The sequence below is a fragment of the Monomorium pharaonis genome, chromosome 2 (assembly GCF_013373865.1).
Source record: "Monomorium pharaonis isolate MP-MQ-018 chromosome 2, ASM1337386v2, whole genome shotgun sequence".
NCBI classification, from domain to species: domain Eukaryota; kingdom Metazoa; phylum Arthropoda; class Insecta; order Hymenoptera; family Formicidae; genus Monomorium; species Monomorium pharaonis.
The window spans coordinates 5,270,913-5,489,215 of NC_050468.1; the positions used below are offsets into that span (position 1 = coordinate 5,270,913).

General features: G+C 28.6%; 9 protein-coding genes and 1 long non-coding RNA gene across 33 annotated transcripts; 7 read left to right on the forward strand and 3 right to left on the reverse strand.

The window, feature by feature from the left end:
• The first annotated feature begins 22,803 nt into the window (after nt 1-22,803).
• LOC105833781 (histone deacetylase 5) lies at nt 22,804-113,762 on the forward strand. Of its 5 annotated transcripts, none has more exons than XM_012675757.3 (18): nt 22,804-23,421; nt 46,526-46,834; nt 66,695-66,754; nt 72,673-72,842; nt 80,934-81,038; nt 87,336-87,461; nt 91,018-91,100; nt 95,137-95,243; nt 96,965-97,102; nt 97,781-97,878; nt 97,960-98,097; nt 100,381-100,708; nt 100,935-101,378; nt 101,723-101,992; nt 103,067-103,413; nt 103,700-104,254; nt 106,168-106,307; nt 108,512-108,575. In XM_012675757.3, exons 2-18 carry the CDS (start codon nt 46,780-46,782, stop codon nt 108,573-108,575), a joined length of 3,228 nt encoding a protein of 1,075 aa, XP_012531211.1. In that variant the 5' UTR covers nt 22,804-23,421; nt 46,526-46,779. The 5 variants fall into 5 exon arrangements, with proteins under 5 accessions (XP_012531211.1, XP_028050247.1, XP_028050246.1 ...); XM_028194446.2 differs by having other exon boundaries at nt 22,805-23,421; nt 80,940-81,038; XM_028194445.2 differs by having other exon boundaries at nt 22,805-23,421; nt 66,698-66,754.
• On the reverse strand, nt 73,315-78,683 carry LOC114255505. Of its 2 annotated transcripts, XR_004962280.1 has the most exons (5): nt 77,460-78,683; nt 76,923-77,127; nt 76,341-76,523; nt 75,999-76,089; nt 73,315-75,814 (listed from the first exon to the last, which is right to left on the reverse strand). XR_004962280.1 is itself a non-coding variant. In XM_036283147.1 (4 exons), exons 1-4 carry the CDS (start codon nt 77,696-77,698, stop codon nt 76,069-76,071), a joined length of 648 nt encoding a protein of 215 aa, XP_036139040.1. In that variant the 5' UTR covers nt 77,699-78,683; the 3' UTR covers nt 73,315-76,068. The 2 variants fall into 2 exon arrangements, 1 of the variants encoding a protein (XP_036139040.1); XM_036283147.1 differs by having other exon boundaries at nt 73,315-76,089.
• Nucleotides 113,763-115,055: 1,293 nt separating the features above from the next.
• On the forward strand, nt 115,056-119,420 carry LOC105833787 (transcription elongation factor S-II). Of its 2 annotated transcripts, none has more exons than XM_012675773.3 (4): nt 115,056-115,327; nt 116,475-116,652; nt 117,497-117,849; nt 118,252-119,420. In XM_012675773.3, exons 2-4 carry the CDS (start codon nt 116,559-116,561, stop codon nt 118,585-118,587), a joined length of 783 nt encoding a protein of 260 aa, XP_012531227.1. In that variant the 5' UTR covers nt 115,056-115,327; nt 116,475-116,558; the 3' UTR covers nt 118,588-119,420. The 2 variants fall into 2 exon arrangements, with proteins under 2 accessions (XP_012531227.1, XP_012531226.1); XM_012675772.3 differs by having other exon boundaries at nt 115,059-115,316.
• An 813-nt stretch (nt 119,421-120,233) lies between these two features.
• LOC105833784 (cytochrome c oxidase assembly factor 8) lies at nt 120,234-122,934 on the forward strand. Of its 8 annotated transcripts, none has more exons than XM_036283369.1 (4): nt 120,234-120,252; nt 121,500-121,745; nt 121,900-122,097; nt 122,179-122,931. In XM_036283369.1, the coding sequence occupies exons 2-4, from the start codon at nt 121,671-121,673 to the stop codon at nt 122,374-122,376; spliced, it is 471 nt and encodes a 156-aa protein (XP_036139262.1). In that variant the 5' UTR covers nt 120,234-120,252; nt 121,500-121,670; the 3' UTR covers nt 122,377-122,931. The 8 variants fall into 8 exon arrangements, with proteins under 8 accessions (XP_036139262.1, XP_012531223.1, XP_012531221.1 ...); XM_012675769.3 differs by lacking the exon at nt 120,234-120,252 and adding an exon at nt 120,436-120,567; XM_012675767.3 differs by lacking the exon at nt 120,234-120,252 and adding an exon at nt 120,468-120,663.
• Nucleotides 122,935-123,372: 438 nt separating this feature from the next.
• Nucleotides 123,373-138,491, reverse strand: LOC105833785 (protein claret segregational). 3 transcript variants are annotated; one of them, XM_036283364.1, is made up of 5 exons: nt 138,011-138,491; nt 127,468-128,483; nt 126,200-126,497; nt 125,687-125,961; nt 123,373-124,030 (listed from the first exon to the last, which is right to left on the reverse strand). In XM_036283364.1, the coding sequence occupies exons 2-5, from the start codon at nt 128,481-128,483 to the stop codon at nt 123,607-123,609; spliced, it is 2,013 nt and encodes a 670-aa protein (XP_036139257.1). In that variant the 5' UTR covers nt 138,011-138,491; the 3' UTR covers nt 123,373-123,606. The 3 variants fall into 3 exon arrangements, with proteins under 3 accessions (XP_036139257.1, XP_012531225.1, XP_012531224.1); XM_012675771.3 differs by lacking the exon at nt 138,011-138,491 and adding an exon at nt 131,438-131,804; XM_012675770.3 differs by lacking the exon at nt 138,011-138,491 and adding an exon at nt 131,355-131,804.
• LOC114255479 lies at nt 124,030-126,380 on the forward strand. Its single transcript, XR_003626729.2, has 3 exons — nt 124,030-124,619; nt 125,785-125,907; nt 126,208-126,380. It is a non-coding gene; the product is annotated as an uncharacterized LOC114255479 (long non-coding RNA).
• Nucleotides 133,142-154,593, forward strand: LOC105834558 (pyruvate kinase). 2 transcript variants are annotated; one of them, XM_036283365.1, is made up of 8 exons: nt 133,142-133,336; nt 138,498-138,533; nt 146,805-147,149; nt 148,656-148,842; nt 149,777-150,298; nt 150,852-151,190; nt 151,997-152,153; nt 154,208-154,593. In XM_036283365.1, the coding sequence occupies exons 2-8, from the start codon at nt 138,507-138,509 to the stop codon at nt 154,218-154,220; spliced, it is 1,590 nt and encodes a 529-aa protein (XP_036139258.1). In that variant the 5' UTR covers nt 133,142-133,336; nt 138,498-138,506; the 3' UTR covers nt 154,221-154,593. The 2 variants fall into 2 exon arrangements, with proteins under 2 accessions (XP_036139258.1, XP_036139259.1); XM_036283366.1 differs by lacking the exon at nt 138,498-138,533.
• Nucleotides 154,594-155,477: 884 nt separating this feature from the next.
• Nucleotides 155,478-170,328, forward strand: LOC105834559 (phosphoserine aminotransferase). 2 transcript variants are annotated; one of them, XM_036283367.1, is made up of 8 exons: nt 155,478-157,819; nt 164,371-164,501; nt 164,963-165,075; nt 165,154-165,315; nt 166,235-166,329; nt 167,431-167,600; nt 168,015-168,275; nt 169,605-169,740. In XM_036283367.1, exons 1-8 carry the CDS (start codon nt 157,775-157,777, stop codon nt 169,720-169,722), a joined length of 1,095 nt encoding a protein of 364 aa, XP_036139260.1. In that variant the 5' UTR covers nt 155,478-157,774; the 3' UTR covers nt 169,723-169,740. The 2 variants fall into 2 exon arrangements, with proteins under 2 accessions (XP_036139260.1, XP_012532584.1); XM_012677130.3 differs by lacking the exon at nt 155,478-157,819 and adding an exon at nt 160,479-160,747 and having other exon boundaries at nt 169,605-170,328.
• A 2,066-nt stretch (nt 170,329-172,394) lies between these two features.
• On the reverse strand, nt 172,395-194,597 carry LOC105834556 (transmembrane GTPase Marf). Of its 4 annotated transcripts, none has more exons than XM_012677124.3 (14): nt 194,477-194,597; nt 193,358-193,441; nt 189,740-189,824; nt 189,499-189,625; nt 187,183-187,576; nt 186,074-186,181; nt 182,629-182,649; nt 181,042-181,195; nt 180,814-180,952; nt 178,496-178,809; nt 178,130-178,425; nt 177,636-177,803; nt 175,262-175,458; nt 172,395-174,804 (listed from the first exon to the last, which is right to left on the reverse strand). In XM_012677124.3, exons 2-14 carry the CDS (start codon nt 193,373-193,375, stop codon nt 174,600-174,602), a joined length of 2,226 nt encoding a protein of 741 aa, XP_012532578.1. In that variant the 5' UTR covers nt 193,376-193,441; nt 194,477-194,597; the 3' UTR covers nt 172,395-174,599. The 4 variants fall into 4 exon arrangements, with proteins under 4 accessions (XP_012532578.1, XP_028050166.1, XP_012532576.1 ...); XM_028194365.2 differs by having other exon boundaries at nt 189,740-190,043; nt 194,477-194,572; XM_012677122.3 differs by lacking the exon at nt 193,358-193,441 and having other exon boundaries at nt 189,740-190,043; nt 194,477-194,586.
• Nucleotides 194,598-196,806: 2,209 nt separating this feature from the next.
• On the forward strand, nt 196,807-217,325 carry LOC105832016 (intraflagellar transport protein 80 homolog). Of its 4 annotated transcripts, XM_036282346.1 has the most exons (16): nt 196,887-196,981; nt 200,032-200,207; nt 201,204-201,314; nt 201,398-201,576; nt 203,740-203,829; nt 204,333-204,473; nt 207,824-207,948; nt 208,527-208,775; nt 210,201-210,364; nt 211,072-211,269; nt 213,082-213,232; nt 213,456-213,627; nt 215,700-215,822; nt 215,900-216,039; nt 216,971-217,118; nt 217,178-217,325. In XM_036282346.1, exons 1-16 carry the CDS (start codon nt 196,887-196,889, stop codon nt 217,220-217,222), a joined length of 2,307 nt encoding a protein of 768 aa, XP_036138239.1. In that variant the 3' UTR covers nt 217,223-217,325. The 4 variants fall into 4 exon arrangements, with proteins under 4 accessions (XP_036138240.1, XP_036138241.1, XP_036138239.1 ...); XM_036282347.1 differs by lacking the exon at nt 215,700-215,822 and having other exon boundaries at nt 196,807-196,981; XM_036282348.1 differs by lacking the exons at nt 216,971-217,118; nt 217,178-217,325 and adding an exon at nt 216,443-216,596 and having other exon boundaries at nt 196,807-196,981.
• Nucleotides 217,326-218,303: the final 978 nt, after the last annotated feature.

Here is a 218,303-nt window from a genome sequence, read left to right on the forward strand (position 1 = left end):
ATGACATATGATTTTGGCTTATTAATTTGATTAAACTTTTGCTTTCATCAGCAGTAAGGTACTTTGATCTCGACATATTATAACGTGTATTTACTTTGGTGCTCCCGTCCACTGATCAAAGCGATCGTTCCTTTCGTGGTGGAAAGATTGGTAATCAAAGTTCGTTCTGTCGATGCTTCTTTTTCAACACGGCGTTTTATTTTTGCATTTATTCTCGTTTTTTAATTGTTTTATTTCTTTAGCAATGAGACAAATCTTTATGTATTGAACTTCATGTTTCTTGATAATGTAAACTTGTTTTAAATTCAAAATTCAAATTCGTATTGTAGTTCTGTATCTTCTATATCTTCTATAATAATATCTGTTATTGTTTATATATTCTGAAAATTAGTTCAATTCTTTCTTAATAAGATATAATAACATTTCTATTTACATATGCATTAAGAGTTTTTAAATCCAATTCTTGCATTATATTACAAATTGACTTACCTTTTCTATAAACAATGATAATGATTTTAGTGTTACAAATAAAGTATAAAATTATATATATATATTTTATTAGTTTCATCTTGTATAGCATCGCCAAAGTCGTATTAAAGAATATGACAAAAAATTATCTCATTAAATTTTATTAAGCTTTACTACAATGTTTTAAAAACATCTCGATGTCAGCTACAAAAATACATAATTAAAAATAAGCGTTTTTATTTTAAAAAAGTTACCTTGCCCTTTGACTTTGGCGATGCTATACAAGATCAAACTAATAAAATCAGTAAATAGATGTTTTTAAACTCTACAATTTTTACCTTGAAAAATTTTTTTAACTTATATTTTTATCGATATTCCAGAGTGTCGATATTTTTTATATACACCCTGTATATAATGCTTTCAAAACTTTGCAACATGTCTGACTCTTTCATGTAAGTAATGATCCAGAAAGACGTCTATCTAAACTATCTTATAAAATCTCGTTTCAATCATGATGGAAGAAGAAAGGGATAGGTTTTATTGGTCAATTTATGAAAGCGTAGGTTTTGCCATAAAAGAATATCTTTAAAGATATGTACGAGAAAGCTATACTGTGAGCATCGTCCACGTATTTTAGGAATGCACTTAGACAGAATTAAGATATATTGTTATTAAGCATAAAACTACTTATCATCTACGGAATGCACTTACAGAGGATTAGAGATATACTCCTAATGTATATTTTCCATTATTCTGTTTTTAAGAAATACTTTACATTGTTCTCCTCTGAGTGTATGGAATTTCCCTTTTTTTCTAGTAAACATAATACGTCATTCTACCCATATAAATAGGGCACCCTTCGACGACAGAGTCAGTTCTCTCAGTTAATAGTTCACAGTACGTAGTACTCAGAATCACGTAGTTATAAGTAATAATTGTAAAAATTTGTGAAATAAAGTTTTTTTTTTATAAGAAGAAAAACGACGATTCTTACAATTGGTGGCAGCGGTGCGGGATAATTAGCAAATAGTGAAAAGTGCTTTTACTTCGAGGACAATATACTAGTTGCACTAGTTACCTCCGAGGAGGACCCGAAGATTATCCTGCTGTATCGAACTCAACGGGGACAGACTGGCGTGGACAGAGTACAGAGGGGTAAGAGAAATAATTGCCTCTGAAACGGAATCAAGCGAGGGTAGCAATATTCTAGAGTCAAGAATTTTCGTTACCGCTCCAATGTCGCGCGCACAGAGTCCTAACCGCGAGCAAACGCTCACTTTCAACATATTAACCGACAAAATGCTCGAAATGACAGACGCAATAAGAGAACTCAAAAATCAAATAACGGAAATTAAAATAAACGGACATGCGAATCAAATTCCATTGCAAACGACAAGAGAAGAGACTGTTGAACCTGAAAACATTATAAAAAATTACAATAAAGTTATGCAACTAATTCCGGAATTTGATGGAAATAATGTGGAAACCTTTATAAACCACATACAAACAGCAGTAAAACGATTAGCAGTCGATCAACATGAGCTGCTTCTCTGTAGCATTGTGGCACAGAAACTCACGGGAAGAGCAAAAAACTCAATTAGAACAGACACTACGCCAAACTTTCCACAGTTTTACGAAAAACTGAGATATCTTTACGGCAAAGCACAGAATATCTCCGCTTTAGAGGTGCAAAGAGACACCTGCATCCAACGTCAGAGCGAGTCCATCGATGAATTCATAAATAGATTTCTTCGCATACATGATGAAATCATTCACGCAGTAAATTCACAGGGCACTGGCATCGCAACTATTTGTGTACAGGAACAGCTATACCAGCAGAAAGCTGTGGAAGTGTTTCGTCGCAACGTAAAACCTGAGATTGGTGATCATTTGTATTGTTTTGAGTTCAGCCTGCTCAACGAGGCATTCTCCAAAGCGAGAGCTTTCGAGGGAGAGCTCCGACTAAGAAAAATGCGAATGCAACGCTATGAATCTTCAAAAAGATTCTCTCAAGAAAAAACACGGTTTCAACCCAAGGAATGCAGCTATTGTAAGAAGCGTGGACATGAAGAAAAGGAGTGCAGAACGAAGGCATTCCACCTGCAAAAGGGACAGCAAAATTTTCGCGAGCGCCAACATCCGAATCAACCACCGGACCGAGCATCGCATCATTTGTATGCAGCCAATCAGGACCTAAACAACAGCAACGACGAGAAGTCTACCAAGGACCCGGCGGCACGTACGTCAGAGCACCCAGAATTAAATTGAAGATTCCAGGTTTCAAAGATACTATTTTCTTAGTAGATACAGGTTCAGACATATCTTTAATACATGAAATGTTTATTGAAAATCATAACTTACTAAAGTTAGACGCAATAATTGTATCTGGAGTCACTACGCACTCCATAAAAACTAAATACGCGGTAGTAGTAGAGGTATTTGAAAAAAAACATACATTTCATGTATTAGATGATCATTCGCCAGTACAGCATCAAGGAATACTAGGTATTGATTTTCTCACAGCAAACAATTTTATATTTTCAAACGAGCGACTAATTCTAAGCGGAAAAGAATTTAAAAGGTGCGATAAACCGCATCCCGATAACGTGAAAAGAAAACAAGACGTGTTAGTAATATTCAAAGATGACACTGGAGCGATCACGAGAATGAATGACTCTAACAAACCTATATTGCCGTCACACTTACATTCTGAGATAAAAGGCATTGAAAGTTTTTACGAGACATCAATCTATCCCATTTCAGAAAAGATATTAGATAACACGCGTTTAGAACTATTGAAAGAAAATACCCGTCTTTCACATATTCAAGAACATTCCAGCGAGATCTGGGATATCATAACGGAATTCCATGATATTTTTACCTTACCAGGAGACCCTCTTCCTCTTACTAAATTAATTGAACACGAAATTAAAACCTCGGACGAAATTCCTGTTAACACAAAACAATATCGTTATCCTCCAATACACCAAGAGGAAATTAAGAAACAGATTAAAGACATGCTTGCAAAAGGAATTATACAGGAATCAGATTCACCTTATAATTCACCCCTTTGGATTGTACCTAAAAAGCAGGATGCTTCTGGTAAACCCAAATGGAGATTAGTAATAGATTTTAGAAAACTTAATGAAAAGACCATTCAAGACGCTTATCCGCTTCCAAATATAGACGAAATATTAGATCAGTTAGGTAATGCGCGATATTTTTCTGCTTTTGATCTGGCATCGGGTTTCCATCAAATCGGCATGCATCCCAAAGACATTCAGAAAACAGCCTTTTCTACTCCAAACGGACATTATGAATACACTCGAATGCCCTTCGGTTTAAAAAATGCACCTCCTACCTTTCAAAGAATGATGAATCGGGGCTTAAAGGGATTAATTGGTAATAATTGCTTAGTTTATATAGACGACATAATAGTTTATGGAAAAACAATCGAAGAGCATAACAAAAATTTAAGAATATTATTTGAAAGACTTAGACAGGTCGGGCTAAAATTACAACCCGATAAGTGCGAATACCTCAAACCGGAACTTGAATATTTAGGGCACGTTATTTCGGAACAAGGCATACAACCTAACCCTAATCGAATCGAGAAGGTAAAAACTTACCCAGTACCAAGAAATCCGAAAGAAATCAAACAATTCCTTGGGCTAGTCGGTTACTACCGTAAATTTATCAAAGACTTTTCCAAGATAGCGAAACCGTTAACACGATTACTCCAAAAATCCTCAACCTTTCAATGGACTAACGAACAACAACATTCTTTTGAATCTCTCAAATCCAAGTTAATAACGCAACCTGTATTATCTTATCCTGACTGGAACAGACCGTTTGTTTTGACCACTGACGCATCTAATGAGGCCATCGGGGCAATACTCTCACAAGGAACAATAGGCAAAGACAAGCCATTGGCTTTTGCCTCTAGAACGCTTAATAAAGCAGAGACTCGATATAGCACTACGGAAAAAGAATTACTCGCGATTGTATGGGCGACAAAACATTTTAGACAATATTTATACGGAAAAAAATTTACAATCGTAACGGACCATAAACCTTTAGTCTGGCTAATGAACGTGAAAGATCCTAACTCCAGATTAATGAGATGGAGACTTAAATTAGAAGAATTCGATTACGAAATTGTTTATAAACCGGGAAAAACTAATACTAACGCCGACGGACTGTCACGAATTCCAGTAAATGCAATCGATTCCTATCTTTCCGATGAAGATATCGAACACATATTATCAGACATAATAAAAGAGAAACGCGAAATTAAGATTGCTTTTAACAAAGATCCAGTTCCGGGATGGTTAAATATTGATCCGAAATCTGTCTCCTTGGAAAATCTCTTAACTTTAATATCACCAATCATTGAGGATACAAATGCTGATCCTGACAAATGGACGTTATATTTCATAGGACCTATTAATACCAAGACACGAAACACTATAGACGCTTTAATTAACACGTACAACTTGCAGTCTAAAACTAAGACGATAATAGAAGAACGACCGTCTCAATGGTTTGAAGATAAGTTTCCACTACCAACTCCAACGAACGAATACTTACCTGAAAACGATTACGAAATACAAAAGGGACCATCATCTTCTCCCTCAATTCCATCCTCATCCAAACCAAAAGTGAATAAACAAATAATAGTAAGAAATCAAGTCGGTAGGCAAACCAATAAAACAATATTATTTATCGAAACCCCTCCTGAAATTACTAGAGAAAACGAAGTTTATGTATCTCCTCACGCAACTCACAGACAATTAAGTATTCAACTACATGACTTTTTAACTGAGAACGATCATCATCTAAATATAATACACGATCAGAAGGAAGTTAGTAAATTGATTTCAGTTATCGACGAATATTATCTTGGAGACAAATTATACATTTACGTTTCTCAGTATCTTCCAGAAATTAAAAATAAAAATGAAATTATATCGGATGCACATTCCGGCATATTAGGCGGTCATTATTCAACAGAAAAGACGCTTCAAAAGATTAGACAAAAATACAATTGGCCAAACATAACTGTTGACGTCAAAGAATTCATTGACAAGTGTGAATTATGTCAACTCAACAAGCCAGGTACTCAAAAACCTTACATCTATTCTTCTCCTGATATCCCACAAACTCCAAATGACAAAATATCCATCGATATCATGGGACCGTTTGAAATAACAAACAGAGGAAACCGGTATATCCTTGTTACCCAAGACTACCTGACACGATATATTCTCGTAGAACCTCTAGTAGATAAATCTACGGCCGCGATTATTAGAGCCTTGTGGTACTCCTGGCTCAGATATTTCGGAAAACCTAAAGAACTACTTTCCGATAACGCTTTAGAATTTACTTCTAACGAATTTAAGACACTTTGTGATAAATTGCATGTAAAACACGTACTAACTTCAGTTTATCACCCGCAATCGAACGGAAAAAATGAGAGATCACACTTAATACTAACCGAATATATTAGACATTACATTAACGAACAAGAGCAATGGGATATGATACTACCCCAAGCAATGCTCACATACAATTGCACAGTTAATAAAAATACAGGCTATACGCCTTACGAGTTACAATTCGGTAGGGAACCAAATCACATCTTCAGTGAAGAAGATGAAAGGGTAACCCTTCAAAAACAAATTGAAGACTCACGTCTTCAACACGAAAATAAATTGGAAGAAGCGCGTAGGAGCATACGCGACTATCAAAATTCCAATATTCCTATCAAAAATTACGTACCAATTGAAAGCAATGAGTTGATTCTTGTAAAGAATTTCAATGCCAAGTCATTCGAGCCACAATGGAAAGGTCCTTTTCCTGTTGTTCGACATGACAAATTCATAACATATCATATTAGAGAAAACGGAGAAATTAAACAATATCACAGAAGTGATATTAAACCTTTCGTTTCAGGCAATAGGAATGGATCTGATACGAATCATTCCGATACTTCTTCTCCTGATTCCCCAGGGTCATCTTACTGACAATGTAGAGAGAGAGAAGTTCAAGATCGCTCAGCTAGATGATAGTGAAGTAATTTACCTTGAAACTTTAGATAAAGTAAAATTATACCACGAACAATGGAAGATTGTAGTAGGATATGATTTATCGGATTTAGAGAAAAACTTTGCTATACTTAAAAAAGCGTATACTGATTTACTTAACCATTATTGTGTTAGTGAAAGGAAATGGATATGTTCCTCCCAAAAACGAATAACTAAGCGATTAGATCAACTAAGCGAAATAGAAAACGAAGTAGAGAACGTTCAATATTTAGCCGGATTTCAAAAGTTAAATAGAACCAAGCGCGGATTATTTAATTTTATAGGTGAAGTCAGCAAAACATTATTTGGAACTTTAGATGATACCGACGCGACCTATTATAATAACGAACTAGATAAATTGTATGCGAATCAGAAAAATGTACAACTAAGTACATGCAAATTCAAAACACTTTATGGATCCAACTCCATACAAATCGGGATTGGATTGGTATAGCTCCAAAAGAAGAGCTGGTGCATGTACTTTGTTCCGATAAAATACCTCGTAGAGCACGAGTCTTTCGAAATTTTATACTTCATTTAGAACCAGATTGTACAGTAATTTCCAATACAGCTACTTTAAAACCTGACAATATAGTTGTAGACGAAATCGAAATACACAAGACTATTCATTTAATAGACCAAAAATCAATTAATGAGACACTTTTTCAATATCAATTAACAGATATACCTATGGACTTAATAAAAGAAACTCATATTGAACCGGAACGATTGCAAACTTTAGGCAAAACTTTAGAAGAATTAGATAACATAGCGGAACGAATATCAACACATCAAAGAACCATTACATGGAAAGAAAAATTTATGTATTATCTTCAATTGGCAGGATATATAGCCCTTGGCTCCGTCCTGTTTGTATTTCTTTATAAAATCGGATTATTTTCAAGCATTATTTATCTATTGAAACAGCTGTGTGGAAATTGCTATAATCAGTGCAGCTTTGGAAATCGCGCACCTACGCAACATGTACATTACACGCCTCATGCTCTACATGTTAATAATGAACTAGAACCAGCAATTAGACGATTAGTCCGAACCAAAATTTGAATAAACCTCAAATTTCTTTATAAGGAGGGAGGTGTGAGCATCGTCCACGTATTTTAGGAATGCACTTAGACAGAATTAAGATATATTGTTATTAAGCATAAAACTACTTATCATCTACGGAATGCACTTACAGAGGATTAGAGATATACTCCTAATGTATATTTTCCATTATTCTGTTTTTAAGAAATACTTTACATTGTTCTCCTCTGAGTGTATGGAATTTCCCTTTTTTTCTAGTAAACATAATACGTCATTCTACCCATATAAATAGGGCACCCTTCGACGACAGAGTCAGTTCTCTCAGTTAATAGTTCACAGTACGTAGTACTCAGAATCACGTAGTTATAAGTAATAATTGTAAAAATTTGTGAAATAAAGTTTTTTTTTTATAAGAAGAAAAACGACGATTCTTACAATACATACGTAATGTATATACATAATGCGATTTTGTTACAATTTTGAGCACTTTGAGTCTTCGAGATATTTGATTGTTAAAATATCAATTAATTTATTACATAAAAGTATTAAATTATAATTGTCTGAGAAACGGAGAAAAATTGTATATTATTTATTATGACATATTATGAAGTTTCAAATATCTCGAATAAATTGATTTTTCAACTCTTATACCTTAACATTTTTATGTACAGAATAAGGAATCATATTATGTTAAAATATCATATTACGTTAAATATAATTTTACTTAAAAAAATAGCAAAGACCTTTATATAATCTTGAAAAAAATTTTTTTTTAATTATTTGTATGTGTGTGTGCGTGTATGCTTGCACGTGCACACGAGTATTTAGAACGTCTGGTAATAATCGCATCACCTCTCTTAAGCAGGTTACTGTTTAACCTGCAGCATAAATCACCTGAGTGCCGATTATTACCAAATATTGCAAAAGTATAAATTTCAAAGCTACTTGATTCGGAGATTTTATTCGAACATGAAATATTGATAAATTTTCGAAAAAAAAAAACCGTTCTAATCGAGGTCTATCTTCATTCTAGTGACACTTTTGCAAGTGTGTACATGTATGCAACCGGGAGGTCGCGATTCTCGCGTGTCACGGCGGCATTCTCGTGCAAGGAAAGTGGCAGCGGCGCCGTCGCGCGCGCGGCCTCCGGCGCAGACTGACAAGGGGGATGAGAAGGGGGTAGTAAACATAACCCAGATTCACAGCCGGTGGCGCCCAACCCAAGAGGGAGGTAGGAAGAGAGATAGAGAGGGAGAAAGAGAAAAATAGACGAGGGCGAACCAATAACCTAGCCTAATAGTATTGTGGAAGTCAACATTGCTTCTCTTTCTTCCCTCCTCTTTCTCGAGCAAAGGTCACCCTAGAAGAGTCCACGGGCTGAGTGCCGGTTCTATTTATAGCGACCATTATCTCTCTCTTTCTACCCTTCGTTCCTTTTCTTTATCCTTATCCTCACCACCTCCCGCTGCGTCTCTTTCTCTGTCTCTCTCCTCACTTTACCCTTTCCATTCTGCGCTTTCCCTCTCTCGTCTCCTCTCAATATCCTTACTGGACCCCACAAACATCATCCCTGATACGGTTCCATCTCTCTGCTTGCCACTACCACCGCCCGCCGGTTGTCGCGCAGCCTCGTCCTCCCACGAAAGACCTATGAAGTTATAAATAACCTGGGCTCTCCTCACCTTCCCTCCATCCGCAACTCTCTGGTTAGCGGATCGAACGGCGGGAGTGGCAGAACGGTCCCTACCTGTTAGCCTACGACAATGACAACGGCGACGGCACTGACGGCCGCCGCGCGCCGTAGGGAACGAATAAATCTGCTGAATGCGTGAGAGAGGAGGCATTTTTTGCATTAAATTCTTTTATCACTGAGGAAAATTATGGAATTCAAAATTCAATTTCTTTTTAAGTAGATTAATGAGAAAAATATTTATTTAAGAATAAAATTTGCTTTAATTAAGTTTAATAAACTTATTTCATACTGATGTAACAAAATTAAAATTTATTTTTTATTTACAATAACTGATTCCTTTTTTTTCATTGGTATAACGTTTGTATCAGTTGAGATTATTCAATCACTAGTCATTAAAAAAAAAAACAAATAAATAAAACTCGCACTCGAATTAAGTTTTCTGAATTTTAATTTAAAAATGTTAGCATTCCCGTTTATAAAATATTATACGAAATATTGTGCTATATGTAACAATACCATTTTCTGATTTTTTTTATATACAAATGAAAATAAAATAAAGTAACATGCAAATAAAATGAAAATACAATAAAAATGTAATAAGTATGTGTTAACGATTTTAGCATAATACTTCATTGTTTGATGAAGATATTACGTATGTGTGTATCTACGATTTTAATATTTTTTTTTAATGAAATATATGAAGGAAACAACTTAAGTGTTAATCATATCGAATATAATTTAAGATCGCATATTATAATTTAATGATGCTTATTTATTTTTTTTTACATATACATCTTTAATGAAATTGTTAATGATATCAGGGTATTCTGCGAACCTTAAATATGAAGACGACGTTCTGTAGCGTTTTGTGCCAGTATTTCGCACGATTATAGGTCATACGCGTGAAATCTCGGGATTTCCCTTGGCAACATCACGATTGTGCTCCACCCATGGGCGACCACCCTTCCTTCTTGTCGTATTGTGCTGTCTTTTTTGTCGTGTTTCCCGTGAGTCAGAAAACGGCGCCACCGCGCGCTGTCACAGTGGCGCCAGGCCGCTTTCTCGCCAAACAATTTTTCTGTCAGATCCGAGTTTCTTATACGTACACACGATTTTGTAGCCGACAATCGAGAATTAATCGCACGATAAACCATATCAGCACTAAAACGTGATCTTTTGACAATTATTTTCATAAAATAGTAATAGAAACAAACACAATTGTATTTAATGAATTTTTATGCTTTCTCTTTTTCAATTTTGTCTACTTTCTTTTCTTTCTTTCTTTCTTTTACTGTCTTCCTTTCCTATCTTCTTTTATTACATAAACAAACGTAAATGCATATATCGCACTAGTAATTGGCAATTGTATCTATATGTTTGCGTTTACATCTTTTGGCGAATCAAAGGTAAAGTTCTAGAGATAATCAGAAAGATATGATTGAACATAAGGCGCAAAATGTAGATCTAAATACAGTCTTTGAGGCATTATCTGACAGAATGGCTCAATATTTATAATGATTCAATGGCGGCTAAAAAATAGACATAAAAAAATTTGTGAAATCGATTAAAGAGCATCATAAAAATATTATTCCTAATCCTATAGACTTTTTAAAAATTTTTCAAAAATCCATCAAGATGATGGATTCAACATAGCAGAGGAAAACATTGTATAAAATTTTTTTCGACTTGAAGTAGAATATTTAGAACGTTTATTCGTATTCCTACAATCTCTTTCTCAAACTCCAGGAAAATGGTATGTCATCAATTTTCAAGCATAAAGTAGCAGATTTAATATGGGAATCAGAAGCATTGAGACATTTTCATAACAATACAAAAATTTATCAATATTTACGTTTCTCTCCATCATGTTAAATTCTTAATTGAAAATTTTCAAAAAGTCTAGAGGAACAGAAATAACATTTTTGTGATTTTCTGATCTATTTCTCTTTCTTTCGCACTGTTCCTCCTTTTAGCCATATTAGGTCAGTAATTTTGAATATGTTCCGCTAGATAACGTCTCAAAGACTATATTTGAATCTGACGTGGAGAATGACCCATATATATAAGAATTTAAAATATAAATCTATATTTACAAGTATTAAAATAACCGAGAAATTTTTTAAATATAAAATTAAAAACTTTTAGTATGTTCCTCAAGTTGGAAATAAATACCTGCAACTGGCTCAATTCTTAGTATTAAATATCAATGCGATATGTTTAAAGGAAATTATATACGGAAATGTAACATTCTTGTAATAATTGTATTATGAAAGCGATTCGATTTATAAATAAATAGAAGAGAGTTATGTATTAGAGATTATACAATTGCAATTGTAACCCCTCCCCTGAAGGAAACAATAAATAACCTACATACATATCAATGTAATATTATAATAGATATACTGATATAATACTCGGATGATAGTAATAAACCCAGGTTTTAAATACAGTAATTATGATACGAAATTACAGTGTCACAGTACCAAAAATCAAAATATGGTACTGATTTTTTATGTTGCAACGGTATCAAATATCAATATTAATTCTTAATACTATAATAGTAATAATACTGTACTAAAAATCGATATTGATTCTTATTACAAAGGTAAAGATCTTGGGGAGGGGGGGGGGGGGCGCGCTCTAACAGGAAGAAAGTGTCGAACCTTATGGTAGCATTACTTATCTATATACCTATGTGATATTCTTCTTATGGGTGTTTAGCCGCGTATCTTTCTGACGACAGAGTCCCATACTGTTTCACGCTGGAAAGCAATCTTCAATTTCAGTACAGATGTGATACTGAATATTTAATGATAGTATATTAAGTATATTCTGTATAACTAATGCTGGACATATTTCTTGTATCAATTTTTGTACGAACATGATGATGAAAATCTATCGACAGTTTATTGGTTCGGTCAGTACTTATGCTCAACATATTTCTTTTGTCAATTTTAATACAATATAATATTGAACATGTAGTACTGAAAATCTACCAGCAGTACCTACTTACTAGATCAATACTACTATACAATTTTGATCCACATATTCAATTAGTAATATATAACTATTGTTATTTTAAAACTAGTTGTCAGTATTGAAATATAAAATCCATTTTTCAATACAAAAACAATACCTTGTCAGGATTTAGTGCTGGTTTAACGTGCTCTATTTCTACTTGGGTATGTATTGTAATACAAAACATATATTACACGACATTATATAATATTACAATTTTTCTCTCTATGGAATTCTATAATCTCTGTCTCTTTTTTTCTCTTAGGAAATGGCTCAAGGTATTTAGGACACATTCAAAATTATTTTTGTAGTTCAAGATATTACTGGTATCGACGTGATGAAAGAAAATTTGTTTAAAGTTCCGTGAGCAAGGCTCATTGCATTTTACTGCCTTTTCTCGGCTTTTTTCACGTTTTATGTTTCATCCTCTTCATTTTATCCATCGCGCTTTGTCTATCGCGTTAGATTTTTAAACTTTTCTCTCTTTTTCTCCCCCTCCTCCATTCTCTCTCCCTCCCTCTCTTCCTCTCTCTTTTCCCTTGTCGACTTACATATATATGTCTTTGTCTACTGTCCACGTTTAGTCTTTTTCACTATACGGTGGCATGAAAACGTCGGCTCGTCGGATGAGCAGCGAATATTAATGCGTGTTTTTACACGTGTAGACGTTTATTTTTGTCCGTATTTTTAGCGGTCGGTATTTTCGAACGATTCAGTCACTATTTTCGTACTAGTACACATATGCGTCCGTTGTATTATTGCGAAAGAGTATCCGTCTAACCAAACTCTTCAAGCAATATATATGCTATTTCTTCGTTTCGTTATACTATCCAGCACAATAATCAATATTGTCAATCTGCGGACAAAGCTTTAGATGTAATTTTATTTTGAAAAAAACATGTATTTATTCTATAAATCATATATATTTTGAAAAAAAATCTAAAATAAGAGAGAGAGAGAGAGAGAGAGAGAATAAATATCTCTATTTTTAAACATTGCTTTAAAAATATGATTACAATAAATAATTACTTCAAAAATATATATCACAATTTATATAAAAACTAGCTATGTCCTGCCACGCGTTGCTGTGGCTCTCTATTCTTATGCTACGTTTTTTTCAAATTTTCTTTGCTTTCGTTGTTTAATTTTCAAGAGCCTTGCTTTACTGTTGCTCTTTTTATTTTATTTTTGAATAAGCATTTATCTATCTTTAATAAATCTAATATTCATTTATTTACGTACTTCTAACTTTTTTTTCTAAAAGCTGCCATGGATTTAGAAATCCATTCAAAAGACTGTTTTAAATAAGTTCCATTTTTTCAATAAAATAACAGCCATCTTTATTTTTCTTATTACCTTAATTTAAACACAATAGAAACATTCTTCGCCTCTCCTGGTCTCTCCCGGTCTTTCCCCGTCTCTCCCCGTCTCAATGTGTCAAAATTTCAATAATATTAATGAAAAACTATTTTTTACACTTAAATTATGGCCATCATTTTTGAAACACCGGTATATCCAAAATCAAACCCCATAAGAACACTCCCGGTTACGAATGCAACGTTGTGTTAAAATTTCAAAGCAATTGGTGAAAAACTTACGGAGATCTTAGATGAGGAACAAACATTTACATTTTTATTTATATAAATTAAGAAAAATAAAAATAAAAATTTAACATTCTTTTACATATTTTTCTTCTAAAATATTATATAGCTGCTATATAAATAAGTGTATTTATAATAAACTATGTATTTATAATATTTTTCTTTTGTGTGACAAAAAGAAAAAAAAAGAGGAGAGGGAGAGAGAGAGAGAGAGAAAAGAGAATCATAAAAATATTTTACTTGAAAGAATACAAATTTTTTGTAAGATATTTGTTACAATTTCTTTATTTGTTTTGCTTTGAAATCAATAGATAGCATATCGATAATTATTTAGATTTGTTTAAATTTTTTTATACCATATGAGATAAAAAGTGACAATTCGTAGAAACACGCCATCCTGATAGCGATCCGTTTACGACGATATGTCGACGTGATGCGTGGTTTTTAAAACGCAGAATAGTCGGCTTTTTAAAGACACGTATTTATACACTTCGGACCTCATGCTGAGATCGAGACAACTCGATGCGATCCTTACTTGCGTCTGATTTTCCGCGTGAGCCGACTCGACTCTGAGATTCGCGTTTCCCATTGAAGTTAATGCAATTTTAATCAGTATATATGCAAATTCGAAAATAAAAACGACATAATTTCAATGAATTAACATATTGATACATAAAATATAATTCCTTTTCAATTATCCTGATATTTTTTCCAACGTAAAAACGTATTACCAAAAAGTACAATTTTCGTTGATTATTTTATAATTTAAAAAATTTAATTTATATAGCCACTGTTAATATTAGATAAAACATAATCTCTGTGCAAACCGCACAGGATATGTTAAATAATTTGTTGTACACAAATTACATTTTGTTTCTAGTATAAGTTATCTGACTCTTATGCGAGAATTAACTTATACATATAAATAATTTTTTGTAAATTTTTGAAATTTTTATAAATATATTTTTATATCTTATATAATTTTAATAATCAATGACCGCGCACACCATATTAGACAATGTTATTTCCTAGAATCTATCTTCGTAAAAAAAAGTAATTTAATAAAGGTTAATCAATCTGTAATAAAATGTAAATATGTTTACCATGTTTTATTTTTTAATATAATTTTAAGAGATTTATTTTTACTTTCAGGTAAGTGTCAGCAGTTTTCGCATGCCTGGCTGTCACGATGGTGTCATACCAAGGGGTGAAAGGGCTGTGGCTAGGTAAGCAGCTAAAAATAAAGTTAGTACATCATATCGAGCGATCTGCTATAAATAGTTCAAAGCAACTGAGAGACTCTGAATGTATTAGAGTCGCCTGACTTGCTGCATCACCTTTTGCACAAATAATACAAATACATCGTGACTCGCATATTATGCCACGTTGGAATTATTTTGTTATCTCGCTTCATATGCTCATAAACGAAAGAAGTATGTCCTCTCGAAAATATTGTTCAAAAACTGCTTCTTTAATGTAAATTACAAAAACAGAAAGATTCATTTAACTTTTATTATTCTAGACTAATGTGAAGTTCAACGCAATGATCACAAATGTGACAGCTTAATATTCTCCCTAGAATCATGAAAAGTATGATAAAATTAAAAAGACAGTAAAATTTTCTTTATATTCGACGCTTTCGTGAATATTTTTATATTCTGAAAAGACGCGTGATCGCTAATCCACTGAATGACTTGAATAAAATTGACAATTTTCCAACCGCCTCTTTTACATAACAATACATATGCATGAGATGTTACACTCCATTCGGCCGATGTGTTTAACGATATCCAGCCCAATGGATCAATAGAGTTTAGGGCGGGCGGTAGCGAGGGTTGATGGTAGGCGAGAGGAAACTCGCTTAGCGTGACCTTGCTTGCTATTTTTAGAACACGGCACGTGATTGGAAGATAGCTCTTTTTTTAGCCGTCGACTGAAAAAAAATAGATTTCGTCGATCGAATTAGATCCATGGGAAGGAACATGCTTGTTAAAAACACGGGAATGCATAATGTGCAAGAAATTCGTCGCAAGAAAAGAGTATAACTTTTCCTTCTTGTTTTTTAATTTTATGAGAAGAAGTGCTTGTTATCATTGAGCCATAATCCATAAGTTTTAGAAAGAAAGTATCCTGTAGAGCTAGAACGTCATATTAAAATTGTATTTTTTAATTTTAATTTAGAATATAAAACAGAGAAGAATGTATGTAAAGGAAGAAGTGATGTACTAATTTTAATATACATTTTTTAATGTATAAATTTTAATAAGTTTATACATATATATACATATATATAAATTTAATTAAATTTATTATAATTAATACAGCCGTCCGTAATCAAATTGAACAACGTGATTGATCGAAACCTTACGGTTGTGGGAAATGTATGCCACAATTTTTAGATTCAGAGAGAAATTAAAACGAGAATCAATAATATTAAAAAATCATTAAACGTTCACTGAGCTATTTTTTTTTTAATGCAGCCATTGTCGCGATTGGTCGTTTCCCATAAAATGAAAATAGTTTCTACGCAGAAATAATGTAATGTATCATACAAAATATTGCGGAACCGGAAGAAACCAAATTTTCTGGATAATATTTTATTAAAAAAAATTTAGTTAGTTAAAAACTATCATTTTCTAGGAAATGACTTTATCTGTCAAGAAATATTGATACTATATAATAATAAATTTTCAAGAATTTTTTATTAGAAGAATATTGTTACTTAATACTTAATAATATATTTTAAAATTTTCGCAAAAGTATATATTTCGCAATTTTTAATATATTTATATACATCATATTTGGGAATTTTTACGACGTCTAATAACAATAATAAGAAAATTATTATTATTCAACAATTCCGTATTACATTTCAGACAGCAGAATGTTCAAAATCAGGACGTGTCTCAACGATTAAGTTAATAAAAGATATTTTTTAGATATGTTTTAGAAATATGACTAAAAGACATCTTATACAATTCTTAAAGTTGAGACGTCTTAAGTATTATCTATCTTATGATGTCATCAACCAATCACAGAGCCATATTAACATTTTTTAAAACTTTCTTGAAATAAGATTTGAATCTGATTACTGACCTTAATGAAGTTTTTTGTCCTGATTTTGGACATTGCTGTTTGGGATTTAGTACTAAAAATAAAATTTCTTTATTTTGTTTTCAAAGTTAAACACTTTATATTTTATAATTAAAGGTAATTATGTAAATTTAAAGATTTATGTACTTATATGTACATTCATACTCGTATTTAAATAACTGCATATATACATTTTTGAAATAGTAAAATTATTTTTACACACAGGCGGCCAACTCTTTTCACATGCTTCTGGTTTTTAAATTGTAATTGTTTTATAAAAGTTACAATTTTTTTTATTTCGGCATTTGTGCTATTTTATCTATTATATTATCATTATTAATCAATCTGTTTATCATTATTAATAAATCTATTAGTTAAAATTAGATATAGTAAATTACAGATGATTTAACAAATGTTTGCTGCATACATATTCGCAGATTTCTTCTAACACTTCTATATTAATTATTAATAGAATTATTTTTAATTCATCGGCAATAAACCAATAATTATTATATTTATCTTCCAGCCTATGAAAATAGCGATGCTATTAACACATTACTAAATACATTTTAGTTGCAATATTATCGTTAACGGTCGTACAGTAATTTGTATTATAATTTTATTGTTTGAGTCACATTCTTCTACAATTGAACACAACACATTGACGAATTAAGATATTAAATTTTTAATTAAAAATTTTTAATACCACCTTCTTCTCTACTCGCTAATATTTTTTTATATACGTTTTACGTCATTTACAATTTTCATGCGTTATTCATAGATGTGTTAGTTGCGCATTTGATGTTAATTCTTCGATGAAGACGCAGATCGTTCGATATTCTTTCACAAAATCGGAATTCCAGTTTGAATTGCATGATCAGAGAGCACGATCTCGGACCAAATGTCAATTTACGCAGCAGCATGATTAATTCAAATGAGCGAAATAGTACTTACTGATTCCACTTGTTCGGTTTATGAATAATGTGATCAAGGAAATATTGAATAAATGTGATTCTTATTTCAAATTTAGATAGATATGATCTAATAGACTCAATCTTTCAAAATTGCTCTTGCAATTTTCATATAGATCAGATCTTGTAAGTTTTCTTGGAGACGGATCATTGTTATATTATTATTTTTTGTCATAAGTAAGAAAAGAAACGTTTCTTTATATAATAAATTCTTTGGTAATTATGTTTTATGTTTCAGATTAAATTTAAAAAAATTACTAGTAATTTTTTACAAGAAATAAATAAATTTTAATATTTAATCATCCTCTATAAATTCTAATTTTAAACGTATTAAAAACAATTTTATAAACATTGTAAAATTGCAATTTCTACATACACTAAGAAAAAATTCTCTTTTTAGTAAATATATTTATTAAAATTATTATATTGATTAAAATGTATAAAATTTTAATATATTTATATGTATAGGGGAAAAGGGCATAAGATGGTAATCTTAAGGTTTATCTATTTTTCCTAATTTATGTGATGGTGTAAAAATAATGATCTATTTTTTTATATTCACTAAAACCTTTTGTATCATAAAAATTAAAAACTGTTAAATAAATTAGAATTTTAAGAAATTTTGATTTTCTTAAAAACATGTCATCTTGCCCTCCTATGTAAGTAAGATGACTTTCAGTAGCAAAAAGAGTCAAATTAAGTGACATTTGTAACCTATCTATTGTTTATCTATATAAACACCAATCTTCTTATTTATTTAACAATATATATTTATTATTATATTAATAGTACAACTTTATTTTTTTTTAATAACGAAATCAATAAATTGTATATGATAAAATTTACTTACAGATTACCAATATAACCAGTATCATAAATTACAAACTTAATTTGCATAACATTAACGCAATTACGTTCGTTGCAGAACATAATCTGCACGTACAAATGCATCATCTGGCGTCATTCGTCATTTTATCCACAGTCATATTCATTTATTTATTTAATAAAAATATTACACTGCGAGAAATAAAAAATATGAATACATTAGTATGCGCGATTTTAACTGTATTATATCATGATTTTATTTAAAAACTAAAAGTGTTTACTATATATAATTACGTCATTCTCTATAAACTAGTGCCAAAAAGTTATGCATGGGTGTATTTAAAACACATTTCTTATTATATTATCCACTTTTGTGGACCGATTGAAACCAAACTACAACAGATAATCTACTATTATCTAAAGCCTTTAATGAGTTCAACACCGGGACGAAATCTATTATTAGTTTAGAAAAATTAGCGCTTTGTCATCTTACCCACTTCGTCATCTTATCCCTTTTTCCCCTATATAAATTACTTAGAAAAATTATTTTTAAATATTAAATATTATTCAATTATTATTCAAAAATTACTAATTAAAAAAATAAATTTTATTAACTTTTAATAATTTAAATTACAAAGTAGTTTTTTATTAATTAGTATAATTTGCTTAATAGAAAAATTATACTCTTCAAATAAATACAAATCATTTTTTTTAAATGTGTTCACAATTGTAAGTAAATACTTATGTACATTGTTTACTAAATTAAGGAAGTTTTTTTCTAATATAATACACAATATATTTTTCTCCATGTAATTTATAAAGTATCAATGAATATTTTTAATGTTTATAAATTTTATTGATATAAAAATACATTCTTTACGATTTATTTAATTCGATTAAAAGCCTAAATAAATAATACTACGTGTGTTTTTTTCTTCCTTGTAGCATGACCGTGCGATTCGATAAGTAATCTGTGCAGTGTCATTAATGCCAGTGGTGCGGTTGCTGATTATTGTACGTTTCGGTGAATTAAAGCATAGAAAACAAAGGGCTGTGATAAGAAAGCTTCCGTGAGCAGCCAGCCGCAATGCTCACGGACTTCCGACAGCATGCAATGCATTTTTAATTCATTCATATTACTATACATTCTTTGTATTGAAATTGGTCTTGTGTATAATTTACAGCCTTCTGCATCAAATTTTTTTTAAATTGTTTTCTAATTGATGGGATTTATTATTCTCTAAAATATGCATCACTAAATTTTTAATTTGAACAAAACACTTTTAAGTATCTAAGAAATAAGCATACAAATGCATATGATTTATTTATTTTACAAATTGATCTATAATAATTAAAATTAGTTTCTCTGCAAATAACAAAATTAACAGAAAAGTTTGATTTCTGACAAAAATTTCACGAAATTGACAATCATTTTTTTAAGAGACATCTACAGAAATAGCCGCATAATTGCGTTTGATAGTAAATTTAAATAATGCATTAAAAAGTTAATAGCTGAGTAATTTGTGAACATATTGCCTCTCTCACGTGAATAGACATAAGATAAATAGAAGGATATAACTGATCGATACACAGTGATAATATACAACGTCCTACGTGATTTTAGACACTTCCAACAATTTAAAAAAGATTGAAAAATGAATATGTTTCATGCAAGCAGACTTGCGATAAAAAAATTAAAAAAATTTTTAATAAAAAATCAAGATTATCCCTAAAATTTTTTAAATATAGCATTATACAATTTTTTAAATAATATTATAGGGATTTTTAATACAAATTCAACACACTATCGAGAATATTACTCTTATTGAAATTCTGCTCTTTTTAAGAAATTGTTGTATATAAGAAAAATATTGATTTTTCAAGCGCATAATAAAGTGAGCCCTTAAGCATGCTTTTGGGACTTAATCAAACTTGTTTATTTATGACGAAGAAACAATGTTGAATACAATGATGTACCAATCGAACCGTCTATTTAACGTAACGCACGTTTGCGTCGCGTTCCGTTCGATCGGTTTGTGCCATTTGCGAGGAATGTTTGTTTTCGACACGAATCCCGAATATCCGCATTGCCCGTTTCAGTCGCAAATTCGTGTATATTCATAACAAGAAACACAAGAGAAAGGAAGTCTATTTTAGGAATGCGAAAGGAAGAGATGAAGAATATAATAAAACTGCGTAAATTAGAACGGGAAACTCTCTCACGCCTAACGTATAGTGTAATGCGTAATGTTTATTTTATCAATAATTAAATGTTGAATTTATTTGTTAAAGTAAATGTAAGTAAATTTCACAAAAAATCTAATATTTTCAGCTCAGATGTAATATAAAAATTCATAATGCAATTAAATTATTAATATTATTATTATACATACAATAAATTATTATAATTATAATTATTATTATTATTATTATTATTATTAGTATAATTTTCTATTATAATTCAATTGTCATTATTGATAAATCTATGCAATGTGGCGTGAGAGTTGCTCATCTCCTCTCTGTGCCAAAGATTCAAATCTAAATTCACCCAAAACATTAGATTTTTAATTAATTACCATCTCTTAGAAAGCAATGGCAAATTACCGAGAGTACCTTTGCCAAGATAGTCATCGAGCATACACAAGCATCAAATAGAGATATGATTTAAAAAAAAACTTGATATGAAAAAGAAATTAAGTTTTATTGAGTTTTATAATTAATAACAAACACAAATTTTTATTTTAACAATTAGAAAAATGCAAAACACAAATTAATAATAATTATAAACCTGAGAATTTTAATTTATGCTGTATACATTTTTAAGTTTTTATCGTGGTTTTAAGTTACTTCAAAAAATTTATAATCCTTGGTATACTCGAAGTACAATTGGAATTAAAAAAACAGATAATGGGTCTTTCGATAATAATTAAAAAGAAAAAATATTTATACCAAGTATCTATATGAAATTATCCTCTCTAAATCATATTTTTTAAATAAACGATTCAAGTATGTCAACTCTGAAAATTTTTCTAAAAAAATATATTCTAAAAAATCTTTCTAAAAAAATACTTACTTAACCATTCAAAAATAAATTATGCAATTAGCCAGGTATTTGATTAGACCAGAGTTAGAAATTACCACGTTATTTGTAACATCGCTACTTTTACCTTTATTTTTTAGTAATGATTACTTTTTTTTCTTCTATAGTAACGATAAGGTCGTCACATTTTTTACAATAATGCTAACGAATATTATCATTACTTTTATCATTATTTTATAAACATACGATACATGCGTGCATGAATTTGTCGCGATTACAGTAACATAAATGATTGAATGCCATGCTAAAAACAAGATCACAACTTTGTGAAAAAGTAACGATAACGTATTATTTTAGAATTGATAACGAATAACAGTAAGAAATTGCACTTAGCGAAAAATAACGGTAACGGTACTCGTAATTTTTATAAGATAACGTTTCTCAATCCTCTCGATTAGATATAAAACGCAAAAGTATCTTATACAAACATTTTATACATAAAATTCTAAAGTGTATGCAATAAAAACATAACGCATTTACGTATATAGGTATATAATATTAGGTATATAATATTACATTTTAACGTTCCATAAAAACAAGTCCGTTGCGACCAAAGTGAGCAACGGTAAGGTAGCTCGGCAAAAGCTTACAACAAGTGAATCCCATCAGATTTTATTACATTATTCGCGTTTACCTCACAGTTAGCCGGAAGCGAGACGAAGAAGCCGTGGCACCGGAGCAACGTGGGCCGATCCTGGACGCGAAGGAAGGAACGCGTAGATGATGTGGACACAACAATGCTGGATCTCTATAAATAAAATCGTGCCTGCGACGGCGGCCATGCGGCGGCGCGGTGGTCGCGCGCGTGCGCGGGAGACACGGGACACGGGGTGCGAGGTGGTGCGAGGGCAAGGTGCGAGGTGCGAGTGGTGCGACGCAGCCGCGCGATGCAGTATTCCGCAGTACCTCCTTGCGTATCGCGTGACGTATGCCTGATCGCTGCTGCCGTCGTTACCGCGCTCGATCGCCGTGCTCCGTTCCCGCATCCGTCGATGCAATCTACGTCCCGCGTGTGTAGCAGCGAGTCGCCGCGAGTGCGTTTCCCCGAGTGCAACAACTAGCAACATTGCTCCGCGCGCGCCGCGCCGCTCCGCGCCGCGCCGCGCCGCGTCGTGTCGCCCGCCGCCGTCGTCGATGCGGATCGCGCACGCTCTCGCGCGTACCGCGTCGTCCGTCTCTCGCTGTGAGTGACGTCGCAAGTCGGGGTATATCATCGTGTGCCTGTGACTGACGAAAAATGACAGTTGCGACCGTCCGACGTGCGTGAGATCGTGCGGTGCGGGAAGTCGGGTCGCTGCGAGAGAAAGAGAGAGAGAGAGAGAGAGAGAGAGCGGTGCGAGAACGGAGAACGCGGCCCTGTGTAACGTGAATTCGAAGTATCATCGGATCTGTCTCCCTCTCTCTTTCCCTCCTTCCCTCTCCTCCCTCTTTCCCTTTCTCTCTCTCCACTTTTCGCGTGTTGCTAGAAGCTGAATTGCCTAGTGGAGAACTACGGAGGTTTGGAGTGAACACTGCACGAGAGGTAAATGGAGGAACTTATCCTTTTTTTTCGTGTATAGTGTGTGTGGGTGTGTATGTATGTATGTGTGTGTGTGCGTGTATGTGTGTGTGTGCGCGCGCGCGCGCGCGTGTGTCGTGTGTGATTATTCGGGAACGCGATCGCGGTTGCCAGCGCGGCGGCCATATTTTTGCGATTTCGCGGAGAGCGATGTCGCAACGAGCGAGAAGCAACGACAGGTCGTCGTTGCTGGGATCCGCGGGGGATTACATATTGCCCTCCTCGTGCCCTCGCCTTTGCGCTCGCGCGGGCGCGCGCGCGCGTTCCGTGCGATCTCTATGTTTCTCGTGCCGCACCGCATTCCAGAGAACTTTTCACTCGAATAAATACGCTTGACAGTGCATGTCGTGGTGCAGAGATAGCAAATGGAGCAAAGGCGAGAAACGCACACATCTCCCTCACCGTGGGTGATGCGCCTTCGCCTAGCTAGATCCGTCGCGTCGGAATATTAATGGACGGATCTGTACGTATGGCGCTTCTGTTTCGCGATAATACGCCTCTTTTTTTTCCTCCGCGGAGAGACGAACGTCAATGCCTCGCGAGTGGACCGATAAAGGTCCACGGCGACGACGCGAGACGCGTTTTCACGTCCCAGTCGAGTCTCGAATTCAAGCTACTGGGACGAATTAAGTACAGTACGAAAGAAAAATCACGGAGTAACGGGAAAATCGGGAAAGCATGATTGTCGCGCTGAACGTGTGTGTGTGTGTGTGTGTGTGTGTGTTTGTTGTGTGTGTGTCGGTAGCAAAAACACGACGTACACTCGCGCGACGATCCGATTGCGGGAGAGGGTCGATAGGAGAGAAAGAGTGAGGCTGCCCTCTCGGGTGGCAGGAAAACGCTCCGCATGCAGGAAACACCTGTTGTGTGCAACGCCCACGTTCGGGGTTCAGAGTCGATCGCTCACTTACGCGTCGCCGAGAGTGGGTGCGTGGCAGTCGGCTATTAAAGATGTATCACGGAATTTCGCAAATAATTGCCAATTGTATTTTGCTGAAATGCTCATTAATGTACGTACATTATTTCTGTATGTGGAAAAAAAAAGAAACTTAATCTACCGTACCGTTTTAAAGAAGAGTTCTATGAAGCGTATACGCTCCACTGTAAGAAAATTATGTAAAATTACATAATTTATAGTGCAAGTGGTTAAATACATAAAATTTTTTTTTTTGTATTTTCACTTCTAATTGTGCAAATATATATAATTTTTTGTTTGATATAGAAATACATTTGCATAATTAAGGATAACAATATTTAACAATTTTTATATATTTCACTATCCATCGTGGAAACTTTATACATATTATTTATGCAATTGTGGCAATCGCATTGCCACTTACCCGCGAAACCGAGACAAGGTCGAGAGTAATGTTTGGGAACATAGATGACGAACGATAATAACGCGAGCACAACAAAGACCGGCAACGAGCGAAGACAACAATATGATTTTGAAATGGTCGGAAATAGAAACGGCCTAAAATTAGATTTTCGTGAATTTCTTTCGTGCCGCCAGTGCAGAGAGATAAGAAACGCAATGGAAATTGCGACGAATGTATCGAGCATTCGATTGTATATACACGAAAATAGAGCAACAAGCGATTGACACGATATATTTTATTAAATAATCTCGTGAGTTTGAAATCGAGATTCTCAAAAGATGCGATTTCACTGAAAGGGGAACAAAGGATCGAAAACGATGCCGGGCGAAATAAAAGTTTTGTCGGCATTAAACTCAATATAGATTGATTCTAATTTAAATTATCTATTCCTCACTCCCACGCACTAATCACTAAATAATTTTACATATTTTTTTTACAGTGTCGTCTGTAATTGTGCTCTTATTATAAACAACGCACATATTGATTTATCTATTATAATAGCCCTTACGTAAGAACAAAATAAGAAACACTAATGTAACTAGAATTTTTAATATAGTCTACGAAGTACGATCAATTTATCGTGTAATTTGAGAAAAAAATTGTCTCCAATACGTGAATTTCGAGAAAATGTTATTCTTGGTGATACGTACCTCCCGAAATTTAGCAACAATGCACAACTACAAACAAAACGTGCATATGTATCATCACTAATGAATGTATAATAAAATTATAATACTCTAAAAATTACAATAGTAGTTGTCAAGCCAGGATGACTAACCTTATTATTTAATGACGAATATAATTCATAATGTAATTTAATTTATGCAACAATATAACTTTTCTTTCGAAGAAATTGCTGATAATTTACTAATATTATCTAAAAAATAATAATGTTTTAGACACAATGTTTTACCGAGATTAAAGATGATTCAAAATACAAATGTAGCGTTTTATAAGTTGGCATTGGCATCAACAAAACGCTTCTATACTTTATTAATTCCTTCAGAATTATACAATAATTTATTAAAAAATTAGTAGTAAATTGAAAATTAAATATGATTTTTTTTGTTCGGAATCCTATAATTTACAATTATTTTGTTATTCTGAAACTTATCAAATGATCATTTAACTAAGGAAATGTTATAATACATTTTTTTAAGAACTGCCACTTGGAAACCAGGCGATTTTATAAAACATGAATAAAAAGTAGAAAGGATTGATCAAGTTGTATCAACGAATCATGTGCTCTTATTTAAATTAACAAATGTATGTGAAAACTAGAGTTTATATTTTATTTCTAAAAGTTCAACAAAAAGTTCTTTAATCGTTTGAATTAGTAATTTGAAAAGCAGCACAAGTAAAAAATCTCATTTTTAGAAAATTTGAAAAAACTATCTAGCTCTTATAACTGCAGTGTTATAAATAATTAAAAAGTGTCTTATTTATACATTAATCTTACACATTAAATGTATGGAACATATTAATATTCTTAGCCTTATTCCCAGAAAGAAAATTAATTTCAAAAATTTCTTATATTCTTATATATATTGTTTTTTAATGAAATAAACATTTTGGTACATATAAAATTTTAATTAGGAAATTCTGAAAATGTAATAACAGATTATTTTAATAATGCTTTAAAATAACATATTTTATTCTAAGAGAAATATTTAACTTTATTGTTTAAAAAATGCACAATTTGTAGAAAAAACAAATTTGTAACATTAAATTGCAATATGCTAAAGTAATTTATTATTTCTCACGTGAATAGTTTTATAGACCATTTTGATATCTAAAAAAAGCATGTTTGATTAATATATTTTGATTTAATTAATATATAAGATTTGAAAAAAATTGTATATCTATCCTCTTAATTCTGAATACTTTAACATCACAATTTTGAAAAAAAACTAATTTGTTATTTTTGTAATGACTAATTTCCAATCCTAATTAATCTTGACGATGTGTATGAAAATATTTTAACATTAATATTTTAATATTAATACTCTAATTACGCTTTAATATATATATACTCATCAATCAATACATACTGTAGTGGCGCACGCCAAGTGCATGTATCTGACAATAATATTATACACCTTGCTGTCTGAAATGGCAATTGATTTTTCTCATCAGGAAGATTGCAGAACATAATCATGCCCTGGTGAAAATATAAATTGCAGCGTAAGTTGAATGTAAGGGAAAGATAATAGGAACGTATACGAAACTTCTGTAAAATGTAAATTGAAACAATGAAATGTAAAAGAAGCGTTGTAAGAACTACTTCTTTTACATTTCACTGTTTCAATTTATGCTTCATAAAAGTTTCATTTACATTTCTATCACTTTTCCCTTACATTTGACTCACGTTCGGATTTTTATTTTCACCAGGGTATAATTTGATAGATGTAACATTATTAATTTGTTAGTCATTTATTTGAATATTTGGAAAAAAATCGTCATAAATATGCAGTGTGTATAAATATGCAGAAATTAGTTGGATTTGCAAAGGAATTAAACATAGTACAATTTATGATATATTATTTTATTTTTAGACATTTTTAGATTTATATTTCTAAATTTGTTTTTTGTTTTGTTTATTGTTGCATTGAAAAATACAGGCTTTATGATAAAAGATTAAAATGTAAATTATTTAATTAAATTTACTATCCCTGACTTTATTTAATAGAAAAAAATTGTAAAAATTACTAATCTCTAACACTAAAAATATATATGGGGATGATAATTTCTTATTCCTAATAGAGTTTATAGGAACTTAATATAAAATACATATAACTTAATATAAAAATATTTTAATTAATAAATCATACTAATCACAATTAAAAAAAAAACTAATGGATAGAAGCTAATTGAAGAGAGAAAGAGATTTGATCTACTATTTTGTTTTATTTAAATAACTTATCAAATATTTATGTGACGATTATTTTTAATTTTATAGCAAGTTTTTTTAAAATAATTTTGTTACTGTTGCGACTGTATGTAAAGTAAAATTTTTATGTTTTGGAAATATTGTAAAAAATTACGTTGTATATGGCGGTGGTATGACGATTTACTTTGCTCACTGCTGAATATAAAGAATCAGCATTTTTATCCGACCTCGATGAATGAAAAGCGGCTGTATACACGACGTGACGATCGAACGAGTTCCGAGTTTGATCCATCGATTTCAGACGTCACTTCGTACGACGAACGTCGTTGTCATTCAGCGGTCAACGAACGGATACGATGTGGCATAAGCATACCGAGAAAGATTTACGCACGCGAGTTACGTTGCAACAACAGCAATATATAATAACGATTTGTCGAATCAAATGTTCACGCGTAGAATTGAAAATGACAATATTTCGGCATCGTTACGTAAATGTTTTCTCGCGTCCTCACGCGCACGAAAAACGAATCACTTGACATTTGCATCGCTCATAGACACATGATTAACATTTCGATAATCTTATCTGACCGAAAATCCATAAATAATATCTTACTAAAAAACTGGAAATATATGTTAAAATAAATGTTATATTCATATTTTATAATAAGAAACAAGAATGCATTAAAAAGATCGGTACAACATGTTATAAGCTTTATAGGCATAGGATGATAGGCAAAATACTATGGAACGATTGCCGGGAGTAAAGGTCGTTACACAATTCCAGGAAACAGGTAATAAGAACCGAAAATAGAAATTATGAATAAGAAATTATCGCTTTCTCTGATGTGTCTCTGATGTACATGTAATAATATGATAGCAATAAAAACCAGCGGTTGATTCCTGTCGCTATTACGTCATTGTGCATCGAGAGCTCACTGAGGGCGGTAATTTCTTATTCATAATAGAGTTTATAGGAACTATAATTTATAATTTTCTGTTTTTATTGTCTGCTGCCTCGGAACCTACAAGAAGCTAAAGAGCGGTTTTAAATTTGGATATTTTGAGAGCAACAAATTTAGACATTGTCTCAGTATGAAATTTAAAAGGGCGACAAATAGTTTACTTTTGTAATTTTGTAGACTATACGATTTTTTAATGTTTAAATTAATTTTAGGAGCAATAAATTGGATATTTTTAGCGCAACAAATTCTCATATTATTACGTATATTTTTGTTGTTATATATATTGTTCTATATATATATTGTTATATATATTGTTCTAACTTAATCTTCCTTTAGTGGAACATTGTTTTTTAAAAACAAACTTACAGAGCAACATATTTGTTTTAGCAACTTTTTAGCAACAAGTGAAAATATTAATTTATAGATTTGATTCTGCTATTATGTTTCGCTAACTTAAATGACGTTGGTTAGTGTTTATTCTTTTCTGTTTACTTTTCTCGCTCATCGCGGCGACAGAAAGGTAAAAATGTTTTATTGATGTCGTGCAAAAAACATTATATGAAATAATAATAGATAAAGTGTTGAAATTAATTGTATATGCAATTTGTATAATAATACCATTAATTTCATTTCACATAATTTCGTACGCAACAATATGTTTGTATACAACGCAGATTATATTAACGGACCAATTAGCGGTTGAGATATTTGGTTTAATTGGATTAAGCGGATCTACAAGTACGCAATATTGGAATCTTCCACAGATTCGATGCGCGCGTGTTTGTAATCGATAGACACATATAAAGTTGAACAATGTTTGTAAAATCTGCCACAATTTGTAAGCTTTTCACAAATTGTAATTCGAGACATTTTATAAAAATGCTCGTAAAATTAAAGATGTACATTTATAAGATTTATAAAAATTAAAAATATTCTAATTTTATCTAACTTTAATAGTAATGAAAATAAATTTGAACTTAAATATATAGCGTGCACGCTTGAAACATTAAAATTAAATTTTTTGATAATTATGACACCAATCTTATTTATTATACCTACACTGAAAAAAAAAAGTAATATATCCAATAAGATATGTAGTTGCGGGCTGCCAATAAACAGATATACTCAATACAATAATATATGCTATTGCAGTATTAACATTGTACTTGCATTAACTGCAAATATTATTGTATTGAGTATTTTATAGTTGGCAACCCGCAATTACATATGTTATTGGCTATATTACTTTTTTTCTGTGTACATATATAAGTAAAGTTTATTTGAAGACATAAAATTTTTTTTATTTGCATCCGTAAAAAACGTAATTTAATTCACGAAAACTGTTATATTACTTACATTTATAATATTACTTATATTTTAATTTTTTTATTTAAAAACTTTTGCTTTTTAATAAGAATTATAATGTATCTAATTATAAAATATATTTTTATCTAATTATAAGTTATATCATAAGATCTGTGAAGATATAATATCTTCACAGATCTTATGATTATATGATGCCAACTTATATAATATGCTAAGTTATGTAATAATATTTGGTTACACTTAAATTACTCTTATTTTTCATTTTGCGTTTATTTTATTTATTCTTATTCTATTATGTTTAGGAAGAAAAGTTTTAAATATGAAATATTACACACACATCTACGATGCTTCTACTATCTAATATGTTTTCCGAGCCGCATATATCGAAGTTGACACGAGGGAATTAAAATCCCACCGCTTGTGAGCACTCCCTTGATTTCTGAAATTCTTCACGGCACATACCGTCATCGACTCGTCGCGGCATTTTATAACATTAAAGTTGAATAAACTTGCTTCTGAAGTCCATGTAATCTGCGTGCACGCACGCAACATACAAGATAGATAAAAAGAAAAAGAGAGAAGCATGATATACAAACTTTCCCCTCTCGTAAACCGCATGATTCGCGCATTGCTTTTTTTACAAATTTGTTTTTACTGTCTTTGTGATCGTAAACTATCATTAATGAATTTGTTTATTAAGTTAACGAATGTTGACATAGTTTTAAACGTCAACTTTTCACACAGTTAATCTTGAAAGTTTTAACAGACTTGATAATTTCAGTTGTAAAAAATTTTATTTTTTTACAACTTCCAACTTACAAAGGGAACAAACCTGAAATGCTTAAAAAGATATTCTTCGTAATCTTTAAAAAAGCATTAAAGTGCAAAATTATTATTTAAAAATTTATCTCAAATTGGAATTTACAAGAATCTGTCAAATATCACAAATTCTTCTTTTCGTAAAGAACTTCAAAATTTGTACGCTTTATGCGCTTAGATATTGGAGTAATTTTGATTTTTACACACTGTATTTCTCAAAGAACTTTTCTGTCGAAGTAAATATTAATATTTGGTCCTGAGTTGTTTATAATTGTAAAATTATATTATTTAATTATATAAAATATATTTTAAATTTATACGCTATTATTTCTGATCTTTTTAAAATAAGTTAAAAATAAAATTTTTATATTTATAAGTAATATTTTTATAAAATTTGTTTACAAATTGTATAGTTGAAACAATAATAATATATATATTAATAATATATACAAAGTATTATTAATAATATTAAATAGTTATACATGTTGTGGCATTCTATATATAAAATTATTTTGTATAATTTATTTGTTTTATTTATATTTTTCTCTTATTTTTTTATATTGCAATTTTAAACATAAACGTGAGAGTACAGTGAAATGATAACAGTAAAATGATACACTTGTCTATAGGACAAAGTATGAAATAGTAAAAATCATATAAGACAGAATAAAAAACATATTAATTGTATCTACCGAGTTAGTAACGTATTCTAATTTTTATAATAATTACAATCAAGAAAGATCAATAACAGTTATGACGAATTTTAGTGCACAAATCATTACTCGTGGAATTTTATATACATTTACTAGATTTTTTTTATTTGAGGCATTCAATCTTGAACCGCAGTTTTTAAAATGAACGGAAATAGTAATATCACAATATTAAATTGATGATTAATTTAATAATATTGATGCTAATAAGTATTTATGTGATGTGTCCCCACTTCCAACATTGTAAACATTGCATGAACATACACACTCACGCACGAAGTAATAATAATGCAATATTAAAGTATGTGGAAATAGCAGTAAAGTGCAGATACGTGCATTTTGTGTGCTTTGTGCAGGCGCAAGTGTTACCTCCCAATTACAGAACATTCGTACTGCATACTCTGGGAATTTTTGCCCGTTTTTTTTTTAGTAGTTAAGCATCTTAATATTTTGGTTAGTGTCATTTAAGTAAAAATTATTTTGGCGTAATTATCTTTACTGGATATCAACGGAACTAATTGAGAGATTTAACTATATATAACTTGAAATATAACTAATATATATAATATAACTAATATATTTAACTATATAACTTGAAATATAACTAATATAACTTGAAAATCTTTGAAATAGAAAATAGCTAATTGCAAGTTACAGAATCAATTTAAAAAAATAAACGTAAAATTAATGTTACGAGTAATCCAAATAATTTGATTACTTAATCGTTGACTACAAAGTAGGTTATAATTGATAACATTTTTCCCTCAGAGTAAATACCGCGCACTAAAAATGCCATGTGTCCCAAACGGGAGATATCAAACTAAATAAAGAATAGCTAAACACTTGTATGTTGTTGTATTCATTCTTTACTATGTCTTTATTCTTTTATATTGAAATAACCATTAAGACTTTTATATTTTCTACAGTAATTATTTTATGTAGGCCGTAATACATGATCACGAATATACACGTGACCGCGTAATACATAATCAAGAAATCAATTCAACCGATTCACGATCGTATATATTAACAGTAAAGAACTGAAATCACAATACAGTACTTACGTAACATAAAAGCATATAACAGAGCAAGTTTTCTTTATTCATATTTTTTTTTAGCTTCTTTGTAAATCTTCGCACTGCGTAAATATTTCCGATTACGTGGTAATGATTACACGTAACAAAGGAAATTAGACAACTCTCGGAAATTCAGAAAATTCTGAAACTGCGTACAAATACAGTAATTTATTTCTTGATTCTAATATAGAGTAGTATGTTAATTATATTGAATATATAACTTAAAATTATTTTTTGTTTATGTTAAATTATGATTGAGAGAGTAAAATCACTTCTTGAAAAAAGTTTTTTTTTTATTTTGTGAAATAAACGTTCTAAACAGTGAGAGAAAAAAGTTTAAACAAAAGTTTTATATTTGTTTTGACTTCAAAGTTGCGAACAGATAAGTATTATAAAATTCATACTTTCCAAGTTCCATTACTAATATTTAAAATTACACAGATTAAAAAATAAAAATTATTTAAAAAGTTTTAATAACAGCTCGACAAAGGATTTATATTTTGCACTATTTTTAAGACAAAGCGTTTCAGGAACGTCAAATCTTAGTTACAATCGGCAAGTCGTTGCTACTACGTGACCGGTAAAGAGTGGGCGTCAACTGGGAAATCTAGTCGAAAGAGTTGCAAACCGATGTAAATACAGACTACTGACGTAGAATTACACTATAATAATAAAATTTTTTTAAAATTGAATTATATTCTTTGCTGGTAGAAGGACTTCTCATATTGTAATTACGGGAAAAAAATATCTTTTTATTTTTATTTTTGTTTATTGTTGCGAAGAGAATCGATTAAGTGAAAAAAATTTATTTTGTCTGATGTCTTCAAAAAGATTTTTTAAAGTTTTCTTTTATGCTATTAAATATTATATCACACGCGCAAAATTTTCTAACACCGATACGAAATTAAATTAAACACCGTTCACGTAGAAACTTTTGCCTTTGTAAATCCATCGGTATATGGTGCCGCGTCCATTTATATATTTAGGTGTCTTCAAGAATTTAATATGTACCGTATGACGCGTGATGAGATGCCGAGGCTTATCTTTACACTCGCTGCACTATGTTTGCGCATATTTAAAACTTGTTTTGTGTTGCTAGTGTGTAGGATATATTATACATGTATGTTTATCCGCGCATTCGTAAAGTTGTGTGACGAATATATATATTTATAGACACGAAAGTGAAATGTGCAAAACGGCGGCAAATTTTGTATGGGACCGCAAAAATAGCAATGTGTGTGAGGACGAGAAAAGCGTAGGAGTCGCCGTTTATTGGGCGAAGGATTCTTTTTTTTCGGCCTCGTTGATTTTTCCCTCGCCTTTCATTCGCCTCGTCGAGCAGTTGATACACGAGCTCGTTGACCGTAGCTTAATTTGGTAGAAAACAATAGAAAACACAAAGGCGAGCATATAAAGAGATAAATTTAGTCATCTCTATAATAATTTCGAAATATTATAAAAACCGCAGTTTATTAGATTAATAAATTGCAAAATATTCTTACACCAAGAAAAAAAGTTGTTACTTGACTAAATTTTTTAACTACATTAAATTGTCTATTTAAGTATTTACATACTTCAATTAACTATATAAATACTTGAATTGAAATTTGTGCATTTAAAAGGATGCTAAACTGCCCGTCAAACTTGATCGAGTCACGTTGTGCCAAAATGATAAAACTTAAAGGTTAACTTATGTATAGATGTCGAAATGCCCGTTAAAAGATTTTTGAAGTCGCTAACTTCAAATATAATTCAAAATTCAAAATAAATACATCATATAACACACAATTACAATAAATTTTTATAAAAATTATTAAATGTTGACTAAGTGAAACAGATTCTACAAAAACAGTTACAAAAAACACATAAAATTGATTTTTTATTAATTTTATTAATCTAATTTAAACTGGAACGAGTTTCAATAACTTGTAATTTTTTTTATGTGTCAGAATCAAAGAACATTATAAGAAGATTATAGGTATTTTTTTTACAATCTCTTCTACAGAATTTATTTTTAATTAGTGTAATATTTTTTATACAATTTAATTTTAAACCCAAGTCAGTTATTTTAAAGCAAAGATTTTTCAGAATGTAATAGCATCTTTTCTAAAGAATTCTTTTCTAAAGAAAGCTATGGAGTTTTGTGAACCTAAATATAGTAAATAGTCGTATAAACAAGAATTAATGTATTACAATACTGGTTATTAAATATTTAAGTTTTACAATTATAGTTATTACATTTGAAACCTTTTAGTGCTTATCCAAACAGATAAAAAAATATAAGTCGGTATATATTTATAGTTTAATCTTAAATATAAGATCTTAAGTTTATCTTCAGATACTCTGTAACTAATGAAAAAAATCCATACAATATCTGAAAATAAACTTAAGGCGATCTTAAATATAACAACGAATTACGAATACCTGCTATAGACTTTAAGATTTGAGAAATTTTCAGATAAAATATTTTACGAAAATAGGTTAAAAATATCAAATTTTTACTTTTTATTTCTATTAAATAAAATTATTTAATGCGATTCAGACCTGCCAAGTTTTGTATGTCAGTTTAGTTTTTTTTAAAATATGTATTATTTAGGTTTCATTTTACTTGAAATAGAAAGACTCTTGAATGGGGAAAAAAAAATACCACTATTTTTTATTCAAGAATAGTAGTGTTTTATTGAACGACAATTATGTTTTAAGGAAACGTGTGTGTCTCTGTGTGTGTGTACACACACACACACACACACACACACACACACACACACACACACAGAGAGAGAGACAGTCTCTTTCAAATTAACGCAATTCATAGATTTCATATATTTTTGGAAAATATCACATTTAGATTGTATTTAAAAAATTAAAAAATATTAAATTTTGTTACCATAAATTTTTTATTTGAGGAACATATATACTCTTACACTCTTATTTACTTAAAAAAAACAACAATTTCTAGATCTATGATAAAATGAAATCTTGAACTTGTACATCAAAATTTGCTGTTAGTTTTACATTCGTGTTCTGCACTCTAATATTTTGACAAGTTACCAGCATTATTTATTTCAATTCAGATGTTGATATATTAGGATAACGTTTTTCGGTGGTTACATTATCGTATATTAGTTACCGCTTTTAAAGAAAAATTGATTTAGTCACTGTGGTTGCAGTTATATCGCGACAATATGTTGGACAAATTAGTGAATTAATAATACCTTGTCCCAGCAAATAGGTTCCATAAGCTTGTGTACGTGTGAACATGTATATGGCCATGTTTGTAATCATGGAATGAACTAGCCACAACTTTTCTCTTTGAATATATACTTTCTTTGGTTACCTCAAGAAACACGTCACACGATTCCGCATGTACATACAATTATCTATAGTCTTCCCACTTCCGTATTTCTCATAGTTTCCATGTATCTGGTATTGATTGGATTTTTTAATTGCTCGTGCAAGAATTGTTTATCTTACAATATCGTGATCGCAATGTAGAACGCATGAATTTTCGGGAGTGTCCCAAATTGCTCAATTAGTTAGAGATAATTAAGAGAGAAAATTAGGATAAATTTATATAATTTGATTGGTGGTGTCTGTTTCGATCTGTGCGCATCTGAGACTCTCGAATTTTCCTTTTGATTTCTGTAAAGATTACAAATTTATATATGTACTAGCTATGCCCTGCCACGCGTTGCTGTGGCTCTCTATTCTTATGCTACGTTTTTTTCAAATTTTCTTTGCTTTCGTTGTTTAACTTTCAAGAGCCTTGCTTTACTGTTGCTCTTTTTCTTTTATTTTTGAATAAGTATCTATCTTTAATAAATCTAATATTCATTTATTCACGTACTTCTAACTTACTTTATTTATTTATTACCTTTGGCATTGTATTCAATTAATTTGTTTCTATTTATTGTTTTGTATTTTTATTATAATATAATATAAATCTTATTTTATTAAAACTTTGGAATAATTTTTAATTAAAAAAACCGAATTCTTTTTAAAATACCCATTTTTTCAATTAAGCATTTTGAATTAGAGTGTATGTATTTAATTTATTATTAATTAATTTTATGAATCAATATTTCGTTATTTTTTTCTAAAAGCTGTCATGGATTTAGAAATCCATTCAAAAGACTGTTTTAAATAAGTTCCTTTTTTTCAATAAAATAACAGCCATCTTTATTTTTCTTATTACCTTAATTTAAACACAATAGAAACATTCTTCGCCTCTCCCGGTCTCTACCCGTCTCTCCCCGTCTCTTCCCGTCTCTCCCGGTTTCTCTCAGTATCTCCCGGTCTCTCCCCGTCTCTCCTGGTCTCTCCCCGTTTCTCTCCGTCTCTCTCAGTATCTCCCGGTCTCTCCCCGTCTCTCCTGGTCTCTCCCCGTTTCTCTCCGTCTCTCTCAGTATCTCCCGGTCTCTCCTCATCTCTCCCGGTCTCTCCCCGTCTCTCCCGGTCTCGCCCCGTCTCTACCCATCTCTCCCCGTCTCTCCCGGTCTCTCCCCGTCTCTCCCGGTCTCTTCCCGTCTCTCTCGGTCTCTCCCCGTCTCTCCCAGTCTTTCCCGGTCTCTCCCCATCACTCCCGGTTTCTCCCCGTCTCCCCCGGTCTCTCCCGGTCTCTCCTCGTCTTTACCCATCTCTCCCCGTCTCTCCCGGTCTCTCCTCGTCTTTACCCATCTCTCCCCGTCTTTCCCGGTCTCTCCCGGTCTCTCCCCGTTTCTCTCGGTCTCTCCCGGTCTCCCGGTAATAGTTACAAATTTATATATGTATGTATTAATATCTTAATATACATATACATATAGGGTAAACTCGGGTAAGATGGCCATAGTTTTTTTAAATGCAAAAAAACATACTTTGATTTTTATTACTTTTTAATAACGTTTAGTACATTACTTTACTGAAGCTTTAAGTGTGTAAAACTAACTAAAGAGAAAATACTAAATAAAAATTTTTTATTATCAAAATATTGAAACATGGACATTGGTCATCTTTTACAACTTTTAGAGAATAGATGGCCATAGTATTATAGAAGTTGGCTATACATTTTTTATGTATAACATTTATAGAATAATAAAAAAACTTACAATTTTACATATTTAGTTTTATTGCCATATATTATCACATATTTAATTTATTTTTAAACATTCTTTATATTAAATGTTTACACAAGTAGGATCAATTTACCTCATTGTCATTACTAAAATATATATATATATATATATATATATATATATAATATGTCAAATTAAAATATTAGGTGCACAACTTAATTCTCGTCTTTTTTAATAAAATCTATACATAAACACTTATCCCGAAATGTCATGGGCTATCTTGCCCAAACTGTGAATGAAAGATAATTATAGTATTTATTTAAAAAATAGAAAAGGAAATAAAAAATGTAATTACACATTACAATTTACATACTTTTGTTACGTGGGTAACGTTCATTGCGACAGCACAACTGTAATTTATTCGACATTGGGGTAATTTCTAATGAACACATGAAAAACTTTGCAGGTAGTCAAAAATAAAAGCATGATCTGACATTCACAATATCGTTATTTCGTATAGTATACGCACATAAACTACAGTAAATATTGATTATCTTTGAAACTAATTACGAGAACACATTATTTAGCAATTATTAGAGGAATGATAACCATTGGCCATCTTTTCTGTATAATCATCATACCCTAACTTACCCTATAATAGATTACAAATTTCTGTAGAGATTACAAATTGTATAATAAATTTATTTCTTGTTTTCTCAGGAATTTTTTTATTTACAATAAATTTGGATTATTTACAATTAATTTGCAATTATCATATCTATTCGTTTATAATGCTAGTGATTAATCTTAATTTTCTTCTTTGACATACTAGAATACCATGGTAATCGCCCTTAGCACTCTCAGTATTCATGCGAGTCTTCGCGCATAAAGGTAGCCAAGTTGAAAACAACATCTCGCTAATGGTGCAGGTTTTCCATTTTGACAAGAAAACCACTTGTAAAGTAGTTACCACTAAAAGAGAAAAGATTCAATCACACGCGTGAACTATTTATGCTGTACATTAATAAGTTTAAACACTATCGATAGGTTTATATATGTTTTTAATAAACTGAATTACTTATTATTAATGTTATAATTATTATTATTTTATTGTTGTTTAATTATCTTTGCGCAGTTATGTTAAAATTATTGAAAAAGAATATAAGTTTTAATTTAGATGAATTTATGACTAATACATTAACATCGATTAAATACTTTAAATAGTGAGAAAAAGAGAAAGGATATGTCCATGGAAAAAGTTTATGATAAAAGAGAAGAAAAGGAAACACTGGATGACGTCATAGCAGTCATTCGCGCCACTTAGGCGAAGTCAAGGGATCAATTTACGACATGAATGGTTAACTACTTGCCTCTCCCGAACATTCCATCTTCCAACCTCGAAACCTCTTTCCGCTTTCGTTTACCTATCATTCGTTCTGAATCGGTAATATAACAAAAACATCTTACTATCTTGACAATAACAGAAGGCATTGCATAACATGTGGAGTAATGTATTGAGTAATAAATGCGGAAAGTATTTAATTTTTTATTTTACTACAATCTCTTATACGATTTTGTAAATTAATAAATTAATGACACAAAATAAATTATGTTTTTTAAATTACGTAAATTATTTTATTTTTTGTACGGGTATATAATTTATTTAAAAATATTTAGTTGAAAATATAATTCGATATAATTTAAAATTATATACAAATATAGAAAATATTTTTAAGTAAATATATCATATATTTTTTTATTATATTTCATTAACATGAAGTTCAGGTTGTATTCGATGATTATGGATCAATGAATAAGTGTATATATTTAAATTGTGATTAAATGGTGCATTTATTTATATAGTTATTAAAATTAACATAAGAGAAATTTAGAAATTTATCAACAAAATATAAAAAAGTGCCAATATGAATCACTGCAGTTAACAATGCGTGATGTTATAAATGCTATAATACGAAAGAAAATGATGCGCGCTGCATTAAGGATATACAAGATCATTATCAGGTAGAACAATATAATCGTACATATGTTTAAATTTTTAATTTGGAAAGTGCGAAAAGCTTTGTTTTCTCAGTGTAAGAAGTGGAGTAAGAAAGTATATTATGTCATTTACAATAGCAATAAGAGTAGTAGTTTGAGATTGTAAGTCTTCATATTTGGTCGTAGAATAAAGGACTTTGTCCAATGCCGAAGATATGTAATAGGAATAGGAAACAGAAATTATGAATAAAAAATTATCATTTACGATGTGTCTCTGATGTACAATAATGTGATAGCAATAAGAGCCAATGGCTGATTCTTGTCACTATTTCGTTATTGTGTATCAAAAGCTCGTCGGGGACGATAATTTTTTATTTATAATTTCTGTTCTCTGTTCCTATTACCTTGATTCTGTAAGGGCCTTAAGGCATTTACCTCAAATACAGTATTAGTTTTTGTGTCCAACACTTGTAGTTTAACTTGCATAAATAACTACATCGGCTGTCACATGCTTTCGTGTTTACAGCTGAATTCTTATTGGGACAGTAAAGGAGATCGTAAAAAGTGAATTTGAACCATTTTGCTTATGACCTTACTCTACGCCCAATATGGGCGTCTTAAGCCTTTACTACTTTTACTGCTATTGTAAACGACGCATCAAAAAAAGGGTCCGATATCTTCTAACTGCTAGCCAAAGGTTAAAGTAAGTCGGGGAAAAAAATTTTGAGTATGTTTATTGATACCGTAAAAAGCAAAATTAAACTTTTATGTTTTTAAAGAATTTTATTAATTTTTCTGTTACGTCTGTGACATAAGGGATATGTATAGTAAAATATAGATTTTTTTTGTTATATTTTTTGACCAATCTAGAAGATAAAGGGCTCTCATTATTCGCCAATATAAGATTTAGATATTTATAACAGAGTAGAAAATAAAGATTTGCATTTCTGGTTTGTTAGATATTTATTTCTGCGACGAAGAAATAAAAATGAGAATGTACGTGAAAAACAAAACCGATATTAAGTGAAATTAAGACCAATGGCGTTTTTAATTTGTGTGCATTAAGGGAAAACAAATTTCGTTGCGATTTCAATAAAAGTAACGTCATATTTTAAATACTTACCCTGTTTATAAAATAAATTAATATAAAATAAATAATTTTTATTCCAACCACATAAACTGTGGTAAAAATGTTTTTACACGAGTTATTTATGAAATATTATCTTAACTTTTTGCTTAAACAATTATTCTTACGATATTTTTTATTATTTAACCAGCGAAAGTAAAAAAAATGATGAAACAGGTATGAATTTTCCGTTTAAGACCAGAAACTACTACAGTGGCGCGAGGAGGGGTCAGCATTTTCACCATTCAACCTAATGACATTGATGAAAAAGTTCTAGTACTAAAAACAAAAAAGTCGATCAAAAACATACCGGTTCTGTAAGGGTTAATTAAATTAAAGATTTAATTTTAAAAAATGAAATTTTAAAAATATGTACCAACTTGACATCTAAAGTTTAAAAAAATTTGATTTTTAGTATGAAATTCTATGGTTTTAAGTCTCTATAAATCTTATAAAGAATTCTGATCTTTAATTATTATTAATAGTGTATTGTATAACAAGTATGGAAAGTCAGCTATTGCCCACAAATGCGGTAAGTGGATGCACGAACCAAAGGTGAGTGCAACCAGTGCGATGTCTTATGAACAATAGCCGATTTCCTATGAACTTCCCGCACTTGTTGCACAATATGCTATTAAACTCATGCGCTGGCATCTGATCTCAAAGATAAAGTACCTACTACATTATAGCTGACTGTTATTTTTCTATAATTCTGTAAAATAAATAAACCAAGAACTCAATTTACATTGAAAACAACAGTTTGCTTTGAAGATTAACTAGTGTTTTTTAAAACACAAACTTTAACTTATTAATTCTTGCCTAAGTTTGACATTTATATAAGAATGTGTAAAAAATACATTTTTATATATAAAATTTTTTTTTTAATTTTACATAAACTTAATTTACAAATAAAATATTAAATTTATTTTATGATCTATATTACAATTGTTCTGTTATTTAAGTTGATCTAAGTTAATCGAAGTTTAAGAAATTACCGTATTCTGATATAATATAAACAATGCTAAACAATAGAATATTAATTTCAGTAGCTTAAATTTGTTTAATAAAATAAGATGTTGACATATTTATAACTTTGAAATTGGAAGTGGTCTTTTACCTGATGCAATTCCGAAAGATTCTAATCTATTATACAAATTTGTATCGCTAAAGAAGGAGTAATTGAAAGGTACGATTTGATTGAAAATAGAGTAATTATAATGAATAATAAATATATTTTTGTGCAAAAAGTACCGTGTGTTTTGACTCTTATTTGTCCGATTAATGATTAATAAATGATTTTATTCTTGTAACGTTTAATGAATTTTATAAACAATTACATTTTAATTCAGTTTTAAAAATATTAACTTACCTTATTTTGCTTATAAATATATATTATTGCAGTTTATTCTAGGTATATTTAAATTCATGAATATTATTAAAACAAGTTATAGTAAGAGTTGGAAATATTTTAAATTTCTCATGTGTCAATTATAATTATTACGAAATACAAAATAAAAAATAATTTATACATTATTATTGATTTATTTTATATATTTGTGTTTAAAAAATACGAATTCTGTGTATTGAATACAGAAAATTTCCATTTACGGTCTAAAAATATAAAATTTGTATTACGTAATTACGCGATTTCGCAATGTTAATGCTAGTCGACTTTGCTTGATAAATGAAGAAGACCCATGACTTATCACGCGACCAGTACTTTATTCTCGCAACAAATCGATTGTACATAGAAGTGTATAAAATGTGTCTATGACGACGAGAATAAGATATTCTAACATCTCATGTTTCACTCTTTCGACAATATCGTTTCTATCTCATCAATCATACATCCCGAGCACGTGTGCAAAATCGACGGTTATCGCGCTAGTATTAAGATACTATAAAGTTAAACATAAACAACGATACTACTTAACCTTTAAATAATTAACGTCAGAAAAATAAATAATATATGATTCGGGAACTTTGACACACGTCACTTATCGCAATAATCATTAGCAAGAATATTGGACACTTGTCTATTTTCTTAGAGTAGCTATTTTTATTGATCCTAAGGATGCACATCACTTTATTACAAATATAAAAATTTTATAAATTGTTTTATTATTGTATATATATGAGTATCTATGTGAAATTTGAGTAAGCAATTTTTCTATTAGTTTAGAAGTTATTTAATTTTTTGTTTGCTATTATTCTAATTATTAAAAGACAGTAGCATTATAAATTAAATATTTTTTACATATATTAATGAATAATAATTACATAAATTAGTAAATATTCGAGCAATAGTTTATTTAGATTCAGTTATATATTTGTTCAAAAGATATTTACCTAAGACTATAGTAAAAAATGACCATTTATTTTGCTTAAGCCAAATTATTCGTTATTTTGTTCTTTGAAATTTATTTTAAGGCATGGATATTTGAGTATTTGCCAAAATTTATTGTCTTTGATTAGAAAGGAGAAATGATAAACTTATGAAACAGGCTGTTTTTAAATTTTGGTTGGTATTGTATTGCTAAGATATCAAGTGGTAGTCAAATAATATCGTTTTGAAGATCTTTTAACTTTTTTATAACTGTAAAAAAGTCTTATTTTATTAATTTAAATCAATATTTTTGCAGGACTTGCATTTGGAAACGGTATTCTTAAGTATTAATAATCACAATTTACAGAAAAATTTATTTTATTAAATGTTGAAATTTCTTCTATCAGTCTGCACATAATAAACCTTTCATTTAAAGTTACCATGTCCAATGTTATTGTATAATTTTATTATTTTTTTATGTAAATTTTGGGACCACTTTTGACGCATACGTAACAAAAGTTATTTTCAATAATTTGTGATCATTGAATGAATGTAATTATTTTATTTTTAAAAAACATGCATTTGTGTTGAAAAAATATTCTAGTCTCTAAAATTACTTTTTAAAAAGAGGTACGTTTTAAAAAGCACAAGTATTATTTCTCTAAGAAAAAACTTCTGTTAAATTCAAATGATAATAGCTTTAATTTTTTAATAAACACAAATAATACTTATATAATTTGTCTCAAATGTATTTTTTTTAATGTATAAAATTTTTAAATGTTTCTAATTAAAAAGAGAATATATAATTCCTTAAAACGTAACTTTTTAATAAATAATTTTAAAAAATAAGACTCAAGTGATAGTATCTTTAATGTGTATTTTCATATTTCTAAGGATCTTCTTATTCTAACTTAAATGATATTTACATATATGTTTCCAAAGAATATAAGATTTAGTTTAAAAATATAATATTAAAGAATTGTAATAGTATTATACAAAAAATGGTCAACATCTTTCAATGCACGCTATCTTGCTCGCTCTTTCAATCTTCTTCACTCTTGTTTTTTTCTTGCTTACCGTCGAAATACGGTTACATTACAAAATTCACTACCAACATCGAATATTTACATGTAAATATATGTGACGTAAACTGTAGATTTTACTGACAGTGTATATCGGAAAGTAATCACAGTTAGCAAAATCGTAGGTACCACAAATAGATAACGCGATTTATCATCAAAAGTGAAACGGACATTTGATTCAAGGCAATAATGACATATCTTATATGAAAAATTTATATTTAAGACTTTGTATCGCGATATTTCTACTCGGCGTGTTTTGATGACCAAATACTAATTGCGAAATATGCTGACAATAAATGTGTTCTCGTCGATAGTATTGTTTACGGAATCCTCAAACCTTAGTATTGCGTTGGTTCAATAAGCAAACAAAATAGTATTTATTTTATTTGAAATTTAATTATGAATAATAATATTATAAAAACATAGAACGTATTGATAAAAACAATTGTCTCTATATTACAGGTTGATTTTAAAAAGCCAATAATGATACTTTTTCCAATATTTTATGATACATATAATTGAGTTCTGTTTGAGCATTGTTTGGCTTTTAAATAAAATGTAAGTTCTTGAGTATTTAAGAATAATATTTCTAAAAGAATTTAGATTACGTGTAGCTGGTTGGTTTGTTGAAATATAAAACAAATGCGAATGCAGAAATTCTGAGAGCATTGAGATCATTGATAATGATATCGTACACGGAAAAAACAGTCTGGTTGGTCGACATATAAATCTAGTTGACACAACCAGATTTTATAGTAAAATATGGAACAACTAGGTATGTGTTTACTGCAACCATAGAGCTACTGGTGAATGACTTGAATTGTGTTGCAGCAATAATTACACCTGGTTGTTCCAACCAGACTATTTCTTGATACTGCAACTACTAATATTTAATGACAACTATATTGTTTGGTTGACTTAAACAAATTGTCTTGATGTGATATAAAAATTAATTATTTATATCTTGAATGATTGTTAGTTGTAGTCACCTTTCATCATTTTTCAACGTCAATGCGCATTACTGTGCGCGCGACAACACGACACGATGATTTCACCCACGTTAAGGGCATTGCACGTACATTTCCGTAATCGTAATTATAAGATTTTGACCAATCATATTGCTCAAATCAACCGTAACCAAATTAACCGAGATTACCGAGTCACCATGCGCACCCTTTCTGTGTACGCGAACGTTGCGTCGCGAACCAAGCGATCCACATGTACATATTTCTATAATTGTGTGCGTAGTGAATCGCTTTTGTTTTTCGACATCGCTGCTTTATAGCGTAGCATTTCGATTGATACAACTATATGGATAAATTAACTTAGCCATGGGAAAGAAGTCCCAACTATGTACTGGTTACTACAACCAGATTTTGCGCAACTACATGATATAGTTGACATACTAAAGTCAAAAGTCATATCAATCTAATTATCTTTAAACGATGACCATGATTATCGTTTAAAGATAACTAGATGATGCAGCCATATTGCTTACAACTAAATAATATTTCTGGTTATGTGAACTAAATCTTTTTTTTCGTGTAGATATGACATAGGATATTTTCCCATTTTCACTGACCATAGGTCGATGTAGAATGTGTAAAGGGGTTCTAAAATTAAGATTTTTGGCCTCTCACTGTTGCTATATTGAACTTGTGATGTCAGAGGCGAGAAGTGACACGTTGACAGCCCAATTTTTGCCCCTGTGCCATTTACAAATAAAAATAAATTTTGATGAAATAATGTAGAACATTATTCTAAAATATAACGAACGCTATCCTTTTTCCTTAATAGTCAATACATAAATAAATAAATGTGATATAAGGCTATATTTTGACAAGTTTGTAATGTCACAATTAAGTTACAGTACCAGATACAATAAATAGTTATGATATGGCACGGGCACACAAAAATTCAGCTGTTGATATGTCATTTCTCGTATTTGATATTACAAATTCAATATGCACCGAAAGACAAGGAGTCTTAAATATCAAAAATATGATGATTTTATGCCTATATGTGAAAGCAACTGTTTCTTTTATACATTTCGTAATTAAATAAATGTTGATATTTTATATATATATAAGTTAATAATTATTACAAAAAATAAAGCTCATTATATTAACAATAATATTTGTATGTATTTATATAAATATATAATGTATGTATGTGTACACACACACACACACACAAATATTATTGTTAATATAATAAGCTTTATTTCTTTGTAATAATTATTAAAAAGTTTTTGCTTGTTTACGATACTCCTTGATTTGTTTGAATTCAGATAAATTATGATTCTTTTTTTTTTCTTTTCTAGATCATCTCTTGGACGCGTGAAAAAGCAATAGAAAGCGACGAATGCGAAGAAAATCTCGCCGATAAGACAAGAATGATACTTGTAAATTGTTAATTTTCTTGGAAGCGTGAATCTGCGTCTCGTGACAAAAAGATAATCGTGGTGTTTACTTTTGCGAGTGTTATAACCAATGTTAAATAAGTAAAAAATATCCGGATGGTGCTCCGCAGTGGATACTAAAATATCTCAGTGGATACTACTTAAGAGTGTGGCATATGGCCCTGGACTATGGTACTACTATTTACAATATGCACCACACGAATCAACTAGGTACGTATCAAAGAATGTATGTTTAGCAATATTGAAGCGGTTTTTTTTTCGGCTTCTTAAAAGTTTTCTCTTTTTCCAACCTACCACTTTTAGTTTCTTTGAAAAGTTAGTTTTTTATGTCTTCTAAGTAGAGACTGTAAAACGTTGTTTAAAACTGTAAATTTTTTATTTTCTTGAAAATTTATTTTTATGATTTTCAATAAACTCCAAAATAAAACTGCTTTAAAATTTTATTTTAATCATATATTTATTTAAGAAATAATTTAAAATTAATTTTTTGTGTTGAAAAATATATACAAATTTTTAATATTTTATTTTGGGTTAAATGTTTACATTTTTTCTTTTTTTCTTTCATTAAAATGGAAAGAGAAGTATTTTAAGGAATCTTTAGATTATTTGATGAGGCGCTTATTAATTCTATGCTAATGCTTACGATTATTTTTACATCAAGAAAAAGCTTGATTGTTATTTGCGATTGTTATTTAAATATTACTATATATTGGTAGTATATTATTTTTGCATTTTTATTGTAAAATTTTCATGAAAAATTTTGTAAAAAAACGGTTTAAATTTTTGAAAGAGAAATTGGTTTAAAACTTACATGATAACGGAACGCACACACAGACGCGCGCGCGCGCGCGTGCACATATACAAATATCCTATATAACAGATATTCTAATTTTAGCAATCGACTACTGGTCAAAGATACGAGCAAAAAACAATTTCCTTTTTTTTCTTATCTTGTATAATTACTAAAATAACATTTATAGCGATATCTATAAGTATTTTATTATTATATTAAATCTTTAAATCATTAAATCTTTAACTTAACTGTGCTCTAGCTTTAAAATATCTTCTGTCTCCTTAGAAAAGTAGTGCCAAATGTGGCTTGTATTTACAGACTTTTATCTGTTTGTTATAAAAAGATATTGTATGAAAGATTGTGTTTTTACTGTCTGGGTAAAATTTTATTTTATCAAGTTTTATATTTTTATAACATCAGTACAAGAGTACATTTTAAATATTATAAAATCTCTTGATACATAGTATTAAATATAAAACTATTAAATTTGAAACAAAAGTTATAATTTCTTATTATATATAATTTCTGAGTGATTTTTATATATCATGTGCCTATTCATATTCATGTAGAAATGGTAGGACATATAAAATTATCGAAAAAATTTGAGTTTCTTTAGATTGTTACAGAAGTTCTGATACCACAATCTACTGACTATAATTTGCTATTATGTGATCGAGCAACTTATCTTTTTTTGACCCAGCTAAAGTGGGAAACATAATTTCCATCGCGTGACTATTCCGAATTGTTTAATTACGCAGCCAATGACATCGTGTATGCGTGGCTAAAACAAAATTGCAATAAAGTTGCAATACAATGTTTCAAGAAAAGTCTGTTATATCTGGATGAGAATCGTTGATTGAAATCATAAAATTATAAATTAAAATCTTATCTAGAATCACACACACACACACACACACACGCGCGCGCGCGCGCGCATGATGCCTTTATAAATATTTTCAATTCTTACACAATTTTTTTTAATGTAAATTAAAATTTTTTTTGTAACAAAATTTAAACATCGTAAAGATTTTTTTGTATTTTTTAATGCATATGCAGAAGAATAAACGCAAAAGTGAAAATATTTTAGGTCGTCTTAAATACTTATTGTTAGCATCATAGTATTCAAAATGTTAAGACACTTAGAATACTATAATCGGTCTATATTTAGAATGCGCCTGTAAAAATTAATGCTGCAAATATTACAACTATTTCACTGTTATAAACTGTCACTAAATTGAATTCTCTTTTATGTGGTGAATCTACGATAATAAATTGATCCGTGTTTGAACGTTTTGTCCAATGTGCTTTATAAATAGTATTTTTTAATGTCAAAAATTTTTGTAGTGTACATTATAATACTTAAAGAAAAAGGCGTTTCTGTAACTAGTGTTGCATAACATATATAGTCTGCGTGAGACTCGTGTGATCTGTTTTTTATAACTGTACTGAGCTGCACTATTGAATTGGTGCAGTAAGTTAAAGAGAACTTGTTTTGTGCAGCAGTTTAGTAGCTCAGTGCAGCTATATATAAAGAACAAACTAGTAGTAATAGTGTGGACGGTGAAAATGAAAGATTAAAACCTGCGAAACCCAATCAATTTTTTTTTATTCTCCATTGCGCAAAATCTAAAATTATATCGACTTAAATCAAATTGTTACTAACCTAGTGTGAATCTTAATTGTGTACCTCTACTTGTCTTTCGAGCCACAGCCGCATATTTTGTCTTTTTCTAACATAGCTTTTAATTTTAATTTTTTTCTGACGAGTAAAAATTATTCAATAAAACGTATATGTTGTCACAACTTTACAAAATTTAACGAAGATGAGACGGTTTTTACTTGCATTTAATTTAATATTACATTACATATGTCTTCTTATAAAGTAACAATATGAAGAAATAAATAATATACATATTACAAGTATTATAGTGAAACTTTCTCGGATGTTAAATCAGCCACGCTATATAGTTAATATTTTTTTTACTTTTTATAGTTGCTAATAAAGTCAATGATATTTTTTTCAAGGAAAAGAATTACTCTTATTTTCTACAAAAACTAGAATGAAAATAATCCGATATCGAGATAGGTATAAAATTTATTGTAATTAGCAGTTAGGAAGGGTTTAAGTGCGAACATCCGGAGAGAACACTTTGTAGGAGGTTGCTCGTGGGGCGCAAATTACCTTAATTAATGTGGGCCCTAATTGTCTTTGCTCGTAATCGACGCACTCTACGCATTGCAACCAGTCGGCCAGACTCTGACGAGGCTCGGGTTGTATTAAATAAAATCTCTTGTAGTAACTATAGTTACATCGGAACGTACCAGAACGAATAAGAATTTTTACAAAAAAAATTAGTGAATACATCGTGTACAACAAAAAAGATAATATCGTTTTAAATGCGTCGTGTGTTAATTACTTTTTAAATTCTGCATTTCCGGAGTTAAATCCATATAGAGTATGATGGCCATACGGAAAAAATGTCTAATAGCTATAATTTCTCCAATAATTGCTAAATAATGTGTTCTTGTAATTATTTTCAAAGATACCAATATTTACTGTAGTTTATGTGCGTATACTATTCGAAATAACGATATTGTGAACGTCAGATAACGTTTTTACTTTTGACTGTCTGCAAAATTTTTCACGTGTTTATTAGAAATTGCCACAATGTCGAATAAATTACAGTTGTGCTGTCGCAATGAACGTTACGTACCCACGTAACAAAAGTATGTAAATTGTAATGTGTAATTATATTTTAATTTTATTTCCTTTTCTATTTTATAAATAAATACTATGATTATCTTTCTCACAGTTTGGGCAAAATAGCCCATGACATTTCGGGGTAAATGTTTATGTATATATTTTATTTAAAAAGACGAAAATTAAGTTGTGCACCTAATATTTTAATTTAACATATTATATATGTTTTTTTAGTAATGACAACGAGTTAAATTGATCCTAAAGTTGTGTGAACATTTAATATTAAAAATGTTTAAAAATAAAATTAAATATGTGATAATATGTGGCAATAAAATTAAATACGTAAAATTATACGTTTTTTTACTCTATAAATGTTAAATACATAAAAAATGTATATCCAATTGTTTTTATAATATAATATTATGGCCATCTTTTCCCTAAAAGTTGTGAAAGATGGCCAATGTTTATGTTTTAATATTTTGATAATAAAAAAATTTTTATTGAGTATTTTCTCTTAAATTCGATAGTTTTACATACTTAAAGCTTCAGTGAAATAATATACCAAACATTATTAAAAAATAATAATAATTAAAGTATGTTTTTTGCATTTAAAAAAACTATGGCCATTTTATCCGAGTTTACCTTATTGCATACAGATTATTATATATTATTTTTGTTTATATCATTTGTTTTTAGTATTTTATTACTTAAATTTAATATTTAAATCTTAAATGGGTTTTTTGTAATTATATGATTAAAGAATATTAAAGACACATAAAATAAAATTTATTTTCAAGAAATATAAATGTATTTTCAAGGTTTATTAGGAAATCTTATTTGAAACTTTAGTAAAATTACTGGAAATTTTGGGAATTTTAGAGAATTATTTTACAAAAAAAATTATAATAAATATTGTATATAAGAAAAACAAATTTGATTAAAATCATGTTAAGGTGTAGTATACAAGAGTTACGACGTTTAAACGCACACACACACACACACACACACAACACACACGCGCGCGCGCGCGCGCGCATGCAACACTTAAGAATACTAGAGTTAGTAAAATTAATCTTTTTAAAATAAATTGATATTAATAAAATCTACGCCAGTGATTTAATGAAAGCAAGATCTTGCATGAAGTTACAAAGTCTCACCGACACCTATATAGTTCGTCGAGTTGCTGATTATACATTTGGCATAGCGTACCAATTTTCACAAAGACATAAGATAACGAGACACGCGAGTTGTTCACGTGACTTGTAGACGTGCAATTTGTCTCGCACATGCGCGAATTTTTCGCGTATATCACAAAATCGATGTGCAGTTATTCAAAGATCTTATTTCACACACATCGCAATTTTTTTTAACGATAAGCAGATTGAGAGAAACAAAATGCTTTAAAGAGCATAATGCTTATACAATTTTTTGCTAAATACATTTTTATTTTGTGCATGGCTTAGAAAATTTGAAATCAAAACTTTACTATAATTTACTGTTACATAATCCAATTTTCTGATGTAATTCAACGCAATTGATTTGTGGTATTAAAAATATTTTGAAGTATTTTTTCTCGTTGCATTGAGAACGATTTTTAATTTGAAATAAGGAATAATAATATTGTTAGCCAATAAATTTTTGAGCAATAAACTTTAAAAATTAAATACTGCTGAGAGAGCATGAATAAATAAGGAAAAAAAAAGAATGAAAACATAATGTTATGTACTTTATGTAGATAATATTTGTAGATTTTTTATTATTATTTGTAGATAATATTAGTATGAGATATATCTGCTTACAAAATGTATTTTTTATCATATTATTCAACAAATTGAGAATTATTTCACAATTTAATCGAATTTCTATCGAGTACGCACGCGTTTTTTTATTCTTTCCGTGTCTATGGACAAAGTTCAGGTGAATATCGAGCGCAACACGAGGCAAGTGTATAAGCTGTGAAATGTCATATCTATTCTTTCCTTACGCGTGGCGGCAGACATTAAAATGTGGCCGCCTGGTGAATGCATTGACTCCGCTGTTGACCAGGTGCTACATTTTTAAAAATGTATGTCGCGCTTGCCTGTCGTCCGTTATTCGCAACGACGCATCGCGACGCGATGTAGGAGGAGAGGCGTCGAAGAGCACCGCCACGCTACTATAACGCGCAGAGTTCCGGTACAAAGAGCCTACCGTCACAGCATACACCACGATAGAACCGAACGCCGTGACGAGTTTCAATACATCAATGATGAACTCGTGCAGGGAATGCGTGCCGCGCAGCCATTGACATGTAATGCTTCTAACGAATTTATAATAGCGGTTTCATAAAATTAATGTTTCCAAACGCAAATGATAAAACTGAGCTTTTCTACACGAAAAAAAAAAAACAATCATGATTATTAACAAGATGCCCGGGTAGAAATTAAGTAAATTAAGTCCAATAAAAATTAGGGCCAAATTGGGCATACCGAATTTAATGCTTCTCTCTGATCCGGTTATCCAAATTCAATATTGGTAAAGAATGTAATGCATTTTGAAGACTTGGGCCGGATCATGCATACCGCGATACGGCAAAATAAAATAAGGTCTTGATTAGATTAATACCCAAGTGGGAATAGAATTAATTTATTAATTTATTATTGAATCCTGCCGAGATTTTATATTGAAAAGTGGACTTTATATTTTAATACTAGTCTGTTCTCGACTAGTATTAAAATGAAGGATGTTATTAGCTCGATATATGGTTTGAGATTAAATAATTGTGCTAGTATAATATACTGTCAATAGATTTTTAGTACTATATTATTCATACTGAAATTTAAAAAAGGAATACGTCAAAACATCAATACTGAACTAGTAAACTATCAGGATATTTTTGGTAACATACCTACATTGAAATCGACAGAAAGAATATATTGATTGTCAGTATTATTCCATTATGACAGTAGATTGTCTGTACTGAAGTTGTCTTCTAACACGAAATAGTATGGGACATCGCCAGCAGAGGGATGCGCGGCTAAACTTCCTGCGATATAAAAAATATCACGTAACATATTACAATGAATACAATCGTCTAAGGCTCAACACTTTCTTCTGCACATTGAGGCAGAGTAGTAATCTGCACTAGAGAATCTTTGAAAATCCATATCGATTTTTGATAGTTATTACTGTACAAAATTAAGAATCAATTTATGCTATTGATAATGCAATATATGTAGATTATTATTGATTATTGATGATAGTGTTACGATATTGAAATTTCGTACCATAATAGCACTGTATTTTAACTTTGGGTCCTTGCTATTATCTCCTCCAAAGGTCAGAATGTCTTATGTAAAGTTTCCTTATATTAAAAAAGAGTATTATACTAATATTGCATTAGTAACTAGTACAGGTGTTCTTGAACAGTACTTGAACGGTACTTGAATAGTACAGGTGTTCAATACTATAGTAAAAACATTTTTTATAATAAATTATCAATCTTTAACAGAGATTGCGTCTTGTTGCTATTGTTGTACGATTTGATGTTTTATTATTTCTGAATGGACATAGAATAATACTCGTGTATTTTTTTTCTATAGCGATTCTACAATATTTGATTGTTACTTATAGTTTTCACTGTATGCTCATACGCGCGTACAATTGTAAAATTTAATATATGGATCGATAGTTTTATTCGAACAAGCATTAAAACAGATTGTTTCGATATAAAACTACGAACTGCCGCACATTTCTACGGAAACGATATCATCTTGATTAGATATAATTGTGATAAATAGATTCGCGCAAGGAAGCATAATTTTACACATCGACTAACCGATGTGAACTATTCTGTAATTACAAACGATAAATGGTACCTCCAAAATGCTACGTAACATTTTTACGTCGCATGTGTTTTGTTAATTATATAGTAACTTGATAAATATGGTATCTACCATTAATTAAAATTGCCTTGTCGTATACGCTGTAAAAAGAAGTATGTAAAAATACATAAATAATATGTATAAAATTCACAATTGATTTTAAATACATAAAATTTTTGAATATTTTTATATCTTTAATTGTGCAAATATATCTTTATATTAAACGAAAAATTTTATTTTAACAATTAAAAATAAAAATACTATAAAATTTTATATATTTTTATTATGAATTGTGTAATTTTTATAAATATTGTTTATGTAATTTTACATAATTTTTTAATAGTGCAATCTTTAGCACAAATAATTTTATTAGAATAATAGTTTAGATTCCACATATTTAAGAAGATAAGAAAAATTAAAGATGCGTTTGCTGAATGTTATAAAAATATTTTTAAATTAATTTATTATATTTTACGTATACATATTTTTGATTTACATATTTTTCTTTCCTTTCTTAATAAAAATGTAGTTTTGCTATTGATATTATGAATATTCGAAAAACCAATATATTTCTTTTCTGCAATTGCTAATCAAGAATTATTGTTGACACTTTAATTAAAGGCATGTTAGACATGTTAATTTAAAGGCGTGATTAATGTTTTGAAAAACTGAAGTCTCTTTAAAGAAGCTTTTTGCATAATGTCTCTTATCTTGGTTGATACGTTTAATCACGATTTACGTTTTATGTAACTTTGTTCGCTCTATGCGTCGATCGAGCACTTTCCGAGAATATCCGCGAATCACACGAAGTTTCCTGAATAATTTAATTTCTAGCAGCTAGGTATTTCTGGCTTCAGTTTTCTGTATGCATAAGTTCGCGCGCCGAAGCTTGTATATATAGATGTGAGGCGATACGAATGGTTTCACATATTCTTGTTGTATCGACAAATTTTTCGTTAAGCTAGTTTTTACTTAAATTTTAATTTTTGTATTTCGTATTTTGTATTCTCAACATTAAAATAAATTAGATACCGCATATTAATAGATACCGCATAAAAAATTCGCCAATCTTCAATATCGGAATATTCTTCTTTCGAATCTTTTGAATCGTAAAATGGAATATAAAAAGTTATAGCAAAATTAATGCAACAGTAAATGAATTATTTTATTTATATATTATTAAATATCGAACAAAATTATATTTATTAAAATATTATACAAGATGTCGCTTATCAGGGATGCAATACTTCATGGAAAGATAGACGGGATCAAGGTGAACATAAAAGTCCACTATAGTTTTTGAATATCTCCAATGATAGCCGAGATATTAATTTTTCAAATTGTACGAATGAGAACACGCCGAGGAAAGCGCTGAGCCGCTCGAGCTGCCGTCGGCAGCCAATGCTTGACTAACACAGTAGTGCTATAAGCTCGAGCGGCTCAGCGCTTTTCTCGGCGCACTTTTATTCGTAAAATTTGAAAAATTAATATCTCGGCTATCATTGGAGATATTCAAAAACTATAGTGGATTTTTATGTTCACCTTGATCCCGTCTATCTTTCCACGAAGTATTGCATATCTGATGTGAGACACCCTGTATAGAAAATGATTTTGACTAGTCGAGAAAATAATTGACTATATATTCTTTCCATTTTTTTAGATTAACATTTTTTAATATTAATTGTTTTTTCCCTCCAAAAAAAACGATGAATGAAATGGGACGATTTTGATTCTCAAAGTGGTAAATAAAAATGGTATGAATTTTGTGTAGTTTTTTAACTGCTGAATCTGACTCTGACTTTAAAAAAATTTTAATTTTTAGAGATATTAAAATTAACATATGAAACTGTTAAACATCTAATACTGTAAACTATTGTTGAGTTTTACGAGCATATTTGTGTATGGTTTTCTACTTGTGTTATATATTTATGTTTTTACTTCTTAATAAGAGTATTTTTCACCCTAGTAATGCATCCTTATGGATGCAAGATTTGGTTGCTAGATTGTTAAATGTGTTTCTTTGTTGTTGTTCTCCGATGATGATGATGTTTTAGTTATTTTAATTATCCTCAATATCTACTTAAACTTTCAATACCTAATCAATTCTTACTTTTTCAAAATAATGCTGCTGATAGAGAGAATGATTTTTTAATCCTCTATGAATCATGTTAGGTTAAATTAATCTTATCGGTTTTAAAACTATTATATTAAATAATTAAAAATATAATATTAAAACTATAAAATTATATTTTTTTCAAAATATACATAAGCGTATAATTTTTATATTTATGTTTTTTACAATAAATCGTTTATTTTTTTCTATGTAAGTATTGCAAATCTATTCATTAAAGATATTTTATTATTGTAACATCTTTTGCTACTGGAAATTGTAAAGGTATATGCAAATAATATTTATAAGATCTGCTTTGATTAAATAAAGCCTTCTTTATATATTAGTTTGTGTTATTCATATATCAGTCGATTTTCATTTAATTACATAATAGCTGTATATTATTTATTTTTGTTATTGTAATTCTTTACTATTAACATATATTTTTTATAACTTTATTTTTATGTATTTAAAAACTTTATATACAGATTTTGAAATAATCTTTGAAAATAAAACATTGTACGCTACTTTATTTTCCTCATAAAGCAACATAATTTTTATGTGTAACATTTTTTTGTAAAAACCTTATTTTTTAGTTATTTGCAATTCTCTTATACAAATTCTTTTATATATTAACTCTTTGTAATCACCTGAGGCCCCATGGACCCCAAAAAAAGGTTTGGCGTTCTGTATTTAAGTCATTTATTTCGTAACTTAGACTTTGCGCGCTATCTATCTGTAGTTCAAGGACTCCTCTAAGCGTCTTGACACGTGGCATAAGCCGAAGCGTAGTACGCTTGTGGCAACCAAATTAATTCTAAAATTTTTTAAGAGTTTTTTCGTTAAATAAATACCTTTTTTGGAAACGTACCTTATGGAATAATTTTTTTCTTGAAGTAACACATTTTTTACGTATTATGCTAAATTTTTATTGAAAAATATCAAATTGAAAAAGTTATGACTTTTTAAGTGAAACATTTTTCGAAAGCTTTCTTACAAATTTTTTTATGTTAAAATCAAATTTTTACATTCGCTATTAGATAATATTTTAGATCAATGTTTCAAGTTTATTTTTCAAGAATATTTTTTGTCAAAGTAATGAAAACTGTCAATATAGCAAGTAAAAACATGGGCTAACCAACGCGAAACTTTTCGGAAATGAGACCACGAAGAGTTAAAAAAGTCTGCTCATATAATTTTTTGCTAAAATTTAAATTTGATTTAATTTTTTTATTTAATTTAATTTTTATCGACCAAATATGTTAATTTTATTCTTTTAAATTTGTTAAATTTGATACTAGATTTGTATTCAGTACATAATAGTATACATAAAGTGCAATTTTTGCAAAATTCTAACATTTTTTAATTTTGACATTTGTCATATTAAATCCATTTTAGATTTGTAAATTTTGATATCAAATTGAATGTCTTTAAAAAATCCTTAAACTTAAATAAATATAATTAAAAACTTATACTTAATAAATTGCCAATAATCTAATTTACAACTTTTCTACACTCACTCACAAATTCTTTGATTGAAAATCATGGTTTCTATTTGATACATGCATCTTCCATGATAATTAATTGTTTTAGCAAAGATAATTATTTCAGTAGTTTGCCATTGCCTTTCAAGAGAGCGTATTAATTAAAAATCTGATATCTTGTCTGATATATTCTGGATGGGTTTGAATGTGAATCATTATTATTAGTCTAGAGAGCAAAAGAGCAACTCTTATCGATTATCACAAGCAATTTTTTTGAAATAGACATTATATTTAATTATAACTATCTTATTAATGATAACCGAAACAAGAAATTTCTTTTGAGTGTTCAAAGTTCTAACATTAAAAGTTCTAACTTTATTTTGATTGAAATAAAACTTCTTTACCAGCAATGCAAGATCGACAGTTTTTTGCAGCAGCGTGGTGCAAGTGGAGGGGATAGCGAGCAGCACTTGCTTTACTATTTGATCATTAAAAAGTACTGCACGCTATTTTCTCCACTTGCAGCACGCTGCTGCAAAGAGCTTTCAATCTTGTATCGTTGTCCAGCACGTCATATATCGTAATTATAATTTTGCGAAGTACATAAAAATAGTCTTTTTTTGAGTTGAATTTCTCAAAATTGTAATGGAGCAATTTTAGAACATATTCAGCGTCCAAAAGTCTACAGGAAATGATTAGACTTGTTTTAATGTTTTTTTCTTTGTCGAATTGTGTAATTAAATAACTGAAATAAAATTAAATATCTGAAACAATATTTGTTTGTATTAAAAGTGACTTATTTCCTTTTAGGATAAATTTTGATTAATCGAGAGAAAAATAAATTTCTCATGGATTTTTAGATATTATGTTCAGCAATCTTAAAAATTAGAGTTAGAGTGTACATATATAATTTATATTACACTTATACTTACATACAGTATAATTAACGTTTTGACAGAAATTAATCCATTTTTCTTTGTAATTAACAGAATTTTAAAATTTCTACCACACACACACTCGCCACGCGCGCGCACGAATACAAACACACAATTTATATTTATTTTCTATTTTATTTTTTTTCTATTTTTTTTTAAATGCGCGCGCGCGTGTGTGTGTGTGTAGCATTCATTCCATAGTGATTTACTCCATATTTGTATGATTTTAAGTTTTTCTTAACGCTTAAAAAGGTGCCATCTTAAATTGCATTATGAATAAAGTTATCATAATTATCATCATCATCATTATTATCATCATCATCATCATCATCATCATCATCATCATCTCCTCTTTCTTTCCTCTTTTTCTCGTGCGACTGCAAGTGTCATATATTTTCGTACGCGGAAACTAATAATCGTAATCAAAACGACAAGCACCAGTGATTAGACGCAGTTACGCAATAGCCGCAAATATAATGGACGCCGTATTGTGTAATGAGCCTTGATTACGCCGTTTCCTTCGTCACAGGTATACATACTGTCGAGTTTGTGCACGATCTTGATGACAATCATTAAACATATACATATACAGAAAGAGATAATACCAAAGACTCATGATATTGAACTATCAAGTTTTCCGGATGCAGGTAAAGCGATGATTTAGAGAAATTTAACAGTGTACAAACCTCAAGAATTTGGTCGATATTTTCTACTATTTTATGTAACAAAATTCTCTCTTTCTCTCTCTCTCTCTCTCTCTCTCTCTCTCTCTCTCTTTCTCTTTTTTTTTTAATAAAAAAGGCTGCTAAGTATAATATGTGTTCGTCTAAGAAAAAAATTTATACTAAATCCAAGTGATGATATCATTAACTTTATAATACAAAATTTAAGTGATATATGTATATGTACGTCAACCAAAATAATACGTTTTTTTTAAAATGTTTGAAAATTTTCAATTGCGCTTAATTGAACTTCCCATAAGTGCGATGATAACAATCTACTTAAAAAATTATTTAAAAATAATTAATTATCAGAATTCTTTGCAAAATATTTAGAAATGGTCATGTATGTAATTATAACTATGTAAAAACTGCTGAGAACTGCCAAGAAAGTGAACTATTTGTACCTGATACATCTCATAGATACGATGCCAACGGTCGGAATAAAAAATTGTTTAAATATTGTTAAAGGTCCGAACTCTCGTCGAAAGCGTCGGAACTATTGCGAAACTATCGGGAAATGCTAAAAAGTTGGTTAGAATTTGCTATAATATGACACTTTACTCTTGGGATGGGATGCTAGCGCACGAGTTTAAAAATTATTTAAAAATGATCAAAGGTCAGAATTATCTTTCATCGAGAATTGTAGAAATCTTCGATAACTATATAAAATTTTATAATAAAAGTTAGTTCTTTCAAAATTTAGAGTGCCGTAGAAAATTAGCATCTTATATTTTCAAGCTATTATTTTTTTTATTAATTTAGCAAAATTATTGCTGTAAATTATCAAAATCTGTAGAACTATTGCGGATGCAAGAACTTGCATAAAAATTTGCAATGCAGAAAATTGCCAACTTCACACACTAATAAACTTGATTATTTCAGTGGACATATAATTCGGGACATTTAATTCTATAGTCTTTCAAGCAATTTACACTTAACTCCTTTGTACACATAATTTTATTTATTTTTAACTTCTATATATGTTTTTGCTAATTTACAATATTAACCTTTATAATTCTATCTAATGCAGTTTTATATTGTATTACCAAGACCACATTAAGATGTGAGCTTACTCACGGGGTGACTTTTAGAATTTTTTTAAATTGAGTGTTAAAAAATATTTTGAGATTTTAAAAACATTGAAAGAAATTGTATATCCCCCAAAATATGCATTTGACATAAATAAAAGGTTTCTTTTAAACAATGTTTAAAACAAGAAAACCATCTTTTTAAATTTTTAATAAATTTTGTAAAATTTATAGATTTTGTTTGTCAAAATGTAATTTGTCAAAAAATTACTATTAACATTTGATAAGAAATTAGGATTATATAAAATGTAAGTAATAATAATAATATTAATGATGATAACTTTAGCAATTTTCGATTATTATTGTATTTATTATAATATAACTCTTGAAAAAAATTTAACCACAGATTAAATTACATCTTTTAAAAAAGCGCTCAAAGTAATCATGCAAGGAAAACAGATTAATGCGGTAGTGATTGTAATTTCTCAAAAATTAGTTTTTAAATGACATTTCGTACCGTTTACATTACGGGTTTATTCAACGTTTTTTAATAATTAATTTCTCGTTAACTATTACGAAAATTGCAAAATGGTACAAGACTTTTCGACTTAGTTTTTACTTCGTTTTATTTGTACACGAGGCTTGTTACGAGAATTACCAGACACTCTGTAACTATTTGTATACATGTATTTGATTAGCATTATATATAATTTATCATCTCTGATGTGAATTTGTGAAAGATTATCTTTCTATAGGTAGGTATGCAGGTAAAAAATATCGATGTTTCTTTTAATTAAGTAAAAAGATTATTTATATTCAGACATTATATATATATATATATATATATATATATATATATACTTCTATTATGCAACCTGCTTTTAATTAGTTGCATAATTTTTAATAATTATCTTTTCTTAATCACGATACGATTCTTTAAAGTAACTTCAAAGTTCAAGGTTCTCACAATAGGTTCTTTTCGCCGAGGCTACGAGGTAAAATCAAATCATATCCCATAATTATCGCTATATTGGTACCTATCATCGCGATTGATACGACGTATTTTAATAAATAATACTCGATAATTTCGTCCGATATTTTAACGTTGTAATTCAATTCATAAATAGTTGCTGTTGTTGTATGTCTACCTTTAGACAAACTGCGATTGAATGTGCCCAATGATCTCGACACACCTTTTCTCGATGGAAGAATGGAAACGCGTAAGACCACGAGCACGATACACGAAAGCAAAGAGAGAGAACTAACGGAACGGTGGAGGGACCCTTTCTTCCTTGGGATTAACCTTGGACTTGACTCGAAGGAATGCGCCGTGCAGTGACCTCCGCTCGCACGTTCGCTCGCTCCCTTACTTGTTCACTAACTCACTCGCTCACCTTCCGTCCCTCGGTCGGCCTATTTCACTTTATCGTAGGCGCTGCATCAGTTTGCCAGCCGTTGCATTCTTTCGCAGCCGGCTCTCGAAAGGATTCAACGCCGCTGACGAAAAATCTTAGGACGGAAGTTGGGAAAAGACAAATTAGCCTCCTTCAGATTTGTACCGGATATTCCTAAACGAAGCATGCTCTAAATAATGATGAATCACGTCGCAATCTCCGTAGAATTTACTTTCAATAGCGTTATTGTCACGAATTAATTCACTGAAAAAATTATTATACTTGAATTAATCTAAAATATAGGTATAATTACAATTTGACTGTTTGATTAAATATGAACAATGGAGGAAACCCATTATGTTTTAGATCCACAAATATAGTTGAAGAGTTAGGGTTTTTTTCCCGCTCGATTACATTTTACTTTAATTTTGCTGTTCTGCTATTAACTACTATTAACTGCTATTAACACTTTTTTGTAGTTCTCTCGTGATATGCCACAACAGCGATATTAAGATTACCATAAGTAAAGTTATTCAAACTGCATTTGTTTTGGCGTTTACAGCACTGCGAATAATAATTTATATTCTATATAATCTATACATAAAGATAATTCAGTCTATGCACAGTGATTTTGTTTCATATTGTATTATAAGAAAATATGAAAGAGAAAAATATATAAATCAAACAGTTCTAAAAAGCTAAAAACATGAAATAATACTATTACTAATGTGCTTACTATTGTTTAAACTATGCAATTTACAAGAGAATATTGTATTCTCATTTTTGAAAATTTGTTTTAGCAAATTTTATATAGAAAAGTTACATGTAATTGTATAAAATATGTACACAATATTAATAAAATATATAATATTTACAGTTTTGTGTGTGTGTAATACAGTAACACTGTACATACATGTAATAGAAACAGATTGACAGAAATTCGCAAACCTAATGAAATTTGCATCCTAAAGTGATAAAATCAATGCTATTATCTTCTGTTTCAAATAGATCCTAACATTTTTCCTCAATACTAAGGCCTGGCTGTACCAAAATTATTTTTTGATTTTAAATGAGACTTGAGTATAAATCTGTCTTTAGAAAGAAAGATAAAGATAAACATATATATATTTAAGTCGTGCTTAAAATCAAAATAATGTTAGTGCAACTGGATCTAAGGCTGATTTTTTTAATTTCATGAAGAGTGAAAAAAATTAAATCTAACAATTTATGTGTTTTCCAAATTTTCTAAAATATACTCCTATGATGCTTACAATAAACTTATGACAAATTTGTGGATATATAAACTTATGAAATATTTGAAGCAAGAATAATATTTATTTAATTCAAATAATTTGCATTTATATATCTTTTTGCGTGTAGAATTTATTCCAAATGATAATTATTACTGGGATTAGGTAACATAAGAAAATAATTTATAAATTTTTAAAATCTTATCTTATTTTCGCAAACAAAGAATCGCGGATTTATACTTGGCTTTCTCGTGATTTATCAATTCTTCTTTCACATTTAAAATCACCGCTGTGTATCAAGATTGACAGAGGAAATACATAAATACATGCACAAATGTACTTGTGATAGGAGACCAGTGATTATTATCAATATTTATTGACTCTTTGCCGCGATAAAGTCATTGTTCTATAAATAGGCTGCAACAAAAATAAGTACGCTGTACAGCGACATTTACACTATATTCATTGCAATTTATAAAATTACATCAGGTTATTCGTTTAATCTAATACCATGTTATGGTATCAAAATTTATACTTAAGACACCTTTTTCTTTTATGTGAAATGTTCAGTTGGATCTAATTTGGTATTTACTTTATTAAAATTTATAAAGAACTTATTAATATATCTTGTTTTTATTTGATGTTCCGTTTTTTTAAATAATGTTGCTAATATATATTGTTTCCAACTAATCTTTCTTTAATAGAATTTAATTTTTCTTTAGCAAAACATTTTTTTTAACTTTTAGAGTAATAAATTTTTGGGGAACCATTTTGGTAATACATATAAGTAACAAAAATATTAATTAGAAAAATATTTCTACTCATTTTATTTCATTGACTTATAATACATAAATATTTTATTTTTTAGTTAATTTGTTAAAATTTGTTAAACATCTAATTACATGATGAAATTTAATAAAATGTTAAAAGGATACGTTTGTAGTAAAATTATGTAAATAGTAAAATGCTTTCAAATATTTTTAATCATTATATAATTAAAATTTTGAATTTTGTTTAAGACGAACGTTCTGTAATCTCAGATTTCAATATATTTATTCGTTTTTTAGAATATATAGTTTCGAGAAATGGTTGCACTGCTCAATCTTTATTTTACCGTGTAATCACAAAGTATGCAAACTCTTCAGGTGTAACAAGCCGCAGCTGATAAAACTGTGATTAATTTTCAATTATTGAAAATAATAATAGATCAGAAGCGTACGCGATACTAAAGTCATCGAGATGACTGTCAACACTCGCCGGACTATTACGGCCTTCGTCTTAAAATAGACTGAGTAACTTTGTGATTATGGTATGTACATACGCGTAGACTCTATCTAAATGATCCAAATAATGAACACAAGACAATGATCGAAGTGATATGTCGTCTGATATTAAGTAACTTATTAAAAAAAGAATGAAGTCGTCTTTTACACACACTACAAAAATGTATGTAAAGTTACATAAATAATATGTATAAAACTTACACAATTAATAATAAAATATAAAATTTTTAAATCGTTCAAATATATCTTTATATTAAACGAAAAATTATATTTGCACAATTAGAAATAAGAATACTAAAACATTTCATATATTTTCACTATAAATTATATAATTTTACAAATATTATTTAGATAATTTTACATAATTTTTTACAGTGCATACTCATTAACTCATGGTAACGTTTAGTATTATATAAAACTGCTTAAAAATAAATGAAACATTACGAAAACAACTGAACCATTAATTAACAACAGAGTAATTAGAATTCAATAAGAAGAAAATCTACCGATAAAACAGTAGAGAAACCATTTTCTTACATTTTAAATACGACTTGCTATAGAGAGCATTGGATCTGTCACGTTCAACGTTACCATTAATTGATTTTTTTTTAAAGTACTGAATTATCAGTTAGTAATCAATTATTAGTGAACATATACCACAAATAAATTTAATCATTTAAAAAATATATTTATTTTCCATTTTTGAATGTAAACCACTCGATATGAAGCAGTCGGATTATTGTGTCATTACTATTTTTCTGTATCTAAAATAAACAAGTTTGATTAAGAATATGTCCTTCAATTAATATAGAATTAACCTTTTCTTAATATATGTATAGTGATTGAAAAGTCTTAAGCGATCTAATTACTAATTTTTTAATACATCTAATTAAATAATGAACTCTTTTTTTTTTAATTCAAATTTGTTAACTGTTATTTTTTGCAAAATTTTGAAATATTTGTGAAAAAAAAAATAAATAAAATTTATACGTAGAATTAAAAATTTTATTAAATATTAATTATTTGGACGATAGCTAAAAATTAACTTAAATAAAGCTTACGAAAATAAATTTTACATTAAAAATTAAAAAAATTTTTGATGGTCAGCAAATCTACAAATGTGAGTCAAAATATAAATTATAATGTGTCCAATGAATTAAAAAGAAAGGGCCTTTGCTCTGAGAGATTATTTGTTAGATTATTAGAAATTTAAATTTTATATTATTTAATAATACGTTTTATAATAATCGATTGATCAGTAACTATGTATAAGTTAAATACAAGTTACATGATAAGAGTCCGATAGTCATTGTTGTCTTAAATTACGATGATAAAGTTTATCATTTATTAATTTACTCGTTGCTGTTCGAAACTTAAGAATGACGTGACGTCATCTCAGGTTTGCGATAAACGTTTTGGATGAAACGTATGAAAAGGAGGTGGTAATACGCCTTATCTAATCACAAAGCAGCTCGACTTGCGACTAGCGCGCCCACGATTAGCACATTACATGACATACAATGCATCTCAAGTTATTTTTCTTCTCGCATCAGGAGAGAACGTTTTATAAAATTTGTTTGCATGACAAAAATTGAATAATTAATTTTGTATGAGTGAAAAATATAGATTAAGAAAATAAAGTTGGGTATTATGAAATTCTTGCATAAATAAAACTATATTTTTCCCGAATAAATATGAATTTATCCAGATTTATTCGTTTTTCCACAAATTTACTTTAAGCATTGCATATAAATGATTAAAATTTAATTATCACAATTTTAAATTAATATTATATCTTTAAATTTTAACTTTTTGAAATATAATTTTAAAGGATTTAAGTTAGAAAACTTTGTTAATTGTTTTTTTATTTAAATTTTGTTTATTATTTTCCACATTTTATAAAATGACAAGAATATCTTATATAGGAAGATTATGTTTTATTGAACTAACGAAAAAATAAAGATTTTATGTTTTTGGAAATATCTCTACATTTATTTTTTAATATTAAAATTTAGCTTATTTATAATTTTACAAAATCTGTACAAAAAGGAATGTTACGCTGAATAATATTTCAGATATATATATATATATATACAACCAAAGCTCCAATTATCGAAAGTACAAGTACTATCAAGATCCGATTTTTTATTTGATTATCTACACATACGTGAAAGATTAAATAAAAATTGTGTAAGATTGCAGGAATTTACAATCGAAGATAAGCCGAACATAATAGAAGTTGTGTGACGCCGATATCAATCGTGATATAATAGTTCACGATAGTTTGCCCCAGCCCAGGGCATCTTTTTCCGTGTCTTGGATTAATTGACGTCAAACGACAGCCGCTATTATTTATTTATGCACGTTGCTTGCGCGAATTGCTACATTTATTTGCAAATTAATGTAGATTGCATTTGAAAATACAAGAGCTGAAACCTCTCCATTATTTTCTTCTCAATTATATAACTGTCGACGTTGTTTTGTAAAACGCTTGTAATTTGTTTCAGAAGACGTGGGCTACAGAAGTGTCGAGATCACGTCTGCTTTCACGCATCTGCCTCAAAAGGGTGAATATTTTTGTTATTTATATCCGTGAAAATTTTCTCTTCTACACAGATGAATTATTAATTATTTATACGTATTTAAATACAACATAGTTTCTATAATTTAAACTGATTAATGTAAAGTTATCAAAACTTTACATTCTATATAAATATATGTAAATGGATATGTATATGAGAAGTAATAATTTAGAAAAAGATGTTATCAAAATTTTGTATTCTTTCTATTTTTTTCTGTATGTTTATATTATTTTTACAATGCAAACCGAAAAGATATAATTCGTGAATGAACGTAATGTAATTCGTAATTTTCAAAATAAACACGCATGAAGATTATCCATAAAGTTAATTTATTCCTAAACACATTTGCAATGTTGTATTTAGAACCGTTTACTTATGAAGCAGCCAAAAAAGAAATAGCGAGTACAGATTTCGAGAATAGAAATGCCATTTTCAAGTCGTAATAACTGGTATAACTGGTATAGTGACAGTATAACTATAATCGATGTAGAGAAGGCGGAAAACGAAATATTACTGTCAAACTATTTGCGCATCTACATATTTCGAATTTACTGAATCATCTTTCGATCTTGTTGTTTGATCAATATTATTATTTTAGTAAACACAATAATTTTTATTTTTTATTTGTTATCCAAATCTTTTCAGTACTATACTATACATCTCTTTCTTTTAGGTTCACCTATCTATAAGTAATCTCTAAATTATTTATAATAATATAACTGCCTAATACACACACATTTTGTGTGTGTGGGGGGGGGGAGGGGAGGGAGGAGGCGCGCAGTATTAGAAGGTCTTCAAATACCATCATATCACTTGTTTTTGAACTATATTTTTTAAAATAACTAAAAGCAAAAGCTAAATATAAACTTCTTTACTACATAAATGTAAACTAGAAAGTCTTTTCTATTTAATAGTGTAGCAGTTTTTATATTATATTGTTTTGTATATTTTGTAATAAATATTTAATAAATAATTAATGTATATTTTTGTAAGACAATATAAAGTGAGAACGCTTAAGAAACTAGGCTCAAAAATTAAACTTTGTAGTAGAAAGTGATGGCAAAATTAAGACGTAATTCTGTAGAGAACTTAATTATTCAAATAAATTGATTAACTAAGTAATATTAATACATTATGTAACAAGGGCATAAAGGAATGTGTAAAGTTGGCCTCTCCAAATCATCGAAGTATAGTTCTGATTAGAGTTCTGGCTTTTTTCGAAGGCACGAGTGAGAGTGTAGAGTACGGTATTTCTAGCAATAAATAATATTTTGAATAACAAACAATCATGTTGATTTCAAGAAGATCTTTATCTTTCGCACAAAAGTTTTATTGAAAGAAGTAACTTCATAAAAACTCATGCTGATTTGATAGTCATTTTAAAGGAAGTAGAAATAGAATCTTGAATGAATATCCATTATATTTAACATATTATTCATGATATTTAATAAATTATTAAAGAGAAGGGGAGCAGTTATTCTAAGAAAGAGGAGATAAAACAACATGGTTGAATTTATTAAACTTATATATTCTTATTTCACTTATATATTCTCTTCAGAAACCAAATTGACTACAATATTTTGATATTTTTTGTAAAAATTAATCAATCATAAAATAATTGTAGAAAGTTTTCAAATGGACACTTTATACACACATGCACGAACATCCTATGCGTCATACCAAATTTTGTGCATACATTATTTTAAAATATTTGTTATTATATGTTCGTCGAAAGTGGTCCTTTTTGTGTCACTTTTTGTGGGTAAAGACTCCGACTTTTACAGTGTAATAATAACACTAAAACATTATTACACATGCAGTTTTTATCCTTTAATCTAATAGATCGTAAATCGTGACGAAAATTTTACCAGCACGACTTTTTCTGCAGGTTTGATCACTTTACATACCTTTGCCTTTGTTACCACTCCCGCGTGCACATCATCTCGTGACACGTATACGGTAGAATTACCACTCTCGCAGAATCACCAACGCTTCATCGCTTTCGCGAACGTAACTTTGGTTAACCTGTCAATTCGTGTCTCTCAAGGATTATTTTCGACGTACTTGTAACAAAAAATATTATGTGCAATACGTGCAGATCGACTTTTTCTTACTCGCCTTCGGTTCGTGCGTTCACTCCGCGCACTGAAAAAGCCGACTTTCTGCTTTCGTTACACAATGTACTGTGATTATGATTATTAATTTTGATTTAACAAATATATTTTATAATATTTATTTTATTTCTCTTTTAAACAAATTGAACAATACATAAAAATTGGCTCTCTAAATTAATATCTACCTCAATTATATTGATTTATAAAATTCTCTTTATCTTTATTAGCTTTGTTATATTATTGTTAAGAAATATACAATAGCATTTGTCAGATTTGTTTGTCATAGCGCCAAAAAAGAATCGTATATTTCAATAAGAGTACGGTATTTCGAGCAATAAATAGTATTTTGAATAACAAACAATCATGTTGATTTCAAGAAGATCTTTATCTTTCGCACAAAAGTTTTATTGAAAGAAGTAACTTCATAGAAATTCATGCTGATTTGATAGTCATTTTAAAGGAAGTAGAAATAGAATCTTGAATGAATATCAAATGTCTACATTTGCCATCTATTAATCTTTAACCTTTAACCTTTAGACTTTAGACTTTGTATTATAAGTATAGCTTTTGTTCGAAAAATAAAAGTAGAAAACGCAATTCCTTGCTTACAATATTCAAGATTAAGTAATAGATAACTTAGGTAAAGAGAGGAAAAAAATTTGCAAACTTTTTTGACAGTCCACTATTAGAATATGAGTGGAAGTTGAATTAGAGAAGCGGTTCAACTCGATCCCGATGAGAAAAAGATATGGAAGCGCAAATGTAACAAGAATATTGTGCAACAAGTGCGGTTATTGCCCGTAAGTGCATTCACCCGCACGAATGGGCAATAGCCGATTTGTACATGTTACACGCAATATTTTTTGTTGCCTGTGCGTCAAAGTGTGGTCCCTGAATGTGAATTGACAGGAGAAAAGGACCACTTTTGGTGCACAGGTAGCGAAAAACTTATTTATTATCGCTTACATCGCTAATCGCGCTTGCTCAGTGGCAAGTTAATTTCTACTTTGAGCTTAATTTACGTTGCTTGCAACAGATTTCCTCGTTGCTCACGTCAACGTAAAGTCTAGTGGAGAGCACGTATACCATTATACAGGGAATTTTTCGTTATATTTTATTACAAATTTATTACAAATTTTAATATGTGTGATGATTAGTTTGTAACAACTTGGCAATCTATTAAATATTATGAGTAATGATAGAAATTTTTAAAATATACAAGAAACTTTACATAAACTGTTTAATAAAAATTACCAGGCGATATTTTAAAATGTTCCAAGGCAAAATTTTTATAACTTTCGACAAAATTTTCTTACATATACATTATAATATAATTATGAACAAAATTTCTCTTTATGTATATTTAATGTAACACGTAATATATCGTCTTTTGAAACATATTTATCTTATTGTTAGTGAAATTAGATTAATCACGAGTCTTCTACTTTAAATGTTACACCATTTTTTAAATAAGTCTATTGATAAATTGCGTTATATGTTGTGTGTTTATGGTATAAACAGCGTGTTAATTAACTTATCATAGTATAAGATGAAACTATCATGAGTGACAAGTCAAACTAAAAATATACTACAAGATAAACTTTGTACAAGCCATTGTGTATATTTATCGTTATCTTTATTTTTTCCCATTAAATTTTTTATTCCATTTAAAATAATGAAAAATCATAAACTGTTCAACATATTTTTTAATCATTGAAATTTTACTACACGCAGTTTAGTAAAAATAAATAATAATTGCATTCTTTACTGTGTTAAAATACAAAATGTAAATGTTTAAAAAGTAGAGAATATTACATTTTCAAAAATTTTTTGAAATACAATCGTTTTTATGGTGATTTTCAGGATAAATTTTATATGAACATTCTCGCCGGTGAAGAGCGGTGCAGAGTAGTCACTCATGATTGGCCAATATATTCGCGGTTCCCCGCTTTGATGCGCCTCGCCGCGCGCCGCCTGAATTATCAGAGGCATTTGTGATCGCGATTCCTCAGTTGCGATCCGTCTACCAAGCGGGTAATCTTGTATTCTCTCCTCTCGGTTCTACTCGCGCCGGTTCTCTCTCGTGTCGCATAATCTCCCCCTCTCGCTTCCTCCCTCTTTGTCTCACCTCATCTTCGCTCCCAGGCTCGCGTAATCGCTTCCAGTGCGAGCTAAATTTAGCGTTGACCGTTGCTTTTGCCGAGCTGGCCGGCGTATATAAAGCTCCTCCTCTCTCCCTTGTCTCGTTACCGCTCGTTTCCTGCACACGCGTGCTGGCGAGACGCGGGAAAACTCTGCGCCGAATATCCCACCTGTGAAGCCTCCGTCGGGCAATCGCAGGGGGCCGATCGTAAGTAAAGCGCAACGGAACAATTTTGGAATTCAAGATTAGGAATGCTCGCGAAGAGCGAGCGGCTGAAGTGAAACCCGTAATGGCCTCTGGCACGAACCGAAATGATTTTATCGACACCCGATACTTTGGACTTCCTTAATTCGAAAGGTTTTATTTTTGTTTGCTAATACAATCGCAAACACATCGGCGACGCGGTCCAGTAATCGCCATAGCGATGTGCGACAAAGTGTGAACTTGGATCTCTGGCGATAAAAATATCACGGGCGCAGAGCGGCCGCAGGCAGGTGGTTTCTTCCGAGAGTCCCTCCACCTCGGATTGGGATCTCGAACTGTACTGAGCGAGCCTTTAAATCCTGAGTATGATCAAACGGGGACATTAAAAGTGGGAGAAGGGGGGTGCAAAAAAAAAAATAGAGAAAAACGTAATAGAGTCGCGCAAATCCAGGGAGTGATAAGCGCGACCGTTCGTGTGTGGCGCGTGCATTGCGCGTAATAAATGCTAAAAATAACCGCGCTATCGCGCCGCAAGCGAGTATCGAAGCGATAAATATCACAACGTGCGGCCCGCGCCGTCACACTTGAATTCTACGATTTTCTTTTTCGATCGTCCGTAAGATACCGCGAGAGAAACGGGAGGAAAAACACAGGTGTCCCCTTTCAAGTTGTCATTCGAGCGCTGGACGCGATGATTGGGCTCAAAAAAAAAGACAGGAGGGAAGACCCACGTTTTCGCGATACCTGAAAAAAGAAATGAAGAAAAAGCAATACAAGGCAATGCACGCAAGAGCAATCGCGTATTCCCGACGCAACGTTTGAGGACAAATCAAGATTTGATTTGAAAACGAGCGGGGCGCATTTAATTAACAGCGAGTGAATCTTTTATCGTGTTATTGTAAGAGTACTGATAATATGGACCGAGACTTTAATTAGTGAGACTAGAAGTGATTTTTCAACGACGGTAGTGGTGGAAGGAATACGTCGAGGAATTTAATACCAGTTATTGCGACTTCGAAATCTCAATTGATCGCAACGAGTATTTTTATTTTTCTTTTTCCACGCATATTGTAATCCAATATATTTTAGTTTATGGATAAAGCATTGCGCAGTGTTTTTGTTTCACATCGCCAAAATTGTGAAAATTTAATTTGAAATCAATTTGTCGCGAAACACAACTTTCCATCGATTTAATCATATTTATGAAAGAAATCAATAAAAAAGAAACGAGAAAAGCATTCTACAAAAAAAACTAAGTATGCGGGTTTACATGCAACGGGCGAACATGTTCGATTGGTATCCACGCACGGAAAGCTCGGGCGTAAAAATCATTGGCGCGTATCAGCATCACGGAACGATCATCCATCAACACGGTAGTGGCGATGACGGTATTCACCGAGATCACGTATTATCGGATGCGTATTGTTGTTGTTTGTGCACAGAGATGGCCAGAGACACGCCGGGTTCTCCGATGCCGCGACCGCGAGATTTGGGTGCCAGTGGTGGAGGAGGCGCGGCCACAGCCACCTTAACTTCCGGCGCTTATCACGCTCCAGCAGTCGACGCCACCAGTATGCACGGCCAACACGCGTTGCAGCAGAAGATACTCGAGGTAATGTACAACCGATTATATTTATGCTAGATCACACGCAATATTGATCTGTTAAACAATTGGCTGGGTTACAAAATATGTTTGTAACCTTTTGCAAGCAAAACCACATTCGTAAGATGAAGAATAATTAGACAATCAAGGGTACAAGAAGTATCTTTATTATTTATCTTTACATAAAAAAGTTCGCCCGGACGATTAATACTGTTAAAGTAATAATTAAAAAGTAGGATGCTAATTTTTACACTCAACATTACAGTCGAATAATTCTGAATAATTCTTTTGATAAATATTAGATCAAACGACGCGGTAACGTCGCGCCAATTGTATAAAAACATATTATCGGGTGAAATATCCTGTGGCTACGGCACTGTTGAAACGCTACCACGTAGCTTTATCTTGAGTTTTCGTTTGGTCCGATTTTCTGATTTAAATATCTTGAAAATGAAAGTTTTAATAAAAAATCTAATAAAACATTAATCATATAATGATACAAATTTTTTTGATTGCGACCAGTCCGAATAAAATCGGTGCAATTAATCCCGAGATCTCGAGATAGAATCTGTGAAAAATGTCACTTCGATGATTCTAGTTTTTAATATTTAGTTTTCAATGTTCAGGCGGGCGTCCGCCAAAGTGTATCTACAATAATTCTATCACAAAAAGTACGTTCATATTAGATTGTGCAATCGTCAACATAGCGACTGCTCTTTCAATTAAAATCGAAAAATAATAGAACGAGCGCTCATGGCTTCTTTTTGATGTATGAGTTAATGGTCGATGTTAAATTTTATAATTTTTTTTAATTAAAAAAAATAGTTTTTTAATCAAAATTAATATGAAGTCCGAATTGTTCTGAATAGGGCATTTGATTTCTTTCAACATCTAGAGTTTTATTAAATAAGAAATATTGATACTTATTATTTAATATTTCTATAAATATACTTATATAATATAATCTTATTTTTATTTAATATAATATAATTTTAATATAATCTTACTCTTATTTAATATTTCTAATCTGTATAACTACCAAAAACATTATCATCAAAAATACACTGATTTTCAATGGTACATTTATAACTTGTTAATTAGTGAACTAAAAATACATTGATCTTTCAGTGATTTTATTTTTAAAGCAAAAATCACTAAAAGACAGTAAATACCCACTAATTATCACAGTTATAAGTATACACACTGAGATAAATATTTTTGTTAAATTAACAAGACAGAAACTACTGTAGTAAATGATTTGCTGACATTATTGTGGGACAACAAATAACTCTATTGTGAGAACAAATGATTTGTTACGTTTGATTTGCTGTTGTAGCCATTGAACTCCAAGTGAAGAAATGTGATTTGCTGTTGTAGCCATTGAACTCTAAGTGAACAAATGTGATTTGTATCTTAGACAATATGTTTCTTAAAATAACAAATGATGAGAAATAATTTACAATGGTAACTGTTCCTTCTAAGCAATCCTTGCTTTTGTTTTGGCAACAAAAAGCTTTTTCTCGGTGCACAAATCAGTGATAATATATTAATTGGAATTTAGAGATTAAGACGATTTTTTAGCTTTTGGAACTAAAGAAAGATGGTTTTTTTATACAAGTTTTAAATACTAAATCTGATTCTGACATTTAAAAACGTTTTATTTGTTAAGAAAGTATATTAAAAAATTAGCATATAAATCTATTAAACATAAGAAACTATTATGAGAATTCTATTTTGCATTAAAGTGTACAACTATAGTGAAATAAACAATATTAAGTGAAAATCGATCGATATAGGAATAATATAATTTAATAAGTAAAAACAAAACCTTTGGATTCTTCTGATATATAATTTTTAATGGAAAAAAACATTTTGTTAATTAAAAAAAATAGAATCAAGACGTTTTATTAATTAACATTAACTGATAGTAGTAACCTATATTCCATGTCTTTCTTGAATATTATAATAAATTACAACGATAGATAACTATTACAGAAATTTATTCAGAATATGTAATAAAGTTTAGATTACCACAGTTGAGTTTCGATTGAATTCGATCGATCGCACTTGCTCTAGTATAGCAATTAAGTTCAAGGACATCGATATTTCCGTGAAGGCCAGATTTAACGCTGCGGAGAATCTACTCCGGAAAGTATTCTCATATATATGATACTCTCTGCAATTGCAGTATTTTGTTGTAGTAAATCCGATTCCCCCCCAAAAATTAACAATTTATAGAATGAAAATACTTCCACTACAATTTTTCGAGTAATTTTCCATTTCATAATTTTCCATAAGAGTTAAAGTTCACTCTTTATAAGAGTTTTACATACTCTTAAGAATTGCGAAAAAATTACAATCAGAACTGCTAACACATCATACTTCCTATTGAAGGGCCAGCGGTTGGATTAAAAAATTGTTTAATAAAATAATTAATACTTAATGTTTAGAACGCAAGCTAGAACGTTCTATATGTGGTGTGCTTGCAGGTCCGAAATCCCATCCACTAATCGATCCTGCCCGGCAAAAATTTAAGAGTACAAGAACATGCAATTGCATAATGCACCCGCTTGGCGAATAGAATTCATATATCGCTTGACCAGCATTTTCGCAGTTCACAGTGCTGACACTATTGTTCGTTTTTTGTGATATAATTTTATTAAATTTACATATTTTATTTATCGTTAATACATGAAAAAAAATCTGTTATACACATTTTATATCACTTTTTATATTTACAGACACATTATACATTTAAAAATAAATATAGTAGATTACAGAAGAAAAATGATAAAAAAATTTGCTGTTATTTTTTGTGAATCTTGTTTTGGATTGATTAACATATTAAAATATTACTGACAAGGTATTAATTATTCCACACGAAATATACAATATAGTGGTCAAAATTATTGCATGTCAATTGAAGATGTTTTTATAATTCATACTTTTAATGTTTCCTTAAGAAGAACTTGACTATTTTTCTGAAATAAAAAAATTTAATTAATAATTTTTAAACAAAGGTTGCAACAAATTTCTTAATATCAATGTGTATTTAACAGCATAATAAATAAATTTTAACTTCCTTGAAAACCGCAAGATGTACAAGTACAATAGTACATTCTGAAACATACCAGTAAATTCAAATTCGCTCGTCTTGCAACTAACCTTGACTTTTGATAGACGCGTATAATTAACACAATTATCGATATCGGTAATGCAAGCACATATGTAACGTTCAATTTTCCCAGGATATTATCTGTATGCGAATCGGATATTAGTACAATTATTAACATATGTAATGTGTCTTATTATATATTTTTTATTTATTTTTTTTTCTTAATAATAAATTGCAATAGTTTTTAAAGGCTGTATTATTTATTTTAAAAACAATAATGATAATGAAAATGACACGTAATGATAACTGTATGATTTTTCTTTTTTTTTTTAATTATTGACAAACAAACTGTTTTAGTAAGAATTTTAAAGCAAAATTTATATTTCTTCAACCTGAAGTCTCGTGGCGAGCAGTCCGACAATCAGAAAAAAAGTCAAGATATTAAAGAAAAGGACAAGTCGCGTTGTCAAAAACGGCCATACCGGTGTCACTAAACCTCGATGATTATTATATTTGCGTATCCAATCTTGCACCATAATAGTGTCTGGGTCTATCATTTTAGGACCTAAGATAGCCTATGATTAAATTAATTTAACATTTGTAAATTTTTATATACAAATATACTCATAATTCTAGTAAGTTTTTTTATACTAAAAATTTTCAATTACGTTTCCAAATATTTTAATGTGAATATATGTATATTTTTGAAACGTAAAGAGAGAAGGAGCAATAATCTAAAATAAAAATGTTACTTTGTTTATTATACTAATAACTATTAGGTAGGACATAAGTAGAATGAAATCTGAAAATAAGGCAAATATCTTTTTCCTATTAGGAGAAAATATTGATTGTTTTTTGTTTTTTCTTCCTCTTTATTTATTTCTTATTTTTGCTATTTATGCATATCACTCAGTAGGACACTATTATTACTTTCCTTGGTGGAATTGTTGAAAGTGAATGCGTGCTATACTAACAAAGTCACAGGCCAAGGCCACTGAGTTCAACGGTGCTCTGCATAATGGGCAAGGTGGCGGCGCAGGTGTGATTCTAACATCGCAATAATTTGCTAGGCATTCTGCACATAGTAAATGACCGCAAAGAGGTCTCACACCAATCTTCGGTTCTCCCAAACAGATGGGGCAGACTTCACCATTGTCTGTTACTACGGATCTATCATCGCTACCAAGTAAACGATAGTGCATCATTGCACATATGTATGTATTTTATAACATGTATAGCTTTCATTCCGCAAATTGCAAAACATAAGAGTTGTAAAGGACAAGTTTGGCTGAATTATTAAAAATATAAAATAAATGTTCACGAAAGTGGACGACATGAAATAGATGTGCAGATTATGCAGATATAAAATAATAAATTTAAAAATATGTTATTAAATAAAATAAATGTAAATTTATTAAAATAGGAATCGGTGAAATAATATTCTGCATTTTGTATTAATTTGCTGTAAAATATTTGTGTAAAACAAAGATTTATCTTTCTTAAAAATATACCTGAGTTCTTTTAATTCGGTATTTAAATTGTCATCTGGTTCGATTGGAATTTTTGGAGTTCTCTGTAAACTCAATCTTCCGCTGGATAAATTCTTCTTCTTGAACAACAAAATGTAAATTCCGAATCCTACTGCGAGCACCGTAACTCGAAGAGCACATCCTTTCCATCCCGAGATCGGACCTTCACTCGGAGGCATAATAAAAGCGAGGGTTCTCATTCGATATTCGGTGACATTCATTTCACAATTTTCTCTTTAAATCGACTTTGATTAAATCAGTACTTGAATACAATTGGTTAATGTAATATTTTTCCGCAAGGTATTCCAAATCATTTGAAAATTTCAGAATCGATGAGCTTTGATTAATAGATTGACGTGTAAACGATGACAGATAGTGGCAAAATGATGTTCAACTATTATCACGATGATCTAGGGATCAATCATATATTTAGTGAAAATTACAAAAGTGAATAAATTTACTAGAATATTTATGATTTCCTAGTCACCATATAATGAATTTACTCACTTTGTAATTTTTATCCATTGTTGTGTAATATACAAAATCAATCTTTTGATATTAAATTAATTAATTTATGACGTTTGTTGTGAGAATCTAACGTTTGATTTTTTATAAGTAAAATAACATAGAAAAAATTGACAGGTCGTGTAACGTGTACAATGTCGTGGCACTATTAAACTTAGACAGCTAGAATTTATACATTAAATAAATTTTTGATTAAAATATTTTAAAACTTACGCAAAAATTACGCAATATAAGTAAATATAGTGTTGATACATACTTACGATTGTGACCATTCTGAATAAAATTTGTGAAGTCAGTGTCGAGAAATTTTAAAATGAAAAATGATACTTTACGATTTCAGATTTTTCAGCATGCACGCATACATGCAAAGCGAATTGTTTCTCAAGGGACTTTCACACGTAAATTGACAGAACATTTAAGAGATGAAGTTGATTACAATGTCAAGATAAGCAATGAAATATGCCACTGATAGCATCGTTTGTTTTAATCGAAATCAAAACAAAATTATAAGGTGGAATAAAAAAAATAAAATATTTATTAATGCAGGTTATTAATTCGATTTTTATAATATAATTTTTATAATGAGGGAAATGTCATTAGTACACGCAGAGAATTTTCTCTTAAAAATTACCCTGAAAATTGTGGTAATTGTGAAACAACGTAAACCTTGAAGAATTTTACCATACTTTTAATAAAATTTATTAAAATTTACTAAAATTTAAGAAAAGTTTAATCAAACTTGGCAAAGTTTTAGTAAATTTTGTTAGAAGTATAGTAAAATTTACCAAATTTTACCAAATTTTATTAAAATTTTGGTAAATTTGGTCAAAAGTACAGTAAAATTCTTCAAGGTTTACGTTGTCCTACAATTAACACGATTTTCAGGGTAATTTTTAAGAGAAAATTCTTTTCGTGTAGATAGTGTATAAACATAGTACATTGTAAATACAAAAATGACATATTTACAAATTAATCAGTTTTAATTAATTTGTATTTAAAAAGTTTTGAAATTGGATTATTTCAAACTTTGGTTTGTAACCTATTAAATTCAATTTAAAAAAAAATGTTTTTTAAAGGAAAGAATTTTTATTTAAAGAAAGGCTTGTTTAATAAAATATTTTTTAGATTGTTTTTTTTCTTTTTAGGCATCTGAAATTTTAGTTTGTTATATAAATGCCACATTTTATTGGCAACGACATAATTAAAATAATCCGTTGCTACATTATTTGTAATAATAATTAGAATAATTCGTTGCCACCTTAATGGCAGCGACAGAATTTAGTTGGAATTTTAAAATAATATAATCGTTGAACTGGTTTTTTCTTAAAGATAAAAGAATTATCTTTATTAAAATAGAACCAATTTAATTTGAATAAAAAAGACAATCGTAACTCAGATATTAAACGAATCCAAACTAATCTGATCTAAAGCGCTTTGGTTTTCTTATTTGTACTTAAATTTCCCCAGTTAAATTTTTTCTTTACGTGAATTCTTCTAGTAGGAAAGAAAGATTTTGTCTCAGAGTATAGGGAAGGTTTTGTCATCAGGATGTAACTATGTTTCATCGATTGTGATTCTCAATATCGATCGACATCTGATATTCTCGAAAATCAGATAATATTGTAAATTAATATTTCTCTACTATTTACATTCCATTGTTTTAATTTGAATTCTTAATTAAATTACCTTGGAAACTAAAAATTAATAATATTTGAATTTTGATACGTATGTAACAATACTTTATTTTAATTAATAAAATTTTTGTATTTAGTCTTCTGATTTACGTGACTTTATTTCACCTAATTTTAAATCGTATAAAGCAAAAGACTTAGAATTAAAAAAAAAATATACAAGAATATACAAGAATATTATTTACTATAAATAGATAAGAGAAAAATATTGATATTAATGCTGCAATAAAATTAATTTATGAATATATTTATCTTCTGAAAATAATATTTCCAACTATAATGCATGAAATACGGATTTATGAACATTACCAAAAAGATCTTACGAAGGTACGCCAATTACATAAACGGATTTAAAAGTGCGTGCAACAAATTAAAATAAAAACAAAAAATTTTATTTATTCAAAGATTAACTAATTTTATTTTAAAAATTAGAATAAATGTTAATTAGCTTCAGAGAATATCAATTAGAACAGCCTACAAGCGAGACAAGATTCTGAAGTTTTATAATTTTGTTTTACTTGTTAATTCTAGAATTATGGTTTCAACACAAATTATAGTTTCAAATCAGGCCATATTGCATTTGATTTTTGATACGTGTTTCCAAAAGGTTCATACAAAAATCGCGTGAGAGCATGCCCGTTTGTTTGCGTAACCAATTGGACGAAATCGTTTTGGTGTCTGTGTCAGCAACTCACACATTTTTTTCTGAGAAAAGACAATTCAAAGTCACCTACGTGCGACGAACGACTAAAAACATTCGAGAGACACGATGAATTGGATTAAACGTGTCGGATGTGCGCCATGTTGGCGTGAAACTTTGCGTGAAACTGGCACCGGCAGTGCTATGTATACTTTTGCATTTCCACTTGATGTGCACGACAAAAGCTTTTATTCAAAGACATATTGAAAAGCTTTGTGCATAAATCCGCATTTCCATTTATTCCCTTTTTTTATCGAACTCTCCTTTATTTTCCACCATCCCACGAATCGAAAAAAAATAAATGCCTGCTATAAATTAATATACTACGGTATAGAAAAAAGCTGTCATATCGCAAACAGAAACGCTTTGTAATGATTTCAGTTGAAAGAAGAAAAAAATATGACCAGCATGCGATTTATCAGTTATCTTTTACTTGCTTTACTTTTACTAAATTGATTACTTTATTCTCATACTTTTTGATATTTTAGCTTTTAGCTAAAGATATTGCATTATCCTTGAGATATCTGGATTTCTTTCCAGCTACAGCAGCACCATCAGCTTCAGCAACAGATCCTCCGGCAACAATACCATGCTCAAGAACGACAACTGGCTGAACTACACGAGCAACAGATGCAGCAACTAAAAGTAAGTTTATATATAATCTTATAGATCAGGAGACATGTATTTCGCGCCGAGTAAACGCGAGATTCTTCTCCCTTACTGTACTATACGCGAGCCGACATTTGGAAATACCCGAAATTATTGAATCTGAATGACTGAACTGAGTCCAGAGAAGTCTAAAGTAGGCTCAATCGATAATTTGAGTTTGATATAGTGGTTTTATGTATGTTTTTATTTTTTTCTTTATGTGCCCTAACAGAATTCTACGAACATATTGCGATGCAAATGTATATTTTTCATATTAAAATGCGTCATTATCAACGTTCTTAAGAAAACGTTTTCTTTTTCGTATCTTTGATCTTTTCGACGATAGACGACAGACATGTTCATTTAAAAAACGGCTGAGCATGGCACTAATTTCACACTAGATCACACTGATAAAAATATATAGTATTTGCGGTTATAATTACATGGTAAAATAATTATAGTCAAAAATATTATTTTTATAACTGTTACAATAACATTAGTAATAACATTAATAATACTACATGCTTTATAGTAATGCCAACTATGACAAAAGTACACTATAAATTATACAGCTTTAAAATATATTACATGATTATTATTACTCTAATATTATAGTATTAATTACTTTAAAAATGATATTCCTGACTAAAATTATTTTACTATGCAATTATTCACAAATATATTTTTCTATCAGTTTTTTGTCATTCACAGTATTATCGCTATCGAAAAATGCATATTAAGTAAGTACGTATATCGCACGGATTAAATGAGAAGTGTATTTAAGAGTATTTAAAAGTGTTGATTTATCGATAACGTTGTTTCTTCGAAAAATATACCTTCCCAAATGCTAATGTCACGATTATGACAAATTATTACGTTCGCAAACACGCACTGAAAATAAATTTGGTTGAATTAACTGGAATGTGAACTAACGGTTCGGATTCTAGTTGAACCTACCAAATTTCCAATTAATTTAACAAAAATTCTTGTTGAATTAATTGGAAATCTTGTAAGATCAACTAGAAATCTGAACCGTTGGTTCAATTCCAGTTAATTCAACAAGACTCTTTTTTCAGTGCGTAATATAAGAGATCGTCGAATTTTGTGCTAGTCAATATCACCAGACTATTGATAGAAAGTTATTGGTAATCGCCATTGAGGTATTGATTACCTTGAACTCCTGCAAATGTAGTTAGTTAAAACTTACTTTGACTTGTTGATCTTCTACAATAATGGTCAGCACAATTGCTGCACTTCACCACTTTCGGTCAAATTTCTGAATCGATTCCTTATCGATCACGTAGTAACAACGGCTTGCCAATCGCACATAACTAAAAAGCCGGGAAACTTTGTCTCAGGAAATAACTTATATTGTTTAAATATTTAAATATTACATTTTTTATTATTATTAATATGCATTTTCTGTAACACAAACAATTCATACATATAATTTATATCCTTTTATTATAATATTTTATTTAAATTTAATATGTATGCAACACATATAAATACTTTAATAAAATATTATAATAAGGATTACATTGAATTTTAACATTAATTTATTTTTATAACATATGTTAAATTGTGCAAACAAATTCATACATACAATCATATATTACATAATATTATTATAGAATTATAGAATTACACTTCGTAAATATTACTTAAACTTTAAATAAATTTTATATTTAATATTCAATTATGAAAAAATAAAAATTATTTGAAAAGGAAAAAGATGTAATGATGGCTCAATAAAGAGTATGATTTATATTATACTACCGCTCCTGAGACAAAACATTGTAGACTTTAAGGACGATCTGTGAAGCTGGCACGACTATACATTCTATTAATATCAAAAAAATAATTAGAATTCCAATAACACTTTTTATGATTCAAGAAGCTCTTTATAAAAATAATTAGGAGAATCAAGAGACACAGTAGTGACTCGCGCCAAGTGAACATCATTATGTAATTCTTTTTTTAAACACGGCGTTTATATGATCTTAAAAAACTGTTTTCTTTTTTCTTCTTTTTTTTAATTTGATCATTATTTGTTCTCTTTCATAGACCATACTATTTTTGTATGAAACGTTTTTCCACATTTTCGATATTCTTCAAAATATATTGATTATTAAAGCGAAAAAGGTAATCCGAAGGGATAAATACAATTATAAGTTTGCATAGTTTACTTATATTCGTAAAAATATGAAAATTTATACTCTGTATTCAAGAAAAATTAATATGTTCTTCGAATAATAAAAAATCTTTAAATTGATTGCATATATAATCTGCTTTCCACTTGCAAAAATTGTCATCTTTGTTTATAATATTAAATGACAATTATTCTAAGTATCCGACAACTGTTGGCCATTGTGTCTGGTATCAAAATACACTCGCATTATACTTAGCAATTAAAACGTGCTATAATCTTAGAGTAAAAGAAAGATAAACTTAGCCAGTTTAAGATTGCAGATTTCATGGCGACGCGGCGCAATGCAGACTAGTTTATTTTCACGATCAACCATTATTGTTATTATCGCCTTCGTGACGCACGTTATGTGGTTCGATAACAATGAGAGGAACATTCCACTGGACTTTCGACTACCAGAGAGAAACAGAGAAGGGGGGAGAGATGCGGGATAGTGGCGCGTACGAGACATTGCCGAAGAATCATTTTGAATGATGATGGGGACGACATGCAAATGTCGAGTAAAAAGAGAAAAGAATCCTGTCAAATTGATAACAGAGAACGAAACTTAAGCCACTTTGATCAAGCTCCGATTAACTTAATCATTGATTAAAAGACTGCAAACATGACAAAATAATGAAGTGTAGTCAATTGTGTATAATACTTTTGGTGATATAATTGTTCTAACCTAATCTTTTATCAGACATACAAAACTACTGATTGTATTAAATTATTTTGTCATGTGGCAATCTTTTACATCTTGAGTTTTCGGTTGGAGGTTCTAAGGGATGACAACCGAGATATAAATGAGCATATTCTCGATTTTACTTAAATTTATTTTTTATAAGAATTTTTGTGTGATTTTATTTTTGAAATCAATAAGACAAAAATTTAATTTTAATAATAAACAATAAATAATTGTTTCTTATTATTGATATATATCATATTTTATTAAATTTTTTATTTAAAAACTGCAACTTTGTAAATAAACGCCTAATATTATTTAAATAAATGTAGATAATATTATTACTATTTTTATTTATAATATTGTTGAATTTCACCATATAGCGGGATTTGAAACAATGCTATATGCAACGAGACATTGATAATAAATATAATATAAAATCAGAAGATGTGTCAATATTTTACATTACAAAAATAAATATTTTATCAAAGATGCGTCCAGATTATTGAGTCAAAATTTTTAATCTAACTTTTAGCCGCGAGTATTTCGTCGAACATTTTGTATTTTTTGTTGAGCTGCATAACACTAACAAATGTTCGTCGAAATACTCATTGTTTGAGTTTTGGCTCGATAATCTGGACACATCTTTACGTTTTTGTTTTAAGAATATAAATATATCTTATTATGCAAAAAAAGATATTATTAAATATTATATCTTACTCACTCGCTCGCACGTATGCACACGTGTCACTGTGAAGTTGGCACCGCAACTTTCTGCATCGCAAATTTTCATGACAGTTCTACTTGCACCCTAAATAGTTCTAGAGTTCCTGATAAGTTATAGAAATAGTTCCGTTGATTTAGTTAAAAAAATGAAATTTGAAAATATGAGGTGCTATTTTCCCCAGGCACCTCATCAATAAAAATTGAACGTTTTAACAGCAGTTCTACTTTCATCCGCAATAGTTCTAGAGTTCCTGATAGATTTTAGCAATAGTTTTGTACATTAAATATATTTAAACAATTTTTTAATTTGGCTGCTGGCACCGCACCACAAGAGTAAAGTACCACTCTCTGGCGAGTTCCAGCCAACTTTATGGCATTTTCTAACAGTTCTGCAATAGTTTCCAAGCTTTTTGTAGGTTTTGTCGATAGTTCCGATCTTTAAGCATTTTTAAACAATTTTTTATTAGACGGCTGGCACTACAAGAGTAAACTACCATTTTATAGCAAGTTCCAGCCACATTTCGACTACATAGCATTTTTCAATAGTTCTGCAATAGTTCCAAAGCTTTTTGCAAATAAAATATTATATTAATATTAAATATATTTGACGATCAATACTGTAATTATGTTGGTAATTTAACTTAAATAAATCATATGGCTTTTTAATTTAATACAAAAAAAGTTTCTCAAAATTAACTTTTACTTTAACTAGAACCAAATTAATCTTAACGTAAATTTAATAAAATTAGTATTTATTTACGTAACTTTTAACATAATAGAATTAATTTCATAATCAATTAACTTTCATTAACTTAGTTTAAAAAATAGATTAACTAACCCAATTCTAAAATTGAAAAATGTCAATTACATTACTAACACATTCATATTAGATACCATAAAATTGGCTGAAGTTTAAATACCATAACGTAGTATTCTTATACCGCCAGGATAAAATTAAAAAATTGTTTAAAAATGCATAAAGACCGGAACTGTCGACGAAACCTGCAAAAAACTTTGGAACTATTACAGAACTGTTAGAAAATGCCATAAAGTTGGCTGGAACTCGCCAGAGAGTGGTACTTTACTCTTGTGGCGCGGTGCCAGCAGCCAAATTAAAAAATGGTTTAAATATATTTAATGTACAGAACTATTGCTAAGATCTATCAGGAACTCTAGAACTATTGCGGGTGCAAGTAGAACTGCTGTTAAAACGTTCAATTTTTATTAATGAGATGCCTGGGGAAAATAGCACCTCATATTTTCAACTAAATCAACGGAACTATTTCTGAAACTTATCAGGAACTCTAGAACTATTTGGTGTTGCAAGTAGAACTGCTGTTAAAATGTTCAATTTTCATTAATGAGGTGCCACGGGAAGTTAGCACCTCATTTTTTTAAATTTCGTTTTTTTAAACTAAATCAACGAAACTATTTCTGAAACTTATCAGGAACTCTAGAACTATTTGGAATGCGAGTAGAACTGTCATAAAAACTTGCGGTGCAGAAAGTTGCGGTGCCAACTTCACAGTGAGTGACTTATATGACTCAGACTCGCGACACTCATAGATGTTCTATAAATCTGAACACAGACAATATGACTACACGTCAAATGCATGTACGCATTATATCAAACATTAAATTATGTCACTTGAAAGTCTTCTCGCCTCTATATTTGTTTTTTTTTTGTTTTATTAATTCTAAAAACAACAAGATTTATTATATTTAAAAAAGGTAAAATTGTTGATGTAATACGGAATATATATTTTTGTGACAAGATTTTAATTTATTATATTTAAATCTAAGTCTAAACTTAGAAAACACATCTTCTATGCGGAAAAGCAAACTAGATAAACGCATGGAAAATTACCAACGAATCCTATAACCATTGATGCAGCAGCTGTGAGTCTCATAATCAAGCTAAAGTCGGTGATTATAACTCGGGGGAACACAGCATTATTTACGGACAATGGTTGTTCGAGCTGCGTAACCTACGCGCACGTGCCGGATTAAATCAATTAAAATATTTCAAGAGGCAAAGGAATGAATCAAATACTGCCTTTCCGCACCGTCGCAATTGCATTCTTGTATGGTTGTATTCTGATTTTAATCAAAATATTATTACATCAACTATCTATATTAGCAGGATGTTTTATAGTATCGAAAAAAACAAGAAAGTTGAAATTTTCCAAAAATTAATTTTTTATCATTAAAAGTTATCATAAAAAAGAATTTTCATGGAATTGATAATGGAATTTTTTTGAAATTTTACTTTTAAATTTAAATTCTATATCTTTTCTCTGACAAAATTTCTTTGAAATTTTTTTCTTGGTATATAATGCTTGAAAATTATTAAGCAATAAATATGCCATTCACATATCTTTTTGTGCGATTTGTGCGTTTTATAAAAATAATTAGATAATAGAAGACAGTATTAAGGAATGTTAAAAGATATAAAAAATAAATTTATTTTAAAATTGCATTTTCTAATTTTATCTAAATTTTAGATGAAATTTCTAGAAAATCCAGCAATCTTTAAAGAATTTTTTTACAAAACTTTAATAAATAACCTGATTAACGAGAGCTTTTATTCTCATCCACAGAATCCTACATAATCTCAAAATGAAAATGCAAATAAAAGATAGATTGTTTGAAAAAATGATGAGTTTTTGGTAAATAGAGTTTATCTTTGCTGCAGCTTTGGGAACAGCAGAAGCAGCTAGAAGAACAGAGGCGAGAGAAAGAAAGGCTCGAAGCTCTTAGGAAAAAGGACAAGCACGATCATAGCGCGAACGCATCTACAGAAGTCAAGGAACGTCTTCATGTAAGTTTAAATTTTCTCTTCTGACATTAGATGCGATAAAAATTTTTAGCGTTTTTTGAACACTGATAATTATAAAGGATTAAACACAATTCTTATTGATTTATCATAAATCATAAAATTATAGGTGTTAATATGCAATTTACTTATAAATGTAAAAATGCTTTGTGTTTATATCTAGACAGTACGCTTATAAAACACTTATCAAATATTTGTAATAATTATTTGAAATATTATAAATATTTATGAGATATTTATGAAATATTTCTGAAATATTTTTTAGAAAATATTAAATATAATGACATGTTCAAAAATTTTGATTTTTTATGTATATAAAGTGTGTATAAAATATTTAAATAATATTTAAAAATAAATAAATAATAAATATTTATGAATATTTATTATAAATATCGTGTTCTATCTGGATATGTGTTTACCTAAGGAGAGACATCTATCTGGATATTTCCTCTTAAGTTTTCATTAGAAAACTGATTAAGTCTCCATTTTCTTATATTTTCTTTTTTTCTCTGGTCACTTTCGTATATGCATGCGAACTTAATGCTCATACCATTTTTCGTTTTCTTTGTATGTACATTACGCAGGCAGTACCAAAATTAAATCAAATAAATTGCTTAGAACTATTGTGCTCAGTCAATTTAGTCCCAGAAATCTACACTCTAACAATATTTTCTCTATATATTTCTCTACATATATTTAATCTAACATTACTATTTCCTTCGATACAATTGCAACAAATATTTTATTACGACTAAACAGATAAGATGTGTGTAGTCTAGTGGAATTTACGATACCATGTCGATGGGAAGTTTTTCTTCTTATTACACATAAAATCATCTTTTTCAATACATTTCGAACACAAAAAATATTCTGTACAATTTTTTGTATATGAATATTCTAAGGGCATCACATATTATTGCATTAATAATAATTCTCATTGCAAACAATATGCCATTTCGAACTAAAAAAAATACGCTCATTAACAAAATGTATTCCAAATTTGTTTACACTAGTAGGTTTGCATGTATTATAATAAACAATTATAATTGACGATGTATAAACATCAATTATTTAATTGATGACATGATAAGATAAAATTGATTATGACAACTTTTAGAAAGGTGTAATTTATGTATTAAGTGTACAAATTAATTTGATACCTTTTTTTAATGAAATTTAAAGTTTATTTACAAAAAGACGAATACACATTTAATATTTGAAATAATCTTCATTATTTTGATGAATTTACTTCATCTTTCAGGCAATTGACGAACGTCTTCGCGAAAGAAACTTAGCAATTTTTTTGACTCGATAAAGTTATCGATGTTTTTTCGGACCTCGTTAACTATTTTAAAGTGCTCATCAGCCAGGTGTTGAAGCAACAGAAAGTAGATAGTAGCCCAACGGGGCGAGATAAGCCGCGGGAGGGAGAACGCAGAATTTCTCAACCCAATATATACATAACGATCTTAATCCCTTTTGCGGTATGTGATTGAGTGTTGTGCTGCAAGATTGCTATTTGCCTATATTCGCTGCCAATGTAAGATCTCTTTAATTCTAACGCATTGTTTAAACGGATATAGTTGTTGTTAATAGTACTCTGCAGTAACAATCTGGCTAGGATTCAGTAAGTCGTAATGCACTCTTCATTCTGTTCAGCTAAAATATTTAGCAAAACTTTTTTTATATGAATACTAAGCTTTGGAGTCAATTTCGACGGTTCATCTAGTTCTACCCATTTTTTGCGTTAGGATGTTATAATTCTCCATCGCCCATAATGATTTTGTACAGAAAATCTTTTCTTTTGAATCGGGTTAACAAAAATATTGCCGTGTCGAATCTTTGCTACTTGTTTTCCAAACTCAGATTCTGCGAAACTAATCTACCTTCTTTTTTAATTTTACCAAGTTAATGTAGACAATGAGATATGCATTGTTGAGTAACTCTGAGTTGTAATGCAATATCCTGTTGAGTTTGAGCGGAGCTTTCAATCAAAGTTGCTCGAGTTTTTCGTCGTCGAATCTGGTATCACTTTTTACACGTTTTATATAAATTATAGCATCTTCACCCAGAGCGACACAAAGTATCTCCTTAGCAGCATTTCTTTTAATTGCAATGCGAAAATAAACGCAATGTCTCAAATGCTACTTATCGCCATTGAGCTCACTGCTGTTTCATGAGATTATGTCGCCTGCCAAAGCACGTAGGATGCGATCGGGAAGATGCTATTAGCGCTATTTAACGCTAAAGGCTATTTATGGAGTTAGATGATAGTTCTAACAAACGCGATTATAACATGACTGCTGGTAGTATGCTACATTATAACTGTGTGCTACAACCGCTCTTTCTTCCGAGGTGATATGATAATAGCGTTGTCGTTTACAAGCTCCATGAACGCTCAAATGCTATCGCTATCACTATTGACTCTATGAACAATGTTGATAGTGTTTGCGTTTGTAGCATCCTTGAATGCATTTATAGTGTTGTCAAAATTTGTGAGTGATACACGCTTACAAACCGCAAAAGGGCGGGAAACTATTTAGTTCGAAAAAGTTATAAGGCACGAAATGTAAAAAATTAATTTGTACACTGAATTAGTTTGTACACCTAATATATTAATGTTTAATTTAATTTAATTTTTCTTCGCATAAAGATTTTTTTTCTTGTAAATTTGGAATATATGTTTATAGATTGCTTAAGATCATTAAACAAAACAAAATATGACCATAGTGACCATCATCCACAGACTTAAAATTTATGGACGTATTTCGTGGTGTATATATTTAGAATAAAACTCTAATACTATTTTATATGATCATGTCTTCTTAAAATTAAAAATAATTTTAAAAAGCTTATTAGCAATATTAGATGAAATATTATCTTTTACAATCAACTTTTGTACAAACTCGTCTTATAATCAGAAATTACTGATATTACATCGTCAACGTTATATCATCGTTACTATTAATATAAAATTGTGAGTCTAATAATTCAACGTTATTATCAAGTTGTAATTCTATTAACAATTTAAATTTATTGTTATCGTATATTAATTATATATATTAATATATAATTAATAATTTTCATAGAATGCATAATTTTATTTAACAAAATTGCTTTTGGTTTTTTTAATCATATTAGATACAGTATTTTATATATTTTAAACGCAATAAATTTAAACTTTTATAATGTTTTATTAACTTTTATAAAGTTTTATAATGTAGTTCATTATTTATTGGTTCTTTCGTTTTTTTTTATACGTATCGAATATCTTTTGAAATTGTAAAAGTGTGTTAAAAATATTACTAAAAAAATATTACATAAAGTAATATTATTACATAAAATAATTATGTCAATTTGTCTGAAAAGAAGTTTCGTTTACCTGAGAGAACAATGTGTTTAATTGTTTACGAACGGTCGGTCTATCAAGTCAGAGTATAGATTTTTCGAATTAGTATATAAGCACTGGACGCTCTGAATTTTACGCGTGAATTATCCTCTTATGCAATTTTCCGTTTATGCAAAGTACTTACTATTACAGAGTTTCCTGGTGAACAAGAAACAAAGAGAGGCAGCTGCCGCGGCAAACGGAGCAGTACCCGGTACACCCGGATATAGGAGTTGGTAAGTTACACAATCAAAGAATATATGTGTAGAAGAATAAAAAGAAATTGATAAAATAATTGAATTGTAGAGTACATATTTTGAAAAAATAATTCTCATAAACTTTAGTAGGAAAGAGGAAGGAATGTTCTTTCTTTAATTATGAGCGAATCGAACTGAAACGCTTTTTTTTATTAAAAGTTGTATTTATAGATAAAATTAACACAATTTTTTTCTACGAATATTTAAACAGACATCTAACATTAAAAATGAACTATTTTGTTAAAATCCAAATTTTCTTTTAAATATTTTTTTTTTGTAAATTTGAATACATATATATCTAATAAAATCGCGGCTTAATTTGTAGAAAAATGTATTCTATAAAATTTTAAAGTACATTAATTTATTTTTTGACAAGACGCAAAATGTGTCTACAATAATGTGTTTAATTAATAATTGATTGGCGTTTTCGGGGCATACTTTTGTACTAAGTTTTCTTATGACAAAAATCTTGATGTGCGATGAATCTCTCGATATAATTGCTGCAAACAAAGCAATTTTCTTCCGACGAAGTTAATATTTAATATACGCCCAGACATTTTCAATGGGATCGGACGATTGTGAAGGTCAATTCAACTATGGTTATGGAAAACTGCTGCTTCTATACAGTGCTATGATGTTTTGAATCGTATCCTCCTGTAAGATCTAATCTTCATTTTTTGCTACATCAATGTTAGGCAGATGGTATCAAATTCTTTTGATGTATTTTTAGCATTATTTCGGCATTCAGAGTCAATAAATAAGTAGAGTATATTCCTGTTATGAAAAAAAGCCCCCAAATATGATTCGATAAACCATTGACATTAAAAATATATGTTTTTTTACATACACAAAGCATGAAGGAGAGGGATATCCTCGTTGAAATACTGTAAAAATTTCAATTATAGCTTTTACTAACTACAAATTATGCCATGCCCGCTTTCATTAGACATTTTGTGTGTACATGCGCGTGTGCGCGCGCGTATGTATGTACATATGTATATATATACTCAGCCCTAGTAATCCATTCTTCCTAATTATTACTAAAGGTGTTAATAGGACCCGCAAGTTCGTACGAGTATTGCTGCGTAGAAGTGACGATCGTCAATTCTTATTTGATACGCATGATTTGTAAACGCGTGCACGCACACAACTCACAGCGGCGCTTGGCCCATGACACAGGATCTCACACGAACTTCCGGGTTAGAATGCTAGTCTCAGATTTCTGCTATATGGTTGCCACTATGGAGGAGAAAAACTAAAGACAAAATTAAAGAATTTAATTAAAAAATCAGTGACCGCTCAATGATTCTTTAATATGATTAGTTTTTGCTTTTAAACTTTCTTCCCCTCTACAACTGCGACTATGTGTGTACAAAAGTACGAAATTGGCGTCGCTGTTTCCGAATCCTAGATAAGATGGAGTATATCTTATAAAGTATATTATGCATATATTATTAAAGTACCCAATTTGCTCCCTCCTAAGCTTTGGAGATTTTTCTAATTTTTTGATGAATACGAAATTAAAAAATAAGGGTCAGATTTAAAATAGGAAACATTTTTGAAATTAAAAAAAAATTATGAAATATTTGCAATTATTTATATAAGTATAAGTAAAGATTTTAAGAAAGATAGCACTTGGGTCATATTGATTACATACCCAATGTCCAGCTATGTATTTTTCTCTTTTTCGTAAATATTTTTGAAAAAATGCGAAATAACGGAATCAACATGTTTAATTTATTAACTTATGGAAAAAGTTATACATACAGCTATTCATTAAATAATGAAACTGTGTTTATTTACAAAGGACGTTATTTTAACTTTTATTTATCAAAAAGCTTCAACTAATTAGAGAAAGACAGGAAATACTAATTAAAAAATTAAACATTAAATAAAGAAACAGAATCTCTGGCCATAATGGTTTTACAATATAAAGAACTTTCTTTCTTTAATTATAAACAAGATGTTTTAATAAAAACTTAAAATAAATACAGTGTTGAAAAGCATAAATAAAGAGCTACAATAATATAAATTGTGAATATTTATAATTGTTACATGATAGTTACACAAAGCAAAAACTTATCTCTAAAATTTTAAATTTAGAAAAACACAATTTGAATAAAGTGTGATTACGAGCCGTAAAAAAGGAGATGAGCAGTTAACTAGCATAAATACATTATATCGACTTCCTGAGCAATATATTAGCGTTATCTGTGAAATTTATTTTGTAACTATTTGAAAATGAGGATGAGCCAAATTGGGTACATGGCCATATTGGGTACAAGTACCTTATATATAATCATACTTTTACACATAATGATAGATCAGGATATTTACTATACAGAAAAAAAGTAAGATAGCCAATAACATATGTAATTGCAGGCTGCCAACTACATAAAATATTCAATACAATAATATTTGCTATTAATGCAAGTACAATGTTGATACTGCAATAGCATATATTATTGTATTGAGTATATCTGTAGTTGGCAGACCGCAACTACATATTTTATTGAATATATTACTTTTTTTCTCAGTTACCGACAAAAACCAGGAAAACTTAAACATTTCAATGGATTAATTTTTTCTCTTGAATTTTTATGAGATTTATTAATATTCAAGGAAATTTTAAGAATTATATTTTTTTAATTTCAATTCTATCATGCTTTTAGATAAAATTTCTATATAGAGAATTCGAAATTATCAAAAAAAATTTTTACAAATTTTGAATAAATCTGAATAATTTTTTTTTGCGCGCGCGTTTTGTGTGTGTGTGTGTGTGTGTGTGTGTGTGTAGTTTATTTTTTAATTTTTATTATAAATACATATATTAAATGTATATTAAAATACTTTTTCAATTACATATATAATTCTTCTGAGGTTGTAATAGTTGCGAATATTCTCTTCTTTTATCGTGTAAACGACTATACTTTGCCAAAAATTATATTGTTTTATCTTTACGATAACTGTAGCTAAAAAAGTCCCATTGCGCTGATTGGTTTAGAACGCGTCAAATCAAAATTTGCACGTCATTTTGGTTTTAATGGGTCGTTGCGATCGTCGTCGTTAGTCTCCTTTGCCACCGACGAAGTAACGGTAATAGCACAACCTGGCCCAGTTATCCATTTAGCAACGGCCGATGTGCTTTCGACGTTATTTCCTTGTCTCTGCCAATAATAACTTTGTTTTAAATATATGCAAACTTAAAAAATATATCTTTTATTCAAATTTTATAAAAAGAAATACATATATTTTCTCTATCTTGCGAAAATGACATGATAAAACATAAAAACATATACATTATATGATATTTAATTCAATAAAAAATAATTTCAGAATTTTAATACTGTTTTAAACATCTTATTTAAAAATATATTAAGTAAAATTTGTGTTATTATTTGTGTTAATATTGCATGATGCGAGGCACTACTGTGTCCTTTGATAAAATTAACATATTATAAATATTATATTATTATACATAAATATATTATAAATATTATATTATTTTAAATTAAAATTGTTTATAAAAACTTATACACAGAAAAAAAATGTAATGTAGCTAATAACATATGTGATTGCGGGCTGCCAACTACATAAAATACTCAATACAATAATATTTGTTATTAATGCAAGTACAATGTTGATACTGCAATAGCATATATTATTGTATTAAGTATGTCTGTAGTTGGCAGCCCGCAATAACAAATCTTATTGAATATATTACTTTTTTTTCAGTGTACAAAAATAACACATAAAAGAAGTATTGCTATAATTTTACTAATAAACGTACGCGTTAAAATAATTAAGTCTATATATACAAATTTATCTAACTTATTTTATAATTTTTTTACAAACAATTTTAAAATTAAAAATTAAAAAGTTAAGACTTTGATTGTAATGCAGATACATTTCAACATAATTAATTTTTTTATTAATTGTTCTTTATCTGTACATTAATAATTTGTTATCTATGCATTAATAATTGTTATCGACGTCTCGAATTTTTTTCATCCAGGTTACAACCGCAATCAGAATCATCAAGCACCACAAATGCAGCGCATCCATACCAGATGCCGCAGATGCTTCAAAAGTTTGGCGACGATTTCCCACTCAGAAAAACAGGTAATTGTTCCGAAATGTCTCAAATAATTTATGCATACTCCGTATAAATAGTTTGTGTGCCAATAGAATGTCTACTAAAGCATGGTGTTTCGATGTTCGAAAAACGAGTTAAGCCCCAGAAAAGCCGCTAACGCGTCGATGCAATGTTTGCTTTCTTTGATCATAATTTTATTCGGGAATATACAGAAAGACAGTAATTTTCCTCAATGAAATTTGCTCGAACGAATTATCCACAATGCTGACATGCACATGGCAAATTGACAGGCATTTCATCTCCGAATTAATTATAGGAAAATTCCTAATTTTCTGCAAATGTCCGTCTTCTATACACTACTTGATACTTCATGTCTGCTTAACCTTAGTATAAAAATTAAATAATAATTAAAAATAAAAGAAAATTAATTTTTTGGGAAAGGAGGGATTTTATAGATGCTTCTAAGCATCTCGATATCTAATTAGTAACTATGTTTTAAGACTAACAAAAATGTTGGCGCACAGTTTATATAAGCTAGAAATGTTAAATTCGTAGAAAAGCATCAAGATCCGCTGCAGATTGAATAGGCAATCTTATCTTTCTATTTAAAACAAAATTAAGCTAAGTTTGTCCATTTGTTAATCTTAATTGATACTTCCCAGACAACATAATGTCCAAAATCGTGACATAAGACGTTTTTAAGATGTCTTTTAAACGTCTTATGTCATATTTTTTAAAAGATGTCCAAAAGACGTCTTTAAAACGTCTTATGTCACGATTTTGGACATTATGTTGTCTGGGTTATTTATACAAAGAAAAGTGTATGCAACATCCACAAACATGTAAAATATTAACAATATGGCGAGAACGTGTACGGTTAGTCTTGTCTCCTCAGGAATTCTATTATCTAAAAATAGCACTATTGTTCTTTGACATGACTTAATGCGTTAAAAAATACGTGATTGCCGTGAGTTCACATAATCAAAAAAGCAAGAAGTTAAAAAAAGATAAACCATCTTGAAAAATATTAAAAACACATATGCAAAAAATCCATCATATTTCAATTTCTTGAAAAGTATTTTAAAGCTTGAAATTTCTTTTTTCAAGCGATCTGCTTTTTAGCGATTTTAATTTTTTTTCATGAAATCATGAAATGGCCCAATAATTAAGCTTGATCAAAATGAAATTTTTTATACAACTTTGTTGCATTACGCCTGCATCAATAAATTTTTAGTATAATAAATTTTTGTAACCTAACAAGGCCCATGGTCAAACCATTATGGTTAGCTAAACAATTACAATCAGAAGGAAGACAAGAGCATAAAAATTTTTTTGACATATAAAGCACTAGAAAAGTTAATTTTATATTGTCCATATTAACTTAGATTTGAAAAAAATTAATATTTTTTAATTTAAAATAAAGCTAGAGATATACAATAATCTTGATAAAAATAAGATAAAAACATTTATTTAATAATTCTCTAAATAACTGTATATAGTAAGTACAATCGTTGTTTATTTATTTCTTGCTAGACGCGAATATCAGGAAATTTCTTTTTAAAATTCTATTCGTAGCCTTCTTCCGCGTTACATACATGTCAGTAAATGATAATACGAGCGAGCAAACGCGAAAGCGAAATGCAAAATGACATCGCGTCGAGTTTTTGCCTTCCCTCCCCTTTCCTCTCTCTGCCCCTTTCTTCGGTATGACAATGACCAACTAACAATCGGCTGAAAAATTGGCCAGCCTCGGAGCCGAATTTGCTGAAGGTGCGACTAAAACAGCGCGTGGAGAGGAACATGGCAGCGTCAAGAAATTCACCCCTGATGGCACGCCGGAAGGATCGCCTGGCGTCGCATCTCAAGCGGAAGTCGTTACTAGCAAGTACGTTCCTCTCTCTTTCACTCACACACGCGCGCGCGCGCGCGCGAGCTTTCTTCGAGAGAACGACTTTAGAGTATCTCAAAACGAATTTCTATATTTTCTTTTGTGCAAACGTTCGCCAACATTACTATAATACATGTGCACAGCTATCTTTTTCTTTCTCTCTCTTTCTTTTTCTTTTATTGCCCAAGTGTTCGATTAATTGACTGTTGAGTTTTTGATGTTTGCTACTTACTCTCCTGTAACAGCATGAGCAAGACCATCTTCCGATTAACACATATAAATTAGCGCTAAAACTCTCCGGGAATATTTGAGTGAGTCGTCTATGACGAAACTCCCCTAATAACATGACGGGTCGAGAGACATCTCAAAAAGGCACTTTTGGACACACTTTTAAACGTATTGTACTATTTAGGTCGTAGATTAGGTCATGGACTGTCAAAATTTACATGTACGTGTTACATATGACGAGTGTGGATGGTCAATTTATTTTCGGAAATACCATTAAGCCGTCTGTTCTTTTTATTCGCGCGTTGCAAATTTGATTTTGCATGCGATTTCCAGGTGCGCGATCATCATTCATTTGTTTCGCATACATTCTTATTATTGTGTAACGAACCGAACTGTTTCTCCTTATTCTTCTTGGAGGCTCCAACGTACTAATTGTACGTTTTTCAGACCCTGGCAGCAATCCTGAGTCCGGGCCTAACTCTCCTCCGACTGTGAATAATTCTCAAGCTAGTCCCACTGCTGGAAGCAACACAGCGATACAGGAAGTAAGTTTCCATTTATGTTGCCACGATCTATTGGTATGCCATAAAAATTTACTACGAGATATTTTACTCTGATTTATACAGGAAGGTGAAAATCCAGCGTATGGAGGACGTCTCACTAGCAGTAGTCAACAAGGCAGCCTTTCAGATCTTTCACTCTTTAGTTCACCGTCCATGCCCAATATCTCGTTGGGCAGACCACACGTACCATCGAGCTCTTCGGTAAGTGTAATATTTTTTATTTGAAACTCGTATCTTCTTAATTTACTTGGACTACAATTTGCGTAACTTTTTTTACAACTATAAAATGTAATAAGACAATTTAAAAATTCAATCCAGAATTGTAAGTATTGCGTAAAGATTATGAACTTTAATCTGGGATGTAGAGATACAAATTCATCTAGCATCCCTTGACAGAGGTCAAGATTCCACAGTTTATCCTGATATTTAATATCTCTAAACCTTTCTTACCGCGCATATGATATAAAATAAGCGAATTCACATTTCGTCTGCATTTTCATCATAATTTGATGGTAATATTAATGATTCTTCATCAAAGCAATCATCGAGGAATTGAGTATAAATTGAGATGTTCTCTTGGAATCGAGCTTTACTGAAAAACCACGTGTTGCAATGTGAGGAACAACACCCCATAACATTGATCTATTTTGCATTCACAAATATGTTCAATAATAGTATCAATACCATCTTGTTTTGTCAGTAAGTAAATATACAAAATATATTACAGAATTCGAGTGCCTAGAACAGAATCGAGCTTTGAATAAGATACTATTCTGGCGATATACTGGTTGAATATTTCGCATAATCATCTTTTTTCAATATTTACTACTTTTTAATTCGGATTTCAGCTTTTTCCATATCCGATACTCTACTTTTCGCAGTTTGTTCTAAATGTTGATCAAGAAGTTTTTAAAATCAAGCGTCAAGCTTCAACCTGTCTACTTTGCAACATTTGAATGAAACTTGTAAAAATCTTTATAAATAGATTAGCTAATCATCACTACGTTAAATGGTTCATCCTAATCCACCTCAACACTATCGCTAAACTGAAGTCGAAAAGATCCTTCATTTCCATTATGTGCTTGTCCAAAGTTCCGCCTTCGCCAAGTTCTACCCGGCACATTTTCTTCAATAACAACACTTTCTTGGAAATTGTCGCCTTTTTATGATAAATTTCAAGCGTCGATCATGCATCTTGTAGTTGTTGTTTTCTTAATCAAAAGCAACTGACTTATTTCTAGAAACAAACCAATCGCAGAACGTGCCTTGCAGTCTGTCTTCTTTAAATCGTTGGACCTTTTTTTACGCAAGAAAAATTCTTATGGATCCTTGGTTTTTTGAGAGAAATTGAGAGGTATATCGAACTCCTGCCCTCTTGTATGGAAGGCGGATCTCTCGACTAAAACCTGACATCTTATCCAGACATTGTGAAAACTGTCCTGGAAAATGTGGTATTATTTCCAAGACTGTTCTTATATCTCTGCAACGTACATTGAATTTGCTTCTTTAGGTTTCAATCTACTAAAAATATCCCACAGATCTTCTTGTTTGAGAAGCATTTGTATTAGGTACTTTTATATCCAACGAGAAATGATACGTTGAATTGATATCTAAAGAAGAAAATCAACATTTTTCTTGTTGAGTGCTTTACAACAATTATATAACATTATTATATTTCCATATGTTTCAAGAGATTGACAGCAATTTAACTGATTTATTAAACTTTTGTAACCTATAACTCATAAAGCACACATTTGGTATCAACACAACTTGCTATCTATTAAAAATTTTGGTCTACTCACCGAAATTTTTCGATTGGCATCTGTTTTGATCTGCGACATGTTAGACAATTTTTGGCATTTTTTTTTTATATCAATTCTCAATTTTGATATTCAGGCGGTTACAGTTTCGATCCACTCATCGATTCAATAAACTATATAGTTCTTACTGTAAAATCAACCATGGTTAAACCAACCGATGGTTAAGAGGTATACAAACATAAAAAAGTTTTTATATTTTTTGACTCTCTGTTAACTTTAACTATTAGTTAGTATAACTATGAAATTGGCTGTGTAAATAATATGCAAAAAATATGTTTTTAATATATTTTAAACGATTTGCTCTCTATAGCAAACAATATTTCCACTACTTCTCAAACAAACAGTTATTATTTCCTATTATTTAAAAATGATTTTTCAAGATCTGTTCAGGTTTTACTTGAGGATTAAAATCGACTTTTTTAACATCTTTCTTTATAATGAAATCCGTAGACAAAAGATAAGATTGAAAGATTATAATATTTTAAGTAAAGAGTAAAAATTTGTATTATAAAATAAATGTTGTAAAAAATGCTACGTTATTTTTTATACAAAGTTATTTATTACAGTAACTCTATATTTTATGTCATTAAAATGATAAGATAACAATTTTAGAATCTTTTTAAGTGTTTATTTGGCGTGTATTAAATTGTTCTTTGTTACATAGAGTGGAACGAAATTGGCACCGGTTTCGGAAGCGGAAGTGCGGGCTGCGTTCACGGCGCGTCTGGGCATGCCGCTCACAGGCCAGATGCTGCATGGCACCTTGCCGTTCTATCCATCCCTGACAGTCATCGATGGCGAACATCCAGCATACATCCATAAACAAATACAGCAAAATTTACAGGAGCAAACAGCACCGTCCGCAACGGTGGGCGGCAACAGGCAACATTCGACAGCAGCAACGACGGTGTACCATACTGCGGCACCGATCACGGATACACAAGTAGCGCACGCAAGACTGCAAAAGGCTGGTCATCACCGGCCTTTAGGTAGTATGTTCCTTCTTTGTCTTTGTAGCTTTTACCAGGTACGTGCCTTGTTCCAACAGACAATGGTTTTCATCAAGAAAAATGATTTTGGAAACAAAGTTGAACTTGTCAAAATTCAAAATTTCTCAAGGGACCATTCCTACACGAAACATAGCACGCGTCGTTCAATAACTCTGTCGACAATGTATTAAACTTAAGTATTTACACAACGGTTTTTTTTCTTATGTAGGTAGAACACAATCCGCACCCCTACCACTAGGTCATCCAATGCTGCAGGGCGGCATAATTGCACCGACTACCCATTATGAGGAATATCTCGCGGAGAAGCAGTTGCATGATCAACAACAAGCGCACAATTATCTAAAACAACAGATCCGTCAGACTGTTCTGACGCGAGTAGGTTCACGCGGTCAGACTAATCAGCTGGATGAAGCACCAGAATCCGAGGAATCCGAAGTAATAGATCTCACGGGCAAGAAGGATCACCCAGAAGAAAGCGAGATCTCAAAGCAGCAAAGAGATCGTGAACAGTTCTTGCAACAACAGAGGGATCTCATGATGAGACATACGTTGCAGACGAATGAATTAACTGCATATCCTGGTGGTTTAAGCAGAACCTCTCAATCAGCCAGGCCGCTCTCGAGAGCGCTGTCGAGTCCTCTAGTACATTTAGGTAAAATTTCAATATTCTTTTGTCATAAATAAGATAACGCGTTAAAAATTATTTGATTTTTAAAATAAAATATAGATTTTTTTTATATTGAATAAATTTTTGCATTTATTTCTAACACTGTATTGAATCCGTGGCAAATTGAATTAAAATATTCTTTTAGTCCGGACCATATTTCTGCGTAACTAAATTAAGTTTATGGATTATTAACTTTAATTTAATTTTTAAAAATATTAACTTACCTAATTCTGGAGAAAAAAAAGGAGTAAAGAGATAAAAGAGATCAGCGCTGATCTAGTTTTTAAAGAATTAGTACTTTTAGCTCATGAAATAATTTGTCTCTAAAGGTCCTCAGACCAGTGGTGGTGATATTTTCGCGCGAAGTTCTTCGCATCGGCCCACCACAGGATTAGCCTATGATCCACTGATGCTGAAACATGCATGTGTCTGTGGCGAAACGGTTAGAGGTCATCCTGAACACGGTGGTCGATTACAAAGTGTGTGGGCTAGGCTATCGGAGACGGGTTTGTTGCAACGTTGCGACCGAGTGCGCTCGCGCAAGGCTACACTCGAAGAAATTCAGACATGCCATAGTGAAGCTCATGCACTTTTATTTGGTAAGTCCCGTCCTTTTCATAAATATTATCATAAATATTCCACAAATATGCATTATGTTATGAATAAAAAAAACGATAATTTTAATTGATTAAATAAGAACGAAATTAACAGTTAAGGCAATTTTATCACATAAAATCGAATTTTGATCTAAGAGAGGGGAAGAATCATTTAAAGTTTACTTTTTTCATATGTATAGTACGGGCATAAGGAAAGTGACCACAATAAAATTTAATTATAGAAAAAACTATCATTTGATCGCTGTCCACTAGGGAGTCATTTTCCCCCCTATGTTTTGGGCCTCTTTTAAGGGTCCATTCTACCTTGTAGTCTGAAAAGGCAATTTTTAGTTTTTGGAAAAACTAAAAAAAGACACTTTTGTTTTTGTATTTTATTAATTTTATTTTAATGTATATTTAAGAATTTTAAGTCAATTTTGTATATTTGATTGTGGAGAAAAATCAGACAGTCGAAATCTCTGCACGCAAAACATTGGTCTCATCCCGAAAGTTTTTGAAACCGTAAAAGTCACCTGAAACAATTAAACAGAACATTTTTTCGATCAATATGAGTGTCGTTCTAGGATAAACTATTAGAAATTAACTCGGACACAAATTAACAAAATGGCGGCCTTTATAAAAAAATCAATTTTTGCGTCTCAATTTTTCAATAGTTTTTTGTTGCTAAAAAAACTATCATAGATATCGATGTCTATTCCATGCATAAAACATTGCTTTACATTTTAAAAAAAGATTAGTGGTCATTTGTTGAATATTGTGCTCTATCACTTTTGCCAGCTCAAAAAATGTTTTTAAAAAATGCATTTAAAGTTTGTATTGATTTTTATGGTTTTTATATTGATATAAACCTTTATATTTTGATACTTACAGCTAAATGATAATTACAGTTATATTCTACACACTAGAACAAATTATGCAAAAAAATTTTTTAATTCTAACCTGATAAAGTAGAATGGACCCTTTGCACAATGTTTTTAAATAATAAACTTAAATCTTAAATTGTGGAATTATATCAATAAGCAGTAATAGTAATTAGTAAACCCATGATATGCACAGGAACGAATCCGTTGAATCGACAGAAAGTAGATATGTCCAAGCTGTCGCAGTTGCCTATCAAAAGTTTCGTCCGACTTCCCTGCGGTGGAGTTGGCGTTGATTCTGATACAACATGGAACGAGCTTAATACTGCACCTGCTGCTCGAATGGCGGTAGGGTGTGTTGTTGATCTTGCATTCAAGACAGCTCTAGGCGATATTAAGAACGGCTTTGCTGTAGTGAGACCACCCGGACATCATGCAGAGACTAACCAAGCTATGGGTTTCTGTTTTTTCAATTCAGTGGCAATCGCAGCGAGACTACTTCAGCAGAAACTCGACGTTAGAAAAATTTTAATCTTAGATTGGGTGAGAATCATTATTCATATTTTATTATATATTATATTGTGCAGCATAATTTCTTTATTCAACGAGAGCACACAATTTCACGACTTTAAACATTTCTACATCATGAAACTAAATAATGCAATACGTATCGAAATTATATCAAGATTAGGCGATTCTTTCGGATATGCTATATAACAAAATATTATATGCATAATATTTATGCATAAAATATAATATACATAATATATGTATAAGCATATAATTTTATATGCATTTTATATATATAAAATATTATATGCTTCTTCAGGACGTTCATCATGGGAACGGTACGCAACAGATGTTTTATGATGATCCGCGAGTGCTGTATCTATCGATACACAGACACGACGACGGTAACTTCTTTCCCGGAACCGGTGGATCTACTGAATGCGGCGCTGGTGAAGGTCTCGGCTATAACGTGAACGTGGCATGGTCTGGTGGTCTAAATCCGCCTATGGGTGACGCAGAGTATCTCGCGGCGTTTCGTACAATTGTTATGCCAATTGCTAAGGAATTCGATCCGGACATCGTGATTGTCTCGGCCGGTTTTGATGCGGCTGTAGGCCATCCAGCACCATTGGGTGGCTACAAAGTCAGTCCGGCATGCTTTGGCAGGATGACGCAACAGTTACTTAATCTGGCTGATGGAAAGGTTGTCCTCGCCTTGGAAGGAGGCTATGATTTAGCAGCGATCTGCGATTCGGCACAAGAGTGCGTTCGAGCGTTACTCGGTGATGAACTCAGTCCACTTCGGGACGAAGAACTCACGAGAATTCCCTGTCAAAACGCCATTGATACGTTGCAAAAAACCATTGCTATCCAAGTAAGTCGAATATCACACGTAACATAGTTGAAGCTAATCCTTATTTACTTATATGATTAAGCAATAACTCGTTACTTGTAACAAAAAAAAGTTAGAATTTTTACTATTTTCAATAACTATAATTTAACTTTGCAAGAATAGCGCATTTCTTTTCAATATAGTTTAACTATAATTGGATAAACAGAAATTCGACAGATATCTCTCCATTCCTTTCTTTTTATTTTTATTAATATATAATACCATAACTTAGTTACATTTTTTAACTAGTAACTAATTTATATAGTAGTTATTTTTATAGTTACTGTTTATATTTTTTAGATAAATTATTTATCAAAATATGAGTAATGTTCAACAAAATAAAGTGATATCTTTGAGAATAGTTTATCATATAAACATTAAAATTTGAAAATTTACTCTTTAACAAACCTCGAACTACTGGTGTTCGATTTTATCATGAAATTAGAAATTTGGCAAACTTTTTAATTAAAAAATATTTTGATATATTTATTTGATATATTGACGAAAGTATGCTAATAAAATTAACAACAATAAAATCATATTTTTTATTTGCGGCTTTTTAGCTAACATAATCTATTGTCTACATTTGCAATTACAGAAAATGTTGATAATTATTAAGTATAAGGAAGCTATTTCTTCAATAATCTTAACATATTTTGTTAAAGTTATAACTCTGAGTGATTTTTAAAATGTATTTAGCTTATTATTTATTAAAAAATTATTAACAAAACATTGATTCATAAACGGGATAAAAATTTTTCTCATTTGGAAATTAGATTAAATCAGGTTAGATTATTTGAGTTTTATTTGGGTTTTTGATTCGACTTTCCACGCGGATCAAAATTCACGCTACACTATCCTCTTACTTATGAAACGAAGTCTAATTGTTTGATTCTACATGAGTTTTTTTTATTTTGACTTTCAATTGTAAACCATAATTAGGAAGAAGTATGAATTAGACCTCAAAATGTGATTTATAATTTTTTTGTTCTACATAAATTTTTGACTTTGTAGGTGCTGTTTTAACAGTTGTATATGTTTACTTTTTTCTTCATCTCAAAACAAGTAAAATGTATCTTAATCTAATTTCAAAAAAAGAAAATTTTTTTGTTCCGTGAAATATTTTTATTAATAACTTTTTAACGGGTAATGAGCAACGATTAATACTTCTTGAAAGTCATTCAGGATTATGATCTTGACACCATATGTCAAGTTTGAGTCAAGTGAGTGATCATGTTTAAAAAAAACATAGATTTTTCTTTTTTTGCGGAATAACTGCTAAATGATGAAAGATATAGAAAAAGAATTTAAACGAAAGTTATATCTCTTTTTTATGTGTCTACAAAGCTGCATATAGATAAATATCAAGAAATTCATGCTTTTCGAGTTATTTTCACTACCACCAACCTTTAAAATTACATTTTTTTAACAGGTAATTTTATCTTTTCCAACCGTAATTGAAATGAACAAAAAATAGCTTTGTGTTATGGATAAATTATTCTATTTGCATACAACATTTCAGATTTTTTTGAATTTTTGGGTTGCCTAATCTGCTTATTAGTATAAGTAATTTTTTTATATAACGCATAAAAAATTAATTAGTTAGAGTCTTTCGTTGCTATCCTGGGGAAATAAAAAACTTTGATTGATTTTCCATATTATGCGTCACGTGTTATGCAAAAATCTGTGTTCTTGCTTTTACGTTTATAAGTTTGCTGTGAGGTATTAAAAATAATTTGAGATTAGTACACATTGTGTGTGTGCGTGCGTGCGTGCGTGCGTGCGTGCGTGCGTGCGTGCGTGCGTGCGTGCGTGCGTGCGTGCGTGTGTGTGTGTGTGTGTGTGTGCATATATGTATATTTTATCATTTAACATATTATTATATTATTTCGTAGATGTCGCATTGGCCTTGTGTAAAGCTGGCTGCCCATACAGTCGCAATGAGCGCCATAGAGGCAAGCCAAAAAGAACATGACGAAACGGAAACCGTGTCCGCAATGGCCTCTTTATCTATGCAGCAGCCTACAAATCTTACGTTAGTACTCAATATAATTTTTTTAATATTACTGTTTTAAATTATCTATTTCTAAAGTATTAAATAATAATTGAATAATATATACGTAGAGGATTCCGGGGCATGATGAAAACTGTAAGCGTTAAACAATATGTTAAAAACAAGTTTTTATCATATTAAAAATGACAACCGATTTTGTGTGTTACTAAGATAATTTTTGGAATATTCACTATTAAAAAAACACAAGTTTTATTGTTAAATAATAGTTTAAATAGATTACTAATTTAAAAAAAATTAAGTTAAGGTCTATGTTTTTTTATGCTGAATATAATGGGATTACTTCACAATTTTGTCACAACTGTTTTGTATGAACATACACTGCGCAATCAACGATTCGTTCCATTCCCCTAGCGAGTTTATATAGGATACGTAACATATACTATAACTCGCTAGGGAAATGGAACGAATCGTTGACGTGCAGTATACATTCGAAAGTCATTTTGGGAACAAATTCATATTTATTATAATAAAAGCTGTATATTATTATAATACATTTTTTTCTCAACGATTGCACATATCCAGCAATTCTTTATTCTAACAATTATCAAATTTTCATATATAATTTTAGGATCTGCAAAAAATAATAGCATTTCAGTACCAATCAATTCATTAGTGCCCATACTAAAACCATGAACTACAAGCAACTATTAGAAATAGGATACAGCATCAAATTGTGTAAAACAGCACAAAATTTTTTTTACAATTTATTTAAACATATTATAAAAAATATTTTTTTATTTTATTTTACTCTTTGTAATCATACCTGAAAAATTCAATACTAATCACACAGGTGATTCCAACAACTTTAAATGCTTGCGCCAAAAAAGTATACGTCCTATCGAGAATTAAAAATTTCCACACATGATTTGTACATTGAAAAACATGTTTTTATAATTAAAATAATTATGTTTAAAGCATTCAGAAAAATTCTTGAAAAAAATGATTTAAAAAATTATCAAAATTCAACTTTTTTTTTTCAATTTTTGTTCTACAATCGAGATTGCAAACGCAAATTATGTGCCATCTAAATATTCAAAAACCATGAAAAAATGCAGTGGAAAAAAAATTTGAGGGAATCATAATATTACTTATCACTTTTTGAAGCGTTTGGAGCACAAAAATGGCGGAAAATAATTGCTCGAAATTAACAAAAAACTTTCTAATCGTTCTAATCACATTTGGGGTCACCATGGACTCCAGATTTCAGAACATCTACTTTAAATGACAACTAAAAGCACACTGATGTTTTGCGAGTTATGACGTGTATATAGTCGTAAACTAGACATCTCAAACCATCAGTAAAGAGCACAACATGTCACGCTTTTGAGAATAGAATTTAGTACTCATAATATCAATGTAAAAATTTTGGGGAATTAAATAGACCGGGTGATTACAAATGGTTAAAATATTTTACTTAAACAATAATTGTTTAAATAAATTGCAAAAAATTTAATACAATAGAAATCATTATGTTATATTTTATTACATTTCTGTAAAAAGATTATTATGTCCGGTACCTTTGTTATGCCCCGGTACCTTTGTTATTTTCATATACACTTACGAAAAGTTAAATATCTTGATGAAATAAAAATCGTAAAAAAATTTTTCAAACGTGCATTATAAAGAACAAAGATAGAACTAAATCAGTATTTTTATTTTATCTCTATACATTTTATTTTTAAATTGCATAAAATCGAATTTTTTCTCCAATATAATTGTCTTATTTTGAAGCCAGTGAAACCTGATGAAACATTATTGCGGATAAAATTTAATATTTTAAGTTAAATGGTATTTTAAAGTAAGAGTTTTTTAACCTTCAAAATATTTTTTTTTTAATTGATGCGATGAGTTTTCACAATAAATTGAATTTTTTAAAACTCGTTTCTTATAAAATGTTTTTTTGAAACTAAAATATTTACAATAAGTATAGAAAAAAAATGTTTCTTATAATATATTCGATTCACATACATTTTTTGAAAAATTTTTAAAGACGTTTTGTACTTATTTTCTTATGAAATACGAAAAATTTTAAGCGTTTCCAAACTTTGTGTGTGTGTGTGTGTGTGTGTGTGTGTGTTTGTGTGCGCGTGCGTGCGTGCGTGTGTGTTTTATATATATATATATATATACATATATATATGTGTGCGTATTTTTAAAAATAATAGGACTACGCCAGAACATTCCCGAGAGGTTTCCGAAGAGCCGATGGAGCAGGATGAAGCCAAATGAAGTGCATAAAGATCATTCTGCTAGTGTAGAAAGCATCAATTAATTGCACGAAACTGTGTAAATGCTCTTTGGGATCTCTAGAAGTGCATTTCTCAGTGCAAATAGAAGAACTCACCATCATCACGCGTGTCTACTGTTCCAGACGTACAGTCAGCTACGAATGTTCCACTTGTGGAAACACGGTTGATGTCGCGTGCAAATTCGTGCACAGTCCCGAGTTTAAGATTTTCAAATATTTTTTTTCCAAATAAAACGATAGATAACAACGGCCAAGTAATAAGGAAGAAGTGATCTGTAAGGTCCTGCACACAATGGAAGAATATTAGACACTAGGAATAGGAATTTTAGAATCAGTTTTCTCTTTGAACACTACAGATAAATAATAATTTATATTATATCTTATATGACATTTATGCCTTACATTTTATTCGTATTGTGCTAATGTTCGTTGAGAAAACTTTAAAATTTTTGTCCCTATTCTTAATATTTAACATTGTTCTATTGTGCGCAAGGCCTAATACTTTAAGAGGTTAATGATGATTTGCGATAGTACGTCGCAAGCTTGCCAACCTCCCTTTTTTTGTGCTAGACGTGAAAGCGCAAAGTTTGTGAATTTTGCAAATGTTTCTAGTGCACTTCGCGCGTTTAATGCGCGAGATTGTTGTATAGTTAATTATGGATGACAAATTGTATTTGTCCATTCTATATATTTTTTTTTATTGTGAGTCACACGATTTGTAATCTTTTTAACGAATCGCTGTTAACATTGTTGAGATGAGCTCGAGCGCGTTAAATAGCTTTTACTCACCAATTGGATATTGCTTGACAAATTTTCGATCCCAGTGTCTTATCGGCGAACAACGAATGATTTCGAGACTTGATGTAAAAACTGAAATGGAAACATTTAATAATATTATTAACAAACACTTGTCTGGATAATTCCAATTAATTGTTATGAAAAAGAAATTATAGATTAAGTATTTTGTCGTTCCACGATTTAGTGGGAGAAAATAAATTATAAACACGCATTCTTTAAAAATGAATGACATTCGTAAATACTTTGTTGACGTTATCGATATAAAGTAAGGCGTCGAAACTTTCTCACAACTGTATAAAACAAATTTAATGCATCGTGTTGCCTTGGATAATTCGCAGGAAGAATTAAATATTCATGATAATCCATGTATATATTTTTGAATGCTAATTGCGACCTCAGACGTCTACTTAGAACACTTTCAACGAGTTGTATTTTATCGAAACATTCAGGGACACAAGTACAGGGAATTTGCGAAAGAGCTGTGTTAAAACAACAAATGTATATTTCGAATCCTAGAGATTCATTTTATATTGCGCCTATTATGAGAAAGACACGAACGCATTATAGATAATATATCAACCATATATATGAACCGGGATATGATTTTTCGAAAGATACATGGCTATGAGAACATCAGTATAAGTGTCTTTGTTATGTACGAAATCATTTTTCTAAAATGAGGAATTTCTTATAAATCATCAAATAAAAAGATTAAATAAAGATAATAAAATGGCAAGTTTAATAGCAGAAAGAAAGCAACTTAAATTATTGCGCTCGCTGTTTCTCATTTCTCTTTCATAATGAATAAAATCGAGAAAGAGAAAGAAAGAGAGAAACTGGCAGAGGTAAATAATTCCGATAATATAGAAATATATATAGGTATTATGCAATTTTTAAAAAATTAAATATTTTATATACGGAGGTTCTCTTCACGGCTATCCGAAGTTTTCCTTTGAAAATAACAATTTGATAAAATATGTAAAAAAATTATAAGAAAGAAACCGACATACTGAGTAACTTTACATCGAGCGATTCTTTTTGAATAAATAATGCCCTAGTAATAGGTCACGAGATTTTTCTCTGAAGGAGGTATCAGACTACTTGATCGGTGCACATAGAAAATATTCTCCGAATTTCCAGAAATTTTCGCGTTTACGTCAGGCCTCGCTAGAAGAGTTAGTGCAATAAGAACGATTGGACAAACATGTATTAATAAAAGACAGTAGCGTTTAGATGTAATTTTTTTCCGCCTTCAACACGCGCGATCTACTCTCTGTGAAGACGCGTGCGTCGCGCATCGTGCTGGTCACTAGCGCTTTCATTGTTTCGTCGTCCGATTCGCTTTCCTTGTTCTTCGGATGTTCAAAGAGTACGAGATGGTGAGCTTCACAGTGCGTGAACACTTCTCTCGAATCGAGACCGACTTACGCGACTTAGACAACAAAATTCGTGATAATGTTAAAAGAAAAATAATAAAAGAAAAAAAAGAAAAGTCAATGTCTAGATCCTAAGGTGATATTATACCTTGTGCATGAAAAATATGCAAATATACGTGCGATACCACGTGCACGCGGTAAAAACGTGACATAATATACCTTCCGTACCAAAAGATGCCATAATATGTCGATGCAGATTGTTTCGTGACCAATTTGGTTATTATCGGATGATGTGCGACAATTTTTAGTCTTTCTTTAGTTTTGATTGAAAAAATAAAATTTCAGATTAGAGTTGATTCTGATTTTATTTGACAACTTGTACAGCATGGGACAACTACATTGCAGCAACAGTCTTACATATTACAATGCAATGTTTCAAAAACATTAAAACTATGTAAAAATAATCCTAAAAATGTAGCAATATTTTTAAAATATTGTAAAGATAAACTGGTATAATTTTTGTACAAATATTTATGTACTCTTGCACATTTTATGATCAAACTTTATTAAATACAAATCAGTTTTATAAGTATTAGTAATTAAATTCGTGCTTGAATGCAATATAAGGCGTATATAAAATTGCTTATATATCCAAAGTATCTCTTTCTGAACTCAGTGCAAAAACTAATACAGCAAGTTTTACATATAAAAGCTAGTCAAAAATGTCTAATAAATATATTCTATTCTAAATCGTTTTGAAATTACAAGGCATTAAAGTTGCTTTCATAATGAAACATTCAACTTTAACATTTAGAACAATTAGTAAAGATACAATAAAATAAATTTGTCAAAATTGTGTTAAAAGATTCTCTAATTTTGTCTGCAATTTTGAATAAAATTTCTGGAAAAACCTGGAATTCTCAGGGAATTTTTTAAATAAAATTTAGGTACGCACCCTGTGATCAAACTTTGATTTACATATGATTATATATTTATAAAAAAATTTATAAAATTAATAAAGATGTTTGTTAAACGCATATTGAGAAATATAAAGGCATCGATGTTGCAATCGCATATTTTTCTTCGAAATTTTTAATAATAGTTCAAAATTTTTAAAAATATTTGGTGCATAAAATTTTTGTCTGTCACGTAAATCACTGCCAGCGACAATTACACGGCATGGCCGCATATTCCTACGAGCACGTGCAATCGCATCGATATATTGTTAATATGTGTTAATGTTTTCAAATGCGAGAATGATACGCGCAGAACGGACCGAAAGTATCGTTTTGATGAGATTTTAACATGATTTTTCTTGCTGCGGACAAAGGCTGGTGTGATTTTTGTGATATTTTGTAAAAAGAAGTTAAGCTATATATCGTTATTAATTAAGCATATACGTCGCGGGAAGATGTGTGTAAGCAGATAGGAGAAAAGTAAATACATAAATATAAGCATTTATTTTTATGTCATGCATTTTGGAGAAAAAAAGAAACAGAGATGAATATAAAAGGAAATTCTATTGATAAACGAATTACACAGGGATGCATATATTATATATCGTTCGTCATGCAAGAAATAAAGAATATATATCTATTATATGTGTATAATGCATATGTGTATGTGTGTATATGTGTACATGTGCACACATATACACATAAAATACACCTCACGCCCCATGCATGCGCGCGCGCGCGCGTGTGTGTGCGTGCGTGTCTGTGTGTGTGTGTGTGTGTGCTCGCGCGCGCGCGCGTGCATATGTATATTGTATATCCATGTACCGCAAGAATCTCAAGTGTTTGTTAAATGTTTATTCGATAAAAAAATTCATATTGAAAAAATGTGTAAAAATTGACTCGATGTACATTAATTATAAAAATATGAGTCCAGCCTATGTGTATACAGTAAGTTAATTAATGAAAGAGTACGAAAGAGAAAAGAAACGAGAACGTTATGACGAGTGGTGGACACCAGTCTTTTGGAAGGTAACTTTAGATGCGTGTATATCTATTTGTAATTTAAGAACGAGTTTATCATCGGCGGCACTGTGGTTGTTGCGTCAATCAAAGGATACGTAGCTCACTCTTAATTAAGAGAGTGAGCGCCTTTTGAAGTTTACAGAACATTATATATTATTACCGCGGGCCTATAGACATCATATTCTGGTTAATAATATCCTCACGTTTCCTCGCGATATTCCCTGTTTGTCCTTGTCTCATGTATACTTCATTTTGTTGTTATAGATTATTCTACGATCGCGTATACAAGTAATAGAAACATCCAAAAAACCTATATATGATCTGTACTTCCTAATTCCACTAAAGGCATCTAAAAAGAACTTTGAATTTTGTATCACGCAAGGTTTACATAAAGATTATAATTGTGCTTGACGATCAAACGGCCACATTTAACGCCAAATGTAGGATATTGATACAAAATGTAATGTTTTAAACAATGTTTGAACTAATGATCTTGTATTCATATTTAAAATGCGAAGCGTGATTGTCTGATAACTTGTGCTTAAGATAACAAGTAAGGTCTCAAGATTTTTATGAAACAAAATACAAATTTAAATTGTCACGTTTAACCGTACACGCGTGGTATACAAATTTTAATCTTTTAAAGTTTTGCGTCGCTTAAATACAATCCGAACGATGGACGTTTCACGCGAGTTGTTCGAAGCGAAAAAAAAGCGAGAAACTTACGACATTCCGGTATTACCACCCATGGCAAGTTGATACAAATTAGATGTAAATGACTATTAAGTTTTTATCCAAATGCCGAATATAATAAATGTGGATTTTAATAGAGTCTACTTATGTTAATACACATACACACACATGCGCGCGCGCGCGCAGCACGCACGCACATGCACACATGCACGAATATACTGTCTATATTGCATAAGCTTAATGTAATAGTCATAAATTTTTTATGTATATAAATGTACCTCGTAAACTAATTTTAAATAAAAAGTATAGTCATTGTGTTAAATGTTGCAGTTATTGCAGTAAAATATAATATTTAATCAAAAGTGTAACATTACAACAATGTTATAAAATGTTGCTGTAATATTGCAGCAATAAATATAGAAGAAATATTATAGTGTAATATTGTAACACAATATACATATAATATTAGGGCTATAGTCAACTTGACGTAACAAAAGTTTATACTTTAAAGTATTCTTTGATTAATCAATTCATAAAATTCTTTTGTTTCGATTAATTAATCAAACATTTTGAATCATTTAATTATTGATCACAGTCTAATATATTTGAAGTTTCTAATATTTGCTAAAATACAATATTAATATATATTTTGGCACATAACTTGAAGGAATATTATATATCCCTGAATTAATTTTTACACAGAAAAACTGAATATTATTCTATCAAAATACATATTATTTACTTTTGTTTTTGAATTCAATTTTGCGGACTTGCATCTCCAAGGAATTATTTCATTAAAATATGGATTAAAATATATAATTAATATAAAATCACAATATAATATACAATGCCTTTATTCTTTCTGATGAAATTTTTTTATTACGAGAAACTAATAGTGAGATAGCCATGAGTCTGGGGTCGATTCTGTATTTTTGAAGAAGTGAAAATTTGAAAAATGAACAATAGTGATTGGTGTATATCGTTAATGCTAAAAGTATATATCAATCAATGGAGACAGTGTTACTCATTCACTTATCACTTTTCACATTTTCACTTTCTTCAGAAATATAGAATGACCCCCTGAGAATGCTATACACAGACATAATATAATAAAGAATAACGAATAATCACATATATAATACTCATATATTACTAACGTCAAGCTTATTCCATAGCGAATAGCAGGAGGAAGCATTTGGTTTCAACGATGACGACGGATGTCTTAATATAAAAGTGGGTATACTGGGTATTCAAGATGTTCACGCATACACACGCGCATACATTACCATGAAAGCATACCATAAAAATGCGCTGATGCGCATGTCACAAAAGTGGATACTTAAGATGACTGCTCGACTACATCCGTCTCCAGTAAATCGTACCCCCACTACTGATACAGCATCTTTTATATGATTTTTTACTCTTTGCTAAAGATAAATAAAAATACACCAATTAGAACAGAATCTTTTCATCCAGCAAGCAATCTAGCACGAAAACAAGTATCGTGAATTATGCCGCTGACTTAACCAAATTTTTTTTTCTTATTTTAACTTATTGCATTAGTGCAGCAAAGTGCAACGAAAGAGAACAGACCATAAGTCTGTTCGTTTTTGTTGCATCAGTGTAACAGTGCGTTTTCGCTGCCAGTGTATGTATGTGTACATATATAGGCTTTAATCTTTAAGTTCACCGTTGCATGTCGCGGGACAGTAATCGTGAGACACGGCCGTGAGCGTCAACGATTGTTGTCCGTATTCGCGCTTCTTTGTAACCGATTTTGTGAAGTAATTTCGTGTGATCGCTGACAATGAGCGCCGAGGAGGAAGTGCTACGTATACAAAAGAAGCTCAACAAGATGTCGAGTGGTGACGGGACGGTGAGTAATAAGTGAGTAAAATAAAGATCGTAGTATATCGGAGTGCGCGCGTATTAAGACGAGATCTTCCGATGCGAGGAAAGCGCACTTCCTCTCTTAATGATGGATGCTTTTCCATAACTCATACAGGCAATATTAACACACTGTACGATTCGGTGTTTTCCAAGTGTGACATTACAGTAAAATGCCATGTTCGATTGTTGTTGTTTTATGTTGCTCCCCAGATAGAACATAAGCTGTTCTCCCAGCAATAGAATACACTATGTAACAGTTTTACACAATGTCGATTATAACTAAAATGCTGCTTAGCTTTTTTATTTCATCTTTTATTTCAACATTACATTTTATATCGCCAAAAATGTATTGATATCCATGGATTCAGATAGAACATAAAAATCTTTTCTTAAAAGTTCTTATGATATTATGTTATGATATCAATATCCAAAATATAAAATAACATAGTCAAACACAGCATTTTAGCTGTGTATAGTTGTGTTAGTTTGGGCCATAGTTGGAAAATACTTGGTTGTATACAATATTATACAGCGTTGCGAATGTACATTACTGTAAAGTATTTAAAGTGTCATTTTATGTCACTTGTCAGATAAAATACAGTCATAATAACTTTATAAGGATGTTATTATGATGATCATTTATAATATTATGTTATGAGAGATGATAGATGAGATTTTTGTGATATTGGCTATTTTCCTTAGAAAACAGTCGACACTTGACATAAATCAACATATGTCACTTTTTATTTATAATTTAATTCAAACTTCAAACTCAAACAATAGTCTTCAATTCAACTCAGTAGAGAATTGGAGTCACAATAAAAAATTATAATAAATATCTTATACTTTGTACTTTTAAATGATTTATATTTCATATTAAGATTTGTAACTCTTGTTTCTTTTTAAAATAAATATTATAATATTAGGTTTGTATAAAGAATTTGTACACATATCATGTTTAATTGCGGTCAATTTAATGCTACAAGTGTTTTAAAATATTTTTCTCTTTTCTTTCAATAAAAGTAGAAGTAGAAGAAAAACATTTCAAAGCATTTGTAACATCAAGTTGACCATAGCCAAAATTATATTGAAACAAAATATTTATTGTTGTATACAGTGATTATTATACATCTTTGTTAATTAGGGCCAAGAACAGGCTTTGGAACTGCTCAAGATACTTCAGAAGTTGCCTGTCGACTTGGAACTTTTGACTAAGACACGTATTGGAATGACTGTGAATGCCTTGAGAAAATCCAGCAGGGATGAGGAAGTTATTTCTTTGTCAAAAACTCTCATTAAAAATTGGAAAAAATTCTTATCTGGTATGCAAACTAACTGAAATATAATCAATTTTTATATATAGATCATTAATAAATAATAAAGCTGTTACAGAGTTGGCAACTTTAAACATTCAAAGCTTCAAATTTTTTTGTGGATTTGAAATTAACTTGAATTAAACTTCGAAAAATATATTTATACGAATTGTAAATTTATTCAGGAAATGCTAAAGATATAGATATAAATAAAAATAAAATAAAATTTTTGAATTACAATTTGAAAGTATTATATTATAACTTAGAATATTTTATATAATTTGATCAGAGTTTCTAATAAAGAATCAAATGATTCTCATTAAATAAACATGTATAAAATAGGTTTTTGGAATAATTAGTTAATCAGTTTCAATGATATATACATATACAAATCATATACAATACAAATGATATATACATATACAAAGAAAGGAAAAATAACAGTTAATGATATAATCTAAGATTTTAAAAAATAATTAAGAACTTTGAAAAAATAAAAATTAATTTATTCTCAAATGAATAAAAAGTAATAAATTAATATGAATGTTTTGACTTATTAAGTTTTTCTTATAAAACAATTATCCTAAACACGAAAAATTGAAACAGAATCCTAAAATTAATAAAAGATTAAACTTATTTTGGATTTTATCATATATAGTATAAGGCATTATATATTTTTATGTCTACCTATTGCTACAATATTACTACTATGTTAAATGAATAATTATATAATTTTGATTCTTCAAATCTTTAAAGCTTTGAAGTGCAAATATCAAAGTCTTTGAAGCAAATCATCAGCCCTAATTAATCTATATGTAATTAATTAATCTTGGTATAATTTGTTTGGTATTAGGATCGAATAAAGAGAAAGATTCAATATCATCGAGTTCAAAAAAGAAGGATGAAAAACCAGACAAAGCGAAGGAAGAAAACGATCAGAAGAAGGAGAAAGATATGACAGATGCAACCGATGCAAAAGTGAAAGAAGAGAAACCTGTTAAAGACTTTCAAAGGAAACAGGCGTCTTTCCCTGCTCCTACCACAACAGATGCAGTCAGATTAAAATGCAGAGAACTGTTAGCGGCAGCTTTACGTGTTGATGGGAAAGTCATCGATGGATGTGCCAGTCCCGAAGAGTTAGCAGAAGAATTGGAAGAAGCAATCTATGCAGAATTTAAAAATACTGACAACAGATACAAAAATAGGGTAATTAAACATATTGCACCTCAGCAATAAAAGTGATGCAAGTATAAAATTATTCAGGGAGAGAAAATAAAATTTTAATTATTTATAGCAGTATTAAATATGAGTTAAGTAATGAGCTAATCACAAATTACTTGCTTCAAGTTCTCTAGAAGTAATGTAAATATTAATTTTGTTATAATATTATATATATATATATATATATATATATATATATATATATATATATTTCTACACACACACGCACACGCACACACACACACACACACACACACACACACACACACACACAGTTATATATGTACGCGCGCGCGCACCACACCCACACACACACACACACACAAAATTGTATAATTTAATTTTAATTTGACATTAATGTTTTTCTGTTTACATACTTAAATACAGGTACGCAGCAGAGTCGCTAATTTGCGCGACGTAAAGAATCCCAATTTACGAACAAATTTCCTGGTAGGTGCGATTACACCCGCCAGATTAGCAGTCATGACGGCGGAGGAAATGGCAAGTGACGAGATAAAGCAACTGCGTGAACAATTCAAAAAAGAAGCCATCAATGATGCCCAACTCGCTACCGTGCAGGGTACTAAGACCGACTTGCTCAAATGCGGCAAATGCAAGAAACGCAATTGCACATACAATCAGGTGCAGACACGTTCAGCTGACGAACCGATGACTACCTTCGTGTTGTGTAACGAATGTGGAAATCGATGGAAATTCTGCTAAACTATTTCTTGATTCATGCTGTGACAAAAAGTATCTCTCAATTATCATTCATTTAGAATCTACTACTTATAAGTTCAATTTAATATCAAGATGTATACTTGTGGTTTCGATTATTATATTGTAAAAAAAACTTTTCTCTTTAATCAATCGAATATACAACTTTTGAATTTCGTAATTTTTGCATTTTTTAAATCATCGCTCACTTGTAAAGAAATCATGATAATTTTTAATTGAAATAACTCTACTATAAATATTTTATATCTATTAGAGATTGCATGGAATAAATTTTCTAGTTTCTTTGGATTATCTGAAAAATTTTTTGATTGAATAACTAAATTATGCAGACTATGAACAAAGTGTACATTGATTCAATTAACATAGTGACATTTTCGAAAAGTATGTTTTTATATCACTGTATATATTCAAACTATTAGATCTCCATTAAAACAGAAATCTGAATGCCTCCTACAGAAGGAAGTATTTAATAAATATATTTCTTAAAATTCGTAAACGACATTTTAATCGATGCGCTTTTACTCGAATTGCGATTGCAATTCATGCTATGCAATTTTGACTGTAATTCAATTCATTTTAAGTTTTCAATTATGCGTGTGATAAATAATTACTTTGTCACTGTGCTGGAATTCAGATATCTAGAGCTACAAATTGTGTCTATAAGTCTGAAATATAGATAGCTACAATATTATCGTGTTCAAAATTTTCTTCTAATTACCTTTCTACATAATGTTCGACAATTACTGCAAACTTAAGGATGTATCATACGTGTAATAAACTACAAATTGAAATAATAAATTAAAATTAGACTAGAAAAATGTGTTAACATTACACTTTAAATATATAATATGTAAGTGATTACATTTTTACTTGATAACGTTTTTATAATTTAATTATTTTTTTGTTATTAAAAATTAAATTGTTTTTAAAATAATGAAAATATCTAAATTTTCTCTACTTACTCTTTCTTCAAGTATTTAATATGATGCAAATTTTATATTGTGATTATTCTTTTTCGCTGCACTGCTACACTGGTGCAATAAGTGAGTGAGAGACATATACATATGTGTTTCTATTATAATTTATTGTACCAATGTTGCAGTGCAATGAAAAAAAAACAAGGCAATTTGCATCTAGCAAAAAAAGCAGCTTCGTAACTGTTGTGAAATTTTTCAATATAATTAATTCTTGCCCTCAATTTCTATCTGATTTAAATTAATCATACAAAAAAATTTTACAACAGTTGCAAAGCTACTTTTTACCATAGACCTTATAGATATGGACCGGCAATTGCTTACAGTTTGTGTATAGAAAACGGTGTCCAGAAGAGGTGCGAGAGAGAAACAGACTTTTTAGTACTTCTTTCTCTAAAGTTACCGGAAATAACTATCGCGCATGTCAGCACACATGCATATATATGTATATACATATATATACACACACATAAGTTAAAACACGTGACCAAAACGTATCCAATCATTGGATTTCAATGTATAATATGTACAAGATGCGCGAAACATATTTCCGGACTCTTTAGAGAGAGAAGTATGGACACGGTTTCGCTTGGTATTGCCAGTCCATATCTATAAGGTCTATGCCTTTTACGCAGTCATTACCATACAATTCAATGAACAGACTTAAGTCATGAACGTAAGGGCCATTCTGTTCATTTTTCGTATAAGACGTAACTTTAGCTGTTTTCCTGGGCCCCTATTCTTGAATTCATTCGCAAGAAAACGTATGCGCAAATACCCGCTCTAACAGAAAAGTTGCAAGTTTATTGGTTAAAAGCCATACGATAGCCAATAAATTTTTAACTTTTCTGTAAGAACAGAATTTGCGAATACGTTTCTCTTGCGAATGAATTCAAGAATAGGGGCCCAGAGCTAGATACACAGATGACACAGTGTAACACTGTGTCCATTAGTGTGAGAAAGAACATATCAATGTGTCTCACTTACACAAGTCAGTGATTATTGTTATCTCTAAATTCAGACCGATTATATTAACAAATTACTCAACTGTTGTGCAACGGTTGTGTTTTCTGAACGTACCCTTTAGGTTTGTTTTTTATTCCTGCACTGCTGCACTGGTGCAATAAGTTAGAATAAGACGAATATATTTTTTCTCATTCTAACTTATTGCACTAGTGCAGCAGTGCAGGAATAAAAAACAAACCTATTGTTATACTGTGTCGTCTGTGTACCTGGAAAACAGCCAATATTAACAGTAAAGTTTCGAGGTTAGGTCGGGGACACAGGCACACACTTTCCGTAAGATTCGAAGTAAAGTTTCAGAGATAAATAATCTGATTATTTTTTTTATCTCTAAATTAGGAAAGAATAATTAAATTTTGTGATTTTTAAATAATAAAGTTTTTATAAAGTCTTGTGCAAAAACAACGTACTTTTAATGTAACGTATATAAAAAGCAGTAGTAATTTTAAACTAGTATTTAAATTAGCAAATTTTTGTTAAAATAATTAAAAATATTATTTTATTTCTTTTTCACGTCAATGCTTATGTACTTTTTCTTAGATTACTATTACAGGAACAAAATGCTGCTTACATATACACCACTTTTTATAAATATACAAAAATACACATTTTTTTTATAATTACTTTATAAAAATTTACTTAAGAACAGCTAAATTTAATTAGTCTTTATTAATTTAGAGATAATCAGATTATTTACTTATCTTTATTTATGGCCTTTGAATTTTATGGAATATACCAAAACTTAAGCATTACTTATATTTACAATTTGAGTCTATTATATTGCCTATGTGCTCTGACCTTTACAATAAGATTTGCATTGTAAAACCCACATGACTAAGTTATTAATTTCTTTATCAAATTTCTTCTTACTAAATATAATTGGACGATATGGATCTCTAGAGACTAGACCAATAAACAGAGAAGCAAGTTGTGATTTATGATGCTGGCTAAGATCAACTCTAATTTATAAAGCCAGGGCTATAAAAAAAAAGGAAAAAATAGACGTAGAAGAAAAGGAACAACCATCTCATTGTATTTGATTCATTGTATGAATGATAACATTTAAAAAAGATGGTGAATATCTTGCTGCAATGTCATAATTGTCATACGAAACATTTCATAAAATCGTGTCTGTTATTCAGTACGGTAAATATATTTTATAAATTGACGTTTTGTTTTTATAACATGGAGTAGAATAATTTTAATCATTATTATATTCTACTAGAATAAGAATGTACAATAGTATAACATTTTCTATCTAAATCAATTTATATTTTACACATTTCTTTATTTCTGCCAGAAAACAACTAAATTAAAAAATAATCTTGAACTTCATGATGTAATTGGTCCTCCTGATCCAGTTTCGAACCTAAGACCTATTGTATTTGCAAGTTCTACAAAGGAAACATATTTAGAAAAGATGCACAGGGACCTTAGGAAAGAAACGCAACAATGGAACCAGATATTTTGGTCTAAACATAATATTAGTTTCATCGAGGTAATTTTATTGAGTTGTGATTACTTTTTTTTTATGGTATATAAAAGAGTAACGTAACATACGAAATTTAATAAATTTCAGGAACGAAAACAATTTCAACAGATGTTAAAAGCACAAGGAAAAACATTAACCGCAGATGACATGTCAATATTTTATAAACAATTTTTAGATAAAAATTGGGAATCTCACTTCAATTACAACATTGCGTGGTATAAACGAAATTTAAAAATTTTACTTTTTGGAATAGCAGCAAAAATATCAAAGCTTAAATTTAAATAAATTTATATAATTACATTAATTGTGAAACATTTATGTAAACATGTATACAAATGATATAATGTTAAGATTTAAATATTTATAAAAAAGTTACAATTTCTTTCCTTATTGTAATCCAAAATACTTATCAAGGATATGTCACATCTCAAAACATTATAAAAAATGTATATATAAAAATTTCATAAATTATTTTATCAATACACTTAAATATATGTAAGATTTGAGAATTTTACATTGGTTTAAGTGGTTTTTTAATGTAAAATTAGGTTCTTTAATAATTGTTTGCAAGTTTGATTAGAATTAGAAGAAAATATATGACACACACGTTATAACTGACAAAATTTCTTGTAGTTTTCAAATTTTAGGCCCAGTTTAATATTGCATTACTACTTTCTGATCTATGTAATCTGGACTATATTTCGACAGATACATTGTCATTTAAAAATCTATAGCTTATATGCATCATATATTTTCAGTATTGACAGTGAATTTCCAAATGCAACTTTGTTATTAACATTTGAAAAATGTTCCTGTTAGAATAAATGATAATTTAAAGATTGAGACTAAGAAAACAATACTCTATTATTCACATTTTAGATAATTTGTAAGACACTTTTTTAAAATTTAAGATAAAGATGCTCATATACATTTTAATAAACAGGATAATGCTATTTTTTATGTAGATGATTATCTACACAATTTTATATAGATAACAGCAAATACTGTCATAAGATTACAGAGATTGAATAATCCATAATTTAATGATAGAAAACTGATTATAAAATAAAAATAAAAGTAAATTTTTAAACAAATCTGATCTGTTTATAACCAAAATTTTAGTTTTTATTTTTACTTATTATGCAAGAATATCTTTAAATGCCGAAGGATCCATAGCAATGTGAGAAAAATGTTTCAAAAATATTTACTAAATGGCAAAAGATCCGTTTTGTAAAATAAAATGCAATTTTTAAGCACAAGGCAATTGATTTCATTTTTTGATACTTTTTTCGAAGATATATTATTTACTTTATTTAATATATTTAACAATTCATATTATATTATTATTAATGTCACAAAAGAGATAGTTTTATGATTTTGGTACTAATCAAGAAGAGAATGTTCTTAACTACTTTAAATTACATTTGTAATGATAAAAATGTTAATCCTGTAAAAATAAAATATCTTAAAATATAACGTAACACTATTTCTTAATTAGATCTAATACATTAAAATTCAATTCGTCGTATTTTGTAAAATCATTCGGCTTCGTTTAATATTTCCAGTTTTGCAGTTATTAACATTACTAGCAAATCTCATTGAATTTAATGTCTCATTATAACATTCGTCTAGCGGAGATATATTTAGTAACATCAAAGTTTTTGAATTGCCTCCCAGAGAAGGCATGAGTAAATGCGTCAATTTAGAATTTCTGTACGGAACATGTTCCTGTTTCTTTAAAAGCGCTAAAATGACATTGCCAAGATTTGCTAGCGACTTATTGATATTTTTCGTTTCTGCCGTTCTGACAGCTTCTTCAGTCTTTAAACGTTCGGACCCAGCCAAGTCGACTAAATTCAAATTTCCTATTGATACTTCTTGTTTTATAGTATGTGTACCAATTAGTCGTATCCTTGCCACTGAATGGGATCTAGACGATCTAGAATGTAAAATATTATATATTATTATATATATTATACATTCTAAGTTAAATTATAATATAAAGAATTGAATTTTTGTTTCGTGCATAATTGAAAACCTAATGAAAAACCTAATAAAATTCTTTTTATTATTCTAAGGTGTTGGGAAACCAACAAAATCTGATTCATTATAATGCATAATTAATATCTTTTGCAGAATAATGTCATGTTTTGCATATTTCGCATAATATAACCAAAACATATTTTTGTCATAACATATGACAATTTTAATTCGCCGTTGATCGAAGTAAATTGAAATTTTGTGCAATGCCATTAGATATGCCATTAGATAGAATCTCTGGATCTTATAACGTATTAAAATGGCGTAGCATTAGTGTTTGTGCTGATTTAAGTCTTTTGTATGGAGTGTTAACATCGAAAGATAGGAAGGCTAAAAACAAGTATAAATGTAACTCAAAGAGTAGAATTCGATAAAGAGAGAATGTACATGTTTGATCGCAAAAAATGATAACATGCCGGTGCAATGTAAAGCCTATCGCACAATGGCAAGAAACAGGAACAGGAAACAGAAATTATAAATAAGAAATTGTAAGACATTTGGAAAACTCTTGTCAAATAATATCGAAGATTTAATTCGGAATCGAAAATTCTTGTCAGATAATATAGAGCTGTAATGATTAGTTGGTTATGAACTTATAAGAGAACGAAATAGAAATAGAACAGTCATCATGACGTAATAGTGAGAGAAGCCTGCGAAATCAGGAATCCTGAGATGTTTGCTTAGAAGGTTGCTCTATGCATATTTGAATCCAATTTTTTATTTAAAATTTTTTAATTTATTATCTGTGTGGATAGATTGTTGTATCTGTTTTTTATTTCATATTTTCTTCAATATATCTTCATTAAACTCCATTTTTAATACTAGATAGTGGTTTGTCATTTTTCCAAAGCAATAATAGTATTTAAAATACATATTAAGTATTTGTTATTATATCATATATTTAAGATTTATCTTAAGTATTGTCTTAAGATATCATTAACCAATCACAGAGAATTAGCATCTTAAAACATTACTTAAGATATTCTTGAAATCAGAGTTGACTCTGAACTACCAGCCTAAGAAATAAGATTATTCGCACTAAAATGCAACTTATTTTATATAATTTCAACAAAATTTTTTACATAATTAAACATTTTTTAATGACAAACTTTATGTTCTTATTGATCAAGATTTAATTGTGTAATATATAATTGTATATTTTTTAATAATTGAGCTATTTAAATCTAATTGCCTAAACTTCGCTTCTTATAATATTCTATTGCAATTTAAACTACATATATATAACATAAATACAAAATAAACTAAAGCAAGCATAGAGTAGCAGGTAGCGCACTGATCTATTGTGCTGAAAGTTCAGAGTTTGATCCCAGGCAGAAATAAAAAAATTTTACTGTTTCTTTCTACTTTTCAAATGGAATGACAAGCCATCAAGAGTATTGTACGCCTAAAAAGCTTTCTATCTTCACAGTTCAGAACAAATGTTTTAAAACTATAGGTTCTATCTGTTATTCACGTATCTATTTCCATGTGCATTACAGATAGAGAACATAAGATCGTCGTAAGACATTCAAAACCGATACACATACAAACTTACCGTTCATTTGAATCAGTAGCCGCAACAGCTCGGTTACGTTGTGCGGTTCGTAGACATTCGTGCAATTCCTCTGGACTGTGTATTTCTTTTATTTGCAGATTACTGACGTATAAATCTTGACCTTTGTTGTCAACCATTCGTATTTCATGCGTTTTTTGTTGTGAATCGAGAAGATCGATGATGTGTTCGTTGTAAATTTCTAAGAAGCTTGCTTCTATCTGGTACTTCCACCCAAGAAGTTCAAATTGTTTCATTTCTTTGAATATATGACAGACCTGAAATCACATACAAATAATTTTGATTCTTTTATGTAAATAATGTACTAATTATAGAAGATTCAAATTTCATACAAAATTGTATTCCATTTTTATTTTTAATATTATATATTTTTATTTTATTAATATCAAGTCAAATATATTAATCTTCTTATCTTATAGCTAAATTATTTTTTCTTTACTTGTTGTCCAATTTATAATTTACAATGTTATATAACTAAGAAATATAAAGACATACCGTTCTAGGTATCATGCCTTCAGTTTGCAAGCCACACTCTCCCTCCATAGTATATGTTTTACCGGAACCAGTTTGGCCATAAGCGAATACACAAACATTATATCCTTCAAGTGCAGACTGTACCAAAAGGGATAATTCTTCAAATATATCCGCTTGAGATGCGTTGGGTGTAAACACTTTATCAAATGAAAATTCTTGTTTTATTCCTCGTAACTTTCCACTGCAGCTGACTGCATCTGATCCATCTGATTTACTCACTTCAATAGTACAGTCATCTATAAAGCTTATATTACACATCCTATGCAACAAAAAAAAATTTACATGTACAAATCAAATAAAATATCAAAACAAAAGAAATATTTTTATTCATAGCAAGTATTAACAAAAGCTTATCAAATTATAAAAGTATCATTAGAAGTTTAAAATAGAGAAAATTATTAATTTTCTAATTTTCTCAAATTTAATCTGAAAAAAATTAAACTTTACACAAAAATTTTTTATTGTATTTTCTTGTATGTATTTTTCAATTGCAAGCGAATTTTTACTTTGCAAAAATTATAAATGTACAGTTGAAAAGAAATATCCTACACAAATATCTTTGTACTTATGACAAAATCATATTTCAAAATTATAAATTGAATTTATCATAAATCAAATATTTATACTTTATATAAAATATTATTCATGCAAAATAATTATTTTATTACTAATAAAAACAATTAAGATCTCTATTTACGAAATAATAAAATAAATTTTTTTTTTAATTATAATTCGTAATATGATATGTACCATCACAAAATATTTTGCTTAAATACAATTTGATAGTAACAATTTAGGTAAAGCAACTTCGATTGTATTGAATTTGATGTGTTATCAAAGTCAGAATAATTATAGACCCCATATTTTTCAGGTGAAGTGAGATTCACCAAATATTCTTCCTGGATTACGACCCAAAACGAGGTCTATAATTAAAGTCCAAATAAGAAAATTGTTATTTTGTTTATGAAATATATTAATAACTTTTTAACAAATAATGAGCAATGGCTAATATGTCTTAAAGATCATTCACTTATAACATTGACAATATATATCAAGGTAATCAAAGATAATTCCCTTATAATTACCTGAACTTATTAACTATTTTTAGTTATCGACTATTTTATTTATTCTTTACACTATTTTTAGAATAAATTTATTGACTATAAAGTAATGCTAGATAATACTGAAACTCCTTAATTAGTATTAGAAAATATTATACAATAACTTACGGTTTCATTTGTTCAATCTCCTTTAGAGTTCGTGGCCGAACTCTGCAGAAAACTCTTATATTGCCCTTTAATTCTTGTATCGTATTGTGTAATATTCTACGTTCTTTATCCATTTTATGAGTCAATACTTGTAACTCTTCTTTGACAATATTTAAATCCATATTAATCTTTTTTTGTAATTCTAAATCTGTTTGTAAAATTGTTAATTGTTTAGTTTGTTCCAAAATCAATATTTCTTGTTTCTTACAATTTTCCTTATATTCGCTCAATTCACGAGAAAAATTTGTACACGATTCTGTCGATTCCTTTAATCGTTTTGCCAAATCTTCTTCATTCTTTCGAATTGTAGATATTTCTACTGTTAAAATTTGAAGTTCGGTAGTCAAAGTGTTATTTAAAACTTGAAGTTTTTCCGTTTCGTTTTTACATGTAGCTTCACTGGTCTTTAAAGTATCTACTAATTCCTGGAGAACGTTGTATTTTGATTCTATTTCTTTGTTCTTCTGTTGTACAACCGACAGTTTATCACTTGTCTGAGCTAAACGACCACGTAAATCCCATTTTTTAATCTTGCCTGTCTTATCTGTATCTTTTTTTATAACTGTGTTTACTTTGTTTACTGCATTCGTTAATGTATTATTATTTGGCTTGTTCACTAGTACTTTAGTGGCAGGTTTAATAAAAGGTTTTTTTGTTTCTCCATGTATTATATTATTAGTAGCTGTTCGTTTCACTGCTTTCACATTATTTGGTCGTGTGATGGTTGATAATGTTTTGGCTCGAACTAAGGTTTGTTTAACTGCTAATTTATTATCATTTATAGCTCTTGTATTGGTAGATGTTAATGTTGACGCCGATGCTGATGATGTGGATATTAACATTGTTGATGTTGATACCAATGCTGATGTCGGCATATTATTACTATTATTGGTTCTTTCATGATTATTTTTAATTATATCCGTTATACTAGTCGCCTTTTTTATCATTATTTTTGGTTTTGGTAAGCGAGATTCCATCTGTCAAATACAAAAAGTAAAAATAATTTATATGTATTACATAAATAAAAGAAAGTTAAAGTATTCAAAATATACTTAACATAAAAGAAACAAATATAGCCATGCACATAATGTAAAAAAAAAAAAAAATGATTTTTCTAAACCCATATTGTTAATAATGTATTACATTTAAGATTATATTTTTCAAAATTATAGAAAAATTTTTTTAATTAAAAATCGTTCTACATTGCATTTAAAAATAATAGTAACAATTTGACAGTAATTTTCTACCCGAGTTCAAAATTATTTTAATAAGAAGTAGAAAGATGCTTAAAAAGCGTATTAAAAAATAATAATTGGCCTGTTCTTTTTAGCTGCACTGATGCACTGGTGCAATAAGTTAAAACGAGACAAATATATTTTTTCTCATTCTAACTTGTTGCATCAGTGCAGCAGTGCAGCAAAAAAAAACAGGCCAAATAATACAAAGTTTTGAACTTTTTTACATAAGTATTCAAGATAACTTATGTAAAGGTTCTTCACAATACAGAAATTAATTGTTCTTTAAATAACGTTTATTTATTTACAAAATAATTAAGTTCAGAATTGCAATAAAATTTTGCATAAATTATTATTACTTAAAGTGCTTAGACAAGCAAATTAAGATTATACTGTTATTTAAAAAATTCTAATATTATAACAATAAAAAGCAAAGTAAATAAACTATATATGTAAAATTTATTGGTAACAATATTAATGAATTCTCAATGCTTGATCCACTCTCTACAGCAGTTAGGATGCAACACATATCTTTGATACATCTTAATCACAGGTGATAATACATCCTTAAATAATATTAGATATATGTAAGTTTTTTACAATTTATTTGAGACAATTTTCAAGAGATTCTAGCTAGTTTCATTCATATAATACCATCTTTATAGTAATTCTTATAATAAACAAGGATTGAACACTGACATAAGAAGAAATTGGCATAGAAGTAGAAAAAATACAGGTTTTCCCCAAATTTGATCTAAAACATACTATGGCTGAAGCATACTGCAGAATATACAAAGTCCATAAAGTCTGAATACAATCAAATATATTATAAACAATGCATTTTACAAAAAAATGCTTTATGTAAAAGTTGTAAGGTTTAAAATTTAATCATTTTAGATTATATTAATGTCATATGTAACCTATTTCTGATGGAAAATGTTATCATTTTTAAAAAACATAATTTTTAGTCAAATATAATATTATATAATACAAATTTAATTTATTAATAAACCCTATTTATATAAAAAAATAAAATTAATTTTATGGAGATTAAAAATTGTAATTCATACACACACAATTTTTTACCAGAAAACGTTAATATATTTTAAAATTAAAATTAATACATATAAAATTAATTAAGAGTTATATAAACAAAAAACTAACTCAGTTAAAAGTTGCATTAAGATCAAATTTATTCAAATTAAAGATTGATTGTACAAGGTAAATTTTTTATTCAGACTTTTATACTTTGAGATATTTGATGTCAATAAGGATTAGAAAAATTAAGAATAACGGGGAATTAGAGCAAGAAATTTCAAAGAAAAAAATTAAAGTTATGAATGACAATAGGTGGGTAAAGTTATGTTGGAACAAAAAGCAACTGAGGGCTGGAATGACCAATATAGGAAAAAAAGGGAGTTATTATAACAGAAATGGATGGTCCTTGAGAGCAATAGAGATAGTAGGAAATAATGGGGCTGAGAAAATTTTGAAAGAACTGAAATATAGGGATAGAGACGTTCAAAACAGGAAGAGTAAAATAAATTAAGAAACGCAAGCTATAATACAAAATACAAAGAAAAAACAAATAGGGTAGGTTTAAACCCTAGATATTTAAATAGAAAAAAATGTTGCAATTAGAAGAGATGATGCAAGGGTGCCCTCACCCCTTGTTAGTTAGATTAAGGTGAGAAAACATGGAAGAGAATAATAAATATTGGCTAGAAGAAGAAGAAAGATTATTCGTATTTTGTAGAAAAGGAAAAAATAAGCTAGAATACTTTAGAGAAAATCGCGAGATAGCAAAAACAAGTTATTAAGTGGTTCAAGATATTAGATAAAAATAAGATGGTAATACTAGAAAGACTAGAAAATGATAAGTTAGATGAAACAAAAGATAAAGTTTTAAGAGAATTTTGGAGAAAAAAGAAAAATTACAAAAGGAAAGGGAGAAAGAAGTAGGTTTCAAAAATAGATGCAATAGATGCTATAAATAAATACAAGCATAAATTAAACTAAATAAACAATGTATTGTAATTATGATATAGATAGCAATGCAATAAGATTTAGGTGTGATATTAAATAAAGACTGACGTTAAGATAGATAGAATAGCAATGCAAAAGTACAGATGAATGGAAGAATATGTGGAAGTTAAATATTGTAAACAAAGTCCCCTTCTTGGCTGTAGTTGAAGTGAATAAAGTATATATTACAGATTAATTAAAAAAAAAACATTTGTATATTAAATTAGAAAGTTATAATTTATATAAGTTAGATTGCCCAAACAATTATAATATACATCATCAAATATATTCAATATTTTATTTGTAATTAAGTTTATATAAAATAACAGAAATATTGTTATGTTTTACCAATATTATAGAATTTATTCAAAATATTCAATTGCTTAAGAAATGTTTGGAAAAGAAAAGCTGCTTTGCTCCTTCTGCTGTTTAAAATTGTTTACAATGATTAAATGCGATTTACACTGGTTAGAAAAAGTAAAGTTTGAGAGAATAAAGAGAGGTTCAAAATTAATTATTATATAGTAAATTTTGACTAAACAAGAAAATATACAAAACAATAACAATATTAAATAAAACAAAACAAACCTTGTCGCTCACAATAACACAATGTTTCAGTCCCAGTAATTCTAACACAACTCTCTACATACTATTATCTACCATACAATTACCTAATAGTCACATAATATTGACATGTCTATTCACTCTATGAATTCGAGTTTTTTCGTAAAAGTAATATGAAATTCGAGTATTTTTCCGTAAAAATAATGTAAAACTCTCGTAATCACGAATCAAACACAATATCCATCCAAAATCTACACGAAGAATATCGTACGTTCCGTCTTCCGTCCTTTACGTTGAACTTTGGCAATGACGGTTAGCAATAGTTTTATTTGAACTTAAATCAGAATACGGATTATATGTGTTTATACATTAACCAATGAGAGATAAGAATGCCTAACTTCGACGAATACAACAGAGGATGCGACAAACGAGCCAATCAGCAAATGTTTTTCAAAATAGAGTGTAAGGGACGCAAACATAAGCAAACGTAAATAACTTTCTCCTAGTTATAATGAGTTAAGTAAGTAAGGGAGCGTTCCCACCAAGCGCGTCAAGTGTCGCGTCGTCCTTCGCATCCAATCAAAACATCCATTATATTTTATCATAATAAAATGGAAACGTTTTGATTGGACGCGAAGGATGACGCGACGCGTGACGCACTCGGTGGGAACGTACCCTAAGGGTACCCGCACACACTTTTGCATAACGCATAACGTATGTACATAAGCAAATTGATTGGTCCATAAGCAAAGTGCATAAAAAATTCAACTAATCAAATTTCTTATGCATTTATGTTATGCGTTATGCAAATGTGTGTGCGGGGGCCCATAAACATAGCATAAGGGCTCTGTAGGCCTATTCTGTAACTCGTTAAGAGGTATCGGTTTCGTTATACTGTCGTTGCGCAGCTTTTTTACCATATAAAATATCTGCGCAACAACTGTATAACGATACCGATACCTCTTAACGAGTTACAGAATCGCACTGCTGGCAGACTAGTGCGATTTCCGTCGCGCGCGATGCGCGATATCCAATGGGCGTACAGAAATGAACGGAACGGCGGTCGCTCATTGGACATCGCGCGTCGCGCGCGACAGAATCGCGCTGATCTGCTGGAGCCATAATGGCTCTGGCACACTAGACGCGATAAGCGACGAGCGATAAGCGATATCCAATAAAAGTTCTGCTTTTTCCAACATGGCGATGAAATGTTCGAAAATGTAGAGCTCTCATTCGATATCGCTCATCGCTCGTCGCTTATCGCGTCTAGTGTGCGAGAGCCATAAGACCGTTGAACCAATCAGCTCCCAGCATAAGGTTGCCATATTGATTTACATAAGATGCTTATTGGCCTAGCGCTCTTATGCTATGCATAACCTGAGCTACATTCCAAAACGTCGTTTCCGAGAAAAATTTTACTCGAAATATATAGTACACGTAACGTATCCTATATTACATCGAGTAAAATTTTCCTCGGAAAGAACGTTTTGGAATGTAGCTCTGCATATGCATAGCATAAAAACGCTAGGCCAATAAGCATCTTATGTAAATCAATATGGCGACCTTATGCTAGGAGCTGATTGGTTCAACGGTCTTATGCTATGCTTATGCAGCTCATGTCATTTTGGGTCTGTTCGCGTCACATGCCCCAACATGCTCCTATTCACCCCAACGCACTCCAATACGTTGATTCCGATGATGCCAACCTATTAGAATGCGTTGGAATGAGTAGGAGCATGTCGGAGCATGGCGACGCGAACAAACCATTTGTGTGTGATAGCCCTTTGGTGCCACCTCGTGCGAGCGTGCTCTATGCTAGAGTTTGTGTACTATCCTCTTCTTCTTTAATCTGTGGATAAGAATCGTTAAAAAGTGACCTTTTGCGTCCTTAAAACGTCAGTTTGTTGCAAACTGTTGGATAGTTTAATTCGTTCTGTCGTCGATTTTCTGTTCACAACAGTCTATTTGGATTCTCGTTTCCGTTTACCAAATACACGAAACAAAAGGTAACAATCACGTCAATTAACCTCATATTTCATTAATATTCTTTTATATGATTCTCTATTCTTTAAATTAGGTCTAAATTTTCGATTTACAAACTGTCAGAATTCAAAGTTTTTAAAATTTCAGAGATTTAATGAACAATAATTTCAACCGTAATCGAACTTTTCATCTTGCCTTTTAATATTACAAGTGTGAAACAATATTTTCTCATTAATAATTTTATTAGACATAATAACCATCTTATAAGCAACATGAGTTAGTAAATGGATGTGAAAAAAAATATTGACAAGTTTTTCTTGGAAACTACTCAGAAACTTATGATACTCCGATGCATTTGAAAATTTATTTGATCTACATGTCTTGTAATTTTTTAATTATTTATACATTCCCAAAACTAATTGTCCATATATAGGATATTGGTATTATTTTTTGCTATAAATTTACTAAATATATTTTTAGAAAACTTGTTAAGTTTAACATATTTATGAGGAACACATTCACACGAGATATCATGGTTAACTATAATATATTTTGTAAATAGTGTGATTCACTATGTTTTGTTAATTTAATATTATTTTGTCCAATTTTTATCTTTTATATTAATATCAATTATCTTTTATACACACTTTCAAACTTGTGAAAATACAGATAAAGTAGAATCAATGCTTTGGTTAAATTTCATTTAAATATATCTTTTGATTTGATTTTGTTAAATAAATTTTTAGTTAGTGAATTTTGCAGTTTGAATATTTTATAAATCTGAACATGAATAGTTTTGAATATATAACTTTAACAATATTGGTATTTTTTTAAGCTTTATTTTAGTCAACAATCAGATTATTAGATTACGAATTGCAGAATACAAAATATAAAGGTTATTTCAAATTATGCTGTAATTTCAAATATCATATAGTAACATTTAGACAAGATAAATGAAAATTTTTTTAACTGTATTAGCTAAGGTCTGACAATAGTATCAAATAAATACATAATTAAATTGAAAAATTAATTAAACTTTGATGAAAATTTTTCCTAGAATTCTTTATATAATTTTTCAGACATTCTCTATATAGATGTTTTTAATTAGAAAATTTTGAAAATATTAAAACAATTTTTTTTATTATGTTTGTATATTAATTGTTTTTTATAAAAATTTTAAGAAAATCTAATTTATGCGTTTAAGTCCCAAAAGTTCATTAGTTACACTAACAATTTGTTTTAAAAATCAATAGAAGGAATATTTTTTAATTATTTATTTCAATCTAATATTACAATAAAAATATAAAAGGAGACATAGATTATTAACACAATAAAAATTTTTTAACTAAATTTTTTAATAAATAGAAATGGAAATTCCATTATAATGTATTGCAATTGTCACATACACTGATACATCATTTTGCAACACAAATGTAGATCTAATATTTCCATTGTATTTTTGCTTGCTAAATATGAATTATAGTATACAAATTATAGTATACAAATTTAATCATTATGTCATAATTTTGAGAAAAATAGCAAAATGGCTAAAAATGACAAAGGCTTTTATTGGCAATTTTTTTAAAATTTTGTTAATGCCACATAAATTATCAACTTTAGTTTTAAAATATTTTCCTTTTAATATAATTTTTTTGTTTTTAAGATATACAGGGTGTCTCAAAACATGTGGGTCAACACTCGTAAAAAGGGATTGAAATGAACATAAAAGTCCAATATTGTCTTGGGTTAGATCTATCAATAATCGAGATATTAACGTATGGAATCTGCAAATAATCTCATTAATTTCTATTGTAAGTGTGAATAGTAAATTAATGAAAGCTTATTATACATTCACGATATATTTTTTCTTCCGTGTTATGGCTCGAGCGGATCGAGCTCTTCCCTCGGCGCGCTCTCATTCGCGTAATTTGAAAAATTAGTTATTTGCGATTTCTTTCACTTATGAATTTAGACTTTTGACAGTGAAAATGCACAATTATCTCAAGTTATATTTTATTTCTTTAAAACGGTGTAGTGACAATTGAAGACAATTGAAACTTGGCAGATATTTTTATCTATTCATATACTAGATGTACAAAAAAATTCAAAACACTGGTACTATTTCTTCTATATTTTTTTAGCTGTTTTATCCATCAAGATTGTCTTTTTTCATAAGATAGAAAAGGATACCATGTAAAATCAGTGAAAATTAAAATAGTTATAACTTAGCAACCGTTTAATGGATGCGTTTTCAATTTTTTGCAGTAGATTAGGGAAACTAAAAGAACAATTTCACAAATTTTTAGCAACTTTATACCATTTTGAACTTTAGTCCGATACATCCTTAATTTGAAAGCCGATTATATTGTATAAATACAAAAGTAATTTTTTGTATGTAATTCAGTATTAAGATGAAAAAAATGTCTTTTTTATATTAAAAAAAGCTATTTTTATTCTATAATAAAATCAAAACATAAAGATACATTTCTTTTAATTACATAAACATTTTGCATAACATTAAAATTTATTTATAATTTTATTCAATAAAATATTTATTAAAAAACAGAAATAAATTTTAAAATATGTCGTAAAGAGTACCTCATAAATTTCAAATTATTTATGTATTAGATTTATAATAATAGATAATTTCTATTTTGAATGTTAAATTCTCTAGTTATCTCATAATTCATAATTCAAAAAGAGTGAAGAGGAAACCAAATTAAAGAAAATGAGATAAAATTACATTTTCAGTATATTTTTTTAATTTTTTGTGAATCTTGTTTCATCCTTCTTTTTTTGTCAAGTCTTTAAATTTTTATTCATATTTTCTATCCTTAAAAGTAAGGGGATCCATATTTAAGCCTAGGGTAATATTTTTGATAAATTCCTTATCTGTTTATAAAATGTTCATTAGGATCAGTATTCAGAAATGTTGAATTATGTAGAGGAAGATCACCAAACTAGTATTCCCGTCGACATCTAAAATGGACCATTTTGGAAACACGTAGAGTGAAAAGCAGATAAGTTGATGTCATGTTCCGTCTTATTTCGAGACTGCAGCAACCAATCAGCTATTTCATCTCTTTGTTTTTTTTTTTTTTTTGCTAGAAAGAGATGAAAGTAAAATCAACTTATCTGCCTCTCTTTACACGTTTTGCTTTCCTTTCCACTACAATTAGCAGTCCATTCTATATGTCAAGAGGCATACCACTTTACTTTTGGATAACATTTTTGGACGCTTCTGGTCCTCACCGCAGCTATATTGACTTTGTGACATCAAAGGCGAGAAATAATGATTTGCAAATAAAAGTAAGTTTGAATAAATAACACATGAGATCACTTTAATACATTTATAAAATATAGTAAATGCTGTTCTTTTTCCATGATAGTCAATCGTAAAATAAATGTGATACTTAGCCGAATTTTGTCAAGAGAAAAATATTCCTTTTATATATATAAAAGGAATATTATATATATATATATATATATATATATATATATATCCATCCACTTTTAAAAAGGAGATGTTACCGATTTTATAGTTGACAATTTTCCACGATGCGCTGATTGATTTTTTCGCAGCGCTTACTTTGTGTTGCGAGAATAAATGCTATCATTGCGATTGAAATTTGACAACTGTCAAATTGTGACTGTCATTACAGAATTAACAAATGATAATTTGTATAGATGGTTATCTATCGCAATTTATTTTTAAAAAGTATTAAATAAAAGTAAAAAAAGTTAAATAACGCGCGCGGAGCGCATGTCTGTGTTGTCTGGTATATATAAAACAGTTACTATGGTATTCATCGTATTTTGAGAGTTTTATAAGCATGTCACAAATTACATCTCCAGAATACATAACTCCACAATAATTTTTATGCTACTACGATATATCAACGTGTCTTTTCTCGCCTCTGACGTCACAAATTCAATATGGCTGCAGCGAAGGGCCAGGATTAATTTAAACAAAAACTAAAAATAAAACTTTAAAAACATAAACTACAATAGAATGTGTATTGATTGCAATATGATGTTGATGCATTATTGCATGAAACCGTCCACTTTTTTTTTGGAAGATTGCAACGAAAAATTATAGCAACATTGCAATAGAATAAATTTGCAATAATATAGTGTTGCTGTATTTATCAAATAACGTTGCGTAAGAATATTTTTGCTTTATAAAAATAAATAGATATATTATACTATATTTTAGGTAAATATTTTTATTTTGTACATTTGACTATCGCCAATACGATTTAAACGTAAATCAATTATGGTCAACATCCTTCAAATATTGCAAAAAATTATTTTATTACATGTAGCATTTTATTAATATGTATTTTATTATTAAATATATTAAGTATATATATTTTTTATTATTAAAATACATTAAATTAAGAAGTTTTAATTTTTACAACATTGCAATATTGATATAATGTAACTGCCATGATTTGTGTTGTAAGGACAAATTTATTCATTATCAAAATTTTATTTAAATTTTTTTACCAGGAAAAAAATTTATTTTGAAAAAAAAAAGAAATTTTTTTTTATGTGTTCTTTAATTTATATATGGTTTTTGTCTCAAAATTCATAGACTCATAGCATTGTAATACTACTCTATACAAATTGTAATTTTTTTTTGAAAATTTTTAACTTTTTTTCATCTAATTAATAAACTTTATCAATGTACATACATCTTCCTCGATGTCAGCAACATATCCGATTATAGGTTATGCATCTTGATAAAGATCCATATACAAAATATTTTTCTTGCCATTTTGATTAGTTTCTTCTTTCGCGCGATCTACGAAAATTATTTTGGTAAGCATCGGACATGATAGATGTCCTATTTTCGTCCGGTAGACGATCCTATTTTCAGATCCCAATTATCATGAGCTTTTCACATGTTTTGATGTCGCCGCTGATCGCCCGATGCATTGTATCGGTATTAATTTCGATTTTCCGCTCCGTTTCCGTTTGCTGCATCGTTACTTTCGATTGTCATCAACGACGATGACGACAATGGCGATGGTGACGTCTCTGTGCACCTCGTCATGTCTCGTCGGCGATGGTAGATCGCACTTGCGCGCGACTCTTGCAGCGATTCGGGGGAGTTGTCGCAGCGGTGTCACCGCAAACGCACCGTTACTAATATCAGTCTTCCGTTTTTTCTTTGCGCAGCCTACCAAAATGGTTTGGATCACCGCTGACGATCAGGTACAATCGCGATCGATTTTCCTACGATTTGTTAAAGTTTGCATTTTACTTTTAATTAATATTATGATTTCGGTGAATTTAGGTAGTCTCTAGTTAGAAACAACCGTCCGAACGCGAAAGGATCTCGATATTTATTTGTGATGTTAGGAATGATAACACAATTTTTCTCCTACTTGCTGCATCATGGAGAATTTGTTTCACCGAAATTATAATAATTTTGATGTGTACTTTATTCTTTTTCTACTGCTTGAACTTTTTTGTTTACGCATGCACATGTACTGTGTTTGAACATTTGAGTTAATGTATTGGTATTTGTATTTACGCGTGTGTATGGTACTATAATAATGTGCTTGTATATTAAAAACTCTGCTCAAGATAGGTACATGCATATAGAAAATGCATATGTAACCTTATTTAAACTTTCGACGGTGAAGTTAAAAAGTATACGTAATTAAATGTAATAATTTTGTATGATGTGTAAACTGATCGTATAGATGGATAAATTAATCGATGAATTAATTATTAAATTAATCATTAATATCATTTACAGATATCAGATGTGCAAACATGAACTGAAATAGAAATCATTGTAGATTTAATTTCCTTGAATTATTTTATCCAATAATCAAAACCAATCATTGTTCTTTTTTTTCTCTGTAACGCTGCTACATATTAGATATAAAATAAAAAATTATGAAAACTTGAAAATACTTAAAGAAAAAGCACTTTATTTAAATAAAAGGTAAAACGATTCGATAACCATAATGTTATTCTAATTGTAACAAAAAGTTATCAATATTTATCGAAAGACATTTTACTTTTAAAATGTTTTTTTAACAATTGTAATTAATTCTGTAACTATTTACATGTTTTATTGCCTTATCAAACAGATTATAATAATATAACAATATGTGTTGTAGAATATAACGTTATAATAATATCGATATCAATTCTATACATGTATTATGATTATTAATGTTCTCACAGAATGTAAAGTTTGCAGTATATAATAATACGACAATATTACGCTAGAATTTCGCGTCTATTAATATCTATTATTTATAGTGTGAAGTTATTTGAGCATATATTTGCGTGATGTTAAAATCAATTTCAAATTGACATTGCTGTAAACGATGCGCAACGAAGAATTCTATCGCCTTGCTAAACATTTGCTCAATATAACAATGAAGTAATAAAAGTGCGTGTGTGCGCGCGCACGCGCGCACGCGTGTGTATGTGCGTATAATACTCACAAAATTATGCATCATTGTTATGAATTTCTATTGAATTTACAAAAATATCTAAATGATAAGATGCAAATAAACAAAGATATCTAAATCATATATATTTATTTATTTACAAGCCAGTCTCATCTCCAGTTAACTCACAACGGTCAATTGAACTTAAGAATTGCCAACTGCAAATCTATTTATATTATTTTGTTTCTGGTATTTATTTTTTGCAAATTATAGAAGAAAATTATACATTTTTAATTTATTATTAATATATTTTAATTAACAAAATTAAGAAATTAAATTAAGATAATCAGTTTTAAATTTAACAATTTTTAAACTTAATCGGCCGATTTAGTTAACCAAAAATTAAGATTGATTGTAAACATTATGTTAATATTGAAAGACTATCTTTATCGACTTTTTTCTTTAAATTAGGTGGTCATAAATAATTATTTCTTTTTAATAATATAAGATTGTGAGAATATCGATATTTTAACATTTCATGGTCGCTATCTTGAATCCATCATTTTGAATTTCAATTTTGGTAAATAGTTGATTTAGAATTAACGCACCGAAAAACCCATAGAACCGTCTCTATATACAACGCATCTCTTCTAGAAAAACTGAAAGTATTAAAGAATTAAGTATAGGCAATGATACATGACGGAGTCAACAATTTCATTGAAAACGAAACATAATTAGAACGAAACAAAATAAAATTAGAAAATTACAATATATATTTCTTTGCGGTTGACTTATGACATCATTTGCTGCACAAAAAAGTTCGAGACTTTGTACGTATAAAACAAGCATTCTCCTTTATCGAATTACATTAAAAATAATGCTGTATTTTTATAAATAATCTTAAAAGTTTTAACATAAGAAAAAAATTTATTTGAAAATTTATATACATGTATACGTTTGTTAACGATATAGTCGTTTTTATTAGAGACATGTTGATGTTTATTATATCGATATTGTATGCTCACATCAAGTTAATTTGGTCGCTCTAAAAAAAAATAATAATCGCCAGCATCCTCTCTTAAAGGAGCTGTTAAATCAAAATGAATAGATTTTCATGAAATTTTGTAGAGAAGTTCAAATTAGTGATATAAATTGACTGTCAAAATTTGAGAAAGCTGAACTAGCTAATTATTTAGATATTAAATATTTTATTAACATGGGCTCTTATAGGAATCGATGAATTTTCAGAATTTTTCAGTTTTTATTGTCGTATTAAACGTAGAAGTAATGAACAGATGTTAGCGAAATTTTACAACGATACATCTTGGCTGTCCAAAAAAGTACTGTTAAATTTTTGAAACGATGCACTTGTTCGTTTGAGTGAAATAATTGATAAGATTAAAAAAATTTACAATAATCGAAGTAATACAGCACGTAGATATGGTAAATGTGTGCTAGTGATATAACATAAATTTCAAACTGTTGTATTTATCTAAAGGTGGTATAATATTGAAGAAGGTTTATTTTCAATTTTTAAAAAACTTATTTCAGTAATGAATGTAATACTTTATAGCCGAATTTTTTCTTATATTCACCATTATTAACTTTAAACCATATACAGCAAAAAAAAAGAAGGCAACAAAATAGTCATTTGAATATTTTTCTTTACTTGAACCCTTGTGCCACTTGTTGTGCCGGGCAGAAGAACTCCTTCAAGGAAGGTTTTTCATATTCTATAGTCGATCATGGCCAATATTAAAATCTTAAAAAAAAGATCCATTAAACTTTTAGACAATAAAATTATATGAAGTAGAAAATCAATATTGTGTTTGTGTGTGCTTCTAACGTGTAACTATATGTGAAAAGCATTTTGAGCAAAACAATTTCATCAGTTTTTGATGAAATAAAGAAATAAATTTGATACAGAATCTGTAATAGCTGATGTTGGCAAATTGTCGTCAAATTGTCTACATGCGCAAAAATTTTACTCGATTCCTCACCAATCTGTTGATGTAACACATCAGCAAACTTTGTTGATAGATCTTGAGCAAACTATGAATCTGCAGTTAAAATCTGATCGAATTTGTTGCCAACCTACCAACAAATTGTTAGGTATTTTGCTATCTGGGTAAATAATTATTATTCTTCAGTTTTTTTTTCTGAGATTCAAAGAGGGAGCGATCTTATGATTGCTTGTTAGCATCAAAAATATTAAATTGCTAATTAATTTAATTTGTAATATTACGTCTTCTGGTCAAGGACTGTGTTTTAAAATTCACGAATTTCTCAGTACATTTTGCATGTGTTGGAGATTATAATTTTTAACAATAAATTATATACGCGAACATTCAATGTTAGTTCGTATTAGCAATTTCTACAATATATATTTCTGAAAATAATTATTATGTAATACATTTTATCAGTTTTATATGGATCAAAAAAATATTTAAATGGAGTACACTTATCAGTTGTAATAAGAGGAATACAAATTTCACGGTAAATGAAGATCCAGGACAGATTGAATAACTTTACCGAATTGAACTCGGTATTATTCGATTTATTTGTGTATATGTAACATTCAGATAATACATAAAAAGTGTATAATTATGTAAAGTTAAATATCCGAAGTGTGAGCTAATTTAGCTGAAGTGAATTATATTTTCCCTTATCAATAATAACTAAATGTCTTTTCTTACGCCTTTTATGAATAATGTTTTAGACAAAAATTATATGAAAAGTTATTTAATTTGATGATTTGAGTTAATAATTATGAAGAGGGACCAATAATCAATTTTGAAAAAATCAGGGACAAAATGTGTTAATGATTAAAATATTATTTAATTGTTAAATAATAAAAAATTAATAAACTAAAGTCATAGGAATAAAGAAAGTTATAGAAAAAAGAACAAAAAGATAAATAAAAATAAATCAATAATTAAAAAATAAATAAATAAATAGGTAAAAATAAAACAATAGATTAAATTAAATTAAATTAATATGATAATGATTGGAAGCCGAGACGGTACCTGTGAGAATAGAAACAACTATATTTCTCTTTTATCACTGACATTGCTCTCCTTTGCGTAATTGATATACGGAGCGAACTGTAACAAAACGCTATCTGACTTAATACATAGAAGGGAGGAGGGCGAGACTCTGAGAATATCATGTCAAGTGGGGAATAAATTAACTACTGATAAATAATTGTTTAACAACGAATCCGTTCTGTTTATTTAATCCATGGTGTGTTTTGTAGATCATTTCTGAGACTTGTTCTTTTTATAAGGTTTTTTGTCAAGTATTTGAACCTTATCCCAGCTGAATTCATGATTAAAAATTAGATACTTTGTAATAACAAAACATTTTATTGAATTGTTATGAATTTTTTATAAAATTGCAACGAAAAAATTCACATATTTTGTATGAACAACAGTAATAACATTGTGACGATATCCTATTTAGTTTTGTGTATTAAAATTTAAAAAATCTTTATATTTCACATTATTCAAAGATGATTTGACAAAGATAGGTTGGCACAAGTTTTCTTAAATAAAAAAAATTTTATATTATGATTACCAATTACTTAAAGTGTTGTAAAAACAGTTACGTTTCTAAGTGTCTATTTAAAGACAATTTTTTCCAAATTATCTTACTTTAAATATTTAATATTCATTATTTTAAGATTACTGTGGCTCTCTTTATAAATTAATATTTTGTCAAGATTATAGCATTCAATAGAGAGTGGATGCAATTTTTTTATTCAAAATTACAATTATTTTACTACAAATTTAATATACGGAATAATTATGACATACATACCACTTGTCATGAATACAATATATTAATTTTCTACGTTAATCACTTTTCGTAAGTACAATTGGAACATCACTTTGGTAGAGTTTGCATCAGAATAAATAATATAAATTAAACAAATAGCACCATGTTGAATATACTAACTTTGCATTTTTTAATTTACAATTACTCTGATTGACTCTATAATAATTATTTTATTATAATTATAATTGTATAATTACAGTTGTAAAGATTATATTGACATGAATAAAAATAAATAACGTGACATTATATGTACGCATTGATACGTTTATTTATTATTTTAATATAATTTTCAACGTTATAAATATGCTTATATGGAAACATTTTTTGAGTCAACTGTTTACCTTATGTCTGGAAAATTAGCATGAAATTAGCATGGAAATTAGAAGTTTAAAGAGGTTTTAGCATTCCTTTTTATAGCCAATAAACAATTTATTTTTAAAATTGTATAAAGCAACTAAATAATAGACAATAATATTTAATTTGCTAATGTCATACGTAATATTAATTATATATATTATTAATTTTTTTTAATGACAAAATAAAAGTTATAAAACACTTATTTGATGTATATACGTACCAATAACAAAATATGAACATAGTATTTATTTGTTATTATATCTTAAAAATTGTAAATAAAATATCTGATTTAAAAATGTATAAATTAATTCTTTTTATTATAAATTTGTTGTATTTTGTAATTATTACATCAAATGTATATTGCTTTGTTTGTATAAATTTCACAACATTGTATTATTTAAAAGTTGATAATATTAAAATTAAATATTTTCAAAATGGTAGGCTCAAGTAAATGAATTTTTTCTAATTATTGATATAATTAACTTTGTATTTTTTAATATACGCATTAGATCTTATATTTCATCAAACGCTAGAACTTCCGTAAGGTATGGAAAAAATTGAAGTTTAATACCTTCCTAGCACGAAATATGAATATTATTTTTTCTATTACTTTGCAATTAATTGTTCTATGTCTACGAACGTGTCTATTTTTGCCACTCTATGTTTGAAGCCAGAAATGGTGGATGGTGCTTCGAATTGCAAGAAGCACATCTGTGTCGCCGTTATTTTCGCTGTGCATCACGTACTCTATTCGTGATAGCCTATCTACAAGACGAGAAGGTCACAACTACATTAACTCATTCAGTTATATGACTGAAAACGTCACGTTCTAAAATAGCAGTATAGATTTTTGAATTCTTTATTCTTTTGACAGAAACTTTTTTAGTACCTATTAAATTTATAAATGCACTTTATTTGTGATAGATGTCATTTTATTTTTAGTGTAGTATAGTTTTATTTATAAATCTTCAAATTATAAATCTTAAATTTTTGTGCCTGCTTTTGAGTCACGATGCACTGTGAATAAGAATCTACATAGCAATTGTATTGTTATTAGCATATTGCTCGCATAATATACAATTTTATCAAAATTGCACCAATTAAGTTGTATTTGCTAATAAATCGATACTCTCACGATATAATAATTTTGCGTAGCAACTTACCAGTAACTCATCGATAATTTTCAAATCATCATCAAAACTTGTGCTATTGCCGATTGTTATAATAACTATAATATAACATATAATGCTGCTATATTGCTGATAAACGAGATAACTTTGCTGCTGTTATCTTGTTCTTGAATTACTGGCAATACATACACATTAATATATGTATACATAATATATATATACTGTAACAAGTAAATGGCTGTTACCAACGTGTTTCAATTACTAAAGACAAATATGTGGCAAGTTGCTAGTGTAAGCAATCACAGATTACGCGATTTTGCTAAGACGTTTTGTTATCTGGGAGTGCCTTTTTATATACATATTGTGGCGTGTAAAAGTTAACACGTGATTCAAATTTTTTAGAACTGCTTCCACTGCTGCATTTGCTGCTCAGAGGAAGGAACAAACTCCCCTCCACTCACATGTGTACACACACACACACACACACACACACACACACACACACACACACACACACACACACACACACACACACACACACTCTCTCTCTCTCTCTCTCTCTCTCTCTCTCTCTCTCTCTCTCTCTCTCTTTCTTTCTAAAAAGGAATAACAGCATAAACGTATTAAATTTTATCCTTAAAATATATTAGAAAATTTTTGGTTTATTTAGTTTAAAGTCTACTTGAAGAATTTTTATTTTGATAATGTCATACAATCAAAAATTATATTAATGACACAAATAATGTGTAAATAATTCAAAAATATCATGTGGCAAACTTGAGAAAACAAAAAAAGTACTACAAGTGTTAGTGTAGTTATAGTTTCTTTTTTGCTCTCTCCGCTTACAGAACGGAAACAAGATCTAACATTCTACTGTTGTAACAGGAAATTATCAGCAAATTTTTTTTGTTTAAGACCAACACAAGTTGTACATGTTAATATATTTTCTCAAACTTCTTTTAGTATAATTTTTAATAACTTTAACGAACAATGACCGCCAACTAAAATCTTTTAAGTGTTATTCAAGGTTATGTCCTTGATATCAAAATCAAGGTCATTGGCACAGTGTTAATCAAACTAATTAACAAAAATAAGTTGTTTACAATGCTTAAAATTCTTAAAAATTTTTACTTTTAAAATAAGATAAATATATATTTAAGTGTTCCGAAGAAAGAAAAAGCTAAAATGTTAAGTGCAAAAAATATAAGCAATGTCAACAGACTTATTTTGCTTTCCTGATTTTGCTTTTTATTAGTCCGATTTAATTTAAAAGCAGTAAGACAAAATAAAATGTATTTTTTGTTAAAAGTGTGTCACCCCATAAAAATTTTTTAAGCAATAATAATAAACTACTGCATATGAAGTAGTACCTTAATGCATACTCAAAATTAAGTTTAATCACAAAACTTTCTATTTAAAAAAAGAAACATTTTTGCAGTGCTAGGAAAAAATTAAAATAGATTGAGTAAATATATTAAAGGATATATCTATAAAAACTGTTATTTAAAATGTGTATTTTGTAGAAAATAGAAAAAAGCAAATATTCAATAATTACATATATTTCCACACTTACTTGAAATAAGTATTTATTTTATATGTAGTTCAATATATTACTTATAAATAAGTTTCTATATTTTCTATTTTAACTACTTTCCCCAGCACTGATTTTTAACATCCAGTCAATAATTAACAATGTCGTGATTTTATCTTTAGTCTGAATTTTTCCTGATCTCATTGAACTTTTACAGATGGCTGGCAAGCCAAACACCCAAGCGTTATACGCTCAAAGTCAATTGGATCACATGTGTGCCCTGGACATTGACAGTCGAGTATCCTTCGTTCGTTTATCTGGTATCATTTGTACAATTGGTCCTGCAAGCAGATCCGTGGAGACCTTAGAGAAAATGATTGAGACAGGGATGAACATTGCTCGATTAAATTTCTCTCACGGATCCCATGAGTATCATGCTGAAACCATCGCCAATGTTCGCCAAGCGCAGAAGAATTTAACTACCCGTGCTGGTATTAACATCCCTGTTGCTGTTGCTCTCGATACAAAGGGTCCTGAAATTCGTACTGGTCTTTTGGAAGGCGTATGTAGTAATTAATATAACCAAAATGAAAAAATTTAATTTAGTGTAATTGTAATACAGAATAAATTAATGGAGGTGTTACAGGTTATTATTTATAAAATTAAGTATATAATTTTTATTTTTTATCAAATATTTAGTGTTAATCCTTAGTGTAAATTTTTCTCATACATATTTTCTTTCATACATAATTTGTCAAAATTGTTATATACATTTTATAAACTTTAAAAAATTTAGTTTTCAGATTTTTTACATGAATTAAAACATTTTATAGAAATATTAAGAAAATTTGAAAAGAAAATTGAATATTTTTCAGATAAAGACAAAATAATAAGTTCTGAATGTAGTTTTATATTTTTTCTTAAAATTGTGCTAAGATTATATTAGGTAAAATTAAAAATTAATTTTATAAAGCATTATTTATATTAAATTAGAAATTTGTAATTTTTTAAAGTTAGATTAACATATAAAAAATATAATAGTTATTTTATGTTTTTATAATATAGATTATAAAAATTTATAATTTCTTTAAAGTTAGACTGACAAATAAAAACAATTACAATATAGATCATTAAAATAAATTTATATTATTTTATTTGTAAATTAAGTTTATATAAAATAACAAAGAAATATTATTTTTATGTAAGACTGTATTTTAAAATTTTTTTTACACAAAATAAATTTTTAATTTAGGAAAAAATTAATAAGTTAAAGTATATATGTTTTAAAAATTAGTTTAAAAAATTAAAAACTAACTAACTTAAGTTAAAAGTTATTGACTTTTTAATATTATTATTTAACTTTTAACTTAATAACTACCCAACTTTTATCCGAAAACATTTATTCGACAAGACATAATCATAATATTGGAATAAGTTGCTTTTAATGCTTTATATGTGATTTATTCGTGTAGCGTTAGCAATTTTAGTAGCGCTCGTGGATCATTCTAGCAGAAGCATTTGTAGCGATAATGTCAAGCATTTGAAATGTCTAGTAAAATGCTGCACCTTAAGATTTTTTATTTTATAATTTATAAAATTTAAGAAAACTTAAAAAATTTGAAAAATTTAAGGTATTTTTTCAGAAATTTTATAAATTCAATGTATAACAATCACAATCTTTTTTCAAAATATTGTGAGATATTATGAGAAAAACTTTTATGAAGAAAGTAATGTCATATGACGAAGTTTTTTTTTGTAGTAGAGTAGCTTCAAAGATCTGAAAGTCACTTTTGTTGAAACAATTATATAATTGTTTTTTTAATTCAATTATATAATTTTTTTATTTACAATAAAATTAGAATATAATTTTTTTAATTCTGTATATAAAAGTTAGAAATATAAAAAATCAATAGTTTACGAAATATTTTATATTTTATTTTGATATATTTTGATGTAAAGTATAAAATATTACGTAAACTATTGATTGTTTGATAATAGTATCTCAATATTTTTATATACAGAATAAGATAAATAATTTATTAAATTAACAAAAAAACTATTTTAATAGGGTGGTTCAGCGGAAGTTGAATTAGTTAAAGGTCAGACCTTTAAACTATCTACTGACAAGGCATACATGGAAAAAGGAAATAATCAAGTTATCTATGTTGACTACGAAAATATTTCAAAAGTGTTGAAGACAGGGAATCGCGTATTCGTGGACGATGGTTTAATTTCTTTAATTGTTAATGCTGTTGGTAAGTATCATTTATCCTCCTCCTCCTCCTCCTCCTTCTCCTCCTCCTCCTCCTCCTCCTCTCTCTCTCTCCTCCCCCCTTCTCTCCTTCTTCCTTACCTCTTTTCTTTCTCTCTCAGTGAATTTTTCGCAGAATTTAGAATCAATGCAGACTAAAAATGGAAAAGCAATATATATTTGTTATTTACATATATATACAAGTTTCAGAAATATAATATTAAATGTATTATATAAAAATTAGTTATAAAATACTTCAAAATTCCTTAACGTCTAATTTTTTAAGTTATAAAAAAAGTAAGGTCTTTAATAATGATCTACTATGTAACAAACAGTTAATTGTAATTCCATTTCTTTTTCTAACAAAATTGTAATGATAATAGAACGTAGGAGCACCAGTCCCTATACATCACTTAGATCTAAAGAGTTTCTTTGTGACTTCTGCTAAAGATTACGAACTTAAAAATCTGTATATACAAAAAGTATATTGCTCATATTCTTAGAATAATCGAGATACATACTGCGATATTCTCAGTACATATGTCCGCCTTTTCCATTTACTTAGTACATATTCAGAATATTTTGCATATACTAAGAATATCATATCCAAGCATTATCTATTTTACATGGGTTTTTAATTTTTTACATGAAACGAGGTTGACTTACACTTCCTCGTACTCATGGTTCGAAACGAGGTCTATAATTATTCCATAATTGTATTATAAAAGAATGTAATTATATAACATACCACGAAAATAAATTTTTTAAATATTGATAGATAATGGATATAAATATGTTAATAATGTTCAGTCACTAAGACATTTAACTTACTATCTGATAGAATTTCAATAAAATTAGATAAAAGAATTTTATATGAATACACTAGACATATTTTACTCCTATGTAATTTTACCCATCTAATTTGTTTTATTTTTTAGGCCCCAATTTAATTTCAACAACTGTTGAAAATGGTGGTATGCTGGGCTCCCGCAAAGGTGTTAATTTACCAGGAGTACCAGTGGATCTTCCAGCAGTGTCGGAAAAAGATAAATCTGATCTTCAATTTGGTGTTGAACAAGAAGTCGACATGATATTTGCTTCTTTCATCAGAAATGCTGCTGCATTAACTGAAATCCGTGCTATTCTTGGTGATAAGGGTAAAAACATCAAAATTATATCGAAGATCGAGAACCAACAGGGCATGACAAATCTTGATGAAATTATCGATGCATCCGATGGTATCATGGTAGCACGTGGTGACTTGGGAATAGAAATACCGCCACAGAAGGTATTCCTGGCACAGAAGTCTATGATTAGCCGGTGCAACAAAGTTGGCAAACCAGTAATTTGCGCCACGCAAATGCTAGAGTCTATGGTGAAAAAACCACGTGCCACAAGGGCCGAAACTTCAGACGTTGCTAATGCTATTCTTGATGGTGCTGATTGTGTTATGTTGTCAGGTAATTTATTTTGTTATATATTAATATAAAAAATGAAAGATAGAATAAAGTAATATGTGTGAAATAAAGAATATACAAAATGAGATACATAAATAATACAAAATGAGGACGTACAAATGACTAAAAATAGAACTGCCAAGAAAACTATTGATATAAAAAGGAAATGTTAAATCTATATTAAATATATATTAAATGTATAGATATATTTAGTATATTAATATAATTAATTGGACATAAAATTGAATTTTTGTTATTATGAAAGATATTTTTGGAAGAGAAAAAGTTAACGAGAATTTTTAGAAGCAGAAAATAAAGATTTATTTTTAAAAATAAGTTTATAATATTTAGATTATTAATTTGTAATACATTAATTTTTATTATATTTATTATGAATACTTATAATCTGAGATAAACACTGGAAATTTAACAAATTGAATTCTATTTTAAGAAAATAGATAAAGTATTGACATACTGATCATTATTGAATTAATAATATAATATTAAATAAATTGAATCTATTATTGTACAATTATAAATATATTTGACATTTTAGGTGAAACAGCAAAAGGAGATTATCCTTTGGAATGTGTTCGCACAATGGCTAACATTTGTAAGGAAGCAGAAGCTGCAATTTGGCAAACTCAAATCTTCCACGATTTATCGAACAAAGTTCTTCCACCTATTGATGCTACACATGCTGTCGCTATTGCCTCTGTAGAAGCATCTGTTAAATGTTTGGCCAGTGCTATCATTGTCATTACAACATCTGGCCGATCTGCACATTTAATCGCGAAATATAGGCCTCGTTGTCCCATTATTGCAGTTACCAGATTCCATCAAGTTGCTCGACAAGCGCATTTGTACCGTGGAATATTACCATTGTACTATGAAGGTATAATATTCATAAAAATAATTTAACATTAAAAAATTATTTAATATTTATTTTTAGTGTTATATAACAAAATGTACTGTGATATTTATCGACTTATAAATAATAGTATACAAACTCAGATAGCAATTGTATTAAATTCATAATGTTCTTTCTAACTAACATTAATAGGATTTAATTTTCTAAAAAATATTTTCTTATATAAAATAATTCATCTGTGATAGAAAAAAAAATTTTTTTGATGAAATCTCGAACTAGATTAAATTTGATGAAATTTTAATAAATAAGAAATAAAATTTTAATTATATTTCACTGAAAAGATTATTTTCTGCGTTTAATTAAAAACAAATCACATTTTAATGAGAATTCAATGAAAATGTTATGAAATTTCAACGAAAAATTATTAATATTATTTGAGGAAAAAATAAGATTTTATTTAAATTGAAATAAATTTTTTATACAATAAAATTACAATGATAAATCGCAGATTTATTAATAAATTAATGACATTTTTTGAAATCGTAATAAATTTTTTTATAAAATTGCAACGAAAATATGCATGTACTTTGTATTATAATATCACAAATTAACATTTTATCAAAACTAATGAATGTTTAATGATTTGATAAAAATTACTGATCAAAATAATTCAAAATAAACATATATTTCAATAAAATAGCGTTAAAATTTCATCAAAATTTTATTAATTTTATTAAAGATTTATCAAAATTTTTCCACCAGGGATATTATAACATACATACATATGTGTATGCATATTACGTATCAACATTATAATTTTTATTGTACAGGAGCACCATTAGCCGATTGGGTAAAGGATGTGGACGTGCGTGTACAATTCGGTTTAAATTTTGGTAAAAGTCGTGGTTTTATTAAAACTGGCGATTCCGTAATAGTTGTGACAGGATGGCGGCAAGGCTCGGGCTTCACGAATACACTTCGCATTGTGTACGTAGAACGTGAATTTATTAAGGAAGATCCAGCATGCACAATTTATAGCGACACTGATTCCTATGAAGATCTCTTTTGAATTTTGTATTGATAAATAATCTAATTTATTCTTATATTATTACTGATATTTGATTTATAATAATTATACAAATCATTTAAATAGTGTTGATGTTAATTTGCACATTTACAATAATTAAAATAAAAAACGAAGTGCCTTGATGTAATTACATACGATATATTTTCATAACTAAAATGTACGTATGTAATAGCAATAGATGTTGACTATATATGATACGTGTAGTACATTTTTTATTTTAAAACGAAAGAGGGTTGAAAAGTAATACACATAAGGTGTGCATATATGCAATATTTCACATTAATGCAAATAAAGTAGTGCATCCTGACTTGTAGCAGCAAGGAGCGATTTGCGCATAACTTATACTGACAATCTTCATCTACAATTGTAGCAAGTTTCATTCCATTCCTTATAGCAGTAAAATTGCATACGTGTTAATTGCATGAAGTCGGTAATTTTCATTACTAAAACCAATTTTCCACTGCGAGATTCGTCGACAATATTGGCATACATCGATTCACCTTGACAGAATTTAATTCAACAATTTACTGTATTTACTTTAATAAACAATCTATTCATATTTTATCTTTAAATGGCAATAGATATCAGTTGGCATTACATTTTCAGCACATAAGAATTTAATTATTACGTGTTGTGTGTGTGTGTGTGTGTGTGTGTGTGTGTGTGTGTGTGTGTGTGTGTGTGTGTTTAAGGTTCTACCACAAACTTATATAGCTACACGACCATATGCATAAGGAAAATTATTCAATTACAATTTTTACTTGCTTTCTTAATAAAAATGTGATTGGATAATATTTTGTATCCTTATGATTATGTAGTTAAGCAAGTGTGTGAACTCTAAACTTCGTTGACATACTTTTGTCACACGACACGACATGCATTTTTACAAGTGATGTAAGATGTGGAATAAAATTTATTACAATTTTCGTTCAAGATTGCGGGTTGCGGGTATAAACTCATGATATATAAATATTATTGTACAAGCGAATAGCTCCTTATCGCTACAAGTTCAGGTTGTATACGTGTGCATTACTTTTCAGCCGTTTTTCATAAGCATGCCATTTTTATACAAATTCAGGAGATTGTAATATTGTTCGTGTTTTAACGCGTTTTTTAAATCCTTTATTACTCTCGTATGAGACAAACTGTTCACATTTGATTTTTTTATTTCATAGATGTGATATAAAAATTAACTCTGAAACTTTGACTTTTTATTTACAATCTTTTAAAATATATCGGTATGGTTTTTAATTTTGTTTTGTACAATTTTTGTTAAAAACTTTAAAAATGTTACCCATGCGGACAAGAATACTTGACCATTTGAAGTTAGCTGCATTCCAGGATTTCTATAGTGCATGTAACGTATGCCTTGACTGCACTTGCGTTCCAAAATTCACTACCAGTACTGAAAATCTATAATTTACGTTATATATACTATCATTAACATCCTGACGTCGATAATGGGGGAAGGAGGGGGAGGATTAATCAAATTTCTTGGTGAACATTATATATCGGACATCGAACAGTTTGAACGCTGTGAATCCTATGCTAATGCTAAGAATTTGATCCACAGGCACCCGTGTTAATCGACCTGCATCATTTTATTTAATTTTTTTAACGGATCTAATAAGACTGATTTTTTAATTTGGAAGGAGGGGGAGTTTTAACTCTCCCCCTCTGGAATCCGCCAGTGTGTACTATAGATTTTCAGTTTGGTAGTAATAGTTTATAAAAAATTGGAGCCTAACTGACTTCAAAGGGTCAGGTATTTGCGTATGTATGTGCAATCAACCAAAGTTTTCGGACTTCTGTCACAAATTAAAAATATAATTTATGAAATCAGTTTGATGAAATCAATACAGTGTCGGCATATTTTATACTATAAATATTGTGGTCAGTTTTTTGGCAATAATACATATAATTATTTGTGTTAATTATTGTTTTTTATTTTCAGGACCGTCGACTAAACTCACATTATACTGAAAAGTTGTAGGAAACATAGTTTTCGTGAATATAATGCAAAGGATTACCAAGTGATACTTGAACTATTTACATTACCATGTAGGTAACTGTATATGATTATTTTACGAGTTACATTAAATACAGTTGTGACACTATCTTAATAGTAAATCCAGTATTTATTTATTAAAATACGATACACAAAGAAAATGTATAAATGTGTATGCATGCAGGCGTGCGCCCGAGCGCGCATGTGTGTGTTGGCGACACGAACTTGTTACAAAAGTAAATGGAAAGCATCCATTGTAAATCTTAAAAATTAACAAAACAAATCAATTCAAATGTATTTACTTTGTGCAATACTATTCAATGACGCTTAAACAAGTGTTTTTACAATATATTGTCCTATCTATAATAATAGAAGGAAGAAATCATTAAGAAGCTTCTGGCCTCTCGCCACAGCCATATTAAATTTATGACATCAGAAGTGAGAAATGACACATTGACAATTCAATTTTTGCATCTGCCATTTGTAAATAAAAATAAATTACACATAAGATCACTTAAATACATCTAAAATATGATGAGTGCTATCTTATTTCCTTCATAATTAATACTTAATCATAAACGTGTTACAAGTCTGATTTTTATCTGTCGTAAAGACAAGAAAAAAATCGTTTTATGTATATAATTGTTACTATAGTTAACATTCGCCGTTATTATAGTTTACTTATTTTGAAGATTTAATAAACACGTCACAAGTTACAGTATCACAATGTAGTGAATAATTACGATATAGCACGCAAAAATTGAGTTGTCAACATATCATTTCTCGCCAATGATGTCACAAATTCAATATAGCTGCAGTAAGAGGCCTGGAGCCTTAACGTAAAAAATCTGTCTACTTTAAGGATTTTTTATGTATTAATTTAAGTTTATTTTTAAGTATGAGCCTAAATTTGTGGTGAGTACTTAATGTAACGTAAAATAGTACATTGTGTAACAAAGGCAGAAAATCGATCCGCACATATTGCAAATATTTTTTGTTACCAATGTGTCGAAAATGGTCTTTGAGTATCCTTAAGGGAGTTCCTGTGCTCAGGCCCAGCACAACAAGTGGCACAGGAGTTCAAGTAAAAAAAAATATTCAAATGACTATTTTGTTGCCTTATTTTTTTTGTTGTATATGGTCTAAAGTTAATAATGGTGAATATAAAAAAAAATCTATAAAGGTGAATATAAAAAAAAATCTATAAAGGTGAATATAAAAAAAATCTATAAAGTACTACCTTCATTACTGAAATAATTTTTTTTTAATTGAGAATAAACATTTTTCACTATTATACCACCCTTAGATAACTAAATACAACAATTTGAAATTTATGTTATATCACTAGCACACATTTACTACACTTACTGTATTGCTGCGATTATTGTGAATTTTTCTTATCTCATCAATTATTTCACTCAAACGAGCAAGTGCATTGTTTCAAAAATTTAACAGTACTTTTCTGGACAGCTAAGATGTATTGTAAAGTTTCACTAACATCTTTACTAACTGTTCATTACTTTTATGTTTAATACGACAATAAAAACTGAAAAATCCTGAAAATTCATTGATTCCAATAAGAACTCATGTTAATAAAATATTTAATATCTAAATAACTAGCTAATTCAGCTTTCTGAAATTTTGACAGTCAATTTATATCACTAATTTGAACTTCTCTGCAAAGTTTCATGAAAATATATTCATTTTGATTTAGCAGCGGAACTCCGTTAAGTCTTGATTCTGCAAGAGTTACTGTATACGTATCGCGAGGTAGCGCGTATGATAGTGAAATAATGAAGCTAGATCAGCTGATCGTGGGATAAATTATACGATAGTACTAGAAAGTTGACAGGCACAAAAAACAGTGAAATAATGGTTTACTTGCATGGGATAATTAGATAAACAGCGACTTTGTGGCCGATAGAGAGCCACGAAAAGGACCACTTTCGACGCACTTGCAACAAAAAATTAATTTTTGTTACATGTGCGTCGAAATCACCCTTTTCGTGTCCTTTTTTTCTTCAGAAAATCACTGATTTTCCATAGAATAATTTTTTCACACAAGTAATTCATTATTTCAGCGATTTCATCTTCTCAATAAATAGTGTAAGCCATGCAGAAATATCTTTCTGCATGTCTTTTCTGCACATTTACCTCTGCACGTTTGCTTTCGTATTACATCGTTACGTTCGCAAGCGCTCCATCTCGCAACATACGATAATTCTCGCAAAATTACTGACGCTTCGTTACTTTCACAAACCTAATTTTGGATAACTTGTTAATTCGTATCACTTAAAAATTAGTAATAACGTGGTGATTAGTATCAGTAAAAAGAAATACCAAAAATCAGAATAGAGAAACATAACTCGAAAGTGATAGCAAACACACCTCCAATCGTCCAAACCGCGAAAGAGACTATAGAGAAATTAATTAATAATCTAAAATTATATAAAAATAAAGTTTCTTTACATTGCGGAGGGCGGAGGGGCTCTACCCCTGAAATAATATATTCGTGTAATCCTTTATTACTTTGTTTTCCGTACGCTTTCCCTCGTTATTGCACTCATGTCAACTCACAACATAACGTATATGAACTGATATGAACTTTCGTAGAATTATTGACGCTTTGTCGCTTTCGTAAAACTAATTTTAGCGCATCTGTTTGTTTTCGAAAAAGGTATACATACCGACTTTTCACACATTTGTAACAAAAGAAACGTGCAACCAGTGCTATTCAGTTCAGCTATTACTCACGAGTTCAGGGAGTGGACGCACAAACCAAAAGCGTATTTGTTGCACAATATGCTATTAAAATTAATAATTTTTAAAATTATAACAATTATACCATACATTTTAAAATTAAAGTAATGCTAAAATTTCTCTGCATGCTTTCCCGAGAAAACTTGTAACTGTAAATCCCATAGATCTAAATTGTAAAAGCGCATAGAAATATGCTCTGAAGAGTTACTTTTGACAAGAGTTTATGGCTTGAAGTAAAATGTATATATCACAATTAATAAAATTAATAAAAGAGAAACAATTTATTATGGAAATTATTGCATTGTAAATATATATATAAGATTTCGGCTAGACCCACTTCGAGACCTTGAGGCGACTCAGATAAGACATTTGCTTTTATGTGCACAGCTGCTCAGCTTTATTTCGAGTAGTATTAATCTTGAGTTGAAATAGAATGTTGCGCAGTTTTCCAAAATGTTCAAAATTGAGTATCGTGCTTAATCAAATTCTTGATTAAAGAAAGTCTTACGATGCAGATTAAAAAACATTTAAATGGGAGTTTAGATGGGTATTCTTTTTTCTTACTTTCCATTCTATTCGGCTGTGAAAGAATGGACCAAATTATTTAAATTGAGAATCTTTGGAAAATGATTATCATTCCAGTCAACTTATGAAAGTCATCACTTTAGGAACAAATCAATCTTATGAAGGCTAAATTACTAATGATGGGCGTTTGAAGAACAAAAAAATTAGAATATTAGAACTGTAGAAAACATGCACTATAGAAATTTTGGAACGCAGCTAACTTCAGATGACCAGGTATTCCTTCCATGTGTAAACTTTACATAGCTCTTAGTGTAGTGGAAAAAGTGCCGATGTTGCATCCTTAGAAGTTCGTGCAAGGTTTGTTATATAATATTAGTAATGTTAGTATTATTTATATTTTACACATATTAAAAATATATAAGATTATTATAATATAGGTAAGATATGATCTGAAATAAAATATTGTATAAATATAGCAAAAATTAAGTATACATATTAAATAAAACATTTTATTATTTATTTAATCTTTTTAGAAATTTGTATTTTTTTAATACTTTGATGTTTTTCATTATTTATTTTATTTATATATGCAGTTACATAAGTAACATATAATTCAATAATATTGTGAGAATATAAGAAATGACAAGACAAGTGTATAAATGTTGTCAATTATTAATTCAAATACATTAAGTTAATTAACAATACTTCGCAAGTAAATTTCTAAATATTTGACAAAGTTATTTAATTTTTAATTAGGATGTGTGATGCATCCTTCTGTTTGCATATTAGTTAGTGGAACTGCAAGAGAACAATATGTAACAGAAGTGGTAAATGTTTTCTTGCACACATATCACAAACTATTGATTTTAATATGTAATTTACTAAGAAATATATATTACAACAATCAATGAACATCAATAATTACATCAATCAAACCTCTGATTGATTGTAATTATGATCCATAAATTGATCAAAATTCGTTATTATTAACGACATTATCTAATTTTTGTTTCAGTTTTTCTATATATAATACTTTTTAACAAAAATTGTCAGAATAAAAATTAGAGATTTTATCTTTGAGAGTAAAATTGTCGATTCACCATTTATATTCGAACTATACAATTGCCATATTTTGGTGGTTTGATTGATGCTGAAAGTACTCAATGTTTTATAAATTTTAAAAACTTGTACAATCAAATATATTGTACAATCAAATAATTTATAATTTAATACTTTAATACTTTATAATTTAAGTACTTAGCGCTCTGTCGTCCATCAACGAATTTTGGTCTTAAGATACAATACAGTTCTGTGATTGATTATTAACATATTAAGACGGTATTTAAATATAAAATTTGATGCGAATATCGGCCATTGTGATTAATTTTGTCTTTGTTGTTTCGTCGTAGAATCAATCAATAATCAGACAACAGATTGATAAAGGCCATTGCACGTACATTTTGTACAATATGATTGATATTAATTTGATTAATATTAAAAAAGAAATTAAAATTCAAAAATTAATAGAAAAGAATGCAACATTTCTTCCAAAGAAATACATATTATTTAAAACGCAATTATGTTTAATGCAATGTAATAAATGTAGAGGGAGAGAAATAGGTATGTTAATAATTTGAAAGATATATTGCATTATCTATTTTATATCATTTTCTAAAAATAATTTTAACATTTGGTTAAAAAAAAATTATAAACTTATCATCAGAATGAACACTTCGGGAGTATCAAAAACAATTTTCTATCCAAATTAGATACCTAAATAAAGAATAAATAAAATAATAAAAATTAAAATGTAAATTCGAAAATATTTTAATAAAAAAGAAAGTTATATTTTATAACTTTTATTATTAGATGAAATTGTGATAAAAATATATATATATTATGATCCATATACTAATGATATTAGTTTAGTTGACGATTATTATACGAGTATTATACATGAATCAATAGAAATAAAAAGTATTTGATATATATGGTCTATGAATTTATTTAAACAAACATTAGGATATTGGTTTTTAGGTAGATAATGCAAACAAAACTCATAATATTATGTTAACAACTGTAGAATTTTATTAGTTTTAAGCTACCATGAAAATAAGATTAATAATAAAATGTATTACTTTGGATCAAGAACTAAGGTTTATTTTAAAAAATTATTACTCTCAAAAAACTATATTTTGAAAGAAATGAACATAAAATATATATTATAATCAACCTGTCTCATTTATCAATAAGAAATAATGTCAGAACGAAAAAGTTAATATACAAAAAACATATAATTGATTGGCAAGCAATCAAGAAAGTATATAAACTTAGTCAAGAAAATTTTTTAACTTTCGAAGATTTCTAATAAACATTTTAATTTAATATACTTTTTAGAAATAAAAGTTAACTTAGCAGCACAATTTTTTAAATAAATGTACACAAAAATAATGATTCCTTACAATTTATTACAGATATGCATAAACTATTTGATACTCTAAATTTTTCTTTAAAAAAACAAAAATAGTGCCTAATAAACTAAATTACGCTATATCAAGACGCGTGGAATTTTTACAAACTGAATAAAATGTTTGGAACAAGAAATTTTGGAAGCTTTAAAAAAAAGTAAATTTGAAATTGGGCCACAAACATATAAAAAAAGGTTTTCGTATTAACAATAAATTTAGTTATACAATTATTTAAAAATAATTACGATATTTATAAAACTGCACTAGAAAATTAATTCAAGATCCATTTAAACGTTTATTTTTTATTGTGAAACAACAGTATGAATGTTCTATCAATCCATTCCTTAAATTTCAAGCTGGCTTATGATATTTTGCATGAAAACAGTTATGAAACACTCTGTATGCTATTAATTGCCTGGTAAAATTGACACAAACAAACTACTCAATGCAGATCTTTCATGTCTTGTGCGTCACAAGTTACATTTATCTCGAAAAGATTATGGTGAAAAATACGTAAGAGAATCAGATAGAGAGACCCCCCACAAATCAAACGAACCAACTACGATTGCCGCCTGGTACCACTTTGTCTCTCATCCACTTCAGTCTGCTTTGTGCTGTCTGGTTGTCTGGTGCTTTGCCACGTGTGTCGATTGTAAGCATAATAATGACCGATCAAAGTCATAAAGCAAGTGTAATCAATTTTGGAGCTGGTCCAGCTAAATTACCGCACGAGGTATATTGAAAGTATTTTTTACAACTCGCACATTTCAGTATATTTTTAAAAATTGTAAAGATAAACATTGTTCTTAAAAAGTAAATAATTTTGTAAAATAAATTTTAAAATAATGTTTTTTTTAATCATTGCGTGAAAAAGACAAGATTATTCTGTATAAATCTGATTATTTTGTGCAAATCAGAATCCTGTAACCAATTCATTAAATATAAAGTGCAATGATAACCTGATTAATACCCCACCTTTCACCCGCGTACATACACGCACACACACATACATACACGCATTTTCACGCATAAGCTAACCTAATAGTAAGGCCCAATTTACACCAATGTAGATTAATTTCAATTTTGGTTTAACTTTCTATTTTTTCTAATTCATAAAGAACAGATTAAAATTAATTAATTTGTATTGGTGCAAATCTAAAAAATGGCATAAGTGTATTAACAATAATTTATCATGAGATTTATATAGAATATTGCGGCACATTACATTTATTGGTCTTTTTAGCTGCACTAATGCAATAAAAGTTAAAGTAAGACAAGTATATATATATCTTTTTGTCACTCTAACTTATTGCATTAGCGCAGCAATACAGCTAAAAAGAACGGACCTATTAACTGCATATTTACGTTACATGAATCGGTTGTACAATCTCAGTAAAAAATGAATTACATTATTAAAAGCAAAACGTTCTTGAAATTTTAGTATGATATATATATATATATATTTGGATTTTATCAGTTCATGATTGGTTTTAATTGTGTAATGCATTTGTGTTACATATATATATATATATATATATATATATATATATATATATATATATATCAGCTGTACAATCTCGACAATATTAAGAATAATATAATATATTTAAAAAATTTTAGCATGCATTTAAATTTTAGATTATTATTGATTTTACATATTATTTATGCATATGATTTTACATATTATTATTGTTAATCCATTTTAATTTCCTCGATAATCATATTACGCGGTCACGCTGTTCATATTTTGCCGAATAGTACTAGCATTCGAATCGCGATATACAACTGCTAGTACTTTCAGATTTTAGTATAAAATTGTTATTATATATAATATAAAACACAAGCGCCATTGCACCGCTTAGTATTTTTCGAAATCACATTAAAAGCGTTATTGCACTGGTGGTATTCTTGATAAGATTTTTTTATTCCTGGCACCCAAGTAAAAATGTTACATGTGACTGTACCACTGAAATAAGGTATATTAAAAACAAGATTTCTCTCTGCTGGAATTAAGCGGAACACGAGGGAAGGACAAAGTGTCCAAAGGGTATTTCTGATCTCTCTCTTTTTAATCTTCTACGTACTGCGTACAATAGACAAGGATCAATGTACCCTTCTGATTGTTTATTCTTATTCTCTTGCATTTCGATCGTCAGACCCCCGTCAGTTTCAAGTATATCTATTTCAATGGACTGTACCAATTATATAGACATGTAATTAACCTGAGTTGTTTTCATGTCTATTCGACTTATTTCAGGGAACTTATTTTCAAATTTATATTGCATACAAAAATATATAAAAATTTTTTATTTAAGGTGTGCTATAGAATTTTTGTATGCGATATTGTGAGAATAAGGTTTCTCGAATTTTACAATAACTTAGTTTTTACAAATGTGTAACTATATAATAATATTTAAAAGTTACTGAAATTTTTAAAAAATTGCAGGTTTCTTAGGTTTATTTTTTCTTTTTTTTAAATCAACAATAAAATATTTTGGTCGTAAATATCCAAATATTAATCCTGAAATCAGCAAAGAACAAAACAACGAATAATTTAGCTTGATGACTTATGCAATGTAAATAATATTTTATATGTCATGCAGTTTTAGGTAAATTTAAGCAGACAACTTTCAAATATAAGTGAATCCAAATAAATTTTAACACAAATATTTATTAGAGCTTTATTAGAATATATAATAAATTTGATTTAATTTGTAATACTACTTTCTTATCAAATTTGCAAATAAATACTAAAAAACGCAATTTTATATAAGAATAAAAAAACAAATAAAAATATTAAATAAACCAATAAGAGAATTGTGCTCAAATTGTATATAGATACTCAAACGTAATAATAAAACAATCTATGAAATGTTTATATTTTTGATAATATTTTGAAATATAACACATTAATTAATATCATTTATTAGTTAATATTTTTTTAGCAATTAAACTTAATCTGTGACAATTTTTTGCGAATTTCTGTAAAAAATACCATAGCAACTAATTAGAATAATTTTTAAAGAAACTTGTAAATGATTTTGAAAGGTAACATTTATATGCCAAAAATGTATCTTCCATGTAATTTTCATTAATTTCTTATCATTTTCAACTAGCTAATGCAATCTTAAGTTCATGTTTTTGTCAGTAGTAATTTCTGACGTATTCTAATAACAAATTGCCAATGGAATTGAGAAAAATCTCTCTCTCTCTCTATTATTTTATAATCATTTAACTGTCGTATATCATTTAAACGATTACGAAATGACTTTCAGCTCGGTGTTTGTAGTTAATTTATCATTATATTCTGTTAATAAATTTGTGATATTTTTTCTCGTACTTTGCTGATAAAATTTGTAGCAGAAATTTTGCAAAATTTATTTTCGACAGATTTAACTATTTGGAAACATGAATTATAAAAGTACCCAGATAGAAAAACATGAAAATAGCATTATTTTAATTTTAAAATGTTATATATAATATATTGTGTCAGAATTGTAAATCTTATTTAAAAATCATTAATTCTAAATTTAATTTATGTGCAGTAATCTTAAAACAATTTGTGTTAAATATAATATAAATGCTTGTGTAATTGTAACAGAGAATTATCACAATTAGCACAATTATCGCTTAATATATTTTAGAAAATACCACATTTAATTATTATAAAACAAAAGGAAATTATTACAGCATGAAGATGTACAATTATTATTTGAACATTTTTAAATGACAATTTTAGCAAGAAATTAAAAATATATAGCATGCATAAAACATACATACTATAATATTTCAATATCATTTGTAAATATTTGATAAATAATTAAATGAATAGATTTACAAATTATAATTACAAAATAAATAAATTTAAAAATTATGAGCATAAAATTTCTTTGTAGCAAGAGAGAGACACTTTTGCTCCAAAATGTAACAATTGTTGCAAAAGTTTCTATCTCGGTATGGATCCAGAATTTTATCCTGGACAAAGTATTATTTTTGAAACCCCTTCAATTTTTCTAGAAAGGAAATAATAATAAATAATTATTTAAATAGTTTACACATAATTTGTGTGTGTGTGTGTGTGTGTGTGTGTGTGTGTGTGTGTGTGTGTGTGTACAGGATGTCCCAAAACATGTGGGTCGACGCACTTTATAAAATAAAGATATATCCGTTGCTAAAAAAACTATCATACATTTCCTTTTTATATTAATTTTGTTGATTGTTATAAAAAAAACTTGTATAAAGAAAACTTTTTGAGAAAGTGATATTTGCCATCATAATCATATAATAAAAAAGTGCGAGAGTCAAAATCTTGTACTAACAGAGGTATATCGAACCGGATTGCTTTGTCATTTACAGGTTCTGAAAAAAGTGCAAGAAGAACTACTTGCGTATGAAAACACTCAAATCAGCATCCTTGAATTAAGTCATCGATCGAATGATTTTAAAAAAGTTATTGACGACGCGCAGGTTACATTACGAGATATTCTGTGAGTCAAGAATCCAAGTTAAATTACTCAACACTTGAACCGCTTTAAAAATCATAAAAAATTTTAAATATATTAATAAACATGATACATTAATTTCTGTAAAACATTTCTCATACAGTAAGTATTTCAGCAGTTTTACAACATTTCTGCAATATTGCTGAAATATTATATTCTATGTTTATTAAATTGAATTAAAATTAAAGGAAGTTCTTATTTAGTATTTTTAATAATCAAATTAATCTTAAAAATTTTTTAATAATCAAAAATAATTCAAAATTTTTTTTATTAATATCTTATTACAAAATAAAGAGATGATATCATATTTGTCAAGCAATAGATTAATCTGATTTTCTTACATATAATCTTTACATACTATCTATACTATTTTACATATATTCATGTATATCCAAAGCGCTTCTTATAAATTACTGTTTTTTATCAATAATATTTGTTTTCTAAAGCAATATTCCTGACAACTATAAAATCCTGTTTATGCAAGGAGGTGGTACCGGAATTTTTGCGGCAGTTCCTTTGAACATTATGAATACCGGAATTGCGGATTATTTAGTAACTGGTAAGAAATACACACATACTTTTATTTGTAATAAAGTAGATAATAAAGACATTTTGTGTTGTTTATGCATTTCTTTAGGTTCATGGTCTGCAAAAGCGGCAAAAGAAGCGACAAAGTATGGAAAAATAAACATGGTTTTACCTAAAGTTACGAAATATACAGAAATACCAGATCCTTCCACATGGAACTTAAATCCAAATGCATCATACGTTTATTATTGTGCCAATGAAACTGTGCATGGTAAACAAAACATTAAAGATTCATTTTTTTATTATCTTTTTACATTGTTTTTAACATATAGAGTGTTTTATTTTACAGTCAATTATTTTGAATAAATTTTTGAAAAAATGTTTCAGATAAAAATTGTATGTTTTGAAAGGGAACAAATAATAAAGAGAAGATGATAATAATGTCTCCATTTAAAATTTGTATAATAACTTTATTAATAGTCAATATTTTAAATTGAAAATTTTATATGATTACATTTGTCAATGTGTTGTTTAATGTATTCTAGACTTAAAGTTATGAAATATTTATTACTTTATTACATTGTTTATAAAAATGTCACTACACTGCATAATAGATTGAAGAGAAACAAGAATGATAATGTTTTTGTCTCTTCTGTTTATAAAAAATTGATTGTAAGAATTTGTTTTTTAACGCATTGTTTTTTTTAAATAAAATTATAGTTTATATAGTAATAATTATATAAAATTATTATTCAATATATAAAGAAAAAATATTCTATATGTAAGAATATATGCAAATGTATACACAAAACTATTCCACACATAGATTACAATACCGAAAATCTATAATATATATAATATAAATTGGTAATAATTTAGATTAGCATAACTATAATAAACTTATTGAATAATTTTTTTTATATGAAAACTTTGAAAAAAAGTCCTATATGTATCGAGCCTGTTGAAAAGGCATTAGCACGTTTAATATTAATTGCAGTTACATTAGCAAAATTCCATGCTATTGTTTAACTTTGCATAATGCTTGAAATAAAAACAATTAAATAATAAAAGTGTCTTAATATATTCGTATATATTTGTACAACAATTAGTGCTTCCAAATTTAAAATAAAAGTCATCCAAGATAATTGACTATCGCTTAAAATAAAACTAAAATATATTTGTGTTTTCAGGAATTGAATTTGATTATATTCCGGAAACAAACGGCATACCACTTGTTGCTGATATGTCATCTAATATACTTACAAAACCTCTTGAGATATCGAAGGTAAACATTTAAGATAAAATATGCTTAGCAAATACAGATATAATTGCTATATAACATATATGTAAATGTAATGGCTATATATTTCTGTTATATTCGTAACTCGTTGAATACGTAAAATCTTGAGTTCCGAAATATATGAATTACATTTGATGAATTTTTGTTTGTATCACATAGCATAGTTTCTGTTATTATTTTATTCTTGATATTAAGAAATTTTGAAATAATATACATTGCCGGAAAGTTTCCGAACACTTAGGAATACAATAAACAAAAAAAGCAAAAAAGTATATCTTACTAAATATTGTATGTATGTGAGTTTACAATATACTAAAAATAATGGATATTGAAAAAATTAATAAAATCTGCAAGATAAAATATATCACAAACAAAAACATCGATCATAGCATATATTGTTTTGATATGTACTTTCTTGACTTTTTTGTTTCTCTTATTATTCGTTTTCAAATTACGGTCGATATTTAACACACTCTTCAATAGTTGCTATCTATTTCTATAATAGACATGTCTGACAGTCAAGACTTTTATCGTATCAAGGTGAAGATTTAATAGAAATATTCATTTCTTTTCGTATTCAAGTGAATGATGCACATCTTTTTATGTTTACATATATAAACAGTGTGTAACTAAATGACGGTGTCTAATTGAACAGTATGCAACTTTTCGTGTCCAAATGAACAGTGTGCAATTGAGCACCTTATATTTTCAAACTATTATTTATATTAATTTGTGATAAAACTATTGTTATAAACTATGAAGAACTGTAAAACTATCGCGGGTTAGAACTTGCATAAAAACTTGTGTAGAAAATTGAGGTGCTAACTTCACACACGATTGCGCAACTCCCTGTTCTTGCGCTCTCTTTCTCTCTCTCTCTCTCTCTCTCTCTCTCTCTCTCTCTCTCTCTCTCTCTCTCTCTCTCTCTCTCTCTCTCTCTGTCTTAAAAATATTAATAACAGTTTTGCATTTTTTTTGTTGCTGTTGTATGTTGTATGTTTTATTTTTATTTTAGTATATCAAGCTTAATTACTTTTTATCCATAAATATATTATTTAATTATTATAAACATATATTTTTTTTTAGTTTGCGGTAATTTTTGCGGGTGCACAAAAAAATATTGGGCCGGCTGGTGTTACTTTAGTAATCATACGAGATGACATGCTTGGTCATCCTATGGACGTATGTCCGACAGTGTTGAATTTTACTGTCATGGCGAATGATAATTCATTGCACAATACACCGCCCGTATTTCAGTAAGCATTACTGATTAATAACTGAAAAATATACACATAATGGCATATATAATTTATTTAACGCAGACGCTATCAAATAAAATTTAAAATGTTTGCAAGATATTCTACATTTCTATACCTGAAATATTACGTATATGAAAAAAATTTTTGACATTTTTTGCATTTTACATATGTTTTTTAATTGTAATAGTTAAGACTAACAGTTTCTATAGTGCTTATAAATATATTTTATAATTTGCATTTTATTATTTATTTATTATTTTATAATAAATTATATATTTCTTTAAATGTTTTAATTTTTTCAACAAAAAAATTTTCTGTATATGGCATTTAATTTTTTTATGTCATAAAATTTTTGTAATAAAAGAATTCTTGTCTTAAAACTATTAACATTAACATCGGTGATTATTTTAGAATATACGTAGTGGGCTTAGTATTTGAATGGATTAAACGCAATGGTGGAGTCGAAGGTATGCAAAATTTTGCGAAGAAGAAGAGCAGCAAGATATATGATGTCATTGATGGATCAGGCGGATTTTATATGTGTCCCATCAAACCAGATGCACGTAGTAAAATGAATATTCCGTTCAGAATAGGAAATGGCAATGAGGAACTGGAAAAGATGTTTCTTTCTGGTGCCGTAGTTCGCGGAATGTTGCAGCTAAAAGGTCACAGGTTAGTAAAAAACTAATGAAATAGAACTACAATAATTTATTATTGTACAAATGACTCAGCATACACTTTATGAAAATTCATATTTCGAAATTCGTCAAATTTTAGGACTTTGTAGTTTATAAGACGACAATCAAAAGTCTCAATAAGCACAATTTTCCAGGAACTGTAATTAAACTTCCAAAAAATATTAAAAATTTATAATGTTTAGAGATCCTACAATTAGAGTCTGGTCATAAAACAAGTTTTGAATGATGGATTTCCCCGTTCCCGAGAGACATAAGAAATAAAAGAAAAGAAAATGAAAAATAATTTAACTATAATATATTTCTCTCTTTTAGGATGTTATTCTTAATCACCTTATAGTCTAATCGTATGATGACTAATAAGTTCAGAGATACATTCATGAACTTTTTTGTGTGACGTGAGAACAGGTATCTCATGTTTGCGCTCTTGTTTTCCGTGTAAAATGTGTTCTAGGTTTTTTTTTTGATAATAAATTCTAAAATATTTCGTTTGTTGAGACTTGCAGAAAGTATGAAAATATGATCGTTTTTGTTCTAAAATTCTAAAAATTATTATTTTTCAACTTTAGAAACTAAATTATAATTAGTATAAAATATGCCTTATTCAGTCACAGCTAGATTTTGGTATTGCTATTTACTTATGTGATTTTATATACTTTTTAAATTTTATATACTTTTAAAGTTCACTGAACTATGCACTGAATAGAATTTTCGGTCTTTAACTTAATACTTTATAATTTTGTTACATTTATTAGCTATATTGTGTGTTCTATTAATTTCATAATATACTTCTACAATGCGCAAAATCGCAAGATTTTTTGTATATTTTTAATACTTTTGTATGACACTATTATGTACAAGGTACTTATACTTTTGAGATACTGATGTGTAAAGAGCATTAATTTTTTACCTTTTTAGAAACAAAAATGATTTTGAAAATATATATTTGTTGAGTGTTCCATATCCCGCTACAGGTTCCACAATCAAAATTATTTTTCCATTTTCAGTAAATTTTTAATTACGTTTGTTATGTATATCCGAAGAATTGCTTATACATGGTTGGTAGAACTTTATGAGTAACAAACTTGTACCGCCAAGAATTGTCATAAATATTTGATGAGTTATTTAAATAAAACAAAATGATGGTTTATAATTCTCTTCTCTAATTGTTTAGTTTTTAAAATATTGATAAAATAATAATAATAATAATAATAATAATAATAATAATAATGTTATTGTATAAAATGTAAATAGTGGGCTAAAATGCTATTCTCTCCTCTATACAAAACAATAATTTCTTTTACAGATCAGTGGGTGGAATACGCGCATCTTTATATAATGCCGTCACGGAAGAAGAGGCGGAAACATTGGCCAATTACATGAAATGGTTTTATGATTTACATTGTAAAAAAACTGAAAAATAATTTCGAAAAATTATAAGAATTTCTCCAAGTGCATAAGCTCACGATAATCTGATGAGTGTATCTGTCATGTCTATTTTCTCTACGTTTAAAAGAAAGAATTTAAAAGAATTAAGAGAAAAAATACAAATTGTTTTTCAGAAATTAAAAAATAATAAATTTTTTAAAAAGATTTTTTTGGCTTTAGTTTTACAGCTTTATGCTTTAATAACTTTTGCAAGTCTCGTTGGGCTGCAAATAGTACTCCAGTCATAACGCGAAAAAAATTTTTATCTTCTTCGAGATTTAATATATCTAAGTGTGGCCATAACTTCTTTGCCTTTAGTTTTGCAACTTTATCTTAATATAAATAAGTAGCTAATATAGAAAATATATAAAATGTAATAGGATATATATATGAAATTTATGTTTTATACTTTCTCACTACTATGTTTAAAATAAATGTTTTTATACAGAGTTTTAATAATCTTTATTTTATTTTTTTATTTGATGTATCTACATATAAGTAATTAAGGAAATACATAAAATATTATAGGATATTTATATATAACTTATATATTTTACACTATTATTACTACGGTTAAAATAAACGTGTTTATTTAGAAAGAATTATTAAATTTTCTTTTTTTTAACTTTTATTTTTTAATTAATGTGTCTAAATATAAATAAGTAGCAAATATAAAAAATATTTGAAATGTAATAAGATATATATACAAAAATTATATTAACATTAATGGCGAAAATACATTACGGTTCATCTGTATATATTCGTATAGCGAGAATACAATGCAGATTCAGTGTGTACATTGAATCTGCAGTGTATACACTGAGAAAAAAGTAATTGATTCAACAAAACGTTTAGTTGCGGGCTGCCAACAAAAGATATACTTAAAATAATGATATTTGCTGTTAATGCAAGTGCAATAACGTTGATAGGACTATGTATTTATTTAGTAATACCATATATTGTTGTATTAAATATATCTTTTGTTGGCAGCCCGCAACTAAAAAATTTTGTTGAACCAATTACTTTTTTTTCTCAGTGTAGAAAAACACGAGCACGAGTTAGTAACATTAATAGGCCGGCCATTTAAACACAAGTTTTTATACATGGATTTGCAATTAGACAGAACGGAATATTGAGCATTAATAATTCGGTGGAATTACATGTTAGATATTTAAATTAAAAGAGCGTTTTTAGAGAAGATTCGAGATCGTCGATTCATCCTGTCGTACCTCTTTTTCCGAATGAGACTATTCACACTGTGTCACCGTGACCCAACGCACTTTTTGATGAGCTGCAATTTAAAAACTAAGTGTCCAAAAATTCTGAAATAAAGTTCAAATATGAAAAAATATCCAATTATAAAAAATTAAAATTTTAATTTTTTTATTTGAAAAAATGTTAAAAACAAAAAAATTTAAATAACATTTTGCTTGAAAATTATAAATTCCTTAATTTTTAATATTTTAAGCTAAAAATTGATATATTTTAGTATATATTTTAAGCTTAAAAAAGATATTATGAAAGGGGAACCTTAAGCAAATATTGTCATCAAGTGACAGTTCTACGTACAAAAAATAAAAATTTTCGTTTTTTAACTTGACTGTTTTCTCTAGATTTTGGTGCGTATTTTAATTCTGTAAAAGAGTTTTACAATTTTATAAAGCCAATTAAAAAATTAGTTTCTAAAAAATGTTGGTAAAGCGACTTTAGAATTAAAAGTAATAATAAATCAATTTTGTATAAATATTCGCCTTTACTTCATATCATTATTTTTGTGGCGAAGATAAATTTTGTCCTCTTATTTAAAAAGGCAATTTCTTGTTATTTCACACATTTACATTTATTTTGCATTATGTAAAAAATAATAATGTAAAATAAAAATATCACTTGGATTTACGTAACTTAATGGTATTTTCCTTAAAAGAATACATATACCAGCACATAAGATAAGTGTGTATGATAAAAAATATACGGAAATTAGTTCGTATTGTAACTATAATTTGTTCCAGTTAGAATCAGTTTTAAAAAGCCGACTTTTTTACATTATCTTTTTTCTTAATAAATTCTAGATCATGTAATATTTTAGATAAAGGTCATTGTCCAATTGATTATAATTAAAATTATTAGTTTCAGAGACCAAACCAATTTATAATCTTGTTTCTAACATTGATTCAACTTACGTTGTAGTATCTAATCTCGCAAAAGACGTCTCGCGTAAAAGAAGCACGGTGGTGCCTCGCTGCGCGTACACTTGGCGCGAGGCACTACATATCAGCTGAGAAATAAATTCATTGTTTACTTTGAAAAAATAAATTTCGTTTTAAGGAACCGAACACAAACAAATTTTTTAACATAAACAACATTTACCTAAATTAGTTTGCGTTATTGTAAAAAAATTGTAGAAGGAAAGAGAAAAGGAATCAAAGAAGAAAAATGGAAATAGAAATGATGTAAAGAACGACAGTTAAGAATAGTAGGAATGTACAAAGTAAAATAATATAATGCAGTGAAATTAAATAATGTAAATGTAATATAAGTAATATAAATGAAATGAAGATAAATAGAGATGAAAATTAGTTAAAGTAATATATTTAAGGTGTGAATAAATGAGTGAAATAAGGAATTTTTTGTAAACAGTCTTTTCTTGGCGCTGAAATAATAAATTCCATTTTAATTATATATAACATTTATTTATAAGCTTTCCATACATTTTTCAGTAAATATATTCTAACAAAAAGATGAAGTTTACATATATGCTTGAATCTTTTAATTAAATAAAATTGATACATCCGTATATAATAAATTTAAAATAAGCATGATTTATTGAAACCTTATTAAAGAAAAATTTAAGACGATGTTTAATGACTGATGCAATATTTTCGAAAGCGTGCATATAAGAAATATATATTTTATATGTGTGTATATATATATATATATATGTTATATGTACTCGCATATATACAGGATATATCCGATCTATCGCATTATTTACTAATGGCAGATTCTTGAAGTCATTTAGAAACAAAAAATTTAATGCTAAAATGTTAAGACATCAATATTTTTTTAAATTAGAAGTGTTTAAAGATATCCAACCGAGTTGTTTAATATTCGCGCGTTTAGATCCGCTGCATAATGCAGGAGCCCGTAGATAATAATGTTTAAATATTAATATAATTTTGCGTTGAACAGTTGTCTTTGCAACTTTTTTTTATTTATTTAACCTTCTGACTACCAAATTAGTTTTTTTTTTCAACAGATTATCTGGAAACCTTGCATATCTACGTTTTTTGGATAGTTAATTCCGAATCTGCATTCAAATTTTGCAAATTTAATGTGATGAATCTAATATGGTTGCCATCAGGTAGTAAATTAGTGAAAATTTGGATATTTTTGCAGTAAATCCATTTTTTTTGTTACAAATTTAAAATTAAATAATAAAAATTATATCAGAATTCAAAATAGCAGATTGAGGCTGCATTCCGAAATTTACTGCCAGTACTGAAAATCTATAGTACACGTAACATGAACTATAGATTTTCAGTACTGGCAGTAAATTTCGGAACACAGCCATAATATGACTGACAAATGTCGCTCATTCCTTCTTAGCGTTATCCAGATTCATGAATTTCTATCTAAAAAACGATACACGTAAGCGAAATATCACAAAAGATCATTTATAAATTTTGTGTAGAATATAGCTATATTTTTCTAAACTTAAAATTTTCAGGTTTTAATATTTCCATCCATCATGTTGGATCCGTCAGTTTAAATGTTTCAGTTTCTACTTGATTAGTAATCAGCGACTTCAAAAACCCTTTATACCCCCAAATGGTCAAATTCAATATAAAATTTTTAGGATGAATCGATTTTTTCTAAAAAATCGCATTTTCACATTTAAATTGTTATAAACAATCACTAAAGGACAATCGGGTGCAAAAAACTTTGGAGACATGTAAACTAAGTATTTCTATACCGGAAAAGTCAAACCCCGAACAATTAGTATCCAGGAACAATTTTTATAATATAAAAATAAAAAAAACAAGTGGGAAGTATACTTTCCACTGGCAGTGAAAGGATTAATTATCTTGCAATATATACTGATAATATACATATTTAATAGCGGTATAAAAATTATTGTACGGAATTTTAGAAGGCATTCAGTTACACATCGAGTCGTCAAATTTATCGTATAAAGTACGTCATAAATAAATATCTTTTATGCTATAAGTGTCGTAATCAATATTAATTTATAAATTATTTTTTGAATAATTTGGTAAAAGATAATAAATAAACATATTAATAAAAACTTCAGAAATTCGCCATTAACAAATGGTGTGATAGATGTAGTATATACACATATGATATATATAAACACATATGCATACATATACATATATGCTTCTCTATTATATAACAACTATATTTTTTATTATAATTGTCTGTTGGTATAAAGAAGAGGTAGTATTAATAAAAATAAGTTACTTCACACAATTTCCTGATGAGAAAATTAATTTTCCTGCATTATACATTAAGACTAGATTTTTTATCAAGTTGAAACATTCCCTAGTACTTTTTCAAATTACTATCGTACATTTAAATATAATTATTTATTTTTTTAAATTGTATTTATCTAACAAAATCATATTTTTTATGTAAACAGAGGGCTAGATAACTGCATTAAATAATAAGATCTATATGTGTGCATATAAATGTCATTCAATTGTCACATAAGACTATACTAATATTATTTCAAATCAATTATTGTTTTTAGATTAAAAATATTACATTTGAACAATTATATTATATATAAATTCCTTCAAAATTATTACGCTTTTTAATTAATTCATTAATGTGTACAAAATAGATTATTTATTTAGTTTAAAGGTTTCAAGTAAGCTGAATCAAATGTATCCAGCTCATTTATTAAAAAATTGGCCTCATTTCGAAGATGTTTTGCCTTAGCTGCTGCTTTTTCCAATATTGCTAAAGTATTCGCTATAGTCTTAAGTTCGGTATCCATCTCAGATGTTGTTTCATCTACCAAGTGACAGAGTCGTGCAAATGTACTGGAGAGCTCTCTATATATAATCATAACAAATATTTTTATAGAAAAGAATAAAAAAATAGTAGTATACATACTATTTTGTAACATGTATAAAGAGTGTAACAATTTTAGTTCAGAAATGTTTAGAAAAAAATGTTACAAGTGTTAAAAGTATACGATATATTATACCAAGAGAATCAACAGAACACACACACACACACACACAATTATCAAGAATACATTTCACATTAATTTCTTAGCATTCTTGAAAAAAATACCCGTGGAAACCTTAATTAAAATGTTACATCATAAATCTATTTTAAATATTTAGGCATAAATCACAAGAAATTGAAATTCTATTAATATAGTGCATTTCATAATCTTACAGTAACAAATAGTTTTTAAAATACAAAAATAAAATAATTGACGTTAAAATATTTTATACATATTTGTTATATTTATATAGATGTTTAAATGTATCTATAACTTACTGTTGTACTTGATGACTGCAATTTGCAGAAGTAAGATCTACAATCAGTCGCAGCTTTTTGGTAGCATGCGACACATATTGTCGTTTAAATTCACGTTCTTTTGCTTTATTAGTCCATGTTAGACGTTCATAGAGATATAAAGCACCATATACAGCACCAGTTATAGCAATTAATCTCCAACCTACTGTTTTTAACATCTATAAAAAAAATTTATTTATGGAAATTTTTTCACACCATTTCTATCACATCCATTTCCACATATAAACAGCACATATAGAATACCCTAATTAATTTGAGCACTTTGAACATCTCGTGACTCGCGAATTATCCGAAAATATATGTGGATATGTATATGTCATATTTATTATTGTTAATTAATTTTGTATTAAGAAAAAAAATTATCAAAAAAAATAACTTAAACAACTTTGTTAAAAAAAAGAAATAGAATTTAATTAATAAAAGTTAAAAAATTAATATTATGCAAAGTAATATAGAAAATAATTCAATAAACGAAATAAGATATGATGCAGTATAAAATCACATTATAATTTATTCATTACAAATATTTTTTAAATCGAAAGTTTTTACTGTCACAATCTTTTTCTGTAACGGGAAATAAATAACATACATAATAAATAATACATAATAGATTGAACAACGAGTTATAAATAAGATAATTCATATATAAAGATAAAGATACAATTAATAAAATAGTTAAAATTAAAATGTGTGTGAGTAAAATTCATCAATAGTACAGATTTATAAATTTGAGGATTTTAAAACTACTTAAGAATAACAAATTATTTTTTAATAAATAATTTTGAATTCTAAACTCGAATCAAAAGAAAAAAGAAAAAATATTCTTCACTACGTTAAATTTACGTTCTTCATTACGTCAAATTTCTGCGCAGTAAAAGACATTTTATATTTATCTTAAAATTTTTCAGATAAAATTTTGTGTTATTATATGTATTTCTAAGATAATTGTGTATTAATTTAATATATTGTCATTATGTTATTTAGACTTTGTGTATTAAAATAAGACTAACAATTTTCAAGAGTTAAAATATCACAATTTATATGTAAATATATGAATATTTTTGGTTACATACTTTATATATTAAAATGAATAAATAAATAGTGTTACTTTTCTTTTTAAAACAGTTACTATTTATTAAATGCACATACTTCTTATGTTATTAGTCATAAAAAGATTGCTGTCTTCTATTATTTGGTTTTAGCTAATGTTTTTAATTATCTTAATACATAGACTATGTCAATTTAACATTTTAATTCCATCAAAACCATAAATAACTACTTCAAATGTTAAAATAACTTCTTATTTTAGTTATATTTAACATTAAACATACGTCAGTTTAAAATAAATTTTAGTTCCTGACATTGTCCAAATGTTACATTTTTATGTTAATTTCTTATATACTATTTGTGTTATTTTTTTATTTGTTTTATGTTAAATTAATACGAAAATTTTAGTGGATAAATTGAGACATGTAAAGTGTTAAATTTAATACAAAATTTTTTAGAGCGTGGGAAAAATTTAATTATATCATTTTTGACCTTTTTTTAAAATTTGTAGCGGACAAGGGTTTAATGTTTGAAAAGGGTTTAATGTTTGGACTACATATAAAAATATCATATCTTTTACCAACATCATCAAACTTCTAGCATGCATTTGCTTAGGGATGGATCTCACAAGATCAAATATGACGATCGTCATATTATGACAAAAATGTTACACACAATAAAAATACTGGTTTAATTTATTGTATACATGGCTTTAGTACATTGAATTGAAGATGGTTTTTGTAATAAAAATTTATTTATTTAAACAATTATTACAAAAAATGTTAAAAAATAATTATTTATACAAATAAAAAATGTTTTATTATAAGAAAACATCTTCAATTTCTTATATTCAATTCAAGAATTTAATACAGTATAACACAGTATTTTGAATATGTGCTATATTATACCTTATTTTTCATTTATTAGCTTAATTGTTTCCTAGATAGAAGTTAAATTTACAAAATAAAATTTTTTTTATTTTTTAAAAAATATCACTAAGATACCATGAAAATTTATAATTTTCAAGAGTAAAAGATTATTTCTTAAAAATTTCAAGTTTTTCTGGTTTTTTTCAACAATATACCCTGTTATAAAATTATAGTTCGGATTAGAAATCTTGATCTCGACTATTACAACTATTATAATAATAAAAAAATATATAATCTTATTTTTAAAAAACCGATAATTTAAAAAATTTTTAAAACTACATTTGGATCCATCCTTATGCATGCGTATGTCTGTGGAGAGAACGAAATTGTAAATAAATGGTAAATAATGTTATACTTACAAACCCGGCGATAATAAGACCACCCATTGTACCCTGTGATGTTACAGATGCAACTGCTATACGAGTAGCCAGAGACCAGTCCTCAGATTTTGGTGGAAAATTTGTTGTACTTGAAACAAACTTAAGAGAATCTACGCTATCTGCAGGTGATGTTATACATGGAGGTATCTACAAGAAATATAATTATTTTTATTTATCTTTCACAAATAAATGTGACAAAAAAATTATACTATGCTTCTTATTAGGAGTATTTTTTAAGTATAAATTCTTGATCAAGTTTGAATTTTTTTTTTATAAAGTTGCTATAGCTAAAAGTCGAGAGAAGTGGTAATTGTTACAAGTTGAAATATATCTTGGCTATTTTATTATTTATTTGTTTTTCGGAAGCTTAGTTTTCACTCTTATTCATTTATAACTTAAACTTACAAATATTTCTATATTGTTATAAAGATAAAAACTGGCTTAAAATTAGTTAAAGATCCGCAACATCTTACCTCTTGCGGATAATTAGCAATAGCTAATCTTTGACTCTGTTTTCCTGCAAATCTGTTAATTATTGCTGTAAAACCCCATGAAAAACGAAATTCTAAGTCTTCATGAAAATCTGCGCATAAATTATCGCAATTTAATCGATAAAGTATCTCGAATGGTTCGCGTCGTGGTAAAATATTAAGCGACATTTGTCTTTTGTTTTCGGGCAACAAACTTGACATTCTTTCAGTCATTTCTCGCTGCGAATTTTCCATGTTCAATGCCAAAGCGGTACTAAGTCTGGCTCGTAAATTTGACCCTGAAATAGAATATTTTTAATGCTCAACAAATAACATTGTCATATCATAAAATATGTAATTGAAAATCACCTAAGCCATTTTCTACATGTGTGTGAAGCTCCCGTTTATATACATTTAAAACGAGTGGTTCAGGATGAAATGGAACACTAAATTCGTCTATTAAAACAGCTAATCGTCGAATTTCTTCACTTAAAGCCTTAGAAACCCTTTGTTCTACATCTTCTACCATATGATGAATTTTATCTTTCATTTCCTGAGTTAGCAGCATCAATTGTTGTTCCGTAAAATTCAATTTATCATGAACTTCTTTCTTGATATTTAGTTGTTCACTTCGCATCTTTTGTGTTCGTTCTAGTATATCATCCAATGCTTGACGTATTTCCCTACAATAAGTAATAAAAATAAATCAGTTTACATTTTTTATAAATACTCGAATGGGTACAGGACTTTGCAGTTACAGTGTAGCAACATTGCAATCTTATATTACAATATAATGTTTCAGAAACATTGTTAAAGTATGAACATAATATAAGGTGCAAAATAAAGAAGTTAAAAAAAGATTAATATTTTACCCTTCGAGAAAAAAAAATGAAACCTTTCATACGTTTCCCATATAAGTACAATTAAAAAACCGTTCAAAACTCTGAAGAAAATTTTGAGCAAACTAAATAAGGTGTTAAAACGAGATTATTTTTCAGTTTGTAACGTTAATCGAAACGCATTGAGATACTTCCCGAGTTCTCACAGCTTTGATTAATTTACGATAATAAATGGAAACTGTTTATGATCAGTTTTGAGTTTAAAACTTATCATGTTTTTCATATAGAGGGTATGATGGTAAAATGGTCAAAAACTGAAAAAATTTATATATAAATACATTAATGATCTTTGACATGATCTTTTGATATTATTGACATGATGATTATGACGTACACTATTGGATATCATATTTGTAAAAAAAGTCTGTAGGAAGAAAAATGGACAAAGAAAAGGGGAATGGTAAAAATTGTATAAAATACGAATGCTCCTGTTATTTTTCAATTTTTTTACTTTTTCCTCCTATCAGATCATTCCCAACAATATGCGTTACATTTAGCCTAATTTTAAGTTCCAAAACAGACTTCTTTTCCTTGCATAAGAGAGGTCACCATCAAGGGGTGAGAGAGAAAGTGAGATTTTGGGATAAAATCAAAAAGCGAGGAAGAAGTCGTGATATTTCCAATTTCTGTTTCTAAACTAAATTTTTTTTTAATACTCTCCTTCTTCCTTCCCTCATGTAGAGTGCATTTTGGAATTTGAAACAAGGCTATGTCATAAGTATATTACAGTAATACACATTGTAAGAGATAATTTGACGTAAAAAAAATGCAAAACAATGCAAAACAACCAGTGTATTTTATGATTTTTTATTATTTAATTACTTTCTATTCTTGTTTTCTGTCACAGATTTTTTGCTGCACAAATTCGAGATTTAATCATATATAATCATCATCCTAATTATCAAAACAATATAAAAAAAACCACGTGAAGATTACCAATCGCATTTTTAGAAAGTTTCTTGTAATTTTTGACTATTTTATCCTAATCACATCCACTATACGGAGAACACGATAAGTTCTAAAACTCAGAACTGACTATAAACACTTCTCATTCATCATCATAAATCATCCAAAGCCGTAAAAACTCGAGAAAAAAAATCTCAATTTAATGCGTCTCGATCAATGTTCGAAACTGAAAAGTGGTCTCGTTTCAATAGTGCCTCATTTAGTTTCAATAGCCTCATTTAGCTTGCCCAAAGTTTTCCCCGCGGTTTCGAGCAGTCTTGGATGCATTTTTGAATTATATTTATATATGGAAAACGTATAAAATAGATTTTATCCGTTTTTTAAGAGGCCAAAAATCGACTTCTTTCATTTATCCTTTAATAATATTGCAGCAATATTTTAAACACATTGTAGAAATAAACTTCAAGATTTCATGTAATTCTAAAGCACTTTAAAAATCATAATATTATTTAAATCACGAATAAAACCTGTGAGACACGAGTACAAATGCCCAAAATCAAGAAAACATTTACATAAACATAAATTTGTAATTAATGTTATTGCTATTAATGTATTAATATATGTTATAGTACAATTTTACATAATAGTACATATAGTATTAGATAATAATTATTATATTAATAATAGTGCAGAATATTCCAACAATGTTGCAGCAACTTAGCAATGTTTCTGCAAATGTTGCTAAAATACTACATTGTATTCTGTATGTTTTTAAAGAGTATAAATAACTACAAAATATTTCTTTCTTTCTTTCTTGCTTTTCTCATCTCAATTAAAAGAACAATTTGAAAAAAATTATGTAAAAATTATTTATTTTCTTACATTGCGATATGTTTACCACGTTGAGAATGTTGTTCAAATTTAGTTTTCACTGCAGACTTTGAGATGCACTCTTCAAATTTTCTTTCAAAATCTTGAAACTCAAAATATCGGTTTTGAAAACCTTCTGCTAGTGCACCATCTGTACATATTAAATCAATTAATATTATAAATATTAAAATTGATTTAAAAATTTAAGGAATTATAAACAGAAAACTAGAAATACTTTACTGTGAGCAGGTTGACCACGTTGTTCTTGTATACGAGCTTGAAGAGTTTCCTTTGCAGAAATAAAAAAGATACGTTCATCAGCATCTTTTGGACTGCAAACTTTTAATTCCCTTGATAAAAAGTCAACAGCACGTTCTTGATGTTGTGCCCTTACCTACACATAAAAAATGTATAAAAAATATAAAATTTGTATAAAACAATTCGTGATGTTAAGCGTGTTGAATTTTATTGATATATTAACATAAATAGCAATGCATAAATTTAAAATAATTTTTTTTTCATTAATAATACATCATCTCATATACATGTTTTATTTTATTACAAGTACAGCTGAATAAGTTCTAAATAGATTCAATCAATTTTTTCGGAGGTGATTCCTAAGGATTAATGTATAGCTTTCTCAATGCTAAACTTTAATTGCAATTTCCTCAGAAATTAAAATCCATCCACATTAACTCTATTTTCTTTATACTTTTAATACACTTAATCCCTTTTTTCAAATAAGCTTATTCGAATATACTATAATTTATCTCGTATGATAATTATTGCCATTTTTTAATTAGTTTGATTGATAAGTCGGTGCCTCCATGTGATTAGAAAGGAATAGAGCGTTGATTCGGAAATCTGGTCAAAAATTGCAAATTGTGTCGATCACTGATGTAAATAATAATGTTTTTTAACACTCCATATAATTTCCAAATTTGTTTTTATTGTGAAATGCTGATATAACTTTTTGTTAACATGTTTTATAATTCGTGCTGTTTAGCAGTGCATAGTATTTGTTTTTAGTGTAACAAAATAATTTCAAGTGGTCTTTCTTCAACAAAATAAATATTACAATTAAAAATAAACATCTAAAATATTATATAACGAAACATCTATTTTCTTTTTTATTATAACATATATTAAAAGTTATATTTCTAAAAGTCTGTGCGTTTTTTCTTTAGTCTACTTTTGCTTTCCACATCAATAAAATGATTGATATTTATATAATACAATAAAACTCTTGTATATGCACGCATGCATATGTATGAGTTTTATTTTATTATATAGATGCGTATTTAATGAAAAAGTATATAAATGTCTTCATTCAATTATAATAAACATTTTTCTTTTTTCCGTAAACTTTTAGTTTTAAAATAAAAAAAAACTTTAAAAAAATTTTTAAGAGAAACATGAGTTTTTATATAAGAAATCTGATATGAGAAATCAACACACACTGTTGTTTAAAAGTATTTAAAAAATGATAAAGTATACTTTAAAATAATTTTTGTTAAATGTTTTATTAAATTACAGTATTTCAGGGTAAAAAATTACTTAAAAAATACTAATATTCAATTTTATTGAAATATTTAATTTAGGAACATAATATTGTACACACAGACAAAATTCAGGATAGATTCAAAAATTCTTTTTTTTTAATGCATTTTTGAAAACTTTTCTATGACTTTCTTCATCTGCTTGACTTTTCATAAGATGCGAGAAAATCTTAAGCATAATAAAACTTTAAGAAGTAGTGTGTATATAAATTAAAGATAATATAAATATTATTTGCAGACAAAAGCTCCATGATATAAGTAAACTTACCTCCTTTTGTTCTTTGGCCAGCTAAAGAATAAAGAACAGTACTAAATTCATTTAAAAGATGATTATAAAAATTTATTAGTTATTATAAAAATTTAATTTTTTATAAATGTTACATGAGAGGATATATAAATAAAATCACTGATTTCATTTTTTAATGTTATGCTATACTCTTCCCACTTATTCACAATAAACTAACTCGTTCGCAACGAGAAATTATTGGGTACATTTAGCAAACAAAGTAGTGAGCGCTTATTGATTTGCTTTGTCGGCTGAATGTATTTCGTTATTTAAGTTTGTCCTCAATAATTAGTAGTCCGAAGTACCCAGTTTTTAAGATTGAATTGCGAATCGCAAGTAGTAATCAGGCCCATTCTGTAACTCTAAAACAACAATTTGGTAGCGTTACATTGTCATTACGTAACTTTTTTTGCATATAGGTAATATATGCGGAAACAATGTTATTAACGATACTAAACTGTCGTTAAGCGTTACAAAATAGGATCTCAAATTAGATGACAGGCTATAATGCTCAGAGTGCATTCGCGGAGAACGCTATTAGTATTATCAGCCTCATTCTATCCTTGTTCTATTTTTAATGAGCAATGAAGATATATTGCTACAACGCTAATAGCGTCTCCTTGAATGCACCTTTAAAGAGAACGTTTTAAAAATTTTTACATTTTTTAAAATTTATACTCAAGTAAATAAATTATTGAGTAATAAATAAATAAATTTAATTAAACTTATTTATTATTAATTCTTTTACTTATAATTACAAATTTGAAAAATACAAAAAAGCAAAAAATTGAAGACAATAGGATTTGAACGTCAGATGTCAAGCATCGTACCTAGTCATTTAATTTGTTTGAATACATTTAATACTTACGACTCGTGATTCGAACATAAAGTACACAAAAAACTTTAAATAATAATTTCTCATTAACTACTGCATATGGGAACGAGTTTTCCGTAAATAAATAAAAGAGATATAATATAACATATTAAAAATTAAATAAAATCGGTAACCTCATTCATATGTATCTTCTTCTTGTTAGGTAAAATTCCAAAAACGAGTCACTTGTGATTTCGATAAAATTTTCTCAGAAACTTTATTTTGGACTAAAATAGTCTTTAAAAGAAATAGTCTTTAATAATTTTTTAAATAAAAATTTTCTTGCTAATTAATAGCGTTTTTTACAAAAAAAATTTATATTTGTTATTAGAAGTTTATAATTGTCTTTTTCAGAATTTTTACATATTATAATTAAGAAAAAAATAAAAACGTTAAAAATTAAGAGAATGACACTGGATTAAAATATTGAAATGTGCAAAATTCCAAAGTGGTGTTTTTGCTTCGTACGGGTAGTGGAATCCTAGAGTTAAGAATAGTAGTTTAAACAATATATTGTAAAAAAATCATAAATTAAGTAAAATTACAGTTGAAGATATCTTGGCACAATAAAATAATCAGAATTAGAGATTGTATAAATTAATATTTTTACGAGTGATTGAGGATTATGTCTTGGAGATAATCGCGAAAGACCAAGCACAAATATTCTTTTGTATGTTTAACAATTGTTTTCATCTTTGTTTGCATTCTTTTACAAGATAAATTTCATATCAACCTTGCCAGTTGTTTAGCATTCAATTCGCAGTACAAATAAGATATTGAAACATTGAACCGGTTCAATGAATGAGTACACTGAGAAAAAAAATTGTTGATTTGTATAAATTTTTCGACTTGATTAAATTTCTTTAATTCAACTATTTGTGTATTTCAGTCAAATATATAATTACTTAAATTAAAGTTCAAGTATTTTATGTATTTAAGTTAATTACATAAATACTTGAATTGAAGAAATTTAATCTAGTTGAAAAATTTAATCAATTTAACATTTTTTTTCAGTGTAGTAACTATTATAAAACGAGGCACAAAAATATAAATAGAATGTTTATATTTTATAAATATTATATTTTACAAATGTTAGCTTAAAAAAATAGTGACTTATTTTAAATAATAATGACTTTTTAATAAGTTGTAAAAAAATGACTTAGGCTGTGTTCAATATGCACTACCAGTACAAACAGCGCTGTTTAACCTTCGGTTGTCACGTTTATCTCCAATCGCATTGTTGTCACACTGAGTACGGCATACCCATACCGATTTTTAAACGGTCACTGTTTTAAAACTATTAGAGATATGATAACCAAACAAATTGAGGTTTACCTTCAATCCTTTTAGAATATTATTTAATTATTACAATGTCAAAATTTAAAGTTTTATGTTAAAAAAAAATCTTAAAAATTGTAATTTCCGAAAAACATCAGTTTTTATAAAAATATCATATCTTTTTTTAATTTAAAATATTTTACATTAAAAATTTATGTGATAACTTATTTGATTTCAAAGTTGATGCATGGGTGTGACAACCGAAGATTAACCCAAAATAAAACTTTTGATAAAGTTTGATCGACGTCGGAGATACTGTTTTCCGAACATCAATAAAGATATTGGATTACTTATAGAATTAAAATATAAAATATTTAAATAAAGTTTACTTATAATGAATAAAAAATTAATATTATGTTCAAATATTAATGTCATATAAAATAATATTTATATAGCATTTATATAAATTTATTTTTCATATTACACTTATAACATTTTATTCACTTTTAGAATAGACTTTAGAAATATATATATATGTATAAACATAACATACATAATTTAAAAAATATTATATCAATATTTTATTTAAATAAATTTATAAAATTATTCAACATGCGTTCTGATATTTTTTATTATTTTAATTCCTTAAAATTGTAATTGTAATTTTTTGTTTGTTTTAAACAAAATATTTCAATATTTATTATTTAAAATATTGAAACAACAATCTAGTTTTACATAAATATTTAATATATTTTAGCACATAATTTTATATATCTTATTAATTGCAGTTTAATTTTAAAAAATTATCAATAAAAAATAACTTAAACTTTTTAAAAATAATTATTAAAAAACAAATGTAATAAAAATAAAATATATACAATATATATTATATAACAAATATATATTATATATATAATATATATTATAAATATATATTGCTTTTTAAAAATATTATTCTTATAAAATATCACAAAAATAAAAAATAAAATTTCTAAAATGATTAACTAGTATCATATGATTTGAGTAATTTAAAATGTAATCTTATTCTTATAAATATAAATCAATCAATAATATATTTCAGAATGTTCAACAACTTAATAAAATACATTTTTACCTATTACCTAAAAGATTATAACATTAATATTTATTTAGTAATAGTTATTTAATAATAAATATCAATAAATTATACACAAAGTTTATACACCAAACTTAAATATATTATAACTGTTCATAAAACATTAAATTTTCTGTAATTAGTAATTTCTAAGTACATACCTGATCAAAGTACTCTGGTTCAGATGCAGAAGCATCCCATCGATTATTTAAAATAAATATATTCGGTTTTGATAATTTCGTTGAAACTTTATGAAAGAAATTTTTTTCCTAAAAAGAAAAAGAATAATTAAGATTTGCCAATATTAATTCAAAATATATAGACTAATAAAGAAAAAAATATAAATTAGATAAATAAGAGAATTTTAAGATATAAAAATAATATATTGTGTGACAAGTACAGAAAATCGGCCATTTCCCACGAATGCGGGGGAGTAGACACATGAACCGAAGGCGAGAAAATAATCGATCTACGCGAGTTACATATACTATTTTTTGTTACAAGTGCATAGAAAATGCGGAGGTGAAAATGGGCGGGTTCTGAGTGGAAGGCGGGGAGTTAGTGGAACTCCGCAGTAAATAAAAAAACTTTATTTCTATATAGTTTTACTGACATTAATCACCATGTATCTTCTTAATGTCGTAGTAAAAACGTGATGAGGGAGTCGTGAGATACATGATAATTAGTGTTAATAAAACTATATAAAAATAAAGTTATTTTTATTTGCAGGGGAGTCTCTTACAAACCTCGCGCCTTCCCATCTAAACCCTTTCTCATTAGCATTTTCTACTCACTTGTAACAAAAAATAGTATGTGCAACTCGTGCAGATCACCTTTTTCTCATTTGTATGGATAAACGCATTCTTGACAAAAAAGCTGATTTTCTGCACTTATTATTCAATGTACTATAGAAGACTGCTTTTAAGTTTTTTTTAATAAATAAGCCTAAGTTTTACAAAAATAGAAATAGAACTAATAGAATTGTTTCCAAAATAATTTAAAAAAAATTAAATTAGGCATGTATTAGATTACATAATGAATCATATAAAGTCATACTTTCAAATAAACTTGTCAAATCTACATGCGCAAATACACTTGTCAATCTATAGAAAAATGTAGATAATAAAAATTGCAGAGCTATCGCAAATACGACATGCATGTTCTAGAAGATTTGGCAACAAGCGTATTATACTTAACAAGTTTGCTTGAACGTGTATGGCTGGCTTTATACATGCTTAAAATGTTTGTTACAATTATTAATTATACTTACAGTAACCATTATGGTAGATTCAGCATTTGCTACTAAAACAAAAACATCTGCATCCAAACAATGCTTATCGATCCATTCATCTAGATTTGGAGTTACATCTACTCCTGGACTATCAACAAATACTACATCATCTCGCAGCAATAAGCATTTTTCTTTTGGCCAAAATATTCTTACTAAATGACTTTCACATAACTTCTCTTTACAAAGAGCATGACCTAATTGTCCAACAGATTGAACTGGCTGTTTTTCAGTGGATCCTTCCGTAATAAGATATGATTCTCCATTATCTGAACCTTCCACTTGTAAGAAACAATTTGTAGTGTGTCCTATACCACTTGGCAAAATTTTATCATGTAGCATGGCATTAATCACAGTACTTTTCCCATTACTTGTTCTGCAATATATATATTATATATAGAGAGAGAGATCATATCCTTTATTCCTATACAGAATGTTCTGTAAATCTCATTAATTAGCATTATTTCTTAACTCTTTAAGGCTTAGGCTTTTATAGGAATTTTTTCTGACAGTTTAAATTATCTATTTTATGCTTGTGATTAAAAATTAAATAATTATAATGCATAAAAATGAGAAAAAGTTTTTTAAATGATGAAATATGGGTGTCCCATAACTTTAAAACGCTCTTGCATATAATAAATCTAGGAAGAAATTAATTCAATTAACTTTAATCATTGATTAAAGAATTGCCAATATGATAAAAGTGTAACCAATTGTATTTTTGACAATATAATCGTTCTAACCTAATTTTTGTCAAAAATTTAATTAATCACATTGAATTAAGTACTGTCTTAAGATGTCATTATAGAGCTGTGTTAACATCTTAATATTACTTGAGATGATCTCGAAAACTCGATCAAATACCGGCCGCTGATTTGACCGCATAACATCCTCTCCGTCAAGGAATTAATAATAATGGCACTAACATGATTAATTAAAATCACTATTAGTGGCTATAGTCCCCGATGGAGATTTCATTGTAATGGGAATGATTGCTTACGAGTCACAGTTGGCAACTTTGTTTTGAGGACGACTGCGAAATGTACTATAATTCTTATGTTTCAAACTCAGCTTTCAACTCCAGTTTTCAGTTCACGCCCTAAGAATTTCAGCAAAATGTGATTTTGTGACGCACGATGCGCGATCCAATAAAAGCTCAACTTTTTCGAAAAAATAGAGCTCTCATTATATATCACGCGTCGCGTGTCTGCCGAGCCCTAAGAAATCAGTGTGTCTGAATAAGAGATTATAGGTCAGGTTTCATAATCGAATCTTATTTCAAGATCGTTTCAAATAATATTTTAAAATATGATACTAATGCTCTATGACTGGTTGATGACATATTAAGATAATCTTAAATATAAGACTTGATTATCGATTATAGATTCTGTAATTCAAGAGAAAGTGATTTAAAAAACATATGTTTCTCTTATTAAGAATTAATTGAAAACTTTAAAATTCGCTACTCTTGTCAATATTGGATCCGTCATTTTATATTTTAAAAATCTAAGCAGATTCATGATTAGCGACTCTAAAAACTCCTAGGTAGGTATTCGTTAACTTTTAGTGTTTTTTTTTCAATTAATTTCTAAATTAAATTAATGACACCATGGGTGTGGCATCACCCATACTTTATTGATTAATATATAAGGTACATGTACACATGTGTACAGTTTAAAGTACCTCATCACTTATTTTAGTTCATTTTTTTGACTGCATGTCATACATGGTTGAAAGTGTCTCCTTTTTTTCAAAAGATGATTTGGATTCCTGCTAACATTCCCTAATATATGTACTTGCACTATTATATTAAACACAATTAAAAAGGCATTAGTGTCTGCAAAATGTATAAAAGAATGCATTATAGAACACTAAATTCAACGAGACTATAATCTTATAAAAAATCAGTTTTTTCAAAAAATTATTTCATTATTATGTCTCTCTCAGTTATCTAAAATACTTCCGAATCTTCCATATTTTACAAGATATTTGTCTGTGACAATTGAAATGGGACACCCTATATATAATATTATAAACAACATTTTATATAAAGTTATTATGTATATATATTTTATATAAAGTTATATAATATAATCAATTCACGTACTAAGTGACTTTAATTTAAAAAAATTATTCTCAATTTTAATAATATTTAGAAATAATTGTAAAAATTATAACAAATATCATATAAAAATTATAATATTTTATAAAAATAATAAAGAGAAATCATTTCATATTTTTAAAATAAATAACTACAAGTATAATTAAATGTAAATATCGTTTAACATAATTACTCACCTGCCGAAAAAAGCTACTTTCATGTGATCTCTTTTAAGAACATCTTTTATCGCTCGTATTTTATCTATGTAAGCTTTAACCTTTCCTTCTTCATCCACAGTTACAATATCTCGATCATTTTGTAATGCTATTATAAAACCAGATGTTAAATTAACAATTCAATGAGATAAATTAATACATTACAATATTATGTCTACGCGCGCGCACATACACATACTATCCTTTATTTGTATTTACTTACATGTCATAAACTCTACGGTTTCCTCCACATATTTCTCTATGTCCACAAATATATCATTTATTCTTTTCTTTGCTTTAACAAAAATCTGTAGAGGAGAATTATCATTTCTAACATCTGATCGAAGTTGGCTGTCTCCAATCATGGTCGATTGTACCATTGCACGATTGATATAGGCAGCCATGTTTATATTTCTATTATGAATGTAATATATTTGGCAAAAATAGTAAAAGAATACGGTGCTGCGGTGCTAAGGTATTGCGGACAGACAATACGTTGATACACAGTGCACAGCATGCAGGATCAACTGAAATCATAAAAAGCAGGAATTAAATATTTTCTATTAATCAATTTTTATACTACTGTTTGATAAATGTATTGATAAAATAAAAAGAAATGCAATAATAAGGAACATTTCACTGGCTTCATATCAAACAATTACAGAAGGCAATTATATTTTTGTGTATGTGCACGGATGCATTAGACACGCGCGTGCACACGCACATACACACGCACACACAAGATGTCTCAAAATACGCAACTCAAAATACCAGAGGAGTAAAAAGTTTTGAAATAAAAATTGAAATAAAAATGTACATATAAACTTTAATTTTTTCTCAGAAGAAACTAAAATTTAGATGCAAATTTTTATTTCAGACAATAGTTTTTGAAATATAAATATTGTAAGATGGCCTAATAATATAAATCTCAGACAGACGTTTATTTATAAGTCGCGTTTACAGCGATAGTGAGTGCGCTTCAGATTATGTGCGCGCTCTTGATACATTATTGTGTATATGAGATATAATATTGATCGCAAATTAACAATATCAATAAATGTTATAAATAACAAATTGAATAATAAAAATTTTGTTGCTAATGTAGATTATAAAAAATGTTCAAATTAATGCAATTTATATTAATACAGTAATAACATTAACATAAAGGAATATGAATAAGAATTAATTAGTTATAAACCGTAATCGTACATATGTAAACAATAATTTTTTATAAGACCTATTATCACTTTTTCGAATTTATTTACTCATTCTTCCACTAATAAATAAGGAAAGACATAATTAATAAACTAGAAATAATGTTAATAATGATTAATAAACTAGAAATAATGTTAATAATGATTAACTTTAAATAAAAAATTACAAAAGATATAAGATATAAAAATCTAAATATATATTACATTATCATAATTTAAATATATAATGTTGTAATTTATATTATAAAATATAAATTACATAAAGATATAAGAGATCTATATTGATCAACAGCGAATTTTGGTGCCAAATATCTAATATCAGATAAAATTATAATACACTAAAAACTTTAACGTAGCTCTATCATGTAGAACAAAATTTCGTGTTTAATTGTGAGTCTATTTATCACTCTTTCACTCACTTTCATTATTCATTCTTTTACTGTCGATATAGCAAAACCATAAATAAAGAAATACTACAAAATATCCAGTGCAATCTACTGTTAAAGATGTGAAAAAAACAACGACGATGACACACCTTACAAATTTATGGACTTTGCATTGTGATATTTATGCTCATAGAGCACGTAAAGGAAAAAAATGAGAGTTTATTATATAATTTAAACCTAAATTATTAATTGAGTCTATTCAGAACTTGATTGGTTCAATTGTTATTGAGATTCTATAATTTCAGGTGCTCGTAACTTGTCGGCTCGCGTATAGTATATGGAACAATCTCTCATTGCATATTCACTTGGAGTGAACCGTTACCATGTTTCTTGGTTTGTCTAATGTTGCATTTATATGAATTATGGTAATCTGAATATTTCTTTGTAATCTATAATACTAGAAATAATTTTGATGATTAAAAAATTCTTTATTAATAATTAATTTTGCGCATTATTTCTTTATTAATATCATTAATTTACGACTTTTTCATTATAGTATAGTTTAAGTTGCGTATTTTGGGATTACACATATACATACACGTACGCACGCATAAAAGTTTAGTGTAGAGAGAGACATAAGATGGTACCATTAATTTGACTTTAGACAATTATACGAAGATCAAGTAAAGATTACAATTTCTTAAATTTCCAGAATTCTCCATTTTTATTGCATTTTTTAATAGCTCACCTCGAGAAGGATAGAGAGAAAAGAGTAGAGGTAATAGAAAATAAAGGGAAAGATTTAAATATAAAAAGGTTAGATGATATAATAAGGGAAATATATAAGTAGTTATAAGTTAAAAGAAAGAAGATTGTAAACAAAGTAAGGATTGAAAGATAGTTGCGAGAAAAATGTTTAGATAGGAAGATTATATTCTATGTAGGATTCTCTTCTTGGCTATTGTAGGCTAAATAGAATAAAAATTATTATTACATGTAGGATTTCTGCGGAGCAATAAGATATGTTATGTTACGTGATATTAAATAAAGCCATGCAACAGATCAGTTAAGATAGAAAGATAGTTAAATGGATAAATGGAGGGATGAATGTGCTAGGAAAGATTATAAACAAAGACCCTTTTTTGCAATGTAATGCTGAAGTGAATAAAACTTCTATCTTATAGCTTACCTCAAAAGCTCTTTCTATTATAAAATATTTTTTTATTAAGTACTTTTCGAGTTATAAGAAAGTTACAATACCACTGTTATTAGCATTATTCAAAATGTACAATGTAAATATTACCCACTCTGATTTACCTTTTTTGATTTTGGAAAGCTTTCAAAGCTATAAAAAAAATGCCATAAAAAATGGAGTTCTATTAATGAAATTACAGAATGTAAGTGAATTTAACCTTTATACAATTATCCAAAACCAAACCAATGACAACACCATCTTATATTCCCCTTCACAACATACAACTTTTATTTAGAAAACCATTTTTGTAAAATTGCATATTTTCAAACTTTGCACATCTTCCTGTTAAGATTAAAAAGAATCATCTTATCTATGAAGTATTTTAATATCCCACACCAATTTTTTCCTATGCATTTTATACAAAAATGTTTTATGTCTTCTTGAGATAAAAAGTTGTTTGATTTCAAAAGAGACATAAAATAGCAATCAAGATATCAATTTGTTTGCAAATAATGCTACTTTCGAGAAATTTACTAATCATCACTTTTCTTAAATAAAAATTGACTTTTTTCTTTTAATAAAAGTTGTAGCTCTCAACGAAATAAATCTAATCATGTGTATTATTTAGTTTTCTTGACATGTTTGCAAAATACAAATTTTTTAATTAAAAAATTGTATAACTTATTGAAATCTTAGAAAAAACTCTAAAAAAATACACATGATAAGATTTATCTCGCCAAGAACTACAACTTTTTTAAAAGAAAAAAGTCAATTAAGATAAAAAAATCAATTTCTATTTAAGAAAAGTAAGGATTAGTAAATTTCTCAAAAATGGTGCCATTTGCAAACAAGTTGATATTTTTATTTTATGCCTTCTTGAGATTAAACAACTTTTGTACAAAACGTTTTTTAGTGAAAAACATAGGAAAAAAGATATTTCAAATGAGACAATGCAATGCCCTACTTTATATATAGATTGTATGCTGTGTGTATCTGTGTGTATAAAGCAAGCAACATGTATAAAATTATAAATATAATAGTGCAACCTTTTTATCTTTAGTCATTGATGTACCCGTAGAACAAATTTAATATTGGATAATTATATCTATGTCTTCCTGTATCCAAAATTTCTAAAACAAATCATAATATTGTTGCATAAGATTATAATATAATACATTATCTAATATTATAACAAATTATAAATTACACATTACAAAAATATAAATCCACAATATAATAGCACTTGTAACAACGTTTAAATGTTGCAAAACATTGTAAAATCAAAATAGTTTAATACAATAATATACAGTCAATCTTTGCTAACTCAAATCTTAAAGCAATAGAAAATAATTCAAGTTATTGAGTATTTTAAGTTATTACGTGTTTAAGTTATAAATAAAATTAACAAAATCAAGAATTAAAACAAAAAAAATTTTACTGTCAAAACACATCTTATTTACTTTCATTTTCAAACTCAATTTTTCAGTAACTTTACCTCTTAAAGAAATTATTTCCTTAAATAAATAATATATAAATAAAAAACTCATAATGCTGCACTTTTTATTTTATACTAAGTATGTTTTTTAATTAAAAAGCAAAACTTTACTACATCTAACTGATAGCACGATAAAATATAGGACATTTTTCATAATTATTTTTTATTTTTAAAACATTACTGTAATATTAGTTAAAAAATATTAAAAACATCTGTATAACATTACACTGTAATATTATACATGTATGTTGTAATATGTAACGTTGTTCTGTGCTATTTGAAACATTGCTAAAAAATTTAAATTATATTATTTATTTTAAAATTTTTAATCAAAATTCATACTAAATTAATAAATTGACAAATAATGTATAATATACTCTTTTTAGAAAATATAAGAAAAGTACATATGACTTCACATCAAATCAAAATTTTCCAAAAAAAAAAAAATAACTTTTGAGGATTAAATATTTCAAAAAGATTACGATGTGCAACTAATTAAAAGAATAACATTTGTTTTATAAAATATTTTTAATTCGGAATCTAACCTCTACATTGGCATTAAAATATCCTCGTATAAGTATCATGTATAAATTAAATGTACACACACAATATAACATGTATAAAATAAATTAAAATATTAAGATATTTTTTAATAGTATAATTTCCATACCGTAAAAATAGTTGTTCATAAAATGACGAATAGTTATTCATAACTCTGAGAAATCTTTCTTAACCAACATGTCAGTCCATACAACGGAGTAACCTGTGATCATAGTGTTATAAGACAGTTTCGAGGATGCGCAGTCGTCAATTTCCTTTGACCAATCAGAATTTTATCCAAGATGTCAAAAGCAATATGGCTTCTCGCATATTATTGTAAATTATAAGGTCTGTTTTTTATTCCTGCACTGCTGCATTGGTGCAATAAGTTAGAATAAGACAAATATATTTTTTCTCATTTTAACTTATTGCACTAGTGCAGCAGTGCAGGAATAAAAAACAAACCTATAGTTAAAGCCCACACAGCACACTTTATCCTAGGGGCTCGATTCTTGAAGTCATTCGCAAGAGAAACGTATACGCAAGTACTCGCTCTAACAGAAAGTTGTAAGTTTATTGGTTAATAGCCATACGATAGCCAATAAATTTCCAACTTTTCTGTAAGATCAGAATTTGCGAATACGTTTCTCTTGCGAATGAATTCAAGAATAGAGCCCCAGGAATGTCCCTGCAGGGGCTCAATTCTTGAATTCATTCGCAAGAAAACGTATGCGTAAATACCCGTTCTAACAGAAAAGTTACAAGTTTATTGGTTAAAAGCCATACGATAGCCAATAAATTTTCAACTTTTCTGTAAGAACAGAATTTGCGAATACGTTTCTCTTGCAAATGAATTCAAGAATCGAGCCCCAGGATGTTAATTTGGGATATCGCAATATCGTTGGATATCCGTGGACCGTCTGCGATATCCAAGGGATGCCCAAGGGATGCACAAATTTCCATCGATTTGACATCCTGTAGATATCTCAAACGATATCCAGAGGATGTCCAAGAGATTTCCTGAGATTTCGTAATATACCCTAGTGAAAAAATTTGTCAGAATTAAAAAAATTTTTTTCAGGATTTCTGATAAATTATATTCCAATTTTTTATAAGAATTAAAACGTTTCTCAGAAAAACTTTAAAAATAAAAAATTTTTATTAATTTAGAAAATTTTTGAATATTTTTAAGTTTTTTTGAGAGTTTCTAAGAATTGAAAAAAATTTGAACAAAAAATAAAAAATTCTAATTATTTTTACGTAATCTTGTAAGAGGAAGAAGACTATAATATATTTTACAAATTTATTTTCAAAAAATATTTTTTAAAGATTATATAATTATTTTTCATAAACTATTTAGAAATGATACAAAAAATATTATCAACATTATATAAAATATATTTTTTAAATGTACTGAAAAATATTTATGGTATATGAACTTGAAATATTCTTTAATAATAATTAATGGTATAAATATTTGTTTTCAATATTTTCATAAATGTTTATCATAATTTTTTTTATACCTGACAAACTTGGACATAAATATATGTACAAAATATTTATTATAAATATTTTTCCTTTTTATAAATATTTTATAAATATTTTATAAATATCTTGTGCTACCTGGGTTATAGCTATTTTCAAATTATTTGCACACTGAGGCTGCGTTCCGTTTCAACGCATGATGCGCATAATGCATTGTTCATCCTTGTGTAACGTTTGACAAACAACAAGGATCAACGATGTATCATGCGTATCATGCGTGAAACGGAACGTACCCTGAGCGGTATACACTCCGTTTGTACGTATTGTCACCTTCATTTTTATTTACTACTCTATGCTGCGTTCGGAAATGTCACCCGAGTGCTCTCGGGTATCATTCTATCCTTGTTATTCGTTCTATGTGAAACAAAGATAGAATGATATCCGAGAGCACTTGGGTGACGTTTCCGAACGCAGCCCTTCAAATTTTTATTACAAACAATAATTATTTCTCCGCAATTATTAACCTTTTACTGACATTGAAATCGTTAGCGAGATTCGTCGTCACATGAATATGTACCGGGAGAGAAAAGCGACGGATACTTGTCGCTGGCGTCACTTTTCCTCCACTTCTCCCAAGTCGCCAGCGATTTCTCGCTGCATGAATTTGCACCTTTAGCATAACTCGCGTTGGTGAAACCGGGCCTTATGATAAGGAATCATCTATTGCTGTTACCATGGAAATTAAGATATAAACAAAATGTGTGTATTTAGTTACAACGTAACCATACATAATTTCTGTTGTAACGTTATTCCATTATATCAATAATAAAATTAGTGCAATAAAACATTACTTATTAATAATATTTAGTTTACTTTACACACATATACGCATATACTTTAAAATTAATTTAAATTTGTTACTATTACCTTATTACAAAAATTAAGTATTGTACTTTTCTTGCTTTTAATAAATATTGTAAGGATGGTCGTATTTATATAATTTATATGTATATGTGTGTGTGTGTGCGTGTGTATGTGTCAAGGAAAAATTCAATATGAGATTTAAAATATCTGTGCAAGAAGATAATGGGCATAAAAGATTACTCACTTGTGTTGCATGGAGTTCAACAGAAGAAATTTATTCTTGTGGGTAAGTAGAAATTATTAGTTATGAAATCTTTTTTTATTTTACTAAATATATAAATAATTCTTTAAACACAACAATACACAAATAAGATAATTTATTACATTAATAAAATTAAATTATTTCATATAATTGTGTGTGTGTGTGTGTGTGTGTGTGATGTGTGTGTGTGTGTGTGTGTGGTAGGGGGGTGTGATGATAATAAAGAATATAATTAGAATAGAATATAAAAACAGAAGCGTTAACTTTCACACTTTATTTTAAGGCATCTTTGGTATAAATAACTAGATCATTTGCATTATAATTAACTTTTGCATTATAATTAACTTTTTTTACTTTTCATTGTTTTGCAAGTATATGAAAATTTCTCCAGTAACTTTTGTATACTTTACTTTTCAGGAAATATTTGTATTGTTAACTTAAAAAAATTATTACATATAGATATATTAATTGTAGCTATAATTAATTGTAGCTGACAAAAGCAAAGAAATTATTGTTTTTATACACATGGATAAGAATGCCTGGCCATCTAAAGTTACCCAGGTAGCAAGGTGACGTCTAATTGACGGCATTTTTTGGTCATTTTATGACGAACCAGACGTCATAATGTCGAGATAAAATGACGTCTAAATGTCGTAAAACTGACGTACATTTGTTTCATCTTAACGACGTCATATATCCCAGTGAGAAACGATAATGAGTGCGTTCGGGGAGACGCTATTAGCGCTATCAGCATCAGTTTATCCTTGTTTCACTTTTAATGAGTAATGAAGATGGACTGATGCTGGTAGCGCTAATAGCGTCTCCCCGAACGCACTCAATGAATTCGACATCGAATTGACATCGAAATGATGATTTCGACGTCGAATCGATGTCGATTCGATGTACTATTTCTCATTGGGATTGACGTCAAAAATACGTCATTATTTTCATATTATTGACGTCATTTTCAAGAAGCTAGTATCGTACATTTGACGGTATTTTATTGTTATTTTTATGAAAAAACATAGGTTTTTAGGTTACATTTAATAAAGACGACATTTTAACGTCATTTTTATGACTATCCCAGGTAGTAAAAGCCGTTATTTTGACGTTTTAGAAAATATTTCGGGTACATGTCCTATATATGCAGTACTTGCATTATGAAAATATCGAAATAACATAATTATAATGTAAAAAAAATCTACGTTGTTTCTCAACAAGCATCACGACCCACCACACCATAGTCACGTTTGGAATTGCCTAACTTCCGCGGTCACCCATCCAACTCTGAACCGCCGTCGACGTTGCTTGACTTCGAAGATCGTACGCTACTTAGCCCTTTGTGATGATCCATGAACACTTGATGATCATGAATACATATTTGTTATAGATCAGTTCAATAGATGCGAGAAACATGAAACTTGTAGTTAACTAATATTTTTATAAATAAATATAAATTTACAGTTTTTTTCCTGATTTTTACATATGCAAAATAACATGTGGAATAACTTATAGAAATATGTTTTTGCTCTGTTCTTTTGATAAAGCTAAATTGTACCTCAGACAAAACGCAATATTTATAAAATATTTATAAAATATTCATAATATTTATTTAAATATTTTATAAATATTTTTGTGGTCTTAGATTTGACAAATCATAAAGATTTATCATAAATATTATAAAAATATTTATGAAATATTTATAAATATTTACAAAATATTATTTATACAAATCTTTATCTTTTATTTATCATAAATATTATATAAAATATTTAATTTATATTTTAATATGTTGAATAAAGATTTTTTTTTTCGTATATATAAAATATGTGTAAAATATTTATATAATATTTTGAAAAAATAAATATTAATAAATATTAATAAATATTTATCATAAATATTATGTGCTGCCTGGGATGATTCTAAAATATTGATAGTATTAATTATATAAAATATTATATTAATTTTAATAATGTTGTTTATTAACCAATCTTTAAATAATGATAGTTATAGGTAGCAAGGTGTCGTCCACTAGACCTCAATAATTTGTCATTTGAGGTCAAATCGTCAATTATTACAAAGAATTATAGTTAACGTCAGTAATTAGTCACTAATAAAATCTTATTAATACGTCGTAAAATGATCAATTAACTGACGTTATTAATTAGTCAAGAATATGACGTCGGAAATACGTTGTAGGATGGATAAATGACTGACGTAATTAATAGGTCAAAAAATGACGTTACTATTACGTCTTAATTTGTTAACATGACGTCTGCGACCTTAAATGACGAATTATTGACGTCGTATTAACGTCACCTTGCTACCTGGGTATAGCTGTATTTTGGGATTTTATAATGCATGTAATGTATTCTACACAGAAATTGAAATAAAGCTAACTTTAGATCCACGTGTATAGATGTCCTGAAATTTCTTTAATATAAACAAAAATTAGAAAATAAAAAAATAAAAATTTACAGGTATGAAAAAAGTGCTCACTCTATATACGGTAAAATCGCGCGTGCCCAAAGTGGTTTTTTAAAATGTTCTCGTTCAAGATGATGCTGAATTAATGCAGACAATATTAAGCCTGTTTTTAGATGCCAAACTCTTTTCTAGGAAAAGGAGACTGTTATGTATCCCAGTGTATGTAGAATTTTAAAGAAAAGATTTGTAGCGGGTCACTGTTGTATCAATATATATGTACAGACAGGATTAAGATTACTGTTCAACATTAAAAATTTTCAGCAATATTTCAAAAATATTTCAACAAAAAAGTAAAATATTTGCGAAATATATTTATAACACTTCTAAAACTGCTCTGGCAAAATGTTGTATTAAAAACATCGCAGGAAAGTTGCTGAAAGTTTACTGAAAAACTTTGCAATCTTTCTGAAATATTTTTTTTGTTAAATGTGCATCTAAAGTGCTCCCTTTCGCGGGAAATATATATAAAATTATGTGTATTGGATAAAATTATACATTTTAATATAAATTAAATTTCTTATCTACTTTTTTGTAAAATTTTATTTGCATGATAATAAAATCAAATCAATATATTATTTATCTTTCAGGGAAGATCATTTATTAATATGCTGGCATTTAGAAGGTGGTATTGCACATTCCACCATTGTGACCGAATTTCCAAATGATTTTTACCCTACTGATATGCAATGGCATCCACGCCCCAACACTGATAGTATTGACAAGAAATCTTCTTTAGATATATTATTAATAACTACAGCCGATGGTACGTTATTAAAACTTAAAAACATGTTCCTAGATGATAAAATAACGTATATTATATTTTTTACTTCATTTAAAATGTTAATTAAAACTATTTTTATTGCTTATATAAATGATGAAAAGTTATTTATTCAATAATAGAAAACATTAAGGGTGGTTGTTTTCCGCGAGATTTGGATAATATTGTCAGTCTATTAATTGTAATAGCTCTATCAATTTTTATATGATTTATTTAGTAGACTATTATGCCGACTATTCTTTTTATAAAATAAAAAAGTGATTTTTGAAAACGTAAAATAGATTAGCGTAAAATAGATTAGCACCTAAGATTACGGTCTACTTTACACTACAAACATTTTGAAGCATTTTTTGATTGGTCAATCGAAACGCTTCAAATCATGTGAAACAGTGGCTATATTAAAAAAAGTTACACAATAGTTGAGTAATTCACTAATATATAATTGATCTAAATTTAGACTAATATCTAAAATAGTAACGAACAATTATTACTGAACACTCATTGATCACTTACTGATAACTATATTTTCTGAACGCAGCCAATGTCTTAATTATTCCGTTAACATGAATTTTTAATTTTCCATATTCATTAATATAAATAAAAATTAATATTTTCAAATTTTATACAGGTTTATTTTAAAATCTATACAAAACCGCTGATTAATTCATAAGGAAAAGTTGATCAATACTATTATTTGTATAACATACCCCAGATAGGAATGCATGCAGAAGAAATTTATTATAACATTAATTTAATTTCAAAATGTGTAATGTACAATATACTACTGTGTCATAATTGTAAATCTAATTTTTGTCATTAATTTGTCTTATAATTGTAGATCATTAATTTTAAATTAAATTAATGTAACACGTAACAATATTTTAAAAACTGATGATGAAAAATTGAAATTTTTTGAAAAGTTTACAAAAAATTTAAAGCAATTAACATAGATGAAACATAATACTATATCAATATTTCTAGGAAAATATCACTTGGTTAATAAAAATGGTCGCATTGAAAAAAGTATTGAGGCCCATAAAGGTGCTACTATAATAGGTAGATGGAGTACCGATGGTTCTGCATTATTAACAGGTATCATTATTATTATCATTACATATATCATTATCTTACTGTTTAAAATTCATTGTTTGAAAAAAATGTAATCTCAATTGTAGCTGGAGAAGATGGATTAATTAAGATTTGGTCTCGCAACGGTATGCTTCGATCTACATTGGTAAAAGCAAATCTTCCTATATTAACATCCAGCTGGAGTCCTGATTGTTCAACGATATTGTATTCCCAAGGTGGAAATTTGCTTCTTCAGTCATTTAACTCTAATTCCAAACCGTATAAGGTTTGTTAAATGTTATTTTATTTTATATATAATATTATATTTAGCACTGTATATAATAACTTATATCAATAGTTTTTTATTTTTTTAGTATATCTTGTTTAGGTTTTGGTTAAAAAGCATGCAAATGAAAGGTCGTGTGAGTGAGTGGCTGACGATTTAGTTTAATGTTAGTTAAGAGAGAAATAAGAAGTACAGTTACCCTGATAGGAAAAGATTTATAAAATTGTATGACAAAATATTGTAAAAGATTCATAATCCGTCATCACAAGGACATAGTTGAGAAAATAGAAACATTAACTTTTTATAAAACATTAATAAATGTTTGCGCAATTAAATTTTGAAATAGTATGTTGACATAACAATAGCGATATGATGAATCATCTTAACAACACATTTGAAAAATTAAATTCAGAAATAAATTGTGCAATAATTGAGAAAAATATTTCAGTCATAACAGGTTTAAAACATTTAGAAATATAATTGTGCACGACAGACTTAAATTATTCCCCAATTATTCCTAAATTATGATGCACAAATTGAAACATGGGATGATGGGATATGGGATGTGTAATATTTCATATTTCAATATTTGTTCACTATAGTGTAGGAATAATTTAAAAGTTTTGGGCCGTTATTAGTATCAATGAGATACTTAACTTTCCGACGAACGCAATTAATTTGTCAGACAAAGTGCCCCTTTTTTAATGTTTATAATATTAAATGTCTGTTGAATAAGTGATATTTGTTAAATTTGTTGTAATAATACCTTTTGATATTAATTTTGAATTAAATATTGAAGATTAAATGCTGTAAATATTGCACATTATTATTGCTGCATTATTACTACATTATATTGTGAAAATGTTGAAGATTACGTGTGATAATTTTAAATGCTGAAATAATTGCAAATTATTTATGTTTTAAATTATGTTTGTCTAATATTTAACAAATATTATTTCAGAATTATATTCTGACAAAACTGTTGTGTTATGACGAATCATCTTAGCACAATCTTTAATGCCATTATTGTACAATGTTTGCAAAATCTTTCTATCGGGGTAAGAAAGCATGTACATACATGTAAAGGCTCCGGCAGACTAGCGCGATTTTGCGCAACGCGCGATATTCAATAAGAACTCTGTTTTTTTTTTATGGAGTTCTTATTAGATCGCGCGTCGCACGTCGCAAAGTCGCGCTGGTTTGCCGGAGCTTTTAAAGAAAAAGAAGGGACGAAAATAAAGGTAAGTTAGAAGGAGAAAAGGATAGAATAAAAGCTAAGGAAAAGAGCAGAATATAGAATTTATGACAGACAATAGTGTGGGAAGAGGAGATAAGGAAGAAAGGAATAGAAAAACAGACAATAAAAAAAAATCAAAGAGAGGTAGAGGAGAAGCAAGGAATCTTAGTGTTAAAGAGAGGTAATAACAATAAGAAGGTGACGTTCAAGAAGTTAGAAAATGGGAAAAGGGAAGAAGAGGAGAGGGGAATAAAGAGGTAGAGGAAAGAGGGAAGATTAAAAGAAATTTTGCATAAACCAACAAGAGTATGAGGGAGAGAGCAAAGAGAAAGTGAAGAAAGTAGGGAGGAAATTACTATTTTGAAACATAGCCAGGCAGAATAGGGAGTTCTGTATAACAATTATAATCTACGTTTGCTAGATTTTAATAATCGACAAAGGTCAAATGGATATTACATTTTGTCACCTTTTCGATTAATATGTATATGACTTGGAGGTGATTCATTGGCTTGTAGTTGTATTTCTTAAAAACTCCACTTGTTTGACCAGTAGAAGTCAGAAGAGTTTATTAGTCAAGTTAGTCCGTAATTATTTTCGTCAATAATTTAAAGAAGATGAATAATAAGCTGATAGATCGATAGTTTTCGACAAGGTAGTCTAAATTTTTGTTCTTTTATTTTAAAACTATGAAAATATATTATTTTTCAGCTACCCATTTTACAATCCGAGTTATCCATTAGTATTATTTTAGTCCTTAATAGCTTTTTAGAACTCAAATCTGATTTGCGTTGAAATAATTTTACTAATAAGTGATTTTGTTATTGACACACACACATGATAATATTGAGATTTACACATAATAATGTTGAGATATTGTTTTATTTTTACTTAAAAAATTTATAATAAATAATATAATTTAATTTCAGTGGCATGCACATGATAATCTCATTCTAGTTGCTTGCTGGAATCCAACAAATGGGCTTATAGTTTCAGGTGGTGAAGACTGTAAGTATAAGGTATGTAACTCTTAATTATTGATGAACGAGTGCTAGGTAGTAGAATAAAGTACTCTCCGTCACGAACAGAGGCAGTCGATAATCTCACAATCAAGATAATTTGTTATAATTTTTAATATGTAAGCTTTCAGATTTTATATTCTCGCTATTCTTTTAAAATCCTCTATTCTTATTAAAATTAAAACAGCTCAGATAAACCAATCGGATAATCGATTTATTTCTAGAACTTTATTACTACATATAGTATTATCGCTGATGAAATAAAGAACTCCTGAAATGGTGGTTTAAAAAAAAATCGGGATTTAAGATTTAACATTAGTTTTAAAATATCGTCTTTCAATTAAAAAAAAATAAATTTTCCATTTAATTCAAAATTATTATATATTAATTTCATGAGCATAATTTATGAAATAATTTCTTCTTTCGATTGTATTACATATTTAGAATAAAAAATTAATTTGTTTGTAATCTGTATTTTATGTTAAAAAATATTTTTAATGTAGGTATGGGATGCTACTGGTCATCAATTATATAGCAGTAATGTGGGTGATCATCCTGTGACAGCAATTAGCTGGTGTCATTCTTCTGGCAGTTATTTTGCTGTTGGGTCTTTCAATACAATCAAGCTTTGTGATAAAAATGGGGTAAGATTAATTTTATAATATACAACCACATGTACACATAATTATCACTCACACAGCACAAAATTAAACAGAAAATTAAATAGTTTTAAAAACATTTCAAAGTTTCAAAAGTTTTAACAGTATATACTGAAATGTTTTTAATATATCTAAAAAACATAACATAGGAATGTAACATTTAAAATACATGATGTTTCTGAAACTTTTGTAAATACAAATTACATATTAATGTTAAATATCGAAAGCCATATAAGTTTATTATATTAATGATTGAAAAGATATTTAATTTTAAATATATTTTTCGGGAAAAAGACGAATCTTATAGATGCTTCTATTATACATTAATATCTAATTAATGTTTTAAAACTAATAAAAATATCAGCGCGCAGACTAAAGATATCAAATTCAAAGAAAAATTATTATTCAGCATCAAGATCCGCTACAAAATAGGCAATCTTATTTTTATGTTTATCATTTATCTAACATTTAACTTGTATGTACATGTAGCCTAAAAATAAACATTATTTTAAAATATATTGGTTATTGTGAAGAATAATACCATGGTCCTAAGGAAGACGTTCATACGGAATAATGAGATCCAGATTTAAATCCCCCCTCCCTGGCTGCAGTATTATTTTTCGTAACAAATTTATATTTACGGTTTTTTGGCGGAAAAAGGGGAATTTTAATCAAACTTCTGAGTATTGATATCTAGCTAATTACTGTTTCAAGACTGATAAAATTGAAGCACAGTTTGCATGAGTTAAGAATATCAAATTAATAGAAAAATTATATTCAGGACCAAAATCCGCTACAGACTAAAACAGGCGATCTTAACTATTAAATCTGTAATAGGTGTAGTAAGCGTTAAGCTCAATTATATCTGATTCTTCTTCATATTAAACTATGATTGATTTATTCTTTACGACACGTCTATCAAGCTGGAAGAACAAGGTCGTCGAAAATGAAAAACAATAGCATGAGAATTAGGTGCTTTTTAGGTGCTATTTAGGTGTTCCATTAAAAAATTAGGTGCTCTTCCCGTTTTTCCGGAAATTAAAATTATGCGTTGTACTGCCAGCTTGACGTAAGCTAGCAGCGCACCCAACTAATATCACTAAAAGAAGAGCCCTAAAAAAATCGAAAGGGTTCCATAATTAGGTGCTTTTTAAGTGCTTTTGAATGGTCAAGCTCTCGGAGTCGTATCTCTACCCCTTCGCCCAAAAACACCTCCTTAACGATATAGCTATAGTTGTTCACAACTGTTAATAGCAATAAAAGTCGTCAGTTTAGTAGGCAAAATCGGAAACCGATTTCTTCAATATTGACAGCAACTTAATCTTTTGTTTATATGCTATTTTTTTCTCCAGATCACTGCACACTTGGGTTAATGTAATCTACAAAACTTTGTCGACCTATATCTCGGGCTAAATTTAATAAATATAAGTGGTTCTTTTACTTTAAAAAATTCAAAATATGTTAGTGGTGGTTAAAAAATGTAGATATTTTAAAAAGATTTTTTTAAAAAATTAAATTAAAAATAAAAAAAAAAATTTTTTACATGCCTGTATTAAAAGATAAAATAAAATTTAAAAGGATCAAAAGAAAACTGAAAAATTGATGACTTAAAGAGTCTATCATCAGTGGTTTTATTCTTTTCAAAATTTATATTTGTTTGCCAACATAAAAATATGTAATTTTTCAATGTCACGCGAAAAGGCGCAATGTAAAATGCATTTTTGATGTAAATAAAAAAACTTTAATAATCTATTACTAATTATTTTCATTAATTACAAAACAAAAATAGTAATAATATTTATTTAAACAATTAATTTATTAGAAAAGTATTTAACATTTTACATTATTTTATCAAATTATTCAGCTTAAAAAATAAAATTAAAATAACTAATTTGAATTAAAAAACTCTGATAGTAGTCCTAGCCCTGATGATGCAAACTGCAACATTTACGAAATGTTGACATAACTGTTTTATATAGTAGGTGACGACATTTATCTGAAAGTCTCTTATGATGATAAAATGAATTATATATATCTTCAAAGTAATGCAACTTTGCGAAAAATTATCCAAATTACACGTACTTTTTAATTTAAATTAAAGGACAAAGACTCTACTTTGAGAATCCCTAGGCGAAAGTTTGATTTGTTAAATGTGAACCTTTTGTATCGAATGAAAACCAAACATGGTTTTTTTTATTGAAAAAAGTAAAAGTTTGTTATCATTTTTTACAAGTTTCTTGTTAAAATCTAGCTATAAATATTAATCCAGATTCTTAAAGTTCATTCTTTTCTAAGCAATTAAAAAAAACATGTCGATACGATGTTTTTTGTTGATTGCACACGAGTTTGAAATTTACACTGCATTTTAGGGTATTTTAGCAAATAAATACAATATTTTTTTAATATCATGAATTTTGAGTATCAATATGATATTGCACATTGATTTTATTCGTGTTTAACTCAATCATACTGCCGTCATCAGACCCGATGTGCACCACGTGGAAGTTGACGATCAAATTTTACACATCATACGAAAAAGTTTTTTTTCCGATTTTTTAAATAAAATTCGAATTTTTATTTTTTATGTATGAGTATGTGTATATTTATGTGTGATCTGAGCAAGCTGCTAAAAAGCTGAACTTTCTGTTGACTTCAGTAAAATTGGCGCGTCAGCTATCCGTTATGTTCAGATTAGAAAGTGCAAATTTCCACCGATGAATTTGAGAGCCACATGATGTGCAAAATCCAACCATCAATCTCCACGTGGTGTACATCGGGTTACTCTGATGACGGCGGTATGATTGAGTTAAACACGAATAAAATCAATGTGCAATATCATATTAATACTCAAAATTCATGATATTAAAAAAATACCGTATTTATTCGCTAAAATACCCTAAAATGTAGTGCAAATTTCAAACTCGTGTGCAATCAACAAAAAACATTGTATCGACATGTTTTTTTAAATTGCTTAGAAAAGAATAAACTTTAAAAATCTGAATTAATATTAACAAGATTTTAACGAAAAACTTGTGAAAAATGATAACAAACATTGACTTTTTTTAATTGAAAAAAACATGTTTGATTTTCATGCAATACAAAAGGTTCACACTTAACCAATCAAACTTTCGCCTAGGGATTCTTAAAGTAGAGTCTTTGTCCTTTAATTAAACAAAAAACTGCATGTAATTTGAATAGTTTTTCGCAAAATTGCATCACTTTAAAGATTGCCTAAAAATTCGGTCAAAATTTTTGTCTCGTTTTTTTGCGCTAGTGTATTTTCGTAAATGTCTCTTCTCTCATAAATTTTTATGAATACTTTTTTCATATTTTAGTGGTCACATTCCATGGAAAAAGTAAACACTGGAAGCATTTACAGTATAGCTTGGTCCAGCGATAGTACGCAAGTGGCTATGGCATGTAGTAATGGAAAACTTTTAACTGGACACGTTATAGATAGGTAAATCATAATGTAATTAATTGCTGAAAAAATAAATATATTTTTAATTTAACTAAATATATAAATATATAAAATATATAATATTTTATATATTTAAAATATATAAATATAAAATATAGAAATATATTTTTAGTTTAACAGATTATCAATAATAAAATTAGATCGATGAAAATGTTACGTCCAAAATGAGAGTATCAATATCAGTCTATAGCGAATCAGTCTGTAAAAATTTTTGTATGAATTTTTATAATCTCTAATTCGAACTGCGCATTGCATATTCGATCGAAATATCTCTCGGAAACAACTTGATTGTGTTTCAAAATCGAATATGCAGTGCGCAGTACATGTGAACTAGAGATAAAAATTCACAAAAAAAAATTTTATTAAACAAGATTGTAGATTAATAACGACCTCCTCATCTTTATGTTTCATATATAATAGTACTGAGAATAGTGGAAAAATTATAATAAAAATTTATTAGATGTTAAATTTATTTCCCGCCACTCTCAAGTAGATGACTCCCGCTACAAAAGTAGTGGATTTAAAAAATATATTTATATATTTTTATAATTAAATAGGAGATTAGAATGGGATAATTATGAAGCCACATTGACAAGGAAAAAAGTAATCGAGATACGAGAAGTCGGCGACGAAGCTCGTGAAGTATTAGAAATTTCTGATCGTGTTGTACACCTCGAATTTGATTTTGGTCATTTAGTTGTCATCACACCTGCTCAATGCCATGTATATTCTGTGACAAATTGGAATACACCAGCGATATTTAATTTAAAAAGGAGTATCATCTCTACTGTTCTCCTTGCAGAAAAGTAAGTTATTAAATATGTTCAAAATAATATATCGATATAATTATTCATGCATGTATATATGTTATGCATAGTAAGCTCTCTTGACTAATCAAAGATTTATTTTTATCCTTAGTGAAATTTTTATTTATTACTATCTTTTTTCATTACATTTGAAATAAAATTATTAAAGGTTGTTTATTCCACACGTAGACATATAATGGATGGATAGATATAAATATTTATGTATTAAACAATTTACTACATAATTTATCCGGAACTGAAACAGCCAATCCTAAATAAAACACTTTTATCTATCTCTAAATAAAATAATGTTTCGATATAGAGATGATATAGCAAACATTTCTAAATATATAAAATACAGAAAATTCTAGAAATCTTGAATATCTTGAAGAAAATATAATTCAGAGAAAAATTTTTGAGACAAACATAATTTTGCGTCAGAAAATTTAGTGATTATTTTAATTTAATATTGGATGCCATTGCAGAGTGAAAGAAAATTTAAATTGAAATTTCTACATTTCTATTTTTGTAACATGTTCTTCGGACAGAAATTTTGAACTTTTTAGGAACTTAATTACTCTAAAGGATAAACTTCAAAAAATTATTCAATAGTTTTTGATGAAAATATTTTAATGTCCTTAAAATGAATATTTTTAAATAGATTTTTAGCGATAAAAAAATAAAGCATAAAATGTTTAAATAAAATTATATATCATGAAAAAATACTTTTTAGTTATACATTTTACATTTTCTGATATATTTTATTTAGTTAAATATTTAACTAAACATATCTGCAGTGATTTAAAGGGTAGGAGTAAAAGTCGCTTCGCATTGAAAGTCCAAAATCTAAGTGTAATAAAACAATTATGGACTTCGTCTCAAGCTGCAAACATTGGAGTTGTAGGATAGACTTCGTTTTACGTGGAAAGTCGAAACCCATATGGAATCGTATAATCATAGACCTAGCTTTGCTTCGAAAACAGAAGAATGAGAATACTTGAAAAATTGAAAAATTTTTTAAATTTAAACATTTCATGCCTTTATTTTTCTCATCGCTAAAAATCTATTCAAAAATAATAATTTAAAAAGTCATTTAAAACATTTTCACTAAAAACTGTGTAAATTGGGTGGTTTTTAAAAGTTTAATCAATGTGTTCGATGTTTCTTTGTCAAAGTCGAATGATTACTCGTTGTTGTGCTTTATACTTTTAAACAGAAGCTAGTAAAACTCTAGGCTTATACATTGAGAAACACGTTTGGTTAATTGTATGGAAGAGTCCAGTAAATTTTACTGTATTGTTCCAGTAAGATTAGATTTTAAATTAATATCAAAATTTACAAATTGGTAATATTTTTTTGTATACATAATAATATTATCTACATATTTGCAATGATATAATTGTATAAATATAATTTCTGTTCTAGGCATTTCTTAATTGTGGAATGGAATACTGTATCATTATATAGTTACCAAGGCCGTTTATTAGGTAGTCCAAGATGGAAAGGTTTTTCTTCAGAACCACTTTATCCTGCTTGCATATCATTATGTGCTGATACTTTAGTTATAAGGAATCAAAACAATGAAAAACGTAAGATAAACGCAAGATAAATGTATAAAATGCTGTATAAATGTACAAGATGCACATTAAGAGAATTCTCAACTGTTTATTTTATTGATTAAACATAATTCACAATACATACGATCAGGGTTGGGTAAGTTAATATATTTTTTAAAACTAAATTAAGTTAAAGTTAATGGATTATAAAATTAATTTAGTTAAGTTAAAAGTTACATGAACAAAAAATTAACTCAGTTAAAGTAACGTTAATAAATTAAGTCAAATTAAAGTAATTTTGAGAAGCATTATTTATATTAAATTAAAAATCTATATAATAAGTTATTTAAGTTATATTACCAACAGTTATAATATCAATCATCAAATATATTTAATATTTTATTTGTAAATTAAGTTTATATGAAATAACAAAAAATATTATTTTTATGCAGGAATGTGTTTTATTTTTTTTTAACAGATAAAATTTTTAATTTATGAAAAAAGTTAATAAGTCAAAGTTTATGTTTCAAAAATAACTAGGTAAAGTAAAAAATTAAGTCATTTAAAATTAATTAAATTAAGTTAAAAGTTATTAACTTTTTAACTTTATTATTAACTTTCAACTTTTTTACTATAGTTACTACCCAACCCTGCATACATTATGCAGCACTATGTTTACTGCAACATTACTACCTTGGAAAATTTTAATATTTTATCATATTCTTCTATATATTTTTTAGTGCTTCATATCTTAGAAATACCTTATAACAAGCCGATAGTAGAAAGTCAATCATATCTACATCTGCATAACGTAACACAAGCGGCTTTAAATTATATTGGTGACATAAAAAATCGACAATTGGCATTAATAGATGCCAATAAAGATTTATTTTTAGTTGCAATAAGGATTACAGGTTTCGGAAGAATATGCAAAATAGGTATGTAATATATATTATAGATGTTTGATTATTAAATATCCCTTGTAGCACAAATATTGGTGTAATATTGGGAAGTAATGTAATTGCAATATCTTCAATATATTTATTATAGTTCAATACTGTAAAAACTGGATGCTTCTTATTTATTAAACGATAAAATTAATATTATGAAAATATAAATAGGTTTATGAATTTTGTAAATTTTCTCTCTTTCTCTCTCCCTCTCCCTCTGTATGTGTATGTGCGCGCGCGCGGAAATATATATGTAATACAATATTACATATTCCCAATGTTAGAAAAAGCTCTAGAATTTTGAGACAGAGAAAGAGAGAGAGAGGGGGGGGAGAGAGAGAGAGAGAGAGAGAGAGAGAGAGAGAGAGGGAGGGAGGGAGAGAGAGAGAGAGAAAGAGAATACTCTAAATATATTATATTCTAAATACTAATTTTATTTTAAGACAAGGTACGATACTATATTCTTAACATTTGATAACTATTAATACTGTTAAAAATATGCTATAAAAATTTAATAGCAATGCTATTATATATAATATATATAACATTATAGTACTTTATAATTAATTTGTATTAAAAAACAATAACATTTATTATTACATTTATTAAAAATAAGAAGAAATGATTGCCCAGATAACCAAGTCCGTCAAAAGCAGATTATGCTAAGTGTTTGCTATTAACCTACTAAAAAATTTTTTTGCTGATATAGACAGATTTCTTGATGTTACAACCAAAATGTGTCGCTAATTTTTGTATCAGCTAAAATTTTGGCTGTCATGCATAGAATTTGAAAATTCTGCTTCTATCAGCTTAGGTGCAATACATATACATATTACAGTATTTGCTAATTATTTATCTATCTCAGCTAGATTTTACATGCTGGCAAATTGTAAGCACATTGTTGAAATAACAGATGCCAATTTGCTATCAACTTTTCAGAAAATATAGCCAATCTACTAACATACTACTGCACGTGTTTTACAGGATATTTTTTTCTCTGCTTTTTCCTTTCTTTTTTTGTATTCCCCCCTTTTCTTCTTTTTTTTCTATATACTTTATATTTCAGTTAATTAAAAATTGGCATGATTTAAATTTGAAACACCGTATTAAATATTTTTTCGTAGCATTTTCTTATAGCACATTTAGTTTTAGTGAACTATTATGACTCGTAAGACATTTTTCTGCATTCAAATTTATAATATAAACATCATTGATTTTTAATAAAACTTATTAAATATAATTTTATTAAATTTATTAGTTTTAACAATAGAAAATTCTAAGAAATAATAAGAAAATGTTATAAAGCTATTTAATAATTAATTACTAAAATTTTTTTATAATAAATTAGCATTTATTATACAATACATTTATAGTAATTGATATAAAAAATTAGATTGATTACTTTTGCGTTTAACTCGAAATATTTATTGGAGATTAAGAATAGTGAAATAGAGATTATAATTTGATCAATTAGATTTTAATCTTAATCCTTAAAATTCCAATCCTTATTCAAATTAATTGAATCTTAATCTCTAATTTACAATCTTTTCTTATTGTAAAAAATAATTAAATTTTTATTTTTTTAATTTTTTTATTTAAAAGCCGGTTAATATCCAGTTATCCAGTTATTCAGTAATAATAAATGCCGAATTATCCAATATCCGATTATTTGCAAAATTCACTATTGACATCGACACATCTCTACTATACAGAACTCTCATTGATATTTTTATAAATGTATTAATGTTTTATTATATATATATATATATATATATATATATATATGTATATATGTTTTAGCTGCAATGGCACAAAATATTGCATGGGCAACTGACGCAAATATATTAGCTGCAATGTTGGATGCGAATCTATCAGTATGGCTGTGTCCTAATTGTGTTCATTATAGTGATCGCAAAGCAATACGACGAACAAGACTTGATAAAGAAAGCAGGTATCACTCATGAGTTTCTCAAAATAATATATAATATTAAATTTATATAATTGTTACATTAAAAACATCAAGAACATTAATTTTAATAACATGTCTCTGAACCATTAAATTATGTATAAAATATAAATATTTATTTTTTATGTAATTTAGTTTCTTATCATATTTATTTTTAAGTGTATTAAATAATTTTGTTTTAATAATTTATTCAAACATATTTGTACAGTGAATTTGGAAAACAACCTAACATTGTGAGTGTTCGTAATGGTATGGTTATGGTGAGACGTGGAGATGGTGCTATTGTAGCTTCATCTTTTTACAATCTTTTCATAAGTTTTTATGAACACATATCGAATAAAAAGTTGAAAGAAGCGCTGTCTCTTTGTCGTATAGCTCAGGTAATACTTAACAGCATGATGTTTAATATTTAATATATTTATATGCTGCAAATAATACTTGTGTATATATGTGTAAGTATGCGCACGCGCGTGCGTGCATGTGTGTGTGTGTGTGTGTGTGTGTGTGTGTGTGTGTGTGTGTGTGTGTGTGTGTGTGTGTGCGCATCGCATGTTTTATTTTAATTAGCTATTTTATATAGCCACTAGCTTGAAAAGCATTTTTAAGAAAAATGTTTCAGATAAAAATTGTATGATTTAGAGAACTAATCTAGGACAAATAATGGTAGAATTACTTTTCGAAAATAATTAATTTTTTAAGATTATTGATAAAATTTTATGAATTTATATAGCCACAAGTTTAATTAATAAAAAATAATTTTTTTAATGTAATATTACAATTAACCAATTCAGATTAATCCTTAGGTATATAAATTGCTAAATCTTGAAGTTCTTTCTAGATTTTAGCATATATTTCAAATATTGTTCGGATTATAATTTATATCATTATAAGACATGCGAACAATTTCAGATAAATAATTAGAATTTTATTAATTTTTTGTAATACTGACAAAGAAACACAAGGAAATGTTCTTCTCCGATATAAATGAATTTTTAATACATTATACTCTAAATAAGAGACACGCATTCTTTTATACGTATCCTTTTGCACATTTAGGTCCATTTTCACAATTTACAGTAATAAACAATTTAGATTAACTTAAAAATACATACTTGTTTATAAACTTATCGTTATACATATAAAGATCATATATATGTATACACGTAATCTTTAATTTATTTAATCAAGAGCTTATAAAGGTGTTATGTATTAATTAATTTTTTATTTAGTTATAGTTAATTTTTTGATTAATCATATATTATAATAACGAATCTTAGAAGGTGAAAAAAATCGATATTTTTTTCGAAGCAAATATGAAAATTATAAGGAAAAAGTTTTTAATAAAAGTTGACTTGAAAAGCATTTCACAATAGTAAGATAAATAAAAAATTCAAATATAATATTTTTTAGCCAGATAGCTAAACTTGCACGAATTGAAAATTTATTATATCTATATTATCCTGATAAAAATTAGATAGCAATTGAACATGGTTTACCGTTTTAGCTAACGTTAACAGAAATAAAGTAAAAATTGAGCAGATACTGCGTCGTGATATATTAAAATAAATGCAACAAAAATTTAAAAAACTACATAAAAAACAGATTTCAGGTATTATGTTGGCACAATATATCACAAAAAATAAAACTAGATATGTCATGATGTCATATTAAGGAAGAATTTTAGGATCAAACGCGCGACGTTTAGTATTCTACCTGCTCGCCTTATCTGCTAGATCATTTTACCGTCTACAATGAGAAGTTTTAGGACGTAACAATAGATTGTAACTTACTTTTAGTTTAGAAGGTCGTAGCAATAGCCGTAAGCGAAATGAATTATTTTCATTTCGCTACTGTTTATGGCCTACGGCATATGCCGCATCTTGCAGAAAAAAGACAAAAAACACAGTCAAAATAAAAAAGGCAGTCCAATTCTTCTTGGATCCTCTCGAATGAGCCTAATTTAATCGGTTTTCGTATGAGAAGTGTAAATTATATCTATATATTTACACTTTTCATACGAAAACCGATTAAATTAGGCTCATTCGACGCGTTTTTGCATATACCTAAAGTTCGCGAAATATCTTGTTGCTGTCACTATTATTTTGGATAGACATTGTAGAAATTACGATACTGTATGCGTCCTACTACTTTACTGCCTACTGCCAGTTCCATTGTAGACGGACCTTTACTGACTCACCTTTTCAAACTAAATAAAGCATATGAAAAACTTTAAACAACAATTTCTCGAAAACTATTACATAATAATCAGAGTTTGTTTTATGGTGTATTAGTGAAAGTGATATAGTATATTTAATATATTAAATATTTAACAAAATCTATATAGCCAAAGATCCTATCATTGTTGGTTCACTTATTTTACTCTTGTACTAATTTTATTATCTACTTTAAATAAAAAAATTTCAATATATAACATACTATATATTGTTGTCAGAATGAGGTACTATGGTCTTGTATGGCTGTCATGGCAACTGATAATAGAGAACTGCATGCTGCTGAAGAAGCTTATGCTGCTATTTGTAGATTTGATAAAGTAGATTATATTAAATATATTAAGGTAATTAAATTATTATTATATATTATTTATTTATTTATTAAAATTGTTGAGTGTCTTAAATAATTTAATATTTGCAGAATTTGTCTTCTGCGACGGAAAGACATGCAGAAATAGCGTTACTAGCAGGAGATCTGTCAATGGCCGAAGGTGTACTATTACAAAATGGTCTGATTAAAGAGGCTATACATGTCAACATTCAAATTTATAATTGGAATAGGTATATTAAAAAGTTAAACAAGTTATAATCATAAAATATGCAATTCAATAATTAATTTTCAATAATAAATTCTACAATTGTTTCACAAAACCCAATTTAAATTTTATTAGATATATTTTTTAATACAAAGAGTTAGTCAAATCACATGAAAAAACTACAATTTTTACTACAAATATAACTTTGCAAAAGGTAGAATAATTTTCAAAAATTTTAATTATTTTATAGCTGGAAATTTAACAATAAACATTTGCCACGAGTTATCGTGACAAAACTGACAAAAAGTGTTTCGAGAAAAACTCAGTTAAAACTTAGAAAGATAATTTTGATTATAAAATTGATGCTTATAAAACTCAAAAATCGCTCACGCTATAAAATGGCATCTCCAGATTAATTTTTATTGTAGCTTTTTCAGATTTGAATAACAAAGGAAGCTCGATACGAGAAAAAGTAATAACGACACAAAAACGAGTCGCTATCTGCGTGCAAACACATTGTTAGTTAAATGCACAGCTTCATATTTTTGGTTCTTTTGAGCTCAATTTTGCGAATTTAAAAAACACAAAGAGAAAAGTATTCTTAAAGGATTGTTATCGGAAAATGTAAAAAATAAAAAATCGAATTTTTCACGATTTTGCTTTACGAAAATCTTTACACTTTTCTTAATTAATTTTTTATTAAATAAGTACGCAAATCTTAAAATAGTAAAGAATTGGTCTGTTGAATTTAATCCGCTCTATTCACAAAAGGTAATTTATCTATTATCAAATCCTGTATATTATAAAAATAAAAGACTTAATGAATTGAATAAAACAAAATCAAATTATCTATTAGATGTTAAATATTACTTACTCGTATTGCTTTTTTAAATTTACTAAGTAATTTATATTAAGTAATTTATTGACTAATTTATATTATTTGTTTATGTTTCTAGAGCTTTAGAATTAGCAAGAAAATATAAAAAACAACTCGAGGAAGTTTTAAAAGCAAGAGCAAGATATTTGCAAATTATTAACAAGAATGAAACCAATCATAGTTTCCTCACATTTATGGCAAACATTTCGCCATCACAATTGAATCAAGTAAGATAATTCTAATAAAAATGTATAATTATTTCCTATTACAAAGTTGTTTATTTCAGGAAACTAATGAAACAAAACTTAATATAAAAAATGATACTGAATAATGCAAATAAATCAATGTTGAACAAAACATATCAATTTCCATAATATAATATGAAAAATGAAATACTTTAGTATGCCTTACGTGGTGAAGGAGAGAAAAACAAATTCAGAGAAAAAGAGAGAGAGAGAGAGAGAGAGAGAGAGAGAGAGAGAGAGAGAGAGAGAGAGAGAGAGAGAGAGAGAGAGAGAGAGAGAGAGATAGGAAGGGGAGATTTCTGACTTAAAAATTTTGTTTTTATATCTCTTATCATTTGGAGGATTTTAGATGTGATTAAAGTTAAGATTTTAGAATTTGAATAAAGTTTAATAAATATTATATATATAAATGTTATTTCTCAGCAAGTCTTTTTTTCTGAACATTCTTATAAACAAATAGTAAATAATGTATTATTTTCACAGAATGTAAGTAATAAGTAATTCTCTTCGCTTTCTCTCTCCCTTCCTCTCTATCTCTCTGTCCTTCTAATAACTACACAATTTTTAATAATTAAAATTAATGTAATTTTTTTAAAAATTATATAAAGTAAAATGTATACAATTATTTTACTATTAAATATTTTGCTATATTAATATATCAATAATATATATATTATATCGTAGAGGAAAAACATAAAAATTGAAATACTTTATTTTTTGACATTTTTTAAACAAAAACTGTTTGAAAACAAATATAAATCAGAAAGTGCCTTCTATTAAAGGGTATAACACATTTTGTGACACTTTCGTATTTTTTTAACAATTAATGTTTCCGTAATACAAGTCGAAAGGAACATTCGACAAAATATGCGCTAAATTTGAAATTTGTACATGGTTAAAAAGTTAACATTTATATAGTTATTTATACAAAATATTTACAAGTTAATGTATAAATGAGGATTTCTAAAAACTTATCACTGATGAAAAACATTTTTCTTGTCGATTGTTCAAAATCTTATATTGTTCCGCAAATGTAACATGTAGCGCGACTACGTATAAAAGTTAGATTAGGTGAGATCCATTTTAATAGATTTTCTTAGAAAAAAAAAACCAATGAATGAATAAACTATATTTTTATTTCTGTATTTTAATTATCTAAGTAGACCA

Bases quoted from the DNA above. Each gene is read 5' to 3' on its own strand.
- LOC105833781 (XM_028194443.2), top strand. From the start codon at position 72,489: ATGCGGGTTTACATGCAACGGGCGAACATGTTCGATTGGTATCCACGC. The intron at 72,843-80,933 runs GTAATGTACAAC...ATTTCTTTCCAG, and splicing joins TGCAGCAGAAGATACTCGAG to CTACAGCAGCACCATCAGCT. The intron at 104,255-106,167 runs GTAAGTCGAATA...ATTATTTCGTAG, and splicing joins AAAAAACCATTGCTATCCAA to ATGTCGCATTGGCCTTGTGT.
- LOC114255505 (XM_036283147.1), bottom strand. From the start codon at position 77,698: ATGAATGTCACCGAATATCGAATGAGAACCCTCGCTTTTATTATGCCT. The intron at 76,524-76,922 runs GTTAGTATAGCA...ATTTAATCATAG, and splicing joins TGGCCTTGGCCTGTGACTTT to GCTATCTTAGGTCCTAAAAT. The intron at 76,090-76,340 runs GTTGAAGAAATA...ATTCGCATACAG, and splicing joins TGCTCGCCACGAGACTTCAG to ATAATATCCTGGGAAAATTG.
- LOC105833787 (XM_012675772.3), top strand. From the start codon at position 115,248: ATGAGCGCCGAGGAGGAAGTGCTACGTATACAAAAGAAGCTCAACAAG. The intron at 116,653-117,496 runs GTATGCAAACTA...GTTTGGTATTAG, and splicing joins TTGGAAAAAATTCTTATCTG to GATCGAATAAAGAGAAAGAT. The intron at 117,850-118,251 runs GTAATTAAACAT...ACTTAAATACAG, and splicing joins ACAACAGATACAAAAATAGG to GTACGCAGCAGAGTCGCTAA.
- LOC105833784 (XM_036283369.1), top strand. From the start codon at position 121,671: ATGGTGAATATCTTGCTGCAATGTCATAATTGTCATACGAAACATTTC. The intron at 121,746-121,899 runs GTAAATATATTT...TATTTCTGCCAG, and splicing joins CGTGTCTGTTATTCAGTACG to AAAACAACTAAATTAAAAAA. The intron at 122,098-122,178 runs GTAATTTTATTG...AATAAATTTCAG, and splicing joins ATAATATTAGTTTCATCGAG to GAACGAAAACAATTTCAACA.
- LOC105833785 (XM_036283364.1), bottom strand. From the start codon at position 128,483: ATGGAATCTCGCTTACCAAAACCAAAAATAATGATAAAAAAGGCGACT. The intron at 125,962-126,199 runs GTATGTCTTTAT...ATGTGATTTCAG, and splicing joins AAGGCATGATACCTAGAACG to GTCTGTCATATATTCAAAGA. The intron at 124,031-125,686 runs GTAAGTTTGTAT...TTTACATTCTAG, and splicing joins GCTACTGATTCAAATGAACG to ATCGTCTAGATCCCATTCAG.
- LOC105834558 (XM_036283365.1), top strand. From the start codon at position 138,507: ATGGTTTGGATCACCGCTGACGATCAG. The intron at 148,843-149,776 runs GTAAGTATCATT...TTTATTTTTTAG, and splicing joins TTTAATTGTTAATGCTGTTG to GCCCCAATTTAATTTCAACA. The intron at 151,191-151,996 runs GTATAATATTCA...TTTATTGTACAG, and splicing joins ATTACCATTGTACTATGAAG to GAGCACCATTAGCCGATTGG.
- LOC105834559 (XM_012677130.3), top strand. From the start codon at position 160,679: ATGACCGATCAAAGTCATAAAGCAAGTGTAATCAATTTTGGAGCTGGT. The intron at 165,316-166,234 runs GTAAACAAAACA...TTGTGTTTTCAG, and splicing joins TGCCAATGAAACTGTGCATG to GAATTGAATTTGATTATATT. The intron at 166,330-167,430 runs GTAAACATTTAA...ATTTTTTTTTAG, and splicing joins AACCTCTTGAGATATCGAAG to TTTGCGGTAATTTTTGCGGG.
- LOC105834556 (XM_012677122.3), bottom strand. From the start codon at position 189,920: ATGGCTGCCTATATCAATCGTGCAATGGTACAATCGACCATGATTGGA. The intron at 186,182-187,182 runs GTAAGTATAATT...TTTTCTTTTTAG, and splicing joins AATCTACCATAATGGTTACT to GAAAAAAATTTCTTTCATAA. The intron at 178,810-180,813 runs GTAAGAAAATAA...TACTTATTGTAG, and splicing joins CGTGGTAAACATATCGCAAT to GGAAATACGTCAAGCATTGG.
- LOC105832016 (XM_036282346.1), top strand. From the start codon at position 196,887: ATGAGATTTAAAATATCTGTGCAAGAAGATAATGGGCATAAAAGATTA. The intron at 196,982-200,031 runs GTAAGTAGAAAT...TTTATCTTTCAG, and splicing joins GAAGAAATTTATTCTTGTGG to GGAAGATCATTTATTAATAT. The intron at 211,270-213,081 runs GTATGTAATATA...TATATGTTTTAG, and splicing joins CGGAAGAATATGCAAAATAG to CTGCAATGGCACAAAATATT.